Source organism: Scyliorhinus canicula, chromosome 8 (genome assembly GCF_902713615.1).
Source record: "Scyliorhinus canicula chromosome 8, sScyCan1.1, whole genome shotgun sequence".
Taxonomy (NCBI): domain Eukaryota; kingdom Metazoa; phylum Chordata; class Chondrichthyes; order Carcharhiniformes; family Scyliorhinidae; genus Scyliorhinus; species Scyliorhinus canicula.
The window spans coordinates 43,295,888-43,584,245 of record NC_052153.1 but is presented as its reverse complement, the minus strand read 5'-3'; the positions used below and the strand labels follow the sequence as shown (position 1 = coordinate 43,584,245).

General features: G+C 47.6%; 4 protein-coding genes and 1 non-coding gene across 6 annotated transcripts in view; 2 read left to right on the top strand and 3 right to left on the bottom strand.

Moving 5' to 3' along the window:
* The window catches only part of adamts3 (ADAM metallopeptidase with thrombospondin type 1 motif, 3), a 274,671-nt gene extending 257,139 nt beyond the window's left edge, over positions 1 to 17,532 (bottom strand). For both annotated transcript variants that reach the window (XM_038804456.1, XM_038804457.1), the window contains exons 1-3: positions 17,269 to 17,532; positions 13,643 to 13,670; positions 12,739 to 13,121 (exon numbers count right to left, since the gene is read on the bottom strand). In XM_038804456.1, the coding sequence (XP_038660384.1) occupies positions 12,739 to 13,121; positions 13,643 to 13,670; positions 17,269 to 17,334 (477 nt within the window). In that variant the 5' untranslated portion in view covers positions 17,335 to 17,532. The remainder of the gene's footprint in view (positions 1 to 12,738; positions 13,122 to 13,642; positions 13,671 to 17,268) is intronic.
* Positions 17,533 to 61,077: 43,545 nt separating this feature from the next.
* Positions 61,078 to 188,566, bottom strand: LOC119969890 (paladin-like). Its single transcript, XM_038803870.1, has 20 exons — positions 188,400 to 188,566; positions 184,797 to 184,899; positions 179,078 to 179,257; positions 176,276 to 176,440; positions 174,455 to 174,615; positions 170,664 to 170,739; positions 159,501 to 159,649; positions 157,704 to 157,800; positions 146,985 to 147,089; positions 144,770 to 144,865; positions 143,109 to 143,243; positions 139,538 to 139,654; positions 137,698 to 137,877; positions 131,184 to 131,266; positions 126,179 to 126,407; positions 124,563 to 124,703; positions 114,895 to 114,966; positions 111,425 to 111,565; positions 80,600 to 80,755; positions 61,078 to 61,874 (listed from the first exon to the last, which is right to left on the bottom strand). The coding sequence occupies exons 1-20, from the start codon at positions 188,564 to 188,566 to the stop codon at positions 61,722 to 61,724; spliced, it is 2,706 nt and encodes a 901-aa protein (XP_038659798.1). The 3' UTR covers positions 61,078 to 61,721.
* A 13,959-nt stretch (positions 188,567 to 202,525) lies between these two features.
* LOC119970829 lies at positions 202,526 to 202,630 on the top strand. Its single transcript, XR_005461691.1, has one exon. It is a non-coding gene; the product is annotated as a U6 spliceosomal RNA (small nuclear RNA).
* A 34,675-nt stretch (positions 202,631 to 237,305) lies between these two features.
* Positions 237,306 to 268,347, top strand: LOC119970207 (prolow-density lipoprotein receptor-related protein 1-like). The gene is made up of 29 exons (XM_038804454.1): positions 237,306 to 237,449; positions 237,704 to 237,817; positions 240,050 to 240,280; positions 240,905 to 241,024; positions 241,354 to 241,470; positions 243,702 to 243,902; positions 246,507 to 246,675; positions 249,723 to 249,897; positions 250,347 to 250,554; positions 251,496 to 251,615; positions 252,559 to 252,672; positions 253,188 to 253,358; positions 253,574 to 253,789; positions 255,064 to 255,293; positions 255,830 to 255,959; positions 256,044 to 256,225; positions 257,043 to 257,229; positions 258,347 to 258,562; positions 259,785 to 259,968; positions 260,782 to 260,983; positions 261,061 to 261,222; positions 262,098 to 262,298; positions 263,023 to 263,557; positions 263,884 to 264,009; positions 264,132 to 264,236; positions 264,920 to 265,150; positions 266,295 to 266,802; positions 267,274 to 267,358; positions 268,244 to 268,347. Exons 1-29 carry the CDS (start codon positions 237,365 to 237,367, stop codon positions 268,262 to 268,264), a joined length of 5,346 nt encoding a protein of 1,781 aa, XP_038660382.1. The 5' UTR covers positions 237,306 to 237,364; the 3' UTR covers positions 268,265 to 268,347.
* A 15,540-nt stretch (positions 268,348 to 283,887) lies between these two features.
* LOC119970206 (claudin-23-like) lies at positions 283,888 to 284,959 on the bottom strand. The gene has a single exon (XM_038804453.1). It carries the CDS (start codon positions 284,853 to 284,855, stop codon positions 284,142 to 284,144), a length of 714 nt encoding a protein of 237 aa, XP_038660381.1. The 5' UTR covers positions 284,856 to 284,959; the 3' UTR covers positions 283,888 to 284,141.
* Positions 284,960 to 288,358: the final 3,399 nt, after the last annotated feature.

The following is a 288,358-nucleotide window of genomic DNA, read 5'->3' as shown; positions in this document are numbered from 1 at the left end:
TCTGTTGTCGATGTTGCCTTCTCTGGAGTCTACTTGCCTTGGCTGCTACAGGCACAGCAAGGCAGCCTCCGCGGGTCCACACAGGCAAACATTTTTAGCGGGAAGAATTGGAGGCGAGAGACTGACGGTTCGGGTTTCCACCCAGGGACCCTCAAATCCAGCAGGCCCCACCCACTTTATGACTGTCCCGCCTTCCGTGTGTGAAAAAATGAAAATGAATGAAAATCGCTTATTGGCACGAGTAGGCTTCAATGAAGTTACTGTGAAAAGCCCCTAGTCGCCACATTCCGGCGCCTGTTTGGGGAGGCTGTTACGGGAATTGAACCGTGCTGCTGGTCTGCTTTCAAAGCCAGCGATTTAGCCCTGTGCTAAACAGTGTGCCTTCCAACCAGCCAGTTGTGCCGACAATCCTTGCTCTTCACACTCACTCCAGCCAGATTAGGGTGGCTGAGATCAGCTGCCCTCTGCTCATCCACACACTTACCCATTAGCTGCGAGAGGGTTCTCAGTGCTGAAGCCCTGCTCTTTATGGTTTGATTGTTGGCAGCTGCCTCTATGGTGCTGACGTTCCTCGAGTTCAGGCATCAAAGGGTGCTGGACATGCAGTGCACTAATCATCCTCTGAGGCATGGCACTTGTGCCTTCGAGATGGCATTTGTGAGAGCACTTCACGCTCCTGAACTCTCAACTAATAAGGCTAATTCCTCGTTTCAAATAGCCTTCAGCTGTGAAGCTAGAGGCTACTCAGGGTCAAATGGGGTGAAACTGACTTGGGGAGAAGCTTCAGCAGGGCTCTGTCCTGGGAGGTGTTTGGTAGGACAGACAGGCTACAGCTGTGGCTGCCCGTTACGGATCACCACAATATTTCAAGAGAGCTTGAAGACTTACACAGACGCAAAGGCCCTCACCACCCCATCCTGGCCCGGGGCGAGCCCCAACCTGGATCCCTCCAGCCCCCGCACAAAACCAACCCCCCTGAAGGGCCCCCCATCCCCGAGCACTGGGGCAACAGCTCCGGTGCCCTGGAGCTGCACGTCGGTAAATGTAAAGGCTACTCACCGTCCCACTTTTCAGCATCCTATGCGCCAGATTCAAGTTTTGGAAAAAGCGTACCAAACGACACCCTGTGACTTCCCACTGGGGAGTCAGGTAATTCCCAGAGGCCGCGGCACAAATTAATGCAAATTAGAGTTAATGATATTCTTGCCATGTTTGGGTGAAATGTGGAAGTCACCATTGGAAGCTAGTCGGGTGAATCATTAAAATGGTTTGTGCCTGGCGTGAATCTCGATTTTGCCCTTTCTCGCTATTTACCCGATGCGCCCTGTTCTGCGCTGGGCGCAACATGGTCGCTGAATCATGCATCATTTCAGTTTCTCTCAGCTGCTTGGCAGAATCCTACAAAGACCAGCCAGTGTTTTGACTCCCCCAATTAATGAACAGAACAGAACTGATGCAAGGGACGTGATATAACCAAGGCAGTGAAACAGATAGAAATTAAATGGAAAACTACAGGGAAACTGAAATAAATATCACTTCCCAGTAATGAAGTAAGAGTGTTAATATTTGCAAGGAGTCCACAGAACACACTTTGCTTGATTTTTTTACTTAAGACACCCAAGGATTTCCAGAGCCATATTAATTTCTGCTGCACACATGGTGAAAGTATTGGCCAAATTTTAATGTAAATTCACTCCAACTTGAGAAAACAGCCAACATTAAAAACAAGCAGCATCCTTTAAGTAATGTGGCAAGATAAGGCTAACAAGCTGTACTGTGCACCAAGTCAAAGGCCCAAGATTGCACCACAAAGTTTTAGCCTGCAAACATACTTTGGTGCTCACCCATACCAACCTTCACACTATTAAAAAATGTGCACTTAGACAGTCCCTTTCACAACCTCAAGATATCGCAAAGCACTTTACTGCTACAATGTAAAAATATGTTAGTTAATTTACTAAGTGCAAGGTACCAAAAACAGCACTATGCTAATGACCAGATAATCTGTTTATTGGTACTGTTTGAGGTACAAACAATGTGCAGGACATCAGGGAGATGTCTGCTCTTTTGCAAAGTAATTTCATCCAACCTTTTATGCCTATTTGAAGGCGCAGGCAGAGTCTTGGTTGAAAATCTCATCTTAAAGAAAACTCCTCCAACAGTGTTACAAGCACTCTATTATTTGGGAGTGTCAACCTGGAGTTTATGGTCAAGACTCTGGGGTGACGCTAGAACCAACAACTGTCTGACTCAGAGACAAGGATGCTACCACTGAAACACCTCATGCAATCCTGATCATGTTCACCAAAGTTTACAGAGACCAGCACAGCTGTCTACTGCTCTACCACAAAATGGCAGCTAATGGAAGGCGACTGGAGAAAAGCTCATCAATCATAGGCCCTTCATTCCCATGGAAATCCACAGAAACATCCAATAATAATCACAATGAGAAAAAAGTAGGAAGAAAGTGAAAGTGAAAATCGCTTATTGTCACGAGTAGGCTTCAAATGAAGTTACTGTGAAAAGCCCCTAGTCGCCACATTCCGGCGCCTGTCCGGGGAGGCTGTTACGGGATAGGCAAATGAAGGCATAGGGCTCCCAGGTTCAAGCTCTTTTGCTCAATCGCAGGTCTCAATCTGCTTTTACGTCCCTTTTCACACTGCTAAACACACAGTATCTTGCATTGCTAGCTCTCCTTCAACAGTCCACTGAAGCTAGCATTTTACCAACTAATTTTTTTCTTTCGTGACAAACTGGCAACACTTTCAGGGGCCCAGAAAGGGCTGCATCACCCACTGTCCAGCATCATTCCCACAGAGATGTTCACACGCCAGCACAGTGACATCTGTTCCAGGCGAAGAGGGTAATCAGCTGCAACAGATCCCAAAGTCAATCCAAAATTCCAGTCAAAATGAAATGTAATGTAATCAAATAAGAGGATGAGAACCCTGTTGGCCATCAATAGTTATGTTGGTTACATTAGATATCATAGAACCCCTACAATGCAGAAGGAAGCCATTCAACCCATCGAGTCTGCACCAACCCTCTTGAAAGAGCACCTAACCTAGACCCACTCCCCTGCCTTATCTGTGTGACCCCACCTACCCTTCACATCCCTGGACACTAATTTTATCATGGCCAATCCATCTAATCTGCACATCTTTGTGGGAGGAAACTGAAGCACCTGGAGGAAACCCACGGGAGAGTGTACAAACTCCACATAGTCGCCCAAGGCTGGAATTGGACCCGGGCCCCGGCACCGTGAGGCAGTAGTGTTAACCACTGTGCCACTATGCTAGCCTGATGAAGGCCTGATCTCGAGGAACACTGAAAATTTCAACAAACTCATCGGACTTGGGCTGCATTCTGCTGGAGAGGCATAATCCATTTCCATACCATCCATTTCCCATACCAGCCTCCCCGAACAGGCGCCGGAATGTGGCGACTAGGGGGCTTTTCACAGTAACTTCATTTGAAGCCTACTTGTGACAATAAGCGATTTTCATTTCCTTTCATTTCATACCAAACACAAATTCTGCAGATTTCATTAGTACACTGAAAGCAAGAGAATAATGCACACATGCAACCAGATCAATGCAGGAAAGAAATTAGTGGTTATTGTTTAAACCATCACAATGAGGACCTGATATCACTGACCTGTTGTGTACACCAGTATACATTAGACTGGGGTCAGTGAGCTACTGCATGCACCAGTATACTACAGACTGGCTCAATGACCTGTTGTAAACACCAATATATTATAGTTGGGATCAAAAGCCTGCTGAATGTAGGCTACCTACAGCCGGAATTAGTGACCTGCTGCATACAGAAATATACTACAGCCCAGGTTCAGTGATCTTCTGTATGCACAAGTATACAACAGCCGAGGAATGGTGTCTGGCTGTAGATGCTGATATATTACAGCCAGGGATCAGTGCCTGCTGTGCACACCACTGTACTACAGCCCGTGATCAGTGACGGGCTGTATACACCAGTATAGCACCATAATGACCCTCACGAGACCCACGGGGATGATCCAATTGATCTCCCCATGTGGTTCATGGAATATGAACTCTCCCACAGCTGGGGTTCATAGAATCAACCCTTAAAAGCCAGCCCAGATTGAGACCAGCAAGATGGGTAGCCCTGGTTGGCAGCATGCAGAAAAAAATCACCCATATGCTGTATGCTGCGTCCCGGTCTTTTCTTTTGATTGGAAATAAACTTCCATTTGAATCACCTTCGCAGTCACCTGAGTTTGAATAAATACAGCCGGCAATCAGTCACCTGCTGGATACACCAGTATACTACAGACCAGGATGAGGGACCTGCCGCATACACCAGTATACTACAGACCAGGATGAGGGACCTGCTGCATAAACCAGTATACTACAGACCTGGATGAGGGACCTGCCGCATACACCAATATACTACAGACCTGGATGAGGGACCTGCCGCATACACCAGTATACTACAGACCTGGATGAGGGACCTGCTGCATACACCAGTATACTACAGACCTGGATGAGGGACCTGCTGCATAAACCAGTATACTACAGACCTGGATGAAGGACCTGCCGCATACACCAGTATACTACAGACCAGGATGAGGGACCTGCCACATACACCAGTATACTACAGACCTGGATGGGGGACCTGCCGCATACACCAGTATACTACAGACCTGGATGAGGGACCTGCCGCATACACCAGTATACTACAGACCAGGATGAGGGACCTGCCACATACACCAGTATACTACAGACCTGGATGAGGGACCTGCCGCATACACCAGTATACTACAGACCAGGATGAGGGACCTGCCACATACACCAGTATACTACAGACCTGGATGAGGGACCTGCCGCATACACCAGTATACTACAGACCTGGATGAGGGACCTGCCGCATACACCAGTATACTACAGACCTGGATGAGGGACCTGCCACATACACCAGTATACTACAGACCTGGATGAGGGACCTGCCGCATACACCAGTATACTACAGACCTGGATGAGGGACCTGCCGCATACACCAGTATACTACAGACGTGGATGGGGGACCTGCTGCATACATCAGTATACTACAGACCTGGATGAGGGACCTGCCGCATACACCAGTATACTACAGACCTGGATGAGGGACCTGCCACATACACCAGTATACTACAGACCTGGATGAGGGACCTGCCGCATACACCAGTATACTACAGACCTGGATGAGGGACCTGCCGCATACACCAGTATACTACAGATCTGGAGGAGGGACCTGCCGCATACACCCTCACACGAGATAACAGAGGCTGCATGCAGAAAAATATTATCACAACAAATCTTAGGATTTAGAAAGCCCTTTCTGATGTGGTAGTGGAAGCAGAGTCAATTCAAGCTTCCAAAATGTTAATGTAAATAGGAGAAGAAAACAGGAGGAAAGAGCGGGACAGTGGGACTTATCTGTTACTTGGCCTCCTTCTGCGTTGTATTCCATGATTCTGTAAATGGAGTTTAAGTGCAGATCTTCATGATCTAATTGAATGGAGGTGGAGGGCAGATGGGCAGAATGCCCCCCCCCTGTTCCCAGCACTCCTATCGGAGTGTCAGATGTGGGATCAGTGGGTTGCACTCTTGCCCCAGTTACAATTAGCACTCTCTTCCAATGCAGTATAAATTCTTGTTCCCCCTTTACTGATGCTAATTTCTTGAGAGCTGTCCTGATGTGAAGAAGATGAGGAGTGTCGATAGCATGTCTCTCTTTTTCATAGTAAGAAGTCTTACAACACCAGGTTAAAGTCCAACAGGTTTGTTTCAAACACGAGCTTTCGGAGCACGGCTCCTTCTTCAGCATTCACCTGAAGAAGGAGCCGTGCTCCGAAAGCTCGTGTTTGAAACAAACCTGTTGGACTTTAACCTGGTGTTGTAAGACTTCTTACTGTGCTCACCCCAGTCCAACGCCGGCATCTCCACATCATGGCTCTCTTTTTCATAGCAATGATGCAAAACCAATGTACAATCTTTTAACTAAAAACCAAAAGGCTGTTTCGGGGGAGATTGAGATTGATGCTATCGCCATTCACACTACAATAGATTTTATTCAAGTCCCACTCCAGAGCTCTGCACACAAAAACCAAGGCTGGCACTCCAGTGTTAATGCAGGTGCTGTCATGTCGGATAAGACTTTAAACTGTAGCCATTCTTCTGCCAGCTTGGGTAGATGGAAAAGATTCCACGGCTCTATTTCAAAGCTGAGCAGTGGGTTATCATTCCAATTCGCGCAGGTCGGCGCAGGCTTGGAGGGCCGAAGGGCCTGTTCCTGTGCTGTACTTTTCTTTGTTCTCTTTGTTCCTATTCTCTCCCCACACCTAGTGGTACATTAAGGCAAACCTTCGTCTGTTTCCATATCTAGTAATTCCCGGAAAAGGTCGCCAGTCTGCCACAGGCGTAGCCAACAGAAGCAACAACGACAACAACAGTAAGTAACAATGGAACAAACAATAACAGTGAATATACAGTGAGTAACAGTGGAACATGGTTCACCACACAACTCTTACCACCAGCCACTGGCATGTATGGAAGGATTGGTAGATTGACACACTCAGCCTGTTTCGCCACATTATAAATGCAGTTTCCATGTCCTGGGGTGGGACTCAAACCCAGAGCTCAGAGACAAGGACAATACCCACTACGCCACAGGACCTTCTATCGCTGGTGTCTTGATCAATATTAATCAGCCAATCGCCATTTTTTTTTTTACATTGCAACAGTTAACTACCCTTCAGAAGAATTCCACTGACTGTGAAGTGCTTTGAGACATCTGCTGGCCGTGAAAAGCAAAATATTAACACAAGTATTTTCTTATTTTGTCAGGTACTCGGGAGGATTCTCCGTTTGGGAGATTATGTTCTCCGCTGGAACTGAAGGCACTGTTGCTAAGTTTGCAGATGATACAAAGATCTGTAGAGGACCAGGTAGTATTGAGGAAGCACGGGGGGCTGCAGAAGGGTTTGGACAGGCTAGGAGAGTGGGCAAAGTAGCACATGGAATACAATGTGGAAAAGTGTGAAGTTATGCACTTTGGAAGGAGGAATGGAGGCTTAGACGATGAAAGACAAAATGCTGGAAAATCACAGCAAGTCTGGCAGCATCTGTAGGGAGAGAAAAAAAAAAGCTAACATTTCGAGTCCGATGACTCTTTGTCAAAGCTAACAGACAGAGAAAGTGGGAAATATTTATACTGTGGAATGAGAATGAAAGATGAGTCATAGCCACAGAAACGCAGGAAAACCGGGTGCTAATGGCCACAGAAACCAAGGGGAAAGAGTGTTAATGGCAGTCCCCAGAGAGGACAAAAGATGTGAAAGGTCAAACATCAGAGAAACTAACATCAGAGGATGAACTATAAGATGTGGGGGGAGGGGAAGGAGGAAGCAAAGAGGAGAAAGGTGAAGGAGAGGTGGATAAGATTGGGGGGGGGGGGGGGGATTAAATATATATTAAGAAAGAAAGAAATGGTAAAAGACAGTTAAAATGAAATTAAAACAAATGGGTCGAGATGGGGTAGAGCTAATCATCTGAAGTTGTCGAGTTCGATGTTCAGGCCGGAAGGCTGTAGCGTGCCTAACCGGAAGATGAGATGTTGTTCCTCCAGTTTGCGTTGCGCTTCACTAGAACATTGCAACAGGCCAAGAACAGACATGTGGGCATGGGAGCAGGGTCTTTTGTTAAAATGGCAAGCAACAGGAAGGTCAGTGTCCTGAATGCGCACAGACCGAAGATGCTCAGCAAAGCGATCACACAGTCTGCGTTTGGTCTCTTCGATATAGAGGAGGCCACATTGGGAGCAGCGACTTTATGAGGCATAGATTATTTTCTAAATGGGAAAATGCCAGTCAGCAGTTAGGAAGGCAACTGCAATGTTGGCATTCAAGTCCAGAGGGCTAGAATACAAGACCAGGGATGTACTTCTGAGGCTGTATAAGGTTCTCGTCAGACCCCATTTAGAGTATTGTGAACAGTTTTGGGACCCATATCAAAGGAAGGATATGCTGGCCTTGGAAAGGGTCCAGAGGAAGTTCACAAGAATGATCCCTGGAATGAAGAGCTTGTCGTATGAAGAACGGTTGAGGAATCTGGTTGTGTACTTGTTGGAGTTTAGAAGGATGAGGGGGGGGATCTTATTGAAACTCACAGGATACTGCGAGGCCTGGGCAGAGTGGATGTAGAGACAATGTTTCCACTTGAAGGAAAAACTAGAACCAGAGGACACCATCTCAGACTAAAGGAACGATCCTTCAAGACAATGAGGAGGAATTTCTTCAGCCAGAGTGTGGTGAATCTGTGGAACTCTCTGCCGCAGAAGGCTGTGGAGGCCAATTCATTGAGTGTCTTTAAGACAGGGATAGATAGGTTATTGATTAATAAGGGGATCAGAGGTTATGGGGAGACTCGATGGACCAAGTGGCCTAATTCTGCTCCCATGTCTTGTGGTCTTGTAAAGCGGGATGCAATTCGGTTTTCCATGCCATACATTTATGCATGAGAATAGGATCCGATATCTAGCTGCCACCTTGAGCGGGTGGCCCGATAGCGGAGTCCCACGGCCAGGACCACTCCACCCCGCAATGCAGATCGGTCCCGACCCAGCCCCAACACCACAAGTTGGCCCCGACCACCCCCTCCCCACCCCCGGATTGCCTGGGTGTCCCCCTACCCCCAACCTCAAGTACAGGGGTGACTATTGGGGGGGGTGGGGCGAGGTCAATACCCTCAGGGACCCCTGCAAAAGGGAGACCCCCCCCCCCCACAGGGACTCCCTGCCTAAAGGAACCTTTTCCACAGATTCCCCCCCACACAGAACCCCCCCCCCCCACCCCCACAAAGATCCACCTCCCCAGAAAAGAGACTCCTATCTGGAAGCTAGAGAGCAGTCGAGACAGGGCTGTGGGAAGCATGATCTCTATAACACGTGCCTGGCAGCTCCACATGTCCATTCCTCGAAGGAGAGCAGCTGTGCCTGCAACTGCTTCCCACAGATCCACTATCTGCAATCCATTCATGGCTTTAGAGTAGTGGTTTGTGATGAACAGCTTGTAAAAACCATCGCCGCTTTGATCCATTCATATACCTTCACGCTTTAGTGGCGAAATCCAATGTTTGTAAATGATGCCCACATCAAAGAAAGGCAAGTACAATAAAATCATATGCGTGAGTGAGTTTCATCTCTTTGATGTGGGCAATGTTTACAAACAATGTGGTTTCACCATTTTGGCCACTGGAGGGTGAAGGGATATGAATGGATGGGTTTTATGAGCTGTCAATCACAAACCACTACTCGAAAGCCATGAATGGATTGCAGACAGCGAATCTGTGGGAACCAGTTGCAGGCACAGCTCCTCGCTCACCTCCCAGTGATGAACAAGTGGAGCGGCAAGGTAAGTATTACAGCTAGAATGCTTCACACTGCCCATGTCTGAACTGCTCTCTAACTTCCAGACAGGAGCCTCTTTTCTTGGGGGGCGGGGATTGGGAGGGATTCGGTATCAGGGGTTCCTTAAGGAGGGGTCCTGTGGGGGATCCCCCTATTACAGGGGTCCCTGTGGGAGGTCCCCCTATTACCGATCCCGATTTTGCCCCGACGCCTGATTCTCCGTCCCATCAGGAACAAATTCTGGGCATCCTGGGGATGGAGAATCTGCCCATTATTCTTTGCAGTGATTGTGTTGATCTGAAATGTTGCTGAAGGTATTGGTGTCATGCTGCAATAATTCTGTCAACCGCTACAAATCCGGTCACTATCTTCAGCTGCTTCAATGATCTTCGCTTCACCATAAGGTCAGAAGAGGGAAGCTAGTTGATGATTGCACATATTTGAGTACCATTTGCAACTCCTTAGATACTGAAGACCTATACTGTATACAGGAAGACCTGCGCAAGATGTCAGTTGGAGTGGTATAAATATTTGTGCTACGCCCTGACCAGCGCCAAAGAGAGAGAATCTGTCCAGCTCCCCATGACATTAAACAACATGATCATCGCTAAATCCACCATCAACATCCCAGGGTTGTAATTTACCAGAAGCTTAACTGGGCTAGCCACATAAATGCCATGGTTGCAATACCAGATCAAACTGGGAATCCTTTAATAAGTGACTTCTGACTCCTCAAAGCCTGTCCATTATTTACAAGGCACAAGTCAGAAGTCTGATGGAACATTTGCTGTTTGCCTGAATGAGTACAACTCCAACAACAATCAAAAAACTTGATATTATCCAGGACAAAGCAGCCTGCTTGATTGGCACCCTATTCACCATCTTAAACATTCCCTTTAGGGCCTAGGCAACAGAAGGCATGGCCAGCAAAGAGGGGGTGACAGCATCAATGGTTGCACTAGAAACCAGATTTAGAGGAATACAGGGGGTATCAGAGGGAGCTTACAGAAATAGGGAGGGTTCAGGCCATAGGGTGGGGTGATGGGTGAATGGGGCTTGGTGCGATTTACGGTAATAGGGTTTTAAATGAGTTCATATTTATGGGGGAGGGCAGAAGGCAGGAGGCAGGCCAGGAGAGCAATGGAATAATTTAGTCTCCATGTAACAAAACAGTGGAAATGGGTTTCAGCAGCTGTATGTCTGAGGCATCTGCTTTTTACTTTATTCTCCATGTTTCATAGCATCCAGCTCACTGTCTCATGTTAAAATATCCAGAGTGTAATCGCAGAGACGGAACTTCAGATAGATATTATTGTAAATTAAGTACTTCTGCTCTTCCTGAGAAACGTGACAAGTTGGTCTGTGAACACAAGCTCTTCCTCTACTCTGCAGTTATAACTAACAAACAAACGATAAGTAGAGACTGACAACATTTCAAAGGGATTAGAGGTTGTAATTTTCTTAGTCAGGCTACTGCTGGCTGCTTCCACATTTAATTGCAAAGTTGGCAAGTGGGCAAGATCTCCTGCCTCCGTTAGGCAGTCATGAAGGCCAGAAATTGTCCAGATCCGCTGCTGCTGGCATGAGGTTTTATTGGTTGCCAGTGTCAAAAGGCGGGCGGGGGGGGGCACACGCACAGACAGACAGAATTGGAGCCTTGATAATTTGCAGCCCTGTCTCTGATCTGTGCTTGCCATGGCTGTGTTTCTATGCCAGCAGTGAACCCTGGCAGCCTATGTCTCTTTTAAGCTGCTCTGCCGACTGACATTTAGTTGAGCGTTCAGGCAGCGTCTGCAAAACCAAACTGCCAACACGAGATGGGATCAACGTGCACCACACTGCTTTTCCATTCATAAAGTTGCCTCTTGGTTTACAAGCACGGAAATTTGATCTGGAGAATAAAGTCTATTTAAAAATGCAGAACAGCAGTTTATTCATACAGCACTTAACAAAACCAAAGTAACAGCAGACATTGGTGAAATGGAATCATGAGAGACCACACCATTCCAAAAGGAACGCACATGCCTCCAGTATTTTAAAAGCTTTTAGCACAGTTCACTCTGTCACATTTTAAGTGGGCCAGCAAGGAAAATAGTGAAGTTGGAATTAAAATTACAAGTTAGCTTTACACTACAGGCAGAGACTGGAGAACAGTTTGCTGACACGGTGTGAGGCCACCCACTTTCGCAGATGTGGTTTCTACAATTCTAAAACGTCATTCAGTATCACTGGGTCCTCTCATTAATGGCATTTAAACCAAACTCATCATCCCATTACAAAAATGTACTTTCTGCTGGCACAGAAACACAGCCATGGCAAGCACAGATCAGAGACAAGACTGCAAATTATCAAGGCTCCAATTCAGTCTGCAGTGTCAAAGTGGTGTGTGTGTTGGGGGGGGGGGGGGGGGGGGGGGGGGGTGCAGACAGTGGCATATCTATTCATACAATCTTATGAAAATGGCAGATTTAGTAACAGTGGACTGTCAATCCATGGATCAATACACACTGAATTTACATCTGGAAATGTAAAAATCCTGATCCGCTACCAATTGAATTTGACCGGACTGAATGTGCCAGAAGAGTCAGTTGTTACTTTGACTGCAGTTGTTTATTAAAAACTGAATGCCAAATCGGATTTTGTGCTGGGATACTAGCTGTTAACCCATTATGTACAAGCAACAAAATACATTAATATAGTATCCTCAAGTGAACAATCATTATTGAATATATTTGGTAAAACACATCCTGGACCTCCTCCACTCGGTCTTACCTTGACCAGAGCCCTTCTCCCAGGTTGCTTCCAACTGGACCTTTGATTTTGTCTATAGAACCTCAAATTGATCACCACAAACTCAATGTTACGCCACACTGCTTCTCATATATAAATCACAACATGTACATTGATAAGATAAATCTTAGCTAGTTACCCTCAACCTGCATTTCATGTTACTATAACCCCTCTCACCTCCTCCCACCATTAAGCTTTTTCCCCTCGAACCCCAATGATCTCCCACTCAGACCCCAATGTCATCCAGAGACGTCGATACCATTCCCAAGTTTCCCTTCCAAAACTCCAGTGCCACCCCTCAGATCCTGATACCCCTTACACCTCAAGATCTCTTCTCTACTGAAACCACCGAGACTCCTCAGTCTTAATGCTCCTTTCCAGAGAACAATGTTCCCAAAGACTCCAATGTTTCCAAACACTCCACTACTTGTCCACCCCACCCCCCCCCCCCCCCCACCCCACCCCACCCCCCCCCCCCCCCCCACCCCACCCCCAGTGTGAGATGAGCCATTAACTCCTTACCAGTCCATCACAATTGCTGATGGCCACCGTGGCTCCAGGGATGTGGCTGATGCCCCCAGTATAGATGCAGTCCTCACTCAGCGGCTCAGTGTGGCTTTCCCCGTCCTCTTGCCACTCCAGTACGGCTCCAGGAGCCACCAACCGGTGACTGGGCTCCAATCTGAGCTGCCAGCTCTGGCCAAAGACGGTGACATTGTAGAAGAGAGGATGAGACTCGGCCTCCTCTTCCTCCCCGGGGGTGACAGACTCGGGACCACTCTGCCTTTTCCTTCTGACTCCGGAGCCCGACACCAGGTGAGACAGGAAGTGACCCTGGGAGTCTGTCCTGAGTGGAGTGACCAGCCCGAAATCCTGCTCCAGAGCAGCGAAACTCCGCAAAACTGCTGCAAAACGACCAAGTGAAAAAGTTCAGACAGCTCTGCGATCACCAAGTAATTGATTAAACATAGTGATTGTTAATCATTCACTGCTGTCCCATTACTCTCGTCTTCCTGTCCATCAATCACTCCCTCCTGCCCATCAGTCATGCTTGCCCATCAATTAGTCCTTACTGTCAAATCCCCAAATCCATCATCATTCCCTACTGTTAATCATTAACTCTCCTGTTACTTAATCACTCCCTTATTAATGAATCACTCCTGCCCGCAAATCACTTCCTCAGCAACAACATCCTGTCAGTCACTCATTTTTCTCTTGTTAATCAGTCTCTTCTGTCCATCAATCACACTCTCATGTCAATTAAACATTCCTTTCCGTCTCTCATCCTGTCCACCAAATCCTCCCCCATCAATCTTACAAAATTTCCTTGCTGACTTTTCTTTAATTGTGCTGTGAGATGTTCCTCTTTATTGTCTCCTAAATTCCAGAGTAATCCAAAGTGGCAATGAAATGATAACACACCTACCTGCGCTCTCAGTTACTTCAGATCCAGCCTGCAGAAATAAAACAAAACCCCAGAAATAATATCAGACACAAACCAAAGGTCTATGGTGTGAAAAAGTATTCATGAAGATCTTTAGGTACAAACCTGAGGTTTTACCTTGGAAGATCATCTAACATTTGAACAAATATAAAACCTTACTCTAAGAAACTGAATATGCCACAGGGCCCCCTTGAATATCTCAGAACCCAGTAAACAGTTACCCCAACAAACCCAAAGGTTTTAAATCAGAACACGAAGATTGTAACTCTGAATAGCCCAGAACACTGACAGTTACCCTGAATGCCTCAGAGCACCAAGACTGTAACATTGAATAGCCCAGAATACTGTGACAGTTACCCTGAATACCCCAGAGCACCAAGACTGTAACATTGAATAGCCCAGAATACTGTGACAGTTACCCTGAATACCCCAGAGCACCAAGACTGTAACACTGAATAGCCCACAATACTGTGCCTGTTACCCTGAATACCCAGAACATATGATTGTGACACTGACTAGCCCAGAATACTGTGACTGTTACCCTGAATAACCCAGAGCAAAGATTATAACACTGAATATCCCAGAATACTGTGACTGCGTCACTGAATACTCCACCATGGCAGATGGTCAAATTTCAATTCAAGAAAAAGTCTAATGACGACCACGATATGATTGCCATAAAACCCATCTGCTTCAATAGTGTCCTTTAGGCTACATGCGACTCCAGACCCACAGAAATGTGGTGACTCTTAAATGCTCAACCATTACAAAGCCAGTAAAAAGGAATGCAACCAGAAGGTCTGCATTAGGGACTGGAAACAACAATGGCAAATTTAGCCCTGGCACCAGGTCAAATATATTCTTCTCCCCCGGCATCAATACCAAGAGTGACTCAGTAGCACCACTGCAGACCAGCTGGTTCTGCAGCAGCTGGTAAGTGTAAAATATACTCGACATAACCCTCACCAATGTGCCTGGCGCAGATGTATCTGTCTATAACAGTATTGGTTGGAGTGACCACCACACAGTCCTGTCTTCACATTGAGGAAACTCTCCATGTTGTGTGACACCATTGTGGCATCTAACAGCTCAAGACTGGGCATCCTGCAGGTACTTTGCTCTGCAGTCCTGCCACATCCAGTCATGAATGGTGGTGAACAACTATACAACTCAAGGAGGAGAGGCTCCACAAATATATCCATCCTCAACGATGGAGGAGACCAGCACATCAGTGCAAAAGTTAAGGCTGAAGCATTTGCAACAATCTTCAGACAAACGTGCAAAATGGATGTTCCATCTTAGCCTCCTCCAGAGGTCTACAGTATCACAGCCAATTCATTTCAGTAGTGAACATAGAACATACAGTGCAGAAGGAGGCCATTCAGCCCATCGAGTCTGCAGACCCACTTAAGCCCTCACTTTCACCCTATCCCCGTAATCCAATAACCTCTCCTAACCTTTTTGGACACCAAGTGCAATTTAGCATGGCCGATCCACCTAACCTAATCTTTGGACTGTGAGGGGAAACCGGAGCACCCGAGGAAACCCACGCAGACATGGGGAGATTGTGCAGACTCCACAGAGACAGTGACCCAGCGGTGAATCGAACCTGGGACCCTGGCGTCGTGAAGCCACAGTGCTACACTTTTTATTGATATCTAGACTTGTACCCTTAAATCTGTCTGTTCTTTATAGCGTGTAACGTTTCACCATTTAGTAAATACTTGGATCATTCGTTCTTCGGCTCAAAGTGGATGATATTTCACTTCCTTATTTTGAACTTCATCTGCCACAGTTCATCTTACCCCAATGTCCCTTTGCAACATTCTCTCCCCGTTTGCACTATTTACTGTCACCTAACTTTGGTATCATCTGCAAACTTGTATTTGTGCCTCTCTATTCCTCATCTAAGGGGCCTTGCCAAGCAGTCTTTGAGCAAGAAGCTTTGGTTCAAGTCCCACTCCAGTACTTGATGGCCACGGAAGGTGAATTCATAACGCAGTGAAACAGGTCTAGTGTCAAATCTGCAAATCTATCCAAACACACCAATGGCTGGTGGTAAGAGAGGGAGAGACTCCTGATTAGCCATGGTTGACGTAGAGTGGTGTCCCTCAAGCTATACGCCTCTGGTGACCTGTTCTGGGAATTACTAGCTATGGAAACAGACAGACAAAAGTCTGCTTTAGTGCACCACGAGGTGCAGCAAGAGAATTACAATTGGAATTCTGTCATCCAAGTGAAAAGCTGAATCTCTAGTCACATCCATTATCCACCACTTCTGTTTTATCTCTGCATCAAAATATCCCTCCCACTTCAACAGGCTGCCTGCAATGCAATGCATATTCATTTTGTTAACAGTCTCTCAGGTGGAACCATTTTGAATGCCTTCTGGAAGTCCATATAAATTAAATCCACTGGCAATACTTTCTGGCCTAACTAGTGGTGCACAAATCCTTATAATACATTTTTAAAACTCCCTTATTTATCACCTTAAGTTAGTTACTGATAATGATATTTTGAATACCCAAAAGCTTTCAGATGGTTATAAAAACAGAAAATGCTGGAAAGACTCTGCAGATCTGGCTGCATCTGTAGAGGAAGGTTTTAAAGAAAGATCTGGGCCGGAATTCTTCGGCCATTCAGATTTTCTTTTCCCGCTGGCAGCACACGCCTGCCCACAGATTTGCAGGCAGCACGGGGTGACTTCAATGGGGAATCCCAATGGCAAGTGGTGGAAGATAGAATCCCACCACTAGCAAAAGTGCACTGCCGTAAAACACGCGGTTGGGTGGCCGGAGAACCCCGCCACTGAATTCCACAGCTTTTCTTCAGAAGAAGATAGGTAGTCGGTCTGAAGCTTTAGACCGTCTCCACTCTGAAAGCAGAAGACTATCAAGTGAAGCAGCAAGACGACTGGATCAGGAACAGACAGTAGTGTAACAGTAATAAGACTGGGCTAGGAATGCAGAAACCCAGGTTAATTCTCTGGAGACACAGGATCAAATCACACAAGGGCAGTTAATGGAAATTCAATTCAATTAATGGAATTGAAAGCTAGTCCGAGTAATGGTAACCATGGCAACAATGGTTGCAAAGACCCATCTGGTTCACTAAATGTCCTTTAGGGACCTTACCTACAGATGACTCCAGACCACAGTTTAAAAGTTCTGGGATATTAGAGTGACAATTTAACTGTCTATTGACAACAAGGCATTCCTTTCAAAGGTAATCCGGGTTGAGAAAAAAATGCTGGCCTTGTCAGCGATGTCGACATCTAGTGATAATTTTTTTAAAGTTACCCTTTAAACCTGAAATTGGTAGTTACGCTTAATACCCCGAACTTTTTTAATAGTTACCCTGAATACCGGAGAACTTTGACATTGTTACCCTGAATACCCGAGAACTCATTAAAAGTCTCACTAACTATCCCAAAAAGCTGAAAGTTACACTGCACAGACTGCTCAACATTTTCCATTCGGTGTCCAGAACTCTCTGAATAATGCTCCTATTCTCTGCATAATCCGTGAAATGTCCCAGAACTCGGTTAAATTGTCGCTCTCCGAATTACTCGGAACTTTGCAAATCAAAGAAAGATCCGTGCAGCTTACATGTCCCGCTGTAGTCAACCTCACCACCAATATCCCAGCCACGAAGCAGAGTGACAGGAAAACCATCACCGCGTCGATCTGGGAGGTGGGTGGAGGGTGGGGGAGGAAAAGAGGCGACGCTGTGGGGTTGTCCGGTTGTTGTGACAGTGCCGGTGTCCGGGGCTTGGCGGCGTTTGAAGGGAGCCCACACAATTGTTTGAGAGAGTCTCCGGCTCCTGGCGCTTCCCGCCCACACCCTTCCCTCCGTCCCCGGGTAATAAACTCCAAAAGCCCCGGCACAAACTTGACGTCAGCACGATCGAGTGTAACCACATGCTCACAACCAGCTGCCAAAAAGGCAGACTTTATTCAGACTCAAGATGGATAAGGATCGCTTACTCGCCGTTTAGCAACTCCCCCCTCAAATATTAAATTGGAAAAGCGCGCCTAAACCCCTACAGCAGACTGGAATTGCAGAGACAATTAAGACTTGAGAGAGTTAAAAAGAAATAACTTGGATTCACCGAACCTTTTTCAGGACGCCCCCCAAGGCCGCTTTGCAGCCAATGGGGTACTGTCTTGAAGTAAATTTACTGCAGGGAACGCTAGCAGCCCGTCTCCACACAGCAAGGTCCCAGGAATGTGATTAAAGGGCAGCTCGGTGCTGATTAGGACACAGGGAATAGTTTTTTAAGAATAACAATCTTTATTGTCACAGGTAGTTTACATGAACACTGCAATGAAGTTACTGCGAAAAGCCCCTAGTCGCCACATTCCAGCATCTGTTCGGGTACACAGAGGGAGAATTCAGAATGTCCAAATTACCTAATAGCACATCTTTCGGGACTTGTGGGAGGAAACCGGAGCACCCGGAGAAAACACGGGGAGAACGTGCAGACTTCGCACAGTCAGCCAAACCGGGAATTGACCCGGGCATCCTGGCACTGTGAAGCAACAGTGCTAACCACTGTGCTACTGTGCCGCCCCACGGTACACTTCTTGAATGGTGCCATGGGATCTTTTTTCATCCACCTGAGCAGGAGGAATGCGGGGACTTACTTGGTTTAACAGACAGCGCCTCCAGTTGTGCAGCACTCCCTTCACCGCCAGCCAGAGTTTTCTGCTCGTCTCTCTGACGTTGGGACTTGAACTTACGACCTTTTCTGAGGGATGAGAATGCAAAAAATGAAAGAGTGAGGGGGGGGGGGGGGGGTGGGGGTGGCTAACTCAGTCCAAACTTTCATCAGAGCCTTGACTATAGATTCGAAAAGGAAACATTTCTGGGTTGTGGAGAAAGAGAAGGGAGGTGCCGATCTGATTGAGCAAGCTCTTTGAAAGAGCCAGTTCAGGCTCAATGGGCCGAACGGCCTATTTCCATGCCGTGTGCAGCTATGATTCTATGACAAAGAATTATGTGTTTTCACAATATTTATATCACAATATATTCTGCTGATATTACTATTTTTGTTTGGAAAAACAATTAAGAATCTTGTGCTTTACATTTGATTTTGGATCCAGCACAACCAATGTCAATTTTTGTGTGGCAATTATTCACCATTGCCAGTAGAGCACTTTACATTTTCTAATGATTGCAAATATCGAACTTAATAATTAAAGCTCACTTTAGTGAACTTCATTATTTATTGTTAGCTTAGTTGCACTGTCAAGGTAAGTAGGAAATATGTTTCTATTCATTAAAGAGAGTGAATTCATTTCTGAATGTTTTAAAAGAACAAACTGATTTAATATATAAATAGCAGTTTAAAGTTATAGTGACTAAACATAAATTGCTGCTTCATTCATCCACACGTCCCACTGGTTCTGGTTACTAGAATACACTTTAATCGCTTGGTCGTATGGAACAGGAGTATAGCTGAAAAAAGAGACATGCTGTTGAAGCTTTTCATCTTGCATTCATCAGAACAAATTCACCAGGGTACCAAATCTCAAAGGGAACAATGTTTTATACTGCATGAGAAGAGGATGTTTATTGATAGCCATATGAACTCTGATTTGCAGAGGTGTTGCAAGGAAGAATGCTCCAGAGCAGTCATTTTCAAACTCAGGTTTGAGACCTGCAGGTGGGTCACGGGTGGGTGTCGGCGGGGGGGGGGGGGGGGGGGGTCACAGGGCCATGGGCTGTGGCGTTCCAAATCACGGGAAGTAGTGCCCAACGGCCGCAACTGGCTTTCAGAATGCCAGCCATCCCACACTTGTGTGCACCCTCAGAAATGCGCAGGCCTCGGCCCAGCGGGGCAGCCTGTCCTCTCCTGACGCGCTGCTGATCCAGGAGCAGATTTTTAAATTAAATCAGTGGAGTCTCCCAGCCAGAAGCAGCGGCAGAGAGCAGGTCACGCAACCTGTATCCTGACTTCACATACTCTGGGTGCGAGAGAGATTCCTCCATTTGGAGCTGCCAGCAAGCAAGCAACAGGACTGAAGAATTGAAAATGGATTGTTTTATAATAAGGAAGAGAGGGCCAGGGACACAAACATACCAGGAACTCACAACTAAATCTGATGCAAGAGAGCTGCTCAGAAGGGTCCATGGCAGGATAACACCGTGGTGGTGTGAGCTGTTCAGGACAATCCATAGCAGGTCAAAGCAGTGGTGGTGTCAGCTACTCAGGAGAATCCACAGCAGGACAGAGCAGTGCTGTTGTGAGCTCCAGGGCCTCTGGGGAACAACCCATTAAGAAGAAGCTGAAATCAGGAACAAAGCAGTATAAAGATGATTTCTTAAGGTATGGCTTTGTTAGTTGTGCCAATGCGACTCAGGATGCAAAGCCCATGTGTGTTATATGCAGGGAAATACTATCAAATGAAAGTTTAAAACCCTCAAAGCTTCAAAGGCATTTGAAGATTAAGCATGGCAGGTTCGAGGACAAACCTCTGGATTTTATTCAAAGAATGCAGTGAGAACTTAAATCATCAGCTGAAGTCCTTAGCAGAAATATAACATTGAATGACAAAGCAAGTGACAAAGTGAATACCTGTTGCATTAAAGGTAAGCAAAAATGGTGTGTTGTGAAGTTCGGGTGGCGTTATCACGAAGGTAGGTCGATGTGGGTCATCAGGTTAATTCAGGTGGTAAATGTGGGTCCCGGGAGAACGAAGTTTAAAAAACACTGCTCCAGAGAACAGTTAACTGCTAAGGATACACTTTGTTATATTATGTGCCACGGGGAGATATTACTTTTGAACAAATAGTGGGGCTGGTTTAGCTCAGCTGGTTCATGATGCAGGGCGCAGCCAACAGCGTATTTCAATTCCCATACCAGCTGAGGTTATTCATGAAGACCTGCCTTCTCAACCTTGCCCCTTACCTGAGGTGTGGTGATTCTCAGGTTAAATCACACCAGTCAGCCTTCCCCCTCATAGGCGAAAGCAACCTATGATCATCTGGGACTATGACCACTTTACTTTCTTAATCAACAGAAAGTATGTGATATATTTAGGGATTAGATATTCAAGAAATTGCTCAGGAATGTATAATGTTTTTCTATACATATAAACTTTATTGTCTATCCCTCTTTATCTCTTCAATATTTTTATCATCAAACTAATGCTAGACATAGAGTGGCAAGTTAGAGATCTAAGTATTCAACATTCAAACATTTCCCATTTATTGTCATCCATTCACTCAAGTTAACCAATGTCACTAGTTGTGTTGTAAGAAGTCTTCTGCCCAATTAGCCCTTTTGTAACCCATTCTCACATCCTGAGGACAGGGCCATTTAAACATGGGCACCTGCACCAGTGCAACTGCTTGTTCATCCATGGTCCTGGATGGATTTCAGAGTGGCATTGTACCATTTCACTAGGGGCAAAGGAGATCTGCAGATCAATGCGACTGAATATTTAAAGTGCCATTTTTCTTTCAACGCTGCTCAGAAAGCGTTTGAAATGCAAAGAACAACATTTTGCATTTAAATTGTACCTTTCATTCCTTCTGACCATATCAAACCACCCTTATGAAGCAACGTACAGTGAGACAGGCTGCTTCCAGTAATTGCAAGTGTCTAGAAATAGTATGATATCATTAACCCAAAGAGCAGGCGAGACAAAAAGAAATGTAAAACACTGCCGGAATTAGTGATTGAAACAGAGACCATGTTAACATTTAAGAACAGAATGGCTATTCACACTGCTGCCCATGGCGCTGAGGATCTGGGTTTGAATCCCGGCCCTGGGTCACTGTCTGTGTGGAGTTTGTACATTCTCCCCGTGTCTATGTGGGTTTTACCCCCACAACCCAAATATGTGCAGGTTAGGTGGATTGGCCACCCTAAATTGCCCCTTAATTGGAAAAGAATAATTGGGTACTCTAAATTTATGAGAAAAAATTGAATAGCTAGGTCCTTGAGAAAAATGAACAAAGGATTACAGGGACTCTGAAAGTCCTTGTATTTAAGAAACTGTCTATGTAGAGGTTAAGCACCAAAATAGAACAGCCGAGCCAAATTTCTATGTAAATCTATAATAAAAATTAGTGCCTGCTCGGAAAAAAGGAGGGAGGTTCACGTTGGAGCACAGGCTATTATTTGTCCCTCAACCAACAAGTAAAATGGATGGTTGGTCATTTATTTAATTGCTGTTTGTGGGAAAATTGTCTGTTACATTTCCTTACATTACAATAGTGAGTACATTTAATTGGCTGTGAGTTGTGAAGTGCTTTGGGAATGTCTTTCTTTTGTTTTTTTTCTCTCTCTCCGCCCCTCATTTCCTCCCTCCCTCCCTTTAAAGCCTGTTTCTTTCCATCCTTCCTTCTGATGTGTTAGGCGGGTTGGTTTGACGTTGACTGCAACTGGATGCAGGGAAGCTAGAAACAAACGTCTGACACAGGAGATGATCCAACACTGTTTTATTTAACTATGGACAGCTGTACATGTTCAGCTGTGGGTTGACGCTCTACTAATCCTACTGACGACCTCTTACTGGCTCGACCAGACTTACTAGCTACCATATGGCAATAATGTCCACTGACTTGTGCACTCTGACTGTCTCAGTGCCTGGGTCCCAAAAAGAGCGGGAGTCTTAATGCCCTGTCAGCTTTATAGTGGTGGTGTCTTGTCTGGTGATTGGTTGTTCTGTGTTGTGTGTTCATTGGTCATCCTGTGTGTCAATCACTGCCTGTCTGCATCTCATTATATACATGAGTGGATATTATGACACCTTCCTCCTCTCTCCATCCCTCCCCTCCTGCATCCCTTGCTCCCATGCTCCGCCCATTCCTTCTTCCATCCCACCCTTCCTTCCTCCCACCCTCCCTTCTTTCCTGGAATACCAGTAGGTTGAGATTGGCAGGATTCAGCCCGGAGCAGGTAGACTACGATGAGAGGTTGTCTGGATTTACTCGTTACATCCATAGTGCTGTAGTGCCCTCAACCTGAGCCTTGTGCTGCTGGCCTCACTTTAGTTTGGACCTGAGTTTTGCTGACGTGATGCTGAGTGATGGAATGAGTAAATCCAGACAATCTCTCATCGTAGTCTGCCTGCTCCGGGCTGGATCCTGTCAATCTCAACCTACTGGTGTTCCAGGAGTGAAGGGAGGGCGGGAGGAAGAAAGGGTGGGATGGAAAAAGGAATGGAGGGAGCCTGGGAGCAAGGGATGCAGGAGGGGAGGGATAGAGAGTGGAGGAAGGAAGGATGGAAAGAAGGAAGATTGGAAGGAAGGGAGGGAAGAACTGAGGGACAGAGAGAGAGTAAAAAACAAAAGAAAGACATTCCCAAAGCACTTCACAACTAACAGACAATTAAATATACTCACTATTGTAATGTAAGGAAATGTTATAGACAATTTCCCCACAAACAGCAATTAAATAAATGACCAACCATCCATTTACTTGTTGGTTGAGGGACAAATAATAGCCTATGCACCAACGTGAATCTCCCTCCTTTTCTTCGAATAGAACCGAGGAATCTGACAATTAAGCACCTGGAATTTCGATTGGGGTTCTCTGCAAAAAGAGAGTTGAAAGCATGTAGACATTCCCTCTTCAACCAAGACATAAAACAGGAATGAAAGATACAGATATGGGGTAGAGGAGTGGAGGCAGGGCGAGACACAGAGAAGCACCCAGCTCAGTAGCAAGACACCATATTAATAGGAAGCACAAGTATTCTATGATTTTCAGCCATCAATAAGTTATTAAATGTAATTTGCCCACAATAGCAAATATAAAATGAATGCCTTATCCTGGGCCTGTTGCACAAAGGAATTGAATAATGAGCAATAGGGGATAAGGTTTGTCTGAAAGCACCCCAAGGGTGAGAAGGGTCTTTTTGGAGCGGAGTAGGGACAGTGGAGGGCTGGCACTACCCAATCTCTCGGGGTATTACTGGGCGGCAAATGTGTCAATGGTGCGCAAGTGGATGATGGAAGGGGAGGGGGCAGCTTGGAAACGAATGGAGAGGGCGTCCTGTGGCAACACAAGCCTGGGGGCCCTAGTAACGGCACCATGGCCGCTCCCCCCCACGAGGTACACCACGAGCCCGGTAGTGGCGGCCACCCTCAAGATATGGGGGCAGTGGAGGCGACACAGGGGGGAAATGGGAGGTCTGTTGGCGGCGCCAATAAGAGGGAACCATAGATTCATCCTGGGGAACATCGACGGGGGATTTCAGAGCTGGTACAGGGTGGGCATACGGCAGCTGAAGAACCTGTTTATAGAGGGGAGGTTTGCGAGCCTGGGAGGGCTGGAGGAGAAGTTTGAGCTCCCCCCGGGAAACATGTTCAGATATTTACAAGTGAAGGCATTTGCTAGGCGGCAGGTGGAGGGGTTCCCCCTGCTCCCCAGTAAGGGGGCGAGTGATAGGGTGCTCTCGGGGGTCTGGGTCGGAGGGGGGAAGATATCAGACATCTACAAGATAATGCAGGAGGCGGAAGAAGCATCAGGGGAGGAGCTGAAAGCCAAGTGGGAAGGGGAGCTGGGAGAGCAGATAGAAGACGGGACGTGGGCGGATGCACTGGAGAAGGTCAAGTCTTCCTCCTCGTGTGCGAGGCTGAGCCTCATTCAATTTAAGGTGCTGCATAGAGCTCACATGACGGGGACAAGGATGAGCCGGTTCTTTGGGGGTGAGGACAGGTGTGTCAGATGTCTGGGAAGCCCAGCGAACCATGTGCATATGTTCTGGGCATGTCCGGTGCTGGAAGGGTTCTGGAAGGGGGTGGCAAGGACGGTGTCGAAGGTGGTGGGGTCCAGGGTCAAACCAGGATGGGGGCTTGCGATCTTTGGGGTCGGGGTAGAACCGGGGGTACAGGAGGCTAGGGAGGCCGGAATACTGGCCTTTGCGTCCCTAGTGGCTCGACGAAGGATATTAATTCAATGGAAGGACGCGAGGCCTCCAAGCGTTGAAACTTGGATTAACGATATGGCTAGCTATATTCAGCTAGAAAGGATCAAATTTGCCCTGAGAGGGTCGGTACAGGGATTCTCCAGGCGGTGGCAACCTTTCCTTGACTTTTTAGATCAGAGATAGACGTACGGGGTCGTGGCAGCAGCAACCCGGGGGGGGGGGGGGGGGGGGAGGGGGGGGAGGGGAGGGGAAGGGGGGGGGCAGCAATGGTCGTGGGGGGACATGCACGACTGTAACGCGGGCAAGTCTGCTCGCTGCTCATGTCTGAAACTGTAGGCTGCCTTGTTTGTTAAGTTGTTGCTTGGGGGGGGGAGGACTGGTGCGCGCGAGAGGGCGGGCGAGGGAGGGATATTGCCTAGAGGGATTGTGTTGTAAATAATTTAAAAATTAGTAGGGGTAAATGTCTGTATGGAAAAACTCTTTCAATAAAAATTATTTTAAAAAAAAGGTTTGTCTGAAAGTTTTTTGAGTGGGTGAGCAAAATGCAGCTACAAACACTGACAATGAGGAGGGGGAAAAGTGTCTGGCGTGCCAAGGATTTTCAATTAAATAATCACTCGTGTGTCTGGAGTGGAGGAAACATGAGTCTGCTGGGGAACACAGTTTTGTTGCAGAAATCTTTGTTGAAGCTAATAATCAAACTGTATTTAATCCAACTTGGATTAGCTTCCTGATCTTTTGGTCCTGCTGTAAATCAGACTGCAGTAAAGCAGATTGGTGTTTGATTAAATGTTTAAAAAATGGACCTGGACTTCATTAAAATCATGCTAATATTTGTAGCCCATTCTTAATTTTTCAGAATATTTGCAACAATTGTAATGCCTGCATTCAGTATTTTACTCTGAGAATTCATCAACACAAAGAATAAAAAGCCAGAACTCCCAGATAAAATTAGAACATTTTGGAAATATGCAATGGCTCAGCAAGATTCTGAGAGTAAATCCATTAATTTTTGTGAACTGCAGCTCTGTGAGCCCACACCTCCACCATAACAGTGATGGAGCAGGATGTCAGTGCAAAGTGTTTATGTGCTTGACCATGTTGGCTGTTTGAATAAAATGGGTGGGGGGGGGGGGGGGGTTTAAGATTTAATGATTAATTAAATAGCTCCAATTTAGTGGTTTTGGATGGGAGAGAGGATGTGATATCAAGAAACAGCTGATGGCATTGGATACTGCAAAGGCTCTGGGCCCTGACAATGTACCAGCAACAGTATTGAAGACTTGTTTTCCAGAACTTGTCGCACCCCTAACCAATCTGTTCCAGTACAGCTACAACACTGTCATTTACCCGCAATGTGGAAAATTGCTCAGCTGTGTCCTGCACACAAGAAACAGGACAGATCCAACCCAGACAATTACCACTCCGTCAGTCTACTTTCCATCATCAGCAAAACGATGGAAGGGGTCATCCACAGTGCTATCAAGCGGCACTTACTCAGCAATTACCTGCTCATGGACGCTCAGTTTGGGTTCTGCCAGAGCACTCAGCTCCTGACCTCATTACAGCCTTGATTCAAACATGGACAAAAGAGCTGAATGCCAGAGGTGAGGAGAGAGTGCCTTCCCTTGACATCAGGGGTGTGGCATCAAGGAGACCTCGTAAAACTGGAGTCACTGGGAATCAGGGGGGAAACTCTCTGCTGGTTGGAGTCATACCTGGAACAAAGGAAGGTGGTTGTGGTGATTGATGGTCAATCATCTCAGCTCCAGGACATTACAGCAAGAGTTCCTCGGGTAATGTCCGAGGGCCATCGATGTGAGGATGTTTTCAGATGGCTGCACAATGTTCAGCTTCATTCGCGACTCCTCAGATAATGAAGCAGTCCATGTCCAAATGCAGCAAGACCTGGACAATATCCAGGCTTGGGCTGACAAATGGCAAGTTGCATTCGTGCCACACAAGTGACAGGCAATGATATTTCTCCTACAAGGGAGGATCTAACCATCAGCCCTTGACATTCAATGGCATTACCATTGCTGAAACCCCCACAATCAACATCTTGGGAGATACCATTGATCAGAAACTGAACTAGACACATTAATACTGTGGCTGCTTGGGTAGGTCAAAGGCTAAGAATCCATTGGCGAGTAACTTGCGTCCTGACTCCCCGAAGCCTGTCCACCATCTACAAGGCACGAGCCATGAGTGTAATAGAATACTGTCTATTTGGCTGGATGAGTGCAGTTCCAACAACACGCAAGAAGCTTGATACCATCCAGGACAAAGCAGCCCAGTTGATTTCTACCTCCAACACTGACGAACAATGGCAGCCATGTTTACCGTATACAAGATGCACTGCAGTAACTCGCCAAAGTTCCTTTGGCAGCACCTTCCAAACCCATGACGACTACCATCGAGAAGGACAAGAGGAGCAAATACCTGGAAACCCCACCACCTGGAGATTCCTCTCCAAGTCACCCACCACCTCAACTTGGCAATACATCGACATTCCTTCACAATTGCTGGATTAACATCCTGCGACTCTCTCCCGAACAGCACAGTGGGTGTACCTACACCTCAGGGACTACAGCTGTTCAAGAAGGCAGCTCACCGCCACCTTCTGAAGGGCAACTAAGGATGGGCAATAAATGCTGATCTAACCAGCAACGCCCACATCCCATAAATGAATTTTTAAAAAAACATTGGCGTGGAAGTGACAAGTGACAGTGCTGGGACGCTGGTGGGGCCCTGTGCAGGTCTGAGAGGAAAGACAGTAAAACAAATGGTCTACCTTTCTGAGAAAGAAAGAGCATATGTTTACCTGTGCTGCTGGAGATAGTGAAACAGCACTGTACTGCTGGCGGTTGGGAAACAACACAGTACTGCCGCAGGTAGGGAAGCAGCACTGTACTGCTGGGGTTAGGGAAACAGCACTATACTGCTGTAGTTGAATTCACACAACTGTACTTCTAGCATTACGGTGGCATAGATGCTTTGATAGAGATGGTGCAACACAACCGTACTTGCAGACTTGGGTTGACACATCAGTGCTCCAGACGTGCTGTCAAGATACCACTGAGCATGTGAAAGCTCTGACCCAGCCAACTTGTGTTACCTGTAATGCTTGATTTCACATAACAGACAAAATCTCTGTAATGTCTTCCTTCACCTGCTCTTTAGTACTTTTTTATTTCTTCAATTAACTTCAATAAGATTAGAAAAGGTAACCATTTAAAAGGGCCAACAACTTACATTGTGTCATTCAACAGATAAATCCTCAATAAGGAATTAAAAATGACTTTACACAGATGATGGTTAGAAAGTGGAAATTGATTCTACAGACAGTAGTTAAGGGTAGGTGCATTCAGGAGGAAGCTAGAAAAATAAACTTGGGTGAAAAGTAATAGGAGGATACGTTTTTATAGTTAGATGAAGGTGGATAAGAAGAGGCAATTACAATCCCTGACCAGACCCTAACAGTGACGAGGATACTGGACAGAAACCCCTATATCTTGTTCTAATCTTGTAAAACTGTGAGGAAAGAATACCTCACTCCAGGAGTAATTCACTCAAAATAGAGATGTGGTATATTAAAACAAACATTGGGCGCAATTCCCCCCCCCCCCCCCCCCCCCCCCCCCCCCCCACACCTGGTGGGAGAATCGCGGGGTGCCGGGCAAGTCCCGCCACACCGCCCCGGAACCCGCACCCCCCCCCCCCCCCCCCCCCCCCAAACCGGCATGCCAACATTTACGGCGAGCGGCGATTCTCCGGCCCGGATGGGCCAAGCGGCCTGCCCACAACAACATGTTCACGCCTGCGCCAACCACACCTGGTCGCTGCCGGCGTGAACAGCGCGGGAGTGCTGGGGGGGGGACGGCCTGTGGGTGGGGGAGGGGGGATTGAGCACCGGGGGGGGAGGGCGCTCGAAAGGGGTCTTGCCCGTGATCGGTGCCCACTGATCGGCAGGCCGGCCTCTCTGAAAGATTAACTCATTTCCTCCGCCACCCCGCAAGATTACTCCTCCATTTCTGGCGTGGCGCCCACGGGGAGGACGGCAACCGCGCATGCGTGGGTTGGCGCCAGCCAACCTCTGCATGCGCGAGTGACATCATTTACGAGGCGCCAAGGCGTAAATGACGCGGCGCCGCTCCTAGCCCCCCGAGGGTGGGAGAATAGGGGGTGAGGGGCGGCCTCCGACGCCGGAGTGAAACACTCCGGTTTTCACTCCGGCGTCGGCACTTAGTCTCCCTTTGGGAGAATCCCGCCCATTATTACTAATGCAATATGAAAATATCTTTAACATCACACCAGAAAATCACTTATAATTACCCCTTAAATAATGCTAATCAGTACTGTTGACACAATACCCTGGAACTGCTATCTTTATTTCCACTCAAACAACAAACCCATATCAGGTCCCAATCCACTTTTAAATACAGTTAGCACTCAGGGATACTTGCTGCTAAGAGATGTCTTGAATAATTCACTTTGAGAAAGAGGGATCTTTGAGACTGCTTAAAGAAAAAAACCTGATACCCTGTCAGAATAATTCAGAATCTCTGGATGTATTTCTCCAGAAACTTTCTCAGCTCACCTTCTCAACTAACAGGCTGAAAAAAAACGTTAACGCCCGACTGCTTCAGCCCTTGGCTTCTCCCATTAACTACATCATCTTACTAAACTGAACACAATCTCTCTAATTAATGACTCTGCAGGAAACCTTCTTAATATAAATAAACATCCATTACCCCAAACTTTTATGATGCTTTAATTGCACCTCTGGCTCCAAAAAGCCTAGCTGTCTTGTCAACCATGGTTTTAAAAAACACTATTGCAGCAGTCATATGCACACTAACCCAGGCTTTTAACCCTTACTGCACCGCATATATATCATACAAAATATCTGCAATTATTGGATTCATCACAGAGGCTCATATGGAACTTAAACACCCAGACATTTCTGCACAGTACATGCTATATAATTCTATGTGGTATTGTACTCCTCGTGATCTCAAAGCATCCAAAACAATTTGCAAAAAAAAAATAATTTTGAAATGTAGCCACTGTTGTAATGTCAAAGACACAGTAACCAATTTGCACACAGCAAGGATACACAAGCAGCAATGTGGGCAAATGTGACCAGCTCATCTGTTTTATTTATATTGATTGTCGTGTCATTAGTGTAAAATAACTTTTATAAACAGATTTGAATTCCCAGTGAACAATTCAAAGGATCACATAAGATTTCAGATTTTAAGATTTGAACTGAAAAAAACAAGCTAAAATCGACATAAATTAAACATCACTTTAAGGAGCAGGTAATGCATAAAGTACGAAAAGGAATCCCCCTTAACTTCCTACCACAACTGGAAACCCCATGCTGTGTTTATATATTGCAGCGCATTGTCCACAGAGTTGTGCTGCGGGATTCTCCATCGGTGGGATCGTCCGCTTCGCTGGCAGCGCACCCACGTTCGTGGGTTTCCCGACGGCGTGGGGTGGCCACAATGGGAAATCCTGCTGCTGGCGGGGGCACGCTGGATAGTGGGGCTGGTGGGGCGGAGAATTCCGCCCATGATCTTTACAGGAGCCAGTTCCACGTTACTGACAGATTCCAACAGGCTTCCATTTCATTTAGTCACAATGTGCAGTGTCATTCATAAATCATTTTCCTCAGTCCCCTAAGAATCCCAAAGTAAGTTCCAGCTGCAAGGCCGACTCCAGTGATTCCTTCCCCCTGCCACACCGGGGTGACTTCCAGAGTCCTTAAATTTCCACTTGTTCCATCTCCTCAACCAGAGAATATGCTCCCATCCTGGTAGCCAACAGAGAACAGCCCTTTCCTCTGCTGGCCACAACAGCACTTTTTCTCTCTCCAGGACTCACCGTCTTTATCCAGGAACTCTGAGACAGTAATTCCACAAGCAGCAAGAACAATTGCTCTTTCTTTTGTGTTCAAATGCGAAAGTTTCAACGAACTTGAACTGGACCCCCAGTCCCCCATGGTAGGCAAGTCACATTGGCTTATTACCAGGTAGTACGAAGCAGAGGCCCCATGCTCCCTTTTACCTTGAATTAAAAGATACAATTTAAAACATAACCATCTTATAAAACCCCACACTTGCAACAGCTCTCCCATGGTAATAATATTTCTATAACACCATCAATATATAACATTGTAAACACCTTAACAACTAATTTATTATGTCGAGTACAGGTAATATTATCTTCACTGTTATCACATTTTACCATGAAACAGTCTACCTTGGCTTCATTATAAGGTTTAACCTGTCAAACCCAATCTCATGTGACAATTAGGATTTAAAGTTCAGTTTGCTCTTCGAAATCCAACAAAAGTACAAATGAGTATTCACTTTCCTACTCATGGGTACACGTTCCAATAGCTGTGGTGACAAATTTCCCTTCTTATTTTGGAGGCCATTCGGCCCATCGAGTCTGCACCGGCCCTTGGAAAGAGCACCCTACTTAAGCCCACACCTCCACCCTATCCCCATAACCTACCTAAACTTTTTGGACACTAAGGGCAATTTAGCATGGCCTGTCCACCTAACCTGCACATCTTTGGCTTGGTTTGGTTAGCTTTGTCAGAATAACATTGCCAGAGGATGGTTACCTCTTTGCACTGTCTTTGAATCACCCTGTTCCGGTTTTAATTCCTGGTCTACAATCTCTTCCATGTCTGCAGGTACTTTTTTAATGTCCATGTCTATAAAGAAAGTCTGAACAATCCACACAACTGAATTGTCCTCCTGTTTAAATGCAGGATTACGTTTTTCTTTAAGTTTGTTTCCATGATTTACACTTTCAATTGTTCTTTTCCAGCAGCTGCATGGTTAACACTGTCTCCTTCTGTTCACAAATTTCATTCTTTAGCCAAATAAAATCCCCCTTAGTTCCTGTAAAACATTGTAAAGGTTACTTCGATGATTCAACAAAAAATCTTGATTCTCTACTAGTCAGCTCATGAATTTTACTTTGATTTTCATCTACCCAGAGATCACAAGCTATGCTGAATACTTCTTCTTGAAGGAGTGACTTTTATCACATTGAAGTTTTAATTTACATTCAAGAACATGAATCCTTCCTCACAGCTCTGTGGTATCATCATCTGTTATAGCTGAATATTTTCATTTTATAGTTATAAGGAACTTCTTTTAAATCCTTCTCTGATCCCAGTTTCCATTTTAATGCTGGTCCTTCTGGCTGTTTTAAATCTACACAGCGGAATTCTCCGTTCCTGAGACTAAAGTTGATGCCGGGGCAGGATCCGTGGACTTCCACGACTGCAAAACTGGCGCCGCACTTGATCCAATTCAACGAATGTTAAGGGGCTAGCACCGGCGCTACGTGGAACTGATGTACCGTTAATTACCACAAGACGAGAATGGTGAAACAATCGAGGCTTTATTGCACAAGATGTTGAACCTCCTGCAGCTGGAACCAGAATGGGAGCAGCGCAGGAGAGCAGACACTTTTATACGCCACCTGCTGGGAGGAGCCAGCAGGCTGGGATTTACTGTGGTACCTGTAATACAGTGGCAGTACCATAATACATGTAGTGTGTTCCCAGTGGTGTTTGCCGCATTCACCCCCTGTTTAAAAAAGTCCAGCGGGGGTGAAGAACAACATTACAGATTGAGTCTGTCGGGGGCTTTGACCCTTCGCTGTGATCTCCTCAGTCCTGGTGGTCGTGTGGGCGCCGATGTGGTCACCTGCGACTCCGGAGGAGTCTTGTCCTCTCCTCGTCACCCTTAGTGGATCGAGTGAGGGGATAGATACTGCTGGGGCGGGGGCTGCGGTGAGGTTCACTGGTGGGAGGGTGGGTGGCGCAGGGGTGATCGAGACAACCAGTGGGGGGGGGGGGGGAGAGGAGCGGTATCAGGTCGGGGGTTGTGGGTGGTGACCCAGCGGGTGCCAGGTCCCAGAGGGAGACTGTGTCCTGTCGCCCGTCGGGGTGTGACACGTAGGCGTACTGGCGGTTCTCATGGAGGAGGTGGACTTCCTCAACCAAGGGATCCGATTTATGGCTCCGCACATGCTTCCGGAGGAGGACATGTCCAGGAACTGTCAGCCATCTTGGGAGTGAGACCCTGGAGGTGGACTTCCTAGGGAAGGCAAACACACATTCGTGAGGGGTCTCATTAGTAGCGATGCACAGGAGCGACCGGATGGAGTGGAGCGCGTCGGGGAGGACCTTATGCCAGCAGGAGACCAGGAGACTGAAGGGCCAGCAGGACGGCCTTCCACACCGTCCCGTTCTCCCTCTCCACCTGTCCATTCCCCCAGGGGTTGTAGCTGGTCGTCCTGCTCGAGGCGATGCCCTTGCTGAGCAGGAACTGACGCAGCTAATCACTTATTTTTTTATTCTTTTTTATAAATTTAGAGTACCCAATTATTTTTTTCCAATTAAGGGGCAATTTAGCGTGTCCAATCCACTTACCCTTGTTGCTCGTTTTTCTGGAGTGTGATTAACACGCCTCCGTTTAAAGGCCGTGTGCTTAACACTACTATGGCTCTGTGTATGTAATTGTGCTCAGGAGTCGCCAGGTGCCGTATTTAGACACCGTCACAAGTATATCAAGGTCAGGTTCAAAGTAATAAATCTGTACACCGATTAGTAAGTCCAAACGATTGATATTTATTATGACAAATATAATAAATACACATGCATACGCTAAAGAGACTAACTTACTTCTAATACTAAACAACTAAAATACTTATCTAGACAGGAACAGGCAAGGTCAGGGGACAAGGCCTTCGTCCCGTTCTTGGTCTGCAACTCTCAGGTACTTAAAGTTGTCAGGATCTAGCAAGGTCTGGATCACGTAGCGATCGTTGTATTGGCACTTACAGTTCGATGGCTGATGCTCAACGGCCGGTGCTGAAACTGGAGTCAGGATGCGATGTAACAAGTCTGGGCCAGAGTCTGGAAGCAACAGACCGAACCATGTGCGGGGTCTATTCTTATAGGTCCCAGAAGTCCGTGCCCCCTTGGGGCGGTCCTTTTACCTGCCATGTATCGATTGGGCCTTTTCCCAATCGATATCTTCTAAACCCCCCCAATCTGAGGGTCGTTCCTCGATGGGTGGGGCGGTCCCTACGGTTCTTTGTGTTGGTTACTGTGGTGCCATTCTGTCTGGGCGTCTACTCAAAAGTATCCATTGATACTTAAATGTTTCTATTGTGTGGGGTCTGGATCTGGATCACCTCATTACTATGTAGATCTGTTGCCATTTACACCTTTGGCTGAAACTCTGCACCTGGCCAAAAACTGGTTTCTGTGCGTGCAGAATGCTAATTAGTCTTCTGCAAACTGCTTGTCCTTGCTAAGACTGTTTTTCCCTGCAGCCTTAGCAGTTCTCCATTTTGTAGCCCAGTGTCCATCTTAGATGGCTACACCCTGCACACCTTTGGGTTGTGGAGGTAAAACCCACGCAGACGCGTGGAGAACGTGCAAACTCCACACGGACAGTGACCCAGAGCCGGGATCGAACCTGGGACCTCGGCGCCGTGAGGCTGCAGGGGTAACCCACTGCGCCACCGTGCTGCCCCGTCAGCTCATCACTCATGAAGGAGGATCCCCGATCGCTGTGGATGTAGGTGGGGGAAACCAAACAGGGTGAAGATGCTGTGCAGGGCCTTGATGACCGTGGCAGAAGTCATGTCGGGGCATGGGATGGCAAATGGGAAATGGGAGTAATCATCAATTACATTGAGGAAGTACACATTGAGGTCAATGGAGGGAAGGGGCCCTTTGAAGTCCATGCTGAGGCGCTGAAAGCGCCTTTACCAGGTGCGCTGTATCTGGCCGGTAGAAGTGCGGCTGGCACTCCGCGCAGACTTGGCAGCCTTTGGTCATGGTCCTGACCTCCTTGATGGAGTAGGGCACGTTGCGGGCCTTGATAAAATGGAAGAATCGGGTGACCCCCGGGTGGCAGAGGTCATTGTGGAGAGCCCGGTGTCGGTCCACTTGTGCGCGGGATAGGCCATCTGGGAGCTCATTGAGCTTCCCCGGGCGATACAAGATCTCATAGTTATAGGTGGAGAGCGCGATCCTCCACTTCAAGATCTTGTCGCTTTTGATCTTGCCCCGCTGCGTATTGTTAAACATGAAGGCAACCGACCGTTGGTCAGTGAAGAGAGTGAATCTCCTGCCGGCCAGGTAATGCCGCCAATGTCGCACAGCTTCCACAATGGCTTGGGCCTCCTTTTCGACAGAGTAGTGCTGAATTTCGGAGGCATGAAGGGTGCGGCAAAAGAAAGCCACGGGTCTGCCCGCCTGGTTGAGGGTGGTGGCCAGAGCTACGTCCGATGCAGCACTCTCCACCTGGAAGGGGAGGGACTCGTCGACCACGTGCATTGTGGCCTTGGCAATGTTCGCCTTGATGTGGTTGAAGGCCCGGCGGGCCCCAGCTGTCAGGGGAAAAACTATGGACTTGATGAGTTGGCGGGCCTTGTCCGCATAATTAGGGACCCACTGGGCATAATATGAGAAAAACCCCAGGCATCGTTTCAGGGCCTTGGGGCAGTGGGGGAGTGGGAGTTCCCAGAGGGGGTGCATGCGGTCGGGGTCAGGCCCGAGGACTCCATTTTCCACCACGTAGCCAAGGATGGCTAAGCGGTTGGTCTGGAACACACATTTCTCCTTATTGTAGGTGAGGATAAGGAGTTTGGCGGTATGGAGGAATTTTTGGAGGTTTGCGTTGTGGTCCTGCTGATCGTGGCCACAGATGGTGACGTTATCTAGGTACGGGAATGTGGCCCGCAGCCCGTACTGTCAACCATTTCGTCCATCTCTTGCTTGAAAGCTGAGACCCCATTGGTGACGCCAAAGGGAACTCTAAGGAAAGGATAGAGGTGGCCATCTGCTGCGAACGCAGTGTATTGGCGGTCCTCTGGGCGGATGAGGAGCTGGTGGTAGGCAGACTTCAAGTCAACTGTGGAGAAGACACGATACTGCGCAATCTGATTGACCATGTCAGGTATGCGTGGGAGGGTGTACGCGTCGAGCTGCGTGTACCGGTTGATGGTTTGACTGTAGTCAATGACCATCCTGTGCTTCTCCCCAGTCTTCACTACCACCACTTGAGCTCTCCAGGGGCTGTTACTGGCTGTAGTGATCTGTACATCTGTACATACATCTGCACATACACCAGGGACTACAGACAGATGTAACAGCCACAGATTCACTAGAGGGCAGCATCAGAGACGGGTCCAGCCCAAGGGAGGATCCGCCTCTTTCAGAAGCACAGGGTTAGTGAGCAGCAGCAGACCGAGACAGCTCAGCATAGGCAGTTTACCTTAGCTTAACTGGTGATACCTCTTGACTGTATTGTATCTAGTTAAGCTCTGGAAACAGAACAAACCCATTGAATAAAGTATTTGTGTTAACTGGAAGTCTAAAATCTTTATTCCGATTTATAGAATAACATATGATACCAGGAGTGATTTCAGAAAGCTAGCTAGACACCAGCAAGAGAAGACAAACTTAAACCGGATATTCAACTGTGGAAGACTTCGCAGCAAATGGATCCTCGACGACTAACTGATTCGATGGAACTTGTTGGAACTCCATGGCAGCTGGAAACAACCGGTAATTTTAGTCATAACTGGAAAATGTTTGAACCGCTGTTCCAAATATTTATCACAGCTAATGATTTAAGCACTGCCTCCGATGCAACGAAAATAGCCCTACTACTCTCAACAGGAGGCCATGAAGCTAGAGAAATCTATAATTGCTTTAATTACTTAGAAGGTGAGGGCAACACCAAAGTAGACATTATACACAAAAAATTTGCTGACCGCTGTAACAGTCAGTCCGGTGAGATGCTGGAAAGATTTAATTCTTGTCAGAGAAACGGAGGGCCCATCTCTGATTTTATTACAAATCTCAAGTTAATACCACTAGGCTGTGATTATGCTGATTTCAGAGACACTATGATAATGCATTAATTAATTTCTGGACTGTCTGATAAAAATCTGAAGGAAGAACTTTCACAAAATAAGTATCTAACTCTAGAAATCGCTATACAAAAATGCTTTGCTTATGAACAAAAGCAAAATCAGTACTTTGAGTCTCTACAAACACAGAATCATCATTTATAAAACAAAATCGGTAAAAATGGCACAAACACTCACCACGAGGCGGAGGCAGAGTTGAATCGGAGAAAGATGGAGGTTCTCAGCGGCAGCCATCTTGAGAAAGGAGCCGCACATGCACAGTTGTGAAAAGCGTGCACAGTACAGGAAACTCGGAGTGCTCATGGGCAATCGAGTCCTACAGATGATGTCACAAGCGTCATGACGTCAGAGGACCAGGACCACACCCACTTAAAAGGGAAATGCACGAAAATGAACAAAAAGAAATTTAAAGCTGCAAAGCCCAATTTTCTTACTTCAAAAGACAGAACAATGCCCGAACTTACACCAGCAGTTGAAAATAACTTTCACAACACCCTGGAACAAGCAGTTAGCACCACCCTAGAAGATGATATGGTCCTTATAGACTACGACTCAGACGAAGATTTCATCTTGGGAGATGGCTACCCCAGAACTATAACTAGAGGTATTGTACCGTGAAGACCCCGACAATGAGTTCTTCGGATTGGGGAATCTTCAGCCCAGCATATTTGACATCCCGACTCGTGAGTGCAGGATTATGCTGCAGCCTGACGCCAAGAAACAGAGAGTGGTCCATGCACCATGAAGGGTCCCAGCCTCCACACAAGATGATTTGTTCATTGAACATGAAGAGAACGATCACAACTCCGAAACAGAGAGCTATGATTTGTCCAACAAACAATACACACAATACTACTCAGACATGGCTGAATTATTCGGAGATCCTGATCACAGCATCAGCAACACGGTTGAAAAGCTCAATACGACTCGTCTCATGGTAGATGAATCCAATACCATGGTGCCATGGCACATTGTTGGTACATTGGATGACGGCAATACCCAAGAAGAAGACAACGCCACACAGAGAGCACAGAACGACTCGGTTGAGAGAGCACAGATCGACTCTACAGCGAGAACACTGCACGACTCCACAAAGAGAGCGATGAAAGACTCCACAGAGAGAGCGATGACAGACTCCACAGAGAGAGCGACGACAGACTCCACAGAGAGAGCGATGACAGACTCCACGGAGAGAGCAAAGACAGACTCCAAAGAGATAGCGATGACAAACTCCGCAGAGAGAGCGATGAAGGACTCCACAGAGAGAGCGATGAAGGACTCCACAAAAAGAGCGACGCAAGCCTCCGCAAAGAGAGTGACACAAGCCTCCACAGACAGCTCGGTGACAGACTCAAAAATGGAAGCAAGCAAAAACTCCATAGCGAACACCATGCATGTACAAGACCATGAAGATCTATCAAACTTATTTGAGCCACCAGAAGAAGACACTGAATGTCAACCCACTGTATGTGAGACAAGTGATGAAGAAATCACAATTCCCATACAGGATGTGCAGGATCACAGCAAGACTGACATATCTCAGCCCGTCTGCACAGAAGCACTCAATAATCAGAGGATGGCCACCCATGAGTCCAGAGAGACCATGTCAATTGAAATCTTGAAGATTTTGACTCCAGAAGAGGAGCACCAAGAATCCAGAGAGACCACATCAATAGAAATCTTGAAGATTTTGACTCCAGAAGAGGAGCACCAAGAGTCCAGAGAGACCACGTCAATAGAAATTTTGAAGATTTTGACTCCAGAAAAGGAGCACAATGAGATCACAGATGATTCAAATCAACCTGAAATGACTCCAAAAGAGGAGCACCAAGAAATCAATGATAATTCAAGTGAACCTGAAATGACTCCAAAAGAGGAGCACCGACAAATCAATGATGATTCAAGTGAACCAGAAATTACTCTAGAAGAGGAGCACCAAGTAAGCAAAGAAGAGGAATCGAATCCACCACAAATGACTGATGTCACCAACATCAATGCAACATCAGATCATTCTCACAATTCTCCAGAAGATACGCTCAATGTAGCAGATACCACAAAGGACACTGACACCAATAACTGTGACAATGACTCAAATCATCCACATGGCACACTCATTGAGCGCAACAAGAACAACAAAAACCGCAAGAAGCACAGCAGAAACAAGAACAACAACAGCAACAACAAAAACAACATACAGCGCAACAAGAACGACAAAAGCAACAAGAAGCATCCCGGAAACAACACGCATGACAAGAAAACGAACAAGAATAAAAGTGAAAACAACGAAAGCAGAATCAACAAGCGTGACAAAAAGAACAACAAGAACGACAACAACAAGAACGCCAACAAAAACAACCAAGACTGAAACGACAAAAACAACAAAAAGAACGACAACGAAAACAACAAAGACAGAAACGACAGAAACAACAACAATGAAACAACGACCTGTACAACATGGTACAACTTTGCACATGAAGGACAATATCACAGCACACTGCGAAACAATGACAAGACTACAAACAACCATGGCATGATAAAGAATCCCACTAATTCACATCTGCTCCAGAACAAACAAGCAAAACAGCTTTCACGAACAATGACATACAGAATCAATACCATAAACACAGGAAAAAGTCAAGGTCAGACAACGTTGCAACACAGAATCGCTACCCGCAATCAAATGGAACAGGGGGAAAAGGTGTCCACATCATTAAACGGCTCATCAGCAAAGCAGCCGAGTCATGATCCGACATCAACCTAGCTTGGTTATCGTACCGAGCAACCCCATTGAGCTCAGGACTGTCGCCAGCGCAAATGGTCTTTGGCAGAGTCATCTGGACAACCCTACCGGCAAAGCAATTCCGAGACCCCGACAATGCACTGGTTCTCGACAAAATGTGGGCACTCCGCTCCAAACAAAAACAATACTACTACCAACATGCGGTCCCAGTCAAGCCACTGGCAATAGGTGACATCGTCAGAATCAGGGACCCAGAAGGCAGATGGTCTGAGCTAGCCATGGTGATCAGGCAGGAGGCACCGCGGTCCTACATTGTCAAATCATCTGCGGAAGTACTTTTATGCCGTAACCGCCGGGTTCTATTAGAGATTCGACCTACAACGCCTGTGTTTCCCACACTGGACTTGACCGAGTCCATTTGTCCACAGGACGTTCCTCACCACACAGCGCCAGACAGTACTCTTGATGACATCAAACCATTATCCCTACTACCACCGTTAAGACGCTTCAGCAGAAGTTGTAAGGCACCCGACCAGCTAGATTTGTAACGACACTTCAACACACGCACAAGACGAATATGGACATTTCTCACGATGGACTCACAACACAGTTAATTGTTTCTGTTTTACTTTTATCATTTTCACAGTGTGCAGATTTGCATATTCTCACCACTTGTTATGTACAGTTTTCTTGAGGCCAGTCTAGAAAACATGTCCAATAAAAGGGGGGATGTAGTGATCTGTACATCTGTACATACATCTGCACATACACCAGGGACTACAGACAGATGTAACAGCCACAGCATCACTAGAGGGCAGCATCAGAGACGGGTCCAGCCCAAGGGAGGATCCGCCTCTTTCAGAAGCACAGGGCTAGTGAGCAGCAGCAGACAGAGACAGCTCAGCATAGGCAGTTTACCTTAGTTTCACTGGTCATACCTCTTGACTGTATTATATCTAGTTAAGCTCTGGAAACAGAACAAACCCATTGAATAAAGTATTTGTGTTAACTGGAAGTCTACAATCTTTATTTAGACTTAGAGAATAACATATTGGCCTCAGTGATCGCCTCCCGCAGAAGCCGTTGGACCTCCGACTTGATGAAGGTCCTGTCCTGTGCACTGTACTGTCTTCTTCTAGTGGCGACAGGCATACAGTCCGGGGTGAGGTTTGCAAACAGTGAAGGTGGATCGACCTTTAGGGTCGTGAGGCCACAGACGGTGAGGGGGTCAGGAGTCCGCTGAATTTCAGAGTAAGGCTTTGGAAGTGGCATTGAAAATCGAGACCTAGTAACAGGGCAGCACAGAGATTGGGGGAGGACGTAGAGTCTGAAGTTGCTGAACTCTACGCCCTGAACGGTGAGGGTCGCGACGCAGTACCCCCGGATTTGCACGGACTGGGATCCGGAGGCCAGGGAGATTTTCTGGGTGACGGGGAGGACCGGGAGGAAGCAGCGCTTTACCGTAGCAGGGTGGATGAAACTCTCTGTGCTCCCGGAGTCAAAGAGGCAGGTCGTCTCGTGCCCGTTGATCTTTACCGTCGTCGTAGCGGTCGCGAGGTTGCGGGGCCGAGACTGATCCAGGGTGATGGAGGCGAGCTGCGGAAGATGTTGGGAGGTCCCGGGCTGATCAGCGGTGGCGGAGGTATCGGTGGTCCAAGAACGGCCAGGAAAGCAGAGGTCCTGAGGCATGGTCCAAGATGGCGCCGAAGATGGCAGCGCCCACAGGGCGTACATGGCGGACAGCATCAAAGATGGCGGCACCCACGGGCCGCACGTGGCTTGTGGTGGAGAAGATGGTGGCACCCCTGGATCCCTGGGTGCAGCATTGCCGGGCCGGGAAACAGCGGCGACCGACCGGGCCTAGCAAACGAAAACAAAGTGTCCCTTCTTCCCACACCCATTGCAGGTCGCGCTCCACGCTGGGCAGCGCTGCCTGGACTGTTTGCTCTGGCCACAAAAGTAACATTTGGGCCCTCCGGAGTTGGGCGGCTGCTGCATGGCGCAGGCTTGCGGCGTACCCGAGTCGGCCGCTGGTGGGGCCCACGTTGCCCACGAGGGTGCCGCGCGGACAGAGGTATAGTCCTCCAAGTTGCGGGAGGCCACTTCTGGGGAGTTAGCAAGCTGCACAGTTTCTGCAAGGTCGAGCGTACCCCTTCCAATAGCCGCTGGTGAACGTAATTAGACTTAATGCCCGTGACATAAGCGTCTGTGATTAGTAGTTCGGTGTGCTGGACTGACAAAATTGCCTGGCAGTTACAGTTCCTACCGAGTATCCATAGAGCCTGCAAGAAATTGTCCTGAGACTCCCCCGGGAGTTGCCGTCTCGTGGCCAGGAGGTGCCTGGCGTACACTTGATTCACAGACTTGATGTACTGTCCCTTTTGTCGTGCCATCGCTTCTGTGTAGGTGGGCGCATCCCGGATGAGGGAAAAAACTTGAGGGCTCACCCGTGAGTAGAAGACTTGGAGCTCTGTGGGTCTGACACTTCTTCGGTGGCTGCTCTGAGGTATCCTTGGAAGCAGGCTAGCCAGTGCTCGAAGGTGGACGTGGCGCCGGCTGCATGAGGGTTCAGCTCCAGGCGATCAGGCTTGATTAAGATGTTCATCTTTTAAAAATTTTGTGCAATAAATTGATGTACCGTCAATTACCATGAGATGAGAATGGTGAAACAATCGAGGCTTTATTGCACAAGATGTTGAGCCTCCTGCAGCTGGAACCAGAATGGGAGCAGCGCAGGAGAGCATCCACTTTTATACGTCGCCTGCTGGGAGGAGCCAGCAGGCTGGGATTTACTGTGGTGCCTGTAATACAGTGGCAGTACCGTAATACATGTAGTGTGTTACCAGTGGTGTTTACCACGGGAACATAATTGATTCTAATGAGAAACAGTGCGGGATTTGCCGGATTCGTGATCGACACTCAGGAGGCTGACAAGCTGCAGCCGCATATACACATTGCACTCCCCACACACACCATCCCAGCAACATGATGGCAGCAAGGAGAGTGGCCCCACGTGTTACGGACGCTGAGCTCGAGACCCTGCTGGACGCCATGGAGGAGAGGTGGACCACGCTGTACCACGGCCCGGGAAGGAAGTTGCCAGCCGCTGCCAGTTGCCATGCAGAGGCCATCAGCGCCACCAGTAACACCATCTGGACTGGCCTGCAGTGCCGTACAAAACTGCACAATCTCCTCAGGGTGGCCAGGGTGAGTAGGCAGCATGTTGCCCCTGGCATCAACCCCGATCCCACACATCCGTAACCCCACACCCCAGATCTGGAGGGTGGCCGAACCCCCGCCCTGGACCAGATACAGGCTAGCACTCATACCGGCCCCCCGGGTACCCTGGCCACTGAAGCTAACAGTTACACATCCCCTGGCCTACATGCATCGGACTGTCTAACACTGTGCATTTTCTGTTTTCTCCAAAAAAAAAACCCCACCAGGAGAAGGCCGCCCACAACCGCCGGGAGCTGGAGAAGACTGTAGGAGGCCCGCCGGACGTGCGGCCCCTCTCCGCAGCAGAGCAGAGGGCACAGAACGTGGTCGGTGGGCCCGAGGAAAGGGCAGTTGCCGGGATGGAGGTCGGGGGCAAAGAAGTGAGACCCCGCTGGGTTGCAGTTCCCATGAAACATGTGTCACCCCTCCCCCCCAGCACCACCTTCACACCCACCACCACCCCCACAGCACCCTCACACCCACACTACCCTCAAACCCACACACCCACCCTCAATCCCACCCTCACACCCACACCACCCACACCACCCTCACAGCCCTGCTCCACCACCACCACCTCTACTCCATCCTCCCAAAAACATCCCCTTACCCCAAGGCTTCCACCACGGATGTCACCCATGCAGTGTTGGTTTGGGTGGCACGGATGGTTGGCACCACCTTCTGCTGCTATACGCAGTTGGACTCCTCCACCTGTACCTGCAGGTATTGGATGCTTGCCGACAACCCCTCATGTAGTCCCTGGCACTGCGACTGCATCTCCACAATCAATGGCACTATCTGTTCCAGATGCCCAAAACCCTTCTGAATGGGAGCTAGTCCCTGGGGTCGGGCTGGGGCCGCCCTCCGACCATCGCCCCCTTCCCCATAGCTGTTCACACCATCCCTGTCCAACTGCCCTTCACTGCACCTTCTCTGCCCCTCTTCCCTTCATGTCCCTCCTCCCTTCACACCTTCCCACTATCCAGACTCCTCCTCCCCCCCTACCATGGTCCTACTAGCATCACCACAGGGTGTTGGCCCTGGGCAGGCAGTATGAGCGGATCTTGTCCATGGGACGGAGGATGATGTCGACTCGCTGTGAGGTGAGCACTGGTGCTCCTAATAATTTGACAAAGTTTGACTCCTGCCTTCAGGATCACCTTCCACTGTCCACCTGGGTGGTCCTGCATGTATGATGGGCAAAGATATATCCTTTGGTGGGGGTGCGGATGGGAGGTGCGAGGCGCCGTTATGAAGCTGGTGCGTGGTGACCAGTCATCGCTGGGTAAGTTGTTCGAAAGCGTCTTCACACTTCTGGCCCCATTCCCTGCCACCTCTGAGGGTGACCCCAGGCAGAACATTTAGATGTCCTGGGGGCCCTGCCTGTACCACCTTCCAAATTCCCCACCACCACCACCAACCTCCCACAACCCGTCCACCCAGAACACCCTCTACACTTAGCCTAGCCCATCCTCACACCCTTCAGGCAGAGGATTGAGGATAGTTGAAATGTCGGTGGAAAGGTGTTTAGTGGTGACATTGATGTGCCCTGACCCCTGACCCTAACCTTTGTGCTGCATCTGTGCCAACTGAACTGGTGTCTTATTTTAAGTTTCTTATTTTACGTTCTCTAATGCTCCTTCTAGGTGTGACCCCAGTCAGCACATCAGGCGTGGAGGCGGCCTGCTGCATCTCTGACCTGAGATGCCTTTAGCGGCTGTCCTCCGGAGGACCTGGACATGGATGTGCCCGGCCGACCTTCCGGTGTCACAGGTGATCAGGCGGCACCCTGTTCTGCCCGCTACCCATGAGATGCAGCAGTGTCAAGTGAGGGAGGATTCAGAAGCACTGAGGGTCTCCAGCACATTCCTGATGAAGGCATCAGCATGGATCCCTTCACTTCCTCCAGCCCGATGATACCCAGGCTACTCCATGGGATGGAGGTGAGGCTGGAGTGAGATCCGGAGGCTCCACTATCACCTGGCACTTGCCCATCTTGGAGGCCTGTCCTCGTCTGAACCAGGATCTCGATGTCTTCAACCATGGATCACCGAGACTGGGCCATGTCCATCAGTAAGTGGGACATGTCCTTCACTGCCTCAGTCATGTCCCTCTGACATTATGTAACTTCCCTCTGGAACTGTGCCACTTCTCTCTGTGATTGGCCCAGGTCAGTCAGCACCTGGCCAATGCTCTTAACTCCCCAGCCGTGTCCCTTTGCGAATGGGCCAAACTTTGGAGCGCCACAGCCATGTCCATGTGGGCCTGGGATATGTCTGCCTGTGAATGGACACCCCTGGCCTGAGCATGAGCTATTGACCACATTGTGTGCCCCAAGCCTTGGGCAACTTGACCCATGACTATGACTCCAAAGCTTCTACTGCGGATGCCACTCGTTCAATGTTGGCCTGGGTACCATGCCTTGTCAACACGGGCTCTTGGACCTGAAGGCGGTTGGACTCCTCCAACTGCACTTGCAGGTGCTGAGGGGATACATAAAGGACACAGTGAGTCACATGGAGGCGAGTTACACGGAGGGCTGGAGCGCGGCGGAGCTGGTAGCATGTGTGCACAGGTATTGGGGTTGGGTGCAGGGCGGGATGTGAGGGAGATATGGGCAGGTGGGTTCTGATTGGCCTCAATGGGAGTGGGGCTGTGATGTGAGGAGTGAGGGACAGGAGTGTTGCCAGGGGAACAGAAGTGGTGGTTCACCCGAGCTGCCTTAAGGAGGTCGTTCACCTTTCTCCTGCACTGTGTGCCGGTCCGCCTGGTGAGTTTGACAGCACTGCCGGCCAGGTAATGCCTCCAGTGTCGCACAGCTTCCACAATGGCTTGTGCCTCCTTCTCGACGGAGGAGTGTCGAATCTCGGAGGCATGGAGGGCACGGGAAAAAAAGGCAACAGGCCTTCCTGCCTGGTTGAGGGTAGTGGCCAGGGCAAAGTCAGACGCATCGCTCTCCACCTGGAACGGAAGGGATTCAGCCACAGCGTGCATCGTGGCCTTGGTAATGTCGGCTCTGATGCGGTTGAAAGCCAAGCGGGCCTCAGCCGTCAGGAGAAAAATGGTGGACTTAATGAGTGGGTGGGCCTTGTCCGTGTAGTTGGGGACCCACTGGGCATAATACGAGAAAAACCCCAGGCATCGTTTCAGGGCCTTGGGGCAGTGGGGAAGGGGGAGCTGGAGAAGGGGGCACATATGGTCGGGGTCGGGCCCCAGGACGCTGTTTTCCACAACATAGCCGAGGATGGCTGGCCGGGTTGTGAGGAAAACGCATTTCTCCTTATTGTAGGTTAAATTAAGGAGTCGGGCGGTGCGGAGGAATTTGTCTAGGTTCGCGCCATGGTCCTGCTGGTCATGGCTACAGCTGGTGACATTCTCCAAGTACGGAAATGTGGCCCGCAGCCCGTACTGGTCTACCATTCGGTCCATTGTTCGTTGGAAGACTGAAATCTCGTTGGTGACGCCAAAGGGGACCCAGAGGAAATGGAAGAGGCGACCATCTGCCTCGAAGGCAGTGTACTGGCGGTCTTCTGGCCGGATAGGGAGCTGGTGGTACACGGACTTCAAGTCTACCGCAGAGAAGACTCAATGCTGCGCAACCTGATTGACCATGTCAGGTATGCGCGGGAGGGGGTACGCATCGAGCTGCATGTACCGGTTAATCGTCTGACTGTAGTCGACTACCATCTGGTTCTTATCCCCGGTCCTGACGACCACCACTTGCGCTCTCCAGGGGCTGTTATTAACCTCGATGATCCCTTCCTCCAGGAGCCGCTGAACCTCTGACCTGATGAAGGCCCTGTCTTGTTATGCTCTAAGTGTGGCATAAGCGGCTTCCTTGTGGTGCACGTGACAAAGGAAGGTTCAGACGTGGAGATAACTTCAACATGTTTATTAAACTACGGGCACTTCTATTACTCGGGTTCGACACTACTGCTAATCCTACTATAGCTACCCAGACTGACCAACCAGACTGCTACAATCCACGTGGTGGGAGTGATATTGAATCAGCCCTGTGTCTGTACTTACTGACTGTCTCCACTGGAAAGAGGCAGATCATGTGTGTGGTGTCTTTTGTATATGGGTTGGTCTAATGCCCTCCAGTGGTCATGTCACCTCTGTGTGTATCGTGAATGCCCATTGGTCATGTCCTATCTAACTGATCTATTGGTTGAGTGTGTGTGTGTGATGTCTCTGGTGCTCCCTCTAGTGTCTAGCTAGTCTACATGTATTTACATTAACCCCTTGTGTTTTTACAGTGACGCACATCACCACATCCCCTTTTTTATATGTTCCCTATTTTCTGTACACTTTAAGAAAATGGAACACAAAACAGGTAGATAAGTTAAGGTATATACAAGTCATGGGAACAGTGATGAAACAATAAGTCCAAGTCATTCGTGTGAGTCCAAAAACCATCAATCATCATGGTCAAATGTCTCTCTTGGTTATGAACGCCATCAACGTCCCTGTGCCACAGGAACCAAAAAGTGGTCAAATCATTTCGCTGTCTGTTTTGGAGTCCCTTCTTTTTTATATGTTTGTGATGGTGATGTTGGATGGCATCTCGGAGCTGATAAGGTGTTGGCGTTGAAGAGGTACCATCAACAGTATCATTCAATGTCATGTATGTGCCATATGTTGAAGTTGGATAAGACTGTACATACTGGTTCTGGCCACATGCCGTGCAGGAAGGGTGATCCTGATGAGAACCGTTGAAGCTCGTCGAATTAGAAACAGAATCGCTGCTCGCATAAATACCTGGTGATGGCGTGAAACTAGAACCTTGCATCTGATAGGAATATGCCGTTTGGCCAGGCTGCAGCAAATCCTGGGTTGTAACTAAGGCATCCAGTCTGTAGTGCAGACTGCGCTTGCGGTAGTCCTCCTTCGGTCTCGATTCCATTAGTGGGCAATCCGTAGTGTTGGCCTGTTTGAGAAGATGCTGCGTAGACTGCTGGCTGCTCCATTTCTGAATACTGGGTTTGTCCAGCGTAAGCTGTCATTGGCTGCACTGCTGGTGTGGAAAAAATGTGTGGATATAGCTGTGGGGAATATTGGTGTATTCTTCTTGGACTGTAGACACTGCTGGTTATTACTGACCCAGTGTAAGTATTAAGTGATCCATCTCCTGTCGTTGTGGCATCTGCCGTCACCCTGAGCGTGCCGTCACTGAGGTTGCGGCACTCCCTGTCTGGAGTAAAGTCCGGCTTACGTGAATCAGAGTGGGCGTTTGTTTGCTCGCCATCTGGAGTCTGGTCCGTTTTAACTGAGTCAGTTGTGGTTTGTCGATGCTCCCCGTCCGGAGTCTTAGCAGGTTGACTGGAGTCAGCTGAGATTTCTTGAGGCGGCACGTCTGGAGTCGGAACTGCAGGAATGCATTGACTTGTGGAGAGTTTCGAGCGAATGACGTTGGAAGTGACGTGGTGTCACCGGAATCACCAGTGGTCTCACTGTGATCGTCGAGTGCCTCTATACACACTAGCTGAGGTCTGTCACATTGCACATTTGGCATGGGAAGTGGAATGCTGTCATCACCCGTCTCACATACAGTGGGTAGAGCCTCAGTAGCTTCTTGTTGTTCACTTGGGTTTGGTAAATTGTTAGAGTCTTCTCCTTGTGGCTCAAACAATGTGGGTGGACTGTCATTGTCTTGCTGTTGTTCTTCATCTGGGCTTAGACTGTCACCGTCGCTTTGTTCTGCACTGGAGAATGATAGACCGTCATGGTCGTCCTGCTGTGCGCTGGAGCGTGGTGGACTGTCATAGTCTTCTTGCTGTTTGCTTGAGCATGGCAGACTGTCATCGTCTGCTGCTGGTTGCTCAGAGGAGGTTGCTAGACTATCATGGTCTTGTTCCTGCAAGGACTGCGCTTTGGAGTCCTGCGTTTCTTCTATCATGGAGGCTGTCCACAAGCTCGCTGTGGAGGCTTGTGACACTGGAGTCACTTCTTGTTCAGGCAAGGACTGCGGTGTGGAGTCTTGCGTGTCTTCTTTCGTAGAGTCGGGAACCCTTAGCGGTGCGTGGACCACGCTCTGTGTGGCAGCAGGCCACTCTCTGTGGGCTTGTACCGCTGTCTGTCTCTTGGTTTCAGGCCGTGGCATAATCCTGCACTCACGAGTCGGGATGTCGTAGATGCTGGGATGAAGTTGCTCCTGTTTTGCTTTAATTTTTTAAAGATTTCTTCTGCTCTGGCACCGGCGATGGTGAGCAGAAGCTCTGTTTTTTCAGCATCGGCCACATCTTGTAGGTCGGCTGCTACCAGGAAGATTTTAAGCCTTTGCTGAAATGCCCGCCAGTTTTTGCGGAGATCGCCGTGGCACTGGAGCTGCTGCGGAACCGGGATCTCGAACATCTTGCCTGGGTATCGTTGCTGGTTGTCACTGTATGCTGAGGTATGGTTATATGGATTAAAACAGTTCACTCCTGGTATCATGTCTTGTTATGCTCTAAGTGTGGCATAAGCGGCTTCCTTGTGGTGCACTTGACAAAGGAAGGTTCAGACGTGGAGATAACTTCAACACGTTTATTAAACTATATACACTCCTATTACTCAGGTTCTACCTACACTAGTGTATAGCTAGTCTACATGTATTTACATTAACCCCTTGTCTATTTACAATGATGCACATCACCACAGGCCCTGTCCTGAGCACTGTACCATCTGCTGTGGGTGGCAATGGGCTGACAGTCTGGGGTGAGGTTCGCGAAGAGTGAGGGGGGGGGGGGGGGGGGGGGCGACCTTCAGGGTCGCAAGGCTGCAGATCGTGAGAGGGGGCAAGGGTCCCCCGAATTTTAGAGTTAGGCTTCTGAGGTTGCACTGGAAATCTAAACCGAGCAGGAGGGGATCGCAGAGATGAGGAAGGACGTACAGCTTAAAGTTAGTGTACTCCATGCCTTGTATTGACAGGTTTGCGACGCAATACCCCTGGATCTGCACGGAGTGCGAACCAGAGTTGAGGGATATAGTCTGCGAGATGGGGAGGACCCGGAGGGAGCAGCGCCTTACCATATCCGGGTGGACAAAACTATCTGTGCTCCATGAGCCGACGAGACAGGACGCCTCCTGCCCATTGAGTTTGATGGCCATCATAGAATTTCGCAGATGGTAAGGCCGGGACTGGTCGAGCTGGACCAAGCTGAGTAATGTGGAGGACTATCTGTGGCAGCAGCGTGATCACAACATGGCAGTGTCGACGATGTCGGTCAAGGTGGCGGCCCCCACAGTTTGCACGTGGCGGGCCACGTCGGAAGGGGGCGGTCCCGGCAGGCACGGTGCCACGTTGCGAGGTCTGCGAGCCTCAGGCCGGCCCTGACAAGATTTTGATCTTGGGGCTTTAGAGCGGCTCAAACATACCTTCGCAAAATAACCTTTCTTGCCGCACTCATTACACGCAGCGCTGCGTGCTGGGCAACGCTGCCGGGGATGCTGGCCCTGCCCGCAGAAATAACAGCAAGGTCCTCCGGAGCTGGCCGGCAGCCACGTGGCGCAGGAGTGAGGTACGCCTGGATCGGCTGATGGCTTCGCCTTTGACGTCCCCGAGGATGCCGCGTGGCAGGACGGGAAGGCCTCGTGGGAAAGCCACTTCTAATGAGGTAGCCAGCTTCACTGTCGCCTCGAGGTCGAGAACCCCTTTATCGAGAAGGCGCTGCCGGATACAGCTGGACCGGACTCCAGCCACATAAGTGTCCTGAATCATTAGCTCCGAATGCTCCGATGCAGAGACCGCCCGCAGTTGTAACTGCGGGCGAGTAGCCTCAATTCATGAAGATATTCTGCGAGCGACTCACCCTGGCGCTGACGCCGCGTGGTCAGGAGATGTCGAGCGAGGACCTCATTGACCGGCCTAGCAAACTGTCTCATGAGTACGTCTACAGTCTCCGTATACGAGGCCGCGTCCCTGATTAACCGGAAGATCCTGTGGCTCATCCGGGCATTGAGGAGATGCTGTTTGAGTGCCGGGGAAACCACAGCAGTCGAGGAGTCGAGGTAGGCCTCGAAGCAACTGAGCCAATGCTCAAAGATAGGCGACGCTTCAGCGGCCTGCGGGTCCCGTTCGAGATAGGTTTGAGGGCAGTATCCATTATCAAAAACTTTTAGTCTATTAAATTGATGGACATCAATTCAGTCGAGACGCTGGGGCGTAGTGAACCGATGCTTTAATAGACTAAAAGTGTGCCAACCTGTAGCTCCTCCCGCACTGTAAGACTGCCCCAGATCAACAGGCTTTATACCTCCTCAGAGGGGCGGAGCCACAGGCGGAGCCAACAGCAGCACCAATAACAACATTCCAACCAACAACCAATAACAGAACAGCAAAAACAATAAGTATATACAACAGTGGAGATAATGATAGTAATGGTACAATAGAACAATAGTGAACATATATACAACAGCCTTACGTAGCCATACGTGGCTCACCACACTGATGTGGGAGCCCTTGTTGTCGAGATGCTCTCGGGATGAATGTAGAGCCAGGGAAATGGCGTCTGCTGTGGACTAGTTACGGCAGTATGCGAATTGCAGTGGATCAAGGCGTTCTGGGAGTATGGAGGTGATGCGCTTCATGACCAACCTCTCGAAGCACTTCATTATGACTGAAGTCAGGGCCACCAGACGGTAGTCATTGAGGCACGTTGCCTGGTTCTTCTTTGGCACCAGTATGATGGTGGTCTACTTGAAGCAGGTGAGGACCTCGGAGTGGAGTAGAGACAGGTTAAAGATGTCCACGAACACCTCTTCCAGCTGGTCCGCGCAGGCTCTGAGTGCACGACCAGGGATCCCGTCCAGGCCCGTCGCCTTCCAAGGGTTCACTTTCAGGAAGGCCGATCTGACTTTGGAAGCTGTGATGGTGGGCATGGATAAGTTATGGGCTGCTGGGGCACTCGACAGCCGATTGTTGGTTACCTGCTCGAACCAAGCATAGAATGCATTGAGTTCACTGGGGAGGGGTGCGCTGCTGCCGGACATACTGCTCGGCTTTGTTTTGTAGCCCTTTATGTTGTTTAGTCCTTGCCACAACTGCTGAGAGTCTGTCTGTGCCTCTAGCTTGGTTTGATATTCTCTCTTGGCATCTCGGATGGCTTTGCGGAGGTCGTACCTGGGTCTCTTGTATTTAGATTTTTGAGGAGCAGTGGTCAAGAGTGTTGTCGCCCCTGGTGGGACAGGAGATGTGCTGGTGGAATTTTGGCAGTACACTCTTGAGGTTGGCCTTGTTGAAATCTCCGGCGCTCCTGGGGTTGGGTCTTGAAGTAGGCCCGGTCGGCCTCCACGTGAATTTTTCTTTCTTCCATCACCAGGTAGGTCCTGGACATAACTAGACTATTTTATCATTCAATATTGCCAGGTCTCAATCAGACACAACTCATTATTTTCTAATGAATAGGCAATCATTACCACTGATGGTTCTGCTATGTATGTAATAATGCCTTTGTCATGTAGATGCAAGGAATTTCCCGTGTTTTCCTTGCCTGGTTACATTCTCCTTCAGCTTCTCCGCAATATAATTTAACCCAAATATTAAAGCCTCTTACCTCATAATATAAAGGCTCTCATGCTCACAATTCTCATTCTTACCAAGTTCTGCAGGCTCTCTGCCCTAATAAACTGATTTGAAGATCTTTTTGCTTGTCTTTAGGTATTTCCGTGGGCTTACCTTTACCATCTTACCATATTATGTCCCAACCTTTGGCGATATCTCAATATCTTCTCCCTGTTCTATCCCTCCCTGTTTTTAAAATGCATCTAATCATGTGAGAGAACCTTTAAGAACTGGGCGTTTATCAAATAGCTGCGATGATGTCAGAGAGTGGGTGGAGCTGGGCTGACTGTCTGCTTTTACTTTCACTTTGGGTTGTCTGGTACTGGGTGGTGTTTAGTTTTGTTTTGAGAGTTGGGTAGCTGCAGGAAAAGCAAGCAGCTATGTCAGGATCTCTCGGCAATCTAAAGATTGTCTCCAGATCATTTGGATGATTTCAAAGTGATAACTGTTTCTCAGTGGAGAATTTAAACCTAATATCTGTGTTAAAAAGGGTCTTTTGTCTTCTGGATGTTGCAAGGAAAGATTGCCGGTTACTTGTAGAAAATTGTATCTGTGGGGATTTATTAGTGTTGGTAGTTGTTAAGATGTTTACTGTGGGTTTATAAAGTGTTAACTGGTTTCATAAATAAACATTGTTTTAATTTAAAAGTACTTTAACTCTCTGATGCACCACACCTGTAAAGTAGGCCCGTGTGTTCCCCATAACCACAATCCATTAAAAGTTGTGGGTCAGATGAACTCCATGATACACTTTGGGGTTCCAAAAACCGTGACCCATAATAATCTTGAGACACTTTATTTTTGCATTGCACTTTTACCATCCTCATTTCTCTTTCCTATCCCTCTCTCCTTCCTCTTTTAGTTGCCATTCTTGTTTACCATATTGTGAAGCTCTGATATGTCACTCTGTGGTTAAGAAGGCATATGGTATACTTGCCTTTATTAGTCGAGGCATTGAGTTTCAGATCAGGGAGGCTATGCTGAAACAGTATAAAACTTTGGTTAGGCCACAGCTAGAGTATTATGTGCAGTTCTGGAATCCACAATTTAGGAGGGATGTGATAGCACTGTAAAGGGAGCAGAGGAGATTTACCAGGATGTTGCCTGGGCTGGAGAGTTTTAGTTATGAAAAGAGATTAGATAGACTTGGATTGTTTTCCTTGGAGTAGAGGAGACTGAGGGGGGACATGATTGAAATGTATAAAATTATGAAGCGCATAGATAGAGTAGACAGGAAGAAACCATTTTCCCTTGGGGGAGGGATCAATTACCATGGAGCATAGATTTAAGGTAAAGGGCAGGAGGTTTAGAGGGGATGTGAGGAAAAACCCAGAGAGTGGTGGGAGTCTGGAACTCGTTATCCGAAAGTGTGCTGGAGGCAGAGACTCTCATAACATTTAAGAAGTATTTCTATGTGCGCTTGGGATCCCAAGTGCCATCCTATGGGCCAAGTGCTGGAAAATAGAATTAGAATAGTTAGGTGGTTATTTTTAACTGGCGTAACACGAAGGGCCAAGAGGTCTTTTGTGTGCTGTATGACTCTATGACTCTATGACTCTGTGACACTCTGACAATGCAAGTGTATTCTTCCTTAAGTAAGGAGGCCAAAACTGTGGACAAAATTCCAGATGCATTCTCACCAAGGCTGTACACAACTACAGCAAGACCTCCTTATCTCAAATCCTCTTGCAGTAAAGACCAACATACAATTTACCTACCTGATACCTACCTGATCAATTTTTACATGGGCTATTTCATCTAATTTGCTTTGAGTGCTTCGTGAATTCATATATTGCCTTTAATTTTGACTATTTTCTAATTTTCCCTGATGTCACCTTAGTTATTGATGTCCTATTAACTTTGTTACTCTCACTGTCCAATTCTGAGCCACTCTGCTCCGTTTTACCAAAACATTGCTCTAATCTCTTGCTATTACTCTTGCTGCTTTTAAATTTATGCTTTTCTGAAATTCTCCATTTCTCCGTATAATGCCGTGTCTACTGCCTTCCCTATTTGTATCACCCGGCCTCTCACACCAGCTCAGTGGAGTCCATCTTTAGCACCATATCAGCCTCTCGCTAGTACTGGTCCCAGTGGCCTATAAAGCAAAACTCCTGCCTCCTACACCACTCTTTCAGACATGTATTTAACTACTAATCTGTTTATCGCTATGCCACTTGGTGGTGGCACAGGTAACAAGCCAGACAATTATTACTTTTGAGATTTTCTTTTTTAAATTTGGACCATGGGCACAATTCAGCCACCATGTTGTGCCCAATGCAGATCTGGGCACAACAGGTGAATCGCGCGAGAGTCACAAATCAGGCTCCACAAGGCGGATTGCAAGTCACCGCGAGTCGCTCTGCCTGCGTAAGTTGGCTCTCTCCCTCACTGGGCATGATCTAGATCTGTATATTTGAATGAACTATGAGGCTCATTTAAATACGTGGATGCCAAATGACCCCGGCAACCGGGAGTCAACGGCCTCGCCTGCGAGACCTCACCAGGGTGCCGTTTGGCACTGGTTTCCACAAACATGGACCAGGCGTGATGGAACCATGGGGGTAGGGGTGTCTCACAGGCAATTAGAGAACCCCAGGTCGGGGACAAGGCAGAGTGGTACCCTGACACTCCCCCTGGCACTTGACCACCTCTAAACTGCGAGGATGCCAGGGGCACTGCCAGGGTGCCAGACTGGCAATGTCAGGGGTTGAGCCCAAGGAGGGCCTTGCCTATTAGAGAGCAGTGAGGGGGGTTTCCAGGGCCTCAGGAAAGTTGGGGCGGGGGCAGAAATTGTTGGGGGGGGGGGTCCTGAAAGCAGGGATGTGTAGAGATCGAGGCTGCTGTTCAAAATGGTCCCCCTATCTGCAAAATTGACTAAAGTGTGACCTTGGCAGGGAAACACCGAAGGCCCAAAAACACGGCAAAGTGAATAGCGAGGTGAACCTCGGCATTGCAGCTGCCGCGAAACACCACGCCAAACGCGCCCAGATGCGGACTTTAACTTTTGTTCCGCTGAATCGCGCCCCATAACTCCCCAAATCTCTCAGCTGAGCATAATTCCTTTGCGTTTGGCTCTTTCATGGATGGGTGAGGTGGTGGCATAGTGATATTGTCACTGGAGGCCGAACTTCAAATCCCATCATGAAATTTAAATCCATTAACAATCTGGAATTAAAAGTCTAACTATGATCATGAATTGATTGTTGTAAAAAAAAACCCATCTGGTTCACTAATGTCCTTTAGGGGGAGGAACTCTGCTCTCCTTACCTGGGCCTGCAGGTGACTGCAGGTTGGCGGGTTTACTTGCATGCAAAAATGCAGGTGGTGGTGTTCCCATATACCTGCTCCTTGTTCTTCTTGATGGTAGAGTCCTTGGGTTTGTAAGGTACTGTCGAAGGAGTTTGGAGATTGATGCAGTGCACTTTGTAGATGAGGGACAGTGCTGCCACTGCGCACCTGTTCTAGACTGAATGAATGTTGAGGGTGGTGAATGGGGTGCCGATCAAACGCGATGCTACGCCCAGGACCAGGTTGAGCTTCTTGAGTGTTGACGGGGCTGCACGTATCCAGGTAAGTGGACAATATTCTATGACAGTCATGATTTGCTCCTTGTAGATGGTGGACTGATATTGGGGCATTAGGTGGTGAGCTAGTCACTGCAGAATTCCTAGCCCCTGACCTGTTCTTACAGCCACTATTTACATGACTGGTCCAGTTAAATTTCTGGTTAATGATAAGCCCCTGGATATTGATGGTGAGGCATCCAGAGAGCATATACCATGAACATTAAGGAGAGATGGTTAGATGCTAGCTTGTCAGAGATGGTACACAGAAATGATTTCAAGGCCTGCATTTTTTGAGGCTGTTCCTAGTTGGAATAGATACTGGGTCCAGGTTTCTAGGTGAGCACTTTATTAGTTTTTCTGCCTGTGACATAAGAGCCAGCGAGAAATGAACCAGTGTCTTCCGTTGCGACGGGAACAGTTAATTGGAAGAAGAAACGGGCTCGGGGGAGGGTGGTCAGCTTTCAGTCTGTAACCAGAACAAAGTCAAAATGTTTCACTTGTGTTTGGCAGAAAGAGAGCAGAAGCAGGGGGCAGAATTCTCCGTCGGGCGACGCTGGAATTGGTACCGACGCTGGAATTGGTACCGACGCTGGAATTGGTACCGACGCTGGAATTGGTACCGACGCTGGAATTGGTACCGACGCTGGAATTGGTACCGACGCTGGAATTGGTACCGACGCTGGAATTGGTACCGACGCTGGAATTGGTACCGACGCTGGAATTGGTACCGACGCTGGAATTGGTACCGACGCTGGAATTGGTACCGACGCTGGAATTGGTACCGACGCTGGAATTGGTACCGACGCTGGAATTGGTACCGACGCTGGAATTGGTACCGACGCTGGAATTGGTGCCGACGCTGGAATTGGTACCGACGCTGGAATTGGTACCGACGCTGGAATTGGTACCGACGCTGGAATTGGTACCGACGCTGGAATTGGTGCCGACGCTGGAATTGCGGCGGGCACTGCTTTGACACCAAATCGCAATTCTCTGTCGCCTCAACAGCGGCGCCAACATGGTCCAGAATGCATGTACAATAGACACCGTTTGCATATCATTAGCAGGCCTGACCTGGTATTCTCCGGGGACTCCACGATTCTCCGGCTCTAATGGCCCGAGTTCCCGACGGTTCACTTCTGCTTTTAAAAATCGTGAAACTGGCATCGTTGCTGACAAGGAAGAGAGAGGAGGTAGGACACGGAGAGACGCGACTGTGGACTGCCAGACCAGACACTGGTTGGGTTGTTGGGGTGGGGGAGGGGTGTCCCTGCCAGGGATGACCACCACGGGACTGGGGCAGAGTCCAGGCATGGACTGCCATTTCCGCAACCTGCAAGGCAGCCATCTTGCTGCGCACCCATGGTTCTGCAGAGTGACATGGGCCATATGGGTGCTCCCACCCTGCCACCCCCACATCCCACACTCCACCATTCCCCCCCCCCCCCCACCCAGCCACCTCCCGCTTGCAGGGCATCAGCCGGCCCACTCAAGGGCAATGCCCACTGTATCCCTGTAGGGGATCGAGGCGCAGAGCGTAGCGCTGGGAAGGGCAGCGCCAGCTGATGGTATTCCTGCCATCAGGGATGGGCACCAGGGCCAGAGGACCCACTGTGACAGGCACCGACAGGGCCATGGGTGCGGAGATTGGGGAGCATACAGGGGAAGAGCCCACAGTGCCAACCAGAGTCACCGGGGATGTGGGGTGAAAATGTGAAAAAACGTGCACAGATTGTAAAATTGTGAGATAGGACATGGTCCCTGGAGTATTTATGTATTGCAACTGTTTGAATAAGTTTGCAATAAAATACTATTTTAAACAAATGAGAAGTATTGGGAATCTGTGAGGTGGCTGCGTGCGAGATCACCATGGCAGTGTGAAGGGTATGTGAAGGGATGAGGGAGTGTGAAGGGATGCAGCAATTTACAACAGGAGCCTGACTTACCCTGGCTGGGCAAAGAAGGTCATTCATCTTGTGTCCCATCCTCTTATGCAGCGAGCTGCCACTCACTATCGCGGTCACTGCCTCCCAGGCGGGGGTGGTGACTTTGGATGATGAACATGTGCGGGATGCATGTTTGGAGGATGTCACTTTCTGCTCCACACCATCCAGCAGTTTGATAAGGGCACCCTCCGAAAATCATGGTGCTGTCTTCCAGGTAGCTCCCCCCCCCCCCCCCCCCCCCCCGCCTCCCCCCCGACTGGACAAGTGCCGGGAGCTGTTTAAAAAGAGCGCCCCATTGTTTGCAGCCATTAAGCTTTCTTGGGGTGAGAGAGCCAGAAGCAAGTTGGTACAAGCAGGGCGTGAGTTGCATGGGAAAAAATAATTTTGCTAAGAGGTTGAATAGTCGGTGAGTTTTCCCACCCGCGGCGGAATTCTCACCATTTTTCTCACCGGAACTGACACTTTGTAAAAATATGGTAAGATTCCGCCCAATGGGTGAGTTTGATTGGAACACACCGTGAGTTCATGCCAGCATAAATTAAATGCAGGGTTAACTCCATTATTAGAAGCACATCAAATGTTTGCACCATTAGAGAACTCATTGACAAATTTCTCCCAGGTTTCCAGATGCGGCAATTCAGCATGTCCCAGAACTGGAAAGTCCTTGTCCCATTGCAGGGAGGTAAAGGAGGTACCTGCTGTTGCAAGTATAATTTGAAATGCGAATGCAATTGCACCCGTCTACTCCAGAAACATGAGGCCTATACAATGCATGAGGTACAATGCCATAAACCATTTTATTGCACTAGAGAAACAAACGTCCACATGCAAAATACACCCTTCAATTGCATTAAATTACTACACACAATTGGGCAGAGGCTCTCAGAATAATGAAGAACGTTTGTATCATTATACACATGTGAAGATTTTACATCATAAGGCATTGGGATGTCTGGTGAATACAATACAGCCTGACAGTGGTGTGTTCTTAATCTATTTCAACTTTGAGTTAAAGACAATGGAACTTGAAAATATTTAGCACCTCCACAACCTCAGATTGTCCAAAAGAACTTTACAGCTCATGAAGTACTTAAGTGCAGTTGCTATTGTAACAAAGGAGACAATGGTGTAGTGGTATTGTCACTGGACTAGTAATCCAGAGACCCAGGGTAATGCTCCGTGGCACTGGGTTCAAAACCCAGCATGGCAGATGATGGAATTTTGAATTTAGTAATAATTGATTGTTGTAAAAACTCACCTGAATTATAGCATACCTACAACGCAGAAGGAGGCTATTCGGCCCATCACGTCTGCACCAACCCTCCGAAAGGGCACTCCACCCAGGTTCACTCCCCAATCCACTCTGCCCTATCCCTGTAACCTAACTTGCACATCCCCGGACATGATGGGGCAATTTACCATGCCAATTCACCTAACCTGCATATCTTTGATTCACCTGAGGAAAGCTAGTGTTTGAAACAAACCTGTTGGACTTTAACCTGGTGTTGTAAGACTTCTTACTGTGCTCACCCCAGTCCAACGCCGGCATCTCCACATCATGCATATCTTTGGACTGTGGGAGGAAACCGAGGCACCTGGAGAATGTTAAGTAATGGGTTAAGAGACATTGCAATTAGTTGTCTCATTTATGTTAAGTGTTCAATGATTATCTCATTTATGTTAAGTGTTCAATGATTGACACTGATATGTAAAGGGGCTTCAGGTGGACTCTGGAGCTTGTGATGATCTGTAGAGTTCTGTGCAGAGTGAGTTTGAACCATTAAAGGTGTGTTGGTGAAAAAGGAGCTGAACTCTTGCCTCTTCATACCACAGCATCTAGTACATGTTAACAGAGAAAACCCACGCAGACACAGGGAGAATGTGCAGACTCCACACAGTCACCCGAGGCTGGAATTTTATCTGGGTCCCTGGTGTTGTGAGGCAGCAGTGCTAACTACTGTGCCACCAAGGTGGCAGGGAAGAAAACTCTGCCATTCATACCCAGTCTGGCCTATTGTGGCTGAATCTTCAAATGAACTAAGATGCTCAGTTCAAGGGGCAATTAGGGATGGGCATCAAATGTTGGCCTTGTCAGAGATCCCATGGAAGAATAAGAAAATCGGAAAAATTTGGCAACCAATTCACAAACAATATCCCACAGACAGCAAGAGCTTGTTGGAGTGATGTTGCTTGAAGGATAAACATTTTCCAAGACATCAGGAGAATTCTTTCACCTCTTTGAATGGAATATTCTACATCCAGGCACCTGTTCACAGGTATGGGGTGACCTGGAATGCTTCACACTTAGCTTCAGGTAACCATGCCAAGATCCAATGGATAAGGTGAACCTAACTAAAGTAAGAGCAGGCAGCACGTTTCTTGATGCAGTGATACAATTCTGTTGAAAATATTGCATAACACATATTGGGTGACGTTCAGATATCATTTAAAACTAATTTTGATATTTCATATTTTCCACCACTAAACTGCCTGACTGCTAAACACGTTTCAGTTTTTTTCCACAGATTACCTAGATATGCGTTGTGTAATACATTACTAAATTTAAAGTTTTTAGTTCTAGTGCAAAGCATTTTTCTACACTGCAAATTTCAGTGCGTGTTAACCCAGGTCACTGTAAATCGAACAAGCTTACACTCCTCCTAGTGTTGCTCATGAAGTCAATCATCCACATTCTTCAGAGTCAAAAAATGATGTTCACATAATAGTGATTTGCAAAAGGTAAAATGCACCACCGATTAATGTTATTTGATTGAATATACCATTTGTGAACTAATAAATGCATTTTAGGAAAGCAGAAGTGCAATTTCATTCCCACACATCTTGTAATGCTTTGTTATTGTCTTTTTTTAATAGCCTGTGCTTCCTCCTCCACCCACCCACCCACCCATCCATCCATCCATCCCTCTATCTATCTATCTATCTATCTATCTATCTATCTCCCTTCTTCTCTCAGCTTGCACCCTTGCCTCTTCTCTGATTGTCTTGAGTCAGTAGTATAAATGTGCTATGTATCCTTATCTTTGAATAGAAGTCTGAAAATTCTCTTTTAGAATGACTCCACCATTTTAGCAGAGATGCGACTCATTTATTTGAAATGGATGATGCCTTTACTAAAATAGTGAAGTAGTTCCACACATATTGAGCCTACGTGCCACTATCAATCAGTCTCACTTCAGAGCATTTCATCGGATGTGATGGATATAGTTGGCAGAATGTATCCCAAAATATATGATGGTGGATGCAAGGTGGAAGTAAGTTGCAAATTTTGGATAGAATTTAGACACTGTGTTGACCTGAGAAAGTGGTATGGCCGTGGCTATAACCGGAAGCTGGGCCCAAATATGTTCTCAAAGTCATGTTGATTTGCCAGTGTTAGGTTCGGCCAAAGTATCTGCCCAATCTCATTAAAATGTGACTGAATTTTAAATGAACTTAATCAGCATAGACAATTGTGGCCCAACGAGAGTGAATCCATACTATGCATTTCTTCGTGGGAATCTTAAAGTTGAAGTTTCAACTCATTTCAATGCCATTCATTTGCATCGGGCACAGTACGTTTAGTAACCTGCTAATGGGACGCTTTTAGATTTTCAATATGACTTTGTTGATGCATTGAAAGAAATAGAAAATATAGAGCAGGTCTCAGAGAGGGTCAGACGAAGAAAAATTGCACCTCAAGGAGTAGAAAATGTCTTTCTTTCCTGCTATGCCTGAACATCTGTCACATTGTTGAGAAACCTCCACCTGAGGAAGGTCAATTGGAGGATATTTGCATTTAAGAGGCGGGCATGGTCAGTTCTGTAGATAGAGATGAATGGAGAGTTTGATGGGCAGACATTAAAAAATCGAAGATACTTGGATGTGCTGCACATACGTGCATAATTCACTTCCATCCAAATACCTGTGATTTTTTTTAACCTGTGCAACTGATTAGCACCCAGACTATGTGTGCATCTGGGAACATGTACAGGAAAACAATGCTACAACTGTTGAGCTTGCTCACTTAAGTAACCCTGAATTAACAGCCACTCCCACTCTCGCCACACTATTAGAATTTAATTCAACAGTTCCCTATAATGAAAGTGGCAGCTGAAAGATATTAAGATTTGGAAAGACAAAGACAAAAATCGATGGTTACGTTGCTTGGTACCAAATTATTCAATCATATCCCCGAAGGTAGGGACATTGTAGCCTTGCTGCTGTTGCCATCTGTATCGCATCCTGCACATTGGGGTAGATTGGGGATCCTCAAACTCAGAGAATCCCAGCCTGTCCAAGATTTCAAAGACACCTGCTGGAGCCGCCACCTGTAATGAACAAATAAGGAAATTACGAGGGATAAACTTATAAGGCATCTTTTAAGGGACATCTTGACAAATACATGAATAGGATGGAAATAGAGGGATACGGACCCCGGAAGGGAAGTGGGTTTCAGTTCAGACGGGCAGCATGGTCGGTGCAGGCTTGGAGGGCCGAAGGGCCTGTTCCTGTGCCATCATTTTCTTTGTCCTTTGAGTGGCGGAGTCTCCCAGTTAGAATGAGATTCAGGCCTGTGCTATTTTTTCCAGGCCAGCTTTGACCCATCTTCCTGTGCAGGGGCTCTTTAAGTGTGAACTGCAAACCTGTAGCCAGGCTCCATGTTCATCTAGAGGAAGCCCCCCAGTACCAGGCAGAAGAATCCAAGCAGTATGACAGCTTGGCCCTTAAAGGGGACAGCAACACTCCAAAGTTTACAAGAACTGTCCCACAGGGCCTACGCTGTGGGTCTGTGGTCGAATAGAGAGAAAGGAAGCCGCAGACAAGGTCCTCTCCTTTCATGGGAAACCTCCAAGATATTACTACCACTTTCTGGGAAACACCATCAGCTTCCCGATGGATTTTGTGGAATAATTATCAAATTAATATTTTGTCTATTTTCCACATACAATGTAAAGGTTTTTACACCAGATTAATTTGATGACTGAGGTTTCAGCCTCTGGATTACTGGCTTCTCTCCCCTGTGAACGTGCTGTTTTGATGTCGTGCGGGAGCAGTTCACATATCAACGAAGCGCAAAGTAGCAGCAGCTTTTCACAAATTTACACAATACGTTCCCCTTCAAAAAAATAACGAGCTCCAATCTGCGGTGATATTTTCAGAGCGTTCTTCTGCAAACACCTCTGACATTTGGTAAATACCAGCTGACAATCCAGAGACACGCCAAATGGTGGCAGGTTTTCTCAGTCACAGCTAGATGTAAATCTGAAAAGAAAGTCATTGGTAAAAGAGTGGAATTAAATCCATTTCTGCTTGTGCAGCATGGATGCAAATCCTCCATCGGCTATAATGATGTTTCGAGCTGGTCTTCAGAGTTTGCATAATCAGAGATTGATATTTAATACGAAAGAGGCACTGAAAGTGTAAATTGAACTCCCGGTGCTTGGTGTTTCCAAGAGGACTGTTGCTTTGTATATAAGTGTCCTTTGTCACAGATGAAAGTATATACAGTAGTGCAAATAAACTACGACTGAAATGGTTGTCTAAACCCGGGAAAAATTAGACGTCAAAATATGTTTCTTTACTTTAGCAATGAAAACCTTCCCAGCCTCTCCTTCACTGATTGCCAGAGTAAATTTTCCTGAGAGCAGACTGTCTGAAATCAGGCTTGATCATAAATGAGCAGTGTTGAACAAAATTTTTTTTCTGCCAAGAAATTAATCACACCAGATTTCTCAAAGATTCAGAACATCCAGTTTTTGGTAACCACTATAGCGTCTTGATCGTCATGCAATGAGCATCTTCTTCTTCATGTCAGCATTAGTTCAATGCTCCTATGCCTCACTTTCGATCCCCGGGCAGTGGGGGCTTTGGCGGGAGCTGGGGACACTGGTGGGGGTGGTCTGGGAGTGGCGAGTCTGATCATAGGTAGCCAGTATTTGGCAGGCCGGGTCCGTGCGCGGCCGGCTCCATGTTGCACCGCGCGTCCGCTGCAGGCCATCGCCATACGCAAGCGCAACCATGGACCCGACAATTCTCCAGCCATATCCGCAGCTGAAGCCAGGGGCTCTACGCAGCGTGGCTGCTACCCCCCGACCAGACGGAGGATCGGTGCAGCTTTTGCGCTGTTTTTTCGGGCATAAAACGCCACTGTCCCCACGCCGACGTCAGCACATAGTCTTCAAATCGGAGAATCCAGCCCAGAATGTCCAATTCACCTATAAAGCATGTCTTTCGGGACTTGTGGGAAGAAACTGCTGTTGACGTGCTGATTTGCTGATAACCATTCTATCCCCAACACTCCCAGCATCAAAAACAACCATCCATGGACAAAGACATCTGACAACCACTCCATACGTCACACTTGTGCCTCTCGTTGATTTATCTCTTCAGTAATCAGCAAAAGTGCACCACTTTACTCCCATGGATTTGGTTTGCTGCATGTCGATCATCTTACACAGCTAGAAGCATTCCGACAACAAAAAAGATAAATGCAGGAAAACTTGTGTTATCGACCAGAATTCTGATTTGCGAACACCATTCCGCCCCAGACCATTTTCTTGGAGACTGGTGGCCAAAGGCTAACCGTGTGCAAGCAGTGGGTGGACAACCAATGTTCCTTAATGACCTATAAGACCTCTGGTCAGGGCCAACTGGAATCTTCTATTTTACCTACTGACTGAAATAAAATGAAAATCACTTATTGTCACGAGTAGGCGTCAAATGAAGTTACTGTGAAAAGCCCCTAGTCGCCACATTCCGGCGTCTATTTGGGGAGGCTGGTACAGGAAGGAGGATTCAGGAAAGAGGCCACTCGCCTGGAGGAGGCCTCCCAGCTGCGGACTGCGAAGCCAATGCTCCAAGCAATCTTTGAGGCCTTCCCCACCTATTTGGCCTCAGCCAAGGCTGCAGATCACCTCGGGGAGGGGTCCCCGCTCCTCAATGGTGGCCTAGCTGCTAAGTCAATTCTTTTAGTTTTAAAGTTTTAAAATGAGCCACTCTTTCTTCTCTGAACTGCAGGCCTCCTCACCTTCAATCGAGCCTCGTATTGCTCCTCTAACTTTGAAAGCCCACCAACCTTCCTGACTTGGAGGCGAGCTTGCCCTCTGGCCACTAATTGGCCAATTCAGAGAAAATCACCACCCAGTGAAGTTCCCACATGGTGATTCCCATTCGACCCTGTAGTCAGCGACCTGACACAAAAGGCAAAATCCTGCCCCCAAACCAAAAAAAACACTGCTAATACACAAGGTAGAATACCCCAGAACATCCATTCTGAATTCAAACCTCTCCCCCATGACTAATAGTCATGCCCACCTAACTCTTCAGGCCCTAGAACCCCAGCTTCTTTCATGTATTGCAGAATAACACTAAACTTTGAGATTTGTACAGTGAAGGCTGCCGTACTCTTCCAAAATATACTTGTGACATTGAAGGAACTTGGATGTTGAGTTGGAGTTCTTATATTTAGAAAGCATGAACTGGCTTCAACAGAAACACTGCTTTAGAGCACTGAGATTCCCACCACTGAAGGGACTGAATTAGTAAACACAAAGTCTTCAAAGCGACAGAGGCTCCAGCAGAAACCAAAACCACACACATCCTACACAGGGGCTCTCAGTCACTACAAGAAATTCAATCAGAATCGTATTTGAAGTAACATAGGGTGATCGTAATGTGTAGTCTATTGAAAATTCGACATTAGTTCATTCCACATTACCTCCACATCCTATATTTACAGCCAATCTGAACTACTTCTGAAGTGCACTCTCTGTTGTTTGGTACGCAACTGTGGAAATCAATATGTGCACAGCGGGGACACACGGACATCAACGGAAGACAGAAATAAACTTGCAGTTATAATGCATTTTTCGTATCCTCAGGTCAGCCTAAAGAACTTCACCATTGATGAATAGTTCGTGAAGTGTTGTTACCCTTGTTTTGTCAGTAATCAGAGTAGCTGAATTGTGCACAGCAAGCTTTCAGAGACAGTGATTAGCCAATCAAGCATTTGATCTGCTTTGGGGTTGTATGTAGGTTGAAGGATTTATATTGACCAGAACAGCAGGAGAACTCTTCATTTCTTTCTTCAACAGTGCCCTGAAATCTTTTACAAGAACTCGAGATGGCAACCCAAACCTCAGGCTAACATCTCATTAAAAATATAGCACCCCCAGCAATTCAAACCTCCCATGAAAACTGCACTGAAAATATTTTGTGCTCAAGTCCTCAAGTTTATTGAGGGCGGAAGATGGAAGGCTGACCATGGAGCAGTGAAATAGTCATGTATGGAGTTAACAAAGCATAGATGAGCAAAGGAGTCAATGGGGGTCAGAGGCTCAGGTCACAATCCCCGATAAGACCCTATGGGGTTGTGAATGATCTAGCTCAGTTTCAAACAATTGCCAGAGAGGGAGATAGAATCTGTAAGGGAATGGAGTTTATGGCGGTGGCTGAATACAATTGCTTTGAAATTGAGGCTTATTCGGGACTGAATGTAAGACAAGCAGCATGAAAACACAGAAAAGAGTTGACCAAGGTGGCAGTCAGACAAAGTTAGATGTCGTCAGCATCCACGTGGATCCTGATGTTATGTGTCAGATGATGGTGCAGATGTGCAAACACATAGGAAGATAGGAACAAAAGTAGGTCCATGAACTTGTTCTGCCTTCAGCTATGTTATGGCTGAACTGTATCTTAGCTCCATCTACTTGCCTTGGTTCTCTAATAAAAACCTATTTTGAAAATGTCAATTATTTGAGCCTCTCCAGTTATTTAGGGAAAAGGATTTCAAGATTGCCCTACCCCTTGTGTAAAAAAAGTGTTTTATGATATCATCCTTGGACAGCTTAGTTCTAATTTTAAAGTTGTGTCCATTTGTTCTGGAGTTTACCACCTGAGTAAATTGTTTATTTCTCTCGATCCTTTCAAATCAATAAGTTCCTCGGTTTAGATGCAGGGGAGAGTTTCTGGGGCTAGGAATGGGAAGACAAAGCAATGGTGTTGATCAGTGTTCAGCCTCATTCAGCTGGGCAATGGGGGAGAATGATATGGTAAGCCATGTCAAAGGCTTCGAAAGTGCCCGGAAAACTGCGGAAGGAGACTGCATCATAGTTGCAATCATGTTTTAGTTTGATTAGATGCCCACATTTTCGTCCTTGGCCTGTTGCAATGTTCCAGTGAAGCCCAATGCAAGCTGGCGGAACAACACCTCAGCTTCTGATTAGGCATATTACAGCCTTCAATATTGAGTTCGACAACTTCAGGCTGTGAACTTTCTCCTCCATCTTTACCCTATTTTAAATCCCAAAGCAACCCCCACTCCTCCAACTGAGCCATCAGTCACTTGTTCTTTGCTTTCACAGAGTGCTGACCTTTACTCTCCTCGCATTTTGCTATCTTACCTTTATGCCACTATCAGCACCTTCTTTAGGCTTTAACACTGCCATTAACACTTTCTTTCTCTTGTTCCCTAAACATCTTTATGCAATCTCTCTTATCTCCCACCTACCACTGACCTTCTACTCTGCTCCGCCGCCTCTTAAACGGTATAAAATCCATCACATTTCTACCCCTCTTTAACTCCGAAGAGGAGTCAGACAGACTTGAAATGTTAACTTTGTTTCTCTCACCACAGATGTTGCCAGACCTGCTGAGTTGATCCAGAATTTTCTGTTTTTATATTGACTTTGATTAGGGCTGTTTCAGTGCTCTGGCAAGAGTGGAAACCAGATTGCAGAGTTCCAACACATTGAAAGAGGTCATAGTTATCTCAGCGCAGTTTCTGCATCATCATCAAATGTGGGATTATTGTTTACGGTATGGCTTTGATTAGCCTCAAGCCAATAGTCGGGAAGCAGCCTATCTCCTGGCACTGTAACAGTGCTGACTCTTTGCTGGAGTAGCCCAAATCTATTCCCATTCTATTGCCCTCATCAGATATCCAAGTACTTCCTCCTGCTTTAATTATTTATTGGAGGGAGTATGGACACAGCCTGCTTCATGTTATTCACATACACGATTTGGGTTCAATTTAGGGATTAGGACTGGAATTTAGGGTTAGAGGTTAGGGTTTCAACTAGAATGCTAGGGTTAGAATTAGTGGTTAGACTTATGGTTTGTGGTTAGAATTACAGATTAATGTTAAGGATTAAAATTAAATTTAAGGGTTAGAGGCTAGTGGTTTGATTTTGTGTGCTACCTTTGGAGCGGGGGATATTGTGTTCTGGTTAGTGGTTCACTAAAAGCAATGGGAAATCTGAGGGAGAGAGCCCAGAAAGCGACAGGGGCTCAGAGAGCAAGGGAGCCCATAAAACAGCAGGTGTTCAGAAAAACAGAGAGCCAAAAGGGAAAAGGAGTTTGGAGAGAGAGGGTCATTCCTTAAAGCAGTGATAGTTCAGACAGAGAGCCTATAAAGCAGTGGGAGTTTGGGGAGAGCGAGAACCCATAAAATAGTGGGAGCTGGGAGGGAGTATGCCCATAAATCAGCAGGGGTACAGATAGTGAGAGAGAACCCATAAAGCAGCAGGAGTTCAGAGAGCCCTGAAAGTAGTGGGGGTTCAGAGAGAGGGGGTGGGATTCTCTCAGCATTGGGCCGGGCTGGAGAATCCCTGCGACCGGAACACGCTTCCCCGACGCCAGCACGAATCGGCAGCATTGGCACCGGCATGGTTGGCACGGCTCTACGCGGCCGGCCCGCCGATTCTCGGGCCAGGATGGGCCGAGCGGCCGTCGTGGAAACGCTGAGTCCCACTGGCGCCGTTCTAACCTGATCTCAGCCTGCGGGAACTCAGCGTTGAAGGGTCGGGTGGTGGCCTATGAGGGAAGGGGGAGGGCTCTGAACCGGGGGGGGGGGGGGGGGGGGGGGGGCCTCCGATGTGACCTGGCCCGCGATCGGGGCCCACTGATTGGTGGGCCAGCCACTCTGGCTGGATCTTCCTTTCCTATGCGCTGGCCCCTGTAGCCCTGCGCTATGTGGCGTCGGGGCTGGCGCGTTGAAGGAGGCCACTGCGCACACGAGCGTTGGCGCCAGCGCCACTGCGCATGCGCGGAGCCCGCGGCGCCCAGTTCATGCCGGATTGGCAGCTGGAGCGGTGTGAACCGCTCCAGCACAGAGCTGGTCCCCTGTAGGGGCCAGAATTAGTCCTGGGAGCAGCCCGTTCACACCATCGTAAAACACGACGGCATTTACGATGGCGTTGACACTCTACCGCGGGATAAGAGAATCCCGCCCAGGGAGAGAGAGAGACCATAAAGAAGTTGGAGTTGAGAGAGCCCCTAAGCAGAGGGATTTTAAAGAGAGAGAGAGACAGCCTTTAAAGAAACAGGAGTTAGGAGAAAGAACCCTTAAACGAACGTGGGTTCGGAGAGAGAGGGGAAAGGAACCCACAGAGTGTTGGGAGTTCAGAGAGAGAGAGAGCCCTTAAAGCAGCAACATTTCAGAAAGAGAGAGTCTTTTTTTTAAGAATCTTTGTTGTCACAAGCAGGCTTACATTCACACTGCAATGAAGTTACTGTGAAAATCCCCTAGTCATCACATTATGGCGCCTGTTTGGGAACACAGAGGGAGAATTCAGAATGTCCAATTCACCTAACAGCACGTCTTTTGGGACTTGTGGGAGGAAACTGGAGCACCCGGAGGAAACCCATGCAGACACAGGGAGAATGTGCAGGCTCCGTACAGACAATGAACCAAGCCGGGAATTGAATGTATCCGCGATAGTTTCCTAGAACAGTATGCAATGGAACCTACGAGGGAACATGTGGTCCTAGATCTGGTCCTGTGTAATGAGACAGGATTGATTAATGATCTCATAGTTAGGGATCCTCTCGGAAGGAGCGATCATAATATGGTGGAATATAAAATAAAAATGGAGGGTGAGAAGGTAAAATCAAACACTAGTGTTTTGTGCTTAAACAAAGGAGATTACAATGGCATGAGAGAAGAGCTAGCTATGGTAGCCTGGGAACAAAGACTTTATGGTGAAACAGTTGAGGAACAGTGGAAAACCTTCCAAGCGATTTTTCACAGTGCTCATCAAAGGTTTATACCAACAAAAAGGAAGGATGGTAGAAAGAGGGAAAATCGACCATGGATATCTAAGGAAATAAGGGAGAGTATCAAATTGAGGGATAAAGCAAAGATTAGTGGGAGACTAGAGGACTGGGAAATCTTTAGGGGGCAACAGAAAGCTACTAAAAAAAGCTATAAAGAAGAGTAAGATAGATTATGAGAGTAAACTAGCTCAGAATATAAACACAGACAGTAAAAGTTTCTACAAATATATAAAATTTTAAAAAGTGGCTGAGGTAAATATAGGTCCTTTAGAGGATGAGAAGGGAGATTTAATAATGGGAGATGAGGAAATGGCTGAGGAACTGAACAGGTTTTTTGGGTCGGTCTTCACAGTGGAAGACACAAATAACATGCCAGTGACTGATGGAAATGCGTCTATGGTGGGTGAGGACCTTGAGATGATTGTTATGACTAAGGAAGTAGTGATGGGCAAGCTAATGGGGCTAAAGGTAGACAAGTCTCCTGGCCCTGATGGAATACATCCCAGAGTGCTAAAAGAGATGGCTAGGGAAATTGCAAATGCACTAGCAATAATTTACCAAAATTCACTAGACTCTGGGCTGGTCCTGGCGGATTGGAAATTAGCAAATGTGACACCACTGTTTAAAAAAGGAGGTAGGCAGAGAGCGGGTAATTATAGGCCAGTTAGCTTAACTTTGGTAGTAGGGAAGATGCTGGAATCCATCATCAAGGAAGAAATAGCGAGGCATCTGGATGGAAATTGTCCCATTGGGCAGACGCAGCATGGGTTGATATAGGGCAGGTCATGCCTAACTAATTTAGTGGACTTTTTTGAGGGCAGTACCAGTGCGGTAGATAACGGGAAGCCAATGGATGCGGTATATCTGGAGTTCCAGAAACCTTTTGACAAGGTGTCACACAAAAGATTGCTGCATAAGATAATGATGCATGGCATTAAGGGTAAAGTAGTAGCATGGATAGAGGATTGGTTAATTAATAGAAAGCAAAGAGTGGGGATTAATGGGTGTTTCTCTGGTAGGCAATCAGAAGCTAGTGATGTCCATCAGGGTTCAGTGTTGGGCCCACAATTGTTCACAATTTACATACATGATTTGGAGTTGTGGACCAAGGGCAGTGTGTCCAAGTTTGCAGATGACACTAAGATGAGTGGTAAAGCAAAAAGTGCAGAGGATACCGGAGGTCTGCAGAGGGATTTGGATAGGTTAAGTGAAAGGGCTAGGGTCTGGCAGATGGAATACACTGTTGACAAATGTGAGGTTATCCATTTTGGTAGGAATAATACCAAAAGGGATTATTATTTAAATGATAAAATATTAAAACATGCTGCTGTGCAGAGAGACCTGGGTGTGCTAGTGCATGAGTTGCAAAAAGTTGATTTACAGGTGCAGCAGGTGATTAAGAAGGCAAATGGAATTTTGTCCTTCATTGCTAGAGGGATGGAGTTTAAGACTAGGGAGGTTATGCTGCAATTGTATACAGTGTTAGTGAGGCCACACCTGGAGTATTGCGTTCAGTTTTGGTCCCCTTACCTGAGAAAGGATTGACGCTGGAGGGTGTGCAGAGGAGATTCACTGGGTTAGTCCCAGAGCTGAAGGGGTTGGATTACGAGGAGAGGTTGAGTAGACTGGGACTGTACTCGTTGGAATTCAGAAGGATGCGGGGGGGGGGGGGGGGGGGGATCTTATAGAAATGTATAAAATTATGAAGGGAATAGATAGGATAGATGCGGGCAGGTTGTTTCCACTGGCGGGGGAAAGCAGAACTAGGGGGCATAGCCTCAAAATAAGGGGAAGTAGATTTAGGACTGAGCTTGGGAGGAACTTCTTCACCCAAACGGTTGTGAATCTATGGAATTAATTGCCCGGTGAAGCAGTTGAGGCTCCTTCATTAAATGTTTTTAAGATAAAGACAGATAGTTTTTTGAAGAATAAAGGGATTAAGGGTTATGGTGTTCGGGCCAGAAAGTGAGCTGAGTCCACAAAAGATCAGCCATGATCTCATTGAATGACGGAGCAGGCTTGAGGGGGCAGATGGCCTACTCCTGCTCCTAATTCTTATGTTCTAACCCATAAATCAGCAGATGCTCAGAGGGAGAGAATCCATAAAGCAATTGGCGTTCAGAGAGAACCAGCCCATAAAGCAGCAAGAGTTCCGAGAGAGAATCTATAAAGCAGTGGGGGTTCAGAGAGAGGGGGAGAGAGAGGCCTTAAAGCAGTCGGTGTTGTGTTGTTCCTCGTGTCTTAATAAAACTCGTAGTCTCAAAGTTGGAGAAGGTGCTTTATTGTAAATTCGTTCTGTCTTCAGAGCTTAACTTACAGCTACCTCAAATGCTGCCTGCCTGTGTCTGCCAGTCCTGCTGCCAAGTCCCCCTTCTGTGAAGTGTATCCTCACTTCCTGTCCCTGTGTATTTATAGCTCTCCCGTGCTCCCACTAGTGCTTGCTCAGTTGCATTGCATCTACTCAGATCTACAATCACCACATCCCCCTTTTTTCTTTACATATTTTCTGTACATCGTTAAAGAAAATTGTACAAAACAGTTACTTATGATATGTGTATCTAGACAAGTGATGGGGCTATTGCATATTTTACAAAGCCAATTTATATTTATGAGTCCAGTCTTAATAAAAACATTTATGAGTCCAAACATGAAGAATTTGTTCACTGAGTTTTTTCTTTTGTTGTTGTTGACGTGGTGAATGTTGTCGGTGTTCTTGTTATTTTAAGTAACCAATGCGTCATCCCGAGGTGTTTGCATGGTCGAACCACTGATGTTGACTGACATGGACTTTTTTTTGTGCTTGTGGTATCGATTTATTATGTCATCTGCCTTGAAAGCTGGTGTGCTTGCTTGTTCTGGAGCAGACGTGAGTTTGTGCGATTCGTTGTCATCCCATGGTATGTTTGTAGTCTTGTCAGTGTTTTTCAGTGTGCTGTGGCATTGTCCTTCATGTGCAGAGTTGTACCATTTTGTACAAGTCGTTGTTTCATTGCTGTTGTTTCTGTCGTTCCTGTCTTTGTTGTTTTCGTTGCCGTTCTTGTTGCTATTTTTGTCGTTTCTGTCTTTGTTGTTGTCGCTATCTTTGTTATGCTTCTTGTTGGTTTTGTTGTTCTTGTAGTTTTTGTTGGTGCTGTTGTTGTTCTCGTTTCTGCAGTGCTTCTTGCGATTTTTGTTGTTCTTGTCGCGCTTCATGTTGCTTTTGTTCTTGCTGTTGTTGTTCTCGTTTCTGCTGTGCTTCTTTTGGCTTTTGTTTTTTTTGTTATGCTCAATGAGTGTCCTGTGTGGATAATTTGATCATTGTCACAGTTATTGGTGCGAGTGTCCTTTGTGGAATCTGTTGCATTGAACGTTTCGTCTCGAGAATGGTGAGAATGATCTGATGTTGTATTGATGCTGGTGACATCAGTCATTTGTTGTGGATTTGATTCCTCGTCTTTGCTTTCTTGGTGCTCCTCTTCTGGAGTCAAATTCTTCATGATTTCATTTGACGCGCCTCTCTGGACTCTTGGTGCTCCTCTTCTGGAGTCAAAATCTACATGGTTTCTATTGGCGTGGTCTCTCTGGACTCTTGGATGGCCCTACTCTGTGCTTCTGTACAGACAAGCTGAGAACTGTCAGTCTCGCTGTGATCCTGTACCTCCTGTATGTCGAGTGTGATCACCTTGTCACTGTTTTTGCATGCAGTGGGTAGATGTACATTGTCTTCTTCTTGATTATGTGAGCTTGGTAGATTTTCATAGTCTGCTTGCGGTTGCTCAGATACGGCGGGTTGACCTTCATTGTCTTGTTCATGCATGGTGTTCGCCAGGGAGTGTTTGCTTGCTTCCCTTTTGGAGTCTTTCATCACTCTCACTGTGGAGCCTGTCATCGCTCTCTCTGTGGAGTCTTTCTGTGCTCTCTGTGTGGCGTCGTCTTTGTCTTGGGTATTGCCGTCATCCAATGTATCGACGATCTGCCATGGTACCATGGTGTTGGATTCATCTACCACGAGTAGATTTGTGTTGAGCTTTGTGACCGTGTCGCTGATGCTGTGATCAGCCTATCCGAATAACTCAGCCATGTCTGAGTAGTATTCTTCGAAAACCAAATAATCTTTTTTTGCTTCGGATATGGTATCATTGCCTTCATCATTTTTTGCATATCCGAATAACTCAGCCATGGCTGAGTAGTATTGTTCGAAAAACAAATCATCTTTTTTAGTTTCGGATTTTGTTTTGTTCTCTTCACTTTGAGTGGTGCAGACTGCTTTTTTCCGGGTGTTGTGAGAGTTATTTTCAACTGCTGGTTTAAGTTCAAGCGTTTTTCTGTTTTCTGAGGCAAGAAAATTTGGTTTTACACCTTTAAATATCTTGGGTGCGATTCTCCGTAAATGCGGCGAGTCGTAAAGGCTGCCGTGAAACTGGCCGTGTTTCACGGCAGCCTCCGCGCCCCCCTCCCGGGACCCGATTCTCCCCCCCGGGCGGGGCTAGCAGCGGGGCCCCGTGAAGCACGGCATCGGTAAGTCCGTCGGTAAGTCCGCGCGCCAAGCGTCACACCAGCTGACGCGCACGATGATGTCAGCTGCGCATGCGCGGGTTGGACGGCGCCAACCCGCACATGTGCGGATGACGTCATCACGCAGACGCGTCAAACCCGCGCATGCGCGGGCCGTCATGCCCCTCAGCCGCCTCGCGGACTGATCCTGCGGGGCGGCGGAAGAACAAATAGTGCACGGGTATCGGACCCGCTTCCCGCGATCGGTGCCCTCCGATCGCAGGCCCATGCCACCCTTGGCACGGCCATGGTGCGGCCGTGCCAATCGGTGCCATGGTTGTCCGGGATGGGCACTTTGCGGCCGTTTTCACGAACGCTGAAAGCAGGTGTGATCGCAGCCGTGAAAACGGCCGTAAACTCCGCGGTATTCGGCCCAACGGCCTGCAGAGAATCGCTGTTCGCCATAAAAAATGGCGAGCAGCGATTCATGTCGGGGGGCGGCCGGAGGGGGGGAGAATAGCGGGAGACCGTGAAAATTGTCGGGAAGGCCCTCCCTCTATTCTCCGACCCGTCGTGGGCAGCGGAGAGTCGCGCCCCTTGTTTTCAATTTTCGGGCATTTCCCTTTTAAATAGGCGTGGTCCGGATGCTCAGACATCATGACACTCGTGACGTCATGCGTAGGAATCAATTGCGCATGCGCAAATCGGCCTTCCTTTACTGTGCGGTTTTGTGCCCACTGCGCATGCGCGGCTTGCGCATGCGCATAACGATCCGCGTCCAAAACATTTTGAGACTGCACATGTGCGGCTTGCGCATGCGCATAACGACCAGCAACAAGAACTTTTTCAAACTGCGCATGCGCAGCTGGCGCATGCGCAGAACGATAAATGGGTGATTATAACTGCGCATGTGCGGCTTCTGTTTCCTGCGCATGCGCAGACGCAGATTTTAGTTCTTTGTCTGCCAGAGACTGTAAAATGTACTCCAACGCCATTTTATCATGGATTTCAGCGTTTTTTCTTTCTGAAAGTTGTAAGTTACCTTTTCCTTTCGATCTGTACTGGATTTCAGCGTTTTGGCTTTGTGAAAAATTCAAGGTTTTTCTTCTTTTTGATCTGTACTTTTCACTCGCGATTTCTTGTTTTGATAGTGATTGTTTGAGTTTTGCATCAGTCAGTCTCTGTGCAGTTTGGCCTCTGAGCATACCATGCTGTTCAAATTCCATACAGTACTCTTCAAATTTGTTTAGTATTATTTGTAAGTTGTTGCTGTCTTCATCTTTTGAGTATTTAAATCCATTATATACTTTCCTATCTTCATGTCCTGCGATGAGCATTGCTATTTTAATTACGTCTGAGGCTGCTGCTACATCATTAGCTATGATATAAAAATCGAACATTTGTTTAAATATTGTCCAGACATTTCTTACATTGCCGGTCTTGTCCAGCTGAGGTGGAGTTCCAAGCCACATCCTCGAATAAGTGATGTCTTCCCAAGTCGAATGTCCAGTAGGAGTTTTTCTTGCCATTTTGGTCTTTCTGTGCCTGCAGCTGAGTTGTCTTGTAGTAAGCGTCTGAAGCCACTCTGGTACCATGTGTTGTTCCTCGTGTCTTAATAAAGCTCGTAGTCCCAAAGTTGGAGAAGATGCTTTATTGTAAATTTGTTCTGTCTTCAGAGCTTAACTTACAGCTACCTCAAATGCTGCCTGCCTGTGTCTGCCAGTCCTGCTGCCAAGTCCCCCTTCTGTGAAGTGTGTCCTCACTTCCTGTCCCTGTGTATTTATAGCTCTCCCGTGCTCCCTCTAGTGCTTGCTCAGTTGTATTGCATCTACTCAGATCTACAATCACCACAGGTGTCAGGAAAGAGAAAGACCTTAACGTAGCGAGCTTCAGGGCGAGATCATGAAAGGGTTGGAGTTTGGAGAGAGAGCCCAAAAAGCAGAGGGATTTCATAGAGAGAGGGAGAGAGAGAGCTTAAAGTAATGAGAATTTGGAGATACAGCCCTTAAACCAATGGGGATTTAGAGAGAGAGAGCCCATAAAGCAATGCGAGTTTGGAGATAGAGGGAAAGACAGCCCAGAAAACAGTGCGGTTTTGGAGAGAGAGAGCCCGTAAAGCAGTACAAGTTCAGAGAGAGAGAGAGAACTCGTTAAGCAATGAAAGTTTGGAGAGGGAGAACCCTTAAAGCAATGAGAGTTTGGAGCGAGAGCGGAAGAACCTTTAAATCATTGGGAGTTCAGAGAAGCAGCACCCATAAAACAGCAGGAACTCAGAAACAGTGCCCATAAAGCAGCAGGAACTCAGAGACAGTGCCCATAAAGCAGCAGGAACTCAGAGACAGTGCCCATAAAGCAGCAGAAACTCAGAGATAGTGCCCATAAAGCAGCAGGAACTCAGAGACAGTGCCCATAAAGCAGCAGGAACTCAGAGACAGTGCCCATAAAGCAGCAGGAACTCAGAGACAGTGCCCATAAAGCAGCAGGAACTCAGAGACAGTGCCCATAAAGCAGCAGAAACTCAGAGATAGTGCCCATAAAGCAGCAGGAACACAGAGACAGTGCCCATAAAGCAGCAGGAACTCAGAGACAGTGCCCATAAAGCAGCAGGAACTCAGAGACAGTGCCCATAAAGCAGCAGGAACTCAGAGACAGTGCCCATAAAGCAGCAGGAACTCAGAGACAGTGCCCATAAAGCAGCAGGAACTCAGAGACAGTGCCCATAAAGCAGCAGGAACTCAGAGATAGTGCCCATAAAGCAGCAGGAACACAGAGACAGTGCCCATAAAGCAGCAGAAACTCAGAGATAGTGCCCATAAAGCAGTGAGAGTATGGAGAGAGAGCCCAAAAAGCAGTGAGAGTATGGAGAGAGAGAGACCATAAAGCAGTGAGAGTATGGAGAGTTAGAGCCCATAAAGCAGCAGGAACTCAGAGACAGTGCCCATAAAGCAGCAGGAACTCAGACAGTGCCCATAAAGCAGAAGGAACTTAGAGACAGTGCCCATAAAGCAGCAGGAACTCAGAGATAGTGCCCATAAAACAGTGAGAGTATGGAGAGATAGAACCCATAAAGCAGCAGGAACTCAGAGACAGTGCCCATAAAGCAGCAGGAACTCAGAGGCTGTGCCCATAAAGCAGTGAGAGTATGGAGAGAGAGAGCCCATAAAGCAGTGAGAGTATGGAGAGAGAGAGCCCATAAAGCAGTGAGAGTATGGAGAGTAAGAGCCCATAAAGCAGCAGGAACTTAGAGACAGTGCCCATAAAGCAGCAGGAACTCAGAGACAGTGCCCATAAAGCAGCAGGAACTCAGAGACAGTGCCCATAAAGCAGCAGGAACTCAGAGACAGTGCCCATAAAGCAGCAGGAACTCAGAGACAGTGCCCATAAAGCAGCAGGAACTCAGAGACAGTGCCCATAAAGCAGCAGGAACTCAGAGACAGTGCCCATAAAGCAGCAGTTACTCAGAGACAGTGCCCATAAAGCAGCAGGAACTCAGAGACAGTGCCCATAAAGCAGCAGGAACTCAGAGACAGTGCCCATAAAGCAGCAGGAACTCAGAGACAGTGCCCATAAAGCAGCAGGAACTTAGAGACAGTGCCCATAAAGCAGCAGGAACTCAGAGACAGTGCCCATAAAGCAGCAGGAACTCAGAGACAGTGCCCATAAAGCAGCAGGAACTCAGAGACAGTGCCCATAAAGCAGCAGGAACTCAGAGACAGTGCCCATAAAGCAGCAGGAACTCAGAGACAGTGCCCATAAAGCAGCAGGAACTCAGAGACAGTGCCCATAAAGCGGCAGGAACTCAGAGACAGTGCCCATAAAGCAGCAGGAACTCAGAGACAGTGCCCATAAAGCGGCAGGAACTCAGAGACAGTGCCCATAAAGCAGCAGGAACTCAGAGACAGTGCCCATAAAGCAGCAGGAACTCAGAGACAGTGCCCATAAAGCAGCAGGAACTCAGAGACAGTGCCCATAAAGCAGCAGGAACTCAGAGACAGTGCCCATAAAGCAGCAGGAACTCAGAGACAGTGCCCATAAAGCAGCAGGAACTCAGAGACAGTGCCCATAAAGCAGCAGGAACTCAGAGACAGTGCCCATAAAGCAGCAGGAACTCAGAGACAGTGCCCATAAAGCAGCAGGAACTCAGAGACAGTGCCCATAAAGCAGCAGGAACTCAGAGACAGTGCCCATAAAGCAGCAGGAACTCAGAGACAGTGCCCATAAAGCAGCAGGAACTCAGAGACAGTGCCCATAAAGCAGCAGGAACTCAGAGACAGTGCCCATAAAGCAACAGGAACTCAGAGACAGTGCCCATAAAGCAGCAGGAACTCAGAGACAGTGCCCATAAAGCAGCAGGAACTCAGAGACAGTGCCCATAAAGCAGCAGGAACTCAGAGACAGTGCCCATAAAGCAGCAGGAACTCAGAGACAGTGCCCATAAAGCAGCAGGAACTCAGAGACAGTGCCCATAAAGCAGCAGGAACTCAGAGACAGTGCCCATAAAGCAGCAGGAACTCAGAGATAGTACCCATAAAGCAGCAGGAACACAGAGACAGTGCCCATAAAGCAGCAGAAACTCAGAGACAGTGCCCATAAAGCAGCAGGAACTCAGAGACAGTGCCCATAAAGCAGCAGGAACTCAGAGACAGTGCCCATAAAGCAGCAGGAACTCAGAGATAGTACCCATAAAGCAGCAGGAACACAGAGACAGTGCCCATAAAGCAGCAGGAACTCAGAGACAGTGCCCATAAAGCAGCAGGAACTCAGAGACAGTGCCCATAAAGCGGCAGGAACTCAGAGACAGTGCCCATAAAGCAGCAGGAACTCAGAGACAGTGCCCATAAAGCAGCAGGAACTCAGAGACAGTGCCCATAAAGCAGTGAGAGTATGGAGAGAGAGAGCCCATAAAGCAGTGAGAGTATGGAGAGAAAGCCCTTAAAGCAGTGAGAGTATGGAGAGAGAGAGCCCTTAAAGCAGTGAGAGTATGGAGAGAGAGAAAGCCCTTAAAGCAGTGAAAGTTCACAGAGAGAGAGAACCCTTAAAAGAGTGGAAGTTTGGAGTGAGGAAATACTAGAAGATTGGAGAATTGTGAATGTTACATCCCTGTCCAAAAAGGACTGCAAGGATAAAGCCAATGGAAATTGGGCCATAATCAATAGTCACTTAGACAATTGCAGGATAATTAAGGAAAACCAGCATGGATTCATTCATGGACAATCATGTTTAACTAATTTGTTGGAGTTTTTTATGGAGGTAACAGAGAAAGTTGATAAGAGCAACATTGTTGATGAGGTGTACATGGAGTTTCAAAACAGCCATGTGAACAAAGATCTCGCTCACGGGATGAATGGGAAAGTAGGCACTCGGATACGAAATTGACTGAGTGACAACTATAATGTGAATAGTCTTGAACTTCTGAAGGACATAGACATGTTGGCGGATTGGGCAGTGAAGTAGCTGATGAACTTCAATGCAGAGAAGTGTGAGGTGATTCATTTTAGCAGGACAACATGGACAGCGTATAAAATAAAGGGAGAAACTCTAAAGGAGGTTCGGGAACAGAAGAACTCAGTGAACATGTACATAATTCATTAAAGGTGGCAGGGCCAGTTGAGAGAGCAGTTAAAGCACATAGTGCCTTATGTTTTATTAATAGGCATATTGAGTACAAGAGTAAGACGGTCATGTTCAACTAGTATAAGACACTAGTTAGGGGTCATCTGGAGTATTGCGTCCAGTTCTGGGTGCCATACTTAAAGAAGGATATGAAGACATTGGAGAGAGTATCGAGGAGATTCACAGGAATGATTCCAGGGATAAAGAACTGAAGCAATGAGGATAGATTAGAGAGGTTGGGACTGTTCCATGGAGAAAGGAAAGCTGAGAGGAGACTTGATCGGAGCATTCAAGATCCTGAGGTGTATGGCCAGGGTAAATAGTGAGAAACCTTTCCCACTCAAGAGAATATAAAAAACTAAAGGGCACAGATTCAAAATAATTTGGCGAAAGGGGTAAAAGTGATGTGAGGATTTTTTTGTGTCGGGGTCCTATGAGTCCTTATCCTTTATGTCTTTGTCCAGTCTGGCTTTGATGTGACTCCAATTCCATAATAAAGTGGGCAATTAATAACTGTCCGCCGAAGAGGCCGCGGATGCTGCAATGTAGTGGGTCAAGAAGCAACTCCACTACCATCTTCTCAAGGATAATTAGGGATGGCTTTGACAGCAATGCCCATATCCTGAGAATGAATAACAAAAGTTGTTTCAAATTTTCAAACATAAATCGGTTCTATTGATGGCACACACCACGATGCCCACTGTACATTGTACATAATCTTCCTATCCACGCAGATAGAGGTTACTTGGTGGTACAGAACTTGAAAATTGCTGTAAAATGAGACATGTTTCAACTTGCATTCAGGACAACCCCAAGAATGCCAAATTTCAAAGGTTCATGACAATTCATAGTTCAGGAGAAAAGGGGTGCTGATTAAACAGAAAGCAAACAGCACAGTACTTTGACCTCATACCTCAGCCATCCATTCTTTGAAGGATCTTTCCCATTTTCCTGGTTTCTCTAGGTGTAGATAAGTGTCAAAAAGAATAAGGTAAAAATACCTCTCCAAGTACTGCAGGCTACGTAAATGTAAGCTTGCAGCAATGTCTTTATTCTTTGCACCTTTTGACTGAAATGAATGAAACAAATGTTTTAAAAAGTTAGCAATGTTGATTAATACTTGTTGCAGAATCAATATTCAACGTTGTACCATTTGTATTAATGCCAGGACCTCATTTGTGGAGTTGTTCATGTGGAATGTCACAAGAGGGCACTGGGGTATGGGGGAGGGTGCACAATCCACTTAAAGGGCGGAATTGCAAGTGTAGAGGGGGGAGGGGTGGTCATAAAATCGAGTACGATGGTGGGCAACACTATGCTGTATTGGTATTTTACCAGTGTCGGGATGGGTGTCCGGCAGCCCATCTGTCCTTGAACCAATATGGCCCTAAGTGGCTAATGACTGACCACTTAAAGGTGCCCCCCAAATCCTCTGGTCCCCGTTGAGGGGGTGTCCAAACCACATGGCAAGACCACCAGGTAAACCTTGGTATAGCCTGGCTGCAGGTTCATTGAGGTGGGTTTGAGGCCCCTGTTGTTCAGGCAACGTGTGCCCAGCAGAGCACCAACCATGAAAAGGGCTACTTACTCCTGCATGAACAGCTCCTCCAGAGGAGATTGAAATCATCTTTAACAACATCTTCCCAGTGATAAACCCGACCACAGTAATTCGTGGAGATTGATTGCAATGATTAGTCAACAACATCACTAGCATTGCATTGTGTGATTACCAGAATTTTAGAAGGTGAGCAAAGTGAATCTTTATTCCTAGATCCCTAAAAGCAATTCTGTTTCAAAACATCAGCACAAATCAAAGTGGATAATCATGATGGCATGCACTGTGGGATGTCACAGAAGAGACAATAGATGCTCTGAGCGCAATTTTCAATTGGGGCTGTTTAGCACAGGGCTAGCCGGTGTGATCTTGCGCATGCACGGACCAGCCAGTGTGATCTTGCGCATGCACGGACCAGCCAGTGTGATCTTGCGCATGCACGGACCAGCCGGCATATTTCCATGCATTTGCAGACCGGCCGGCGTATTTCCACGAATGCGTGGGGGTACCCTTCTCCACGCCAGCCCCCGTGCAATATGACGGAGCCCTACAGGGGCCCGGCGCAGAGCAATGTAGCCCCCCCCCCCCCATGGAACCAGCCCACCTGCAGCTCGGTAGATCCTGATCGCGGGCCAGGCCACCATGGCCCCCCCCCAGGGTCGGATCCCCCGTGTCCCCCTCAGGACCGGCCCCACACACATAACTGCCTGGTCCCGCCGTGCGTGAGGTGAGTAATTCACGCCGGCGGGACTGGCCAGAACTTTACGGCCACTCGGCCCATCGGGGCCTGGAGAATCGCTGGGGGGGGGGGGGGGGGGGGTGCTGCTGTCAACTGCCCCCGACCGGCATGGCGGGAATCCCGCTGGCCCCCGAAAAACGGCGCCAGAGAATAGGGCAGCCGGCGTCAGGGCAACGGGGGGCAGGATTCACGCTTCCCTCCGGGGATTCTCCAAACCTGCGCAGGGTCGGAGTATCCCGGTCCTTGGGTACATGGAAGAAAAAAGAAAACTCCTTCTATCTCAACCGCCCAAACCTCCAGGGATCCACCCCTCCCATCTGCTCCATAAACCCCTTTAGTTCCTTCGCAGCCGCTGACACCCTCTCTGTCCTTGAACTGGACCGATCCAGCCTCGGATCAATGGCTGTATTAAAGATCCCCCCTCCCACCCCATGGCCAGCCGATGCAAGCCCAGATCTGGAATCTTCCCCAACACCCATCTCATTAACTTCACGTCGTCCAAGTTTGGCGCATAAATGTTCACCAGCGCCACTGGCATCCCCTCCAACTTCCCACTCACCATAACGTATCTGGCCCCAGAATCTGCCACTGTGCTTCCCACTTCAAATGCCACCTGCTTAGTTATCAAAATCGCACCCCCCCTAGTTTTAGAGTCTAGCTCCAAGTGAAATACATGCCCAACCCACCCCTTCCTTAGCCAAGTCTGATCCACCACCCTCAGGTGTGTCTCCTGTATCATTGCCACATCCGCCTTTAAGCTCTTCAGATGTGCCAACACGCGAGCCCTCTTGACTGGCCCATTCACCCCTCTCACATTCTATATGACCAGCCTGGTCGGGGGGCACGCCTCCCTGCCGATCAACCATACCCCTTCTTAGGCCAGCCTCCAGCCCGCGCCTCTTCAGGCTCACCTTGAGGCACCCACCATCATCGACCCCCATCCTGTCAACCTTTGTCAATCCTGCCCGTGTCAGCAGATCTATCCCCCAACCCCATAGCACAATAGCAATCCCAACCCCCATCAACAAATTTATCACCTGCCCCCCCCCCACTGCACTTCCGTGAGCTAGCCCGCCCAGCTAGCCTTGTAGCCCCCGCCTATCACGCCAAGCATCTTGCCCCCACTGAACCCCCCCCGCCCGCTCGACCAATTTACATACATATGCAAACATTACAATCCCCAACAAACACAAAGAAGAAAATGCCACCCACCATCCCCCATTAAGAACAAAGTTAACCTGCAAATAAAACTAAGCAACGCCCAAATTTAGTGCAAAACAATGCATACAAAACCAGAAGAAAATAAGTTTAACAAAAGTTCTAAAATGTAACTACTCGCCCCCAAGTTCAATGTCCTCCATCTCCTGCCAGTCCCTTGTCTCTGATAAAGTTCATCACCTCTTCTGGCGATCTAAAATATTGAGCGCAATTCTCCGCAAATGCGGCGAGTCGTAAAGGCTGCCGTGAAACTGGCCGTGTTTCACGGCAGCCTCCGCACCCGCTCCCGGGACCTGATTCTCCCCCCCGCGCGGGGCTAGCAGCGGGGCCCCGTGAAGCACGGCATCGCGGCCTTAGCGACCGTCGCTAAGTCCGCGCGCCAAGCGTCACGCCGGCTGACGCACGCGATGACGTCAGCCGCGCATGCGCGGGTTGGACGGCTCCAACCTGCGCATGCGCGGGGCCGTCATCACCCTCGGCTGCCCCGCGGACTGATCCTGCGGGGCGGCGGAGGGAGAAAGAGTGCGTCCGTTACGGACGCACTGCCCGCGATCGGTGCCCACCGATCGCGGGCCCATGCCCGCCTTGGCACGACCGTGGTACGGCCGTGCCAATCGGGGCCCTGGATGCCCAGAACGGGCATGTTGCGGCCCTGCCTAAACGGCCGTAAAGGCCTGGGAACTCGGCCCATCGGCCTGGGGAGAATCACTATTCGCCGTAGAAAAAGGGCGAACAGCGATTCGTGTCGTGGGGCGGCCGTGGGGGGAGGGAGGGGGGGTGGGTGGGGGGGGGGGGGAGAATAGCGGGAGGGCGTGAAAAATGTCGGGGACGCCCTCCCGCTATTCTCCGACCCATCGTGGGTAGCGGAGAATCGCGCCCAAAGTTCCTGGCCCTCATATGTTACCCACAAACGCGCTGGATACAACATGCCAAACTTCAGCCCATTCTTAAAAAGGGACGATTTCGCTTTGTTGAAACTTGCCCTTCTTTTGGCCAGCTCCGCACCCAGGTCTTGGTAGACACACAGCTCGCTGCCTTCCCATGAACAGCGCCTCATCTGCCCAGCCCACCTCAAGATCTGTTCCTTGTCTAGGAGCCGGTGCATTTGTTCCAACATCGCCCTCGGCGGCTCGTTCTTCTGCAGCTTCCCCAGGAGGGCCCCATGCGCCCTGTCCACCTCCAAAGACCGAGCTAACACCCCTTCTCCCAACAACTTCTCAAATATATGCGCCACCATATGCACCGGCGTCCGTTCCCTCACTGCCCTCTGGCGGGCTGACAATCCTCAGATTCTGCCCGTGTGGTCTGTTCTCCAGGTCCTCCATCTTGTCCTGCAGCCTCTTCTGATGGTCTTTCATCAGCCCCATCTCCGGCGCCATCGTGGCTAGCTGATCATCGTGTTCAGCCACCGCCTCTTCCAGTTTCTGGATCGCCTGTCCCTGGGCTTCCAATCTCTGCTCCATGCGATCGATCCCCGCCTTTACTAGATCCACCACCTTGGCCAGGTCTTCCAGATATTCCATTCTGTGCTGAGCAAATTTCTCATGGAGAAAGGCCACAAGTTGATCCGTCGGCCACTGAGCCAGCAGTTTTTGGTCCCTGACCCTCCGCCATACTCCTGTGTTACAGGCTCCACTCCTGTCCTCGACCTTCTTTTCAGACCACTTCTGGTCCACGAATCCATACACTGGTGAGGAATCCTCCTCTTCTACTTCCTCAGCACCGTGTTTTATCGATCAGACCAACTGTAAATCGGGGGGGAAAAGATCCAAAAGTCCACCACGAGCGGGAGCCACCAAATGTGCGACCACTCACTCCGTGGTCGCCACCGGAAGTCTGGTGGATGATCAATCTTGGCCTTCTCCAGAGATCTCCAGCATCACTGAGTCAGTCTTCAGCCAATTCAATTTACTCCCGGAAATATCAAGAAACAGCTGAAGGCACTGGATACTGCAAAAGCTATGGGACCTGACAATATTCTGACAATTATACTGAAGTTTAATGCTCCAAAACGTGTTGCTCTCCCAGCAAAGCTACTTGGTAATGGGGAAAATTGCCCAGGTAAGTCCTATACACAAAAAGCAGGAAAAATCTAAACCAGTCAATTATCACTCCATCAATCTACTCTTGATCATCAGATATGAGTTGGAAAATGTCATCAACTGTTCAGTGACACTTGCTTAGCAATAACCTGCTCAATGACACTCAGTTTGGGTTCCACCAGGATCACTCAGCTCCTGACCTCATTACAGCTTTGGTTCAAACACAAACAAAAGAACTGAAATCAAGAGGTGAGGTGAGAGTGACCTCCCTTGAAAAACAAGGCAGCATTTAACTGAGTATGGCATCAAGGAGCCCGAGCAAAACTGGAATTAATGGCAATCTGGGAAAATGCTCCCCTTATTTAAGTCATAGCGAGCACAAAGGACAAAGATTGTGGTTCTGGAGGTCAATCAGCTCAGGAACTGCAGGAGTTCCTCAGGGTAATGTCCTAGGCCCAACCATCTTCAGCTACTTCATCAATGACCTCCCTTCCATCATAAGGTCAGAGTTCCGGATGTTCGCAAGTGACTGCACAGTGTTCAGCATTATTGGTGACTCCTCAGACACTCACGCAGTTCATGTCTAAATGCAGCAAGACCTGGACAATATTCAGGCTTGGAATGACAGTGGCAAATAACATTCACACCACACAAAATAGCAGGCAATAACCATCTCCAAAAAGAGAGGATCTAACCATCGCCCCTTGATGTTTAATGGACAATAACCAGGGGTGGCCTGACAAGTAGCAAGTAACATACGTGCCACACAAGTGTCAGGCAATGGCTATTTCCAACAAGGGAGAATCTAACCATTGTCTGTGTCATTCAATACCATTACCATTGCTGTGTACCACACTATCAACATCCCGGGGATTAGAATTGACCAGACACGAGTAAATATTGTGGCTACAAGAGCAGGTTAGAGGCGAGGAATCCTCAGGCGCGTAACTCATCTCCTGTCTCCCCAAAACCTGTTCACTGTCTACAAGGCCCAAGTCAGGAGTGTGAAAGCATACTCTCCACTTGCCTGGGTGAGTGCACCTCCAACAACACTTGAGAAGCTTGACACCATCCAGGAGAAAGCTTCCCATTTGTTTGGCACTCAATCTACAAGCATTCATTCTCTCCACCACTGATGCACAATAGCAGCAGTGTATACCATCTACAAGACTCACTGCAGGAACTCACCAAGGCTCCTTGGACAGCACCTTTCAAACCCATGACTGCTACCACCTAGAAGGACAAGGACAGCAGATACCTGGGAACACCAAGTTCCTATCCAAGCCACACACCTCCCTGACTTGGAAAGACATCACAGTTCCTGCACTGTCACTGAGTAAAAATCCTGGAATGTCATTCCTAAAAGCACTGTGGGTGTACCTGCACCATATGGGCGGCAGTGGTTCAAGTATGCAGCTCGTCCCACCTTCACAAGGGTAATTAGAGATGGGAAACACGTGATGACCTAGCCAGCAATGCCCACATTCCCTGAGTGGATGAAACAAAAGTGGACACCGTTGAGATGCTGTGGGCCATCAGCAGCAGAATTATATTCAACCACAATCCATAACATCATGGCCCAGCATATTCCCCACACTACCATTATCACCAAGGCAGGTGCTCAACTCTATTTCAATGAGGAGTGTCAGAAAATATGCCAGATGCAGCGCCAGGAATACCTAAAAATGAGGTGACAATCTGGCAAAGCTACAACATAGGACTACAGCAGCAGCAGCAGCTTGCAATAGACAAGTAAGCAATCCCACAACCAATGAATTAGATCATAGTCTGTAGTCTTGTCACATCGAGTCCTGAATGGTGGTGGGCAGTTAGACAACTGGCAGTGAGACAGCTAACTGGAGGTGGAATCTCCACAAACATTCCCAATCATCAATGATGGGGATCATTACCAACGCATCAATACAAAGGCAAGGCTGAAGCATTTGCAACAGGAAGCGCTGAGTGGATGATCCATCTTGGTCTCCTCGTAAGGATCCTAGCAGCACAGATGCCTGTCTTCAGCCAATTTGATTCACTCCATGTGACATCAGCAAACAGCTGAAGACATTGGATAGGGCGAAGACTATGGACTCTGTTGACACTGCGCTTACCTATCAGATTCTAATGGAAAGCTGGTGAGGAAAATAAACAATTTCCCGGCTTACTCACTTTTCCAACTTCTTCCATCGGGCAGGAGATACAGAAGTCTGAGAACACACACGAACAGACTCAAAAACAGCTTCTTCCCCACTGTCACCAGACTCCTAAATGACCCTCTTATGGACTGACCTCATTAACACTACACCCTGCATGCTGCATCCGATGCCAATGCTTATGTAGTTACATTGTATATCTTGTGTTGCCCTATTATGTATTCTCATGTATTTTCTTGTCTTTTCTTGAATTTTGTTTAATTCCCTTTTCTTCCATGTACTGAATGATCTGTTGAGCCGCTTGCAGAAAAATACTTTTCACTGTACCTCGGTACACGTGACAATAAACAAATCCAATCCAATCCAATCCAATTTTATGTGTCAAACCGACATTATTAACATTATCAGGAATGGATAACTTACACTATGGAATAAAACAAATTAACTGTCTCAGTTGAAATCGAATGAAGGAAGTACGGACTGCTTTTCATATTGGATTAATCAAAAGAAAGGTGAACGACTCCTCTGAGCATGCCGACATGAACAATATGCTTACTAGTTGGGTGTGGCATTGGATAATGATTTTGGCTCAAATGGGACTTGTAGGTGTTGGCTGTCGAATGTAAGGGACACCCGTCCCAAATATAACAATATCTCTGGTCCAGGAAGGTACTGGCACGATTTAACAGGTTAAAAACAGAATTCTGTTTTGAGCGTGGCTGGCGGGGTGTTTCTTGCCTCCTGCAACGCCGGGTGCAAGTGGGAGTGCCAGGGTACTACCCTGCCTAGGGCCCGATCACCCAGGTATCTCTAATGGTCTGGGAGACCCTCCCAGGTACTGTTACACCTTGTCTACGTTTGTGGAAAGCAGTGCTAAACGGCACCATGGCAATATCTCCCAGGTGGGACAGTTGGTTCCTGGGCGCCGGGAGAATCCGGCGCAGACATATTTAAATCAGCCTTAAGGCTCACCGAAATATGCTAATCTGGATCTCGCCCAGCGAGAACGAGATCCGGATCGCGACGTCTTGCAAGGTTCTGTTAAATCTCGCAGGACGTTTCCAGCATCGCGAATCCTGCGAGAGGCCTTTCACGAGCTTCAACGGCCTCATCGTGTCACCAGGCCGAAGCTTTTAAATCGTGCCAACCATCTCTCTAATCATAATCTTATTGTCATAAGTAGGCTTACATTAACACTGCAATGAGGTTACTGTGAAAAGCCCCTAGTCGCCATATTCCGGCGCCTGTTCGGGCACAGAGAGAGAGAATTCAGAATGTCCAAATTACCTAACAGAACGTCGAGCCCAGTCTTTGGTGATTGTACTGAGAAGGCTTTGGTTTTTCACACATGTCTCCAGCTACAGCTCTCAGTCTGAGTGGCGGTTAAAATTTTGAGTGGATAAAACTACTCCACAGAGCGCTTTTTAAGTGGTACAGAACTCCTGGCCATAGTGCAGAAGGGCTTCTTTCAGCCTTCGTGCAAACCTGCAGGATCAAAACATGAGGAGCATTTGTGGCAGAAAAGACTTTGTCTCTCTCAGAAGTCAGCTTTGACTTCGAGGAAGCATTCCCACTGCTGAGTCAGAAGGTTGGGAGTTCGCACTTCAGTCTTGTGTACATAACCTCGGATGACATTTCAGCCATGTACTGAGGTTGCGTTCTTTTACATGATACAAGAATAGCCATCTTTTACATGATACATTAGACTGAGTCAGCCCTCTCAGCTCGCCTTAAAAATCCCTGGGCGCTATTCAAAGAAGGACAGAGTGTTCTCCTTGTGTCCGGCCCAACATTTATCTCTCAACCAAAATCACGTTAAGTTATTGTCTCATTGTTGTTTATGGCAGTGTGCTGTGCTTTCTAATTAACAAAAGTAGCTACACTGCAAAATTATCTGAAAAGCATTTGTGGTTGTGAAAGGAGTTAGCAAAATACAAGTTTGTATTAATTTCTTCCTGTCTGTCTTGTAAAAATCCCATGTTGAACAGAAAGAGCACATGTCACAATGCCTCATTTACTGATCGCATGTCCAACTATGAAGAAGGAGGTAGGAGGAGGACAATTTGTGGTGTTGCTCAAAGACCAAGCTATTAATTCAATCTGTGTGATTCATTACCCATATTTAATTTGTTTCTGCAACTGCATGGCATTCAGACATAGCAGAAACAGATGTTCACCCAGAACAGACTGTAAACCAGTAAAAATAACATTTGGTATAAAATACAGCAATTAGACACAGATAGGGCAGCACGGTAGCATGGTGGTTAGCATAAATGCTTCACAGCTCCAGGGTCCCAGGTTCGATTCCCAGCTGGGTCACTGTCTGTGCGGAGTCTGCACGTCCTCCCCGTGTGTGCGTGGGTTTCCTCCGGGTGCTCCGGTTTCCTCCCACAGTCCAAAGATGTGCGGGTTAGGTGGATTGGCCATGCTAAATTGCCCGTAGTGTCCTAAAAAGTAAGGTTAAGGGGGTGGGGGGTTTTGGGTTACGGGTATAGGGTGGATACGTGGGTTTGAGTAGGGTGATCATGGCTCGGCACAACATCGAGGGCCGAAGGGCCTGTTCTGTGCTGTACTGTTCTATAGCTGTTTCAGAAGTCTATGATGAGCACAATTCTCCCAGAAAATGAATACATGCCACTTTGTGCCGATTTAGCGGAATGATTCCCGTTGGGTGTTTGGCGCGACCCAGATCGGTATTCACCCACACTCTGTCATTTGTTTTTACCTTGAGGAGTTTCTCACTGGAAAATCCCACACTTAGGACACGATTCTCAGGCCTCGTTATACTTCCACTCGAGTGAAACGACGCCGGCGAATAACAGGAGAGGCCGAAAACGAGAACCACGCCTGGTGCCAAACAGTTTGCAATGCAACTTGCCCACTCCCGAAGGAGAAATCGGGATCTTAAGCCCTATTTCCATACAATAAACAGGAGCAACCCCTGATCCAACAGCCTCCGTCATTCAGCAGCCTCCCCAGCAGGTAGTCACACTGGCACCGATTGGTACTCCTTTTGAAAAAACGTGAACTAGGCAGAAGTGCTTCTGTGGGGAGCTGAGGAGGTGAGTAGTTATCTTTGCTCACAGGCAAAGAGCCTGAGGACGCTGGGCTTGCTGCCCCAGTGCTTGGCAAGGGTGGGAGATCCTCGGCTGGTTGGGGGGGGGGGGGGTCACACTCTGGAGGGGTGGGCCACCATGGGAAGTGTGATAATCTGCCTGCTTACCATTGGCTGGGGACTAATGACAATCCCACGTCGGAGAAATCATTAGCAGACTCCCTGCATAAATAGAGCTGGCCAGTTTGGAACCAGCAGAGAGAGAGGAGTTAGCTGCAAGGGAAGTTGCTGCTGTTGTATACATATGTTATTGTAAATAAATGTTATTTCTTTGTATCCTGAAGACTCATGCTGGATTCTTCGTGGCCCTCACAAAACTGGCGACAAGGGTTAAAGTGAATAGCTGTCTACACTGCTGAAACCACCTCCCTGGATTTTTGTTGGATATGGGTTGGAAGTTGTTTCCTATTACACCATGCCTCTGTATGGACGTTTGGATGTTTTTGACGCTGCGCTGGAAAGCTGGAACCAGTACGCACAACGGATGCGTTACTATTTCCGGGCAAACAATATCACCGAAAACGAGCGCCAGGTCATCATATTGCTCACCGCCTGTGGCCCGTATACGTTTGGGGTGATTAGGAGCCTTACGTACCCAGCTGCACCGGACACCAAAATGTATGATGAACTTGTGAACTTAGTGGGGCAACATTTTAACCCAACCCCATCCATGATAGTCCAACGTTACCGGTTTAATACCGCTGAGAGGACCCCAGGAGAATCCCTTGCCGACTTTCTATCCAGGCTATGCAGGATTGCGGAGTACTGTGACTATGGTGAGACCCTATCAGAAATGTTATGCGACCGTTTGGTTTGCGGTATTAACAATGCGGCCACCCAGAGAAAGTTGTTAGCCGAGCCAACATTGACTTTTCAACAGGCCATTCAAATAGTATTGTCCCAAGAGAGCGCAGAACGAGGAGTGCAGGAGCTACAGGGAATGGAGGTGCATGTCTTGGGGCGCAACCCCTTCCATCCGAAAGCATCCCCCCGCACCCCTGCGGTACCTTGAGCGAGGCGACGTCCGGATCGACGCCAGTGACCGTCGGACATTCCTCCCCAAAGGGAGCCTTCTCCAAAACCAATGGATGAGGAGCCATGTCCGTGTCAGACTTGTAGGCGCCGGCCCCGTCACGGGCGCAGGTCTTGGGGGCGCCAAAGGCGCTGTCGTTCCAACCGAAACTGGGGCCAGCCCAGGGGCCGTACCTTTCATTTGGATGAACCTGCGGCAACTACTCCCGAGGACGTGGGGCCGGAGGATGACGGCCTGCAGCTGCAGTGTGTGGCAGCTCCCCGTGTGGCCCCCATTAAAGTGACAGTACGGGTCAATTGTCACCCGCTTGAGATGGAGTTGGACACTGGCGCAGCGGTTGCCGTGATCGCCCAGAGGACATTCGACCGCATCAAGCAGGGTATATAGACCCTTACATTAACTGACACACAGGCCAGGTTGGCCACCTATACGGGGGAACCATTGGACATTGCAGGAACTACGATGACCCCTGTTGTTTATGGACGCCAGGAGGGCCGTTTCCCACTTATCGTGGTGCGCGGCCATGGGCCCAGCCTGTTGGGTCGGGACTGGTTGCGCCATTTGCGGCTGCAGTGGCAGCACATCCTCCAAACAGTTTCTGGAGGGTTTACGGAGGTGCTAGGACGATTCCCAGATGTATTCCAGCCCGGTTTGGGGAAAATAAAAGGGGCTGTAGCCCCTATCCAAGTCGAACCAGGAGCCACGCCATGCTATTTCCTGGTGCGTCCGGTGCCTTATGCCTTGCTCGAGAAGGTAGAAAGGGAGCTCACGCATTTGGAGACTTTGGGTATTATCAGGCCCGTCCGTTTCGCTGACTGGGCAGCACCAATTGTACCTGTAATGAAGCCAGATGCCACAGTTCGCTTGTGCGGTGACTATAAACTTACACGGCTTCCCGGCTCAACCGATATCCAATGCCTCACATTGAGGATCTCTATGCGAAGCTTGCAGGCGGACTCTCGTTCACAAAATTAGATATGAGTCACGCCTACCTACAGTTGGAGCTGGACCCTGCCTCCCGGCCATATGTAACGATTAATACACACCGGGGCCTGTATGAATATACACGTTTGCCTTTTGGAGTATCCTCTGCCTGCTCTATTTTTCAACGTGTTATGGAGGGCATTTTGAGAGGTTTACCGTGTGTTGCTGTCTACTTGGATGATGTTTTGATTACAGGGACGTCGGAGCTGGAACATTTGGAAAATTTGGAGGCGGTCCTTCGACGCTTTTCGGAGGCTGGAGTTCGTTTACGTCGCACAAAGTGCGTCTTTCAGGCGAAGGAAGTTGTCTACCTGGGTTATCAGGTGGACCGCGGTGGTTTGCACCCCGTCGCAGAGAAGGTGCGTGCGATTCAACAGGCCCCTGCCCCGACTGACACTTTGCATCTTCGTTTGTTTCTCGGCCTCGTAAACTATTACGGAAAGTTCCTCCCCAATCTGGCAACTACGCTGGCCCCGTTGCACCTTCTGCTGAAGAAGAATCACACCTATGTTTGGGGTCAGCCGCAAGAAACCGCTTTCCGTTGGGTAAAACAACAATTGTCGTCGTCTGGGTTACTAACCCACTATGATCCTGGAAAGCCTTTGCTCGTCACATGTGATCCATCCCCGTATGGTATTGGGGCCGTCCTGTCCCACAATATGGAGAATGGGGCTGAGTGGCCGATAGCTTTCGCCTCCCGCACACTGATCATCAACCTCTCCTGGGACGTTTCAGAGAGGATAAGTCAATACCGCCCATTGCTTCTGCACGGATCCAGCGCTGGGCTTTGTTGCTCGCTGCATACGAGTATTCTCTGAAGCACAAACCAGGAACCCAGATAGGGAATGCCGACGCACTGAGCAGATTACCTTTATCAACCGGCCCCATGTCGACCCCCACGACCGGTGAGGTGGTTGTAACCCTAAATTTTATGGACACCTTGCCTGTCACGGCATCACAGATCCGTGAATGGACCCAGACGGAGCCAGTCCTGTCAAAGGTTCGGCATATAGTCCTGTATGGTGGGCAGCATAGCCAGCTCCCAGGCGAGTTGCGGACATTTTCCTCCCATCTGTCCGAACTCAGCGTGGAAGACGTCATCCAAAATCATAGAATTTACAGTGCAGAAGGAGGCCAATCGGTCCATCGAGTCTGCACCGGCCCTTGGAAAGAGCATCCTACCTAAACCCACACCTCCACCCCATCCCCGTAACCCAGTAACCCCACCCAACCTTTTTGGACACTAAGGTCAATTTATCATGGCTAATCCACCTAACCTGCACATCGTTGGACTGTGGGAGCAAACCGGAGCATCCGGAGGAAATCCATGCAGACACGGAGAGAACGTGCAGACTCCACACAGACAGTGACCCAAGCCGGGAATCGTACCTGGAACCCTGGAGCTGTGAAGCAACTGTGCTAACCAATGTGTTATCATGCCCCTCCCCCCCAGCTCAGTGGCAGGAAACAAAGTGTATGCAATGATGGAACTATATAGTACACAGGTTAGGCTGCAGCTGGATTTTTGTGTAACAGTTCTGGTCACCACATAATATGAAGGATATAATTTCTCTGGAGAGAGGCAGAGGTGATTTACAAGAACGTTGCCAGAGCTTGAAAATTGCAGGTATGAGGAGAGATTGGATAAGCTCCACTTATTTTCCTCAGAACAGAGGAGGCTAAGTGGTGACCTGCTCGAGGTGCACAAGACGACGAGGAACCTAGACAGCGTACACAGGAAAGATTTGTTTCCCTCTAGTTGAAGGGTTAATCTCTAGGGGCATAGATTTAAGGTGATTGGTAGAAGGATTAGAGGGGACATGAGGAAACACTTTTTCATCCAGAGGGTGGTAGGCATCTGGAATTCACTGCCCAAGTTGGTGCTTGAGGCAGACATGCTTAACTCATGTAAAAGGTGCCTGGATCTGCATCTGAAGTGCTAGACACTGCAAGGCTATGGTCCAGTTGCTGGAAAATGGGCATAAAATGGACAGCTAGTTTATTTTTTCTCTTTTCTGGCTGGTGCAGACATGATAAGCTGAATGACATTTTTCTGCACCATACTGTTTCTATGGTAAAATCAGGTGGTGGGTGCCATGCATCGTAACCAGCAGGAGGTTTCCTTGTCTAGGTTTGACCTGATGCCATGAGACTTCATGGGGTTCAGAGTTGTTATTGAGGACTCCCAGGGCAATTACCACTTGACTGTATGTGATTCTGCTGCTACCTCTGCTGGATCTGTATTGCCAATGGGACAGGACAAATCCAGGGGTGGTGATGTGGTGCCTGGGACATTGTCTGTCCGGTATGGTGCTGTGAGTATGACTACATGATGCTGTTTCTTGACTAGCCTGTGAGTCAGCTCTCTCACTTTCAGCACAAGCTCCAGATGGTAATAAGGAGGACTTCGGAGGGTCAATATGACTGAGCGTTCTGCAGTCATTCCAGGTGCCTAGATCGATGCCGGGGTTGTCCGTCCCGTTTGATTCCTTCTCCAATTTTCTGTCGCAGTTTCATACAACTGAATTTCAGAGGGCATTTAAGAGTCAAGGGTTGCTAGATCTGTTCTGTGTCTGTCCCATTCGCGAGTAGTTTGATGGAACTGGGGCCATTTCAGAGAACAGCTAAGATTCAGGCACTCTGCTGTAGGTCTGGAGTCGCATGCGGGCCAGAACTGCATATCTCCTTCCCTGAAGGAAATTAGTGAACCTGATGAGATTTATAACAATTTCTTGGTCATCGTCACTAATGAGTAGCTTTTTATTCCAGATGTGTTCATTAGTTGAATTTAAATTTCCTCCAGCTTTTCTGTGGTGGGATTTGAACTCATGTCCCCTGAGCATTAGCCACAGGCCTCTGGAGCACCAGCCCAGCAACGTTAAAACAACACTACTGTCTCCATTCATGGAGCTGATTCAACTGTAAATGAACTTCAGAGAATTTGCTGACCTCTTCTTAAAAGAAAAATATTTTCTGCTTTTAAATCTCAGATCTTTTAACTGCACCAAAAATACTTTTGATTCCTACATCACAGGGCGTTCTGATCACAACTGAACCATTGACTGTTATCAACATAGTCACCATCTGTTGGATTAATTTCTATGTGTGAAAATATTTGCTGACTTCAGTGAGTGCGGATCCAAAGTAAACCACTGTGCCTCATAAAAAACAACTGAAGTACAGGGCCTCATTCAGGGAAATAGTCTGAGGGTCACTATAAATTATGGAGATGATTCAGAAAATAAAGTACTGTGACACTCAAACATTATCGAGGGTTGATAATACAAGTTACTCTTGTAAACTGAAACAAAATATTTCATTCAGCATTTGGCCCGAAGACCTCTTCTCGATTCAACAGGGTAGTCTTTAAGTAAAAGTGCAAATAAAAAATAAAGGCTGTAATTACTGGAATTTCTGTTCAGAGGAAGGGTTCGCACCCGAAACATCAGAATCTATCTTTTCCCTATATAGATACTAACTGCGTATTTGCAGGCATTTATAAAACCTTTTTGATTAGTTTGGCACTGAGGTTGAATGTCATGTGTGGTAATGTAGCAGACATGTTTTTTTTATAACCTTTATTGTCACAAGTAGGCTTACATTAACACTGCAATAAAGTTATTGCGAAAAGCCCCTAGTTGCCACATTCCGGCGCCTGTTCGGTTACACAGAGGGAGAATTCAGATTGTCCAATTCACCTAATAGCACAACGTTCGGGACTTGTGGGAGGAAACCGGAGCACCCGGATGAAACCCCTGCAGACACAGGGAGGACGTGCAGACTCCGCAAAAGACAGTGACCCAGGCCGGGAATCGAACCTGGCGCTGTGAGGCAACAGTGGTAACCACTGTGCTACCGTGCCGCCCTATACTGAACAAGTAATCCAACGGCCCCCCCAGACAAATAGAAAGAAGGGGCAGGAAAAAAATGTCTTGAATTTATGTACTGCCTCAGGACACCACAAAAGTACTTTACAGCTGATTAAGTATTCTCGAATTGTAGTCACTCTCGTATTGCAGGGGATACAGCAGCCAATTTTGAAACCAATACCCCACGGCAAGGCCCCAGAAACAATGCAATGGTGTCAAGATAATCTATTTCCATTATGTTGATTGAGAGACAAATACTGGTCAGGCCGCCAGGAAGAGCTGTGCCTTAAATAGTACAATATCATCCAGCTGAGAGGATAGACGAGGTCACAGTTTATCATCTCAGCCAACAACACAGCACCTCCAACAGTGCAGCACTCCCTCATATTGCATTCAGGAGCCAGCTTGGATTATGTATAATTAAAGTCTCGGATATAAAGCAACTCTCAGTAATGGTGGCCATGAAACTATCATTGATGATTGTAAAGACCCATCTGGTTCACCAATGTCCTTTCCAGAGTGAAATCCTTACCCAATCTGGCCTACACATGACTCCACAACAATTTGGTTGATTCTTAACAAGGGCAATTAGAGATGGGCAACAAATGATGGATTTGCCAGTGACACCCACATCCCATGGATGAATAAAAGGAAAAAAGATGACCGAGTAGATCAATCCACTATGCGGAAATCCTGCATACGGTTTCAACAAATGAGCTGTCACAGTTCAAGAAGGTTCACCATCACCTTCTCAGGGTAACTAGGAAAGGTATCTCTTTCTAGAGAGTCAGTTAGTTTCACATCAAACCTTGCTTTCAGCTCATGGTTTGACTTCAGGCCTCTGCAGGCTCAAGAGAATGATACCCAGACTTGTGGAAAGAGAGTCAGTCGGCACAATGGCCTTCTGAAGAGGATTAGTTCAATCTTTTTGGAGAGAGTTAGTTTGATCCCTCCATCCAGGCCGTCAGAATCAAAAGTGAAACCAAATTAGAACCTCCTGACTCTGAAAACATTCCAGTGGGATCAGATCCAATCACCACCTGTTACCCGGCCTTACACAGCCTTTTGGGTCAATTCTTTGGCCACCAGCCAAATCAATCAAACCAAGTCATCACCGATATTAGCCAGTCTGCAATCACCAATTTAAATCAGCACAGCCTTCTGGATCCTTCTGTTTAAATTAAAGGTTCAGGCCACTGCATTCTTGAATTAAAGATACAGGCTGTCTTAAAGACACATATCTATAAATGACCATGGATCAAAAATGTAATGGCAAAAATTTTAAAAAGAGAAAATAAGGGAATAAACAGGGAGGACCCTTACAGTGGTCACTGGGAGTCAAATGAATTGATATGAGCTGAATTTTCACAAGTGTTACATAGAAACATATATAGAAAATAGAAGGAGGAGGTCATGCGGCCCTGCAAGCCTGCTCCACCATTCATTATGATCATGGCTGATCAATACCCTGACCCGCCTTCCCCCCAAATCCCTTGATCCCATTAGCCCCAAGAGCTATATCTAATTTCTTCTTGAAATTTCACAATGGTTTTGCCTCACCTACTATTTGTGGTAGTGCATTCCACAGATTCATCCTTTTCTGGGTGAAGAAATTGCTCCTCAGCTCAGTCCTAAAAGGGTCACCCCCTTATCCTCAAACTATGACCCCTAGTTATGGACACCCTACTATCGGGAACATTCAACTGCTCAAAACCTATTACATTTCGAAAATTTTCCAGTTCTTGATGAAGCGTCATTGCCCTGAAGCATTAATTCTGTTTTTCTATCTCCACAGATGCCGCCAGACCAGCAGAGTATTTCCTACATTTCTTGTCTTTATATCTGATTCCCAGCATCTACAGTACTTTGCTTTTCTATTTGTGACATGTTTTTTGTAAGAGTCGCGGCTCACATGGAGCTAAAAGATTTCGGTTTCAATTGTGACTATGCTGATAAGGTGTGATGTTTAGAACTGTGTAACATTATGCTGATCATCTGCATACAAATATCGTGAATCATCTGATGAGGGTGGAGTGTGTGTGAAGCAACATTGCCATCTATTGGTCCAGTAGTATAACACACCTACGGGATGAAATTGGACTTCAGCGATTGGGCAAAATGGCCAATAAGGAATTGATCTCTTGGTCTGGATTTCTTTTCCACTAAAGTTCAATGTACCTCCAAACGTTGCTGCCCATTCTGCACTGCCAGCAAAGATCAATTTAACCCCAAATGAGAAAGCCCCTGAGAACAAGCACAGGGTTTATGATGTCCATTTTAACCCATGTCTCTTAATTGCAATACAGGCGACACACAAACGTCATGTTGCCTGTTCATTTCCAGAGTGTCTTTCTTGGTCCAGTCAGTTCAATTACTTCAATCAGCGGGGTGTGGGGGGGGGGGGGGGGGGGGGGGGGGGGCGCGCAATATTGCAACTGCCTAGCATCAACAAAAGCTAACCTGCACTACTTACAGTTAGCCTGCATCTATTAAAGGGCATCTGCGTTATGGCTAGGCCTGGAACGGTTGCTAAGAGTCATGGTCAAAGAGAATTTGCCATCAGAAAGACTGAGGAATGGCACAACAGGAGAGAGTGAGGGTCTCAATCTGTTTGGAGACTGCACTAGAGGCTTTGGTAGCAGAGTTGAAGAGAAGGAGAGATATTCTGTATTCACAGGAGGGAAGGAAATCCCCGAGGTACACAGTGGAAACAGAGAGCTATGTAGATCAATGCCAGGAGTTAAGCTGCGGCCTAGTTCAGTACACAAGAAGTTCAGCAACCTTGCGCATGTAGTCTAACTCACAGAATACACTTTGAAATGCCATATCCCAACACTGCACCAGTAACCTTACTACCACCCAATTCACCAATCTCCCACCACTGACTTATATCTCTATCAATCAGTACTCAAAGCTAACATTAAGATGCTTCACCTCACCCTTGGACACTTAGCACTGTTGAAAGCCACACACCCACATCTTACATGTTGCACCCACTGGCAGCTCTAACAGGCACTTCATCCAAACTGACTGCACCACATTCACTGACACACTTCCCTCTTTCTTACAGGACATAGTGGTGCCCAATCAAAGGCAGCGGGAGCAACCAGGTCAGGTATGGCTGCACATACTCATCCCCATGGAGGAGAAAGTGCAACCATTATTGGAATGCATTTTGATGAGCCCATGGTTATCAGTGGAGCTGAAACCATTGAAACGGTATCCTGTACTGAATCCATCTCACATTCCCACTTCCTCCTTATCACAGATTCCCTTCTGATTTACAAGCTACATATGGTGTAAGTATGTACCTGTTATGCCCCCCCCCCCCCCCCCCCCCCTTCCCGGCCGCCATCCTCCACACTGCAACCCTACACTTGTGCGTTTTCCCTTCAGACAGCCAAGAAGTGCAACCTGACCAGGCAGTGGAGGAACAACAAGAAGAGTGGCAATGAAGATGACATAGCCTCGGAGCTGAGGGCTGTTGAACAGCTCTACCTATAGAAGGCCCAGCTACATAGTGTCATAGCAGCCTGTGTGACAATCAGACCCCAATCTGACACAAACAAGGGCACTGGTTGACAGTGTAGCACGGGGGTAGAATTGCTCTCAAGCAGAGAGAGCAGAAAAATTGTCCCTCCCATGGAGCCTATGGCACTCTCTTGGGGCTGCACCTCAGCACTGAACCTTTATTTGTCAGCGGCGGCACATTCGGTAGTGCTGTCCCTCTGAGTGAGAGATGTGTGTACAAGTCTGACTCCAGAGATAATCTAGACTGATTTTGCAGTACAGTATTGGGGGAGTGCCACACTGACAGAGGTGTTGCTTTTTACATGAGGCATCAAAAGGTGGCACTGTCTGGCCTCTCAGATGGGCATAAAAGATCCCATGACATCAACTGAAGAAAAACAGGCCAATATTTATCCCTCTCTCCCAACATCACTAAATCAGATAATCTGGCCATTGATACATTGCTATTTATGGAACCTTTATATGTGCAAATTTGCCACCACATATTCTACATTGCAACAGTGACTGCACTTTGACAAGTATTTCCTTGGCTGTAAAGTACTTTAGGATGCCGTGTGGTCACGGACAGCACTGTATAGAATAGTGAAAGGATCACTTTTTATAGATGTGTAATGAAAGTAAATTGAAATTATAGCTAATTTTCTATTTATTGTCAAGGAGATGTTCTCCACTTTATATTGATGCATTTTCTCTAGTTAGAATATGATGAATAGGTCAATTCATAGTCCTCTGGGCTTGGAACCAATCCAGTTTCTGGCTTGTTTAATCAAAGCAGAAATTATAGTAAAATTGCTTTCTCAATTTGGACTAATGGATTCTCAGGTTAAGGGTTAAAGGGTATAGGGTCTTCTAGTTGACAGCTCACTGTAAATATGCCCTCAATATAACCTTATATTGCAATAATAAATCTTTATTAGTGTCACAGGTAGGCTTACATGAACACTGCAATGAAGTCACTGCATTTTTCCTAGCCTAGACAAATGTCTGCAATCCATTAGGCCTTTTGCATTTTTGAATGGACTTCACAGCTATTTATTTACACTTATTATTTGAGAAGATTTGGGCTTCCCTGGCTCAGCCAGCATTTATTGCCCTTCCCTAGGCTCCCTTGAGACGATGGTGCTGCACCATCTTCTTGAACCGCTGTTTCGTAGGTACATCCACAGTGCTGCTAGGAAGGGAGTTCCAGCACGTTGACCCAGTGACAGTGAAGGAATGGCAATATATTTCCAAGTCAGGATGATGTATGGCTTGGATGGGAAATTTCAGGTGGTGGTATTCCTAAGGATGTGTTTCCCTTCTCGGTGATAGAAGTTGCAGATTTGGATAGTTTTGTCAAAGGAGCCTTGGTGAGTTAACGCAGTGCATCTTGAAGATGATACAAACCGTTGCTAATGTGCATCAGTGGCAGAGAAAGTGAATGTTTAACATGGTGGATGGACTGCCAAATCAAGCAGGTCCTGGGTGGTGTTGAGCTTCTTGAGTGTTGTTGGAGCTGTACTCTTCCTGACATGTGGAGAGTGTTCCAGCATGCTCCTGACTTGTGCCTTGTAGATGGTGGACATGTTTTGGGGAGTCAGGAGGTGAGTTACTCAGGATTCCTAGCCTGTGACCTGCACTTGTAGCCACATAATTATATGGCTGAAAATGTTGAATTATAAAATCATTTACCCAACTTGGAGGATTTATTTCACAATGAAGTTGAGGCCGTTTAGATCTATATTAACTAAGGAGAAAGCTTGCAAGCTAAATAGACATTGCACTGTAAACTGGGTGACCACAAAAGCAATGCTGTATTCGTTAGATTCCAATAGATCCTTACAACTCCCAGCATCAGAGAGTGAGAATCATAATTAATTTGCTCAGTCTTCATAAGGTTCTGCAGAAAAAAACTGAACAGATAGAAGTTCAAAGTGAAGAAATAACGCAGATAATCTTGTGTATGGTTAAATAATTGTATGGGCTCTTTATGCAATCAGTACTCTTCACATGTGAAGAAGCTGGATTTCTCTGCCAAAATACAAAAGACAAGAAAGCCCATTCATTCCACCTTAATCTATCTAATGAGAAACACCCCATGCACCCTTTCCCCAGTCCCGCCCTGAACAGCATCAAAATATTTTCACTTCACCAGAGGTCCAATCTATGTGTTGATCGTTCATACTGTGAATAAATTCCCAATGTCAGTCAAAATTTGTCTTTTAGTAGTAGGTCCACCTTTTCTGACTCTCATGATTTAGTTTGAAGTGCTATTCTGGATTTATCATTCAGGCACTGTTGACTATTTATATGCTGCTTCAAGATCACCTGTCAGTCACCTCCTTTCAATTAAGTCTGAAAAGCTCACTTTCTCCAATCTCTTTGATAACAGCATAAGAAAATTGGCAAACAAAATCTCTATTCATTTCTGCTCCCTCCATAATCCATGTGTGATCATTCATTCTGCTGATTGTTGTGACTGCATTTAACATCCATCTCCAATTATTCTATCAATAACTTCCCTCACAGATCCCTAGTTACTTTACTGCTTAATGGAACATAATTGCCTTTCTCAACCTCTCCTGAGAGAAAACACAATCAAGCGGTGCTTTTCAAGAAATGAAGGAGTGAAAAAATTGCATTTATGCAGAGCCACTCATGGGTCTGGATTCTCCGACCCCGCGCCAGGTCGGAGAATCCATGGAGGGAAACGAGAATCGCGCCCCGACACCGGCTTCCCGATTCTCCCCTGCCGATTCTCAGGCGCCCGCGGTGAAAGGAACCCCCGCGCATACGCGGAATCAGGCCAGCCGTTCCACGCATGCGCGGAAATACGTCGGCCGTAGCGCGCATGCGCGAACTCGAGCCAGCCGTTCTGCGCTGGCTGCAGCTGCGGGGACCACTCCGGCGCCAGCCTAGCTGTCTAAGAAGGGGAGCACTCCCCATTATCGGGGACCGTTGATGCCGGAGTGGTTGGTGGCACTTTTCATGCCGGCGTGGCGACATAGCCCCATTATTGGAGAATCCCGCCCTCGATCTCAGAGCATCCCAGCCACAATTTGAAGTGCAGTCGCTGTTGTAAAACACAGTGGGCCATTTGCCCACGTCAAAGTCCCAGAAAGGTGATAATGGAAGATTTTCCTTTCATTGAAGTTGGTTGAAGGATGAAGATCAGCCAGGATAGCAGGGAGGACTTTCCTACTCTTTGGGATAGTTCGCCTGGCAGGGCAGATGGGGCAAAAGTTTGACAGCTAATCTGAAAGACAGCGGGTGATTGATCAGCCCTGTTCGACCCAGGCACAAATCCCACTGGGCCGGTGAATTCGGTGAGAGGCCCAAAACAGGATTTGCGCCGGGCGTAAATGAGATTGCGGATCTCCCGATCCGCTCCAGCTGCCGTGATCAGGACCTTGCCCAGAAAGAGTGATAACCTGCTCAGATCTCATTTGCATTCATTTTAATCTCATGAGTGAGAATAAAGTAGATTGCAGCAGCCTTCGATATGCTCCCACACATCCAGCAGGAAATCACGGGCTCAAATCTCTACTGGTCCCTAAAAGTGGGGACCATGGACTCCAAGAGGGAGCAGGAAGTGAGTACATCTACCTGCAGGGTGACCATGGGCAAGTAGCTGCTGCCAGGGTGCAGAGGGGAGTCCTTCAAGGAAGGTGGGCATGGAGGAGGCTTGGGCAGGGCTGGTGGGGTTTAGGTTAGGGGTTTTCCCCAGGATGGGCCGTGTGGCTAGTCTTCTCTCTGTTGCTTTGAATAGCTTTGAACTCTCTCCCAGCTTGTCACTTTCAAAGAGCTACCAGGTTAAAATTAGAAGTCTTCTGTCTATTGCTTTGAAAAGCTTTGAATTAGTTTGTTCACATTCCATTTCATGCCCCAATACATTTTCCAAGCTTCTTGATTGACAGCTGAAGGCTATATCAAAAGAAGGTTACTTTGTTTTTAAAGTACTTTGCAGTCCAGTAACTATGATGTAAGCAGGTGTCCTGTCTGACTGCATTTTTTTTCACAGAGGTTTATTTTCCTCTCTGAAGTGCTTCCCAGAAAGTGCATGTGTGCAGTCTGAGTGCATTTTTTCATACTGGGTTGGATTAAAGTCTGAAGTGCTTCTGAGAAAGAGCAGGTGCTCTGTCTAGCAGACAATGATTTCACTCTGGATCTTTCTCAATCTCTGATGCCTGAACACCATGCCTCTCCTGGAGGTACTTTGCCACCACAGAAGCAGCTAGCACCACTCAGACATTGGAGTGCAGGGCGACACATGGTGTAGTGGTTAGCACTGGGACTGCAGCGCTGAGGACCCGGGCTCGAATCCCGGCCCTGGGTCACTGTCCGTGTGGAGTTTGTACATTCTCCCCGTAGCTGCATGGGTTTCACCCCCGCAACCCAAAGATGTGCAGGTTAGGTGGATTGGCCACGCTAAATTGTCCCTTAATTGGAAAAAAAAATAATAAAATAATTGGGTACTCTAAATTTATTTTTAAAAAGACATCGAAGTGCAAGGTTTTTCTCAATGAGGAAATCTCTGGATGAGTGCCAGAAAGCTGAGCACAATCTCTCAGATGGCCTGGGGGATTGGGGCTCCTAACTGGGCAGGAGGAAATGTACACGATGAAGGTGGCCAGCCCGAGGCACTGTCTGCATGTCACCCAGATAGAGAAGGTGGGACAGCCAAGTTAATTGCCGAAAACGGGTGCAATCTTGAACTTACCATTTGGCTTAAAGTCATAGGTCCTGCACTGGCTGCCCAGGTGCTTTGAATGTGATGGCATGACAGCAATACAATTACAGGATGGCCAAGTCTGAGCATCCACGGTACATCATTATATCTCTGTCCTTTGCCTCTGACAGTACATGAGCCCTTGCAAATTCCCATGAGGCCTGCTCGTCCAACCGATTGGCAATCATATTGTGCACAGTGGTTAGCACTGTTGCTTCACAGTACCAGGGACCTGGGTTCGATTACCGGCTTTGGCCACTGTCTGTGCGGAGTCTGCACGTTCTACCCTAGTCTGCGTGGGTTTCCTCTGGGTGCTCCGGTTTCCTCCCACATGTCCTGAAAATGTGCTTGTTAAGTAAATTGGACATTCTGAATTCTCCCTCTGTGTACCCGAACAGGCGCCAGAGTGTGGTGACTCGGGGCTTTTCACAGTAACTTAATTGCAATGTTAATGTAAGCCTACTTGTGACACTAATGAAGATTTTTATTGTTATCTCAGCTGCCTCACTCTCTAAATCATGGTCAGGGGAAGAATCCCTCATTGGCAAGGGCTGAGAGCCATGGGCCAGACATCGCGACGAGTAGGCAAGCGCCTTGCAGCACCGACACACAACTGCACTGGTGGATGCAGGAGTCATCAAGTTTCACATGGACGCCATGTTCCACAGCACATGAAGGGTCCCATTGTTGCTGAAGTGAAAGGAGGGAACTGCTGAATGGGTCTATGTTGTGTGTTCTTTACTCAGAAAGTAGTAAGGGCATGGAAAGCGCTGCCTGCAACAGTAGTGGACTCGCCAACACTAAGGGCATTCAAATGGTCATTGGATAGGCATATGGATGATAAGGGAATAGTGTAGATGGGCTTTAGAGTGGTTTCACAGGTCGGTGCAACATCTATGGGTAACTATCAGGGGGAATGGGGCAGTGCCCCTGGCCATCGAGGTGCTGACGTGTCTTGGGCAGCAAATATTCGAGATAGTGCTGGACCCTGGGGACAGTGAAGGGTTGTCAGCCTCTGGGACCATGAGGACAAGTGGTGTTGGGGTGGGGGGGGAGGGGGGTTATGCAGGAGTTGAGGGCCCCTGGATGTATGACCTTACTGGGTGTCTCTCTCTCTCCTTCTCCACTTCATCCCAGATTAAAGAAGAATTTTGGGATTGAGCCTAGAGCTGGCCATTATCCTCGTTACCGCAGTCAAGACAGAGAGATGTCGGTGATTGTGTTAAGGTCAACTCAGGCTGCAGCCTGTACCACAGCAACAAAGGGGCAGCCCCGCAGGCTCAATGCCCGGGTGCCCATCAGGCTGAGGAGGAACCAAAAGAGTACATCAACCTAGGTTGTACAGGCCTCGATAATCCTTCAATGAGCTGTTGGACACCACGTGCTGCAGAAGACTGTGTCTGACCAGGGAGACAGTGCGGCACCTGTGCCATGTCCTCACAGACCTGGTGCCCTGTGCAGGAGGATGACATCCACTTCCAGTGGCAGCAAAGCTTATGGCTGCCCGCAACTTCAACATCACTGGGTTGAAGGCTCGAGCAGAGACCTGTGCAGCATCTCACAATCATTGCCCACAGGTGCACCTGAGAGATAAATGATGCTCTATGTTCCCAGGCAGCGAAGTACAACCACTTTGACCTGGACCAGGCCCATCAAGGTGCTCGGGCTGCAGGATTCTCTGCCGAGGTCTTTGAGGACCAACCCAGGCTGACAGGTTGGCTCATGGGACTCAGGGGATACCCGCTGATGTCACGACAGGTGACGCCAGTTGGAGGCCTGAGACCGAGGCGGAGTCCCGTTACAATGAGCCCCACCCTTCCAGCAGGACTGTCATCAAGGTGCCTTGGGCTGCTGAAGATGCAGTTCCGCTGCCTGGACCATTCTGGCAGTGCTTTTCAGTCCAGCTCCCAGAGGTTCTTTCCCATTGTAATAATCTGCCGTGCCCTCCACAACCTGACCACTCGTTGTGAGGAAAGCAGCCGTGCTCCACAGGTTCTGCTCAAGTCTGACTCTTGTCTTTCTGCTGATAGCACACAGACCCCTGGCTCATGTCTGAGTGTGGGTCGGGGCACATTCTTCTGGCCCAAAGTTATGGAGCTGTGGGGGCAAAGGGCAGGCTTAGTGATGAGGCTGTAATTCCAGGATGCCTATTACTGTGGGTTTCATGGGCTCTCACTTGTGGCATTGCTTGGAGGGCCTGTAGGAGGATCAGAGTCTCAGAGTAGGGACTGGTTTGCACACTGGGCTAAATCGCTTGCTTTGAAAGCAGACCAAGGCAGGCCAGCAGCACGGTTCAATTCCCGTACCAGCCTCCCCGAACAGGCGGCGGAATGTGGCGACGAGGGGCTGTGATGAGGAGTGCTGGGGGCGTTCTGAGGAAGACTGGGAGGTCAGGTGTTGGGAGGGTGCGAGGTGGCTGTGTGTAGATTATGGGTGAGATTCCAGAGGTGGCAGACAGGACTAATGCCAGGAGGATACAGGTGGGTACTCACCCTTGCAGCACATAGGTTATTTATTTTCTTCTGGCATTGGACACGGCCTTTCTGGTTATGCTGCTGATGCTGACGGCATTTGCCACTGCATCCCAGGCAGGATTGTGTACGGTGCTCTCTGACTTCTGGGAGAAAAGAGTGGCCCGCTTCTCCTCCAATGGGTCCAAAGTCTGAGAAGTGTGGAGCATCTCTTCTTGACGCCATCCTCCTGGCTTGACTGTGAATGAATGCTGAGGAACCGTTCAAATGAGCTCCCCCTTGTTAGCAATGAATATCTGAGCCCCCAAGTTGGGTGAGTCAGATGCCTGGAGACACTGGCTCAGCATGATTCATGTGGGGATCATTTATTGCACTAAGTTTGGGTGGATTACGATCTGGATCGCGCTGACTGGCCAGGCAGGAATCGTACCGCATTTCCTGTTGGAGACCGCAATTTCTTGAGAGAGCTGTGCCCAGTGGCAAGGCAGCAAAGTGGTTAGCACTTCTGTCACACAGCTCCAGGAACCACGGTTCGATTCCGGTCTTGGGTGACTGTCTCTGTGGAGTTTGCATGTTTTCCCTGTGTTTGCGTGGGTTTCCTCCAGGTGCTCCAGTTTCCTCTCACAGTCCAAAGATGTGCAGGTTAGGATGATTAGCTACACTAAATTGCCCCTTAGTGTGTCCAAAGTATCTGCAGGATAGGTGGGGTATGGGGAAATGGCAGGGGAGTTGCCTAGGTAGGGTGCTCTTTCAGAGGGTCACTGCAGATTTGATGGATCGAATGGCCTCCTTCTGCACTGTTGGGATTCTATGGATTCTATATCTGAAAGTGCAGCTCCTCTCAGTATCATTCAAGTGTCAGTTTGAATAATGTGCTCAAGTTTCTGAAGTGTGACTCAGATTCTTCTAATTCAGAGTGCTACCATTGAGCTAAGGTTAATATTTTAATACCACACTAACCCTCAGTCATCCTCCTCCTCAAATGATAGATTCAGCTCCTTGTGAAAATGCCAATGGTTAATTTGGAGCAATCATGGTTTTTCTCTGTACTGCTTTCAGGTCTTAAATGTCTCTTTGTGTCTCCATGGCCTGGACTGGATACAGTAGTCAAAGTTTTGTGCAGTTGAACCTTAACTTTCTTGGCTTGCATCCTTATATAGGTAAATACGATATTTGCTTTGTCACTTACTTGACCACAGTGATGGCTAGTTTCATGGTGGGCAGACTTTTCTTATCCGGAGAGTTATGCTCCAAGGCCCTGGCTCGAACACTTCTGTGGGTCTCACCTACACTGGTTGACTGTTCTGAATCAGTATCCAGTACATTCAGGGCGGATGAAGAGGAGGCAACAGGAATTCCAGCAGAAGTTGCTTTTTCTTTACAGAGATAAAATGTGGCCATGAAGGCACAAGGGGACATTCAAAGTCTGAATGCAGTGCAGCGAAAAGCCTTGAAATTACTCCAAACAATACATTGGCATCACCACAGGGAACTGATGACCCCAGTGGAGAGGCCATAAACAGAAAGAACAAAGAACAATACAGCACGGGAACAGGCCCTTCGGTCCTCCAAGCCTGCGCCGACCAAGATACCTGCCTAAACTAAAACCATATGCACTTACAGAGTCCGTACCCTTCCATTCCCACCCTATTCATATATTTGTCTAGATGCCCCTTAAATGCCGCTATCATACCTGCTCCCACCGCCTCCCCAGGCAGCGCGTTCCATATATTTACCACCTTCTGTGTAATAAACTTACCCCGCACATCTATTTTAAACTTTTCCCCACACACTTTAAACCTATGTTCCCTAGTACTTAATTCTCCTACCCTAGGAAAGAGCATCTGACCATCCACTCTATTCATGCTACTCAGAATCTTGTAGACCTCTCACAGGTTGCCTCTCAACCTCCATTGTTGCAGTGAGAACAGACCGAGTTTATCTCACCTCTCATAGCTAATGCCCTCCAGACTGTCATAATATACATCCATGTATATAATGGAGTGCAGACAGGCAGTGATTGACACACAAGATGACCAGTAAGCAGACAGAACAGAGCAGCCAATCACCAGACAGGACACGACCACTATAAAGCCAGAGGGCACTAGGTTTCCCGCTCTCTCTGGACCCAGCCACTGAGACAGTCAGAGTTCATGAGCTAGCCAGTGCAAACACCATGCGGTAGTTAGTAAGTCTGGTCAGGCTAGTACTAGGTCTCCAGTCAAGTCAGTATAGTGTCAACCCACAGTTGAACAGGTATAGTAGTTAAGACGTTAAATAAAATCGTGTTGCACATTATCGAGTGTTGGAGGTCTGTCTCTCGCCACTCTGCATCAAGTGCAGTCCACATCGACCCAGCCTGCCCACACATCACAGACCAGGCAACATCCGTAAACCGCTTCTGTACCCCTTCCAAACCAACCACATCCTTCTGGTGTTCTGGCGACCAGAATTTACACAATATTCCAAATGAGGCCCAACAAAAGTCCTGTACAGCTGCAACATGACTTGCCAATTTTTATATTCAATGCCCCGACCGATGAAGGCCAGCATTCCGTATGCCTTCTTGACCACCTTACCAAATGCATTGCCAATTGCAGTGATTGGTGGACATGCGCGCCCAGATCTCTCTGCCTGTCAATATTCGTAAGAGTTCTACCATTTACTGTGTAATTTCTACATGCATTGGACCTTCCAAAGTGCATTACCTCACACTTGTCTGGATTAAACTCCATCTGCCATTTCTCTCCCAAGACTCCAACCAGTTTATATCCTGCTGTATCCTCTGACAATCCTCTTCACTATCCGCAACTCCACCAATTTTTGTGTCACCTGCGAACTTTCTAATCAGACCAGCTTCATTTTCTTCCAAATCATTTATATACGAACAGCAAAGGTCCCAGAACTGATCCCTGTGGAATGTCACTAGTCACAACCTTCCATTCAGAAAAGCACCCTTCTATTGCTTTTGTGCCCAAGCCAGTTCTGTATCCAACTTGCCTGCTCTCCTCTGATCCCGTGTGACTTCACCTTTTGTACCAGTCTACCATGAGGTACCTTGTCAAAGGCTTTACTGAAGTCCATGTGTACAACATCTACTGCCTTGCCCTCACCTATGTCACTTCCTCAAAAAACTCGATCAAATTAGTGAAGCACCACCTCCCCTTCACAAAACCATGCTGTCCATCACTAATAAGTCCATTTGTTTCCAAATGTGAGTAAATCCTGTCTCTAAGAATCTTTTCCAATAATTTCCCGACCACTGACGTAAGGCTAACCGGCATATAATTTCCTGGATTATCCCTGCTGCCCTTATTAAACAATGGAGCAACATTGGCTACTCTCCAGTCCTCAGGAACTTAACCTGTAGCCAATGAGGATACAAAGATTACTGTCAAGGCCCCAGAAATTTCCTCCTTTGCCTCCCTCAGTATTCTGGATTTTGTGGGGTACCTTATCACGCTTTTTGGAAATCCAAATACATAACAACTATTGGTTCCCCTTCATCAACAGAGGGACCATTTCTGTGGGAAACTCAACGTTTTCTATTAAATAAAGCTTGTGTATGACATGAAGTGTGGGCTGTCACCGGACAGATAATGATCCTTTCTTTGAAGTATTACACAGCAGAGGCCAAGAGACCTCTTTGGATGACCACTCCAAAATATGAGAAATGTCTCATAGTCAGATGGGGCAGAATTCTCCGACCCCCCGGGAGGTCGTTGAATATTTTGGAGTGGTCAGAAATGGTCCCTTTGTTGTGAACAAAACTTTAAAATATCGGGGTAGTTTATTGCGCTAAAAATAAAACAGAAGCTCAGAGTTCTGGAGAATGCATCTTTACTTTGACTGTCTGGTTCAATTTTGTTCTGCGTTTGCATATACCAAATATTATGAACATTAATGTATTTTCTGAGCAAAATCACCAATCATTCTGCTTTCACTTCAGCTATCGATGACCAGAAATGTTGTCACAATATGCCCATTTTGACTTTTGGGTGACAGACTGGGGGAGTGCACTCATCAACAATCCATTTCAGTGGCACAAACTGATTTTGAGGTCCCAATTTCCCTATTAAAGAGGACGGATCACCGGAACAGGCAGGTGCTTTGGGCACCATGAGATGGACCCTTTTCAAAATGGAGTCAGGCACTTCATCAGTGTTAATGTCGGACAAGAATATATGTTTAAAAAATCTGTGCACTGAATAAATTGACAACATAATAGTAAATGAAAAATAAAAATGCAAAATGTATTAATTCTCTGTTGATAGTGACACAGCCCCATTTGGAATATAGAAATGATAGATAAAGTGTTACCTTCTTATAGGTGTTGATGATGAGCTCTCTTAGGTGATGCATCATGGGAGTCATTGAATCGCTTACTGCATCAAGAGCTCTATCCACTTCCTTCTTCATCTCGTCACCATTTGGAAGAAGACGAACCAGATTAAGAATGGCCTGCAGGAAAAATAGATGTAAGGTACAAAAAATGAAGTTTAGTGGTTCATATTCTGACTTTGCACCAATGACGAACTTCGATCACTCGCTATGCAGCCAATCATGGGCAGGCGCTTAGTGATTGTTCGCAATCGTGATTATAGGGACACATTTTCCTTAGGTCTGTACTTGAAATATGATCACTTTGCAGCCTAATATTGACTCAATCATAAAATACTATCTTCCTCATCTTACCCAAAATCCTGTCACAAAGGTAAATGCAATCGAAGGAGGTCTTCCAGCCCATCATTGTTTGTCTTTAAAGCTCATGTGACTCCTCTCCCATATTTTACATTGATATTCAACATTCTAATAGGAGCCAGTGTGTATATTTGTATTATAATGCATCGCTGTTTTTTAGTAATTATGTTGCCAGAAGGTGACACAGGAATGACATTTTATCCAACTTTGAGATTTGCCTTTCATCTGGTTGGCTCCTTGAGATCTGTAGCAATAGTGGGAGAACTAGTTGGGTCTGCCCATCCTCTGATCCAAATATACAGCTACTTCACACTTGCATGCTGCATCTTTCAAAGTGACAGCTCCTGTTACATTTACCTCAGGGACTGTATTTTTTTTTAAAAATCCTTTGCTCTCTGATCAACAGGTTCCTCTATTCATTCCAGTCAATCCCTTATTTTCAAAAGATTGAGGGGTGATTTGATCAAGATGTTGAAAATATTACAAGTGTTCAGCAGGATGAAACCATTTCCTCTTTTGGGGATTCGTTCAAATTTGAGAGGACATAATATTAACCTCAAAGCCAGGATATTAAGATATTCCTTTCCAAAAGTGCTGTTCTGCAAACCCCTCCAAATTTAACACATGCTTGGAGCATAGTGTGGTGTTTAAAGCACTGCCACAGCAGTGGAAGTCACAAGTTACATTTATGTAACTGTAATCACCCCTCTTCATCCCTCTTCAACTGTCTTGCATATGGATGACCATATAGTCCTCCTCCAATGCTGAATGTAATTGTCCCCATCCTGGTTCGATTCTTATTCATTCTTACCTGTAACCATAGCTAAAGAATCTCTTGAAATGGCTTCCTTTCCATTCCTGTGTAGTTAATTCTCAGGTGCCCCATGGATGTATCCCTAGCTTCCTCCTATTTCTCAGTTGCATACTGTCACTCGGTTGCACCGTCCAAAAACATGTCTGATTTCTATAAATTAATGACACCACCATCTCTCAACCTGGCCACTGTTTTGAATTGTCATGCTATTTGCCTGACATCCAGTATTGGATGAGCAGATATTTTCTCCAATTAAATATTGGGAAGGCAACATTTTCAGTGCCCGTTTGACCCGGGTGCAAATCCCATTATGGCCGCTAACACTCCCGAGAAGGCCATAACGCGATTTGTAGCGGCAAGGTCTCACTTTGAGATCTTCCCCACCGGCGACATAATCAGATGCACACCGGCGTGACGTGACGGCAGCGGGAATCACTACGGTTTCCAAAAATGGAACCAGTCATGTTGATGACACCAGGAGCTCGGAATAGCCCCTGGGCGGTAAAGGACGTGGCAGTGCTGGGGGCAGGGGCGGGGCCTCTAAGAAAAACCCCATTGTGGGGGTTGCCATTATGCAGGGAGAGGCAATGGTGGAAGGGGGTTGTGCCTGCATGGCGTGGGGGGGTGGGTGAAGACTTCTGAATGAGGAGGTGCCGCGATGGGAGGGATGTACAGGATCAGGTTACCCTGTTGCCTATGTGGTGTGGGGGGGTGACCCCACCACTGAGTGATGGCCGGGGGGGGGGGGGGGGGGAGGCGTGGGAACGTTGGTCCCTGTGTTGCACGGTTTGGGGTGTCCCTTTGTCTGCCTTTACCTTCACTTTGAGATCAGGGTACCTTTTCAATCTCTGAATCCCAACTTTGCCAGTGAGTTGAGCCCCCCCACCCCCTCAGCTGGCTGTGTAATCCTCATCAGCAGGTTTCAAACTGCACAGAGTGCCATTTACCTGGCTAGAAAAGGCTGTTGTGAAACCAACGTGTTTCACAAAGCTTTTCCCACCTGATCCAGCACTCTGTGCAGATTTTGGAAAATTCCACCCCTTATGTCTTTTCCAACATTATCTGCACCCCTATCTCACCCCTGGTGCTGCTGAAGCCATCATCCATGATTTTCACACTGTCAAACTCAACTCTTGCAATGTTTACCTGGCAAGACTCTGATCCTCCATCTTCCATAGAGTTCAGCTCATCCGTAATTCTGCTGGCTGCTTCTTAACTTGCACCAAATCCCACTCACCAAACGCCTTCCTCTTACTGACCTCAATTTGCTCTGGGCCCAGCAATGCAACAAATTTAAAATTCTCATCCCCGTGTTCAAATCTCTTCACAACCTCATTCCTCTCTATCTGGACAATCTTCTCCAGCCCTACAAAACTCCTAGAGCTCTGCATTTTTACAGTTCTATTCCCTCATGCATCTCTGATTTTCTTACCAACTCTTGACAGTCATACCTTCAGCTGCATGGGTCCAAAGCTCTAGAATTTCCTCCCTGCACACTTGTGCTCCTCTACTTCACACTGCTCCTTGAAGACAGTCCTCGAAACTTAACTTTCTGAGCAGGATTTTGGTTGCTGGTCCTAAGATCTCTGTAAAGTTCCAGGTGAGCGACCACACGGGAAGCCATGATTGTTAGAAAAATGTAATATTTATTTATCTACTAAATTACAACTCCTACTCCCCGAGTGGTCTCCTGCTCAGAGCCCACACTCGAGCCGGGGTAGTTATGTCCCATGGGGTCCTTGGCTTAATGGAGTTGGTCCGTCCCTCATCTGGGGAGATCATATTTTGGTGAGTCCACAGGGACTCTGATATTGCAGGCCCTGTGGCCTCCTGTCAGGTTCTAATAATCTCCTTATGTGGCTGAGTGTAAGATTTTTGCCTGATGATGCTCCCATGAAGTTTCTTGGGTATTTTGGAGTTAATGGTGTTATACAAGTATAAATTCTTCTTCTTGTGTTTCAGCACAGGCATCAAATGGTTTGTGTCTACTTGATTAACACCTCCATTGGAGAAGGGACAGGAATGTTATCGTTATCCATCTTTTAATAGCAGCAGGAATAATTCCTAACCTTAGATGCCTTAATTTAAAATGTTATGGACTAAATCAAGGATTTACCAATGGTAAGTAACTAACAGTGAGCCACACAGATCAAGAAATCACAGCAAAATTCCTTGATATCAGCCTGACCAATGAAAATTGAACCCTAAATCTGTACTTTTGAGAAGGTTGTCAATCTTTTGAACAATCATATTCAGAAATATTGTCGCTTCTTACCTCAAATTCCCCCTTTGTATATTTGGCATCAGGGATGCTAACCATATCCTCCACAAAAGGCTCTGGAAACCCCTATTGAGAGAGGTCATCTAATTTGAAGTCAATCCAGTTTAAAGAAAAATGACAGAATATGAATTACATATTATTTCCAAACACAGCCCGCATTAAAAAAAAAATAATGCTTGAAATAATGAGAATAAATGGAAAGTATGTGGTAAAACGTTATTCCCAAAGGGTTGACAAATCAGGATGACTGTGCTCTCTTGTCACACTGTGAGCATTGTTAGGATCCCGGACAAGAACCCAATTATTTGCAGTTTGTGTTATTTCTTCAACACCCAGGAAACTCTTTGAAAGAACCATTTTATAAGTCATTCCCCATTAAGCCGATAGAGTGATAATACCTGAAAGCAGCACTTGCTGTCTTTAAATTCAATAATCCCAGGCCAAACAAGGAATTACACTTTTTAAAATCCAGGACCAGGCCCCAATTCTTGCTAGGATCCCGGAAGAGAATCCAACTATTTGCAATTTGTAAAATTATGGAAATGTTTTGGCACCACAGGAATGATAACACTGGCCCAGAGGAATCTTTCATGTTGAAACAAACTTTAACTTAAACACAGTATTAACCAGATTAACAACAAAGAAATAGCTTTACAGTTAACAATTACAACAATTCTTAAGAGAAAGTAGAAAAAAACCTTAACTTACTTTCTAAACCTGTAACTAAGGGTGCGATCTTCTGGTCTCGTTAGCTCTCGCTCAAGCGAAACGAGGCCGGTGAATAGCGGGAGAAGCCATAAACAAGATCAGCGCCAGGCGCCAAACAGTTTGTGATGCAACCACCCCGCTCCCATAGGCGAAATAGGGATCTCACCGCAGCGAGACGAGAAACCAATTATCATCGCTCAAGCCCAATTTCCATACAATTTTCTTTTTAAATCATTTAGGGGATGTGGGCATCGCTTGGTAGGCCAACATTCATTGCCCATCCCTAGTTGCCCTTCAGGAAGGTGGTGGTGAATTGCCTTCTTGAACCAATGCAGTCCTTCAGGTGTAGGTACAATCACTGTGCTGTTCCAGGATCTTGACCCAGCAACAGCGAAGGAACGGCGATATATTTCCAAGTCAGGGTGATGAGCCACCCCATATCCAATGGCACCATATCATTCAGCGGCCTCCCCAGCAAGTGGTCACCCTTTCACCGATTAATAGTCCTTTTGAAAAGCATGAACCTGGCGGAAGGACGTCTGTGGGGAGCCGAGGTGAGTAGCCACCTTTGGTCACAGACAAAGAGCCCAGGGGCACTGGGCTTGTCACCCCAGTGCTCAGCAGGGAGTGGGAGCCCCTTGGCTGAGGGGGAGGGGAGGCACTGATGCGGCAATCGAGGGGGGAACGATTGTGGCACCACAATGTCAATCCCTGGCTCGTTTACCAGTTCCGGAGACAACCTTGTCCCTGTCCATCTGCCCCAACGACCACCCATAACCCCCACCGACTGCCAACGCCTCTGGCCTTGTGCTGAAGGCTATTGCTGATAGGGAATTGGCAATCGTAGTTAAGTGAGCACTTCACACATCCCAAATAGATTCTTGTGGGTGGGCGGGCCATGTAGCATGTGGGAGTCATCGCCTAGCATCCCAATCACAGCTTGATGCCTGGACACTGTGTTTGAACACTGCGGGAGGTAACACCACACATGCAGCAGCCAACATCCAAACACCCAGAGGATGGGGCACAGCTCTGGGAACATGTCCACAGTCGGAGGATGGGTGAGTGCCACGGGAAAGGGGAGATGTCTGGAGAGATGAGCAAAGGGATCGGAGGTCAGCTTGCATTGTGGCAAAAAGTTACAGAGACATCATATTGGTTGTGCACGAGGGTGTTTAATGTGTTTTACAATTCCCCACTCTCCCGATGGTGCTGTCCCCCCCCACCTCCCATTCCTACCCCCCCCCCCCCCCCACCCCCAGCCCTCCCCCTGTGCCCTCAGTGGGCCTCAATGTCCTTGGCCCTCCTAGCTCTATGATGACGTCCAGGTGTTTCCCCAGGATGCACATCAGATGTGGAGGCAGCCAGCTGCCTACCTTGTCCCATGGCATTCAATGCCCCTGGTGGGTGACCTCTGGGGTCATCTGGGACGGGTGCGGGTTGGCACTCAGCACCCCCTCCTCCCGCTCGCTGCCCATAGGTTCCTGGGGTTCACCTTGAGATGGAGGGGCAACTTGTTGGAGCCCCGGCTGCCCCTGCATTATTTGGCTATGCCAGCCCTGGCGGTTCCCATGGTCCGCATCATCGTGTTGACGGCCTCAGTGATTTCCTCAGTGACTGGGACATGCTCTGCAGCACCTCAGCAATTCCCACCGGCAACTGGGACTAGCTCCGCAGCGTCTCGGCCTTTGCCATCTGAGAGTTGGACATGACCCGCAGAATCTCATCAAGGACGGCCTGGTACTAGGTGACATTCCGCAGTGAGTCAGACATTCTGCCGAGACCCTCAGCCATGGTCATCACCGACTGCGAAACGCCTTGGACTTCAGTCATGGTGCCGGCGTCATGTACCAGGCTCTCCACTGTGGTTGCCACCCTAGCAGTGTTAGTGATACGCATTGTCGGCAACATCTCCAGCGTCCTTAGCCTCTGGGACTCCTCCAAGCAGCTATGGATCTGGTGGCATCTCCCTCTGAATTTCCCGGCTGCTCCCTATCGTCTCAATCAGCTCTGGGTACATCTGTACCCACCGGCTCAGCATCAGGCTGGGACCCAGTTGGGTCCTGGGATCTAGCAGCTCTCCGAATGTTGTCTTACCTGGGGGTTCCTGCCTCCACCTGATGTGCCTCATCAATGGTGTGGTGCTCATCAGATTGTACCCCAGAAGCCTGACCATTAACATTTCCCACCGAGGTGTGTGTATCTGTAGTGGTGGAGGGTGGGGTTGACATCTGTGCCGCAACTATAATGGTTGCATCCTCGGAGCTCTCCTCCAAGATGGTCTCATGGGAGGCAGGAGAGGAGGAGACAGTACCGCCTGGGATGGGGACCTGTGAGAGAATTGACATGTGGTCAGTGGGAGGGATGGGTCAGTCAGTAAGGTGATAACAACTCATGTTTGACAGGCACCCCAGGTGGAGCCCGGTGATTCCTCACCCCTGCGGCATCCGTCAGCCTCTGCATTGGTGATCGATCTACCCTTGGTTCCCCAGTTACCTCCAGGGCACACTCCTCGAAGGAGGTGAGGATTCATAATTCCAGCAACCCTCAGCCAGTCTGGGCCCTCTCCCGCCAATTATGGGAGAGCTTTTCCTCAGGAGTCACAGAGAGGGCACCGTTAGCCACACGTATGGTTCACCTGGGAGGGGGTGTGTGAAGGGAGGGTTGGGGGGTTAAAGGGGGAGGGGGTGGAGAGAGGGTTGGGGGTCGCATGGGGAGTTGGGGTGTTTATGCTCCCTTGGGGGGGGGGGGGGGGGGAAGCATTGGTGTCTACTTACTCGTACTGCCCGGTGTAGGTCGTTGACCTTCTTCCTGCACTGAAGGCCAGTTCTCCTGGTCACACTCCCCGAGCTCACAGCTGCCACCACCTCATCCCAACCTGCACCGGCTGCCTTGTGGCCAACTCTCCGGGACCCTCAGGAGAACAGTACATCCCTCCAGGCCTCCAGAGCGCCTAGCAACCTCCCCAGATCTACGTCGTCGAATCTTGGGGCTGGTATCCTCAATGCTATTGTTGCCCGTTGGCTGGGGTTGGCTGAGCAAGTGCAGCTAAGTGCTGCTCAACCTTGTTAGCGGGGGCTGGTGAACGCGGTCCCGGCGAATCAGCTGGCGAGCCTTCATTTGCGGTGAGAAGCCCGTGAGACCTCGATAAGTGACCAATTAACGTTGAATTGCATTGCCGGCCTCGCTGGGCTGGGCGGCGGGAAGCTTACGTCAATTCCCGCTCACTACCACACTTAGAAATTTTTCTGGAGAATCGCACCCTTTGTGTCAGTCTTCATGGTGGAAGACACTAATAACATTCCAAAAATAAATAATCAAGGGGCAGAAAATGGGAGGAAATAAATATAATAACAATCACTCGGGAAACTAATGGGGCTAAATGCTGTTTAGTCCCCTGGGCCTGATGGGTTTCATCCCAGGACATTAAATTACTCCTGCCATCGGGCAGGAGATACAGAAGTCTGAAAACACGCATGAACAGATTCAAAAGCAGCTTCTTCCCCGCTGTTACCAGACTCCAAAAAGACCCTCTTATGGACTGACCTCATTAACACTACACCCCTGTATGCTTCACCCGATGCCGGTGTCTATGTATTTACATTGTGTACCTTGTGTTGCCATATTATGTACTTTCTTTTTATATTATTTTCATGTACTAAATGATCTGTTTGAGCTGCTCGCAGAAAAATACTTTTCACTGTACCTCGGTACACATGACAATAAAAAAATCCAATCCAAGGAAGTAGCTACAGAGGTAATGGATGCACTTATTCCAAGTAAGCTTAAATTCCGGAAAAGTCTGAGAGGATTGGGAAACTGCAATGTAATGCATTTATTCAAAAAAGGAGGGCGACAAAAACAAGTAACTATAGACCAGTTAGCTTAACTTCTGTCATTGGGAAAATGTTAGTGTCCATTATAAAGGATGTAATAGCAGAGCATTTAGAAATGCATAATATAATCAAGCAGAGTCAACATGGCTTCATGATGGGAAAATCATGCCTGGCAAAACTATTAGACTTCTTTGAGGTGGTGACAAGCAGGGTTGATGAAGGGGAACCAATAGTTGTTATGTATTTGGATTTCCAAAAAGCGTGATAAGGTACCCCACAAAATCCAGCGAAAAACCCACCGTGTTGGGGATAGTATATTAGCATGGACAAATAACTGAGAGAAGAGAGTTGGAATAAAAGCAACATTTTCAGGATGGCAACATGTAACTAGTGGAGTGCCAGGGGGATCAGTGCTGAGGCCAACTTATTCACAATATATATTAATGACTTGGACGAGGGAAGTGAATGTACTATTGCCAAGTTTGCGGATGACACAAAAATGGGTGGGAAGGCAAATGTTGAGGATAACACAAAGAATCTGCAGAGGGATATAGGCAGGTTCGGTGAGTGAGAAAAAAACTTGGCAAATGAAATAAAATATGCGAAAATGTGGGGCGGGATTCTCCGGCCACGTCCACTCGGCAACCGGAGAATCCCGCCCGAGGTAATGCACTTCTCCATTGTCCGCGACTTACCCCTGGCCTTCTTGCAGTGGGCAGGGCAGAAGAATCCAGCCCGTGAAGTTGTGCACTTTGTATATGAAGAATAAAGGAGTTGAATATTATTTAAATGGAGAAAGACTGCAGAAAGCTGCAGTGCAGAGGGATTTGGAGATCCATGTACATTAATCAAAAACGCTAGCATGCATATTAATAATAATAATAATTGCTGATTGTCACAAGAAGGCTTCAATAAAGTTACTGTGAAAAGCCCCTAGTTGCCACATTCAGCGCCCGTTCGGGGAGGCCGGAACGGGATGTCAGCAGGTAATTGGGAAGGCAAATGGAATGTTGCCCTGTATTTCAATGGGAACGGAATATAAAAGTAGGAATGGAGTATATAAGTAGCAAAGTCTTGCTAAAACTATACAAGGCACATTAGACCACACCTGGTCCCCTTCTCTAAGGAAAGGCTTCTTGGCATTGGAGGAAGTCCGGAGAAGGTTCACTAGATTGATCCCCGGTATGAAGCAATTTTCTCACGAGGAGGGGTTAAGTAGGTTGGGTCTGTGCTCAATGGACTTTAGAAGAATGAGAGGCGACCTTATTGAGACATATCGGATTCTCAGGGGGCTTGACAGGGTAGATGCAGAAAGGATGTTGCATCATGTGGGAGAGTCTAAGACCAGAGGGCATAATCAAAGAGCAAGGGATCACCTATTTAAGGCGGAGATGAGGAGGGATTTCTTCTCTCCGAGCTTAGCGAATCTGTGGAATTCTTTACTGCAGAGAGCTGTAGAGGTTGGTTCATTAAGTATGTTCAAGACTGAAATAGACAGATATTTAATCACTAAGGGAATCAAGGTTTATGGGAATAAGGTGGGAAAATGGAGTTCAGTATTATATCTGATCAGCCATGATCTCATTGAATGGGGGAGCAGACCTGATGGGCCGAGTGGCCTACTTCTGCTCCTTTGTCTAATAATCTAATGCTGGAATTTTGGTGGGGAGGGGGCAAGCTGAGGGTACTGCTGGAAGGAGGGTGCAGTGACTGTGCGGAGGGTAGTGGATGCGGTAGGGTAGGCGAGTGAGGGTCTGGATGCGGTGAGAGTAGTTCTAATCGGGGGGATTCATTTTTGAGATCATAAATTTCACGCAGATTTGGGAAAGGTCATAGTGACCATGGGGACTGTGACTGGTGTGGACTCACCTGGGCAGGGTGGCATTTGAAGGGTGACGGTGATGGGTTTTCAAGCGATGGGGGTTGTTCAAGGGTAACCGATGAGAACGTGAGGGTGGATGGAGGCAGTTATCATCTTAGCAGCACTGGACTCCTTCTGGTCTGCTTAGAATTTGATTCACGGTACATTGGAACAACGCAGGTGTGGATGTGATGCCAATGGAAGTCTTTTATATCTGAACAGCCCTTTATGTGTCTTAATTGTCAAATACTATTGTGAATCTGGATCCACATTTATCTGGAGATAAGATTAACTAAGGTCAACTTCACTGAAATGCTGACATTCGGCCAACCCAGCAAATAGATCATCAATTAAAGGGAGAGGGTACTGCTCTGCATACACAACCAGATTGATAGTGACATTCAAATCGCCACATATGCATACTGAGCCATCTTTCTTCATCATGGATACTATCGCATGGCCCAATCACTTATATTAATGAGCATGAAGAACCCCCCTCCACCCGCCTTGACCACATCTCTAATTCTGCCTCAACCCTAGGCCTGATGGCATATGGCACTGACCTAACCTTCAAGCACATTGCTTGACTTTCGTCTTTAATCTTTAGCTTGACTAAGACCTCCTTCATGCTTCCCAGCTCTCCATTAAAGAAAATGGCACGCTTCTTTAAAATCTTCGGTAAACCTGCTTTGGACTCCGACATGAGTTTCACCTCGGCCCAGTTTAGCTTGATTCTCTCCAGCCAGATTCTCCCATTAGGGCTGGATAGTTAACTTTAGTGGTGTGCAAGGACAAGTGTGCAGTCTGTCCGTTTAGCTGCACATTTATAGCAATATGGCCCCTCAATGGAACTACATCCTCAGTGTAGGATTTTGGTATTATCTTTGATACATCATAGTTTCTCTTGGTAAACTGTTTCTGGTACCAATGAAACTGCTACTCCAGCGTTCACATCCATTTTCACCGGTTGTTCATCAAGTAAAGGAGTGACCCAGTAATGGCTTGTTGCACCCGCAATGGCCAGTTTGTTCAACAATAGTTCCTCATCTGACTGTGAGTCCGTTTCTTTTTTGCACCCTTTTTGTATCATGTGGATCCATGTCCCTCTATTCGGTTTTCCATTTGATATGCTTGGGTTCTTGCTTTATATAGTTCCTGTTTGGAACTTGTTGTTTCAGCACGCACTTTCAATGTCCCCTTTCTTACCACAATTTCTATGTAGCAGTCTGCTGCTTGAGTGCCCAGTGTTTGCACATCAGTGGCAATTTCAAACCTGTGTCTGTGTTCGGGTCTCAGCCAACCTTTTATGGATTCTCGTGTTTGACCTTAATTGTTGGGCTTCCATAGCTGCTAATTTCATAGCAATCGCGATCTCTAAAGATTTCTTTAGGTTTAAGTTGCTTTCTGTTAACAGCCTTTTTTGGAAAGCTTCACGTCTTAACCCACACACTAGCCTGTCTCTAATGGTGTCGTTCAAGACATTTCCAAATTCACCAAATTCAGAGGTTTGTCAGAGGCTGGGAATTCTGTGGCGAGTAACTCATCTCCTGACTCCCCAAAGCCTGTCCACCATTTACAAGGCACAAGTTGGGAATGTGATGAAATACTCTCCACTTGCCTGGACTAGTGCAGCTCCAACAATAGTCAAGGAACTCAACACCATCCAAGACAAAACAGCCTGCTTGATTTACACACTATGTGCTATCTTAAACATCCAGCACCAATGGCACAATAGCAGCAGTGAGTACCATCTACAATATATACTGCAGCAACTCACCAAGGCTCCTTCGACAACACCTTCCAAACTGTAACCTTTACTACCTATAAGGACAAGGGCAGCAGATCCATGGGAACACCATCACCTCATGTTCCCTTCCAAGTCATCCTGACCTGAAAATATATCACTGTTCCTTCACTGGCACAAGGTCAAATCCTGGAACTCCCTTCTGAACAACAGCACACTCCCAGTGCTCCACTAAAGTTTCACCCTGAAACACATGCTCAGATCTCTTGAGTGGGACTTGAGTCAACAGTCTGAGAGACTTGAGTGCTACCACAGAGCCACAGCTGACATGACAAACCACATTTCAAATCCACTGCCCCAAAATATATTTTATTTATTTTAATATTTGCTCACAAATGTGAATAAATATAGGCATAATTTTCTGCTGGTGCATTGTCACAGAAGAACTCAGTTCAATCCAAGCTATCAATGGTGTCAACACAAACTTAGTGACAGCCACACCAAAAGGATAACATGAGTTCTCTGTCAAAAGCCGGTCCAACTCATAGCATTACAATCTTCACCATGTGTAAGGCAAGGAGGCAGGTCCTGTGTCCACCCTGAACAAGGATCAAAGTCTGTGCTGTTGACACCAGTATGATCTACAATAGCTATCCAGTCTCCCAAGGAGTCCAAGTTGCTGTGGCAACGTACATGTTATGCAAGTACGTTGACATCTAGAGCTATGGCTAGCAATGGTAGAGGTTCCGATTTTTTTCCAAAACATTGCTAACCAGGAATCTCCGACTCTCACGATTGGCGCATGTTCGCAGGAATTACAATTTGATACTCAACCTGTTTGGCTAAAATATGAAAGCACTTGAACTCAGAACATCTGGTTCAGAGGCAGCAACACTGCCATTACGCCAGCCATACCAGACCTGTATAGAAAATAAATTGAAAGCAAAATAGTTGATCATGAAAGACTCAATTTTGCAAGACATAGTGCAGTGGTTAGCACTGCTGCCTCACGGCGCCGAGGACCCGGGTTCAATTCTGGCCTTGGGTCACTATCCGTGTGGAGTTTGCACCTTCTCCCCGTGTCTGCGTGGGTCTCACCCCCACAACCCAAAAGGATGTTCAGCCTCGATGAATTGGCCATGCTAAATTGCCCCTTAATTGGAAAAAAAAGAATTGGGTACACTAAAATATTATTGGAAAAAAAAATTTTGCAAGTCAATTTGAACAGCAATTATGTCCCTGATTTCCTGTCCCTCCACAATAGAACAGCTCACAGTAAGTTGCATTGTTTGGTTAGTTTCTGTTTCTTTTGTTTAGATGTACGGCTTTTTGTGAAAATTATAAATAAAAACAGTATTAGCTCAAGTATATTAAATATCCAAGTGACAATGAGATATATAGCTATTGTGTTAAATTGATGGCCCTTTCTTCTTCCAAACAAGAACCTTAAATAAATTATATATATGTTAAACAGACAAAGCTAAAAGTGCACTGTAGAAATGTTAGAACTCACATTAATGTGCCAGGTTAGAAGCAGGCAGATGACCATGCCAACTGTGGTTCTTCCTTTGCCATTGTGACAGTTTAGGACAATGGCTGAGTTTTGATCTATGGTTAAATTTGACCTCACGACCTGAAGGAACGCATCAAAATCCTATACATACAAAAAAAACAAAATTATCAAATTGATAATCTAATAAATTAGATTTTGTCTCATTTCAGGCCTCGTCTGGAATAGACAGCCTGGATTTTAACTCCTAACAGGCTTCATGCAGATTTAAACGCTGAGGCACACATGGAACCCTCCACTGACTGTGAAAGGTGTTACGGTAACTCTGAAGGACACATCTGCTTGGGCCCCAGTCTCATGCCCAAACTCAGTGGGCGCCGTTGGCTGGCCCCTCGACGTGAATGGCACGAGGCTGCCACTGGGGGGCACTTACTCAAGTATGTGAGCAGGACGAACTTGAGACGTTGTGGGGGAGGCCTAAGGTTTCCTTGTGCGGCCCAGAGGAGCACTTCCTCTTTCAAGCCCTGGAATTAAAATGGCCATTGGCTCCAATCTACATTTAGAAAACACGACCCAGCAGCCTTAGGATGAGTTAAATTAGAACCGTGACTAAATAAGAGGGGTAAGTTGTTGCTCATCGGCTGAACTGCCTCCCTGCCCATGCAGTTTCACAGGGTGGACAGGGTTAGAACCAGGCCTTGAATGCCCATAAGCCAGAGGAAAATTGCCTGGGTGGAAACTAATTCTTTCTCACAGCCAACTCTTCTCCTGTTCAAATCTAGTAGCTCGGTCTGAGAGCTCAGTGGCAATTCTTATCTAGTCTCAGCTCAAAGTTGACGAGACCAGAGTACGGCAAGATTTTTGCTTGAATGGCTGATATAGACCTAATTATTTATTCATACTCAACTCCTGGCTTTCATTGGGCCTGTTTCCACTCAATGTTGGGAATATTGTATCCTGCTCAACTGTTTAGAGTGAATGTTTCACCCCATATGGAATTTTTTGCATATCAGTAGGAAGTTTTGCAAAAGAATGGCATAAAGGATCTGAAAAATGACATGATAAAGTTTTCAACCTATTCCTTGAAGAAGTAAGTGAAAATAGGTCAGGAGCTTCCAACCTTTGATCAGTGGTAGTTACATTGCCACTGATTCAGAATGTTGAAGGTTCAAACCTTTCTCCAGAGACTCCAGTGCATAATCTAGGCTACCGCCCTGGTGCAGCATTGCCAAAGATGCCTTTTTTCCAATTAGATGTTAAACCATGGCTCCATCTACCTTCTCAGGTGGATGTGAAAGATCCCATCACATCTTTCAGAGAGTAGGGAGTTCTCCCAAATGTCTTGGCCAGAATGTATCCCGAAACCAACAGCATTAAAATTGTCTGGTGAGTTATCACAGTTTGTGCGATTCTTCTGTGTTCAGATTGGTTGCCATGCTTCCTAATAGAACATTGGGTGCAGTTCATAATATTGAAGTGGTTGTGCAGAGCTTTGAGATGTTGAGGTTGTGAAGCACACTCTATCAAGTCCTCTCTCTTTACCCTGTTTGGGACAACAGAAGTCAACAACTGAAAACAGAATGAAAATCGACAATTATGAATATACAACACAAATGTACCTCTTCTCTAGGAGCTGCACAGTCTGTAATTGGTATACGCTGGTACTGGAGCAGAGGATACCGCATGGCATTCTGTCGATAAACCTCCTGCAGAGTGTTGCAAGAGGTGAACTGCTTCATCTGCTTTGTTTCCTCATACCAGGTCTCTATGGCGTCCTTACAGCTCAACACATCCATTTTGGAAGCATTCTCAACTTCCTGCACCATACAAATGAGAAACCATTTGAACCTGAAGCCTCAACTACTCTGAGACAGAGGACAACTCCTTAGTCGGAGCTCCTTGCAAACGCTACAAGCAACAGATTACCACTTTAATATCCAAGTCATAAAGTAAAGGGATAGATTTTCAGCGTGACACCTGGGCCTCACCTTCATTACGATTCAGTGACCGTTTGGTTTCATGGAAATTAAATTTTAGCAGTTCCTATAATGAATGAAATGAAAATCGCTTATTGTCACGAGTAGGCTTCAATGAAGTTACTGTGAAAAGCCCCTAGTCGCCACATTCCGGCGCCTGTCCGGGGAGGCTGGTACGGGAATCGAACCGTGCTGCTGGCCTGCTTGGTCTGCTTTAAAAGCCAGCGATTTAGCCTTGTGAGCTAAACCATAATAGTCAATCGACTTGCAATGTTGGCTTTGCCCAAACAACAAACTGCAAATCTGAACCTAAAAATAAACATACATGTATCTGCAGTATGAGAAGTTCTGCTTCTGATGCGGGGACCAAATGTAATATTTCCAAGTTCACGAATGATACAAAGCTAGGGCGGGATTCTCCCCTACCCGGCGGGACGGGGGGTCCCGGCGTAGGGGAGTGGCGCCAACCACTCCGGGGTCGGGCCTCCCCAAATGTGCAGAATTCTCCACACCTTTGGGGGCTAGGCCCGCGCCGGAGCTGTTGGCACCATTCCGACTGCCGCAAAAACCGGCACCAGCAGCCTTTCAGGCCCGCCGCCCGGCAGTGGGGCTGGGCAAAAAGGCTTTCGCCAGTTCGCGCATGCGCCGGCGATGACGTCAGCGGCCAGCTGCCGCTGACATCACCACCGGCGCATGCACGCTGTGGGTTTCTTTTCCGCTTCCGCCATGGCGGAGGCCGTGGCGCTGGAGGAGGAGAACGAGTGCCCCCAAGGCACTGGCTCGCCCCGTGATAGGGGGGCCCCGATCGCGGGCCTGGCCACCGTGGGGGCACCCCCCGGGGTCTGATCACCCCGCGCCCACCCCCCAGGACCCCGGGGGCCCGGTCGCGCCGCCGATCCCGCCGCCACCAGAGGTGGTTCAAACCTTGACGGCAGGAGAGGCCTCCCAGCGGCGGGACTTCGGCCCATCGCGGGCCGGAGAATCGCCGCAGGGGCCTCGCCAATCGGAGTGGCGAGATTCCCGCCCCCGCCAATTCCCGGGTGGCGGAGAATCTCTGCCACAGCGGGGGCAGGATTTTCGGCGGCCCCAGGCGATTCTCCGACCCTGCTGGGGGTCGGGGTATTTCGCCCCAGATGTGTGTTGTGAGGGACATGTAAAGCGGCTACAGGAGGATTTGTTCAGCCTGAATGAGTGGGCAAGAACATGGCAAATGGAATGTGGACAAATGTGAGGTAATCCATGTTGGTAGAAGGAACAAAATGCAGAATATTTCCTAAATGTTACGAAATTAGAAAGTGTACAAAGAGACCTGGGTATCCTTGTCCATAAGTCTTAGAATTATAGAATTCATACAGTGCAGAAAGAGGCTATTCAGCCCATCGAGTTTGCACTGACCCTCTAAAAGAGCACCCTAACTAGGCCCATTCCCCGCCCTATCCGCGTAACCCCATAACCCCACCTAACCTGCACATCCTTGTACACTAAAGGGCAATTTAGCATGGCCAATCCACCTAACCTGCACATCTAAATCACTGGCTTTTAAAGCAGACCAAGCAGGCCAGCAGCACGGTTCGATTCCCGTACCAGCCTCCCCGGACAGGCGCCGGAATGTGGCGACTAGGGGCTTTTCACAGTAACTTCATTGAAGCCTACTCGTGACAATAAGCGATTTTCATTTCATTTCATTTCATTTCTTTGCACTGTGGGAGGTAACTGTAGTACCCAGAGGGAACTCATGAGTGGAAAAAGTGTAAACTCCACACAGACAGTCAGTCACCTAAGGATGCAATTCATCCCATGTTCCCAGCACCGTGAGGCAGCAGTACTAACCACTGTGCCACCATGTCGCCCACTGAAGTCACTAAAGGTTAGCATGCAGACGCAGCAAGCTATTAGGAAGGCAAATGGAAGGTTAGCTTTTTTCATAAGAGGATTGGAGTACAGTCGTGCACCCTTGCTTCAATTGTGTCGAAGCTTAGTTAGACCACACCTGGAGTACTGTGTGCAGTTTTGGTCCCTTTACCCGAGAAAGGATAATATTCCCATGGAGGGAATGCAACAAAGGTTCACCAGACTTGTTTGGGAGTTGGCCGGACTTTTCCTATGAAGAGAGATTGGGAAAACTGGGCCTGTATTAGAACATAGAACATAGAACAGTACAGCACAGAACAGGCCCTTCAGCCCTCGATGTTGTGCCGAGCAATGATCACCCTACTCAAACCCACGTATCCACCCTATACCCGTAACCCAACAACCTCCCCTTAACCTTACTTTTTTTTAGGACACTACGGGCAATTTAGCATGGCCAATCCACCTAACCCGCACGTCTTTGGACTGTGGGAGGAAACCGGAGCACCCGGAGGAAACCCACGCACACACGGGGAGGACGTGCAGACTCCGCACAGACAGTGACACGGCTGGGAATCGAACCTGGGACCCTGGAGCTGTGAAGCATTTACGCTAACCACCATGCTACCGTGCTGCCCTAAAGTATTCTCTAGAGCTTGTCAGGATGAGAGGTGATCTCGTTGAAACCTAAACAATACTTAAAGGAATAGACAGGGTAGTTGCAGCTCAGATGTTTCCCTTAGTTGGGAAGTCCAGAAACATAGGGCACAATTTCAACATATCAGAGATGCCACTTAGGACCGAGATGAGGTGAAATCTCAATAAGGAGAAAATTCAATAATGCAAAGGGTTATGGGGATGGAGAGTGTAAAAGGCATTGAAATGTCCAATCAGCCATGATCGTATTCAATGGCGGAACAGGCTTGATGGGCTGAATGGCCTACTCCTGTTCCTATGAAAGAATGTTTGTGGTAATGTAGAAAAGATGAATTTGTTCTCCCCAGCTCAGTGCATTTCAAGCCAATCTGTTTTTTGTCTTACACTTGTAAGTCCATTCAATCGAAGGATCCCCCATTGCAAAAGTTGGTATCGAAACTGCCAGCATGACTGTGTCACAGGAAACAGGAAAAGTTTGTAGTTGGACAGAACTATGGCAGATGAAAATACGCATTTCAGGGAAAAATGTAAGGGGCAGACTGAGTGAACGGTGTTAAAATGTGGGAGAGAATGTGTGGTAATAGGCTGAATGCTCTGTCTAATCTCTGAAAAGAGGCAGTTAAACAGAAAGTGGATGATGAGTCACATTGTCCCATCAGCGGAGGAGAGGTGTAATTTTCTGAAACTTGTGCAGAGAGGTGAAAGAAACTGGGTTTGGTCTACTTAGAGCAAGGAGGGTTAAGCGGAGATTTAGTACAGGCATTCAACTCGCGAGTGAAGAAGTCAAAAACGGTTTCCACTGGCAGGCGGATCAATAACCAGCAGACACAGTTTCAAAACAATATAGAAAAAGAGAATTCATTTTATGTAGTCAGATTCGATGGTCTGGAATGCACTGCCTGTAAGGCTGGTGGAAGCAGATTCAATTGTAACTTCTAAAAGGAGCTTGGGCAGAGACCTGAAAAGGAAAACTTTGAGGACGAAGGAAGACAAAAAGAGGAGAGTGGTTTGAATTGGATCATTCTTGCAAAGATCTGGTGCAGGCATAACTCCTTCAGAGCTCGATTATTCAATGATTCTATGATTGCAAAGCGAATGTGTAGCACTTTTATTCCGAGTGCCAGAGCTGCTATTTTGTCTCGGAATAAAGGGGCAGCGGGTGGGGGGGGGGGGGGAGCGGGTGTGGAGGAGTTTGTTCCATTGAAGTGGGGGAAGAAGGCAGTGGCATAGTGGTATTGTCACCGGTGTAGTAATCCAGACACTCAGATACTACTCATGGGAGGTGGGTTTGATGTTACCATGGCAGATGGTAGAATTTGAATTCAATCAATAAAAATCAGGCATTAAAAAGTTAATGATGACCATGTGATTGCCTTAATATCCCACCTGGTTCACTCATTTTGTTAGGGGAGGAAAGCCGCTGTTCCCTACTTGGTCTGGCTTACATGTGACTCCAAGCCCACAGTCACTCAGTCGTATCAAACCACGAGAAAGTCAAAAAGGAACTCAACCTGACGGACCACCCAGTATCGACCGAGGCACCAGGAACCACGACGGCAAAGCCAGCCCTGTCGACCCTGCAAAGTCCTCCTTGCTAACATCTGCGGACTTTGCCTAAGTTAGGAGAGCTGTCTGACAGATTAGTCAAGCAACAGCCTGACACAGTGGTACTCACAGAATCATACCTTATAGATAATGGCCCAAATACCACCTTAACGATCCTGTCCCACCAGCAAGGCAGACCCAGCAGAGATGGCAGCACAGTGGAAGAACAGTTGGGATGGAGTTGCCATGGGAGTCCTTCATAACGACTCCAGACCCAATGAAGTCCTGTGGCATCAAGTCAAAATTGAGCAAGGAAAGCTCCTGCTGATTACCATGCACCGCGACCCCACCCCACCACGGCACCTCACCTCCCCACTCAGCTGATGAATCAGTACACGGCCTTGTTGAACATCACTTGGAGGAAGCACTGAGGGTGGCAAGGGAGCAGAATGTACACTGGTGGGGGACCTCAATATCCATTACCAAGAGTGGCTCGGTAGTACCACGACAGACCAAACTGGCTGAGTTCTAAAGGATATAGCTGCTAGACTGGGTGTGTGAGAGGTGGTGAGGGAACCAACAATAAGGAAAAACATACTTGGCCTCGTCCTTACCGACCTGCCTGCTGCAGATCCATTTGTCCATGACCGTATCAGTACGAATGACCACTGCACAGTCCTTCTGAAGGGAAAGACCCGTTTTCACATTAAGGACACATCACCGATTTGAAACAGATCAAGCAACTTAAGACTGGGCAACCATGAAGCACTTTGTGTCATCAGCAGCGGAATTGTGCTCAACCACAATCTGTTACCTCATGGTCCGGCATACCCCCCACTCTGCCATTACCATCAATCCAGGGGATCAAAACTGGTTCTATGAAGAGCGAAGGAGGGCATGCCAGGAACAGCATGCCAGCTATACCTACAAATGAGGTGCCAACCTGGTGAACCTACAACACAAGACTCTGCATGTCAAACTGCTTAAGCAGCATCCACCAGGCAGAGCAAGGTGATATGGTGGGACAGATGTAAGCTCTGCAGTCCTACCACATCCATTGTGATTGATGGTAGACAATTAAACAACTCAGTGGAGGAGGATGCTTCACAAATATACCCCACCCCAATGATGGCGAGCTTAGCATTCCACTGCAAAAAAAAGGCTGAAGCATCCACAACAATCTACAGCCAGAAGTGGTGAATATGATGATCCACCTTGGCCTCCTCCGGAAATCCCCAGCATCATAGATGTCAGGCTGGGATGAGGAGGATCTACTTCTCGTAGAGGGTGGTGAATGTGTGGAAATCGCTGTCCCATGGTACAGTGGAGTCCGAATCATTAAATGGTTTCAAGAGGGAGATAGATATATTTCTGATAAAAGACGGGTAAAGGGGATATGGGGAACAGGCAGAGAGATGGCTTTGAGACCAAGAAGAGATCAGCGATAATCTGATTGAATGGCGGAGCAGGCTCGAAGGGCTGAATTGCCTACTTCTGCTCCTAATTCCTCTGTTCCTATGTTCAGCTAATTTGATTCACTCCATCTGATATTGATAAATAGCTGAAGGCACTGGATACTGCAAAGGCTTTGGGCTCTGACATTATTCCAGCAATAGTACTGAAGACTTGTGCTCCACAACTTGCCATAACACTAGCCAAGCTGTTCCAGTGCAGCTACAACACTGGCACCAATGGAGAAAGTTGCTCAACCATAATCTGTATCCACAGTTAGCTGGAAAGCTGATTTGTGATGCAGAGCGTGGGTTCGATTCCCTTATGGGCTGAGGTTATTCATGAAGGTCTGCCTTCTCAACCTTGCCCCTCGCCTGAGCTGTGCTGATCCTCAGATCAATAAGAAGTCTTACAACACCAGGGTTAAAGTCCAACATGTTTGTTTCAAGCACTAGCTTTCGGAGCACTGCTCCTTCCTCAGATGTCAGGATCCTCAGATCAAATCACCACCAGTCAGCTCTCCCCCTCAACGGGGAAAGCAGCCTATGGTCATTGGTGACTTTACTTACTTACTTATGGTTTGACCGAATGTGGCATCAAGGAACCTAATCAAAACTGACCAGTGGGAATCAGGTGGAAAATTCTCTGCTGGTTGGAGTTATACCTAGCACAAAGGAACATGCTTGTGGTTGTTGGATGTTAGTTCCAATACATCACTGCAGGAGTTCCTCAGGGTAGTGTCCCAGGCCCAATCATCTTCAGCTACTTCATCAATGACCTTCCTTCCAACACAAAGTCAGAAGTGGGGATGTTTGCTGCTAATTGCACAATGTTCACTACCATTTGTGACTCATCAGATACTAGAGCAGTCCATGCCCAAATGCAGCAATACCTGAAGGCTTGGGCTGACAAGCCTTCCAACCTCACAAGTACCAGGCAATGACCATCTCCCACTACAGAGAATCTAACCATCTCCCCTTGACATTACCTACTGAGTCTCCCAGTATCAACATCCTGGGGGCAACATTGACCAGAAGCTTAACTGAATTAGCCATTCAAGTACTGTGGCTAGAAGAGTAGGTCAGAGGCTAGGAATCCTGCAGATGGTAAGGGAATATGGGGAACAGGCTCCAAAAGCCTGCCCACCATCTATAAGGCACAGGTCAGGAGTATAATGGAATATTCTTCACTTACCTGGATGAGTGCAGGTCCAACAACACTCAAGAAACTTGGCACCATCCAAGAAGACTTGCTTCCACACAAAAAGTGAGTTCTCAGGTGACAGCCCACTTGGTCAGCGCCCCAACCACAATCATTCACTCCCTCCACTACTGACTCACAGTGGCCGCAGTGTGTATCATTTACAAGGTGCACTGCAGAAACTCAGCAAAGCTCCTTAGACGGCAACTTCCAAAACAACCGTGAAGTTTAAGGGCAGTAGGTGCATGGGAACACCACCACCTGGAAGTGTCCCTCTAAATCACTTACCATCCTGACCTGAAAATATAACCACTTCCTTCATTGTCGCTGGGTCAAAATTCTGGAACACCTACCCTAACAGCACTGCGGGTGTACCTCTGCCACATGGTCTGCAACAGTTTAAGAAGCCAACTCACAGCCATCTTCTCAAGGGCAATTAGGGATGCGGAATAAATGCTGGTCGAGCCACATTCCATGAATGAATTTTTAAAATTCATTGCACTTGCACACATTCCTGATGCTGGTGGCAACGACTAACACTTTTGAAATGGCATTAGCTCGCAAACTGCGAGCGTCCACTCAGACGATTGCAAAGTAGGCAGATCATGATGCTAATGATGTCAGCACTGACACTTTGGATCTCAAAACTCGAGTGAACACTCTCTCTCTCCATACAAAATTGAACATGTGTACAACAGCAGGAAACACCCCTTACTATTTAAAAAGATCATCGACTATCATCATGCTAGTTGCTAATTGATTTCTCCTTGCTCCTGCTGTAACTGTACAAGCATTTGGTAGTTTCCAGGTTATTTAATGTTGGTGAGGTATACAGGGAGTGGTGTGGCACATGTTGAAGATACAGTTGCAGGAATTGCACCTCCCTTGAAGAATGACCAGGAGAGTGAGCGGAGGCAACACAGAACAGGTCAAGCTGCTTGAAGTGTGAGGAGAAGGAAGGGGAGGAAATGTATTCAGCAGGAGTTAATATCTGTCTAGAGTGATCAGGGAGCCATACTCAACCTCCATAAAGAACAGTGCGTCAGATATCTCTGCTTCACCATGAAGGTCCAAACAGAGTAGGGAATGGATAGCACAACCAATGGCAATGAAGATGGTTGTGACAATTAGCTTTTAAGCATCTGTTTCGTTCCAGGCTTGCGCCCGTTATATATGTAACACCTCTCAGGTTACTGTTAATAAGACGGATCACGGATGTTCTGTGTTACAAGAGAGCTCAATAAATTATATTCTAGCTTGCCAGAAAGAAGTGGGCAGAATGAACACACGGCTTTGTGAGGATTGCAAGCTTCCCTATCATGCAGGGTCCAAACCAAATTTATAAAACAAACATCTCCACACTGTTCATTAAAATCAATGAATCACCACTGTGCATCCCATTAGTGCCTGCCTTCCACAGGCCTTTGTCTGTCCTAGTGCCCCAACACAATGCTATTCCAATGGTTGCAGCATGGCTGGTGGAAGGCTGCTGACTATCAATGGCGGAGATTGCAGATGGCCTACAGGATGACCTTAACTAAATGTCAGCCTGGAAGGCCTGGCTTCTCAGCATGGGGCAGCAGCAGTCTAGACTGGCTGGCTAAAGGCAACGGAAAAGGATTGGCAGATATGTGAGGAATGCTGTCATCCTGATGGAGGGCAATGGGTTCATGCTCCATGGAGCTACTGCCATTCTCCAGTGGTAGCACCTCAGCAATCCTAGCAATGTTATGCCGGATGACCTGTGATATCCTGCAAGCCCATTTGAACACTTGAACCCAGACTTATCATGGTACCAGTCACATCATTCAGACATCGGGTGGCTTTTGCTTGTCCCGCAATGGAAGCTGAGGCATCACCTATCAGAGATTGCATCATGGATCAGATTGCAAGTGTTCCCAGAGAGATGTCGGCCACTTCCACTCTGAAAAGGGTAGGCCCCAAGCTCTGTGCAAAACCCTGAGACACGAGAGTGCAGGGCTCCTCCATGCCCATTGACAACACTGAACTACTGAACCCACAGGGAGGCCACCAGACACTGCCTGCCCCGCCACTAATAAATGGCCAGCAGTGATTGGATGAGGCCCTTAAGTGACCATTAATTGGACACACGAGGGCCTCAATTAACTTTGGGGCTGGAAAGCCATCCCTGAGCTTTCCCACTCATAACTGAATCGGGGCATTCAGGAAGGTGATGGCCTTTCCACATGCCTCCCACTAGTTATAGGCCTTGCCTCCACCTCCCTGCCCATCATGTGCGTATCACAGCTCTAAGCTATTCTCAAAAGTCTAAGTGCTGTCAGTGGTTTAACAGGTGTCTGTAAATGTGAGAGCATTAAACGGTGTTTCGACATCTGTTGTACTGCTTTTTCATCTCTTTCCCTTCCACCACTGCCTGGTCAGGTTGCAGTTCTTTAGATTCTATGGAAGAAAGGCACCAGGGTTGTGGTGAAAGGGAGGTGGTGAAGTAAGAGGTACATCTGGAGCTCGTAAACCAGGAAGGATTGTGCGATGACACAGAAATGGTGCCCGAGAAGCAGAATTAGGTACAAGCACACTGTCATCTTCAATGGTTTCAACCCATAGCCTCAGTGACGACCACTCCATTGACCCACTGACTCATCCATGGGGTTTAAAGACATGTCTCCTGCCAGCTAGATGCTGCTACTTCCCCTTATGTGGTGCCATCTCTTCAAAAGAGGGGGATATTATGTCAGAGAGTCTGCTGCAATACTTCTATGGTGTCACTGGAAAGACCAGTATCCATTGTTGCTAGGCCATTTCAGAGGACAGTCATGGGTCACCCAAATTGCTGTGTCCGGAGTGACATTTCGGCCTGACCACATAAATATAGCAGATTTCCTTCCTAAAGGGAATTAGTGAAGCAAATGGGCTTTTACAGCTATCGATGATGGGACCAGATTTTATTAATTTATCAACTGTCATGGTGGGATTTGAACCTGTGTCAGCAGAGCATTTGCCTGGCCTTGTGGGCTACAAATCCAGTGACATTACCATTGCGCTACTGTCTCCCCGATGTGTGATGTGACTGTCATGGTTGAATAACTGCCATCTGTATGTATGAGTGTGAAACTTGCAGCAGTGCTGAATGAGGGTGAATGAAGATATAGTCATGATTGATGGAGACTGTGCATTGATCAGCGATGGAGCTGTGGTGTATTGATCAGTGTGTGACGACTGTGATGCAGTTGGTGGTATTATGGCATTTGAAGGTACATTAACTGACCTTTATCACGTGTGTTATGTCATTGTATTTCTTGTGACACCACGTTCCAGGCTGAATTCCCAGCATTGACCACCTCAGTAACCTGGTCCCATTGCCGGGGATTTGTCTAGATGTCTGCCTATCCCTCTACGGATAGATGATCTTCCGGCTGTTCACGCTGGCAGGATCTTCCAGTCCCATCGTTGGTGCACCTCCGCCGCGAGTTGACAGCGAGGGGATCAGAAGATCCCACCACCCGCCAACAGCGGGCTGTCCCCCATCGCTGAGAAACATGCTGCGGGCAGGCCAGACAAGCTCACCTGATATCTTTGCTCCTCTACACCTCGGAAACCAAGGAAATCTGTGCAACTCAGATGCTCTTGTAGTTTGCTCCCTGCCATGTTCCTCCGTTCCGTGTCTTTCCCAAGTCAAACTCACTGTTAGAATGCCTCCCAACACCTGCTCAAGCCAAAATGTATCTTCCCTTTAAGAGATACAGGTTGGCTTTAAGTAGGCCGGTTGGCCGGAATTCATGTCAGCCTCTCAGGAAAATGTGCAGCCACTCAACAGCACACTTACTATGGGCTGCATGCTGCAATCATTTTGCCAATTGGCGTGGGGGGCACGCTGATTGGTGGGGCGTGATTCCCGCCGATTCCCGGGTGGCGGAGAATTCCGGCCACGGCGGGGGCGGGATTTAGGCCGGCCCCAGGCGATTCCCCGACCCTGCGGGGGGTTGGAGAATTCCGCCCTGGGTGTGAGAGAAGGAGGGGATTGATTCATCACACATTGCGATTCCCCCACCCAATTTCTGGTCTTGTATAAAGTTATTTTATCTTGTGGTCTATGATTCTGCTACCAGCATGGAGCCTCATTAATGGCGAGTGTGAATCATCAAAATCGAGCTTTATTTTCCTTGGCATCATGGAGAGGGTGTGGCATGGGTTCTCATCTGAACATGTAGCTTCTTCCTGGCTGTATTGGGTTTCAGTGACTGAAAAGGTGGAGAATAGAATTACAGGGCGTATCGCTGGTATTCAATGGACTCCGTTTATGGTGAAGGTAACCACTCTTACTAATGAATGCGCGGAACAAAATTAAGAACATTCAACGTAAGCAAATCTATCTGAAAGCAGTTTGTAAGCAGCAGAGTCTCTATATGGCCAGGGTGCTTCTGGAGGTATTTTTATAAAAACAAACATTTACTTAGTAACTAGAAGTAATGGGGACACACCTCCAGTTGCTCTACTGTTGCAGCAGGAATGATGATCTCCTGTTGGAGGTTGTTAACCTTCCTGAGTGAGTAGATTTTGCCATCTCCTTCTAGTACTGCTTCCTCTCGCAGGTTCAAACACAAGACTCTGGTAAACTTCCTGCGATCATCTGTCAGGTAGGACAGGATATGCGCCAATCCCTGCAATCAAAATAAATTTATTTTTAAGCCTCCAGTTACCCTGTTCTCTGGCTTATCCGAGTAGAAGTGCCTCAGTTTTTCCTTGTTATTTTCTGGATCACATTAGACCCTCAATTAAGTTTGTAAGCTCCCATAAACAATTGTCCACCAGTGTACTGAAGATTTGCCAATCAGTTTACAAGGAGTTGCCCATGAGTATATAAAGGGCAAAACTTTCAGGGCCCGTTCACCGTGGGCGCAAATCCCGTTATGATCGCTAACTCTCCTGAGAGGGCTGTAACAACTCAGTGGGCTAGATAGATGGTTTGTGATGCAGAAAAAGGCCAGCAGTGCGGGTTCAATTCCTGTACCAGCTGAGAATTCTGAATTCTCCCTCCGTGTACCCGAGCAGGCACCGGAATATGGCGACTTCATTGCAGTGTTAATGCAAGCCTACTTGTGACAAGATATTTATTTATTTATTTAACAGTATTTTCAGCGGCAAACTCTCACTTTGAGATCTTCCCTGCACGACCCCCCTCGTCCGTCCGTCGACGACATAATCGGGTTCATGCCCAGCGGGTGCGTGAACCTGATCACCTTCGATTTGAATTGATTTAAATATTCAATGATGGCTTAACGCCATTGCGTCCGGGGTCTTCAGAAGCTCCCCCGTCGGTGTGACGTAACGCCGGCGGGTTTTACTACTGGTTTCCAAAATCGGAAACTACTCATGATGACCACGCAGGGGTGAGGAGGTGAGAATAGCCCTCAGGCATGAGTGATATGGCAAGTAGGTGCCATGGCGCAATGCACTGGCACTGCCCCGACGCAGCACAGCCTGGGTGGCACAGGCAGGGTGGCCCTGCTAGGGGGGCAGAGCCTCTAGGACGCGTGGCCTCGAAGGAACCCCATTAGGTGGGGATGGGGGGGTGATAATAGGATGGGGCAATGAGGGTAGATATACACTTAGAATGGAGGGGGTGCCCAATGCCGGTGAGGGGAGAGGGGAGGGGGGGAGGGATGTTGAATAACCCTGATGCCTCTGTGGTGTGTGTGTGTGTGGTGGAGATGGGGGTGGGGAATGGTGACCTGACCATTGACTATTTGGTGGGGGGGGGGCCTATGTGTTGGGTGTTGGAAGGTTGGGATTGTTTTGTTGTCTGCTGGGGGTCCTGATGTCCAGGCGTGGGTGGGGGGAGGGGGGGGGGAGGGTCTTTACCTTCATTTTGAGATTGGGGCCACCTTCAAAATGCAAACTTTGCTGACAGGTTTGCCCCCCCCCCCAATCCCCCCCCCCAATCCCCCCCCCCCCCCAGCAACCAGAGAGTTTCACACTGCTTTTCCCACCTGATCCAGCACTCAGTGTTTGGAACATTTTGCCCAAAATCTCTGCTGGTCAATATTTTGAAGACCTGCCCAATGATCGAGGAGCTGTCCACGAGTACAGTAAGGATATTACCCACTAATGTGTAAATTAACTGTCCTCCAGTATATAGAGGGCAGTGCATATGCATGTCGAGAGCCTGGCTATTGATATACTACTATGCAGTATACAGAAAAAAGAACTACAGACTGGTGTCCATCAATATATCGAGGAGACATACATTTCTATTAGTGTGATTGAGTCTGTTCTACTGAATCTGAATGAGCGCACGGTGAAATGAATGGCTTTGCTGACCTCTGGATTGGGTTGTGCCATTCCGCACACAGGCATTTTGGAAACTTTTCTGTAGTTTGCCACTTTCATCTGTCTCAGACTGCTCATTTCATCGAGGTCCAGAGACTCATCCGCGAGCTGCAGGTCAAAAGCAGAGAGTCAATTTGCTCCTGTAAAGGAGTTCAAATTATACTGAGCTTTTTAATCAGAGGGAAAAAATTTAGTCAGTGTTCATTCGGCACTTATTATTGAGTGCAGTTAAGCATAAAATTGTGTTTACTCCTGTGCAATAAACAGAATCAGTTATAACATAGACTGAAGGGTTGATTGCGTCTATTGATGTGTTTGAATCATTCAGAATGACTAAAGTGCAATTGTTTTTTCAGTTTTGTTTGGGGTTTTATAAGATAGTTATATTTTTGAGTGTTCGGCTTGGGAAATGATGGGCAAGTGTGTGGAAAAATCTACGCTTAGGCATTAGGAGTATGTTTGAAGTGCATCATGCAACACTAGTCCAATTTTTCAGTGTATTGCTAATGGCTTCTGCTATGCTTCTGCATTTCCACTGCAGATATAGTCAAACAACAATAACTAGCATTGATTTAACTCCTTTTCCATAGCAAAATATCCTGAGCACTTTGCAAGAGAACTATCAGGCAGAATTTGGCACCAGCTACGAAAGGAGATAAAGACTGATAAACAAAAGATTGCCATAAAGAGCATCTTAAGAAGAGAGAGATAGAGCTATGTCAAAGTTTAAATAGAGAATGCCAGTGGTTAGAGCACAGACAATTGAAGGCACAGCTGACAATGGAGAGACAAAAGGGAATTGGGATGCACAAAAGACCAGATTTGGAGAAACAAATGAGATCTTAGAACGTTGTAGGAGATGAGCAGAGGTGAGATCATGGAAAGATTGAATATAAGAATGACCATGCTCATCATGGTCCAGTGCAGGTGAGGATGTGTGAATGAGACTTGGTGCAAGTTAAGATACAAGCAAGCAGCAGAGTTTAAATAAATTGAAGTTCATGGACACTGGAAGATGCTGACCGGACCAGTTGAGTATGAAGATAACAACAGCATTATGAGGGATTCAGGAACACAGGAGTTGGCAATGCTTCAGAGTTAACTTGCCAGGCCTTTCCTCCTACAGCATAAATTGCGGTGATTGTTTGAAACTTGACATTCTTGCACTTTTCCTGATGAGTGCAAGATGAAAAACTTTGGCGGCATGTCACTTTCTTCAGCAATATTAGAGCTCTGTGCTGCCAAACAACTCAGAGTTGGAATCAGGAAGTCTTGCTGATAAAGAGGAGGTAGGGTTGGACTTTCGGGTCAAATATAACACAAATACTGTGAACGGTCTCCTAGTTACTGACTGCATCCCTCTCCCTAGCAACAGTCAGAGACTGAGATACAAGGGAGTCAGGGGTTATGGGGGGCAGGCAGGAAGGTGGAGTTAAGGCCACAGTCAGATCAGCCATGATCTTCTTCAATGGCAGAGCAGACTCAAGGGGCCAAATGGTTTATTCAAGTTCCTATTCATTATGTTCTTATGTTGACTGGTGTGTTCACAACCTTGGTGTTCGATTTGATCTGAGGAGAGCTTCCAACTTCTCGTTCATGCCAACACTCCCTCCTGCCACCTGCGTTACACCCTCGACTTTGCCACTGTCTCAGCTTTATCAGCTGCTGAAGCCCTCATTCATGCCTTTGTTGCCTCTATATTTAATTACTCCAACACATTCTTGGTAGCCCTCCCACGTTCAGCTCTCTGTAAACTTGAAGTCATCCAAAACCCATCTGCCCGTGTCTTAACTCGTAGCAAATCCCATTCCCCATCATGTGTTCTCAGTCACTTACATTAGTTTGTGGTCAAGCAGCGTCCTTGTTTTCAGATCTCTGGTGGTGTTTCTCTGTAATCTCCCCCAGCTCTACAACCCTCCGATATATCTGCACTCCTCTAAATCTAGCCTTTGGTGCATTCCCAATTATAATTGCTCCACCCGCCACTGCTGGCCATACCGTCAGTTGCATAGGCCCAAACTCTGGAATTCCCTTGGCTTTCCTCCTTAAAACCAACCCCCATGATCAATCTTTTGGTCATCTACCTAATGTCCCTTTATGTGGCTGGTGTCATATTTGGTTTTGTAATGTTCTTGCGAGTACCTTGGGATGTTTCATTACATTAATGGCCCTTGGCAGGTAGAAGTGAAAGTCCCTGTTGATGGTTCAAACTCAGACGGTGACTTCTGAGCAGTTCAAATTCTTAGCTAAGGAACGGAGATTGTGGCAGGAGAGAAAAATGAATTGTTTTGGTCTTCCCAGTGTTTAAGTGGAGGAAATTTCCAGCTATATTGAATGTCAGACCAGCATTGTGACAAATCAGATGCAATGAAAAGATCGAGAGAGGTGATGGTGAAATAGAGCTGGATGGTCTCAGTATAATTGTGGAACCTGACATATTTTTGGATGATGTTGTGAGGGGTCATTTGTAGATGAGAGCCATCTTCACACAGTATGTACACAGAGCCCATACACAACACATGCAAAAAACACATGCACACGAACAGCATTTACACACAGCACATACATGTAGTACATATGTACAGTGTGCAACCTCAACATATATGTACATACACAAACAGTGTTATGTATCTCCTTAACTCCCCACACTCTCTTCCCGGAGGTGGAAGACAGATGTGAACGGTGCCAAAGAGGCCCGGCCAACCACGCCCACATGTTCTGGTCCTGCCCCAGACTCGTGGAGTACTGGACAGCCTTCTTCGAGGTAATGTCCAAAGTGGTGGGAGTGAGGGTGGAGCCATGCCCGATAGTGGCGGTCTTCGGGGTTTCAGAACAGCCAGATCTATTCCTGGGGAGGAGGGCGGATGCCCTTGCCTTTGCCTCCCTGATCGCCCGCCGTAGAATCCTGTTTGGCTGGCGGTCAGCAGCACCGCCCAGAGCTGCGGACTGGCTGTCCGACCTCTCGGAATCTCTCCAAATGGAGAAAATCAAATTTGCCATCCGAGGGTCGGACGACGGCTTCCACAGAACGTGGGAGCCATTCATGCAACTGTTCCGGGACCTATTTGTGGCCAATGTACAAGAGGAAGAATAGTCGGGGGAAGGTAGCGGGAGGGGGGGGGGGGCTACAGGTTCGTTACGGGGGTTCGATGGCTAGCTAAGGCCCAAAACCAAGCTAAATAAACATGTTGAGGGGGGGGGGGGGGGGGGGGGGGGGCGCAGTTACTACTACGAAGATGCTTACCTGTAAATATGTGTGTTAATTTTTGCGTGTTTGTTTTTGTTTGTTTTTTTTTCTCTCTCCTAACAATTTGTAATTTGTTCAATATAAAATACGAAAACTGAATAAAAACATTTATAAAAAAAAAAAAAAACTCCCCACACTCATATGCAGTATGTACACAACCATAGAGAAAATGCTGGAAAATCTCAGCAGGAAGAGAAAAGAGCAAACGTTTTGAGTCCAGATGACCCTTTGTCAAAGCTCAGATGTGTCCCTGTCACTGAATTGGACTAACTGGAAAACAGCTGTTTGAGTTCTCAATTAATGCGATTGACTTACTAGAACACAAATTCGGCCACTGATGAGGTTAGCAGGTGTCTTCATCTCAAATCTGGACATAGCGCTCAGTAACCTGTTGAAGAAAGGCTTCCTGCGCATCCAAGTACTGAACATGACTGCAAAAGCCAATGGATACTGAGAATAGATAAAAGCAGTTCTCGTAACAATATTTTCACGCAGTAAAGATGTCATAAAATGTTTAATGCCTTTTAAATAGCCCAATAACTTTATGTTCCAAGATGTCAGCCTTGACTTAGTGGTAACACTCTTACCTCCAGGTTAATAAGGGGGTCAGGGGTTATGGGGAGAAGGCAGGAGAATGGGGATGAGAAAAATATCAGCCTTGATTGAATGGGGGAGCAGACTCGATGGGCCAAGTGGCCTAATTCTGCTCCTATACCTTATGGTCTTATGAAGGCCTTCAAGACCATATCCAAATATTTGAGCACAAAATCTAAGTTGATGCTTCAGTCTAGTATTGAATGAGTTTTGAATTGTTGGAGGTGGTGTATTTTAGATGAGAAATTAAACTAAGAGCATGGGCTGAATGTTCCAAATGGATTTCCAATCCTAAACCCAGCATCAGGAACCTAAAAATGGCACTGGCAGGACATGGATCGCAATCTTCCCAGAGGTGACTGATTAAGAAGCCGCCTCCAGGATTCCCATTCAATTAAGGATGGCAGGTAGACCAGGGAAGCAGGGGGATCACCGGCAGCCATGTCTGGCCAACATCGCCACTTTATTGCCTTATCTTTGTTATGTTGGATCTGGCTGCATATTTAAGTTAGCTGCTACTTTTTACAGCAATGGGCACAGTTCAAAAGTACTTAATTCGTTGCAAAATGCTTTGGGACATCCTTGATGCACTATCAGTTACGACGAGACGAGGATAGAATGTAATTGAGGCTTTATTACACAGAGATGTGTGGCCTCCTACTGCAGCTGGCGAAATGGCTGCTGTTCGGAGAGCACACACATTTATACTCCACCTACTGGGCGGAGCCAGCAGGCAGGGATCTACCCCCATACCTGTAGTACAGGGCCTTACCGTAATACCACTATATACAATACAATACAACAGTGATGACTACCACAATCCTGTGGTCAAGACAGATGCGACACAGGTAAGCTCTTTTTTTTCTTGCTCCCAACAGCGAGTCCCATCCGTCAGAAGTTTGGATGAACTGTGTGTTTAATCCATCCTAATCCTATTCCATTTCAGGTAGAATCGCAAGAGGACAATAGCCTCAGAGTCTTTTTGATTGTGAATTAATTTGGGCATTGATGTACTGTCAATTACCACGAGACGAGAATGGCGAAACAATCGAGGCTTTATTGCACAGGATGTTGTGCCTCCTGCAGCTGGAACCAGAATGGGAGCAGCGCAGGAGAGCATCCACTTTTATATGCCACCTGCTGGGAGGAGCCAGCAGGCTGGGATTTACTGTGGTACCTGTAACACATTGCACGTACTACGGTATTGCCACTGATTACAGGTACCACAGTAAATCCCAGCCTGCTGGCTCCTCCCAGCAGGCGGCGTCATGCAATGTGTTACTAGCGGTGTTTACCACAGGCATTCAACTTCCAACCAATATGATCCACACTATAATGTTTTGATCTGTACTGAGATGCACGTATAAAATAACATTTCTGACCTGTTCATGGAGGTAGCTGTTAAAAGCAATAAGGTAAAAATATCTCTGAAAGATCTGGAAGGTTTTGCTGATCAAGTTTTCTCGCGAACTGATTTCCTAAAACAATGCAAGACAAATATTTCCAGAACCTGGGGTTAATTTTGTCAAAATTACACAATATGTTCAAACTGTTCTGAAGAGATGTCACTATTTATTCTTGATTTGCACACAAACTTTTAATATCCATTAGTCCTATCTCCCAGACCCAGTACACAGAAGGCAATTAATATCACAAATAACATGCCAACGTTGCTGAATAAAGAATTTGTGCATACATTTCATTATATAAGTACTAAAAATACAGAACTTGATTGCCATTGAACTTCCAGAGAACTTGCTTCACATCTTAAGAACAGACTAACATTATCTAGAGGTCTGGGTAAGCTCCAAAATAATTCTAAGAGCAGGATCAGCAGGGGAGAAGATAGATATCAATATACTGCAAATGCTGCAAAAGTTAACCCAATGTTCCTCTTTCCACAGTTCTTGCAGGGCTTGCTGAGTGTTTCTAGAATTTTCTGTTCTTCTTTTAGCGGCGGAGGAGTTTAGATCATAATGAAAGATTAGGAACAGAGGATCTGAGTTAGCCAATCAAGTCCTTTGATCTGGTTACTTTACGAGCTCTATTAACTACAGACTGGTCTACCTTTAAACAAAAATAGAAAATACTGGGCAGCACGGTAGCACAGTGGTTAGCACTGTTGCTTCACAGCTCCAGGGTCCCAGGTCCGGATGGGTCAATGTCTGTGCGGAGTCTGCACGTTCTCCCCGTGTCTGCGTGGGTTTCCTCCGAGTGCTCCGGTTTCCTCCCACAGTCCAAAGATGTGCGGGTTAGGTGGATTGGCCATGCTAAATTGCCCTTAGTGTCCAAAAACAAAATGTTAAGTGGGGGTTACTGGGTTACGGGGATAGGATAGATGCGTGGGCTTCAGTAGGGTTCTATTTGTAAGGGTCGGTGAAGACTCGATGGGCCGAATGGCCTCCTTCTGCAGTGTAAATTCTATGATTCTGTGATTCTCAACCTTGCCCTTTGCCCTCGGGTCAATTCACCACCAGTCAGCTCTAGAAGGGGGGAGCAGTGATGACAATAATAATTTTAATACCACATGATAAATATTAATGAGCTCTCTGTTCTTATTCCAGCATCTAATGATGTAGTAGCGAGTCCCTTTAAGGGGCGGTGTTTCGGAGAGTCATGTAACCCACTCAGCCAATCGGGCCGAAGAGCGTGAATCCTGGGGCTGAGCACCGGCTTGCCCTGGCAGTCTAGAAACTAGAGTCGAAGTCAGCGGTAGCATCATTATCATTCTCTGTACGTGGTTATTCTGTCAATAAATAGTTCTACAGTTACTCTGCTTGGTGGTTGCCAATCCTTCCAAGATACTACAAATGACAGAAATAATTCCGGCTCTTTTCCATTATTAGATTAGTTTGTAGCTTTTTATTCAGTGGAAAGAACAACATTCCCATGAATGGCCTGTCATGCCAAGTCTCTTCACAGAGGCATAATCAGATTTTTTTTAATGGACGGCAATAAAGAAGGCAACGTTAGGAGGACTTACCAAAAATCTTGGTAAAAGAGGGATAAAGGCAGAGTTTGAAACATAGAAATTGAAAATAGGGGCAGGGGTTGCCCCTTCGGCCCATTGAGCCTGCTTTCCCATTTACTGCGATCATGGCCAATCCTCTATCTCAACAATCTCTCCCCATACCCCTTGCCACCTTTAATGAACAAAGACAGATAGTGCGAGAAACACGCAGCAGCATCTGTGAACAGTAAAGACAAATTGATTTTTCAGGTATCAATTCCTTGGTGAGAATTGGAACCAAGGAATCTGCCTCCAAATGCATGAACTGGATGGGCACCTCACCCACTTCACTTAAATGAGGCTTGGTTATTGAATCACACCGAGTCGCTCGCAACATCTTGGTCTATTTATTTTGTGCAGTGAGTGAAAATTCTCACCTTTGTATTTACTGAATTGTCCAGTTTACTTCTACCACTCGTTTTACCTGTGAGACTTCTTCAGTTGTCCAATCCTGCAGTACTCTCGAACTATGACCCTCAATACTCACCAAATGACAGAAAACTGGCTTCTAGTCCCATATCCACAAAAAGACAGATTGATTTGTATCAATTTCTATGAGAAAAGTCATTTAAACTGTGGAAAATTACCTGGCTCTGATGTTCCTCTGAGAGATTCTTTACTTTGTCTTTGTACAGGTAGAGGGTTTCCTTCAAGTCATGCATTTCTGAACAAATATCCACAATGCTATCCACCTGAAAATTCACATTTTTAACAGTTATCCAATTATATTTTCAGTAGAGCTTTCATGGGTTGCCATATTGGAGGAGGACCTTTCCCCCTCAGTCCCCGTCTTCATAAATTACATTAATTGGCAGATAATCAAGAGACTGAATCAGATTGGAGGAAGGTTTATTGTGGAGTTCCCCAGGTTCGGCTTTGGGACTCTTGCCCTTCCTGGTATATATTAATGACCAGGGTTTTCCAAACTGGGTTCCGCGGAACTCTGGCGTTCTGCTGGAGGCATCCAGGGATATGTCCAGCCTTTATGAACGTGAAAAAAATCTGTCCTTCCAGTTTGTCCAGTCAGAGGTGGTTTTCACCCTGTGTTGGCTACTGATAGGCGGACTAGTCAGCCTATCAACAGCCAAAGCACTGAGAAGCCACCCTCTGATTGGATGAGCTGGAAATAGCGGCAGAGTGAATATTCAAAGACCCAGGGAAGGGCAAGAGCGATGGGGGGTGAACAACTAGATGAAGCAGAGCAGGCAGTAGAGTGAAGCTGAACAAGTAGCGGATCAAAGGCGATCTAGCAGCAGAGCAAAGGTGAGCGGGCATGGGACAGGTGAGCGGGCAGCGGCACAAGGTTTGCAGCGGCCATGGGGTAGGAGGGAAAGCAGCTATGGAGCCAGGGAAAGAGCAGCCATGGAGCAAAGGAAAGAAGCAAGTGTGTCCGTTTGTGTATGTGAGAGAGAGACTGAGGGAGAATATGTGATTATGCGTGTGTATGTTTGATATGAGAATCCTGCTCTCCAGCAGCGCATCTAATATTAAACAATTTGCAAACAAATGAAGCAGCATCACTACTCCCATCCAAAATGCCAAAAAGGTATTTGTTGAATAAGAGAACTTTGTAATAATGGTAAGTATTCGTAAAAGAAATTTGAAAAACTTGGATAAATTTGTTTCTGTATGTTTGCAACATTGGAAAATCAATCAATTTTTTTTGGTTTAACTTTACAACATAATAAGAATGTTTCTCAGGGGTTCCTTCAATACTTTTGGGACGTCAAAATGGTTCAATGCCTGGAAAAGTTTGGGAAGCCCTGACCTCGACCTTGGTGCACAAGGGGGCACAATTTCAAAATTTGTGGATGAAATAAAACTTCAAAACATTGGGCTGGATTCTCCGTTTGAGAGACTATAGGCAATACTCGGTCGGCCGGCGGCGAAATTGGGAAACACGATTGGGTGGAGAACCTGTTCCAATGCTGAAATCGCGGCGGGCGCCGATTTGATGCCAAATTGCAATTCTCCGTCACCTCGACAGCGACGCGAATGCGTTCCGGAATGCACGCACACTGCCATTAGCGGTCCTGATCCGGTATTCTCTGAGGCCTCCGCAATTCTCCACCTCCAAAGGACTGAGTTCCTGACGGCGCGATTCAATTGTGTTTTTTGAAATTGTGAAACCTCGTTGTGGCTGATGAGGGGGAGAGAGAGGAGGTAGGACACAGAGAGGAATGACTGTCTGCTGCTGGGCCGGATACTGGCTGCTGGGGTTGGAGGTGGGAGAGGTGGTCCTGCCAGGGCCGGAGAGGGTAGAGGAGGGGAACTGTGGAACATGTCGAGTGGTCGGGTTGACACCCCATGGGACTGGGGCGCTGCACAGGCATGGGCTGCTTATTCCGTGGCCTGCAAGGCAGTCAGCTTGCACCTCACTGATCACCCACCTTGACCGCTAGTTCTGCAGTGTGACACCAACTGCACCAATGGGTGCCCCCATCACCACACCCCACCCTCCGCCACACCCCCCACCAGCCAACTGGCTGTCACCTTTTGGTGGGGCATCAGGTGCCCCACCCAGGGAAACGCCCACTGTAGTCCCTACGGGGGGCGGCGGGCGGGGACTGCAGTGCGTACCCAGAAAAGGGCACTGCCAGCCATGGTACCCCTGGCATCAGATGGGCGCTGGGACCAAAGGCCCCTATGGTGTCAGGCATCGATAGGGCCAGGAGTGCGCCAATGGTAGGGGCATGCGGGGGCAGAGTCTGTAGTGCCAACCGGGCCACTATTGGACCTGATTGGGCACGGGGATATGCACCATGCTAACATGTCAGCCTTTCACCCCTGCAGACAGTAGATATTGGAATTCAACCAGCAATGGTGGACTTCCTGCTAGTCGCCGTAGCCTTGGGGGATACCCTGCGGCTGTACAAGCTGGCACTGCTCAAGGAGGAGGAAGCTGCAGCAGCGGAGCGGGCATCAGCAGAGCGGGCATCAGCGGAGCTGGCACCAGAAGAATTTGTGGACTTTCATAACAGCAAAACTGGCTCCGGACCTGGATCGATTCAGCAACTGTGGAGGGGCTAGTACCGGTGCCACATGGAGCACAATCAATTCCAATGAAAAACGGTGCGGGATTTGCCAGGTGCGTGATTAACACTCAGGAGGCTGACAAGCTGCAGCCGCACATGCACATTACAATCCCCACACACACTCATGCCAGCCAATAAGATGGCACTGGTTGTGCCGAAGTGTGCCAGCCATTGAGCTGATGGGTCAGCTGGGTCAGAGGGCTCGTGGGGAGGGTGGCCTGGAGGGTCACCTGTGGCCCTAAGTTCACAGTGGCCAGTCAGCAGCATGAGCAGCTGCATAGTTACCTTTCCGGCTGCGGCAATGGCCTTCTGCGTCCATCCACCCCGACCCCACAGCCCACCTCCTGTCCACCTCCCACTACTCATCCCAGCCCTGGCAGAAGCCCCCCACCCAGTGGCATAACTGTCAACACACTCTGGCGATATTGGACACTTTCCGTCCCCCCTCTCTCTCTCAGCAGCCACGACGCCCGTTTCATGATTTTTAAAAGCACAAGTGAACCGCGTTGTTGTGAACTCGGCCCATCGGAGGCGGAGCATCGCGGAGGCCCCGGAGAATATCAGGCTGGGCCCGCTAATGATATGCAAACTGTGTCTACTGTATGTGCGTTCCGGACTGCATTGGTGCCGTTGTCGAGGTGACGGGTTTTAGCGTCGGAACCCATTCTCCGCCCAATCACGTTTCGCGATTTCAGTGTCAGCCAACCGAGAATCTCGCCCACAATTCTTTAGGTGGTGAAGGAGCAGAGGGACTTGGATGAATATGTGCATAAGGTACTGAAGGTGGCAGGACAGGTGGGGAGCACAATTAACAAAGAATACAATATCCTAAGCTTTGTTGAAAGGGGCATGGAATTTATGTTAAAATTGTATAAAACACTGGTTTGGTCTCAAGTGGAATATTTCACACAGTTCTGGGTCTTTCTGATTTGGAATGGCAGGGCTTGTTTACACTAGAGCTTAGAAGAGAGAAATATATGGAGTGCAATTTAACCGGACAAAAAACAGAGCTCCATTTTGGGCCCGTTTCGTGGGCTGTTTCTCAGCACCTGTAGCGCTGAGAACCGCACCGCTATTTAACGGGACTTTGCCGGGGACTTTGTTTGGCCTCGGCAAGCAACGCGAAATTGAACGGCCTCGTTGCGTCACCAAGTCGGGTGCGCCGTGGCTTAAATCACGCCCATAAAATCCTGAATGGTCTTCATAACGTGGACGTTAGAAGCATATTTGCTCTTGTGGGCAAGTCCAGAACTAGGGGGCACTGTTTTAAAATTAGGGATCACCCTCATAGCACAGAGAAAAGGAGATTTTCTTTTCATTCAGAGCGTTGTGCGATTTTGGAACAAGCGGGGTCACTGAATATTTGTAAGTTAGAGGTGGACAGCTTCTTGTTAGGAAAGGGAATCAAAGGTTACCAGGGGTAGATGGGAATGCGGAACTCAACACAAACACAGCGGCATGGTAGCACAGTGGTTAGCACCGTGGCCTCACAGCTCCAGGGTCCCAGGTTCGATTCCCCGCTGGGTCACTGTCTGTGTGGAGTCTGCACGTTTTCTCCGTGTCTGTGTGGATTTCCTCCGGGTGCTCCGGTTCCCTCCCACAGTCCAAAGACATGCAGGGTAGGTGGATCGGCCATGCTAAATTGCCCTTAGTGTCCAAAAAGGTTAGAAGGGGTTATTGGGTTACGGGGATAGGGTGGAAGTGAGGGCTTAATTGGGCCAGTGCAGACTCGATGGGCCAAATGGCCTCCTTCTGCACTGTGTGTTCTATGTTCAAACAAGTCAGCCATATTCTTATTGAAAATGCGGGGCAGGATCAAGGGACAGAATGGCCTACTTCTGCTCCTATTTTGTCTGTTTGATGTACTTTAGGAAATATATGAAGGCATGAGAGAGATTGCAGAAACGATTCAAGGGAATGGCTCCAGGGATGAGGAACGTTAGTTACATAGATGGATTGGAGAAATTGGGACTGTTTACTTGGAGAAGGGAAAGGGAAAAGGAGATTTGACAGAGAAAAACAGTCCCTATTGGTGGAAGGTTTGAGATCAAGAGAGCACAGGTTTAAGCTAGTTGGCAAGAGAAGCAATGGAGACATGAGGAGAAACTCCGTCACGCAACGAGTGGTTAGAGTTTGGAAAACGCTGCCTCAGAGCATGGCGGGTGTGTTGTGGCTCAATCGAAACATTCAAGAGGGAATTAGATTATTATCTGAAAAGGAAGAATGTGCAAAGTTTTGGGAAATGGCACCCAATGCATTGTTTATTCGGAGAGGCAGTGCAGGGACAACGGACCAAATGACTTCTTTCAGTTCTGTAACAATCTGTGATTCTGTAAAGCCCCAAAGTTCTGCCTCCCCTTTACCCAGATCTGAAGATTTGAAGTGCACTGTGCCTGTCCAAATCTTGAGTGCACAAATTTGATGGATCAGGTCATTTGAATCACCTTGCCACAACAATGCTGTGGCAGGGCCTTGCTCTGGGAAACAGGTATTAGAACATCGTTGGAGCTGTGGATTTAGTTGCCAGCCTGAAGAGTTTTGTTATTTCCAATAGCAGCCATAGATCCTCCAGGATTAAAGAATGATATGGGTGTGGCGGTGGGAGGGGTCCGCGATGCTGGAAGAGAAAGGTAATGTCTACTTTTCCAATCTCTCTGGTGTTGCTGCTTGACTTCCAATCCAACAGAAACCAATGCACAAGCACATGTACAACAGGTACTCTTCCATCATATAGAGAAGAAACTACAGCAGGAAGGCTGGGGAAAAACTCACCCTTAAATCATCTCGCCTCTATGGTTCCCCCTTACCCTACAAATGTTGGAGGCACAGAATTAATCTGCTTCGTTGTGGCCACCTAGTCATCCCAAGGTAATAGAAAAGTGGTAGAGACCTTACGTCTCTCTTACCTTTCTGCACCTCAGCATTTTCTAGACCTATGCAGATTTTGGCGTTAAATGTTTAATACAGGAATATACCAAGTACAACATATGCAGCAGAGGATTCCACATTCTACTAAATCCTACGTAAACAAATTTGTACTAAACCCCCTTTTAAATAAGTTTGCAATTTGCTTTATTTTTCTATCTTGTTACTGTGTTTCTGCAGTTTTAAGTTGGTGGTTAGTCCTTTAAATCCAGTCAAGGTACAAAAACAGTTCAAAAGCCAACTTAGTTCAGATTTGAGTTCCAAGCTTATTTTAGTACTTTGTTCGAAGTTTGACTAGTTGCAAGGTACAGGCAAGTGAGGTGACTGTCAACATTCGCTCAGTGGTAACCCTCTTGCCACCGAATCAGAAGGTTGGGGTTCAAGCCATAGTTTCACCAGGATGTTAACAAATATTGTATGAACAGATATACAGTATTGAAGGATGAATTCAGGATTTCTTTCAGTAGAGGTGAGATGATTAAAAGATGAGCTGACAGTTGGGACACAGCTGAAACAAGCATCAGTAGGTTTAGGAGATGGCAATCAAGACAACACAGACACGGGGTGGGGTGGTGGATACCCCTGGTCCGCGAGCTAGCGGCGGGATTCACAGTGGCACTTTGAATTGGGTGTTGGGCAACGAATGGGTTTCATGCCATTATTATTTCATGCCAGGGATAATTATTTAAATGCTAAAATATTAAAATGTGTCCCTGTGCAGAGGGACCTGGGTGTGCTGGTGCATGAGATGCAAAAAGTTAGTTTACAGGTGCAACAGGTGATTAAAAAGGCAAATGGAGTTTTGTCCTTCATTGCTAAAGGGATGGAGTTTAAGACTATGGAGGTTATGCTGCAATTGAAATGAAAATCGCTTTATTGTCACGAGTAGGCTTCAATGAAGTTACTGTGAAAAGCCCCTAGTCACCACATTCCGGCGCCTGTCCGGGGAGGCTGGTACGGGAATCGAACCGTGCTGCTGGCCTGCCTGGTCTGCTTTAAAAGCCAGCGATTTAGCCTAGTGAGCTAAACCAACCCCTTGTATAAGGTGTTAGTGAGGCCACACCTTGGGGGGGGGGGGGGGGGGGGAGCAGAGGAGATTCACTAGATTAATCCCAGAGTTGAGGGGTTGGATTATGAGGAGAGGTTGAGTAGGCTGGGACTGTACTCGTTGGAATTTAGAAGGATGCGAGGGGATTTTATAGAAACATATAAAATTATGAAGGGAATAGATAGGATAGATGTGGGTAGGTTGTTTCCACTGGCATGTGAAGGCAGAACTAGCCTCAAAATAAGGAGAAGTAGTTTTAGGACTGCGTTTAGGAGGAACTTCTTCACCCAAAGGATCGTGAATCTATGGAATTCCTTGCCCAGTGAAGCAGTTGAGACTGCTTCATGAAATGTTTTCAAGATAAAGATAGATCGTTTTTTGAAGAATAAAGGATTATGGTGTTCGGGTGGGAAAGTGGAGCTGAGTCACAAAAGATCAGCCATAGAACATAGAACATAGAACGATACAGCGCAGTACAGGCCCTTCGGCCCACGATGTTGCACCGACATGGGAAGTCAAAAACTAAAGGCCATCTAACCTACACTATGCCATTATCATCCATATGCTTATCCAATAAACTTTTAAATGCCCTCAATGTTGGCGAGTTCACTACTGTTGCAGGTAGGGCATTCCACGGCCTCACCATTCTTTGCGTAAAAAACCTACCTCTGACGTCTGTCCTATATCTATTACCCCTCAATTTAAGGCTATGTCCCCTCGTGCTAGCCCCCTCATCCGCGGGAGAATGCTCTCACTGTCCACCCTATCTAACCCTCTGATCATTTTGTATGCCTCTATTAAGTCACCTCTTAACCTTCTTCTCTCTAACGAGAACAACCTCAAGTCCATCAGCCTTTCCTCATAAGATTTTCCCTCCATACCAGGCAACATCCTGGTAAATCTCCTCTGCACCCGTTCCAAAGCTTCCACGTCCTTCCTATAATGAGGCAACCAGAACTGTACGCAATACTCCAAATGCGGCCGTACCAGAGTTTTGTACAGCTGCAACATGACCTCATGGCTCCGGAACTCAATCCCTCGACCAATAAAGGCCAACACACCATAGGCCTTCTTCACAACCCTATCAACCTGGGTGGCAACTTTCAGGGATCTATGTACATGGACACCGAGATCCCTCTGCTCATCCACACTGCCAAGAATTTTACCATTAGCCAAATATTCCGCATTCCTGTTTTTCTTTCCAAAGTGAATCACCTCACACTTCTCTACATTAAACTCCATTTGCCACCTCTCAGCCCAGCTCTGCAGCTTATCTATGTCCCTCTGCAACCTGCAACATCCTTCCACACTGTCTACAACTCCACCGACTTTAGTGTCGTCTGCAAATTTACTCACCCAATCTTCTGTGCCCTCCTCTAGGTCATTTATAAAAATGACAAACAGCAACGGCCCCAGAACAGATCCTTGTGGTACGCCACTCGTAACTGAACTCCATTCTGAACATTTGCCAACAACCACCACCCTCTGTCTTCTTTCAACTAGCCAATTTCTGATCCACATCTCTAAATTACCCTCAATCCCCAGCCTCCGTATTTTCTGCAATAGCCGACCGTGAGGAACCTTATCAAATGCTTTACTGAAATCCATATACACCACATCAACCGCTCTACCCTCATCTACCTGTTCAGTCACCTTCTCAAAGAACTCGATAAGGTTTGTGAGGCATGATCTACCCTTCACAAAACCATGCTGACTATCCCTAATCATATTATTCCTATCTAGATGATTATAAATCGTATCTCTTATAATCCTCTCCAAGACTTTACCCACAACAGACGTGAGGCTCACCAGCCTATAGTTACCGGGGTTATCTCTACTCCCCTTTTTGAACAAAGGGACAACATTTGCTAGCCATGATCTCATTGAATGGTGGAGCAGGCTCAAAGGGCCAGATGGCGTACTCCTGCTCCTAGTTCTTATGTTCTTATACCAGGAGTCAAACCAGTTGTGAGTCTCCCCCACCGGACCCAACAGATTTCCCATCCAGACCTGGGGGAAAATGCAAAGTCCAAATCTGCATTCTTTTGAATGCAATTATCGGATTGGAAGCCTAATTCAACGGCCTCTTGTTGGGGGTCCCGCTGAGAAATGGGGACCTGGCAGTTAGCACTCCAAGAAGGGTAGCTAAGGGGTAAGTACCCTCCCTGTACTTGCCTCCAGGGTGCTGAGGGTTTCCTTCATGGGCGGAGAGGGTCATTGGGGGGAGGGGGCATGGGCTGGGCTGGAGGAACTCAGGTCTGCTGCCCTTCCCATCTGCAGCCTTCAAACCCTTTACACTGTTTGTCAGCATTGCGAGATGAAGGATCTCTGAGAAGAGAGCAAAAGTCTTCCCATCTGTAGCCTTTAAACTGTCTGCATGATAAAATGAAAGATCTGTGAAGTGAAGTTAAGTGGTGGAAACCTTTGAACTTTTTTTTTTCACAGTCAATGTCATTGCCCTTTATCTTTTTCAAGTCTGTGTGCATGCCGAGAAGTCTAAAAGCTTTGAATTGCATTGTTAACATTCAATTTCAAGGACCATTGCCTTTTAAAAGCCTTTTCGCTGACAGGTAGGTACAGGCTGTTTCCAAGGAAGGGGCACAGTGGTTATCACTGCTGACTCATAGCACCAGGGACCCAGGTTCGATTCCGACTTTGGATGACTGTGTGGAGATTGTACATTCTTCCTGCGCCTGCGTGGGTTTCTTCCAGGAGCTCTGGTTTCCTATCACAGCCCAAAGATGTGCAGGTTAGTTGGATTAGCTAAGCTAAATTGCCCCTTGATGGGTTTATGGGGATAGGGTGGGGGATTGGTCCTCTAGGTAGGGTGCTCTTTAGTCTAGTCGGTGCATTTGTGATGGGCCAAATGGTCAGCTTCTGTACTGTAGTAATTCTATGAAGGATTACCATTGTTCATTTATATAGAAACATAGAAGACAGGAGCAAGAGGAGGCCATTCGGCTCTTCGAGCCTGCTCCGCTATTCATCACGATCATTGCTGGTCATCCAACTCAGTAGCCTATTCCTGCTTTCTCCTCATAACACCTGATATAGCTCTACAAGGGTCCATTAAGTCTAAAGCGTTTCCTCTTTTGAGCAGATGTTCTTTCCAACCACTGTTTCTTTAAAGAGGTTGTCAGTTACAAGGGGTCACGATTTCAAGGCGAGAGGGGAAAGTTTAAGGGAGATGTGCGTGGAAAGTTTTTTACGCAGAGGGTGGTGGGTGCCTGGAACGCTTTGCCAGTGGAGATGGTAGAGGCGGGCACGATAGCATCATTTAAGAAGCATCTAGACAGGTATATGAATGGGCGGGAACAGAGGGAAGTAGACCTTGGAAAATAGGAGACAGGTTTAGATAAAGGATCTGGATCGGCGCAGGTTGGGAGGGCCGAAGGGCCTGTTCCTGTGCTGTAATTTTCTTTGTTCTTTGTTCTTTGTCTCGTATTCTGAAGAGCTTCCTAGAAAGACCAGGTGCTCTGTGCCCCATACCTGCCCTTTCTCAGAAGCTCCTCATTTTAAGAGGCTGACAGACTGTTTTAAGTCTTAAGGCAGCAGATAGGAAGACCCTCTTGTCCCAGATCTTTCATCTTGATATGTTGACGGGCAGTTTACAGGATTTAAAGACCAGCTAAATGACCCCCACCTCAGCAAAGAACCCCTCCTGAACCCTTCCAGCCCACCTCAAGCATACCCAAACCCCACCTCCCATGAAGGACCCCCTCATCACCCTGGAGACAAGTGTAGGGAGGGTACTCACTCCCTTGCCCAGCCTCGGAATGAAAGGTGCCAGGTTGGCACTGCCAAGGGGGCAAGGCCTGATGGAGTGACTGAAGGGGGGAACTGAGAGGAAGAAACCAAGGAGGGGGTGGGGGGGGGGGGGGCTGAGGGGAGGCTAGTAAGGGACTGAGGGAGGCTGAAGGGGAGGATTGAGTGGGGTGCTTGTGGGGAGGGAGGTTTACCAGCTATTCGGGAGGGGGGGGGGGCTTGACAGTGATTCTGGGAAGCCTTGCTAGCGATTCGGTGGAGGGGGGGAGGCTGCTTGCCGGCGATTCCAGGGTAAGGCCTTGCCAGCGATTCAGGATTCGGGGGAGGGGGCAGCAACAGTATTCTGAGATCAGGGCGCTCTTTAAAAAGGGCACCCCGATCTCTGAGGAGCAAGACCTCAATGCCAGGACCTCTTCATTACCAACATAAAGCCCGATCCCACTGGCAGGAGCACTAAATCTGCAAACGGGAGAATTGCGCCCAAGATTACCTCACAGAAAATAATATAAATACAGGGAATAAAGTGAACTCACTTCTTCAACAATTCTCCTGCCATTTGGGAATGAAGTTCTGTAGCTTTCAATGATCTGCAAGTGACTTTCCTGACCAGAAACTCTTCTCTTTTCATATCTACATTTATAACAATGTGATTATCAAACATTCATTAACATTTAACCATATGTTTACAGAGATGGCTCATTGAAAAGGTTTATTGACACACATTATTAATTATTAATAATAGAATTATCTTACTGTACATTTTCCCCCAAGCAGTTTCCCCTTCAATAGAACTAAAAGCTGTCCCATTTAAATCAAAGATGTACGAAACCCAATGGTATCAGGACATAATTCATGCATATTTTTATAAAAGTAGAACATGCTCATTTTTAGGAACATTAAAAGGCCCATCGGCAAAACAAACCTCTTTATTTTTCCGATACCTTCCCTCCCTACTCACATTCCCCATCAATCCTCAACCTCAGCTCAGGCCTGAGCGGAGAAAATGCTATGGTTTCCGTGAGGCTTATGTGAGTTGCAGCTTGTTGTTAAGGTGAAGGCCAAACAGGGAGGGTTGTTTGCTTTTGTGCTCCTCCATGCTCGACGAGGAAAGATTAAAATCTCCCTTCATGAGACTTCCCTCTATCCCACCACCACTTCCCTCCAACTGAGACCTTCGATGGGCCTCCTGGTATCCCGATGCGGGCAACGACTTTCCATTCATGGAATAGCAATAGGATATTGAAGGCCAGAAGTTAAAATAACTGATACAGCAGAGTTTCTACTGTGTCCACAGAGGTGTCCGCGCAAAAGGCTAAAAGAAACTGTTTTTGTACAAGGAACTGTTTACACGCAGTACACAGGTCCCAGTTGGGATTTCCCTGTTCGGCTCCCATTCGGTGCTAGCTTTTATATATAGTGTCCATGGCCACTGATAGGGCCGCCACCCCTCCATGGGGGAGCTCGTGCTCAACGAGACTCATGGGGAGCCTGATTGGTCCAACGACATACATCTCGTGCAGGTTATGACAGTTCCCAAATCACCTCACCAACCACCCGCCCAGAGTTAAAATCAATCCGGCATTCCATTTTCCAGCCCATCCGTGGGGTGATCTGCTCCAGGTTAACCAGGGACATCCATCAGAATTTCAGCCTCGATATCGCCACCTGGCTGTGGCACTGAAGGAATGCTGCAAATGGCAAGTAACTGGCCAGTTTAACCAACCCTGGAGCAGGTGAGCAAGCTAAAGTGAGAAGGGGTGAGAGTTGCGGGGTGGGGGGTGGGGGGGGGGGGGGGGGGGCAGGGCGGGGGGGACAGAAAGGCACAGTAGAGTGGGGGAATGTACGCTGAGGTAGGACAGAAATTTGTGACAGGTAAAAAAAACACACAGATTCTTACCTTCCCGCCAGTTTAGCAGAATTATTGGATTTCAGCAAAAGAGATGAATGATAAACAGTACACAACAGGTTACTTAGTAAAACATCCAAATTGCACTGTGCTTCGGAACGATTGTATGAAAACTGCCAAAAAGAGTGTTGCAATTGGGTTTTTAGGATCATTGCTGCAAATTCAAGGGACATTCAAATTCTTTCAAAGATTTAGTAACTGTGGAATATATCTGTGCTGTACTTGCAAGTGCCATTTTTGAAGATATTCTCTAGTAATTCAAAGAATGGGATCAAATCTCGGCATTTATTCCCATTTTATTTACTCGTGTTACTAAGTTCTAAAACATGAATGAAATTGTGTACTCTTTGATTCAAGAACATGTATCACAATACGTGTTTCGATCACTATTTTATACAATGTCAGCCCTTCTCAAATGCCTTACCTTTCTATCTGAGGAAATTCTGTTCTGTGAGCTATCATCAGCACACCAATTATCATTCCGAGATTGGCACGTCCCACTCCTGTTTGACAGTGAAAGAGTAGGGCAGGAGGTGCTTTGCAACTGTCCTTGAAGGTGATGCTTGGGCATTCCTGGAAAATCAGAACATCAAATAATTCTGAAAAGGCAGACACCAGAATTATCAAAATGATGAATCCATTGAAACTCTAATGAGAAATAATGGACTGAATGTTACCAGTCCGCTGGGGATGGCCTGGAAGGCGAGAGACTTCACAAAATGGTGGTGGAAGGCAGTGGGAGTTGAACTGGACGCCATGGTGGGTGGTCAATTAAACCAATTAATTGGCCACTTCGCACTCTAATGGCATTTTACCAACATCAGGCCAGTCCCTCACCACGTGGGGAGACTGCCTGGTAAACCCTGGCAGCCTCCCAGTGGGTTCCCAGGTGAGTGGCCTTCCTTTATGGCTCTGTGATAGCCTGCAGAGGGGCCCCCAGCAACAATGATTGTCCCGTGGCCTTGACCCTGCCACTGGAAGGTTTCCCCATCTGATTGCTGGCTTCTGTCATTCTGATCTCAGCACGTTAATTGAGTAACAAGGTGTCGAGATCAGGATCCCGCCCATAATGGGTGTGACCAAGCCGCGCTCACTGAAATAAATTTTAAACCCACTTCAGCGAGCTCACCCAGGATCTACCGGCCTCCCCAGGGAGGCCCCAGCCGGATGTCGTTCAGTACTGGTCCACACAAGTGTGTGGCCAGGTGGAATGGCAGCCGGGGGACTCTGAGGCCACTAGACGCCCCGGGTCATCAGGCATAGGGCAACGTGGCTCCCTTGCCCTCCCTCTGGAACATGGGCATCTTGGCACTGCCATTCTGGTACTGCTAAGGTTGCCGGTTGGCACTGCAAAGCTGGCAGGAGCACTGGGCCTGGATGGCACTGCCAAGGGTCATGGCCTTAGCGGGGTGGAGGGGTATGAAAGGTGAGTGGTGCAGGACAGGTACGAAGGGGTCTCTGGTGGGTCAGGGTTGAAGGAGGGGCCTGTCACGGGGTATGATGAGGGACCCCATGATGGGTAGCCTCACTTGAGGGCTATGGAGTAATGCCTATGTGTGGTGGGGGTGTAACAATGCCTATGGTGGGGGTTGTGGGTGACCTTCAAGCTCAAAATGGCACCCCACCTCTGAGGAGCAGGCCTGGCCAGTGAGTGCAGCTCCTCAGTGAAGAAAATAATTCTCAGAGCAGGATTTAATGTCTGTGTCGGGCTTAAGCGATATCACAACAAGGCCGTTAGGTCGCGGGAGAGGCCAAAAACAACAATCCCGCCGGGCGCCGACTGGTTTGCGAACTAACCAGCCCGTTCCCGTTGGTAAAATCAGGAACTCGCCGTAGCATGGTGAGAAACAATAATCATCACTTCAGGCCAATTTCCATACAATTAAGGGAAGTGAACTCCTATCGAAAGGCCTCCCGTGATCTAACCGCAAGTGGTCACGTGGGCACCGATTAGTACAGCATTTTAATAACGTGAAGCTGGTGGAAGGGCTGCTTTGGTGATTGGAGGAGGTGAGTAGCCATCTTCGTTCCCTGGCAATGAGCCCGGAGGCAGTGGGGTTGCTGCCCGGTGCTCAAAGGGGGGGATGGGGGAGTCCCTGGGGGGTAGTCTCGGTCGGGGTTGCCCACATCGATGGTGGGGACAGGCAGAACTGGGGGGGGGGGGGGCATGCGCGTCTCAGCACCCGCGGGTCTGCCATGCCACCCGTCAGGTCGTGCGTTCCCATTCCGGAGTCTACCCCAGTCACCGCCTGTCTGTCCCACCGACCACCCATTACTCCCACTGACTGCAGAGGCCTATGGCCATGCTGCTGAAGGCTATTGTTAATTGGGAACTGGCAATCGTTGTTAAGTGAGCATTTCACAGGGTGGCGCAGTGGTTAGCACCGCTGCCCCAAGATAGCGAGGACCCGGGTTCGATCCCGGCCCCGAGTCACAGTCCATGTAGAATTTACGCATTCCTCCCGTGTCTGGGTTAGTCTCACCCCCACAACCCAAGGCAGCCATGCAGCTGCGCACGCCGCTGACAGCCCGCTGTGAACCTAGGCCCACGGGTCCTATAGACATCCCTCCAGATCACTCCCCTAGGTGCCCTTGGCTCCAGCTGACCCATCAGCGGGATTGGTGAGCTTCAGCGGAACCAGTGCCAACTTGTTGGCTGGGATGGCGTGTGTGGGGAGTGAAGTGCAGCTGCAGCTTGTCAGTCTCCCGAATGTCAATCGTGTACCTGGCGAATTCCGCACTGGTTTTCATTGGAATAGATTGTGTTCCACTTTTCTGCCCATTTGACCATCCTGTCTCTATCTGCCTGCAACCCAAGACGCTCAACCTCTCTGTTAACCACCCGGCCTATCTTTTTGTCATCCGCAAACTTACTGATCCTATCCCCCACATAGTTTTTTTTTTAAATAATTTTTATTGAAAGAATTTTTTACATGAAGATATTTACCCCAACTAACTATAAAATATTACAAAATATTCCCTCTTAACAAATATCCCCCCCCGCCCGAACTCGCGCGCGTTGTCCCTCCCCCCCTCCCCCCTCCCCCAAAAACAAACAAAGCAACAATCAACATCAGACATGAACTGCGAGCAGATTTGCCCGCGTTTCAGCCGTAAATAACCCACCACAACCGTTGTTGCCACCCCCCCTCCCCCCCCCCCCTCCCTCCCCCCCGGGTTGCTGCTGCTACGACCTCTGTACCCTATCTCTGAGCCAGAAAGTCGAGGAAAGGCTGCCACCGCCTGAAGAACCCTTGTACCGACCCTCTCAGGGCGAATTTGACCCTTTCCAACTGGATAAAGCTTGCCATGTCATTAATCCAAGTTTCCACGCTTGGCGGCCCCGCGTCCTTCCACTGTATTAGTATCCTTCTTCGAGCAACTAGGGACGCAAAGGCCAGTACTCCGGCCTCTCTCGCCTCCTGTACCCCCGGCTCCACCCCAACCCCAAAGATCGCAAGCCCCCATCCTGGTTTGACCCTGGATCCCACCACCCTCGACACCGTCCTTGCCACCCCCTTCCAGAACTCCTCCAGTGCCGGACATGCCCAAAACATATGGACATGGTTCGCTGGACTTCCCGAACACCTGACACATCTGTCCTCACCCCCAAAGAACCGACTCATCCTTGTCCCCGTCATATGGGCTCTATGTAGCACCTTAAATTGAATGAGGCTAAGCCTCGCACACGAGGAGGAAGAATTAACCCTCTCCAGGGCATCAGCCCATGTCCCATCCTCTATCTGTTCTCCCAGCTCCCCCTCCCACTTGGCTTTCAGCTCCCCTACTGATGCCTCCTCCGCCTCCTGCATTACTTTGTAGATGTCCGATATCCTCCCCCCTCCGACGCAGACCCCCGAGAGCACCCTATCACTCGCCCCCCTACTGGGGAGCAAGGGAAACCCTTCCACCTGGCGTCTAGCAAATGTCTTCACCTGCAAATGTCGAAACATGTTTCCCGGGGGGAGCCCGAATTTCTCCTCCAGCTCTCTCAGGCTCGCAAACCTCCCATCTACAAACAGATCCTTCAGCTGCCTGATGCCCACCCTGTGCCAGCTCTGAAATCCCCCGTCCATGTTCCCCGGGATGAATCTATGGTTCCCTCTTAACGGTGCCTCCATCAGACCTCCCACTTCCCCCCTGTGTCGCCTCCACTGCCCCCAGATCTTGAGGGTGGCCGCCACCACCGGGCTCGTGGTGTACCTCGTGGGAGGGAACGGCCATGGCGCCGTTACTAGGGCCCCCAGGCTTATGTTGCCACAGGACGCCCTCTCCATTCATTTCCAAGCTGCCCCCCTCCCCTTCCATCATCCACTTGCGCACCATCGATACATTTGCCGCCCAGTAATACCCCGAAAGATTGGGTAATGCCAGCCCTCCACTATCCCTACTCCGCTCCAAGAAGACCCTCCTCACCCTTGGGGTGCCGTGCGTCCACACGTAGCTCATGATGCTACTCGTCACCTTTTGAAGAAGGCCCTAGGGAGGAAGATGGGCAAGCACTGAAATAAAAACAAAAACCTCGGGAGGACCGTCATTTTAACGGACTGCACTCTGCCCGCCAGCGACAGCGGCACCATGTCCCACCTTTTAAATTCCTCCTCCATCTGTTCCACCAGCCTGGAGAAGTTCAGCTTGTGGAGAGTCCCCCAGTTCCTTGCCACCTGCACCCCTAAATATCTAAAACTCTTTCCTGCTCTCTTAAACGGGAGTCTCCCGATTCCCTCTTCCTGGTCCCCTGGATGTATCACAAATACCTCACTCTTGCCCAAGTTTAGCTTGTACCCCGAAAAGTCCCCAAATTCTGCTAGCAGTTCCATCACCTCCGGCATTCCCCCTTCTGGGTCTGCCACGTATAGCAGCAGGTCGTCCGCGTATAGCGATACCCGGTGCTCCTCCCCGCCCCTTGTCAGCCCTCTCCACCCCCCTGAGCCCCTCAGTGCCATCGCCAACGGTTCAATTGCCAGTGCGAAGAGCAGGGGGGACAAGGGGCACCCCTGTCTGGTCCCCCGGTGGAGCCCAAAATACTCCGATCTCCTACCATTCGTCACTACACTTGCCGTCTGGGCCGAATAGAGCAGCTTCACCCATTTAATAAATCCCTCCCCAAATCCAAACCGTTCCAGCGTCTCCCACAGGTACTTCCACTCCACCCTATCAAATGCTTTCTCCGCGTCCAATGCCACCACTATCTCCGCCTCACCCTCCACTGCCGGCATCATGATGACGTTTAGCAGTCTCCGCACGTTCGTATTAAGCTGCCGCCCTTTCACAAAACCCGTCTGGTCCTCGTGTATCACCCCTGGCACACAATCCTCTATCCTGGTAGCCAGGATCTTTGCCAGCAACTTGGCGTCCACATTCAGGAGCGAGATAGGCCTATATGACCCACACTGCACGGGGTCCTTGTCCCGCTTCAAGATCAGAGAGATCAGTGCCTGCGACATTGTCGGGGGCAGAGCCCCCCCCCCCCCCCCCCCCCCCCCCCCCATGCCTCGTTGAAGGCTCGTACCAGCACAGGGCCCACCAAATCCGCATATTTTTTGTAAAATTCCACCGGGAACCCGCCTGGCCCCGGCGCCTTCCCCGTCTGCATATGCCCAATCCCCTTGACTAGCTCCTCTAACCCTATCGGCGCCCCCAGCCCCTCTACCAGCTCCTCTTGGACCTTGGGGAACCTCAATTTGTTCAAGAAGCCCTCCATCCCCCCTCCCCTCATCGGCGGCTCTGACCGATACAGCTCCTTATAGAAGTCTCTGAAGACCCCATTTACTTCTGGCCCCTTCTGCACTACGTTCCCACCCCTCTCCCTCACTCCCCCAATTTCTCTAGCCGCATCCCGCTTGCGGAGCTGATGCGCCAACATCCTACTCGCCTTCTCCCCATATTCATAAATCGCGCCCTGCGCCCTTCTCCACTGTGTCTCTGCCTTTCTGGTGGTCAACAGGTCGAACTTAGCCTGCAAACTGCGCCGTTCCCCCAACAGCCCCTCCTCTGGTGCCTCCGCATATCTCCTATCCACGTCCAAAAGCTCCCCCACCAGCCTCTCCCTCTCCTGTCTCTCCCTCCTTTCCCTATGTGCCCGTATGGAGATCAGCTCCCCCCGGATCACCGCCTTCAGGGCCTCCCAGACCATCCCCACCTGCACCTCCCCCGTGTCATTAGTGGCCAGATATCTTTCAATGCTCTTCCGGACCCTCTTACACACCTCCTCATCCGCCAGCAACCCCACATCCAGGCGCCACAGCGGACGTTGGTCCCGCGCCTCCCCCATTTCCAAATCTACCCAGTGTGGCGCATGGTCTGAAACCGCTATGGCCGAGTACTCCACTTCCCGTACTTTCGGGATCAGTCCCCTGCTCAATACAAAAAAGTCAATTCTAGAATAGACTCTGTGGACATGGGAGAAAAAGGAATACTCCCTCGCCCTCGGCCTCCCAAACCTCCAGGGATCTACCCATCTGCTCCACAAACCCCTTTAACACTTCTGCCGCTGCCGGCCTCCTACTCGTCCTTGAACTCGATCTGTCCAGCACGGGGTCCAGCACTGTGTTGAAGTCCCCCCCCATGATCAGGCCCCCTGCCTCCAGGTCCGGAATGAGGCCCAGTAGGCGCCTCATGAAGCCAGCGTCGTCCCAATTCGGGGCATACACATTAACCATCACCACTTTCTCCCCCTGTAGCCTACCCTTCACCATGACATATCTACCCTCTTTATCCGCCACCACCTCCGCCGCCACGAACGACACCCTCTTCCCTACCAGGATCGCCACCCCCCCGGTTCTTTGCGTCCAGTCCTGAGTGGAACACCTGTCCCACCCACCCCCTTCTCAGGCGGACCTGGTCCGCCACCTTCAAATGGGTCTCTTGTAGCATTGCTACATCCGCCTTCAGTCCCTTCAAATGCGAGATTACTCTCGTTCTCTTGACCGGCCCATTCAGCCCCCTCACATTCCAAGTGATCAGCCGGGTCGAAGGGCAGCCCGCCCCTCTCCCCTGCCGACTAGCCATATCCTGTCACCTGCTCGCCCCGAGTCAGCCCTCCCCTTCTGACCCGCTCCCCATGGCGATGGCGCCCCCCCCCCCACCCCTCCGGTCCTCAACTTCTCCTCCCTGGCCTTTTCAGCAGCAACCCGGTAGCCCCCCCCTTCCCCCCTCCCCCTCCCTCCCCCCCCCACCCCCCCTCCCCCCCCCCAGGCTAGGACCCTTCCTAGCCGCGATGCACCCTCCATAGTACTTCCGTAAGTCAGCTGGTTTACGCTGACCCGGCTGCCCCTGCCACAATCCGACTCCTCCCGGCATGGGGGACATCCCCCCCCTTACCACCCCTCCTTGACCCCGCTCCAGCGCGGGAAAGGGAGCGAGCCATTGCTGACCACGCCCCTTCCTCCCACCCTCCTCCCTCCTCTGCCCCGCGCGCGGGAAACCAGAGGAAAGCCCGCGCTTTCGCCCTGCCACTCCCCACCCCTCCATCTTCAGTTCCACCCCCGTCCCCGATCCCACACCGATAAAAAAAAACCCCACAAGAAACACATACCCCCGGCACTCCCCCCCCCCCCCCCCCCCCCCCCCCCCCACCCCGCCCCCCCAACATAACATTATAAATAACAGAAAAAAGAAAAAAAAAACTGGTAGAGAGAAAAAAAGGGTCCAAAAATACAGCCAAGTGAAAATCCAACCAAAAGAAAGCCACGTGTCCAGCTTAAAGTACCAGAGCGGCAACGACCGCCAAGTATCCCCTGGTTCTAGTTCGAGTCCAGCTTTTCTTCCTGGACAAAGGCCCACGCCTCCTCCGGGGACTCGAAATAGTGGTGCTGGTCCTTATAGGTCACCCACAAGCGCGCTGGCTGCAGCATCCCGAATCTGATTCTCTTGGCATGCAGCACCGCCTTCGTCCGGTTGAACCGGGCCCGCCGCTTTGCCACCTCCGCACTCCAGTCCTGGTAGATCCTCACCGTCGAGTTCTCCCATTTGCTGCTCCTCTCTCTCTTGGCCCACCTCAGCACCCTCTCCCGGTCACTGAATCGCTGGAACCGAACTAGCACCGCCCTCGGGGGTTCGTTTGCTCTTGGCTTCCTGGCCATTACTCTGTAGGCCTCCTCCAGTTCCAGGGGCAAAGGGATGGCCCCTGCCCCCATCAGTGAGCCCAGCATTTCTGCCACATACCTCGGGAGGTCCGACCCCTCCAGCCCTTCTGCCAGGCCCAGGATCCTCAGGTTTTTCCGCCTCATGCGGGTATCCATCTCCTCCAGTCGGTTTTGCCATTTCAGGTGGAGTGCCTCGTGCACCTCCACCTTTCCCACGAGGACCGTGGCCTCCTCCTCCCTCACAGCCATCTCCTGCTGCAGCTCCCGAATTGACGCCTCTTGGGTCGCCTGGGCTCCCATCAGCCTGGTGGTCGTCGCGTTCATCGACTCCAGCAGCTCCACTTTCAGCTCCGTGAAGAAGCGCAGGAGAACGGCCTGCTGCTCCTCCGCCCATTTCCTCCAGTCCTCGGGTGCGCCGCCGGCCGCCATTTTGGGTTTCTTCCCCCGCTTTTTTCGGGGAGCTGCTGCCGCTTTTTTTTCTGCCCCACTTCGGGTGACGACCGTAAATTTCGCAGGGTTCTCCTCTGGGGACCTTCCCCCACCGGGAATCGTCGTTCCAGCGCCGTTAGGGGCCCTCCAATCGGCCCAAAAACACCTTCCTCGCAGGAGCAGCCAAACGTGCTACTTAGCTGGTCATAGCCGCAACCGGAAGTCATCCCCCACATAGTTATCTATGTCATTTATATAAATGACAAACAAAAGGGGACCCAGCACAGATCCCCATGGTACACCACTGGGCATTGGCTTCCAGGCACTCAAGCAGGCATCTATCATTACCCTCTGTCTCCTACAGCTAAGCCAATTTTCAATCCACCATATCAAGTTACCCTGTATCCCATGTGCGTTTGCCGTCTTTATTTATTTATTTACATCCCCCGCTGGCGCTGGACTTCATTCACCCGCCAGCGGGGAGTCGGAATGGGCATCGACCCGATTTTCCCCTGATGCCGGATTCTCAGTCCTATTTGGAACGCGAATCCTGCCCTATGTTCTCCCACCAGAGGAGAATTGCACCTGCTTTATGATCCCCTGGGAGCGCAAAGCAGTATGCAATTCTGTATCGCTTGCCCTACAAATTTATGTATGGCGAGGAATATGAGGGATTCCGGAGGGAATCCTGCTATCAATCACTTTGAGCAGACGGCCTGATAGTGAAAACCCGCGACTGGCCAACACACCCCCCCCCCCCCCCCACCCCCCCCCCCCCCCCCCCCCCCCCCCCCACTGCACCGCAAAGCAGCCCTCCTCCTGCACCACAAAGCTGCCTCCCGAGCACCTGATTGTCTGCATGCCCCTCTCCCCCAAGTACAGGAGGGGTGACCTGACCCACCCCCTCCCCCGACCAGGGACTTGCTAGTGAGGGAGAACCCCCCCCCTACCATGGACCCCTGTGTAATGGTATGTATAATGTAGGGAGTGCAAAGAGTTAACAAGATGATGTTCATGTATCTCAACACTAGATGGCACCACAGAGTAGTCATATAAACATATAAATAGAGTGTGCCACCTAGACTTCTGGGAGAAGGTTGGCAGAAGGTGTTAGAGTGGTTCGGAGAAAGGTTGAGGTAGGGTGTTAGTTGTATTACAGAGATATTATAGATTTTTGTGGCATAGATTTAATACTGTTTTTTTCTTAGCTGTTACTTTGTAAGGTATGTGAATCATTTAAAGTAGTGTAAATAAACCAGCTTTGTTTCAAATACATAGCTTGATGTTCATTGTCAACACTACAATTTTAAGCCATCTTGAAGGACTTCACATCACACCCTGTAATAGGGAGACCTCCCCCAGGGACCCTGTAATAGGGAGAACCCCCCCCCCCCAGTGACCCCTGTATTGGGAGACTCCCCCAGGGACCCCTGTAATAGGGAGACATCGAATGCACACTTCCCAAGGATACCCAGGGACACATGCCTGGAAGAGGGACAGGCAGTCGGGCTGAATGATCCCTTCAACTACCCACTATCTGGATCTGGGTTATGACCACCTTGGCCAGGCCTAGAAGGATTAACAAATGGATCACCCACCGTGACCACTCTGCACTGGATAGCCAAGGATCGGGAGCATCGGGCTGAAGTTTAGCCAAAACCTGAGGAGCGGTCTCCTCAAATAGAGGAATAGGGGTTACAACCTCGGACAACCTATATAAACATGGAACACAGACTCCACAGAAATTGCAGGTGGCCTGAGAGTCTGTGTACTGACTAAATCTCCAACTGCATGTGAATGCTTTGTGTAACTCCCTCAATGCCAAAGCCCTAAAGAGCAGTGTCCCTTTATACACTTTTGAATATACCAATAAAACAAATTAACTCATTAACAAATTGGCAGCCTCTTAAAGGGTCACCATAACTAAAAGCAAGAATTACAACCAAAACTTAAAATTAAATTAAAGTAATAATTTGGGGTCTGATGGTGCACTGCAGACCCATGCAGAGTGTTTTTTTTATATTACTTTGAGTAAGTTAAATCCAATGATTGCCTGGAGCAGCAGACACTTTAACCCATAGGGCACAGGTTTGGTGTAATGTGACTCTGTTTTTGATAAGCAGGTGAGATGCACTCCTCAGACACCATACTGTAGTGCGAAATTAAAATGATGACCATTGAGTTTATATTGAAAATGGGATGGTAAGTCACAATGCACAAGACCAGCCGTGTAAGGCACACCCCATAGCTCTTCCACATCTCCAGCATTTGCCGAGAATAAAATCATTTTTTTTCCTAGTGTACAAATTCAGTTAAATTCTGTTAAGATTAAGAGGCGACCTTATTGAGGTATTCAAAATTATGAACAATTTTGTCAGGGTAAAGAAGGATATTCTGTCTCCACTAGTTGGTAAGTCAGTGACTAGGAGTCACAATGTCAAGATGGTCAGCAAGGGAGCTAGGAGAGAGATAAGGAGAAACTTCTTTAATCAGAGAGTTGTTGGGGTTTGGAATGCGCTGCCTGGGAGAGTGGATTCCATGGGAGATTTCAAAACAATTAGGTATATATTTGAAAGTGATGAATTTAGAGGGCGACAGGGATAGGGCTGGGGAATGGGACTGGCTGGGTTGCTCTTTTGGGATCCAGTGCAAACACGATGTGCCGAATGACCTCGTTCTGTGCTGTAAATAAAAACAGCAAACACAACAAATTGCTTAGATTGCAACAGCCTATTTGGTTGACGGTTTTAGCACCTCTCCTGCCTGGATTTTATTTTGGCTAACAGAGTGCGGATCTGTGGCAGATGCTCATTTCAAAGTGCCTGACCATCTGGCAGGGTTCACCCTCTTTCAGCCTGGAACATCTGGCAAGATTGTAATCTGTGAGCCTGGAACATCTGGTGAGGTTTAATGTTCAGCCTGCAACATCTGGCGGGGTTGTATTTTCTTTGTGCCCGAGACATCTGGAGATCTTTAATCTCTTCATGCCTGGCATCCGTCCTAGCGAAAGTTAATGAAACCATAATTTATTTGTTCACATTTCTCATTATCCGCATTAAATGCTGACTTACCCTGATTACACTCACAAAGGCATCAAAGTCTGCTTCTTCCAGTGCAGCATCAACAGGCAAAGGTAACCGATTATATCTGAGAAACAAAATGCAGAACAGGTTATTAATCTAGTTAGCTACACTTTGGCTGATGATGTGTTTTATTTATGTGCCTGAATAAAGCTGCATTTAATCATGTTTAAAACATTTAACATTGCATTACTCTGACCTTTATGTCAGAAAAATGGCTGTCATTGTATACAGCAACGTCCCCAATACAGCAAGGATCAATCAGTCTGTTTTTAATGATGCTAGTTAAAGGAAGGATGTAGATTGGGCTATCAAGAGAACACCTTTCTGTACTTCCAAGTGCTCTGGGATTTCTGCTGTTAACCTGAACCACCAGACCAGGTAAGGCCTTGGTTGAACACCTCATTCACCTTACTCAATACAAAACTTCCTGACAGGGGTTCGTCAGCCTGCATTAAAATGGTCAAGTCTTGGAGTGGAGTTTGAGCCCAATATTTTGTGACTTGGAGACGAGCATACTGTCAATTGAACCATTTATCAAGGAACATTTAAAAAAATAGTAAAACATTCTCCATAGCGTAAACAAAAAGAAAGTCAGGATGGGAATATAGCCATGAAGGGACATGATAAAATCACATGCAGCGATTGTGAAAGGGCAAAAATCTTAAATAATCACTTTGCTTCAATATTTAGCAGAGAGACAGGTCAGATGAAAGTAACATTGGGAGAGCAGAAATGACAGAAGCATATTCAAACTACGGTGAAGAGGAATAGCAAATGAACTAGCCAAACTGGAAGGTAAACCCCCAGGCCATATGGGTCACATCCGCACATTTTAAAAGAATTTACAGAAGACATAATAGAAGCGCCTTTACACATATTGAATAATTCATTGGAAGAAGGTGCAGTGGCAACCGTATTTAAAAGAGCTAACCAGAGAATTAAAATCAGTCAGTTTAACAAAGTGGATGGAAGGTGTAAAATAGGTTCCCATAAGGGTCAGTGCTTGTTATTGACCCTTCAACTAAGGTGAGCAGCTGCTTCCTATCCATCCTGTCCATGCGGCTCATAATCTTACACATGATTCCCCATGAACTTCACGGCAAACTGGCTGTTCCGCCAGCTAAATCGGCGGAACTACACCAGCTCCCTGTTAACAAGGGGGAGCTGCTCATAAACACTCCCTCTGACCTAACTCCCAGCAGCACACAACCATGGCACCACGTAGACCTGCTGCACATAGTTAAAGTGAACTTCAGCATATAACCACGAACAGGGCTCTGTCCTGGAAGTAAATGAAAAATGAAATGAAAATCGCTTATTGCCACGAATAGGCTTCAAATGAAGTTACTGTGAAAAGCCCCTAGTCGCCACATTCCGGTGCCTGTCCGGGGAGGCTGATACAGGAATCGAACCGTGCTGCTGGCCTGTCTTGGTCTGCTTTAAAAGCCAGCGATTTAGCCCAGTGAGCTAAACCAGCCAGGACAGACAGGCAGCAGCTGTGGTTGTCCCAGGTATGGGTGTGCACAATACTGAAAGACGGCCTATAGGTGCCACAGACATTGAGCCCATCAACAACCGCCCTCCCCCCTGCCATCCCTGGCCCAGGGGGTGACCCCGACCCATGGCACCCAGCCCAACCGCCCGACCATGCCCACCCCCTCTGGGGAGTCCCACAGCTCAATAATCCCATATTTAATACAACGACACAAGCACACAAGAATTGGAAAGTAGATAATTATACCAATGCTGCATCAAAATGTGGTTAGATTACAGTTGGAGTGCTGTGTAGAGTTCTGGTCACTATATTGTAGGAAGCACTGGAAATGGTGGAAAATACTAGGAGGAGATTCCACTTTTTGGAAAAAGATTTACAGGCCAGGTATCTTTTCTCTAGAAAGGAGATTGTTAAGGAGTGAACTAATAGACAGCACGAAAATTAGGAAAGATATTTTTAATAACGCAGAGGATGCTGGTGGCAAATAAAAATGGATTCAGTGACAGTATTTGCAGACGTCTGCATAACACAGCATATCGCTCCCAGTACAATCCTTGCTGGGAGGACTAACAACACCAGGCCCTGCTTTTGGCCTGCATTCATGTCAGCTCATAATGAGCCCCAGGTAATTGGCCTCCACCCATTACCTGGGAAGCTCGTACCGTACTCCACAAGTCCCATGGGGCCATCAATGGTGAATTCCCCGTGATCGAGAGGAAAGACTAACGAACAGTATGCCTCCAAGGAATACACAGCTGAGGGACGGGAGAATCCCACCCAGAGTGTTTTTACAAGTGAGGAAGAGCAAAACTGGTGGCCATAAATGTTTGATCGTGACAAAAATAGAAACAGGAAATTCAGAAGAAATATCTTTACCCAGAGAAGATGAGAGGCCGAGGGCGGGATTCTCCATTCTCAAGATGCCCAGAATGCATTCCACAATGAGATGAAGAACTGGGCATCGGAGCAAAATCAACTGCATGCACTGACCCCTCGCTGGGGGCGTGAACGAATTCCACGCCACACACCAGCAGTAGCATGGAAATTAATGCAAATTGGTTCTAATGAGCCTGGGAGGGGAGGGGGGTTTGCACCCAGGCAATCCAGGGGTGGGAGTCTGCCATCTAGTTGGGGGAGGAGGGGGTGTTCGGGGCCGATTTGCAGTGTGTGTGTGTGTGTGTGTGTGTGTGTGTGTGTGTGGGGAGGGGGAGGTTGCCAGCCACTGGATCTCACTATTCGGCTGCCCGCTCCAATATGTACCAGGTTGGGCCAAATGATCTGTCTCTAAACTGTATATTTTATGTAATTCTATGAAATTTTTCTTCATTCAGGACTGGACATCAAACAAGCGGCATGACAAATCAGAGACCATGGAAAATTGAACTAGGTGGTAGTGTGGTAAAGAGGGATGTCATATTCATGGCACCCAATATTGTGTTTACAGATGATGTTAGAGAGGCAGCATGAAGGAGAGGCCCTGGATTGAATCTTGGGGGACTGTAGACTAAGGGTGCGGGAGCAGGAAGAGCACACTGCTTCTCTGGTCATGATTGGGCAGATAGAAATGAAACCAACAGAGGGCAGCACTACCGAACTGTATGACATATTAGAATCATTGGAGAAGCATGGGGCGGGATTACTGATCCTGAGGCTAAGTGTTGACGCCGTTGTAAATGCCGTTGCATTTTACGACATCCTCAACAGGCCTCCGGGATTAGTGATCGTGCACCCTACTGGGGGCCAGCAAGGCACTGGAGCAACTCACACAGCTCCAGCTGCCGATACCGGCGTCAAACGGTCTGCACATGCGCGCTGCAGCCGGCGCGAATTCGCACATGCGTGCTCGAATCCTTCTCACGAGGGCCCCGACGCAACATGGCGTAGAGCTACAGGGGCCCAGCGTGGAGTAAAAGAGGCCCCCACCAGGTAGGCCCCGATCGCGGGCCAGGCCACGGTGGAGGCCCCCCCCCCGGGGTCGGACCCCCCTCCCCCCCCAACCAGGCTGCCCCCCCCCCCCCCGCAGAGGACGCTGAGGTCCCGCTGGGTAGGACCACATGTGAACGGCGCTGGCGGGATTCGGCCTATCTCTGCGTCGGGGGTGGCATCACGTGAATCACGCCCCCCCCCCCCCCCCCCCGGCGATTCTCCGACCTGGCCCATGGTCAGAGAATCACGCCCTCAGTGTGGTTGAAGACTGCACATTGTGAAGAACCATTAACAGTATCAGCTGAAGTTGGAGGTAAATCTCAACCACTGTATCCAAAATACAAACTAATAAAACCACCTGAAGGAAGGCATCAGAAAGGTGTGGCCTCTATAGATCTCTTCTGAGACACAAACATCATCTTCATTCTCAATTGTCCTTGGGAAAGCCTCTGCGACAAATTGCTCAGTACCATCGTATACAAAGTAGGTTTTGTTGCTCAATGCTGCAAAATCCATCAGCTAAAATATCAGAAAAGGAAGGATTACTTTGCCATGTATGGATTTTCTCTGGATTTAGACCAAAGTTTTCTCTGCAAGATCGAGAATTATAATATATTTCCTTCATGGCATCATCAAATCTACCTGTGACTGGCTCCTCCTCCGTCCAAAACCTGGCCCCTGCCTCGAGTGCTGTGTTGTAAACTCAGCACTTTGGCTGGGGGGAACCACTACTTTTAACTCCCTCAGCTTCTCTGCGTTTGCCTGGCTCTGGATCATCGCCCAAATGGGCAGCACATTAGCACAGTGGTTAGCACTGTTGCTTTTACAGCACCAGGGTCCGAGGTTCGATTCCCGGCTTGGGTCACTACCTGTGCGGAGTCTGCAACGTTCTCCCTGTGTCCGTGTGGGTTTCCTCTGGATGCTCCGGTTTCCTCTCACAAATCCCGAAAGACGTGCTGTTAGGTAATTTGAACATTCTGAATTCTCCCTTTGTGTACCCGAACAGGCGCCGGAATGTGACGACTTGGGACTTTTCACAGTAGCTTCATTGCTACTTGTGTATTCTCAAATTTATTGTAAGCTAAATGGAAGTAGCTTCATGTAAGCTACTTGTGACAATAAAGATTATTATTAAATTTTCTCCTCATCAACAATAATAGTCATAAGGTTCCCATCTTTTGTCTGAGGCAGCAGATGTTAGGGATGGGTAAGTGAAAATTGAATTATTTTTCACTCTACTGCCTGGACTGCTCTTCAGCTGTCAGGCAGGAGTGACTGGTGAGGGTCTCTGATGAGGGGCGGAGGCGGGGGGTGGTAAATCGGGTTCCTAGCTCATTAATAAATTGAAATGGGTGCAAAGTCCACCGGCGCGAAGCGGGTAGCAGGGGGATCAGAACATTGGGGCCAACCCATTTTTCGGGGGACACTCCATATTCCACCTATCAGGATTCCCGATTGCAGCAGCAGAGGAATGGAGAACCCCAACCATAATGCAAAAATTAGAGCCATGCTTTTCAGGACTGGAATTCGGACTCAGTTCTTCACACCAAAATTGGTGAAAATTTGGGGAATCGAACAAACCGCAATTGAAATTAAATCAAGTTTTAAATCAGAGGAGTTAGATTTTTGCTAACCAAAGTGATTAAGAGCTATGGGGCAAAGGCCCATAGAGTTGGATGACAGGTCAGCGGGAAAGGCTCAAGGGGCTGAATGGCTCACTCCTGTTCCTACCAATGTCCACCAGGGAAGGAAGCATGCTCACCTTACCAGGTCTGGCCTATATATGACTGCAGTTGATTGGGTTGGCTCTTAATTGTCCTCTGAAGTGGCCTTAAAGTTGCTTTAAACTGCGACAAAAAATGGCTGTGGTGATTCAAGGAGGTGGTTCAATACCACCTTCTCAAAGCAACTAAGGATGAATAATAAATGTCAATCTTGCCAGCAGTAGCCACAGACCACAAGTTAACACCAAATAAGCTTTCAGATTTCAAAAGTGGTGCAGTGACTATCACAATGTGGACCAAATCCACAGTTAGAGATCGTGTCCCATTAGATCATCAAAATGCAAATGACAGCAAATGCTTCACTTGACAAATGGTAATGCAATTAAATAATTGAACTAATCAACATAACAAACAGATATCAAGTGCCACTTAGAAAATTTCAGAAAATCTCCGACCTCTTTTTTAATGATTAATTCCAGTTTTTCCACCTGACCTCTTGGAGTCAGGCTGTAGAGATTGTCCTGCAGGTCACTGTGATGACGTGGGGTGTAAGGAATAAAATCATCATCTTGGTGAAACAAAATGACAGGCTCCTCTCGAACATTGAAGCAAATGATTTCCTGCAGTTTGAAGGTTTGGGGAAAGGTATTTTAGATGAATGTGAAGGTTTCAAACAAAGCAATAATCCTTTTTCTGAATATATATTCAAGTAGTAAAAGAGTTTTCTTTCAAAAATATCACCTGTAAAGAACCTTCAGTATAGAATCCGGAGCCTTTGGAAAAATAATTTTACATTTTAATTTTACAAAAATTTAATTTCCATTTTATCCAGTGGGTCGGGCATAAACTATCACTTGTCCATAAAAACATAGAGAGCAGGAGGAAACCATTTGGTCGATCATGCTTATGCCAGCTCTTCGGAAAAAAATGATCTAATTAGTTCCTCGCTGCTGCTCTGTCTTAATTGCTCTGCAATGTTTTTCCTTTTCAGTATATGTGACCAGTTTTATTGAAAATGCTTTCACCACCCTTTCACAGTGCATTCCAGATCAGAGTAACTAATTTCATTTTTAAAATGTTCTTCATCTCTCCACCCCTCATGCCCCAATCGCGCCTCACATGCTCCTTTGCCAATTACCTCAAGTATGTATCCTAGAATATGTATACTAGAGTTACCAAGCCTCCTAAAAGTGGGTTTTGTGTCGTACACAGTAAAAGTACCCAATGATCTACATGACGGTCCTTGACTAATACTGAATGTAATTTCTCAATATTACTGATTTGTAGTGTAGAAAAGGAACATTCAGATATGCCTTTTTTCTCTGAAATGTGTCTGTTATCCCAAGCTTGAATGTCAGCGAGGCTCAATTGATAGCACGTTAGCCTCTGGATCAGTAGGATGTGAGTTCAAGTCCCACTCCAGGGTGTTTAAGCACAGTAATCTAGGCGGGTACTCCAGTGATGAAATGAGGGAGTGCTACACTGCCAGAAATGCTGACTGTAATCATGTGCCCTCCCCTGTGGTGAGTTTAATGGGCGGAGGCCATTTAATCATGTGGGAGCATAGGGGAGGGCTGCCATCGTCCCAAGTAAGTCCGTGATGTGGAAGCTTATGGAAGGCATTCTCATCCCACTCAGCTGACCCATTATTAACCCAATGGCAGGGGACTTAGCTGCAGGGAGCCCGACAAGCAAACACCCGCGAGTTTGTTTGCAGAGTTTCCTCTCCACTGGGAATCATTCCCTGCCTTGCTGCCGATCTCTTCCAACACCTTCTCTCACCATCTCTGGCCTGGACCCACCCTTGATCCCAGTGCTCAAGTGGGTGTCATATTTGCAGCAGCCACCACCATTCCAGTGGCGCTGCCGCTCAATCGAACTGCCAGCCTGGGATTGGCCTTCCATTCCCCAGGGTCCCTTATCATAGGGAAAGGCCTGTCAATTGCATGATAGGCAAAGGATGCAGTTGGCCTTCCCAAAAAGAGGTGGCACATGGGTCCCGCTGGATCTCCAGCCGATGGATAAGATCCTTGTCGCCATACAAGATTTCACCCTCTGTCTTTCTGAAGAGGTGTTAAACCAATGCCCTTGTCTCCTCTCTGAGGTAGGTGGAAAATAACTCATGGCACTATTTGGAAGAAAAACAGAGGGGTTATTCCCGGTGCCCTGGCCAATATTTATCTCCCAATCAAATTCACAAAAAGGATAATATCTGATCATTAGCGCCAGGATGACCACTGCTGCGGAGGCTGATGAATGATGGGAGACCGTTGGATACGGGATGGCTTTTGTTAATTGTATGGAAATAGGGCTTAAGTAGTGATAATTGGTTTCTCGCCACGTTACCGTGAGATCCCGATTTCGCCTACAGGAGCGGGCCGGTTGCATCGTAAACTGTTTGCCGCCTGGCGCGGTTCTCAATTTCAGCCTCTCCCGCTATTCACCGGCCTCCTTTCGCTTGAGCGAGTACCCTCAGTGATCCTCAATATGCTTAACCTTCCCAGCTATATCGCTATGACTAGGTGTGTCCGCAGGATGGACATCAGAGGTGGAGGCAGCCTTGGCCTACCACGTCCCTTGGACTTCGATGCCCCTGGCGGACGTCCTCTGGGGGCTCGCTGCACTTTCCAATGGCACGTGCACAGCCCTGTCGCCCTGTCCCGTGCACTGACCTCGATTATCCAGTGCACTGACCCCATCAGGGAGATGGAACTCGGGGGAGCTGATGGCCACCGTCACCACTCCATGGGACATGTCCGGTTTGGCACTCAGTGCCCCCTCCACCCACTCGGTGGGATTCACCTTGGGATGGGTGGGCACCTGGTTCGAACCCCCGTTGCCCCTACGTCATCTGGCTCTGCCAGCCCTGGCGGCTCCCCGATGTCTGCACCAAGGTGCCCCTCCCAACCAAGTAGAATTTTTAAATGTTCCTTTTTAAATACTTACAGCCATTGCCAAGGCTTGTTTCAAAGGAAGGGAAAAGCACTAGGCAAAAGGAAAATAAAAGGACAGCAGATAATGGAATCTGTGAGCACAGAACTGAGAAACAGCACCCAGCCTGGACAAGAGAGATGTGACGAGGAGAGTTTTTCCACAGCCAAACCATAACATAACCATAGCGCTGTCAAAAGCTGCCAATATTCCACTGTCCTCAGCATTTATGATTCTGCTCATTTCAGTCTGGCACTGTTTTGCCCGCTAGTATGCTAGTCACACAAGAGAGAGGAGCACTGGTCAACACTGAACACATTTCTCACCTGATGTCCTTGCTCCTTCAGCCTTTGCAGTACTTTGCAGAAGCCTTTCATTGTTGGCTGTCCCATTCCAAACACTGGATAATCAAGGTGAATCTGGCGGAAGTTTGGAGCCCCATAATTACTCATGGTAAGAAGGACATCAACTTTCTTGTTGAGATCTTTGACCATGAAATATTTCCCCTGTAAGCACACACAGCACAATATTGTATCACCCAACACACACCAATTATTGGAGAGTTTTGCAAATAGTTCACTAATAAATTGATGCACAAAAGTATTTTTTGCCTTCTTTATAACTATCGGACAATCAAGCGTGGGGTCCAGCTTCTGAATTTCCTACTCCGTATTCAGTTGGAGTATTAATAAACTCAATGGGGAATTACTGGGTGGAAATTATTGAAGGCACCTTTGCAAGTGGCTGAGTACCAATTGTGACTCTCCTCACCACAAATCCTACACTTTAACTCCTCCAGCTGGGAATTTCACCTTGTGGAAAACCTGTTCTAGGATTCTGCCATGAGTTCTGTTGGATGTAATTGGGTAAACACAAGGGCCTGCTGATAAGTGGCTCTCTCTCAGAATCCAAAGTATGCAAGCACTTGTCTCAGAGCCTGATTCCCGAGCTGCATTGTTTTTTAAAAAATAAATTTAGTGTCCCCAATTCTTTTATTTCCAATCAAGGGGCAATTTAGCGGGTCCAATCCACCTACCCTGCACGTCTTTTTGAGTTGTGGGGGCGAGACCCACGCAGACACGGAGAGAATGTGCAAACTCCACACGGACAGTGACCCGGGGCTGGGATCGAACCTGGGACCTCGGTGCCGTGAGGCAGCAGTGCTAACCACTGCGCCACCATACCACCCTCCGAGCTGCATTGTTGTAGATGGAGTGGATAGGAGTTAGGCACAAAGCTACTCTTGATAGATAAAGAGTTCAAAAATGCAGATGGTTGGAAATCCAAGATAAGAGCAAAAAATGAAGCAGAAGGGCAGGTTAACATTTCAGGTTCAAGCCTTCAGTAGAATTGGCAGGGGGAGAAATGAACCATTGTAAGGTAGACATTGTGGGATTTGGTGGAGGAAACAATGGAGGAGAAAACAACAGCAGGTAGAGAAGGAAGAAGGGAGAAGATGACGTGGACCAATTGTAACTGGGCGGAGCAAGAAGGACTGTGTGGTGAAGCTTCACTTCAGCTGCAATGAACTCTCCCACCCCTAACATGGGCCCACCATCCCCTTACAAAACATTTAGGCACAAAGCTACTCTCCATGACAACGGTTCACTTGGTTTATATTACTTAATAAAAGCCAACAGAATAACCTTCACTCAACAACCGTATCCAGGAATACATCAATAATACAAAATAAAATTGTCTAAGGTGTTAGTGACGCCACACCTGGAGTATTGTGTTCAGTTTTGGTCTCCTTACCTGAGAAAGGACGTACTGGCACTAGAGGGTGTGCAGAAGAGATTCACTAGGTTAATCCCAGAGCTGAAGGGGTTGGATTCCTAGGAAAGGTTGAGTAGGCTGGGACTGTACTCGTTGGAATTTAGAAGGATGAGGGGGGATCTTATAGAAACATATAAAATTATGAAGGGAATAGATAGGATAGATGCAGGCAGGTTATTACTTCTTCACCCAAAGGGTTGTGAATCTATGGAATTCCTTGCCCACTGAAGCAGTTGAGGCTCCTTCATTAAATGTTTTTAAGATAAAGATAGATAGTTTTTTGAAGAATAAAGGGATTAAGGGTTATGGTGTTCAGACCGGAAAGTGGAGCTGAGTTCACAAAAGATCAGCCATGATCTCATTGAATGGCGGAGCAGGCTCGAGGGGCCAGATGGCCTACTCCTGCTCCTAGTTCTTATGTTCTTAAAAGAACTAGATTCCCTTAGTGTCTGTCCTGTGGGTGCCCTTGCCTGGTCTAGAGCTCCTACATAGTCTATCGCAGTGGCTGCAGCATGGGTTGGTAGCGGGCTGCAGACCGTGTACAGAGCCCAGCTTCAGATTGCATCAATTTGGCATGACCGGGAGCAGCCAGAGCTCTCTGGCTGGCTGAGAGCCATCTGCAAGAGCACTGATAGAGTGGCAATGGTGGAAGGGTGAATGCTGTCACCCTGAGAGAGGACAGGGTGCTGTACCAACCAACTACTACTCTCTCAAAACAGTACCTCAGTAGTTCTCAATCTGTGCAGCAATGATTGCTGGACTGCTGTGAGATTGGCATCCACAATGGTAGCAGACTGGAAGCTAGCGGCCTGAGCCTGCCTGACGACAGCCAGGGATTTCATGGTCTCTGTCTGAGCTTCCACGGTTACACAGAAACATTGGGGTGGGGTGGGGGGGCCTCCACCTGCAATGCATTGGAAACAAAGACAGCAGCCAGAAGAGACTTCATCCTGGGACAGCCAGGCAGTGGTGCCTTGGAGGTGCCTATCATTTCCAAACTCTGTGCCAAACTCCTCCATGGCACCAGCTAGTGACTATTTCTATCTGGCAGGTAGCCAATGCATAAAGCATGGTCACTAGAGTTCTCCTACAATCTGACCCAACAACGTCCTCATATTATTGCCTTGCAGCCGAACTTGCCTCCGACCTCACCCTCTGGGAAGTTTACGCACCTGTCACCCTGTCCAAGCTGCAGCCCACTCATGCCCAGTGATTCACCATGTGCAGATCCTGACTCTACACTCGCCTCCAAACTGTGCTCAGTGCCAATGTCTGAGCTGATGACTGCGAGTGTTAGGTCGAATGACGATACTTCTTCCTCAAAGCTATCTCCCTGTTCTCACCCATCCCCATGTTTCCACTAGGACTGAGTTGCCAGCATTTCTTGACTATTTCAAAGTACAAAAGCATAGGGGAAAGTGCAGGTTATGTAAGGGGGTGTGGAGAGGAAATCAGGAGGCCCAAGGTCACTATCAGAAGTTTCTATTCCATGGCGCTTTTCAGAATGAGGGTCAGGGGTGAGGGCAGAAGGTGCAATTTATTGCCATCCAGGATGGCTTCCACTACACTGGTTACTACAGTACTGACTCTATAGAATTGCTGCCCATGATCCACTGAACCATCTCCTCCAGGGAGCTGAGGGGATGCATTCATGTTAATCCTCCTCCGGTACCCTGGCTTTTGTGGACAACCTTCTCCTACAAGATTGATGCTTGCCATAGCTGAATAGCTTGTGATATGTGGAAGCAATGGAAGAGGCAGCTGGTATGATTCAAACGTGTGTGTAGGTAAGATATCGTGTGAGGATGTTATGGATTTGAGTGTCAGGATGTGGTGCTGGGTGGGTAATGTGGGTATGTTGCATTGTGTACCAGTCTGGCTGGTGCTGTAAAATACAAGAGGTGGTGTGCTGGTTCATTCACCCACCTTGATCCTCGAAGTGAAGTTATTAAACTTTTTCAGCCCTGCTGCTGGGTCCGTGGTGCTACACTCTGAGCATTCTCTGCCTTTGCCATATTCCTTCAATCCTTCAGTGTTCCTGAGAGGATTCTTGATCCCGACCTCAACACAAACATGCTGATCATCCTGGTTTCCAACTCTCGCCGCCCAGGGCGATGTCAGTGAACCCACGAGAGCTCTTCTTCCCCTCTTGTTACATGGCAATTCTGTCTGTGGCCAAAGCCACAAACATCCAGCAGCCTGCAGTGCACTGCTGCCATCTCCCTTTTTATTCAGCACCGTGCTTCTAATTTGGGGAGCTTATCTGGATCGCATGCTTTCTTCAGACCAGTGCTCAGCCTCTTGGGGGGGGGGGGGGCTGCACAAGGATAAGAACTGGGGCTGGGAATGAAGTGGGTGAAACAATTTTCTCTCTTACCATATCCCATTTGCAATGGCCATGGGTAAGTTGCAAAACATGCCTTGAGTTGCTTGAATTTCATATTCAGAGTATTTTTCATCACTTATTTGAAATACTTTGCAATCTGACTGAGGAAAACGTCGCCCAGGTCCTCTGAATTTCCCGTACACTGGGCAACTTTTACAATATTAGCTTTTTTAATCCCAGTGTGTTTGATATTATATGAAAATAATTTCCCCCGAATGGTAAGCACTACACTGTACATGAATCAATTTGTTCATGAGAAAAATGGAAGAAATCAATATTAGATGACGAAGGATACATTGGCAGCTTACTAATGGTACTGATGGAGATGATTTGTTTATCCACCAAACACCCGAGGGTTTTCTTTCCCAGTATGACTGTTATAAATATATGATCTAGATCAGGGGTGTCAAACTCAAATACACCGTGGCCCAAAATTTAAAAATCGGGACAAGTCGAGGGCCGGACTGGTTCAATGTTTTTTTGCAAAACTTATTGAAATGAAATTATTGAACCTGGAACTAATAAAGCTTAGGTTATTGCCTATAAAAACAACATTAAATATTAAATAAATAAAAAAATTAGTTGCATTTATTTCTTATTGCTTTATCTGGAGCTTTTCCAGAGTAATTTCTAATGAAAACATTTTTCCACAGGCCAACACTTTGTGATTCACACTATACCTGAATAAACTCGGCATCAGCCATATCATACGCCATAGGCGCTTCAATTGCTGGGGCCAGCTTTAATAGTAATTAGATATTATTAGGGCAGCACGGTGGCCTAGTGGTTAGCACAACCGCCTCACGGCGCTGAGGTCCCAGGTTCGATCCCGGCTCTGGGTCACTGTCCGTGTGGAGTTTGCACGTTCTCCCCGTGTCTGCGTGGGTTTCGCCCCCCACAACCCAAAAATGTGCAGAGTAGGTGGATTGGCCACGCTAAATTGCCCCTTAATTGGAAAAAATAATTGGCTAATCTAAATTTTTTTTTAAAAGTAATTAGATATTATCTCGCGGGCCAAAGATAATTCCACCGCGGGCCGGATTTGGCCCGCGGGCCTTGAGTTTGACATATATGATCTAGATGAACTCAGCGAGTTCACTAATGACTGGAGAGTTTGGATTTTGCTGTTGGTGCTGCTATTAGTTGCTATTAATCACATCCAGGATTGATATTCTGACAATATTTTAATAACACCTTTAACTAGCTGGAATTTAATATTCAGCAGATGTTGTAAAGGAATAAGGGATTTATTATATGAGATCGATACAATAAATTCATTGAACAATCCCGGCCATGGTTGATTGAATTTTCTAAGTGCAAAGTTGACCAAACAAATGATCAGCCATGGTCACAATGAATGGCAGAGCAGGCTCAAAGGGCCGAATGGCCCCCTCCAGCTTCTATTTTCTATGTAGAACATACAGTGCAGAAGGAGGCCATTTGGCCTATCGAGTCTGCACCGACCCACTTAAGCCGTCGCTTCCACCCTATCCCCATAACCCCTCCTAACCTTTTTGGTCACTAAGGGCAATTTATCATGGCCAATCCACCTAACCTGCACATCTTTGGACTATGGGAGGAAACCGGAGTACCCGGAGTAAACCCACGCAGACACGGGGAGAACGTGCAGACTCCGCACAGACAGTGACCCATCGGGGAATCGAATCTGGGACCCTGGCGCTGTGAAGCCACAGTGCTATCCACTTGTGCTACCGTGCTGCCCTGTGGATGATGCCCAATTTTTGACATATCTCAGATTGATACATTTGCAGGCTGCTTGCAGGATAACACACCAATACTTACTAATGTAGCCTTGCCCTTGGGGCAAGTGATAGATGCTCAAACTATACCGCACATGCAGAGGAGAAGGCCCAAAGGCTTACCTGCACAAGGTAGTGCTCAGGTAAACTGTCGTTCATACGGCCAATGACATAATGGGCCTTATGAAAGTCATCATGAACTTGAAATTCTTCCTTCAAATTGTACCTTGGGAACAAGCAGAAGATATGAGAACTCAGCAGCAGCAAATCAGATGCTTGGGGAGGAAAATATTTGTACAAGGCCTGTGACTGAGGGAAAGAAACTGATCCTTACGGGTAGGAAAACAGCGGAAAGACCTTTTGAAGTATAATTACTGCTGTAATGTAGAAAACATTAAAATCAATTTGTACATAGAAGGATCCCACAACAGCAATGTGATAATGTCCAGATTATCTGCAATTTGGCGCTATTGTTTGGACAGTATCAATATTAGATAAATTAACACACAGTAAGGCTAGAAATAATGGTGTAAGTTAATATAATTTTGGTTACCAGGACTCCAGGGGGATTCCCCCCACACTGCCCATCTTCAAAACAGTGCCATAGAATATTTTATGTTCACCTGAGATGACAGACAGGGCCTCAGTTTAACATCCCATCTGGAAAATGGCACACCTGACAGTGCAACAGACCTTTACTACTGTACTGGAGCTATATTCTTGTGCTCAAATCTGTGGACTTAAGCTCACAACCTTCTGGCTCAGAGGTCAGTCAATACTACTGAGAGTCACAATGACGTCAAGAGTAGGGTGTTGGCGAGGGAAGAGGCCTCATCACATTTTTCTACGCAGGTCCATCAGCAGGATTTGGGCAGACCTCCCACACAGGCCATGATTGTGTCCTGGCAGAGGCTGCTCCTGCGCCTGTAGCACCGAGAGTCTTTCCATTTTCAGACTGAATATATTCATCAACTGAGCATCTATAGACCAGGTGTTCCCAGCCTTCTGAGGGAAAATATTCCTCACGCTGGTCCTGAGACAAACCCTTTATGAACATCTGAATTAGGAGCAGAAGCAGGCCATTCGGCCTCTCGGGCCTGCCTCACCATTCAATAAGAACGTGGTTGATTTGTTTGTTTTTTGAGCTCCACATTCCCATCGACCCCCGATAACAATTCCCTTGCCTAAAAAGAGTCGATCTACCTCTGCCTTGAGGGAGAACTCGTACAGGAAATGAAGGTAAATGCAGACTCAGCAGAGCATTCCTCGCCGAGACCAAAAACCGAGTCTCCCGTTTGATAGCGGGTTATTCTCGGCGTTACAGGCACTGAGAAACCCTTCCACAATGGGACCTTTTTTTCCATTAAATCGTGCTCATTAACTACCTATTTAGGTATTCGTGGCCCCTCTCTGAGACATTAAAATCTTACACATTTCCAGTCGTGACCTTTTATTAAAACGGGAAAAAGTTAGTAATGTAACAGTTTATAAGTAGACCAATGGGGGTAGGGGAGTAGTGGGAGAAAAAGACAAAAGGAAGAACAAAGAACAAAGAAAATTACAACACAGGAACAGGCCCTTCGGCCCTCCCAGCCTGCACCGATCCAGGTCCTTTATCTAAACCTGTCTCCTATTTTCCAAGGTCTACTTCCCTCTGTTCCCCGCCCGTTCATATATCTGTCTAGATGCATTTTAAATGATGCTATCGTGCCCGCCTCTACCACCTCCGCTGGCAAAGCGTTCCAGGCACCCACCACCCTCTGCGTAAAAAACTTTCCACGCACATCTCCCTTAAACTTTCCCCCTCTCACCTTGAAATTATGACCCCTTGTAATTGACACCCCCAATCTTGGAAAAAGCTTGTTCCTATGGAAGGGTCTGTGACAGGGCAGAAGACAGGAGACATTACCCTAAATTACCTGGGGCCGCGCAAGTGGCTAGCACTGTGGCTTCACAGAGCCAGGGTCTCAGATTCGATTCCCCGCTGGGACACTGTCCGTGTGGAGTCTGCACGTTCTCCCCATGTCTGCGTGGGTTTCCTCCGGATGCTCCGGTTTCCTCCCACTGTCCAAAGACGTGCGGGTTAGGTGGATTGGCCATGATAAATTGCCCTTAGTGTCCAAAAAGGTTAGGAGGGGTTATTGGGTTACGGGGATAGGGTGGAAGTGAGGGCATAAGTGGGTCGGTGCAGACTCGATGGGCCGAATAGCCTCCTTCTGCACTGTATGATCTATGTTCTAAATTTTCCAGTTCTACCCACCCACCTAAATGACAAAAGTATTGCTTGGAATCGCCAAAGGAGTTAGTAATGGGACAAGTAACGAAACAAAAGAAGATGTAAATGGCAGAATTGTGAGCAGCATGCCATCAGAAAGCAAAAGGAGAAAGTCATGGTTAAGAGCGAAACCTGCAAAGAGAATGAGACAAATCGAAGTGATTAGGTCTGATATTGTTGAAATCACTATTAAATCCAGAAAGCTGTTAAACGCCGAATCAAAAGATGAAATGCTGTTCGTCGAGCTTGTGTTGACCCTCACTGGAACACTGTAGCAGGTCAAGGACAGAGATGTCAAGGAGCATAGTGAAGAATTAAAATGACAAGTCACCAGAAGCTTATGGTCATGCTCGCAGACTGAATGACTGCGCACTGCTAAATAGTCTTTCAATCTGTGTTTGGTCTCTGCAACGTAGAGGTGACTACATTGTGCACAGCAAATACAGTATACTAAAGTGAAAGAGGTACATGTAAATCACTGCTTCACCTGGAAAGAATTTTGTTTAATAAATGTTTTTATTGAATTTTACATGTGTACATTATACAGGAGATGATTGAAACAGTTATTATTTATAATTTACATGGTTTTCCTTTTTTCTGGCACTCCCCCCCCCCCCCCCCCCCCCCCCCCCCCCCGTTGCCCCCCTCCCCTTATCTTCTATTCGGGCAGTGTCTTAGGCCCTTTCCTCCACCGTAGGTGTTATTATCTATCGTTCATCTTGTTTTTGTTCTTATGGTTTTGTAGGGGGTGGGGGGAACTCTCTGGCCCCCTCTTTGGTATCTCCCTGGGTACCCTTCTGGTGTTTTCTTGAGTGCCGCTCTCACTGCGCCCCCCCCCCCCCCCCTTGTTCCTGCCGATGGGTCAGCTTTGTGTGACCCTGGTTGTTCCTATTGGTCCCTCCGGCCCCCTCCCTTCCTATCTGTTATTGGCTTCAAACAGGTCTTGGAACAGGCTGATGAACAGCCCCCAAGCTTTGTGGAAGCTTTTCTCCGACCCTCGGATGGTGTACTTGACCTTCTCCTTCTGGAGAAATTCCGACAGGTCTGCCAGCCAGTCTGCAGCTGTGGGCGGTGCTGCTGATCGCCAGCCGAGCAGGATTCTCCGGCGGGCGATTAGGGAAGCAAAAGCTAGGGCATCGGCCCCCTTTTCCCCGTATGAAGTTCTGGCTGGTCCGATACACCGAAGACTTCCACTTTCGGGCACGGCTCCACCCTCACCCCCACATCCTTGGCCTCGGAGAAAGCTGTCCAGAACCCGACATGCCTGGCAGGAATGTTCAGGGTGGTGAGAAGAGAGGAGGTATAAGATCAGGTGTTATATCTCCTGTACTTACATGGAAAGGGGTCAGGAATGTCGGGGGTGATAGACAATTGGACCAAGGGATAAAATATTATTTTGGTCATTAAGCCTTCGCCTCAGCAGTATCCTATCCTTGACTGCTGTTACTTACGTAATTACAACGGGTGCCACTTTATTGGTGATGATGGACTTTGCCAAGCCGGCAGCTGTGTTGATATCTTCAGTGTGACTGTCAACTCCAGATGGTTTGGCATCCCTGTCACATTGCCCTTGGGCTGCTGGTGCAACTTGCTTGTTGGCACTGGCAGTGGTGCCCATGGTCAATTAGCAGCTGAACAAAACAAATTTAAAAATGATCATTTTCAATCCTGAAATTAACATTCAGCTTCTCTACTGCATAAGTAGTTAACATCTTCAGGTTCATTACAAAGCATTAAAGCAAACAAACAGAAAATATTTTAGGGTTGGGTGCCCGGTACAGAATTTGTCACACAATAAGGAAAGAATAAATCTGAGTGAGACAATAGCAAGTTCTTAGGTTCCATCTCACAGCAAACAAATTCAATACTCAAACCTATGAATAAATAGTTTGTTTTACTACAAATGTTTTATATCTATACATATAGATATATAGATGTTCCCTTCTAGGACAGTTGAAGAATAAATGAAGGGGTGGGATTAGAACCTGTGACCACTTCATCATCACCTCTTATCATTTTCTTACCACCTTTGTTGCCCAAACATGGACCAAACGTTGAGCTGACGGTATCCGTTTGACATGGACTAGTGGCCCATGCCTGAACTGTTAATTTGCTGAAAAACTGGCTTTTGAATTTATTTCCCTGGGCCCTAGAACTTGATGATCAGCCATGATCATAATGAGTGGCGAAGCAGACTCGAAGGGCCGAATAGCCTCCTCCGGCTTCTATTTTCTACGTATATTTCTCTGTATCTTTCTGGCTATAAGACCTAGCCCCTACTTGCTGCTGACAAAATAGTTTCATTTTAGTGAACTCAGAACTTCCAGTTGCTTCATTCATTTCGCTCGTTCCACTTCTCCCCTCAGCATCACGTCAGAATTGCGCCCCAAGTAAAGCAGCAAATAACCCCTCTGATATACCATCAATTCACAGCGAGACAATATGAGCAAGTGAACGAAGGCTTTATTACACAAAGAACTAGCCTGCCAGTGACTTCTGTACAAAATGAGCGCCACCCACTGGGCGCAGGACTATATACCGTCTCCGGGGGGGGGGCAGAGCCAGAGGAGGAGCCCACCGGGGTTAAAGGTTAAAGATTACACAGGCACCACTTCTCCTGGTGAATGCATTCACCACGTTCACCCCCTGTTTAAAAAAAATACGCAGTCTGGGGGGGTGACGTGGGTCAAATGTCCAGTCTAACTGGAGGCCGGATCGTCCTTTTAGACCTCCTCAGCTCTGGCGGTGTGGCGGGCACGGACGTCGTAGATGATGGTGACTCCGAGAGCGTGTTGTTCGGAGACGGTTGCAGGATGGTGGTCGGCAAGTGGCGGATGGCGGCAGTGAAGGCGTGGGGTGCGGCGTAGGCGCGGGAGGACACAGGAGCCCCAGGGGGCGAAAGAGATGGTTGGTGTTGGTAGGCTATGCTGGGATGCGAGGGAGGGGGGCGTGTTGGCAGCGGAGCCAGGGGGCACCAGGTCCCGTAGGGAGACTGTATCTTGCCATCTGTCTGGGTGCACGACGTAGGCATAATGGCGGTTTGCGTGCAGCAGCTGGACCATCTCAACTAGGGGGTCGGTCTTATGGCTCCTCACATGCCTCCGGAGAAGGACAGGCCCCGGAGTTGTCAGCCAGGATGGAAGTGAGACCCCGGAGATGGACTTCCTGGGGAAGACAAACAAGCGGTTGTGAGGGGTCTCATTCGTGCCTGTGCAGAGGAGCGACCTAATGGAATAGAGCACGTTGGGGAGGACCTCCTGCCAGCGGGGAACCGGGAGACTTCTAGACCGAAGGGCAAAAAGGACGGCCTTCCATACCGTCGCGTTCCCCCTCTCCATCTGCCCGTTGCCCTGCAGGTTGTAGTGGTAGTCCTGCTCGAGGCGATGCCCTTACCAAGCAGGTACTGACGCAGCTCATCGCTCATAAACAATGTACCCCGGTCACTGTGGATGTATGCAGGGAAACCGAACAGTGTGAAGATGCTGTGCAGGGCCTTCATTTCTGTGGCCGAGGTCAGGTCGGGGCAAGGGACAGCGAAAGGGCAGTGGGAGTATTCGTCAATGACAGTCAGGAAGTACAGATTGTGGTTGGTGGACAGGAGTGGCCTCTTGAAGTCGATACTGAGGCGCTCAAAGGACCGGGAGGCCTTTACTAGATGGGCCTTGTCTGGCCGATAGAAGTGCAGTTTGCACTCCGCGCAGACTTGGCAATCCCTGGTCATGGCTCTGACCTCCTCGGTGGAGTAGGGCAGGTTGCGAGACTTAATAAAATGGATAAGCTGGGTGACCCCTGGGTGGCAGAGGTCGTTGTGGAGAGTCCGCAGTCGGTCCTCCTGCGCGCTGGCGCAAGTACCGTGGGACAGGGCATCTGAGGGCTCGTTGAGTTCCCCAGGACGATACTTAATATCGTAAGTGTAGGTGGAGAGTTTGATCCTCCACCTCAAGATCTTATCATTTTTAATCTTGCCCTGCTGTGCATTGTCAAACATAAAGGCTACCGACCATTGGTCGGTGACGAAGGTGAACCTCCTACCAGCTAGGTAGTGGCTCCGATGCCACACAGCTGCCACAATGGCTTGCGCCTCCTTCTCGACAGAGGAGTGTTGAATCTCGGAAGCATTGAGGGTTCTAGAGAAGAAGGCTACGGGCCTGCCCACCTGGTTGACGTCTGACGCATCGCTCTCTACCTGAAAAGGGATGGACTCGTCCACCGCGTGCATGGCAGCCTTGGTGATATTGGCCTTGATGTAGCTGAAGGCCGAGTAGCCTCAGCCGTCAGGGGAAATGTAGTGGTCTTAATAAGTGGGCGGGCTTTATCCGCGTAGTTGTGGACCCAGTTGTGGGCGTAGTATGAGAAAAGCCCCAGTCACCCTTTGAGGGCCATGAGGCTGTGGGGAAGGGGAAGTTCCGTGAGGGGGCGCATGCGGTCGGGGTCGGGCCCCAGCGCTGTATGGAGTGGACCAGGAGTGGGGCGGTCAAAAAAGCGGCTTTGGAGAAGAGAGGAGAACGGTTAGCACTGCTGCCTCACTGTGCCAAGGTCCCAGGTTCGATCACGGCTTTGGGTCACTGTCTGTGTGGAGTTTGCACATTCTCCCAGTGTCTGTGTGGATCTCACCCCCACAACCCAAAGATGTGCAGGGTAGGTAGATTGCTCATGCTAAATTGCTTCTTAATTGGAAAAAAATAATTGGGTACTCTAAACTTTAAAAAAAAATTTAAATAAAAAATTAACAAGAAGAAAATATTTATTAAACATGAAGAGTTGGATATTATACAATACTCCTTTACTTCCCCCTTAGTTTAACAAATACACAGATTTAAAGATTAACATGGATCACAAAGTACATCTTTTCTTGTTTGAAAATATTTTTATTGGCTTTTCTCATATTTATAGAGAGGTGTGTATTGTGGTAGTATGATTAGAGGTATTACGGTACCTAGCAATGTCGAGACACCATTGGAGAAGGCTCGCTGCTCATTGGCCCGATGGTATGTAACACTAGTCATCCATTGGTTAGAGTTGTAAGGTAGCTCCGCCCAGTAAGGCAGGCTATCAGAGCCCGTATGTTCCCCACAGCTTCCTTTCTGTACCTGAGCTGCTGGGGAAACATAGTGGGCGCGATTCTCCGCAACGCGGAGAATCGGGAAGTCTGCCGTGAAAGAGGCCGTCACCCACGGCAGCCTCCACACCCCCTCCCGAGACCCGATTCTCCCCCCTGCCAAGAATGACGCGCGGCTGGCGCCTGTATGACGTCAGCCACGCATGCGCAGGTTGGAAAGCTCCAACCCGCGCATGCGTGGATGATGTCATCATGCAGGCGGCTCCGACCCGCGCAAGCGCAGAGCCGTCTTTTCCCTCAGCCGCCCCGCAAGACGTGGCGGCTTGATCTTGCGGGGCGGTGGAGGGAAAATATTGCGTCTGGTGGGCACCGATCGCGGGCCTGTCCCCTCGGGAGCACGGCCGTGGTACTGCCGTGCCAATCGGGCGCCTAGGAGCCCCAAACGGGCTTCTGCTGCCATTTTCACGACGGTGGCGACCAGGTGTGGTTGCCGCTGTCGCGAAAAGGTCGTAAACGGCCGGCCACTCGGCCCATCGGCCTCGGAGAATCCCCGTTCGCATTGAAAAATAGCGACCGGCGATTCGAGGAGCGGGGCAAGCGTGGGGGGGGGGGGAGAATAGCGGGGGGTCGTAAAAAATGTCGGGAGGCCCTCGCGCTATTCTCCCAGGCATCGCGGGGAGTGGAGAATTCCGCCCCGTGTCTATTAAAGCCTTCAGTTCGGACTACAACATCGCTTCTGTGGTCAATCGATAGTGCATCATATATACATTGCATTTTCCTTGCCCACGCAAAATAATTTACTTTATTTTACAGAGAGGTTTGTTCTGTCCTTCATTTAACCAACTCTATGTACATTTTGTTGCCCTCCGAATCGGTCTATGATACCCCCCCTTCCTCACACCCAACCCCCCCCCCCCCCCCACACCCCATTGGCTTCAGCACCCTTCCTCTCCTGTTGTGGTCCCCCCCCCCCCCCCCCCACCCCCCACCCCGGGTTGCGCAGTCCTTTGGTTCCTCATCTTTTTTATCCTACCCTATTCCTCATTGCTGGCCTCAAACAGGTTTTGGAACAGGCCGATGAATTGCCCCCAAGTACCCAGCAAGCCTTCCTCTGACCCTCGGATGGCGTTAAATAGTCTTGTCCAGGTGGAGAAATTCCGAGAGGTCAGCGAGCCAGTCTGCAGCTTTGGGAAGAACCTGCTCATTCGGGTTCTGGTCAGGTGCGCTCTGTGCACCACTTTGAGCTGCATTAGGCTTAGCCTCGCGCAGGAGGAGGTGGAGTTAGCCCTGCTCAGTGCTTTGCTCCAGAGTCCCCATCCTACCTCTGTCCCCAGTTCATCCTTTCATTTTTGTCCGGTCTCGTCCAGTGGCGTCCGGGCTCTGTCCAGTAGCCGTCCGTATATTTTCCCACATAGCACCTCCCCCCACTTCTCGCTGCTTGTGCCTATCAGATTCTCTAGTAGTGTGGCTTTCTGGGGCCTCGGAGTACCCTATTGTCTCTTTGCGGAGGAAGTGCTTTATTTGGAGGTGTCTCAATTCCTGTCCTTTTGCTAGTTTCCACTTCCTCTTCAGTTCATCCAGTGTCGCCAGTCTGCACCCTATGTAGAAGTCCCCGACCGTCAGTGTGCCCCTGTCCCGCCTCCATCTTTTGAAGGTGGTATCCAGCTTGGCTAGAGGGAATCTGTGATTGCTGCAGATGGGAGCCATGGGGGACATTTTGGTTATCCCGAAGTGTTGTCTCAACTGGGTCCACATTCTCAGTGTGGCCGCTACCATTGGGCTCGTTGTGTATCTTGTTGAGGAGAATGGGATTGCTGCTGTGGCCAGGGCCCGGAGAGTTGTTCCTTTGCAGGATGCCTCCTCCATTTGTACTCAATCTGTGTCGGGTTCTTGTACCCATCCCCTCACTTTTTCAGCCCTTGCTGCCCAGTGGTAGTATTGTAGGTTCGGTAGAGCCAGGCCCCCTCTGACTTCTCCTCTTTGCAGTGTCTGTTTGGGAATTCTCGGGTTCTTGCCCCCCCCCCCCCCCCCCCCCCCCCCCCCCCAAACACAAACGGCATGATTAGACTGTCTACGTTTTGGAAAAAGGCCTTGGGGGTGAAGATTGGAATGGATCTAAACCGGAAGAGGAACCTTGGCAGTACGTTCATCTTGATCGTCTGCACTCTCCCCGCCAGAGAGAGTGGGGGTGAGCCCCACCTTTGAAGGTCTCTTCTTACTTCCTCCGCCAGGCTGGTCAGGTTCCACTTGTGGATCTGTGTCCAGTCTCTGGCTATCTGAATCCCCAGGTAGCAGAATCTGTTCTGGGCTGTTTTGAACAGGAGCCCCGCCAGCTCTCGCCCTCCCCCTTTTCGGTTCACTGGGACTGCCTTGCTTTTGCCCAGGTTAGGTTTGTAGCCTGAGAAGGTTCCAAACTCTTTCAGTATTTGCAGTATTGCCTTCAGTCCCTCCTGTGGCTTCGAGACATAGAGGAGCAGGTCATCTGCATAGAGTGAGACTCTGTGCTCCCTGACTCCTCTCTGGATTCCATTCCAGCTTTTCGCGTCCCGCAGGGCTAACGCCAAGGGTTCGATCGCTAGCGAGAACAAGAGTGGGGACAGGGGCAGCCCTGTCTTGTTCCTCTCTGTAGCTGGAAGTATTCAGAGCTGGTGGTGTTAGTTCGGACGCTCGCTTTAGGATCGTTGTACAGGAGCCTCACCCAGGCGGTGAATCCCACTCCTAGCCCAAACCGTTCCAGTAATTTCAGGAGGTAGTTCCATTCGACTCATTCGAGACGATCACCTCTGGTGTTCTCTCCCCGGGGGATCACTATCACATTCAGCAGCCGCCTGATGTTAGCTGTGAGCTGCCTATACTTGACAAAGCCCGTTTGATCCGCTGCGACCACCTCTGGTACGCAGCCCTCCAGACTTTTGGCCAGGACCTTTGTGAGTATTTTCGCATCCACGTTCAGCAGTGAAATGGGTCTGTATGATCCACATTCCGTCAGGTCTTTATCTATTTTAGGTATCAGTGAGATTGTGGCCTGTACTAGCGTGGGGGGTAGGGTTCCCCCTGCCAGTGAATTTGTGACAATGTCCCTTAGGTGTGGGGCCAGGACTGGTGCACATTTTTTGTAGAAGTCCGCCGTGAACCCGTCGGGTCCCGGTGCCTTCCCCGCCTGCATGGAGCTGATGCTCTCCATGATTTCTTCCAGGTCTATTGGTGCTTCCAGCTTCTAAGGGTGGCGAAGACTCTGGATCTTTTCACTGGGCTGTTGAATCCCCTTATGTTCCAGGTAACAATCCTGGTGGGGGGTTTCTGACCCCCCAGTCCTGCGGGATCACCCATACTTACCTGGTGGACATGCCCCTGCACTCCGAGGTTTCCCTTAGCTCGGGGACCATCCAAATGGCCAGGGTCGCCATTCTCACCATGGGGTCGGGCCCCAGGGCTCCGGCGTTTCCCTTTGTCCCTTTGTCCAGGGGGCACCCAATGTGGCCCCCAGCTATGTGTACGCCATGTGGCTGCGCCCCTGCCCCTGCACTCCAGGGTCTCCCTCCGCCCTGATGCCCTCCCGAGTGGCTATTTGCGGCGCCCTCTTGGTTCCTCGCCCTGCTCCATGCCCGCGAGGCCTATGTCTGTACTGTTTCACTATCTCACCCTTCTCTTTGCTTCTCTTTTTTTCTGCACTCTCCCCCAGACTCCTCTCCACCCCCTCCCCCCAGCCCCTGTCCCTCTGTCTCATCCCCTCCCTCAGACTCCTCTCCACCCCCCCCCCAGCCTCTGTCCCTCCTCCCCCCCCCCCCCCCCCCCATGTTCTCCCCCTCCTTCTGCACAGACTAACGAGACTGGAACTAAAGGCGCACAAGACTAGCGCTGTAGACACATGAGACTGAAACTAACAGTGCACAGGACTAGTGATATAGACACACGAGACTGGAACTAAAGGCGCACAGGGTCAGGGCTGTAGACACATGGGAACAAAGCAAAAACACATGGAACTAGAGATAGACTTAGAGGCACAAGGGAATGAGCAAGTAGCACTTGGAGTAGAAAATGAGACACAGAGGCTAAAGCTGATAGCAAACGAGCAGAGATGAAGGTAGCCAACATATGTGAGACAAATACATATTCATCTATATAATTTTTATCCCATTCTTAAAGTTACAAAGCCAATGAGCAGAGCGGATCAGGCAAGCTTTTAATCCATCTCATTGCTGGCCCCGAAAAAACAATTCAAATTGAATCCAATTCATGATCTCCACAAGTAGGACATACAAGACAAACACTGCTGGGGTGGAGACCTGCTGCACCACGTTGGCACTTTATTTCTTTTTATTTAAAAGAAAGAGAGAGGGGCAGCACAGTGGCACAGTGGTTAGCATTGCTGCCTACGGCGCTGAGGACCTGGGTTCGAATCCCGGCCCTGGGTCACTGTCCGTGTGGAGTTTGCACGTTCTCCCCGTGTCTGCGTGGGTTTCACCCCCACAACCCAAAGATGTGTAGGGTAGGTGGATTGGCCACGCTAAATTTCCCCCCTAATTGGAAAAATAATTGGGTACTCTAAATTTGAAAAAAAATAAATAAATAAAAATAAAAAGAAGAAAGACATACAAGATGCAGGCTGACAAGAAAAGGCATTGCACCTCATCTTGGGCTTGATCTGACCATTTGTATAATTTGTCAGTACAGCGTGTACTTTTGTCAACCAATATAATCTATCCAAATCTTTGGCCATCTGAATACCATTAAAAACATTTGTCTCATGTGTGGCTAATTGTTCACCTTTTTAAGCCAGACGGAAGAGTTATGCACACATACTTACTGATTACAATACTTAAGGTCCTGACAAGACACAGCTGCATTATTTGTTAAGAAAGTTGCTGATGGTCTCTTGTTGTTATAACACGCAGATAAATGGAAAATACCAAACAGAGGTGTTAATTTATAAGACCAATTATTACCATACTATAAACACCCAGGGCATGACAAGTCCTTTTTGCTGATCATAGCACCCAAAGGGTTAAGATCATTAAAATCTGCAAGTTGTCAAACATTACACATTATAGTCTGGTTTTCAGTGCACATCTGTCGTTCACTCTTGTTGAGAAATGAGCTGATTAATTGATGTGAAACTGTTCTGTAGTATCCTGCCAGCGATTTCTAACAATGTCACATCATTGACAGTTACTGCAACATACAATCTATGCAACTTCTTTTTTATATGTTTGACTTGTGGATCAGTGAATCATATAAGCATCATCATTAGACGAAACAAAATGCCCCCTTAAAGGGGCACAATCGATAAACAGTGATTTTTTTCAAATTAATGGAACTTATCAATTAGAGTGAACATTGGTCTCAGGGTTGATGCTGTACTCGGGCCACTCCTGTACCCACCAGTTACAGAAGGTGGAATCTACACTCATGCCAGGGGCCATGATTTGCTCCTCCTCCTGGCACATCAAACATTCTCTGCCATTGACAATGAATGACTGATCAGCTGGTACAATTCTGGCAAAGATAAGTCCAAAATTCCTTCTTGCCCTATTCTGGCACGGTGAAAGGTATGAGTTCTGACCAATGCTATGTGAGGTCTGGATACACTGCTGAACCTGATCACATCATAATTGGTAAGATCTATGGGCACGATTCAGCAGGAAAAAAGAGTCCTCTTTTGGGCATGTTTAGCAGGATGTTTATTGGCAGCTGCAGCACCAAGAAACACCCCGCTATACGACGGCAATTTGCCATTTTCCTTGGCCTCGGTGAGGAACGCCCTGTTGAAGGCCGCATCTTCATTTCCGACACTATCAAGCTCAGCTCGCCAGTGTAAGAAGACTACTCCCTGTCTGCATCAATGGGGCTGAGGTGGAGATGGTTAGCAGCTTCAAATTCCTAAGGGTGCATATCACCAACAATCTGTCCTGGTCCACCTACATCGGCGCTACCACCAAGAAAACACAACAGCACCTATACTTCCTCAGGAAACTAAGGAAATTTGGCATGTCCACATTGACTTTCACCAGATGCCACCATAGAAAGCATCCTATCTGGCTGCATCACAGCCTGGTTTGGCAACTGCTCGGCCCAAGACCATAAGAAACTACGGAGAGTTGTGAACACAGCCCAGTCCATCACACAAACCCGTCATCCATCCATTGACTCTGTCTACACCTCCCGCTGCCTTGGGAAAGCGGGCAGCATAATCAAAGATCCCTCCCATCTGGGCTATTCTCTCTTCCAACCTCTTATATCGGGCAGAAGATACAAAAGTCTGAGAACACACATTAACAGGTTCAAAAACAGCTTCTTCCCCGTTGTTACCAAACTCCTGAATGACCCTCTTAGGGACTGAACTGATCTTCCCACGCAACTTCTCTACTGTGTAGCACTACACTCTGTATGCGTCACCCGATGTCTATGTGTATATATTTACATTGTGTATTTATCATATGTCCTACGTTTTTCATGTGTGGAATGATCTAACTGGACTGTATCCAGAACAATTCTTTTCACTGTACCTCGGTGACAACAAATCTAAATCAAATCAATTAATCATTTTTAAAGGCAGCCCTGATCTTTCTTGACCCCCACAGTGACCCATCACGGCCTCTGGACCCCCCCACTTCACCCAACATACCTCTTCCGGGGTCCGCGAGTCCCCCTCCTCACCCCACCTCTTAAGGGCAAGGCGCCCCAGGCCTGACCCCTGACACAGGCAACCTGGCACCCAGGCACCTTGGCACTGCCAGGGTAAAATGGTGACTGTGCCAAGGTGCCAGGCTGTCAGTGCCAGGGTGCCCAGGTGCCATCGGGAGTGCCAGGCTACCACCCAGCCCAGAGTCCAACCACCTAGAGATCTCCAATGGCCTGGGAGACCCCCCAGTGCCATTACAACCTGTCCATGTTTGTGTGGACCAGTAATAAACAGCACCTCGTCGAGGCCTCACAGGGGAGGCCTGTGATTATGTCCCCTAATCCTAGATTCCCCAACCAGGGGAATGTTATTTCTTTTTATCTACCTTATCTCTCAGCTAAACATACTAAAGTTTTCAATCAGATCACCCCTTAATCTTCTAAATTCTAGAGAATACAACGGCATGTTGTGTATCCTTCCCCAGTGAGTTAATCCTTGGAATCCAGTTATCTCTTCTGGTAAACCTACATTGCACTCCCTCCATGATCAATATATTCTTCCCAGGCACAGGGCCCAGAACTCCTCAGAATACTCCAAATATGGTCTAAATAGGCCTTTGTGGGGTGGCACAGTGGTGCAGTGGTTAGCACTGCTGCCTCATGGTGCTGAGGACCCGGGTTCGATGCTGGCCCCGGGTCTCTGTCCATGTGAAGTTTGCACATCTCCCGTGCCTGTGTGGGACTCACCTCACAACCCAAAGGGTAGGTGGATTGGCCATGCTAAATTGCCCCCTACTTGGGAAAAATAAAAACATATTTAAAAGGTATTCACTCTTTTAGTGGCCACAGAGGAGTCCAAAATGAAAGGTGTAAAGAAACTTATTTTATTACATAGTTAACTATATACACAGTATACTTCAATTCCCAGCCAGAACTACTCATTCTTGACTCTCATCTGAGCCGGCTTTTATGCACAAGTCCATTTACTCCACTAATGGGGTCCTGCCCAGGGAGGCTTATATTCTACAAGGCTCACTGGGAGGCTAATTGGTCCATTCCCACAGGTCTTGTGTGGGTTAGAACAACTATGAGGAACATATCAGCCATGATATAATGGCGAAGCAAATTTGATGGGCCAAATGGCCTAATTCTGCTCCTAAATCTTATGAATCTATGTAGAAAGTATCCTGATCTATACTTCTTTGATCCAAAGTGCATGATCTCAATTTGCTAACATTAAATTCCATTTACCACAATTTACCTATTTACTTAATCTATCAATCGATCTTTTTGGCGTTTAGCTTCCACTTACACTGCTTACAATGCCACCAATATTATTTTCCTCGTCAGCACATTTGTGGATGTAACTTTCTATACAATTTTCTAAATCATTGATAGATATGATAATCTACTCCTCCAACCACTCTACTCCCCTAACCTGTCTCTGACCTCCTGCAATTATTTGCCTTTTTGATGCCCACAGAGTAGCCTGGAAAATGGCCCAATCCTGTTTCAGGTTGAATGCCTTTCAGCTGTCACTGGGCACAGCAGACTTGTCTGCAATACTGATCTCATTGCTCCCGCTTTATGTCCATAAAATGAACACAACAATGTCCAATTTCTACCCTATTAACCTAAACTCACTGCTTCTTTCAGAACAGTCGCCCTTTATTGATAACATCTTTCTAGAGCCAGTTCACATGAAAACAATCACCACCCTTATTCTGAGACAACTTTTCACCTTTGAAGTTGCTCGCCCTGAAAATCTCACCTTTGTCAGCTTTCCAAAATCGATATCTCTGAATTGCAAATGTGAACTAGTTCTCAAGGCAATTGGCCTGCAGTACAATGAAGAAGATTGAACTTCAATTCACCTAAAGTTAGCTGTCTACTAAAGTAAATTTACACACAGAATTTAAAGAACCTTCAAGCACACGCAGAAACATTCAAGAATCAGATGAACTTAAATATAAAATAATTTAAAACATTTTTAAAACCTTTAACAAAATAACTGCAGTTATATTTGCATTTGGGTGTGGAGCCATACTGTACTTCCAATGAAAAACAAGAGGAGGAGTCTTGTATTGATTTGGTGTTTTTCAGAACCTCAATATGTGCCAAAATGATACAGCCAATGAGGTATTTCTATAAAGTGTAGTCGTTGCTGAGATCACAGCAAGGTCTCATAAACATCCTGTGATAATGGGTTGATTTAGTGATTAAGTGATGAGGTGAGAGATATATATTAGTCAGGAGAATAGAGAGAACTCCACTGATTTTCTTTGTGAATGTGTCCTGGGACGCATTGCATCTACCTAGAGAAACGATGGGGAAGCTCAGTTTAACCTTTCATCCCAAAGATGGCACCAACACAGTGCAGCACTGCCTCAGCAGAACACTATTCTCATAAGCATTTTGTTTTAATTTCTCAATTGCATGTCAAGTCAATTTTTTGTTCTGATCGAATTTACCTCTATGGTACAGTTTGTGTGGATTTTATGATGTGGAGATGCCGGCGTTGGACTGGGGTGAGCACAGTAAGAAGTCTTACAACACCAGGTTAAAGTCCAACAGGTTTGTTTCAAACACGAGCTTTCGGAGCACGGCTCCTTCTTCAGGTGAATGGAAAGGCTTGTTCCAGAAATGTTTATATAGACACAGTCAGAGATGCCCCGGAATGCGAGCACCTGCAGGCAATCAAATCATCAAAGATGCAGAGAGAGAGGTAACTCCAGGTTAAAGAGGTGTGAATTGTCCCAAGCCAGTTCAGTCGGTAGGCCTCTGCAAGTCCAGGCTTGTTGGTGGGGGCCGAATGTAATGCGACATGAATCCCAGATCCCGGTTGAGTCCGCATTCATGCGTGCGGAACTTAGCTATAGGTTTTTGCTCAGCAATTTTGCGTTGTCGCGTCTCCTGAAGGCCTCCTTGTAGAATGCTGACCCGGAGATCAGAGGCTGAATGTCCTTGACTGCTGAAGTGTTCCCCAACTGGAAGGGAACAGTCCTGCCTGTTGATAGTCGCACGATGCCCGTTTATTCGTTGTCGCAGTGTCTGCATGGTCTCGCCAATTACACCATTACCACCATTACACGTGGAAACACCACCCACCAGGTACGCGGCGCATACTCGTGCGACTCGACCAATGTAGTCTACCTCATACGCTGCAGGAAAGGATGTCCCGAAGCGTGGTACATTGGCGAGACCATGCAGACACTGCGACAACGAATAAACGGGCATCGTGCGACTATCAACAGGCAGGACTGTTCCCTTCCAGTTGGGGAACACTTCAGCAGTCAAGGACATTCAGCCTCTGATCTCCGGGTCAGCATTCTACAAGGAGGCCTTCAGGAGACGCGACAACGCAAAATTGCTGAGCAAAAACTTATAGCTAAGTTCCGCACGCATGAATGCGGACTCAACCGGGATCTGGGATTCATGTCGCATTACATTCGGCCCCCACCAACAAGCCTGGACTTGCAGAGGCCTACCGACTGAACTGGCTTGGGACAATTCACACCTCTTTAACCTGGAGTTACCTCTCTCTCTGCATCTTTGATGATTTGATTGCCTGCAGGTGCTCGCATTCCGGGGCATCTCTGACTGTGTCTATATAAACATTTCTGGAACAAGCCTTTCCATTCACCTGAAGAAGGAGCCGTGCTCCGAAAGCTCGTGTTTGAAACAAACCTGTTGGACTTTAACCTGGTGTTGTAAGACTTCTTACTGTGTGGATTTTGTAATCGAACAATATTGTAGGAGAACAACAAACATTGTTTTTTGCTGCGAGTGCATTATACACGACACAAAGCTGTCTATACTTTCCAAATTTCTCAGAGAATCGGAAAGGTGACATGAGTCAGCAATTTAGCAGGTTTCAAATCTGTTAAAGAAACCTGCGTGCTCTTCAGCAGCACGTACACTAAAATTGGAACAATACAGAGAAGGTTGGCATGGCCCCTACGCAAGGATGACACGCAAGTTCGTGAAGCGTTCCAATTTTTGTTCGGCAGCACGGTGGCGCAGCACTGCTCCCTCAAGGCGCCGAGGTCCCAGGTTCGATGCCGGCTCTGGGCCACTGTCCATGTGGAGTTTGCACATTCTCCCCGTGTTTGTGTGGGTTTCACCCCCACAACCCAGAGATGTGTAGGGTAGGTGGATTGGCCACGCTAAATTGTCCTTAATTGGAAAAAATGAATTTTAAAAATAAAAAAAACGAAACCTGCAATGCACAGATTATAATTTTTTATTGGTCTGGCACACGTGGAAATCTATTACTATAGTTGAGAGTCACTCGATTAACCGACTGATTCATCTATACCACGTGGAGGTACTCTGTTTCCTTAGGGGCACACCCCTCATGCCCACGATCACACAGCATAGACATAATTTGGCAGTTATCAGAGGGTTCACTTTGCCCTAAACCCCATTTCCAAACTTGTCATCTTGAAGCCACTTTTTGTAGACCACAAGCGAGTCCGAACCGGGTTAGTAAAAAGAAAACTTGGTGTATTGCATAGCAATTATATTTAAAATATACATCATAAGTGGGATTCTCCGACCCTCCATCGGGTCGGAGAATCCCCGTGGGCAGCGCAAATCCTGCTCCGCTGCCCCGACGCCGGCTGCTGTATTCTATGGCGCCGGTTTTCAGCAGGGGGCGGGGTTCATGTCACGGTCGTTGGCAGCGCCCCCCCGGCAATTCTCCGCGCCCTGATGGGCCAAACACCATCTGTTTCTGGCCAGTCCCACCGACATGGATTAGACGTGGTCCCACATGGCGGGGCCCACCGATCTGAGGGTGGCCTGTGCCGTGGGGGCACTTCTTCCTTCCGCGCCGGCACCTGTAGGGCTCTGCCATGGCCCTTCGGCGCCGGCTAGCGCAGCGCCAACTCCTCCGGCGTCCACCTAGCGTCTGGAAGTGCGGAGGCTGTTGACGCCGGAGTGGTTCTCGCCGGTTTTCCCGCCAGCATGGGGACTTAGTCCTGCAAACGGAGACTCCCGCCCCATATCTCAGCCAGGTTTGCTTTGTCAGCTCCAAATCTGACCAACTTCATACAGATCTTAATCACGCATGATCCAGGCCTCCCCAACACCCTTAGCAGGGGGAGCTCGTATTACGACGAGACTCATGGGGAGACTGAGAGCTCCAACCCAGTATATAAAACCACCTTGAACTGTAATATGCATCACTAGCCAGTTTTCTTTTCCTACATGCCAAGTATACAACTTACCCTGTTTACAGCGGACTAATCCACACTGAGACGTGCACACACCCATACGTCAGATGTGAATGGATCGTTAACGTTCATCCATTGTACATTCTTGGCTTTCACTCCACTCCACCAATTTATAAGATGTACTATCTCATCAATAAAAGACCAATCCTATCCCTTCAACTAGCTGCGGGTACAAGAGGTGTGTACTCTAGCAAATGAACAAATAAACTTAATTGGTTTGTTCCTTCATTAAAAAATACATCACTCGGTTACCCAATTAGAGAAATAATTTGCAGCAAAGCCTCAGCGACACAGTTCAACAACTCAATCATCTGAAAAAGAAAAAGGAAAAACAAACAAACAAGTCTCTACTTGCTTCCGCAGGTCAGCATTTTTCTTCAGAGTGTCAGTCATAAATTGCATCTTAGCAACAGTGCTTCGAGTGAAAGATTTTTGCTGCACTCACAAAATAGCTGATCAAGAGGCAAAACCCTTTGAGAGTTACTTTTAGTGTTTCAGCTGGAAAGACAAGTGTTTCATGTGAAACAAGGAAAACTGTACAGTGTTTTGGCTGAATCATACAATGCTGGCTCTACTTCTTTTCTCTATTTTATTTAGATTCTAAAATATATGGAATTGCAGAATACGTTTATGTGAAATGTGTGTTTGGCATTTTTATTATAAATGTTTTTTTATTGAGTTTTCATATTTTATATATATGACAAATTACAAGTTATTAGAGAGAGAGAAAAAAAAAGGAAAAAAAGGAAAACACAAAAATTTAACATGAATATTTACAGGTAAGCATCTTCATAACAATAATTGTGGCCGCCCCCTTTAGCCAGCATACATATTTTACATTCCCCAATATGGCCGAGGCACATGTTTATAGGCATTTATTTATAGTTTGGTTTTGGGCCTTGGCTTGCCATCAAACCCCCATACCGAGCCCGTATCCCCCCCCCCCCCCCCCTCCCCCCGGCTACCTTCCCCCGATTCCCGTCCATTTTCCCCTGGTTCTTGGCCACCCGACTATTCTTCCTCATGTACGTTGGCCACAAACAGGTCCCGGAACAGTTGCATGAATGGCTCCCACGTTCTGTGGAAGCCGTCGTCCGACCCTCGGATGGCGAATTTGATTTTCTCCATTTGGAGAGATTCCGAGAGGTCGGACAGCCAGTCTGCAGCTCTGGGTGGTGCTGCTGACTGCCAGCCAAACAGGATTCTACGGCGGGCAATCAGGGAGGCAAAGGCAAGGGCGTCCGCCCTCCTCCCCAGGAATAGATCTGGCTGGTCTGAAACCCCGAAGACCGCCACTATCGGGCATGGCTCCACCCTCACCACCACCACTTTGGACATAGCCTCGAAGAAGGCTGTCCAGTACTCCACAAGTCTGGGGCAAGACCAGAACATGTGGGCGTGGTTGGCCGGGCCTCTCTGGCACCGCTCACATTTGTCCTCCACCTCCGGGAAGAACCTACTCATACGGTTTCTCGTTAAGTGGGCTCTATGTACCACTTTTAGTTGCATCAGGCTGAGCCTTGCGCACGTGGAGGTGGAGTTGACCCTATGCAGTGCTTCGCTCCAGAGTCCCCACCCTATCTCCATCCCCAGGTCGTCCTCCCATTTCCTTCTTGTTGCGTCCAGTACGGTGTCGTCCCTATCTACCAGTCGGTCATACATGTCACTACAGTTCCCTTTCTCTAGGATACTTGCGTCCAGTAGGTCTGTGTTTGGCATTTTTAACCAGAATCACCAATACATCAAACATGATGATAGAAAGTGATTATGTGTCATTGGATTGCACCATGCAGCGAAGGATATATGTTCACTACTCCACCAAATAAATACATTATGTGATAGACCATGCAATGGAGGATAAGAGTTCATTGGCTTGAATATTAACACAGGTCAGCTAGCCAACAGCGTGGATTCAATTCCTGGACCAGCTGAGGTTATTCATGAAGGCCCTGTATTCTCAGCCTTGCCCATCGCCTGAGCTGTGGTGACCATAGCTACTTTCATCTCTCATGGTTTGATAAAGTGTTGTAAATGTTACAGGAAGCAAATATATATCAGTGGATAATTTAGGAAGCTGAACGTAGATCAATGACTCAGGTGGTGATGCCACAAACTGAAAACCAAAGTCCAAGCAGTGAATCTCTGCAAAGTCTTAAAGATGAGGGTCTGTCCCCTTGAGTGGGCAGTTGTGCATATCCAGCAGTCTCTGATTTACATTCTTCTCCATCTACAGAGCTCTCTGCATTGTCTCCAGACCATTTGGTTCAACAATTGAGTCACAAGTTTTAATGTAATCATATTTTATTTTCAAGAAGATAATCTAGATTCCTTGCCTAGCCAATGGATCACTGTACCTGTCAATGGTTTAATTTAATGTACGCATTAATAAATAAATCTGCATGAACAACACCCCCAACCCCCCCCACCCCATCCACCCTCCCATCCACCCCCCACCCCCCCCAACCCCCCATCCCTCCATCCACCCCTCCATCCCCCCCATCCACCCCTCCATCCACCCCCCATCCACCCCTCCATCGCATGACAGCACGACTGGCTGACGATTTAATTTTGCAGGGGTAAACGGTGATGGCGTGACCCGGGGTCACGCTATTGGGACTTCGGCCCATCCGGGCCGGAGAATAGCGGGAGCCTGTGTGAAGCGCCTCGATTGCCCTCTCGGCGGATTCTCCGACGTGCGCGTTGCAGATCCCGATGGAGCCGTTCCCGCTGGTCGGGAGAATGGTGGGACTGCGTCGGACCGGCGTCGTGCGGGAAAATGGCGTAAACATTGATTCTCCAGTACGGCGCGGCATGGGAGAATCGCGCCCTATATACTGAGTATATAGTGGCAACCATGGGGCGGGATTCTCCGACCCCACGCAGGGTCGGAGAATCGGCCGGCAGCGGCGTTATTCCCGCTCCCGCAGGGTTTTTAAATCTCTGACTGGCCAAAAACCGGCGCTGAACAAATCCTGCCGGCAGCCTCTGAAAACAGCTGGCGCCGGCGGGATTTCATTTTTTTTTTAGATTCCACAAATCTCCGGCCCGGATGGGCCGAAGTCCCGCCGACGTGGCCACGGGTCACGTCGGCGAAAATCACAGTTGCTTTAAAACGGCGTCAACCATTGATGATGGTTGACGCCGTTCAGTTTCGGGGGGGGGGGGTGGGGATGCGGCATCGGGGGGGGGTGGGTTGCGGTATCGGGGGGGTTGCGGCATCGGGGGGGGCATCGGGGGGGGTTGTGACATCGGGGGGGGCATCGGGGGAGGTTGCGGCATCGGGGGGGGCATCGGGGGGGGTTGCGGCATCGGGGGGTGGGCATCGGGGGGGCTGCGGCATCGGGGGGGTGGGTTGCGGCATCGGGGGGGTGGGTTGCGGCATCGGGGGGGTGGGTTGCGGCATCGGGGGGGGCATCGGGGGGGTTACGGCATCGGGGGGCATCGGGGGAGGTTGCGGCATCGGGGGGGCATCGGGGGGGGTTGCGGCATCGGGGGGTGGGCATCGGGGGGCGGTTGCGGCATCGGGGGGGTGGGTTGCGGCATCGGGGGTGGGTTGCGGCATCGGGGGGGGCATCGGGGGGGTTGCGGCATCGGGACGGTTGCGGCATCGGGGGGGGGCATCGGGGGGGGTTGCGGCATCGGGGGGGGTTTGGGGGCAGCGGCGTGCAGAGAGGGGGGGCTACGGATGCCCTGGGCCAACGCACCGTCGCCCCCCCCCTCTGTACGCCGCTGCCCCCTACCCCAACCACCCCCCCCCTCATCACCCCTACCTCCCTCCAACGCCCCTACCCCCCTCCCCACCACCCCTACCCCCCTCCCCACCACCCCTACCCCCCTCCAACGCAGCCCCCATCTCTCGCAACGCCACAACCCCCCACCCTCAATGCCGCAACCCCCCACCCTCAACGCCGCAACCCCCCCTCATCGCCGCAACCCCCCCTCTCAACGCCGGGTCCCCCCCTTCAGAGGGCGGGCGACGGTGCGTTGGCCCCGGGCATCCGTCGCCCCCCTCCTCTGCACGCCGCTGCCCCTACCCCAACCCCCCCCTCACCACCCCTACCCCCTTCACCACCCCTACCCCCCTCCAACGCCGCAACCCCCCACCCCCCCACCCCCCACTAACGCCGCACCCCCCCCCCACTAACGGAGGAAGGAAGGGGGGAGGAAGGAAGGAAGGGGGGGAGGAGGAAGGAAGGGGGGGAGGAGGAGAGGGGGGGGTGTGGGTACCGGCCTTCAGAGGGAGGGGGACGGGGTGTGGGTACCGGCGTTGAGGGGGGGACCCGGCGTTGAGAGGGGGGGTTGCGGCGATGAGGGGGGGTTGCGGCGTTGAGGGTGGGGGGTTGCGGCATTGAGGGTGGGGGGTTGTGGCGTTGCGAGAGATGGGGGCTGCGTTGGAGGGGGGTAGGGGTGGTGGGGAGGGGGGTAGGGGTGGTGGGGAGGGGGGTAGGGGCGTTGGAGGGAGGTAGGGGGGGAGGGAGGAAGAAGGGGGGACGGAGGAAGGAAGGGGGGACGGAGGAAGGAAGGGGGGAGGAGGAAGGAAGGGGGGGAGGAGGAGAGGGGGGGTGTGGGTACCGGCCTTCAGAGGGAGGGGGACGGGGTGTGGGTACCGGCGTTGAGGGGGGGGGACCCGGCGTTGAGGGGGGGGACCCGGCATTGAGGGGGGGGGACCCGGCGTTGAGGGGGGGGGGACCCGGCGTTGAGGGGGGGGGTTGCGGCGTTGCGAGAGATGGGGGGGCGGCGTTGGAGGGGGGTAGGGGTGGTTGGGAGGGGATAGGGGTGGTGGGGAGGGAGGTAGGGGTGGTGGGGAGGGGGGTAGGGGTGGTGGGGAGGGAGGTAGGGGTGGTGAGGGGGGGTGGTTGGGGTAGGGGGCAGCGGCGTACAGAGGGGGGGGGGCGACGGTGCATTGGCTCCGGGCATCCGTCGCCCCCCCTCTCTGCACGCCGCTGCCCCCAAACCCCCCCCCGATGCCGCTGCCCCCAAACCCCCCCCCGATGCCGCAACCCCCCCCGATGCCGCAACCCCCCCCCGATGCCGCAACCCCCCCCCGATGCCGCAACCCCCCCCCCGATGCCACGGGGGGGGCATCGGGGGGGGGTTGCGGCATCGGGGGGGGGTTTGGGGGCAGCGGCGTGCAGAGAGGGGGGGCTACGGATGCCCTGGGCCAACGCACCGTCGCCCCCCCCCCTCTGTACGCCGCTGCCCCCTACCCCAACCACCCCCCCCTCACCACCCCTACCTCCCTCCAACGCCCCTACCCCCCTCCCCACCACCCCTACCCCCCTCCCCACCACCCCTACCCCCCTCCAACGCAGCCCCCATCTCTCGCAACGCCACAACCCCCCACCCTCAATGCCGCATCCCCCCACCCTCAACGCCGCAACCCCCCCTCATCGCCGCAACCCCCCCCTCTCAACGCCGGGTCCCCCCCTCAACGCCGGTACCCACACCCCGTCCCCCTCCCTCTGAAGGCCGGTACCCACACACCCCCCCCCTCTCTCTCCTCCTCCCCCCCTTCCTTCCTCCTCCCCCCTCCTTCCTCCTCCCCCCCTCCTTCCTCCGTCCCCCCTCCTTCCTCCTCCCCCCCTTCCTTCCTCCTTTAGTGGGGGGGGGGGGGTGCGGCGTTAGTGGGGGGTGGGGGGTGGGGGATGCAGCGTTGGAGGGGGGTAGGGGTGGTGAAGGGGGTAGGGGTGGTGAGGGGAGGGGGTTGGGGTAGGGGCAGCTGCGTTCAGAGGGCGGGCGACGGTGCGTTGGCCCCGGGCATCCGTCGCCCCCCTCCTCTGCACGCCGCTGCCCCTACCCCAACCCCCCCTCACCACCCCTACCCCCTTCACCACCCCTACCCCCCTCCAACGCCGCATCCCCCACCCCCCACCCCCCACTAACGCCGCACCCCCCCCCCCACTAACGGAGGAAGGAAGGGGTTAGGAAGGAAGGGGGGGGGACGGAGGAAGGAAGGGGGGGAGGGAGGAAGAAGGGGGGACGGAGGAAGGAAGGGGGGACGGAGGAAGGAAGGGGGGGAGGAGGAAGGAAGGGGGGGAGGAGGAGAGGGGGGGGTGTGGGTACCGGCCTTCAGAGGGAGGGGGACGGGGTGTGGGTACCGGCGTTGAGGGGGGGGGGACCCGGCGTTGAGGGGGGGGACCCGGCATTGAGGGGCGGGGACCCGGCGTTGAGGGGGGGGGGACCCGGCGTTGAGGGGGGGGGACCCGGCGTTGAGGGGGGGGGGGGTTGCGGCGTTGCGAGAGATGGGGGGGCGGCGTTGGAGGGGGGTAGGGGTGGTTGGGAGGGGATAGGGGTGGTGGGGAGGGAGGTAGGGGTGGTGGGGAGGGGGTAGGGGTGGTGGGGAGGGAGGTAGGGGTGGTGAGGGGGGTGGTTGGGGTAGGGGGCAGCGGCGTACAGAGGGGGGGGCGACGGTGCATTGGCCCAGGGCATCCGTCGCCCCCCCTCTCTGCACGCCGCTGCCCCCAAACCCCCCCCCCCCGATGCCGCTGCCCCCAAACCCCCCCCCCCGATGCCGGGTCTGTCTCTCTCCTCCTCCTCCTCCAAAAAACGCCGGGTCTCACCACTTCCGCAGCTGGTGAAACTGACGCGTATCCCGTCAGTCAGCTGCTGGCCCCTCCGGGAACGGAGAATAGCGGCCTTAAAGAAGGCACCGACGCCGGAGTCATGTACACCGATTTTCCTCGCCGGAAATCGGCGTTACGACGGTCTGCAGAGAATTTTGCCCATGGAGTGAGTGGTCGTACATTTGATGGCTCCCACTTGTGACACTTTTTTCGGACCTTTTCCCCGGTTAACAGGTGGATGTGAGGCGGAATAAAGGTGCAGGAGAGTGAGGGGAAGAGATTGACCCTCTGGTGTATGGAAGGGATGGGGAGTTGGTCTCTTTGTTTGGCTTGGGGAGGGGTTGTTTTTTTGTTTGTTTGCACTAATGTCCGAGCGGGGGAAGGGGTATCAGCTTGGCATGAGTAGGATGCTAGGCACCATGACCGGAGGCTGCCAGGCTAGTTGGGTGGGCTGGTTCACGGAAGCGCGTAAACCACTGTTACACCTGTATTAGGTGATGTAAGGTAGGCCTGTACTACAAGTTCGCTGGTAGCCCCTGCCTGCTGGCTCCGCCCAGTAGGAGGAGCGTGTCCTCTATTCAGCAGCCATTACGCCAGCTGCTGTGGGAGGCCACACATCTTGCTGCAATAAAGCCACAGTTGTATCCAACATTAGTCTTTGTACAATTGATCGTGCATCAATTTATTGCAGTAAGATTTTCTAAAAGATGGACCTCCAAATCAAAACAGATCGCCTGCAGCTGGATCCGCAATCAAGCGACGCCAAAAAGGACTTTAATCACTGGCTAACTTGCTCCGAGGCCTATATCAACTCAGCGACCACCCCTCCGACGGGGGCTCAGAAGATACAGATCCTGTACTCAAGGTTGAGCTCCAGCGTGTTTCTGCTGATCCAGGACGCCCCGAATTACGCAAATACCATAGCGCTCCTCAAAGAAAACTACGCACAGAAAACGAACACATTCTTCACCAGGCACGTACTCGCCACTCGCTCTCAACTCCCTGGTGAGTCCATAGAAGACTTCTGGTGGGCCCTAATCCCACTCGTCCAGGACTGTGACTGTCAGGCCGTTACGGCCACCGAACATTCCAACCTTCTTATGCGCGATGCGTTTGTAACGGGGATTGGGTCGGACCTCATACACCAAAGACTGTTAGAAGGGGCCACGCTCGACCCAGCTGAGACTAAAAAGCTAGCACTCTCCATGACGGTTGCCTCACGTAATGCTCAGGCCTACCCCTCCGGCCGCGCATACCCACCCTGCCATACCCACGTGGACCCCACAGACATCCGCCCCAGCCGGGGCTTCACCCAGCCAGTACGCCTGCGCCACATGCCAAGCCGCGCACCCCAGGGGTCCCCGATGTTATTTCTGCAGCCAGCAGAAGCATCCCCATCGCTGCTATCACCCCCTCCCCCCCTGACCTACACACAATGGGTGCCGCCATCTTCGTCCCGGACCACGCGTGGCCAGTGGGCGCCGCCATCTTCACCTCCCCGGACCACGCGCAGCCAGTGGGCGCCGCCATCTTCACCTCCCCGGACCACGCGCAGCCAGTTGGCGCCGCCATCTTTCCCCCCTCAGTCCACGTGTGGCCCATGGGCGCCACCATCTTGTCCAGCTCCTGCAACGTGCGGCCCATGGGTGCCGCCACCTTGTCCAGCTCCTGCAACGTGCGGCTCATGGGTGCCGCCATTTTGTCCCCCCACAGGATCTTCCGGCGCCGCCATCCTGTCTTTCCCATGGGGCATGGACGCCGACAGCATTCCATGACCTGGGCCCCCCACGCTCTCCATCTTCTGATGCCAGCGACGACTGACCGCAGCTCACCTCAGTGACGATCGACCAGTCCCGTCCGCACTGTAAATTCTATGATAATTGATCAAGGACTGCTACCCTCTGGCACTGGCACAACCTGGCCACCGCTTCGACTAGTGTGAGAATCAACGGTCACGTGACCTCTTGCCTGCTGGACTCCAGGAGCACCAAAAGCTTCATCCACCCAGATATGGTAAGGCGCTGCTCCCTCGCGGTCCACCCCGCCAATCAAAGAATCTCCCTGGCCTCCGGTACCCATTCCGTCATGATGCGGGAGTTCTGCACGGTCACTCTCACGGTCCAGGGCGTAGAATTCAACGGCTTCCGCCTCTACATCCTTCCTAATCTCTGCGCTGCACTACTACTAGTCCTGGACTTCCAGTGCAATCTCCAGAGCCTTATCCTCAAATTCGGCGGGCCCCTACCACCCCTCACTGTGTGCAGCCTAACGACCCCAAAGGTCGTCCCACCCTCCCTCTTTGCCAATCTAACTCCAGATTGCAAACCCGTTGCCACCAGGAGCAGACGGTACACCCAGGTCAAGACTTTCATCAGGTCCGAGGGGATCCTCATTCATGAGTGAGGAGCTGCGTCAGTTCCTGCTCAGCAGGGATATCGCCTCCAGCAGGCCGACTAGCTATAATCCCCGGGGAAATGGGCAGGAAGAGAGGGAGAACAGGACGGTATGGAGGGTCGTCCAACTGGCCCTACGGTCCAGGAACCTCCCAGCCTCTCGCTGGCAGGAGGTCCTCCCGGATGGACTACACTCCATCCGGTCACTACTGTGCACTGCTACGAATAACACATCCCATGAACGTCTTTTTGCCTTCCCCAGGAAGTCCACATCCAAGATGTCACTCCCCACTTGGCTCGCAGCGCCAGGGCCGGTCCTGCTCCGTAGGCACGTCCGACTCCACAAGGCAGACCCCTTGGCGGACAGGGTACACTTGCTTCATGCCAACCCCCAGGAAGCCTATGTGGCGTACCCCGACGGCCGCCAAGATGCTGTCTCCCTCAGGGACCTGGCACCAGCAGGTTCCACCCATACACACTTCTCCGGCCCGGCACCACCCTCCTCTCCCAACAGTAACCCCACCAGGACCAACCCTCCTTCCCATTGCCCACGCCAGAGGGTGAAGAGGATTTTGACACACTCCTGGAGTCATCCAACATCAGGCCAGCATCGACATTGCCAGCATCGACATCGCCGCCACCGCTACGTCGCTCCCAGCGGAACATCAAGGCACCAGACCGATTGAATCTCTAACTGGCACCGGACTTTCAAAGGACATTTTTTTTATCTTTTCATTGATAAAACACTGTACATAAATTCACTACTGTATATAGTTCTCCACCACCCCCGCCTGACTCATGTTTAACAGGGGGTGAATGTGGTAAACCACTGTTACACCTGTAAGGTAGGCCCTGTACTACAGGTTCGCCGGTCGCCCCTGCCTGCTGGCTCCGCCCAGTAAGAAGAGCATGTCCGCTATTCAGAAGCCATTTCACCAGTTGCTGTGGGAGGCCACACATCTTACTGCAATAAAGCCACAGTTGTTTCCAACCTTAGTCTTTGTACAATTGATCGTGCATCACATGAGTAGAATGCTAGGCACCATGACCGGAGGCTGCCAGGTTAGTTGGGCGGGCTGGTTCACGGAAGCGCAATGGGGCACCTGGGAAGGTGCAGGACACGGGCTGGAGGCTGGCCCAAGAGGAACTATGGTTGATCGGCAGGGGGTGGGGGGTGCCGGGGGATAAGAGAGCCCCCGGACCAAGCTGGTCAACAGGGCCCGTGTGTTTGCACACTTAAAGCAATTGAAGGCGGATGTGGCCATGCTACAGAAGGCGCACCTGAAGGTGGGGGATAAGATTAGGCTGAAGATTAGGATGCGTTGGGTACGTATTTCATTCGGGGTTCAATTTTTTAATGATTGGGGTGGCAATTTTGGTTAATAAGCAGGTGGCGTTCCAGGTGGGAAATACAGTGGCAGACTCTGGGGGAAGGTACGTTATGGTAAGCGGGAAATTGGAGGGGATGCTGGTGGTGTTTGTAAACATCTATGCCCCAAGCTGGGACAATGTGGAATTTATGAGGCGGGTGCTGGGGAACATTCCAGACCTGGATCCTCACCGGCTGATTATGGGGGTGGGGGGTGGGGGGGGAGTTTAAGACGGTCCTGGATCCGAGACTGAACCGGTCGAGCTCGAGGTCTGGGAGGGTGTTAGCTACAGCTAAGGAGCTTCGGGGGCTCATGGAGCACATGGGGGGGGGGGGGGGGGGGGGGGGGTAGATCCATGGAGATTTGGGAGCTCGAGGGTGAAAGAACTTTCAATTTACTCCCATGTCCCGAATTGATCGGATAAGATGTTCTTGGCAGCAGGGGTGGTAGATGTCGAGTATTCGGCAATAGTGGTGTCGGATCACGTCCCGCACTGAGTGGATTTATGAGTGAGCAAGAGGGGGCCCCAGTGCCCGCAATGAAGGCTGGATGAGGGACTGTTAGCGGAGGAAGAGGTGTGTGAGCGGGTGAGGACGGCCATCCGGGACGAAAGAGAAAATGCTGGAAAATCTCAGCAAGTCTGGCAGCACCTGTATGGAGAGAAAAGACCTAACATTTCAAGTCTGATGACTCTGTGAAAGCGGCCTTCCGGGGGTATGTTGAGATTAATGACACAGTTTGGGCAGCAGGGTAGCATGGTGGTTAGCATAAATGCTTCACAGCTCCAGGGTCCCAGGTTCGATTCCCGGCTGGGTCACTGTCTGTGTGGAGTCTGCACGTCCTCCCCCTGTGTGCGTGGGTTTCCTCCGGGTGCTCCGGTTTCCTCCCACAGTCCAAAGATGTGCGGGTTAGGTGGATTGGCCATGCTAAATTGCCCGTAGTGTCCTAATAAAAGTAAGGTTAAGAGGGGGTTGTTGGGTTACGGGTATAGGGTGGATACGTGGGTTTGAGTAGGGTGATCATTGTTCGGCACAACATTGAGGGCCGAAGGGCCTGTTCTGTGCTGTACTGTTCTATGTATGGCTTGGGAGGCACTGAAAGCAGTTGTCGGGGGGAGTTTATTTTGATTCGGGCACACAGGGAGAAGGCGGAGCGGGTGGAGATAGAAAGGCTAACGGAGGAAATCCTGCAAGTGGACAGGAGATATGCAGAGGCCCCGGAGGAAGGGCTGTTAAAGGACGCCAAAGGCTGAAAATGGAATTTGGGCTGTTATCCACGGGTAAGGCAGTAGGACAGGTGCGAAGGGTGAGGGGGGCGGTATATGAGGATGGGGAGAAAGCGAGCTGGATGTTAGCGCACCAGTTGAGGAAGCAGGAGGAGGCAAGAGTGATTGGGAAAGTGAAGGACACTGGGGGGAATACAGTCTTGGAGCCGGTGGGGGTGAATGAGGTGTTTAGGGACTTCTATAGTAAATTGAACAAGTCGGAACCCCAGCCGGGGAAGAGGGGATGAGGCGGTTTCTGGGTGGGTTGGAGTTCCCAAAGTTGAAGAGGAGATGGTGGAGGGCCTGAGGGCCCATTTGGGCTTGTAGAAGTAATTGAGAGGCTGGAGGCGATGCAATCGGGCAAGGCCCCGGGGCTGGACGGGTACCCGGTGGAATTTCATGAGACGTTTTCAGGGGTTTTGGGACCTTAGTTGGTAAGGGCCTTCAATGAAGCAAGGAGTGCTCCCCCCCGACATTGTCACAGGCGTCAATCTCCCGCATTTTAAAATGAGATAAGGACCCGGAAAACTGTGGGTCGTACAGGCCGATCTGCCTGTTAAATGTGGATGCCAAACTATTAGCAAAGATCCTAACCACAAGCCCCAGGGGTAATCAGGGAGGACCAAACGGGATTCGTTAAGGGGTGGCACTTGGCGACCAACATTAGAAGGTTGCTTAATGTAATTATGATGCCTCCAGAGGGGCACGAGGTTGAGGTGGTGGTGGCTATGGACGCAGAGAAGGCCTTTGATCAGGTGGAGTCGGAATACTTATGGGAGGTTCTGGGGTGGGTTGGGTTTGGGCACGGCTTTGTGGATTAGGTCCAGTTGCTATCCCAGGCACCTGAGTGTGAGTGTGCGGACGAATCGGGTGAGATCAGATTATTTCAGGTTGCACCGGGGGACGAGGCAGGGATGTCCACTTTCCCTACTGTGGTTTGCCTTGGCTATAAAGCCGTTGGTACTGGCACTGAGAGCATTGAGGGTCCGGCAGCGGATAGTACGGGGTGGTGGAGCACAGGGTCTCCCTCTACACGGACAATCTGCTTCTGTACATTTCGGACCCGCTGGGGGGAATTGGAGGGATTATGGGGATATTAGAGGAATTCAGCCGGTTTTCGGGATACAAATTGAATATGTGTAAGAGTGAGGTATTTGTGATCCAGACCAGGGGGCAGAAGAGATTTGGTGAGATGCTGTTCAAGGTGGTAGGAGGGAGCTTTCGATACTTGGGTATCCAGGTGGCCCGGGAGTGGGAGCAGCTGCATAAACTGAATTTGGGTGGCTGGTAGAGCTGATGAGGGGGGGCTTCCGGCGCTGGGACGCGCTCCAGTTGTCACAGCAGGGTGGGTATAGACAGTTACAATGACGGTCCTCCCAAGGTTTTTGTTTGTTTTCAAGAGCCTCCCAATTTTCATCCCCAAGGTGTTCTTCAAAAAGGTGAATGCAGAGATTGCATTGGGCGGGTGGGCGGGAAGGGGGGTGGGGCTGGCCCTCCCGAATTTTATTAACTACTACTGGGTCGCGAATATTGCGATAGTCAGGAAATGGGTAGTGGGGGAGGGGTCGATATGGGAGGGGGTGGAGGCGGCATCTTGTAAGGACAGGAGTTTGGGGGCACTGTTAATGGCACCTCTGCCTTTCCGGCCGGCTCGGTACTCCCAAAGCCCGATAGTAGTGGCAGCCCTGAGGGTGTGGGGACAGTGGAGGCAGCACATGGGATTAGAGGGGGGGGGGGTCAGTGTGAGCACCAATATGTGATAACCACCGGTTCTCTCCGGGGGGCTGGACGGGGGCGGTTTTAGGGGTGGCAGCGGGCAGAGATCGAGAGATTTGGGGATCTCTTTATTGATGATGGTTTCCCAAACTTGGATGAGCTGGAGGAGGAGTCTGAGTTGCCAGGTGGGATGGGTCCCGGTAGCTACAGGTGATGGATTTTGTACGGAGGCAGGTTCGACCATCCTGCACCTGCCGCACCAGGGGCTACAGGGTAGGTTGGTGTCAACAACAGGAGTAGGAGAGGGGAAGGTCTCAGAGATCTATAAGGAGTGGGAGAGAGCCCCGATAGGAGAGGTGAAGAGAAAGTGGGAAGAAGACTGGGTGGGGAGTTGGAGGCCGGGTTATGGGAGGGGGCCCTCAGGAGAGTTCATGCATCCTCGCCGTGCACCAGGCTCAGCCTGATACAGTTTAAGGTGGTCTACAGGGCACACATGGCTGTGGCCTGGATGAGTAGGTTCTTTGAGGAGGTAGAGGATAGGTCTGGGCGCTGTGCGGGGGGGGTCCTGCGAACCATGTCCATATATTTTGGGCATGTCCGAGGCTGGGGTTTTCTAGCAGGGGTTTTCTGACATCATGTCAGAGGTTCTAAAAGTGTGGTTGGTTCCGAATCCAGAGGTGGCGATTTTCAGTGTGTCAGAAGACCCGGAAGCCTAGGGGGTGAGAGAGGCCGCGTCCTGGCCTTTGCCTCCCTGGTGGCCCGGAGATGGATCTTACTAGGGTGGAGGGACCCGGAACCCCCGAAGTCGGGGGTGTGGGTTAGCGACATGGCGGGGTTTTTCAAACTCGAAAAAATTAAATTTGCCTTGAGGGGTTGGTTGCAGGGGTTTGCTCGGAGGTGGCAGCCATTCATCGACTTCTTCGAGAAAAATTAAGCTGTCAGCTGGGGGTGGGGGGGGGGTTGGTTGGAGAAGGTTGTGTAAGCCATGTTGGCTGGGGTCTGTGCCCGGGGGGGGGGGGGGGGGGGGGGGGGGGGGTTTGTTGGTTACATGGTTATGTTTTTGTTTTTGTTGAAATTTGCTACTGTCGAATGACTTAGCAGTCCACACTATTGCAGGCATAAGCTAATAATTAAACATAATAAAATAAAGAGATTAAATGAATAACCTCTAATGCAAATTTCCCTTAACACCCAACAGCACGTCGTTTGGGACTTGAGGGAGGAAACCTAGCACCCGGAGGAAACCCACACACACACGGGGAGGACGTGCAGACTCCACACAGACAGTGACCCAAACCGGGAATCAAACCTGGGACCCTGGCGATGTGAAGCCACAGCTAACCACTCTGCTATCGTAATTAGCCAAGCTGCTTCACCAGAACGCAATCAGGCAAAAATTAACTTTGCTCCAAATGACTAGGTAACTAAAAGCTTTTTCAAAAAGGTAGATTTTAAGGATCATTTCAAAGAAGAGAGAAATGGAGAAGCAGAGAGGTTTTGGGAGGGAATTCGACAACTTAGGGTCCAGGTAACTACTAATGGTAGCAGGAGACCAGAATAGGAAGAATGCATACGGACTGGAGGGCTGCAGGAAGTTACAGGGATAGAGGGAAGAACAAGGCCATGGATGGTTTAGAATGGGACTGTGCCAATATTTAAGGCACTGCTGTACTGGGAACCAATGTAGGTCAGCACTCTTGGGTTTAGCTTAGTCCAATAGCACAAGCAGGAGTTTCCAGGCAAGCTGATGCCAGTTGAACAACACAAACTACTAGTTGCCAAGCCAGTATCCTGAGGCGACTAACAAAGCTCAGCATTTACAGCATTTATAATGAGCCCAGAAAGAACCGAAAGTTGATTCTGATCCAGCTACAAAACCAACATTACCTTCTTACCTCGGCAAAGCATTCAGGTTATTCTAGAACAATTTGCAATGTCATCTGACTGCCTCCAGGCCAACAACGGCAGTTTGATGATGCTAGCTGAATAATATCAGCAAAAGATTGTTGTTGAAGATTCCCTGGATCCTTCTTCAGCTTCAGTCTGGCTTAATAGACCCAATGGCCTGGGCAGAAATTTAGCATCAGCAACAATTTTTGAATCTTTTTGGTTTGTTACCTATTGGCTTTGGAAGAGTAAATTCCCTGGTTGAGTTGGTGCCTGCTGAATTTATTTCCTTATTCAGTTCTTTTTGAAAGTTACTATTGAAGTGCTTTCACCACCCATTCCAGGAGTGCATTCTGTTGTGTTCAGTGTTCGTTGTCTGGCAAGGAATCTACCAAACTACTTGTGACTTGTCCAAACCAGGATCTTTATTAAATCACACGTAGTAAGATAATGATTTGTTTCAGAGCAAGTTATCATAGGGTTTCTTTGCACTCCCTGGAACTACTTTTATGCACAACTGCCCTCATGTCTTATAACCATCTGCCGATCACCGGATGTGCCCGCACTTATATCTGAGTGCCTTGTTACATGACCAGTGGCTTGAGACCGCATGGTGGATCTGTACCACCACCTGCTGGTTGGAGGTTGGACCATCAGCCAGTACAATATTGCTTACAGGCGTATCACCACACACTCCAGATCGTAAAGGGTTCAAAGTTTGTGAGGCACCTTTCATCTTGTTTAGCGGATGGGCCCAAGCTAATGCCTCATCAGTGAAAAGGCGGATGATTGGAAATACTTTCCGGAGCTAAAGCCTCTCACTTCAAGTGCATTCACCCTTTCTCATGGTGAACCTGTTCACCACTACCCCACATTGGAGGGGCCGATGTTGGAAGGGTAAAACAAAGTACATTGTGACATGAAGGCGCTGCCTACAACTAATTGCTACTTTCCTCAGATGTGGCTCAATGGCAACCAATGTGGACTGTGGCAGAGGGTAAATTCAGAGAAACACCCTGTACCGACAATCCGTTGATGGTACCAAGCTACCTGGATGTCTTGGAAATTCTCTTGACCTCTGGGATCATGAAAAAGCAACTGAGGGAGTGGGGGCAGCTGCATGCACACTTCTTTCACTATAATTAAATTCCTTAGCGTAGGTTTAGCTGTAAAGTGTGAATTACAGATATACAATCAAATCCTACAGCAATGGGAAGGGAGACAAGTGAAGGTGGTGCAGTTGCAGTGAGAGTTAGAATCCTCATGTAGGGGGTCCTTAGCTGATAGTTAGTTGCTAGATGAACCTGGAAGCAGCATCAGCATCAGGCAGCATTATATGAAGACCTAACTACCCTGTTTAGCAATGTACAGCAGGACGGTTTACATCGGAAGCACTGATAAAAAGAGGCCTAACAAAGCCTACCTCTGATGTTACTTCACGGTATAATGTAGCTCGGAGAAACTCACTCCAGCTGCAAGAGAGAATAAAGTTTGACAGTGGTAAACTTGTCGAACCAGCAGTAGTATACAGGGAACTTAGCCTGTACGGTGTGAACACAGCTGCCCTGTGTTTCATTGCCTGTAAGGCAATGCTAACAAGAGAAGGCTAGCTTGAAGAAATAGGAGAAGGACACACTTTCTTTTGGAGTGGTCTAGCTCCTAGAGGAACAGGGATTGTTTTTCCATCAGGATAAAGATAACACAGGACCTAGCACTGTGGCTTCACAGCTCCAGGGTCCAAGGTTCAATTCCCGGCTTGGGTCACCATCTGTGTGAAGTCTGCCGTTCTCCCCGTGTTTGTGTGGGTTTCCTCCAGGTGCTCCGCATTCTTCCAACAAGTCCCGAAAGACGTGTTGTTAGGTGAGTTGGACATTCTTAATTCACCCTCCATGTACCTGAACAGGCGCCGGAGTGTGGCGACTAGGGGCTTTTCACAATAACTTCATTGCTGTGTTAATGTAAGCCTACTTGTGACACTAATAAAGAGTTTTTATTAAAAACCTTCCCAAAAGCATGAATGAATGATCTGATGAGTTTACACCATTGCCTGCAACAACATGGGAGACACGCAACACTCATAAGTGCAATTGCCCCCACAATGACGATGTAAAGGAAAGGTTCAACCATCACCTACAATCAATCCCTAAAGATGACAATATTATCCTGATGGGTAATTTCAATGTCAAAATTGGTCATGTCCACACCATGTGTGCAGACATCCTCAGTCAACATAAAGTTGGAAAGAAAAACTCAAACAGAACTGTTCGTCCTTTGTCACGTGACAAGCATGACTTTGCCACAGCCAATACCATGTTCTGCCTGAAAGAAAAATAAAGGACAACCAGGCAACACTCACAATCTAACCACTGATATCTCTTTGTCTGTATGTTTGTCAAACAACAGGAAAAAGCTAACTGCGGAATAGACAACTGTCTAATCCATACGAAGCTGAGTTTAAAGATCGAGACAAAAACATCATAGATCAACTTGCCAGGTATATCACATCCGGTGGCACATTAGGTGGCTCCTGCTAGAGTCTCTGGTTTTATGCCCGGTTTCCGGGGTAGTTTGTGGATGAGTTGTTGTGGGAAGTCACAAGAAAGACGAGAAATGTCGAAGACCCAGAAGAAGGGTGCTGAAAGGGGGTGAGTGAAAGTCTGCCGGTGAGTGAGGCTGTGAGTCCTGTAGGAGGAAAGATTTAGATTTAGATGTAGGTGAGCACTTTGGTGATAGTGATCACAATTCAGCTATGTTTACTTTAGCGATGGGCAGGGATAGGTATATACCGCAAGGCAAGAATTATAGCTGGGGGAAAGGCAATTATGATGCTATTCGGCAAAATTTAGGATGTATAGGATGGGGGAAGGAAACTGCAAGGGATGGGTACAATCGAAATGTGGAGCTTTTTCAAGGAACAGCTACTGCGTGTCCTTGATAAGTACTGTATGTACCTGTCAGGCAGGGAGGAAGTTGTCGAGCAAGGGAACCGTGGTTTACTAAGGAAGTTGAAGCACTTGTCAAGAGAAAGAAGAAGGCTTATGTTTGGAAAGTGTAAAAATAGATAAGTCCCCTAGGCCAGATGGGATTTATCCTAGGATTCTCTGGGAAGCCAGGGAGGAGATTGCAGAGCCTTTGTCCTTGATCTTTATGTCGGCTTTGTCGACAGGAATAGTGCTGGAAGACTGGAGGATAGCAAATGTTGTCCCCTTGTTCAAGAAGGGGAGTAGAGACAACCCTGGTAATTATAGACCTGTGAGCCTTACTTCGGTCGTGGGTAAAATTTTGGAAAAGGTTATAAGATATAGGGTTTATAATCATCTTGAAAAGAACAAGTTGATTAGCGATACTCAATACGGTTTTGTGAAGGGTAGGTCATGCCTCACAAACCTTATTAAGTTTTTTGAGAAGGTGACCAAACAGGTGGATGAGGGTAAAGCGGTTGATGTGGTGTATATGGATTTCAGTAAGGCATTTGATAAGGTTCCCCACGGTAGGCTATTGCAGAAAATACGCAAGTATGGGATTGAAGGTGATTTAGCGGTTTGGATCAGTAATTGGCTAGCTGAAAGAAGACAGAGGGTGGTGGTTGATGGCAAATGTTCATCCTGGAGTTCAGTTACCAGTGGTGTACTGCAAGGATCTGTTTTGGGGCCACTGCTGTTTGTCATTTTTATAAATGACCTGGAAGAGGGTGTAGAAGGATGGGTTAGTAAATTTGCAGATGACACAAAGGTCGGTGGAGTTGTGGATAGTGCTGAAGGATGTTATAGGATACAGAGGGACATTGATAAGCTGCAGAGCTGGGCTGAGAGGTGGCAAATGGAGTTTAATGCGGAAAAATGTGAGGTGGTTCACTTTGGAAGGAGTAACAGGAATGCAGAATACTGGGCTAATGGCAAGATTCTTGGTAGTGTAGATGAACAGAGAGATCTCGGCATCCAGGTACATAAATCCCTGAAAGTTGCCACCCAGGTTAATAGGGCTGTTAAGAAGGCATATGGTGTGCTAGCCTTTATCAGTAGGGGGATTGGGTTTCGGAGCCACAAGGTCATGCTGCAGCTGTACAAAACTCTGGTGCGGCCGCACCTGGAGTACTGCGGCAGTTCTGGTCACCACATTATAGGAAGGATGTGGAAGCTTTGCAAAGGGTTCAGAGGAGATTTACTAGGATGTTGCCTGGTATGGAGGGAAGGTCTTACGAGGAAAGGCTCAGGGACTTGAGGTTGTTTTCGTTAGAGAGGAGAAGGCTGAGAGGTAACTTAATGGAGACATATAAGATAGTCAGAGGGTTAGATAGGGTGGACAGTGAGAGTCTTTTTCCTCGGATGGTGATGACCAACACGAGGGGACATAGCTTTAAATTGAGGGGTGGTAGATATAGGACAGATGTCAGAGGCAGTTTCTTTACTCAGAGAGTAGTAGGGGTGTAGAACGCCCTGCCTGCAACAGTAGTAGACTCGCCAAATTTAAGGGTATTTAAGTGGTCACTGGATAGACATATGGATGAAAATGGAATAGTGTAGGTCAGATAGGCTTCAGATGGTTTCACGGGTCGGCGCAACATCGAGGGCCGAAGGGCCCGTACTGCACTGTAATGTTCTATATTCTATGACTCTTTGTCAAAGCTAGCAGACAGAGAAAGTGGGAAATATTTATACTGTGGAGAGAGAACGAAAGATGAGTCATAGCCACAGAAACCCAGGGAAACCGGATGCGAATGGCCACAGAAACCAAGGGGAAAGAGTGTTAATGGCATTCCCCAGAGAGGACAAAAGATGTGAACGGTCAAACAGCAGAGTAACTAACGTCAGAGGATGAACTGTAGGTGCGGAGGGAGGGGAAGGGGGCAGCAAAGAGGAGAAAGGTGCAGGAAAGGTGGATAAGATTGGGGGGGGGGGGGGGGGAGAAATTAAATGTATATTAAGAAAGAAAGAAATGGTAAAAGACAGTTAAAATGAAATAAAAACAAATGGGTGGAGGTGGAGCTGATCATCTGAAGTTGTTGAATTCGATGTTCAGGCTGGAAGGCTGTAGCGTGCCTAACCGGAAGATGAGATGTTGTTCCTCCAGTTTGCGTTGCGCTTCACTGGAACATTGCAGCAGGCCAAGAACAGACATGTGGGCAAGGGAACAGGGTCTTTTGTTAAAATGGCAAGCAACAGGAAGGTCAGGGTCCTGAATGCGCACAGACCGAAGATGCTCAGCAAAGCGATCACCCAGTCTGTGTTTGGTCTCTCCGATATAGAGGAGACCACATTGGGAGTAGCGAATGCAGTAGACCAAATTGGAAGATATACAAGTGAAACGCTGCTTAACCTGGAATGAGTGTTTTGGGCCTGGGATGTTAAGCATGGCAGAGGTAAAGGGGCAAGTGTTACACCTTCTGCGATTGGATGGGAAGGTGCCACAGGGATGGGAGAGGTACTGGATATGGTGGAAGAGTGGATTAGATTGTCTCGGAGGGAATGGTCTCTGCGGAATGCTGACAGAGGTAGTGAAGGGAAGATGTGTTTGGTGGTGGCATCACGCTGGAGTTGGCGAAAATGGCGGAGGATTATGTTTTGCATACGGAGGCTGGTAGGATTAAATGTGAGAACGAGGGGGACTCCATCCTTGCTCTGGGAGGGAGTGGAGGGGGCGAGGGTAGTGGCGCGGGAGATGGATCGCACACTGTTGAGGGCCCTGTCCACAACTGTAGGTGGGAAATCACGGTCGAGAAAGAAGGAACACATTTTTGAAAGTAGCATCGTCGGAACAAATGCGACGGAGGAGAAGGAGTTGAGGGAAAGGGATGGAGTCCTTACAGGGTGTAGGGTGCGAAGAGCTGTAGTCCAGATAGCTGTGGGAGTCACTGGGCTTGGAGTGGATATTAGTGGATAGTCTATTGCCCGAAATGGAGACAGAAAAATAAAGGAAGGGAAGGGACGTGTCTGAGATTGTCCAGGTGAAAGTGATGGAGGGGTGAAAACTGGAAACGAAGTTGATGAATTTTTCCAGGTCCGGGCGAGAGCATGACGCGGCACCAAAATAGTCATCAGTGTGTCGGTAAAGGAGTTGTGGCAGGGGACCCGGATAGGCCTGGAACAAGGAATGTTCCACATACCCCATAAAAAGACAAGCGTAGCTAGGACCCATGCGGGTACCCATAGCTACACCTTTGATTTGGAGAAAGTGAGATGAGTTAAAGGAGAAGTTGTTGAGAGATAGAAAGAGCTCAGCCAGGCGGAGGAGAGTGGTGGTGGATGGGAATTGTCCGGGTCTCTTTTTGAGAAAGAAGCGAAGAGCTCTCAGGCCATCCTGGTGTGGGATGGAGGTGCAGAGAGATTGTGCATCCATGGTGAATAGAATGCGGTTCGGGCCCGTGAACTGGAAGCTGTCAATATGACGCAGGGCATCAGAGGAATCCCGGATGTAGGTGGGGAGGGAATGGACCAGAGGAGTGAGGATGGAGCCCGTTTTTACCTACTTCCCAAAATCCACAAAAAGGACTGTCCCGGCAGGCCCATTGTGTCAGCATGCTCCTGCCCCACCGAACTTATTTCCTCTTATAAACTGAAGAAGTGCAGAATAACATGATGGAAGCTTCACATGTCTCAGGTGTAACATGTTGTTAATGTTGTACAATCGAGACCCCAACTGTCCCTAGCTACCAATGGTGCCGGCACCCTCCCCCCCCTGTTTCCTCACAGTAGACCTCCGTGCTCTGCCACTACCACAGCGACGGGCACATGCTCTGTAGTGCCTCGGAAAGCTCCACTTTCATAGGGACATGTCGCCCAGCGACTAGGACAGGCTGTCGAGGCGCTCAGCCATGACCATCATTAACTGGGCAACGCCTTGGACACCACCACTCACAATGCTGACATTATGCTCCAGGCTCTACACTAGGGTTGCCACCCTAGCAGTGTTGGCCTCGGTGCCACTCATTTCCGCCGCAATCTCCTGTGCCCATCGCCTTTGGGACTCCTCCAATCGGAGTCACTAGAGTTTCGCTGACATCCCCTTCTGAATCTCACGGCTGCTCCCCATCAACCGCATCAGCTCCAGGATAGCCTGGTCCAGAGGCTCGGTTTCTGACTGGTACTCAGCTGGGTTCTGGGATCCAACAGACCTCCGACTGCTGCCTCCCCTGGATGTTCCTGGCTCCACCTGATGTACATCTGCAACATTGTGGTGCTCACCGAGGTGTGTGTCTCTGCGTTGGTGGAGGGTGGGGATGACAGCCGGGATGCATCAATGGTGGCATCCTCGGAGCTCTCCTCTGAGGTGTTCTCTTATGGAGCCGGCATCGCGGATGGAGATCCTGCAGGAGAATGACATGTGGTCAGTGGGAGGGAAGGATAATCATCCTGGCACGAACAACGCACGTGTAAGAGATCGTTTGGTTGGGGGGGGGGGGGGGGCAGTGGATACTCACCTCTGCAACGGTGGCCAATGTCCACGTTGGTGACCGATCTGCCCTTGGTCACCCCCGCGGCCTCCAGGGTCCGTACCTCATAGCGGGTGAGGGCCCTGAGTTCCGCCACTCTGCCGCCCGTCTGGGCCCTTTCCCGTCTGATGTGGGCCAACCTTTCCTCAGTGAACACAGAGGGAGCATTGTGAGCCGTACGCGTCATGCATTGCAGGAGTTGTGGGTGGAGCATGGTGAGGGACAGGCGGGTACATCACTGCTGGGCATGGGTGGGGTGTGCTGGTGGATGCCAAGGTGCTGGGGCATGTTGCGGTGTTATGCAGGAGGGCCGATGCCAGACATCGGGGGCCCTCTGGCAGTGGCAGGAGGGACTGGTGCCAAACTGTGCGGCTCAATGGAGGGCATTGTGCTTCCTGCGGCACTGGGTGACGGTCCTCCTTGTCACATTCCCATCGCTGATGGCTGCTGCCACTGCCTCCCAGGTGGCACTGACTGCTCTGCGGCCGATTCTCTGAGCCTCTCAGGGGAACAGTGTATCCCATTCGGACTCGATCGCGCACTCAGTCTGGCCAGGTCAGCTTCCCCACATCACAAAGCTGGTCTGCGCAGTGGCATGGCTGCGTGCTGTCTGGGGTTTGCTCTGTGGAACCGGTTTAAGAGCTGGTCCCCCTCATTAACAGGGAGCTGCCAGGTGCTGTCCCGTTGAATCATCTGGCAGGACAGTCATTTGCAGCGTAAACCCCGTGGGCGACCATTAAGTACCGTAATTAATGTTAGATACCCGCTTGTTGCCACACTTAGCCACCTTTCCGTTAGATCACACCCATCATCTTAAGTATTAAATTCTTTTTCACCCCGCAGCCTAAACTTTTCTTTAGCCAGTTCATGCTGTCTGGTTTCTCTCTTTGAAACTCTCTTTCCTCTCTTGCTAATGTCTGTCTCCGGAGTTCAAGTTAAAGTTTTTGCATTTCTCTTTCTTTTTCTGTTTCAAGTTACTTCAATTATTTTTCTTTTTCTATTGCAAGTGGTTTCCCCTGTACTGAATTCTACCTCAAGTTAACTGGATGTGTCAGGCTTTTCATCTGATCCTAGAACTTGTGGTATTCCCTTAGCTATGTCTGCGATCTTAGCCCCTGCTTTGAACTCGAACTTGAACTCTTCTGCTAATGCGATTAACCTAATGTGAGGGAATAATAATAGTAGTCTAATGTAATAATCTTTATTAGTGTCACAAGTAGGCTTACATTAACACGGCAATAAAGTTACTGTGAAAAGCCCCCAGTCGCCACACTCCGGCGCCTTTTCGGATAGACAAGGAGAATTCAGAATGTCCAATTCACCTAACAGGCACGTCTTTCCTCCAGAGCACCCGGAGGAAACCCATGCAGACAATGGGAAAACTTGCAGACTCCACACAGCTAGTGACACAGGCTGGGAATCGAACCTGGGTTCGTGGCGCTGTGAAGCAACAGTGCTAGCCGCTGTGCTACCGTGCAGCCTCACACTGTATATTTTTATAAAATATATACACATGTCCTCAAGGCTAGTTCTAATTTTTTTTTAAACTGAACAAAGATCTTTAAAATGGCTGTAGCTGTGTCTGTTGTTCCGGTACAAAGGTTGATTTAAGGGATTTATATTTGTATTAGTAAATATTAGAAATAAGGTATAGTTTTAAGTTGATTTAATTTAATGTTTCTGTGTAAAGCAGGATCAATCCATAGTTAGATTCATGCTGGATAATGATGTTTGTTGTGTGGGGGTTGACTCGTTTGCAACTGTGCTTCTATTGTGCTTAGAGTGAGTGGCGGTATGAAGAATAAATAAAAGTGGTATTTGCTTAGCAACTGGGGGCTCTTTCCAGGTAGAAAGGCTTTTGAGTTTAGTTTTAGCTGAATTTGTTTTTTGGTTGATTTAGAAAGCTGGAGGAGGAACACCTCTCTCAGCATTGCTAGAAGAAAACCATACCATGAAGTAATGGTTAAGAAAGCAAGTGGTGAGAGCTAAAGTTCAACTAGTTAAGGAAACTAAAGAAATGAAGAGAAGTTTCCAAGATGCCTGAGGTTAAAGGTACTAGAAAAGAGAACTGTTCAGTAAAGACAGGCAGAGCTGAGAAGAAGACTGAGATGCCAGGAAGCGTATTCCAGACTTGGGAGATTGTATTACTGTTTGGGAGACATCACTTGAAATAATCATGAAAATTGGTGGCTAGATCTTGGGAGAGTGTGTAACAAACTTTGAGACAAAATTAATTCTGAAGTGGAAGGTATCAAACCGTTCATGTTTAAGAATTTTTTTGTTGCTAAAAATTAATTAGTGGTCGTTTGACTCTGTTTTTCTTTAAAAAAAAGTCAAGGTTATGGCCAGGACTCTTGGATTCTTGGATCTGCCTGTCCAGTCATAACATCAACTGCGATCGTAACATTATGAGTCCAGAACAAAAAATTCCGCTTCTCGATTCAGGAATCTCACATCCCATCATCTCTGAGGAGCTGCTAAAATGCACCTGGAAACAGCACAGCACAGCTTCAAAGAGAGTTACATAAATGTCATTCGAACTGAGGACATGGGTTCAATCCCAGCCCCGGGTCATTGTCTATGTGGAGTTTGCACATTCTCCCCATGTCTACTTGAGTTTAACTCCCTACAACACAAAAATGTGCAGGGTAAGTGGATTGGCCATGCTAAATTGCCCCTTAATTGGAAAAACAAAATTGGATACTATAAATTTATTTCTTTTTTTAACTTTTTTTAAAAAGAAAAAAAAAATGTCATTTGTATTTGATAACCCAGCTGGTCAGCAGAGGCAGAACTTCTCCTGAGTCAATGGGCTCTCAAACATTCTATTTCACCTGTTAATGAAAAAGATGGTAACAGCCTGGAACGCCAAGCCAGTTTTCAGACATTGGATAAACATCCTTTGTTGAAAATATAGTAGAGGGAAAGTCATGTGACATGGGCCTCTGGCCCGTGGAACAATAATATTGCCTTGCGGAATTAACCTCAGATTACTGCTTACCATCTGACTGGCAGCCTCGCAGAAAATGGAGCTGTGCCCAGGTTGAACATCTGGCCCGATCTACACTGCCTTTGCTGGAACTTCTGCACCATCACCGACAAGACCAATTCATCTCTGAATGCCTATCTCAGTATGTGAAGTCCAGATTTCAGCCCATTGACCTCTGTAAAATAATGCCTTACTGGGCTCTGATTCTGGACTCTGAAACCCATATGAACCAATTTTGATTTTCTCTGGAGTCTTTTTACTGTAAATCTCTCTTCTCTCTAGCCTTCGCTTTACTGTCTGATAGTGGAGGCAACATTGCAACCCTCCCCCTGTGTTTTGAATGTGTTAAAATAAACTAACCCTTTGAGTTCATCCTATCTTGAGTTTGTTGTGGGCTTATTATAGACAATTGAATCACACAAAAATTGAGGTGTTGGAAATGTACTGCCGCTTATAAAGAGGGAAACAAATTCAAACACCTTTCTGTTTACAGGCAGATAATGAGAGCAGAAATTAATGCTACTTAAATGAATCCCCTTCTATCTGTAACACTAACCTTGCCTAATTGTTGCAAATCACTCAGGGATAAATCTTCCCTGTCCACAAAAATCATAGCAACTGACAAGGCCATTCTGCTTTACAGTTAGTGTGCTCAAATTCATCTGGAATATCTTATCCGCCTTAATCAATGCAAGTCCAGTCCTTGGGCGGAATTCTCCGCAAGGCCCGATGCCGTCGTGAAACCCGGAGAGGTTCACGACGGCATCGGAGGCCGCTCCTTGCCCCCTATTCTCCCCCCTGGGGGGCTAGGAGGGCAGTACCGTAAATCTCGGCCGCGGGGCCTTGTCGCTGGCGTCAAGGCCCGGCGTGCCGAGAATGACGCAGCCAGCGCGCCTAATGACGTCAGCCGCGCATGCGCAGGATGGCCGGCTCCAACCCGCGAATGCGCTGCTGATGTCACGACGGCTGACGGCTCAAACCCGCGCATGCGTGGCTACCGTCTTCCCCTCCGCTGCGCCGCAAGACGTGGCGGCTTGATCTTGCAGGGCGGAGGAGGGGAAAGAGTGCGTCCCTTTGAAACGCCGACCCGACGATTGGTGGGCACCGATCGCGGGTCAGTCCCCTCCCGAGCACGGTCGTGGTGCTCACTCCCCTCTCCGCCCCCCACAAGCCCCATACTCACCTTTGGCGCGCTGTTCACGCCGGCAGCGACCAGGTGTGGTTGCCGCCGGCGTGAACCGGTCGGGAACGGCAGGCCGCTTGGCCCATCCAGGTCGGAGAATCGCGGGTCGCCGTGGGGGGTGGGAAAATCGCGGGGGGGTGCCAGAGCGGCCCTCCCGCGATTCTCCCACCCGGCATGGGAGCAGAGAATCGCGCCCCTTGTGTGTGGAATTGAAATTCCAGACAAGCTTCCAATTCATGTTTCAATCCAGTTAGGGACCAGTAACTTTATTTGTTTAAAGTAGACAGGTTGAAATCCCAGTTAGCCACCAGGAGAATAAAGTCATGAAGACAATTTTAAATAAACTTTACTCTACGTAGTCAGAAAAGTAAAACAATTACAATATCTAATTTATACTCCAACATTCAGAACTAATATGAGTTAAATATGAATTAATAGGCTACCTGTAACCAAACACAGCAGACTGCACATTAAATGGCAGATGTGACTAACACAAATCCCACAGATTTGTCAGCAAACCACCCAGATGCAGTAGCAGACTTACACTTTGTGGGACCCCTCACTCCCCTTCATTACTGGGCCTCCCCCTCACTGATGACATGCTCCACCCTCAATAGCATCATGCCCCTCCCAATCCCGCCCACCCTCGCCCCACAGAAACAAAGGCACAAACCACAAAATTACGTAAATTGATCACTGCTTAACTGCTTTAATGCTTCTTAGCTTATAAAGAACACGCTTTCCAGTGTAGCCTCCTTCCGGTGTTACCCCCTTCTCGAGCTTTGATCCCTCAGCAGCTCTGCCCCTCCCAATTTTGTTCCATCTCTCCCGATTTTATCCCCCTCCCAACATAGCCCTCTCACTCCCAGTATTAGCCTCCTTCCAAATGTTAACCACATCACAGGTTTTCCCGTCTCAGTTTTGTCCCTTCTCCCAGATTTGATATTACAGTTTAGCCCCCTTTCCAGTTTCGCCTCGCCTCGCGCCTTACCTCACCAACCACGCCTCGCTGTTGGCTGCCTGGCTATGGCTTGCCCAGCCGTCCTCAGCTCTGGCTTGGGTATTGTGACCCCCTCACCTCACTGCTAGCTCACGCTGCCTGGCTATGGTCCCACATGTCCAGCACTCCTCAGCTCTGGCCTGGGGGCTGAGTTGCACCACTATTCTGCTTGACAATTGGCACCTCGCACCTCACCTCACTCAACAACCTAGCCTTGCTGTTGGCTGCTTTGCTGTAGAGTTGCCTCCTCAGCACTGATTGAGATCGAGGCACCTGTTTTTTTCATAAAAACACAAGGGACCTGCACCTTGACTGCTGCCTCTTTCCCTTCTAGTCATAGAACATAGAACATAGAACACTACAGCGCAGTCCGGGCCATTCAGCCCTCGATGTTGCGCCGACCTGTGAAACCATCTGAAGCCTATCTGACCTACACTATTCCATTTTCATCCATATGTCTATCCAGTGACCACTTAAATGCTCTTAAAGTTGGCGAGTCTACTACTGTTGCAGGCAGGGCGTTCCACACCCCTACTACTCTCTGAGTAAAGAAACTGCCTCTGATATCTGTCCTATATCTATCACCCCTCAATTTAAAGCTATGTCCCCTCGTGTTGGTCATCACCATCCGAGGAAAAAGACTCTCACTGTCCACCCTATCTAACCCTCTGACTATCTTATATGTCTCTATTAAGTCACCTCTCAGCCTTCTCCTCTCTAACGAAAACAACCTCAATTCCCTGAGCCTTTCCTCGTAAGACCTTCCCTCCATACCAGGCAACATCCTAGTAAATCTCCTCTGAACCCTTTCCAACGCTTCCATATCCTTCCTATAATGTGGTGACCAGAACTGCATGCAGTACTCCAGGTGCGGCCGCACCAGAGTTATGTACAGCTGCAGCATGACCTTGTGGTTCCGAAACTCAATCCCCCTGCTTATAAAGGCTAGCACACCATATGCCTTCTTAACAGCCCTATTAACCTGGGTGGCAACTTTCAGGGATTTATGTACCTGGATGCCGAGGTCTCTCTGTTCATCTACACTACCAAGAATCTTGCCATTAGCCCAGTACTCTGCATTCCTGTTACTCCTTCCAAAGTGAACCACCTCACACTTTTCCGCATTAAACTCCATCTGCCACCTCTCAGCCCAGCTCTGCAGCTTATCTATGTCCCTCTGTATCCTATAACATCCTTCAGCACTATCCACAACTCCACCGACCTTCGTGTCATCTTCAAATTTAATAACCCATCCTTCTACACCCTCTTCCAGGTCATTTATAAAAATGACAAACAGCAGTGGCCCCAAAACAGATCCTTGCGGTACACCACTAGTAACTGAACTCCAGGATGAACATTTGCCATCAACCACCACCCTCTGTCTTCTTTCAGCTAGCCAATTACTGATCCAAACCGCTAAATCACCTTCAATTCCATACTTCCTTATTTTCTGCAATAGCCTACCGTGGGGAACCTTATCATCTCAATGACTTCAGATCAGTGCTTTCCCTGTTGTGTATCTGGGCTTATTTGTTGAGCCCATTATCAGATCAGGACCCTGTGCCTAAGCACAGTGTGTTCCATTGTAAACCTGCCTTGACCCAGATTTCAGTGACCCCTATGAGTCACAAAATCTCACTAAAACTCTGTTTCCCTCACAATTGATTTCAACATTTCACTTTCGAAGACCCAGCTTTCCAACACGCTCAACACTTGTTCTGACTCAGACTGCCTCAATGACTACTCACCTCCCGATAGTTTAATCTCCTTTCCTAAGACTACACCCATCGGATTCACAAAGCTATAGTCCTGGCTCCAATTACGAGAGCACTTCCAAAGTTTTGCAGACCAGTAGCTTCATTGAGCTGACACTGGCTCTGGGTTTCTCCAGATTCCAGTCTTCTGAATGCACAGCACTTCCCATGGCTGCCATGGCTTTTCTGAGTGCTAACTGTCTCCAGTACAGAACCAAAAATCTTCCACCACCTTCTCAGCTCCCCAGTACTTCCCCTGAGCCTTAACTGAACTGAACAGCTTCCAGGGCTTCTCCATGAGCTACAAATCACACAATATCCAAATTGCAACCATAGCTGCAGTGACTGGCTCTCAGGGCTTTTCTGTGTCCTAACTGCCTAGAGTCTTCTAACAACAGCATCCTTTCTGTATAGCCTCTTCCCCCACTGCAGTTTCTGACCCAGCGTCAGGGAAGGAGCAGCGATATAGTTCCAAGCCAGGACGAAGATGTGGCTTGGAGGGGAACTTGCAAGTGGCAGTGTTCACATGCACCTGTTACCCTAGTTATTTGTGGTGGAAGAGGTTGTGTGTTTGGAAGGTGCTGTTATAGAGTCATAGATGTTAACAGCATGAAAACAGGCCCTTTGGCCCAACTTGTCCATGCCACCCAGTTTTTTCCACTAAGCTAGTCCCAATTGCCCGCATTTGACCCATATCCCTCTATACACAGTTTTCCCATATAACTATCTAAACGCTTTTGAAAAGACAAAATTGTATCCACCTCAGTTACTTATTCCAGACACTCACCACCTTCTGTGTGATAGAATTGCCCCTCTGGATCCTTTTGTACCTCTCCCCTCTCGCCTTAAACCTCCCCTCTCACCTTCAACCTCTGCCCTCTAGTTTTAAACTCTACCTTTGGGGAAAGATGTTGACTATCTACATTATCTATGCCCCTCATTATTTCATAAACCTCTATAAGATCACCCCCAAGCCTCCTACTGTCCAGGGAAAAAAGTCCCAGTCTATCCAGCCTCTACTTATTTTTTAAAATAAATTTGGAGAACCCAATTAATTTTTCCCAATTAAGAGGCAATTTAGCGTGGCCAATCCACCTACCCTGCACATATTTGGATTGTGGGGGCGAAACCCATGCAAATACAGGGAGAATGTGCAAACTCCACACGGACCGTGACCCAGAGCCGGGATCGAACCTAGGACCTCAGCGCCGTGAGGCTGCAGTGCTAACCACTGCGCCACCCTAGCCTCTACTTCTAACTCAAACCATCAAGTCCAGGTGGCATCCGAGTAAATCTTTTCTGCACTCTTTCTAGTTTAATAATCCTCCTCTCCTCAACACCCTACCATTAACTGAGTAGGTTCTGCCCCAATTCGATCTACCAAAATGCACCACCTCACATTTATCTAAATTAAACTGTTGAAGGAGCCTTGGTGAGATGCTGCAGCGTACCTTGCAGATGGTACATACTGCTGCCAATGTGTGTTGACGGCAAATTATGTGAATGTTCAAGGTGGTGCATAGGGTGCAAATCAAGCAAATAAATTGGAGCCTCTACCGTCTCTATGGATAGTTCAGGTGACAACACGCATGCTAAAATCTACTCTTGGGTGGGCCTGTCTCCTTGCCCTATCTGTGATGGGGGTTGTGGTGTTGTGGGTCGGACCTGCTTTTGGGCAGAGAGCTGAAGAAGAAGTGAGACTACTGTAAGTTATTGCAACTCATCAGCTGAACGAAACTGAACAAAACTGGGCAAGAATTGAAAAGGATATAGTCCATTTTAAAAGGACAAATGCTGTACAGAAAGCAGCCCAAACCAAATGTCTGCCAGAAGGCAGACAGCAGAATATAGCCCCCCGCTTCCCCCGATCCATCTCGGATAGGAACAAAAGAGGCCATGAGTCATGGCAGGGCCAACTGGATAATTATGGAGAAGGGTCTGGATGGCCAGAATCAACTTCGGGAGAGACAATGGTATGGAGATGAGTTTTGAAGTAGCCAGACAAAACTGCACTCTACTAGTGAGAAAACCATTAAAGTTGTCCCCAACGCCAACTTTGAGCCACTTGCAAGAGATCAGCGGTCTCCGGAGACATTACTGAACCTTTGTGGAGAAACTGATCAAATCAGTTTCATCCTGCCAGCAATTAGCAGGCCTTTGTCCTGGAACTCACGTGTGGGAGGGGCCAGTCAGCTCCATTCGGGTTTTTGCCCTGAGGAATACGGGACTCCGGGCAGAGTAGAGACTACTACTGTGCTTCTACCAGACTACAGAGACCATGAAAGATTCCTGCGGAGGAGCCATACCAGCAGGATCAAGGCCCAGGAGCCAAATGGACCAGTCAATTTTGAGAAAGAGCCAAAGAAATACTCGTGCCTGTTTTAACTATTTTCCTGGGAATTGTGAGTATATTCCCTTAGACCACAGAAACTCCCAATTAGGCGAGATTGTTGCAGGTTTGGTGGTGAGTGGATATGTATGATGAGACCATCAATTCACGCGACACGTGGTTAGAAGTGAACAGTGGTTTTAATCGTCTTACAACAGAGCCTGCCTGTGACAAGATGAACTCGAGATGAACTGGCAGCAGGCTCACAGCACTGATCTTTATACTTCCGGTTGGGGGAGGAGCCATGGGCGGAGCCATGGGCTGAGTAAAGGGTGGAGCCCAGTACAAACTCCTCATCTCCCCCTATGGGCAGGGCCGCGCGATTACACACAATCCGGTACAGTGTGAATTACTGAGGTTTATTATTCACCACAATGTATATATATTCGTGTGTGCTTAAGTAAACTTGTGTAAAAGTAAGAATTTTTGATTTGCCGTTTAGTTTCTTGCTTCCCATAGTATTTTATAACCGGTGTTTGTGTGTTATAGTCTGAGTTGTGGAGGGCCTCATTTTCTTGAATAAATTATTTATTTGTAAATTTAACATTGTTGCAGTTTCTCCTTTCTTTCACTGTCCGCTCTGGTTGAGTCACAATAATTGCCAGAACATAATTCCGAAGGTGAGGACCCAAAAGGAATCCGAAGACTTTCAACACGCTCACTCAAGAGAGGCTACTGGTTAGAGATAAACAGTGGTGCCTCTTTCTCTCTCTCTTGTGGAGTTGCACTGTTGGGGCACTTCCGGCTGACATTTCACCATCAATAGGCGGGAGACTCACACAGGCGTAGGTGGCAGTCAAGCTAACTGGCGTAGCATAAGGACAAACCCACTTCATTTGAAGCCTACTTGTGACAATAAGCGATTTTCATTTTCATTTCATTTTACACTAGGGGAGACTCTCAGAGGCCAAGGCAGTTGCACTGCACCCGGTGAGAGTGACCTAAGACATAAATGGAAAATATACCATAAAGGAAAATTAAAAAGATCCAAATAATATAATGGTAAATAAACATAGTTGTGATGCAATTATCCATAACTCTGATGGCATTGACAAGCAATTTCACATACGTTGTATTTATATGTGGCATGGTTAACTATACAAAGCATAAATCGAAATTAAATAGGGTGTAATTATATATGGTTGCCATATGCTCATAGGTTTAAGTGAATGGTATTCAGTTGATAATATATGGCATTATTCAGTTCTGCATCTTGTGACGAATTCTTGTGACGTAGCTACCCTGCCACATGATCGTGACATCAATTGACGATGTATTCCCATTTAACTAATTAGAAATCGCCCCCGAACTAGTTAAACTTTAAGTGGAAGAGCAATATTTTTAGTGGAAAGACCAGTGAAATCAACTGGTCGCCAATCCACAAAGACTAAAATTAACGGATGAATAACTAAATGGAGTTAATAGATTTCCACTTTGCCCATGTGACGAATAGTGGGGGTTTGGGTCTAATGAGTGAGCCTTTATGAAGGGTGTTTCGAGGCAAACTTTTATAACTTTCTTTCAATACATTCAGTGCTGGCTTGGGTCAGCTAAACAAAAAAATGGACTGGCTCATTTTAAAGTGGCTGTTCCTGGGGATATTTACAAACTCGTTAATTCTTTCTGAAGCGAATATTAATATCGAGGGTAAGTAAGATTATTGACCAAAATACAGATGAATCTAAACGGCCTCAGTTCTCGGGTATTCCGGCTAGGTGACGCTGGGATAGGGTAATAGTATAACTTGCACTTTCTGGCCGGGTTTTATTGTTTCTCTTTCGTGGTCAAAGTGAGACATCTGTTAGTCGAGATATTGAGTAGTGTTTTGCCAGATGCGTGCACGTTTCTAGCTTGTGACTGTTGTACCTCTTCACTGAATCTTCCACCTCTCCTCCTGGTAGGTGTGGACAAATGTGGATTATTTCACCAGGCCTCCTGTGGAGATAGCTGTGCCCCACTTTCTTGGCTCTGTGACGGAGATGAAGATTGCCCTGGTGGTGTTGATGAACGATGTGGTAAGTTGAATTTGAAACTTTGACATCACCACCTCACTGCACCTTGTAAGAGAATCGTTCATAAGAGGTCAGAGGGAACCCCCTACAAACATTCCCTGTCTAATTCTGTTAAAATTTTGACTGTTCCTGGTGGTGGGGAGTCCCGAACTAGGTAGTTTGAGGATAACCTTCTAGGACTGAGGTGGGAGATTTCTTCACCCAGAGAGTGGTTGAATCTGTAAAATGCACTACCACCAGAAAGTAGCTAAAGGACTATTTGGAGGGGGTGGGTAGGATCAGGGTATTGAACTTGATCAGCCATAGCGATGAATAGTGGAGCAAGCTTAAAAGGCCTGAATGGCCTCCTGCTTATTTTCTAAGTATCTGATGGGGATGAAACTGATCATTTGAAATCATTGCTGTTTAAATGTGAAACCATGTGGAGTAATTGGTTGTCAGTAGGATCAGGGGATGTATGCTGTGGTGGCCTAATGGTGATGAGGTGTGACTAAGAGCACTTTTCTTTAAATGAAGTCTAGAGACTTCTGAAACAAATAAAAATGCAGCCAGAGTAAGTGCAATAGAGGGAGTAGAATTCTGGGAGGAATAGTAATCCTGCTAAGACCTGTGTCCCTGATGGAGCCGGTTGTTTTTATTCCTTCAACAAATACTGGCCAGGCCAGTATTTGTTGTCAAGCAGGTGATGGAGAGCTGATGTAGATACGTCCATAGTACAGTTGGGGAGTTGCAGGATGTTTACCCAGTAATAAGAAAAGGGATGATCTGGTTCCACATCAGGATGATGGTGGTTTGCAAAGGAATTTGCAGTTTGTTCCCCATGTGTTGCCTGCCCTCTTCTGGATGAGGGGAGGTTGTGGAATTGGAAGGAGCTGTAGCTGTGATGAATTGCTATCATGCATCTTGTGTTGTACACTGTCCTTGTGGTGGTTGGGGGGGGGGGGAGGGGAAGAGAGAAAAAGTGTGTTGTGCTAGAAATTCTCAACTTTGCAGAGAACACTAGTGTACAAAGACTGGAGGATTCAATTGGATTCTCAGGAGGCTATGGGCTAATTGTGTACTAAATGGTATTGTGTGCAGGGTGGTTAGAGCTTCCACTTGAGCCTTTATTAATGTTCAGGTCAAGTTAAGACTTGCTGGAGGCCAACTTGCATAATTATATTTGATATTCATGAATCTGAAATATTCATCGGGGAATTTGGTCCAGAAGAAAAGTCGGTATCAAAAGTGACTTTGTGCCAGTACTTCAGATCTAACTTTAAAAATGGCAATTTTTGCAGAAAAATATACTGAACAACTAATTAACATTTGCTGGTCTATTAACTTTGTGCTACTGAAAGAGCCTTCATTAATATTGCAATTGCTGGAAGCTTGTTTCAGCTTCCTGATTACCTGAGATTGAAATCCAGCTATTTAGTCAATTGATTGCATATTTTATCAGCTTCCTTTAACTATCACAAATAGATGGGGCTCCATTAAGGATGCAAAGTTTTATTGACTATTAAACTTGACTCCGCAATTTCTCAGGGAATGGACTAAAGACTCAAAATGATAGAAGTTAAATTAATTATTGCAAAGTATTCTAAAAGTGAGTGCTTCTACCATCCTGAGCAACCATATTACTGAATGAGCTTTTGCAGTTAATAGTCTTGGCATATTTTTTAAATGATTTGATTCATTCATCATTTCCCATTGTAGTAAAAATGGGAGGTGTAGTGTACTCTCCCAAATTTGGGTCTGACAACTACAGTGGTGATTGTACAAGAATCAGACTTTCTCTACAATGCAGAATGAGGCCAATTGGCCCATAAAGTCTGACCCTCTGAAAGAATGCTCAATCCCTGTGACCCCCACATAGCTGTTTGGACACTAGTGGGTGATTTAGCATGGTCAATCCACCTAAGCTGCACTGTTGGGCTGTGGGAGGAAATTTGGGCCGGGGGGGGGGGGGGGGGGGGGGGGGGGGGAGAGGGAGAGAAAGAGGAGAGAAGGAGAAATGGATAAGCTCCACACTGTCTCCCTGAAGTTGGATTTGAACCCAGGTCCCTGGTGCTGAGGCAGCACTGCCATCATGATGCCCAGCCATTTGCAACCAAGCTTGCACTGTGGTAAATTCATCAAACTAGGATAAGCTTGGCTTTGAGTTGTACAAAGTAACAAATGGAGATGCTATCAAACTTTCCTCTTCTGATGTGTGGTTTTGAAGATTATTAACTTTTGAAACCTGTATCCTAGACTACTCCAAATGTGGTGAAGGCAAAATCCAGTGTTCTGATGGCACGTACTGCATTGATGAATGGAATTTGTGTGATGGCAAGGTGGACTGCAGTGATGGTTCAGATGAAGTCAACTGCTTAAACAAGACCTGTCTTGGAATGCAATGCAGGAACCAAAGATGTATCTTGAAAACTGCAAAGTGCAATGGTGTTGATGAATGTGGTGACAACTCGGATGAGGAATTGTGTGGTGAGCTCTGTGCTGGAATTAAGTATCATGGGTCTAAATGAAGCTGGGCCAGGTTGCTCTTGTTTCTATTCCATTGGAGATTACATTAAAATATAGTCCTAGGAAACCTGATTAAATTGACATTGTTGTAAAATGCAGTCAGATCTTTCCATCCAGATCATGAATCATTCATGTGATAGGCCAGGATTTAATGCCCATCTCCAATTGTCAAGGAAGGTAGCAGGTTCAGAAGGCTTTATTGGCTTCTAGGATCCCTGAACTGGAGTAGACGGTGCTGTTTGTCCACGCTAAAAACTGTCTCCATGCTTCAGCCTGCACACAGCTCTGTGTAACCGACTTAGTGCAGGTCATGGATAGTACTATACTGAAAAGTCCCCATCGACTACTGAATAATAGCAAAGCAATTCAGTCTCCTACGGCCAGGGGTCATCTACAACAGCTCGAACGAGTGTTTTTAAAGTCTGTTTCCATTTTAAACCTTTGGTTTTCTATAGTATTTAAATGTTCTGCACTCATTGGAGACGTAGTCCTGTACACTTAGATTTGGAAATTAAAATGCATAATTTTGCCAATAAAACCCACATTTTAATATTGGACTAAGTTGTAATCTATTCTTGGCTGCAGAAGCTGAGCATGAAGGAACATGTGCAGAATATCGATGCAGCAACAAATGCCTATCTGAGCATGAAATATGTGATGAGATACAAGATTGCATTGATGGGACTGATGAACCTGAATCATGTGGTAAACATTGGACTTTTTTTTTTCCTGCCAACTATCTTAATGCTGAATTTTTCAAGCCTCTTGTTCAATTAATGTAATTTGTGCCTTCTCCACAATGAATTGTGGCCATCTCCTGATGGCCTTTGTATCTCTAGCTTTGTTTGTGGAGTTGCATCCATCTCCCTTCTGGCTTTCAGTGGAAAGGGAATTGTGTATGGGACTGTTCCCCATTTTCAATGTTGACATTTTACCTGCTATGTGCAGATCAACTGGTTAACCACCCAATGGTGGTTTTGCAAGGAGATGTCTAAATTCATAGTTGTGCAAAAATGTCTTGTCCTGTTTTTTAGGTAAGTGTTGGGACAATAATGGAGGCTGCAGCATCTTGTGCAAAGAAACTATTTGGGGTGCACATTGTGCTTGCCCAGCTGGCATGGTTTTACAACCTGATGGCAAACACTGTTTTGGTAAGTAATCAGCAGTTTGAGGTTTAAAATTACGGCTCTATACAAAAGTGTTGATTAAGATTAATGGATATACTAGGAATGCGATTCTCTGGCTGTGTTGCAAAGCTTCCTGTGGCCTTTTCTGGCGGCCTGCATCTCGTAGGATACAAGCAAGTTCTGAGGTGTCAGAATTGGCACTCTGCCCAAAAGGAATGGGACCAGATGGTGCTCGCTAAAGTAGGTTGTAAACATAGTTCAGGCCTCCCTTGATACCAGGGGCACCTATCAATGTTTGTCCACAAGAGTGTGACACTGTTGAGGGGGCCATGCCTGTTGAGGAGGGGGGGGGGTGAAGGATGGGGGGTGGCTGAAGAGGGAGGGACTCCATATTGCAGTGTTCTCACTCGGGGTTATGGGATAGTTACCATGTGTGGTGGGGGACCACGCTCACGTTGGGGCACCATTTCAAAATGGCAGCCTGATCTGAGTTCAGCTCCCTAGTGCTGAAATATGTGCTAAACCAGTGAACTGCCCCCCCCCCCCCCCCCCCCAGGGTCAAAAGTGTCATTAGATGGATGTGGGGAACTCTGAGAAACCTGCCTGCTCCAGGTTTGTGCTTTGTTGGCCCCATCTTTTCAGTCTAGTATTGTGGCCCACACTAATTGGATTTTGGCATCTACACGTCATATGGACAGTCTTATTGGCTGCATAAAGATGGACACTTTTCATAGTTCCTACATCTCACCTGTTTGTAAAGCCTAATGTACACTAACCTCGTGGCAGATTTACATTCTGCTTTTAGTCCCATTCTAATATAGTGACTTATTGTTTCCAGATGGTATTCATGGGGCTAGCTTTTTGTATACAGACACCTACTGAAGGCTACATTTACTAAGCACCATGGGGATACTGTATTCCTTTCCCTTCCTTGCCACCTGCCAACCAAGAGTGATGCATGTTGGTGATGAATGGCATAGGCAAGGTACCCTTCATGAATACAGTGTCACTCGATCATAACTGGGCATTCAGTTGTGCCTCTTGATATTTGAGAATATGATTTGGAGATGCCAATGTTGGACTGGGGTGAGCACAGTATTTCTCCTTCCTTGGGCGAGGAAGGAGCAGTGCTCAAAGCTAGTGTTGGAAACAAACCTGTTGGACTTTAAACCTGGTGTTATAAGACTTCTTACTTTGTGAATATGGTTCAGGTTTTAAATCTCACAGCAGTGGGTGTCGCTGCAAGGTGAACATTTATTGTTTCTCCCTTTAATGAAGAATTAAACAATGGGCCTTGATTGGATCAGTGTAGGATTTGGACTGCAGTTTGCTTCATGTCCAAGAGTTACTTATTGCGTTGCTGTGATTGTCAATGGTTTCAGTCTCTGTGGTACAGTGGACCTGGAGTGTAGCTCACTCCTGGACCTTTGAACATTCATCTCAATCTGATTTTTATATTTTCATGGAGTAATAGTGCAAAAAAATTAATACAAATAATGCTCCTGGCTATTTAGTGGAATTTCCTGGGGAGCACCACTTAAGAATGGAAATGAAGGAAGCTGAGTGTTTTGGCCTCATCGTGCATTTAAAACTGTCCAAGGCAAGATCTTTATCCAGGCATGCTGAACCATTGTCAGTCTGACCTTGTCTAACGTGACCACACTTTCAACAAGGCCCCATGTTCCCTTTTTGCACAGCCTGCATTCCCCACCCACTCCCTCTTCTGCCCACTGTGCTACAATTCCTTCCTCCCTCCCTCATTGAACTTTTAAACACTGACGAGCTAGATTTAATTTGAAGCCTAAAGTATCTCTTCCCATGATACTGACATAAAAAGCCTGCCCCTCACCTGCTTAATCTGCAGTATTTGTACTTCCATAATTGTTAATTCTCAACTGTCATTCTAATAGCAAATGTGAGCTTGTAATCATTCTCAAGTTTCCAAAAATTGTTAATTCTAATGGTCCCCCAGGCTTTTTCAGTATAGACCACTTTTCTTCCCTGGGAATTTTAAGAGGTTTTGTGTAACTCTAGGTGTTGGGCAGAATTAACTACATTGAATCTGTCATTTCCTAAAATGTCTAGGATTAACGATCATTCCTTTTGCAGTGTGCATGTTTGAAGATGAATATTCCTAATGCTTCATGCACCTGCACCCCACCTCCATATATAAATGGGTAGAAAGAACTAATAGTAACAGACATGACTTGGACTCGTGTGATATTGGCACCCACAACAATGTTTTTATTTTGCAGAAGGCACCACTTTAATGTTGATGGCAGGATCTCAAAGCCTAGGAGTACTGGATTTGAACAGCAGGAGCCATCTGTCAATTGGAGTTGCTGAAGATGTTGTGGCTATTGCATATGACCAGGCAAAGTCCATATTTTACTGGGTGAATGTGAAAGGGACTATATTTTCATTAGCTGAGAATTCCAGCTCCCCAATTTACACAGGTATTATTTTTTTCACTTCAATATATTGCAAGAATGAGTGCATCCTATGCAATGTACATTTTTTATTGCTCACTCGTAGGACTTTGTCTCCATCCTGTGGAATCATTGCACAAGTTTTAATTGGCTTATTAGGCTTGTAGCTTGTATCACAAGCCTCATACAAATTTCAATTAAACCTTAAAATAGGTTATGAATATTTGGTATATCTACTGAATTAAGCAATGATTAGCTGTTACTTCATTTAGTTTTCGTTGTTGTAGTGGGGAGGCTTTTCAAAAACTTGACAGACGGCAACCTTTTCCAGTAATCCTTGAAGATGGTAAAAGAGGCAGAAATAGACATTGGACCACTGGAAAATGTGGCTGGAAAGTAATAATAGGAAACAAAGAAATGGCAGACAAACTGAATAGTAACTTTGCATCAGTCTTCACAGTGGAAGACACCAGTAGGATGCCAGAGCTCCAGGAGAACCAGGGGGCAGAGGTGAGTGCAGTGACCATTGCTGAGGAGAAGGTTCTGGGGGAAAGGTCTGAAGGTGGATAAATCACCTGGATGGACTACACCCCAGGGTTCTAAAAGAGATGGCTCAGGAGATTGTAGAGGCATTGGTGGCATCTTTCAAGAATCACTGGAGGCAGGAAGGGGACCCAGAGGACTGGAAAGTGGCTAATGTACCCGAAAGGGAGGCAGAAGGTGGGGAAATTATAGGCTGGTTAGCCTGGCTTTGGTCATTGGTAAGATTTTACAGTCCATTATTGAAGACTAGATTGTGGAGTGCTTGGAAGTGCATGCTAAATTTTGACAGTCGGCAACTTTGTCAAGGGGTGGTAATGTCTGATAAATCTGTTAGTTCTTTGAGGAAGTAGCAAGGAATTTAGACAAAAGGAGAACCAGTGGATGTGATTTTATTTTGATTTCCAGAAGGCCTTTGACAAGGTGCCACACATGAGACTAAGAGCCCATGGTGTTACGGGTAAGATCCTGAACAAGTAGGCCCTTTGGCTCAATACAATCATGGTGGATCCTCCATTTCAATGCCATGTTCCTGCTTTCTTCCCCATACCTTGATGCTGTCTGTATCCTGAGAATGTTCCCTGGTTCTAGACTTCCTCTAGATTTCCCAACCAGAGAAACATCTGTTAGAATTAATGTTTCAATCAGCTCTCCTCTCCTAAATTCCAGTGAATATGGGCCCAGTTGAACCATCTTCCAGGATAGCCCAGTGAACCTGCATGTCAAGTCTGTCCAATAGTTTGACCAAACCTGCATACAATACTTCTAGTGTGGTTTAGCAAGGCCCTGTAGCTGCAGTGAGACATCCCTACTTCTGAACTCCAATCCTTCTTGCAATGAGCACCAACATGCTATTTACTTTCCTAATGCTTGCTTCACCCTTTCCACTGACTGGTGTGTACCAGGACACACCGATCCCATGCACCTAATATCACTGTTCTGTTTCTAAATGTATAATTTCACATTTGGCCACACTGTACTGCATCTGCCATGTTTTCCCACTCGCTAAAATCATTGAAGCCTCTTTGCATCCTCTAATTCCACCCTGAAACTTGGAATTGTAATTTAGTTCCATCATCCAGGTAATTTATATAATGTGGAGCTCCACTGATCCCTGTAGTACCCCACAACCATCACTGCCTGCTGCTCAGTGGGAATAAATGGGCCTTTTTTTGTTTCTTGTCTGTCAACCAATTCTGGGGTTTGCATGGTGTGGTCCTTAGAGGTCCACATCTTCCCTCGTAATTTGGATTTGGGACCCTCTTGTTCTCTCCAAGGGATCCTGCACCAGATTGCTAATTAATCCTTTCTCTCTGCACAGTACCCATCTAGAATGGCTTGTTCTAAGTCGCCCTGTTGCACCCTTACTGAATGCATCTGATTTCTAACTTCTCTGGATCTCCACTACTGGTTTAGGGGGTGTATAAGACAACATCCCGCCCGCCCCCCCCCCCCCCCCGTGTTTTCTACCCCATGGGGCATTTCACACCTCCCCATATCCTTCCTTGCAATGCATTTATTTCCTTCTTTACTAACAGTACTACCTCATTCCTTCCCTTTTGCCATCCTTTAATGCCCTGAATGTTCAGTTCCCATTATAGCCCATCCTAATTGCCTTCCAGAGATGTTGATCCCCTGTAAGGGCTGAGATCTGAGGAGACCCATCAACAGCTATCAATTTTGAGGGGAATGTTTTAACCAGTGTTCTGGAGTTGCTGCAATGTATTTTGGTGCAGGAGGGAAACATGATGGATGAGATGCAAATCAAACGGGTTGAATGATCAATGTTCTTGAATTTCCTACACCGTGTCTTGGGGTCATTGCATCTGGAGATGGTTGGGCCCAAGTAGTAAATTTCTCACTTGCAGCTAATGGTATTGGTGCTATCAAAATTGCACTTGGGGAGGGAGGGGACAGAAGGCAGAAGAAAAAGTGTGGAGGAACCATTCCCCTCATTTGGGTGTCTTCATTGATCTTGATCTCCCTTCCATGCTTGCTGTCTGCTGCCACTTTGGTCTGTTTACACAATATTACACAATAAACCTAATAATGATGACTTTACAATTGACTACATTTTGATCCTTTATCAAGATGCCAAAGGAGTGACTAGTATAGCTGTTGACTGGTTCACTGGGCTAATTTTCTGGACCAACCACCTTGAGGAGAAAATTTGTGCTGGCATGACGAACGGCAATGGTTTTGTGACTATTCTGGAGAAGAATACAAGGCCAGAGCAATTGGTGCTCTTTCCAAGAAAAAGGTAGGAAAATCTGCCATAGAATCGGGTTCCAAACACTCTTCCATTTGTTGGCTGAAGAAGGTGCTCAGCAGATACCGATTACTTCTATGTAACAGCATATTGCTGATATAACATTGTGGATGCAATTCTCAAAGACTTGTGTGTTGCTGCCCAGGGAGGCCAGGAACAGTATACAACTAATTAGTCCACTTAACAAGGCCTCGTAGCAAAGGCTCACCAGTTGATTCGCTGGGACCATACAGCCCACCCGCCCCTAACCAGGTCGAGCAATATTTTTGCACAGCCAACCCCCACTCAGCTTGCAGCCATGGCACTGAAGACTCACCGAAGACTGCTGCACCCAATGTGTGGCACCAAGGCCAACAATGCTAGGTTGGTGACTGCAGTGCCGGCTCTGTTGCATGACATCAGCAGCACGAGTGAAGGTGTTGTGCAGCCATGGCTAAGGGCATTGGCAGAATGTCCAACTCACCTAGGATGTGACCCAGTAGCAGGCTGATCTTCAGCACATGTTCCACTCTGAGATGGGAGTGGGCCAAGGTGTTGCAAAGCTTGTCCCAGTCAAGGGTGGGCATTGCGGAAGCACTGCAGTGGATGGCTGTGCTCCAATCTCAGGAGCATTGCCGAAGGTGTTGACAGTGGTGCAGACATCGGGGCTGGCAGAGCCTGGTGATGGAGGCAGCTGAGACTCTAACCAGCTGCCCCTCTGTCCCAAGGTGAACCCAGGGCCCTATGGGCACAGGGGAATGGGTGCCAAACCAGACCCTTCGCATGGAATGGGGATTGTGGCCATCAGCTCCCCTGAGTTGCACTCTGGCTACATCTTGCAGTTGGCACACAGGGAAGGGTGGCATGGCTGTGCATATTCCAGGGCTCTGTCCTCTAAGAACACCTGCCAGGGGCTTCAAAGGCCACAGGATGTGGTACACAGCTGGATGCTTCCACTTCAATATGCATCCTGGGGATATGACACATGGGCACCAGACATAGCAGTAGAGCAAGGAAAGCGAAGCATGTTGAGGATCCCAGAGGGCACCTTATCCACTATGAAGGCTGACCTCTGAACCTTGGCCCATCTCCTCTTATTTCTTCTTTCTCTCTCTTCTCCCTTCCCCCCCCCCCCCCCCCCCCCCCCTTCCATGTCAAAGTTTGTATAGTTTTCCACCTGGGCAAACAGGGCATCTGTGACAGATGTCAGATGCACCTGTTGTGGCCTGCACAATGCCACTGGTCCCTGATCAAACCCTGGAATGATTCCAAGGCATAAAGGGCTGTGATGGCCACAGGTGTGTTGTACTTCCTCTGGTGCCATGTCTGAGCACATGGTGCAGGTGTCGCACCAGAGCCTCGTGCAGCAAGGGCCAGTGATGCCTGTGCCCCCTGGGGCATTGCAGGCCTCCCCCTCTGGGTTCCTCCCTGATCTGGCAGCCTGGCCTTTGCACCACCCGGGTGTGTTCTGTGGCATCCAAAATACTGCCACTGCATTCAATATCTAAGGAATTGGGTGTTATACTGATAGTGGTGGATCCCACACTTGGAACGCCCTAGCCATGCACTCCTGCCACAACAGACCCACACAACTTCACATGGACCAGGTATTGGTCCCATCCCCTGGGTGTTTAGATGTTGGCTGCTACATCTGTGGTCTTGTCTGGCAGTGCCCAGGCATTGCAGTCTGATTGGGATGCTAGGCAATGAAGTGCTCTACGATTGGCAATTCCTTATCAGCAATAGCCTTCAGCTGCATGGCAAGAGGCCTCTGCAGTTGGCTTATGGGTGTTTGGTGGGGCAGATGGGCAGGGACAAGGGTTGGCCCTGGAACAGGTATACAGGATCCAGGGGTTAATGAGGTGGAGCAGCTTCCCAGAGGAGGGTGCCCCACACTGACCAAGCAAGAGTAGAAAGCCCAGTGCCCCTGGGTTCTGCCTGTAAGTAAAGATGGCTGCTCACCACCTCTGCTCTCGGCAGAAGCCCATCTGCCAGGTTTGTAAAGGAGTACTAATTGACGCCAGCATGACAACTTGCTGGGGAATCTGCTGAATCACAAAGTATTGAATACGAAATGGGGCTTAAAAGTGGTGATAATTGGCTTCTTGTCGTGCTACAGTAGGATCCCAATTTCACCTGCAGGAATAGGTTGCATCACAAATCGATCTGGTTCTTGTTTTGGCTGCTAGCCTTCAGTTTCCTCAAGCAAGAGCACAATGTGGCCAGAGAATCTTGCACTATATATCAAATTGTGCATTCGCTCAAGCAATTGCAGCGAGGCCAGAGAATCTTGCCGTATCCAATTGCGTATTCTAAAAATGTAATTGATGGAAAAATCAGTCGGGTATGCAAATATCCTGATTTGACCAGGGTAACAACTTTGCAGTTAATGCTGTTCACATTTCAAGTGTTTCTACACTTCCATTTGTCAATTTGGATATTAAATGTTAATTTAATGAAGTGTGGTGGGATGAGTAGCTGAGTGGTCAATTACTTTCTCTGGAGGGGAGGGAAGCTTGTTGGAACAAGCAACACTTTGCTGCGGATAATTGAGGTTGTTAACAATTACAGGATTTGGAGAGTGAAGCAGACTGGCCAGTGGCTCTGGGGAAAATGAAATGCTGGAAATACTTACTGGCAGCAACTAGTTGCCTCCTGTTGGATAAACTGGTCAGCCTCCTATGATTGCATGCTCATTTAATTTGTACCTTAGTGTTTGCCTAAAATGAGACCTTTTTCCTTTCTCTGAAAGAGCGAGCCTTCTATTGAAATGGTTGAGGTGCTTTGTAGCAAAAGATTTTTTGAAGAGTGCCACCCACATTTTTAAACCAACAATTTGAATGTAACCATTTTTATTCAAAAGAAATGGAGGGCAATGTAATTATGGTGCAACTTTGACTAATTCTATAAGCCTTATTTGAAATGGTATATTGGATTGTTAAAAGCATTTGAATGATTTTCAATAGAATTGAACAAGTAATTTTTGCGATTTGGTGGGAGGAAAGTAGGAGAATCTTGCAGCAAAAGCCCAGGAGTAAATGTGTGCTGTTTTGTTTCAGTCGCATGTTCTGGGTAAACCAGAGAGACAATATGTACTCCAAGGTGCACATTGAGACAGCTGGAATGGATGGCTCGGGAAGAGAAATAGCTGTGGTTTTTGATTCGGTGAAACCAATTGGACTGACTCTTGACTACCCAGTGGAGAGACTTTACTGGTTCAATAAAGACCATGAAGTAAGTACACTCCTGCATCATTGGGGCACTCAGTAGGCAGATGTGATGGAGATTTTGGGGATACAACTTTCCAGCTAGGTAGTTCAAAACCTAGCTTCGTGGACAGTAATTGTAGTCCACAAATGCTCTCTTGCAGTTAAATAAATCTTTACTAGACAATCTTGTTTGTGTGCTTGAGGAACTGACCAAGAATGCATTGTTGAGCATTCCCCTTCACATTGTAGCTACAGGCTGGCCATCTTCTGATAGGTGATACTCATGAGAATTGAAGGTATTAGTCCAGTGTCTTTGAGAATTTGATCATGTGGTGATTTTCCAGGTAGATCTTGAGGAGTGGAGGGAGGAGAGAAATAGTAGTAATTATCTCCTGTGCAGCCTCTACAAGCAACATCCTAGCTGTGCATGTCTAGAAGCTGGTGAATTAACACTTTGTTTTGTACATTTTAAAGTCTGTTGAAACGGCCAAGATAGATGGCAGTGAGAGATTCTCATTATTTGGCTTGGACATTAAACAACCTCGAGGATTTTCAACATTTGAAGGCTGGTTCTATTGGTCGGAACCAGATAGAGTGCTACGCACGTCCTACAAAAGACAGAAGGAGGTTTTGCTAGAACCTGCACTAGTATCCATACTGGCTATAACACATCAACATCAAGGTAAGTATGGTGTTCATTTTTCCATGCATAGCTGTAATCTGAAAATGTATATTTCAGGCAGAAACTTCAAACAATATCTCTTTTTTTTTTACCAACCATATCTCTACAAATGTTTTCCTCCGTCAAAACCATGACTTGCCTCCTGTTATTATTTTTGTTCATGTTGCCCATGGGCATTGACCCCACTTTGAACTTTGGTGTCTCTGGCTCGCCATAAACCAATATTGTGTTGCTGCATGGTCAGCTGCTCTGGGAATGAGCAAACACTACCTAATTTTCAAGCAGCTATCTCTTAAAGCTAGGAATGAAGTAACGAGATCAGAATTTACTTTTATTAAAGGATAGGTACTTCGGCCTGAGGCGTGCACACAACTAGATTTGAAGTGAAGGTGTTCCTATGTTCTGAACTGGAATCACTTGCAACTTCTATACTAATGTGCACACTTCACTCCAACCAAAAAAATGTTCTGTCCTGTTGACGTTGTGCTGAATTTTAACCTTGGGTTCCAGTGAGTAGTTGAAGGGTCATCTAAGATGGAGCTTCACACAACATACAGAAGCCCATTTTAACGTATTTGCCAGCTATTAAGTAGGCACAATGGTCTGCAGCTCCAGCTATGCCATTGACTTTCAATGCTGCCTCCTGGAGATCCTCCCTCCGGCTTCAAGCTTTTTTAAGCCCTCATGAACTTGTGCACTCCACCATTGTGAACTCTGACCCTGTCAGGTTAGGAAAACTGGGCTGATCTATGGACTGTAAGTCCATCTAAATGGGAATGTAAATCCATGTTGGCCTTGCATTGAGGTAGAGATGCCCCACTAACAACAGCTTGGAACATCTCATTTTTCTTTTGTACTTTCATTTGAAGCAAGTTCATTTGAAGCAAGTTAAGAGACCATTTCTCCTGTCACTAAATAAATTATTCTTTTTGGAATTGTAGATACTCATCAGTGTCAAAACGCAGAATGCAGCCATATATGCTTGCTCTCTCCAGTGAACATTAAAGGCTACAAGTGTGCTTGTCCTCGAGGAACATTTCTAGTATCGGGAAGATGTGACGGTAAATTCATACCATATTGAGTAATGTTTGTTGAAACTATAAAATGGGTTGCCTGAATTTGACATGCAATAAGTTGTGCATGTTTAAGGATTACTGGAAATGCCAGTGTATTTCTTTAATAACTAATATAGTTAGTACTTTATAGTACCAATCTCTTTTGGATAAAAAAATTAGGTTGCCAGAAAGACCCCAGCTCAAGCTGGTCCTATAAATGTGGCAATTTGTGCACTTAATCCTATTCTAAATCTAGCCTTTTTTTTAATGAGACATACCAGCCAGCTTTCCAACACAATCCTAAACCAATTCCCTCTGAACCATGAAATATATTCTAATGTTTTTGTAATGCCAATCTGTACTTCAATCCCATTCCTAGCATTTCTGCCTTAGGTTATTAGCAGTATGGCAGCTGTCACAGGATCACTTTGGCACAGGCTTGCATATTGACTGTAATAAGTAGGTTATTCGTAGAGGTTTGGTCCAAGCACTGAACCCTGCAGAGTACAAATTTCCTCTTCCTACCTCTGTACCCTTTTTATGATTGCTGTCCTTTTTAAAAGATGGCTTTCCATTTGTTTCAGATATCTGAAAGACTTGAGCATCCATTTTTCTCATCAGAAAGCAAAAAATGGTCTCTAATTCAATTGATCAACTTTACCTCTTGTGCATCAAATGAGCTTAAAATTATCTCCTGGCATTTCCATTCCTTTTTTTTTGCATCAGTCTCTCTAATATCAGCTGTTGGATAGGAATTTCATTCTAAATTGTTCCTGTATTTGTAGCAGTGCTGTTTCTTTCTACAGCATAATTCACTTGCATTTGAAGCATAGTTTCTCCTATTCAACTGAAAGCAAAATGATCAACCTTCCATGCTCCAGTTCATACTTTTCAAGTCTCTAATTCCTGCACCTTGAGTAATAATAGATGTAACTCTTCAAACTTGCAGGAAACCGTTCTATGTGCACAATTAACAATGGAGGCTGTTCAAAATATGACATCTGTGTGCAACACACTAATGGGGTTTACTGCATTTGTCCAGCAGATGAGGACTGTTCTCCAGGTAGGTAAACTCTTAATCTAATTTTTCTGGTGCTGGACACTGGCTTGTCAACTATAAAGACGTGTGCTGGACATCTCCATTGTTGTAGCAGCCATGTTCTGAAATTGGGACGGTGTGATGCATTAGTAGGTTCAATTCCTGTACTGGCTGAGGTTATTTGTGTGTTGCCCCTTTCGAGGTGTTGTGACCCTCTGGTTAAATCGCCACTAGTCCACTCGAAAGGGGAGAGCTGCCAATGGTCCACTGGATCATCTAAATGGTTGAGTCAAAGACTTGCAGATGACTCTGACCTACACATGTTCTACAACTGATTTTTATACCATCTGAACTACCTTTCTCGAGTCTTTAAAGCAGAACCGTTATGCCAACTGTTTCTCTGAAAGCCAACTTGGTCAGCCATACGAATTGTGCTGTTTGTATTATAACTGTCGGATTAGCTTTTCTTTAAAATACAGTAGCCCTGGGTGCAGTTGCTTCCAGGGTGCAGATTGACTTTGATTTTGTTTGTTCTCTAGATACTTGGGAAGTTCAGCAGGACCCGAGTTCAACATTGCAGTGTGACCGTACCTTCTTTCTTTGTGACGATGGAACCGAATGTGTCAGCCTCGAATACAAATGTGATGGTGACCAAGACTGTCCTGATGGGTCTGATGAGACGGGGTGTTCAGATGTATGTGATGAACCAGGTAACTAGCCACTGTTCTGAGACTGTCCAATCACTGCTTCCTAAAATGAGAAGCCACAAAACTGAACCTCGCCACCTTTTGGATACAATGCAATTTTTTCTCTAAAATGCAGGACAATTGGCATCTCTGGCAAAAAGGATTATGCCAATAATTGGCATCTCATTCACTTTTTCAAGGGCTTCATTTTTTTCATAGGCTGTTTCATTTTCCTTCAGATTCATTTCGGTGTTTAATTGGGACAAGCTGTGTTCAGGGGGAACTACGCTGTGATGGAATTGAGCACTGTCCAGATGGATCTGATGAAATTAACTGCATGGAAGTGACAGACACTTGTGGTTTCTGGTGTGATGATCACCAGAGATGTATTCCTTTGGACTGGATATGTGATGGCAGTCATGACTGTAGTGATGAAACTGATGAATTTGGATGTGGTAAGTTGAACCAGTTCTACTTCTCCCTGCACCTGCAGACTTTGGCACTTCTCCAATTGGCTGTGCATGTGCTTGAATGTTGCTGACATCCCCTCCTGTATCCTATCATCCGCATCAGCTCTACCTTGTCCAACGCTCTACATCTGACAGGGATCCAGCAAACCTCTGACCCCCCCCCCCCCCCGATCATCCTGCCTCCAACTGATGAGCATCAACAACTATGGAGCTCACTAGATTGTGCCTCAAAAGCCCCTCCACTAATGTTGCCCTCCAGAGGTGTCTATGCACTGGTGGAAGATATGACAACTGTGACACCTCAATGGTGCTCTCCTTGTGGTGGTCTCTGGGGGGGGGGGAAGTGAAAGGGAGAACTATTCTGGGTGGAAGATGGACACCTGTCGGTGCAGGAAGAATCATTTTCTGACATGCACAACTCTCTTTTGAGACATGTCGTTGTATGAAGGGGCAGTGGATACTCAAACTGTGCAGGCCAAACCCAGTGACAGCTCCCCTCAGACAAGCCCATTATTTCCAGGGCCTGCTCTTCATAGGTGGTGAGGACTCTGACCTCTGGGCTCTGCCCCCATCTTGGCCCATTATAAGCAGCAAAGGGCCATCCACTCCTGCAGGAGGGCATTGTGCGAACTGCACACTTCTCCTTGGGGAGTCCATAGCAGGTGGTTGTGTGGGTACTGTACATGAAGGGGCTGTGCCTGTGTTCTGATGATGAGCACTAATCAGATGGGAGGGGGGGTGGGGCAGATTTGCTGGGTGGAACTGATGCCAGGAGAGGGATGGGAACTGCAGCTTGAGAGGTTGGTCTTCTGACATTGGGCAATGGTCCTTCTAGTCATGCTGCCCATACTGACTGCAGCCTTGCTGGCCCTGCTGCTGGTCTTCTAACCCCCTCACTAACAGGATGCCATTGTATATCTTATCAATGGCATCAAAGAAGCCTGACCAGGTCTGTGTTCTGCCATGCTTGTATTGATGGGGGCTTGCTCTTGTTCACAACAAGAGACTAATGGAAAGAAGTGAGTAGGGGTTCATTTTCAGCATGGAGTGCTGTACAAGCTGTGAGCGCATAGCTGTCCTCCAGACACCCAAGATGACACTTGGTTCCAGCGATTGGGTCCAAATAACCTATTGTACAATAAAACATTTTGAAAATGCTAACCTTCTCTGTTGGTGTTCAGTAAATCTCTGGTGTTTATTTGCTGCTATCCTGTGGGGAAATTATTCATGTTTTAAAAAGTTTTTCTGTTTGTATCTAGGATGTGGCAGTGATGACTTCAGCTGTGGTGATGGCCAATGTGTCTCTTTAGCTTTCCGCTGTGATTTGAAATATGACTGCAGGGATCACTCTGATGAGCACAACTGTCCAAAACCAAAGAAAGTTCCTTGCAAGCCTGATGAGGTGATGTGCCCTGTCAGTAAGGAGTGCATAATAAAGGAGTGGTGGTGTGATGACTATACTGACTGTGAAGATGGGCTGGATGAACAGGTAAACAAATGCCTTGCATCAGCCTCTTGCTTTTCAGGCAAAATAAATGGGAGCTAATGATATTTGCCTTGTTTAGCCACATGAGTCTAACTAGTGCAGATAAGCAAACTGAATCACCTCATGCTGAGCTGGCCCACTCCTGGGTTGTCTCAGCAGCACACTCCTGGCAGTATAATTCTCTACTCTGGTTACTTGTCAATGGGATTTCCCATTGAAGCCACCAGGAAACCCAAGGGAGGTGGTCACTGCTGAAGGAAGAGACTCTCAATGGCCAGAGAATTCAGGGCAACAGCAATAATGACAGATCTCTGGGGGTGCCAAGGAATGACTCTGAAGCTGTCCAGGAAGATTTTTAATTGGTGTTCCCAAACCATTAAGAAACAGCGGAGCAAGAATACCTTAAATTTTAGATTTTCGTGTTAATCTAGGTCAGTTAAATGGCACCAGGTCAATCTTGCTTATTCCACAAATGAGCAATTCATGGGTTTGCATTGTCCTCCAATATTTTGGGTTCACTTTTTTTTTCCTCTTCTCAGAACTGCAAACTTTCAGAAGTCAAATGCAGAGAATTTCAGTGGCTGTGTGGAGACCACACTCAATGCATTCCAGATTTCTGGCATTGTGATGGACAAAAAGACTGTAAAGATGGCAGTGATGAGATTAATTGTGAGTATCAAGATCTTGTCTTGTCTCACTTTGGCCTTGTTTAGTGTGTGTAGGCATCCGTTTATTAACTTCTGCCCTTAACAGGCCAGCCAAGACCATGCAGGAGCTCTGAATTCCAATTCCAATGTACTATGTCAGAATGCATCAACATGAGTTTGGTCTGTAATGAGAAGAATGACTGTGCAGATGGTTCAGATGAGGGTGGAAGCTGTAATCAGAACTGCAAAAACTGTACGCACATGTGTTACAAGACACCACGTGGACCTGTAAGTATTTTGTGAAGGGAGGCAAAATCCCAGTAGAATGACCTGAATTTTAATCATGGAGTTCTACCTAGACTAATACAAAACCACACCTGGATATTTGTGTCCTTCATGACAAATATGTTCATTTAGGGCATTTGATAGGGTGCTGGTGGGTGTGTAGGTGACTTCTGAATCTTCTGTCCAGATTTCTCCTGCAAATGAGACTGGATACACACTTTATTTTGGACAATTGGGATTTTCCTCCTCATTGTATTTTTTCATCCTCTGCTTACTTGCTAAGGAGACTGCACCATTTGTCTGGTGCAAAAGATCTTGGGAAAGCTTCTCTCCAGAGATTGTAGTGCTACTTTGTCCACACTTTTAAGCTTTCCATAGGTTTGATTTGGTGAATGAACATCAAGCATTCTGGTTGCATGACGAGCCCAACCTGAATATTTTTGCAATGCTAACGACTGGTCATCTTTCTTTTTCTCTATTCAGAAAATCAGAACCATTAAAGCTCATGCGTTCTGTTATCTGATTGACGAGACAGCTGGTACTGCTGTGGAGTCACAATAAGATGTATCTCACTTGCCAATCCAACAGTCATTTTGTGTTGTCCCTGCCTCCATTTGGGAGATGTTTTAGTTTAGGCCCTCCTTCCTGTAAGAAATGCCTGCTGGAGATGGGAATACATCTCTCGGATGTGCACACTGGCAAATCTGTCTAACTCTGCCCCCAGGCCTAAAGCTGAATATTGTAATGTGAGGCAGTCACATTTTTCATGGAAACTTGAATTGGGGGAAACTTGCTGATCTATAACTTTTTTTTGTTGCAGAAATGTGGCTGTGAGAGTGGGTTTAAACTTATCACTGACTTGTCAATGTGTGTTGATGTTGATGAATGTAAAGAATTACCAACCAGACCATGCAGCCAAATATGTCTTAATATGAATGGAACATACCACTGCAATTGTCACACTGGTTTTCTGCTTCACAATGATGGACACAGCTGTAAAGTAACAGGTAGGAACAGTCTAGACTCTCCTTGCCAGAAGTACTCTTAGACCCCAAGACTCCACTAAATTCTGGTTCCGGTTCAATGTCCCTGGAAGTATAACTGCCTTGGTAACAGGAACCTCTCCGATACTGCTAAGCCATGTTCCTTTTGTGGGGCTCAAAAGGAACAGATTTTGCATGTCCCAGCTAAAAATGTAACATGGGATGATGAAGCAAAAAAACCTGAGGGTTGGGGTGGATTGCACCAGGACTAATCTCAACTGAGCTACTAGAAATTGAGTTTTTAAAAAAAAAAAAGAAATTGAGGCTAATGCCAGAAATACCTTGTTAGAATGACTAAGCCAAACCTCATGTGGAGGTCTTTTTGTTTGATCAGATGCAAGATTTGCATTAGTTTATTTCACTTGAGGTTTTCACTCAAGAAGCTGAACACCTTGCAGATTGCACCATTTAATGGCCAATCATATCAGTTTGACCAGGAAAGCAGGCAAGGCCGGATGTTAAATTTCACTTGTGCCAAGTTTTCAATGAGGTTGTCATAAGTGCCCAATCCCTTTGCAGGTGAAAAAAACAAAGTCATCTGCTATATGAAACTGCACTTCCATTTATTCTAAACTTCAACAGTCTTTGTTTAGCCCAGTATCCACAATTTGCCTATGTATCCAATCATATGTTATTGCTTTTCCCACTTGCAATTCAACAGTTGGCCTTCATACCATTTGCAGAAATGTCCCCAGACCAGCTATCTAACATTTTGCCACATTGGCGAGAATCAATTGTGGTCTGATTCTAATTTTGGTATTACTGCAAATGCCCTGCCCTTTTTCAATGAATTGACTGCTACGTCCAGTATCTTGGTCATTAGTTAATTGGCAGGTCGAGCAAGGAAACTGCTAATACTCCACTTGATCTCATTGGTTTTTCTCCTCTGAATGAAGTTTGGATTCCAATATCCCTGCCAGTCAGACTGATCACCTTGCTACTGTTCTAATGCAAGGCAACACACAACCCACACATTGATTATGGCCAATCCACCTAGCCTGCATATCTCTGGACTTGTACAAATGGGGCTTGGGTTTTTACAGAAATGCTTCATAATTTTGCCTTTCTATTCTAAATGTAGGTGCTGAGCCAGTTCTTCTTGTATCCATTCACCATGATATTGTGTTGTATGGATTGCACAGTGCTAAAAAGGAGATTCTTCCTGCTATTGCAAAAAATGCTATCCTCTCCATGGACTATGACCAGAAGGAGAAAGTAGTTTTTTGGGTTGACACCTATTCTGAAAGTATAAAGTGGATGAAGCTAAATCAACAAGACAAGGGAACACTCATCAAAGGTCAGTTTTTAAAATTGAGCTGGCTTTACTCTAGTCAATCAAATTAGACCAAAAGCAGAATACTAAATCTAGAAATGCATCATCCAGTGTTTGTGTAGGTGGGTTACAATTTTACCAGAGCCTCAAATGTAATTAATACTTGGTCTGCATGATTCCACTATCCTACAAAGGTTTATTTCCTAGTAAAACAAATGCTGGAAACAAGGTTAGCTCTGGAGAATGAATGGCTGGATGTTTACAGTAAAATCTCTCCTGGTAACTTTACAGTATCTGAAATCGGGTTACATTGGGAAGCCTCCTTGCAGTAAGCTCAGCCCTGGAAAATAAGATTTGTAAATTTTATTCCTGGCTTGCTGATTTAAATGCTTCAATATTGGCTACTTGCCCTGTTTGATGTCACTCTGCATTTAGTCATGTTCTTAACTTTATTTGGTTCAAACAAATATGCACTTGAAGCTCCAGAATGATGACCTGGTTACCAAAAGATATCCTGTAAAATTGAGGCAAATGTTCAGTGGTGGATTTGGAAAATTATTTTAAACAAAACTGATTTATTTAATGGGATTGCAGATGCATTCTCAGTTTTGTATTCCAGGAGGTGACTTGCTTCCCAATTGATGAGGCTAGAACCACCTGGATGGAGAGACTTTGGGCATTTAAATTTTCAGACTTGTGGAGTGTGATTTAATGGAAATGACGACTATTAAAGATGACTCCGCTAAATTTCTAGGCATGGTGCCAGGGGCCCCTGATCTCTGGGCAACCCAGTGCCAATATGCCTGCCCATGTTTGCAGAAACCAGCACCTGCTCGTGGCACTGGATGGAGTAAACATATTCCATGTTGACTGCCCACCTGATTATGCAAATGTGGTTCCTGACCTCATTGGACAGGATCTAGATCTGAGAGACTAGGCTGGTAAATCTCTCATCCTGAATCAGGTAAGTGAGGCTGATAGATCAAGCCCATGATGTGTAGGAAAGCTACTTAAAAGGGTATTCATCAATTGTCAACTGTTGCCTGGAACAGCATAAGGTACAGGTTTGTTCAGGTATTGACACTGCTGAATGGCTGTTCTGATTTATATTTTGTTTAACTGATTACTTGAAGCTTTTTGGTAGTAAAACCTGAAGATCACCCAAATGGTCCTTCTGGGAACAATAATACCCAAGCAGAGTGAAGAACATTCTACGTGTTTCTAAATTCATTTCTATGCCCTGCAGGAATCCAGTCTGACTGTATAGCTGTGGACTGGGTAGGCCGACACCTTTATTGGACTGATGGAGTTGCTGGTTGTATTCTGGCAGCCAATTTGGACCTTGCATGGAATGGACCTCGGGATATTACTATTGTAGTTGACACTGCTATAGGCCAACCTCACTCTTTGGTTCTGCAGCCACTTAATGGGTGAGACTTTAATTAAATTTGAAGTTGGAGAAGCAAATTCATGCCTGCATATTGTTTAATCTTGGAGCTGGTGATGCAAGACAATTTTTTACTCCACACTGCTGATGCTAGGCTAGTATATAAATTTTACGCAACACTGTTCCATTTTAATGGTGTGGTGAATGTTTCTGATGTAATTGGTGCAGTATGCATGGGTTAGTATGTGATTACTGCAGTAATGTTTTTGCAAGTCTTGGTTTGAAGGGCAGCTGGACTTTATGGAGAAATGCAATGTATTGTGAAACTAAGATCTCACATTCCAGCCATGAATATTTGCTGTGAAGTTGGGCTAATGGTCAATCAGTTTGATCTATCTGTGAACAGACCAGCAGCTGCACATTTTGTGCCTCAGTTAAAATGATTTTTGCATGTGAAAAATCTTCCTGAAAAGCTGGCACATTGACACAGGCAACAATCTGCCAGCTATGGTTTATCCAAGATGCCTTTTTTGAAACCACAACAGCAAGTACTCTAGCCTAAAAGTGGATTGACTAGAGATGGCTGTTTGAGTGGGAGATAAACATCAGCTGGGATTGTTTCATAGCCTATTGTAAGTTAATAATGTAGCATATCCCTATCTGTAAAATAGTGTTTTCTGTCTGGCATCCCAACAGCTGTCCATCTGGGATCATGGACAGTTAATCATTATGGAGAGGAAGGTCTAACTTTTAATAAATCTAGAGTAGCAGTGTTGAAAGTTGCTTGCCTAAGACTGAAATTGAGGAATCCTAGCATGTGTATATAAGTCAATCTTTGTGTTCTTCTACAATGTAGACTAATGTACTGGGCTGAGATTGGAAGTGAGCCACACATTGAGAGAGCAGGCATGGATGGAACAAACAGGAAACTCCTTGTTAAAAGTGGGCTTGGTTGGCCAACTAGCTTGACTCTTGACCTGATTGGCAGGAAATTACTGTGGGCTGATGGCAAGTTACATTGTATTGGTGTGGCTAATTTGGATGGCACAGATATAAAGGTATGGAATTTAAATTTTAAATTGCTAATTGTCACTCAACCATGAAATGAAATTGAATTAACATTGTTTTCTAACAGCTGTTCCAGCTTGTGCATACTCGCAGACCATTTGCTGTAGCTGTGTTTGAGGATGAAATCTACTGGTCTGATGTGGAATTGAGGACTGTTCAAAAAACTGACAGATGGGGAAAGAACAGGACTGTCCTCTTGAAACGTGATGTTCAACCATATGGATTAAAGGTAGTGTTTTCATTTAATTATATGGGGGAGGATAGCCAGAGGTTTAATGGGTAACAAATCTCTATATGCCAAAACTGCCAACTTCAGAAATCTCTGCAGTGCAGAAGAGTCCATTTGGCCTAGCACTAACTCCAAGGTCCAGTGTCCCCACATCCCTGTCATACCACCTACCTTTTTAGACACCAGGGAAAATTTCACACTCCGTCCACTTAACCTGCACATCTTTGGGCTGTGGAGCACTTGGAAGAAGCCCATACAAGGTCTGAATGGAACAGAGGTCCCTAATGCTGAGGAAGCAGTGCTGACCACTGCCACTATACCCAGTTGACCAGTATGTGGCTAACCTTCATCCCAGTCCACTGGTTCCAAGTACTATCCATTGTTAAGTACTGTTCAAGGCATGAGTACCAAATTGCTTGTTTCTCTTTGCCAAATTCCAATGGAATGGAATGTCACAGCACCCCCCCCCCCCCCCCCCCCCCCCCCAGTGCATGAGGAGTTATTGGGCTGATTAGGTTGATTTATTAGCTTTTCTGTGGCTACGTGGGGCTAGATAAAATAATTGACTGTTTATGCATTGCTCCAGAGGTCACTTCACCTTGGACCAAAACCTGCTATCCTGTGTCCCCTTGACCAATCCCAGATTCCCAAGTCTTTCCATGGTTTTTCTCCAACTTTGAGGGAATTTTTAATTTTTCAAAAGCTAATTTTACAATTGGACTGCATTTCAAGCTTCAAAGTAGCAATTGCTGAGCTTGGGTGTATTTGTTTGTAATCCTGATATGAACGAAGTAATGCTAAAGATAACATTTTGAATAAAAGCAAACTGTATTCTCTCTCCCTCTCTCTCCATATTCTATTTCTACTATCTACAGGTGATGCATGAGGTTCTACAGCCACAGGCATTGAGTCAATGTGACAAAATGGGATGTAAGCATTTCTGTTTGTTAGGCCCTGGATTGAAGGGGAGCTGCCGATGTGGGCAGGGCATGTTGCTCGCGGACGATGGTGTGACCTGCATGAAATCAACTGATGAGCCTTTTCTCCTTGTGATCTCTCCCACTGTTCTTACTCTGGTAAGAACTGAGGATATTAAAAACCTATAGCATCTATCTTGACCACATGATGACCTGAATAGCTGTAGTCACATCTGCAATTGTAGGAAATAGTCCATCTGAACTGCAATATAATAACTATTAGTCCAGACTTGCCTAGTTTTATTTCCCCCTACAATTACTCTAATATCAGTGAAGGCTGGATGTGCGGGTGAAACCCATGCATACATGATAGAATGTGCAAACTCCACACTTTGACCTGGGTCCTCAAGGATAGGCTGCACAAATCCGAGAATAACATTTTTAAATCTAAATTTGGAGTACCCAATACACTTTTTTTCCAATTGGGGACAATTAAATGTGGTCAATCCACCTAGCCTGCACATTTTGGATTATGGGGCAAAACCCATACAAAAACCAGGGAGAATGTGCAAACTCCACACAATGAGCCAGGATCAAACCTGGGACCTTGACGCTGTGAGGCAGCAGGGATAAGCCACTGCCACCATCCTAGAATAAACTTGGCTCTCGCTCTTGCACCCCCCCCCCCCCCCCCCCAGCTCAAGTCCAACACCTAACAGTTTATGTACTTGTTAGTTCAGATCTTCACTACTGCATTTCTCATGACTTTGGCCTCATTTACTTCATGCAATTTTAGGCATTCCATTCTTTATTACAGTGCTTAAAAGTTGAGTTTGTTGCATATCCTCAATTTGTTGTAATTCAATTTTTTTCTTCCTCCCAGGTATACCTGAAGCACCTACAGCCAGATACTGGATTGAAGGCTTTACCAGAACACTATGTTCACCAACTGATAAACAACCAAGTGTCTTCAGCAGATTTCATCTGGAAAGACAAGCTAGTTTACTTTGCAGATTCAGAGGAAGGCCTCATTGGAAAATTTATACTGGGGTCCAATGTATCCTCTGATCAAGTGATTTTCCAGGTTAATGACATTATATCTCTAAGTGTAGACTGGCTGAGTGGTAATCTCTACTGGATCACCAGCTTCCCTGGTGTAATTGAAGTGGCATCTGCAAATGGCTCTTACAGACTTGTACTGATAGAGAATCTCTACCGTCCAACTTCCCTTGCATTACATCCACCTACTGGTATCATGTGCTTCGCTGACTGGGGATCAGAAGACCAGAGAAATGGTCCAAGGATTGAATGTTCAAATATGGATGGGCAGAAGCGAAAAGTACTGTGGAAAAAATGTCACCTCCCTACAGGGCTATTCCTTGCAGATTCTGGTACTAGGCTTTATTGGATTGACTTGGGTAAGTGTTGATGCTGGAACAATTTTGAATCCAACAGTTTGCTGTGTTTTATTATTTAAAAGCCAGTACTCAATTTGCAACGGCATTAAAGCTTATTGAGCAAATAACCGCTTATTGTGGTAAATATGTTGCAATGCTAACCTTTCCCTAGTTGGGCGTCTTGGCCAAGCATCAATGGATGGGTGGGGGTTATTGTTTAGACTATTGGGTTAATGTTTTTTTTTGCAGTGGTGTTGGCACCACCAGATATATTTTTCATGTTTAAAATCTCCTTTTTAATCACTTCCAAATGAAGTAACCAACTTTCTCCCCTTTTTTTTCAATAGATCACAATGTCATTGACAGTGTCCTTGTGGATGGCTCAGAATTCCAAGAAGTTCAAGCAGGTCTCCAGGCTCAGTCTGTGTTTGCATATGGGGAGAACATCCTGTTCTGGACAACTGTACACAATGGTAAATAACCCCAGTTCCATTAGTTTCTTTAATGACCTTCTGCACTAGGGATTCTCTGATAAATACTTCAAATGCATAATTTGCATTGTGGCTTGAAACCTAACTCTGAACTGTTTTGACAGGTTACACAAGGCTGTGGTACAGTATAATGGGGCAGAAGCAACAGTGGTTCGAAGTTGAGCAGAACATTGTGGGCCTGAATGTATACAGTGGGCAGCAGCAACAAGGTTGGTTCACATTTGTATCAGAATTAGCCAAATCCTTGCTGAAGTTTGCGTGTTTGGGCTTTTCTGCACCCACAGTTCAAACCTTTTTACCAATATTTGATTAATTGAGAATTGAAATAAGGAAATCACTTGAACATTTTTTTGCCAGCCATTTACTACTGTGAAATTCCCCAAACTGTTAATAGGCAGCCAAGTATGTGTAAGTTCTTTTTAGCTAAAGTTATAAACTATTTGACTTGTTAACAATTTGTTAACAGTTTAGGGACAACCGATAAAACATAAAATAATGCAAAGTAACCCTTCCAATTTCCTCCAGCCAGTCTGAGGGGTCAGCTGACTAGCATTCACCCATATACTAGTGAGACTCCTAGTGGTCTGTTGATTGATTACAACATAACCATATCAGTATATACTTGGATGCTGAGGGAGAAGTGTGACTAGCAAGTGCTAGTTTGCCATTTCGCCTTTAACACTGGCCAGTTTGCACATAATGACAGTAACACATGCAGTTAATGAAACACACTTGATCTTGTAGCCAGCTGGTAGAACCTCCCTTTTTATGGTTTTAAATTAGAATTCTACTCTGAAAGCAACAATCATGCCATTTCCATGTGCTGGAAATAGATTTCACATAAGCCCCCTTATAATGACATGATAAACATTGCTCATCCTTAAATTTGCAGGGTACAATTTCTGTTCTGAGAAGAATGGTGGCTGCAATCACTTGTGTCTAGCATACCCAGGAGGAAGAACATGTAGATGTTCCACAGGATATCAGCTCAATGGCAGCCATTGTGAAGTCATGCAGTGCCTCCCTGAGGCTTGGCAGTGCCAAGATGGACTGAGCTGTATCTTGAATGAGTATGTGTGTGATGGTGAAAAACATTGCGCTGATGGATCAGATGAAAATGAATGTAAGTCTGAGCTTGTAGCAATTTGGGTAGCCTTGTCCAAAGCTAGGAATCTAAATTTTTGCCTCCTTTTCACATATGGCATCTCAAATGGCACAAGGAGGTAATTGAACACTGTTTCTCCTTCAAAAGAGTCATGCAACTGATCATTTTCTACTTGTATAGCTCTATATCCAATTGCTTTTTTGGGTTGAAAACTTGCTATGAATCTCCTTCCACTGATTCATGCTAAATATATCTCCACCCTCTATAAAAGCAAATTACTGCGGATGCTGGAACCTTGACAAAGTCATCGGACTTGAAACGTTAGCTCTTTTCTCCCTACAGATGCTGCCAGACCTGAGATTTTCCAGCATTTTCTCCTCTTCATCTCCTCCCTCTGATTTTATTTTGCCAATTATCTTGAATGTGACATTTCTTCTCCTGGTGGAAACTTGTCTGACACTTCTTTTTTTTGCCCCTGAATGAATTTCACAAAGTCCATTAACTGTTGCATAGATGGCTTTGACCAATCTGTCGTGTGCCTACATCCATGGGAATGGATATGGGGGCAAGTGGGGTTCTGGATGGATTATAGGATTCATGGAATCCAAAGCATTGGAATGGTGTAGTTGAGTACATTTGTTCTTTGGCCATAAGTGCCCATGCTCTAGCGAGCAGCCTTGAACAGCAGCTGTCTGTAATGACATTTTTGGCAACTACATGCAGGAGAAAACAGTTGGTCACGGCACTTTGTCTTTCTCTCTCTTCCCCCCCCCCCCCATTGGCCATATACTGTTTGCATTGGTGCCAGGTAAATTTAGGAGTATCTTCCGTGGCTGTTGCCTTGAGCTGCACTACCCAAAGTGGTTTTGACATTAAGTTGGTGGAAGCTTATCTGTTTTTTTTGTTTGTGCTATGCCTGAATTGCCCGTAGCCAGATGTTTTTGTGCTGCTTCAAAATGTGCTTTTGAACTTCAAACTGCACCTGTTCTGAACTGCAAGTGTACATTGTTCTGGGCACTTAACCATTTGAAGTAGAAAATATGAAACTGCCTTAAGCTAGTGAGGTCCAGAGGATGTTGCAATATTATATCATGAGTGACATTTCTTTCTAGATCTGTGCATTATTTTCATTTCTATCCTAATTCAGTAATTATTTTTGCAGGTTATGGAACACCAATGCAATCATCTGATTTGACAACACATGTACTTCCTAGTCTTTCAGCTTCCAAAGTCTCCCCCTCCACTCAAGAACACTTGACTACTTCAGAATGGTTTCCAAGCACGGCTACATCCTATACAGAAAGTCAGTACTCCTCCCCTCACAGTAACATCGATACTGTCTCAACTACAGCCAGTTATGGAGTGTCCCTGCAGTATGCTAACTTTTCTGCTGCAACAGAAAATGTCTCCACCGATCAAATGGGTGATTTCCGAGTAACTAAAGGTGCAGGTCGATCAAACTCCTGTACAGCTGAGATGTGCAATATGCGTGGAAGGTGCTATATTGTCAATGACGTGGTAATGTGTAAATGCCAGGAGGGCTACACTGGAAAATTCTGTGAAGACCAAGCAATGCCAGGATTGAGCGTTCTCCTCATTTTGGGAATACTTATTTTAGTGCTGCTTGTTGGTATTGGAACAATAATCTATAAAAAGAGGATGACAAAAAGGTTTGTGCTACATCAATAACAATTGTGTATTGTTACACCTAGTAAGCAATGGAAAGGCTGCACATTATGTATAGCAAACTAGACTGTTAATTTCTAAATTCTCTAATCAATGGAGCAATGAATTGGGCAGGATAAATGGACATTTGGCATGTGGATTGAATACTGTAGCTCCTAATTTAACGATTGGGCCTTTGAGAGCAATACTGCTTCCCCACATTTTAAACACTAATCATTTCAACTTTGAGAAAGGCACTTTGCTTCCAACCAGTGCAGCATGGTAGCCAGGGTAGAAAACCAATAATTGCAATGTTCCCTTTTCCTTCTACTAACTGTCCAAAGTATTTATTTACAAACTACTTTTCTATTCCCACCCTTAACTGATCTGTTATCTGCAAGAGGGAACAGAAGTTCCATTCATTGCCATAATAGCACTAACGTCAAAATGCAAATTCTCTGCTTTTTCTGATGTAGGAGAGCCAGAGCCAACTTGCAACTGACTGCAGCAGGACAAGGGGGCCAGACCTTTAGGAATGAGGCTTTTGTAGAAGTACCAGAGGTAAAGTAAAAATTGAACCACTTGGCAAGACTTGTAGCATTCTATTAGAATGAATTTGGTTCTAATGGTTTTTTTTGCAGGATTTTCCTTGCAGGTTTCTAAATCCAAATGGCCCATGACTGAATCAGTCACGTGGCTTTTCCTGACAGACCAGTTAACGGTCAAAGGTTCATCTGCTTTGGGCAGGTCTACTGGATTGCTGCTCAAAGCAGTATGCATGCAATGTAAGATGTGAAGGCTGGCATTTCAAAATGGAAGCACCTGCTGCTTTGACAGCTGGTGGGGGGGGGGGGGGGGTGTTTGTGTGAGGGGTGAGAAGGGATATAGACATTGAGTGCCACCTCCACGGGTGATCTGTAGTGGTGCATACTGCAAGTCTGCCTGGCACACTCCATTCACTGGCGAGGGGGAGGCACCTCTGTGGCTAAACTGGTTTCCACTAACTTGGCTGACTGGAAAATCTTTAATTTGCTTCTGTTAACATGCTTGCAAGCAAACAGAAACTGGGAACGTTTTTCCTTCAGGATGTGGACCTTTCATTGGTTTGATCAGTCCTGCTGCCACCACCTGTCTGGAGGGAGAGCAAATAGCCTGGAGTATGCAATGAGGCAGAAACCACAACACTGGCTGGTCATGTTCTCTGTGCTCCCAGCTCCCATCCTGGTGATGGCTCCAGTACTGTCTGATTGACCTGCTTTCCTGTTGAGGACATGTTTGGATCTTTTACCTCCAATGGTAGGATTGAGCTGGGCCTCTAGATAATGAATCCAAACTACCATGAGCTGGCGCATCTTGTGGATTTTGATGCAAAGGGTTTCTCTTGTACATTTGAACTGAGTTTGGTTGGATTTCAGATCCCTTCTAATTCTTGCTATCTTTCTGCAGGAACCTCGGACATCCAGCTGAAGCATACGGAACCTTTTATCTAATCTTTTTTTCAATGCAGTTTCCGGAAAGTTTTATTTGGTTGAATAAACTGCTGCAACATATCCATTTTGGTCTGTTTCTCTTCTGTCAAATTGCACCTTGGGTTAATCCACCAGCATCATAGACATAGACATAGACATATAGAACAGTACAGCACAGAACAGGCCCTTCGGCCCTCAATGTTGTGCCGTGCCATGATCACCCTACTCAAACCCACGTATCCACCCTATACCCGTAACCGAACAACCCCCCCCTTAACCTTACTTTTTATTAGTACACTACGGGCAATTTAGCATGGCCAATCCACCTAACCCGCACATCTTTGGACTGTGGGAGGAAACCGGAGCACCCGGAGGAAACCCACGCACACAGGGGGAGGACGTGCAGACTCCACACAGACAGTGACCCAGCCGGGAATCGAACCTGGGACCCTGGAGCTGTGAAGCATTTATGCTAACCACCATGCTACCCTGCTGCCCCCAACTTAAGACCAGGGTCTGCATTCTATTGGTATACTCGAGGTGCTTAATATTTTACATTAATGATCTTGGTTTGTGCCAGTTATTCAAGTTGAGCAATATGCACCTTGCAAATTTTGGGGAGACATGCAAACAGCATGGTGGCTGACCACCCTTGGATGACTATTGGTGGGATAGGCAATAAATGCCAGCCTGGCTGCATTGCCACTGAAAGAACAAGAGGGAGATCAGTCAATGAAATGAGGGCTTCAGTGGCAGAAGGACTGAGGTAAGGGCAAAAGTTGTAGTAATGGGTGGTTTTAACGGTAGATTTCTGCATACTTAGCACTCCAGAGTACTGAGTGCAAGAGTGGTGGTCATTGCTAAGCCAAAATCCAGCTTAGTGTTGAGGTGGAATGTCTGTACAACTGGAAACAACTGTTTCCAGCAGTATGTGGACTATAAATATCAATGTAGATTATAAATATAAAACCTTGTACAAAATCAATGCAAAAAAAAGTTTAATTAACAACTCTTACAATGGGTGTGTTGAGCATACCTGAATTTAATTAGCTCTACTGTTGGTGGGGCTATGCAATCAAGGTTTTTCTCCACTTCTCTTGACACTCCACTGCCTCTAACTAGGATGGTCAAAGAATTTACTGTTTTTATGTTCCTTTATTTGGGATATTTGGTGCCATACAATTTCCTCCAACCCCTGGTCTCTAGCCAGAAATTGCTCTCCCCTTTGCCAGCACACACTGGATTTCTGGTTCTTGGAACATGTCAATGGATGAAATGTTCTACACTCCCCTTGATGTGTGGGTGGCAGGGGGAGCATGACATCAGAGGGTGGTGGTATCTTCCAGCAATTGGAAAGGTCTAGACTGATTTTTAATTATATTGATGGACTGACATACTATGGCTGAACTGTTTACTGCATCTCCCTGCCTTGATTCTTAAACTCTTAATCCCCTTGTACAATCCATTTTCTCTTTACCTAACCAATTCTTTTAGGCACGAGTTTTCAATTTCTATACACTTCCACAACACCAATGCTGATATTTTCCCACTGATCCAGGTGTCCCAGGAAAGATTTATGCAAGCTTTTTTAAAAAGGCATTTTTATTAAGGCATTTGTAATTTTTTTAACAATTCAAGAGAAAACACAAAGTAAATGACACACCCCCTCAAAACCAACAACCACACCCAGCCAACATGACTTCTATACAATTCCCCAGTCCCCCTCTACACACCCAATCCCACCTCTACCATTTTCCCCTCCCTGTATCTGCTGATAGCTTAATTTTTCCCAAAGAAGTCAATAAACAGCTGCCACCTGACAAACCCTAATGTCAATCCTTGCTAGCTTGATCTTCTCAAGCCTAGGAAACCCAGCCATGTCACTAACCCATACCCCTGATTTTGGGAGCTCCTGAGTCCCTCTACCCCAATAAGACCCATCTCCAGGCTACCAGGGAGGCCAAGGCCAAAACTTTTCTAATCCATGGTCTCAACTGCAAGCAGATACATAGAAAAACCATTGCCTAAAAGTTCCCTTCCACATCAAACAACATCCTGCCATGGTCTGACATTGCTATGCCTTCATCATTATTGCTGGATTAAAATTCTGCAACACCTTTCCTATCACGCTCGGCCACAAGCATTTCAACAACTTACAAGGCAGCTAAATATCACCTTCTCCAGGGCAATAAATGTCTGCTATGCACATGTCTTGTGAACAAACATGGACAGAGGGTGGGATTTCTCAGCCACGCCCACCCAGTGACTGGAAATTCTCGCCCAAGGTCAATGGACATTTACTTGGTCCCAGTCCTAACCGTGACGATCTTGTAGTGGATACACAAAAAATCCAAATCTAAGTTGTTCAAACAGTGTAGGATTGAGATTAATTACTAGTTTTTTTCATTCATGTGATGTGGGTATTGCTGGTGAGGGCTGTGTTTATTAATAATCCCTAATTGCCCTTGGGAAGTTGCATCTTGAAATGTTGCAGTCTGTAGTGTAGGTACACAGTGCTGTTAGCGTTCCAGAATTTTGACCCAATGACAGTGAAGTTCCACTGTTAAGAATCAAGGGATGCAAAAGGTTACACCGAGAGAATCCACAACGTGCGTTCCATTCGTCTGGCTTGTTTGAATAAGAATGTTTATTGTCACAAGTAGGCTTACATTAACACTAATGAAGTTAATGTGAAAAGCCCCACATTCCGGCACCTGTTCGGAATTCTCTGCTGGAACGGGAATTCAACCCGTGCTGCTGGCCTTGCTCTGCATCACACCAGCTCCAGCTGCTGGGGGACAGAAGCCCCAAAATCATGGGGTTGGATCAAATCTTACCCAGGTAAGGGCAGTGGGAGATTGAAACAAAAAGACTTGACATTCTACAAATGTACAGCACGTAAAGAGTTTGTTAAGCCTAGCCACTAGAGGGAGCTAAGGGACAGTGCTATATATTGCACAGGCTCTTGGATTTCTGATAAGATCAGGTTGGAGCTCTAGGACAGTGTTCTTCAAAGTTGGGGGTGCGACCTTGTGGGTGGGTGTCGGGAGGGTCGCGGAGCCATTGTCCGCAGTGCTCCTGAACGTGCAAATCCCTGCGCAGCAGCCGGCTTTTCACAACACCGGCTGCAAGCGGCCGCGAACATGTTAAAAATTTGGCCCCATTGCGCATGTAATCAGGCACGCATGCACAGTGCGGCCGCTATTTTTATTCATTTTTTTCACTTATTTTATTCATTTTTATTTTACAAGTTCGGGGGGTTTTATTCATTTGTTTCATTTACTCATTTTATTTATATTTTTTACAAGTTCGGGGGGGGGTTGGGGGGGTTATTTGATAAACTTTTACAGGAAAAAATTCAGAACTTTGGACAGATGGAGCCACCATACTTTCCGACATCGGAAGGCTTCACCTTCATCCAACAGGTTGCTTTGGAGGAGAGGGTACGAGGGCCAAAGGGACCCAAAACCATTTTCTCTATTTTTGTCAGCAGCAAACCAGGTAAGAGAAAATGGTCTGCTGGAGTGGGTCGCAAAGGTCGGCCAGGTTGGGTCCCGACGGTTGGCCAGTTGGTAAAAATTTGTCCCCGGAAAAAAAGTTTGAAGGACACTGCTCTCAGAGATTAGATCCATGGTGTATCGCAGAGTTATTTAAAATACAATTGTTGTAGCTAATAGATGTAGATAGTGTTAGTGAGTGTAGTTTAATTCTTGTATGTATATTTGCTATTTGGAATAAGTGTCAAACTCAGATTTAAAATAAAATTAATGTAGTTCTTTAAAAAGAGCTTTGTGATCACTATGTCTACCATCCTGGAAACCCCTCCCAAAGATCACCACAGGACTCACCAGCTGATTTAAAGCTGGTCACACCATCGTCACCAAGCAATATGTTTAATGCACATTGGAAAATCCCCTTCAATCCCGGAGCTAAGAGGCAGAAATGCTAACAGCTCATTTTCTCAAGAATTCAACGTTTTGTGTTGCAGGACCTCATGCACCACCTGTAGCTAGAAATTGAATTGGTTCTCTTGCTTGTTCTAGATGGGAACTATCTTCAGGTTTGAGGTGATATGTATGATTGCAAACAAGTTGCTAGGGCCTCCAGGAACATTTATTCATGCAACTAATTGTTTTGAACTAGACTTTGAAATGGTTCAGTCCAGCCATGGGGAAGAAAATCACTTTATTAACTTTGTGACAATTAAATGCTGAACACCTAAAAGTTTCTCTCTAAGTCACATACCACCCTGACTTGGAAATATATTATTCTTCTTTAGACATCGCTGGAGCAAAATATTGCAATTTCCAACCTAAACAGCATTGTGAATGTACCCACACTACAAAGTCCTGGTCAAGGATCTGTTTTGCCACCATCTTCTCAAGGGCAGTTAGGGATGGTGAATAAATGTTGCTGTTTTATCTGAACTACAAGACGCGTGCACGTTCCTAGTATTGGACAAATGACCACACAACCAGTATATTAGTTCAATTACAGTTTATTATTGAAAAAATGAAAATTGCTTATTGTCACGAGTAGGCTTCAATGAAGTTATTGTGAAAAGCCCCTAGTTGCCACATTCCGGCACCTGTCCGGGGATCGAACCGTGCTGCTGGTCTGCTTTAAAAGCCAGCGATTTAGCCCAGTGAGCTAAATCAGCCCTTATTAAACACAGGCTTGGTTCTATGTGTAATAATCTACACGCGGCTACTTATTAAACTACACCCAATAACTGAAATGACCTTTACTCAACTTCTAAGTGACTGGCTCTGTGCAGGTTAGATAAGGCCTTATCTGGATCCTCACTTGTGGCGGCTGAGGGTCGTCAGGTTTGTCTCGGCTGTGGCTCGTCCTTCAGGTAGCGATCACGGGCACTTGAACTTGGCTGATCGATATGCTGCGATTGGTGAGGCAGAGGCCGGTCCCAAAAGAGGCCGAATATTGGTTCCGCAGTTCTTCTTATCCCCCGGTCTTTCGGGCAGTTCCAACTCGTGATCCAATGGATCAATAGGGTTTCAATCACCCTAATCAATCTGGCCAATTAGGGAAGGTTACCTCGATGGCTGGGTGGGTCCTAGCTGCTATTGTCCAAGATAAATAGGCGCCCCCGTGTCTGCTATTGCTGCTATGTTTCGATCTGTGTCCCATTGTCCTGGGGAAATCGGTGATTGACCTTTAGCAGATGTGAGCTTCAGTTAGGTCTGGTTTCCCTCTGCCCAATACACAGGGGCTGTGTACCATCTGTGTCCCAACCTGACCACAATTCCCATTATCCTTTGCGGGTGGCCACACACCCATTATAAATGATTTGATAAAAATAGTTTTAAGCATAATATTTGTCCCAGAATCTAAACCAGACAACTCCTATCTTGGTCTGTTTGTGTATTGCTGAACTCAATGTCTGGCCTGAGAAGGACCAACTATTTAGAGATTGAATAAAAGCAAAATACTTTGGACGCTGGAAGTCTGAAATAAAAACAAAGTGCTGGAAAACCTCAGCAGGTCTGGCAGCATCGACGGAGAGAGAAACAGAGCTAATGCTTCAAGTCTGTATGACTTCTTCAGTGGCCCATTCTGGATTCAGCTTTGCCAGAACATACGGATGTCTTTTGACATAAGGAATGCTAGGGGCTTGGATGAAGGAATCACAAGACAACAGGTCCATGAGCAAAGAAAATAGCTCCACTAAAAACAAAGGTAGACTAATAAACAGTTGGAGAGATGGGTGGAACATTACCCTGCGGAGAACCTGGTCACCAAGGAAGCAGAGAGAGCCTGCCTCTCATGGCAGAGCTGGATATTGAGTCCACAGTGGAGGAGTTTCACAAAGTTATTGACTTGCTTGGACTGGGTGAACTCTGGGTGCTGATGCTATACCATCTGAACTCATCAAGTGCAGAAAAACGGCTCTCCTGCAGCATCTCTGTCTCTGCTGGAGGGAAGGACAGTGTCTTCAGGATATGTGTGATGCAAATATTGTGATCCTTTACAAGAACAAGTGATTGGAGCAACTATCGAGGCATCGTTCGGCTCAGCATCAAGGGAAGAGTATTTACCCGCATTGTCCTTGTCAGACTACAGACCATGGCTGAATGCCAATGTGGTTTCAGAACTGGAAGATCTGCAATGGATATGATCTCCTCAGTCTGGCAGCTGCAAGAGAAACGTCTTGAACAAGTCTATAAAAGTCTACAAAATTATGAGGGGCGTGGACAAAGTGAATGGTCAGAAGATTTTTCCCAGAAGAGTCAATTATTAGGGCACGTTGTTTTAAGGTGCGGGGGGCAAAGTTCAGGGGAGATGTGCGAGGGAGGTTTTTTTCCACAAAGAATAGTGGGTGTCTGGAACTTACTGCCAGAGGAGATGGTGGAAGCAGGTACAGTAGTGACGTTTAAGGGGTGTCTTGACAAATATATGAATAGAATGGGAACAGAGGGATATGGACCCTGGAAGTGTAGAAGATTTTAGGTTAGATGGGCAGCATGGTCGGCACAGGCCTGGAGGGCCTGTTCCTGTGCTGTATTTTTCTTTGTTCTTTGTTCAATGGAGACTTCTATAAATATATATTACCTTTGGCGATCTCAAAAGGACATTCAACCATGTGAATAGTGGCGGTCCATTTAAGCTGCTGGAGAAAATTAGCTGCCTGATGAAGCTGCTCTTCCATGACAACATAATGGGTAAGGTCAGCAACATTGGGACCCTCAAGATCTGGAGTCAGATCAAACAGCGTTGTGTTCTGGCACCTTTTGGTATGGTTTTCTATTTGCTAGTGTCATATGTCTTCAAGTCATCTACAAAGCTTTCTTATAAACCGAAACTGACAGTGCCCATCTGAGATCCAAAATAAAGGTGGGCCTAGTCCTCATCAGAGAGTCGCTCTACATTGGCAATGCCACACTAACATTTCATTCCAAGAAACAACTTCAGCAGCAAATGAACAGGCTCTCTCACACTTGTAATTTGATTTGACCAATGATAAATATCACGGTCCATCTATCAGCAGTGACAATGTAATGCAGGAGGTTGTTGATAGCTTCACACATCTATGCTCCACAATCACCATCAATCTGTCACTTGATGATGAAATCAATGTGCTCATCACAAAACTTGCAGCTGTTACCTCCGAGCTGGATAAGAGAGTGTTGGGGCAACAGCAACTTGACTGAGACCACCAAACAGTGAACCTACCAAGCCTTCATTCTTAGCGCATTCCTCTACAATACTGAGACGTGGACAACCTGGATAGGTTGTCCTGGATAGGCAGGAGAAAAGGCTGAACAGTTTCCATCTTTGCTGTGTCAGACCTGTCACATGCAGCTCTTGGCAGGACAAGGCCACCAACTCTGAGGTGCTGGGTGTATAATTCCATTAACATACACATCTTAAGCCATCAATGGCTGCACTAGCTCATTCACGTTAATCAGATGGATGATGCGTGTATATCCAAAGACCTTCCGTATGGTGGACTGCCCACTGAGCCACAACCTCATGGGTGCTCATATATCTGCTGCAAAGATACCTGCAAATGAGATATGAAGTTGACAGACATTGACGCTGACAACTGGGAGACAGCCACTGATGGTCGTGACCTCTGGAGGTTGACTATTTGGAAGGGCATTAGAAGAGGTGATGCAAAACAGAAAACGTAGCTGGCCGTTAGAGAGACCAGAGGGAAAAAAGAGGCCAGAAAATTGCCCACTGCATTCTTCTGCTCTACTGAGCTCGCTGGATGATGCATAACACAGAACTGCGCAAACCATCACCTTACAAGATGGAAGGATGCCACCAATCGCCAAAAACAAGATAGGGATATAGTGAGGTGTAGGTAAGGAATTGCAGAAAATAGATCCGAGGCAACTAAAGGCTAATGGTGGGGCAATTATAACTAGGAAGTTAGGAGATATCTTGCAGCCTGTGGGGATGAAGGAGGTTACAAATGAAAAGGGAAAGGCCATGGAAGGATTTGTGGGTGGCACGGTAGCAGAGTGCTTAGCAATGTTGCTTCACAATTCCAGGGTCCCAGGTTCGATTCCTGGCTTGGGTTACTGTCTGTGCAGAGTCTGCAAGTTCTCCCTCTGCGTGGGTTTCCCCTAGGTGTTCCGGTTTCCTCCCAGAAGTCCCGAAAGACATGCTGTTAGGTGAATTGAATATTCTGAATTCTCTCTGTGTGTACCCAAACAGGCACCAGAATGTTGCGACTAGGGGCTTTTCACAGTGTAAATGTAAGCCTACTTGTGACAATAAAGATTATTATCATTAAAACAAGAATGAAATTTTAAAGACTTCACTTGACTGGGAGCCAATATGTGTCAGCAAGCACAAGGGTGATAGGGGATTGGGACTTAAAAAACACATGGGCAGCAGAGTTTTGGATTATCTCAAGTTTATGAAGGACAAAATGCAAGAGATCAGCAAGGAGTGCATTGGAATAGTTGTGGCTAGAGGTAACAAAGGCATGAATGAGAGTTTCAGTAGCAGGTGAGTTGAGACAGGGCAAATATCGGGTGATGTTACAAGAGGGGGAAATAGGTGGCGTTAGTGATGGCATGAATATGAGGCCTGAAGATCACCTAGGGATCCAATGTAACACCAAGGTTACAAACAGACTTGTTTAATCCCAGCCTGTTTCCTGGGAGAGGGATGGAGCCAGTAACACGAGAACAGAGATTTGGAGCAGGTTCCAAAAACAACAGCTTTGGTTCTCCCAATATTTAATTGAAGGAAATTTATCTTCGTCCAGTACTGGATGTTGGATAAGCAGTCTGATAATTCAGCAACGGTGAAGGAAGCAAGAGAGGTAGCGGTGAGGTGGAGCTGGGTGTCCACAGCACGCATGTGAAAACCAATGCTGTGCTCCGAGGGATGGCAGGTAGAGAAGAAATAGGAGAGGGCCAAGAGTAGATCTTTGCTCGATGAAGGAAGAGAAGTAATTCAAAGTGATTCTATGGCTATGATTATATAGACAAGAATGAAACCGCCTAAGAACAACCCAGCTAGATGCCGGTGGAGGGGGATTAGAGAAAGACGGTGTAGTCAATCATACCAACGGCAGGATGAGGACAAGGAGGGAAAGCTTACTTTTGGCACAGTCACATAGGATGCCATTTGTGATTTTGATACGAGACCCAGTGGGTAGGTATGCATTGGTGATTGAGAGGTCAGAGGCTCAAGGGAATTAATTCCCCCCCCCCCCCCCCCCCCCCATGTTCTGAAAGGCAAGGTGTGAAGCAAAGCAAAAGGTTGGAGTTTTATGACGAGAAAATCAATACTCACAGCCCACCTGCTAGAGGTAAAAGAACAATTAGAACAAAGAAAAGTACAGCACTATAACAGGCCCTTCGGCCCTCCAAGCCTGTGCCGATCATGATGCCCTAACTTTAAAAAAAACTTCTGCTCTTACTCGTTCCGTATCCCTCTATTTCCTCCCAATTCATGAAAGAACAATGAAAACAAAATTTAATGGTGGTTTTAATTTCCCCCATCCTTCCACGTTTCCTGTAGGTTTGAACATTTGCCGATTATTTCCACACAGCAGAGTTTTCGAAGACGGGAGCCGGTCTTGCCATTTTGCTCTCTGTTATTTTAAAACCAGTGCCACAACAAGAAACATCCATGTGCTGGCTGCTGGGAAATGCAGAGCACCTGACCAAAACTATCTTCAGATTTGGAACTTCTCTTCTTAAGATCACAGAAGACAGATGATTGACTTTGGTAAAAGTCATAAATTATTCTTGCCAGATTGTCACCTATAACCAGTTACAAAAGTGACAGTTAATTGTAAAGGGAAGGGAAGGGGAATGGTTTAGGGGTGCAAAGTTAATGCTGCACTCACTGGTCTCATAGTCTAGATTAGCAGGGAGAATGGAGAAGTGGATGAATGAGTGAAGGAGTTGGTTATGTAGGTCGGTGAGTTAAGTGGGTAGGAAGGCAGTCAGGTAGGCTGGTAGGTGAGTAGGATGGTAGGTGAGTTGGGTGGCAGGTGGGTCAGGAGATGGTCCAGTGGGGATGGGTAATCAGACTCGGTGCTGGTCAGGTCAGGTAGGGGAGGGGGCATGGGTAGCCAGATGGTGCAGGTGTGCAAGGAGAGCGCAGGGCTAGTCATGTGGTTAGTGGAGTGGTCAGATAAACCAACAAGGACTCCTACATCAGACTCCTATTCATTGACTACAGCTCCGCCTTCAACACCATAATCCAAGCCAAGACCATATTAAAACTCCAAGACCTAGGACTTGGCTCCATCTCAGCAACTGGATCCTCGACTTCGTGACCCATAGACCACAATCAATAAGGATAAATGACACCAGCTCGGCCATCATAGTCCTCAATACTGGGTCCCCACAAGGCTGTGTAGTTATCCCCCTACTATACTCCCTATACACACAGACTGTGTGGCAAAATATGTCTCCAACTTCATCAACAAGTTTGCTGATGGGTTGGATCTCGAACAATGATCTAAGTACAGGAGGGAGATAGAGAACCTAGTGGAATGGTCTAACAACAACAATCTCTCCCTCAATGTCAGCAAAACTAAGGAGCTGGTCATTGACCTCAGGAATTGAATTATTGTGCACACCTTGTCTGCATCAATGGTGGAGATCGTTGAAAGCTTCAAATTCCTCGATGTGCACATCACCAACAATCGGTCCTCTTCCACCCATGTCGATGCTATGACCAAGAAAGCACAACAGCACCTATACGTGCTTAGGAAATGAAGGAAATTCGGCATGGCCACATTGACACCAATTTTTACAGATGCACCATAGAAAGCATCCTATCTGACTGCCTGGTATGGCAACTGCTCAGCCCAAGACTATAAGAAACTTCAGAGAGTCATGAACACAGCCCAGTCCATCACGTAAACCCACCTCCCACCCATTGCTCTGTCTTCATCTCCTGCTGCCTTGGGAAAATGGACAGCATCATTGAAGACCTCTCCCACCCGGGCTATTCACTCTTCCAATTTCTTCCATCGTGCAGGAGATACAGAAGTCTGAGAATGTGCACTAGCAGGTTCAAAAACAGCTTCTTCCCACTGTTGGCAGCACGGTAGCATGGTGGTTAGCATAAATGCTTCACAGCTCCAGGGTCCCAGATTCAGTTCCCGGCTGGGTCACTGTCTGTGCGGAGTCTGCACGTCCTCTCCGTATGTGCGTGGGTTTCCTCCGGGTGCTCTGGTTTCCTCCCACAGTCCAAAGATGTGCGGGTTAGGTGGATTGGCCATGCTAAATTGCCCGTAGTGTCCTAAAAGTAAGGTTATTGGGGGGGGGGGGGGGGGGGTTGCTGGGTTACGGGTATAGGGTGGATACGTGGGTTTGAGTAGGGTGATCATTGCTCGGCACAACATTGAGGGCCGAAGGGTCTGTTCTGTGCTGTACTGTTCTATGTTCTATGTTACCAGACTCCTGAATGACCCTATTATGGACTGAACTAATCTCGTCACACATATTCTCTACTGAGTAGTACTCCACTCTGTATGTTTCACCCGATGCCTGTGTCTATGTATTTACATTGTGCATTTATTTTATGTTTTTTCATGTATGGAATGACCTGTCTGGACTGTATGTAGAATAATATTTTTCACTGTATCTCAGAACACGTGACAAACGATCAAATCAAATAAATAAAGCTGATAATTGTCCTACTGCTGCTGACAGTTGTGCATAGTTCTCACCAGAATTCACCTGATGACTTTGTTGAGCTGTACCTGATTGTACACTTACATTTGAGTGATTCCAGCAAAAAAGACAAAGGAAAAGTTACCTTCTCCAAATAGGATTACTGGTTCTACACAATGCTGAGGTTGTATTGTTAACCTTACCCATGTTATCAGCTTCCTTATGTGAGCAACACCAACCATTTTGCCTTTTACCCTGTTTTTCCTGTTCTATTACAGTAGCATTGTCGCTTCACAGCGCCAAGGTCCCAGGTTCAATGGGTCACCGTCTGTCTGGAGTCTGCACGTTCTCCCCGTATCTGTGTGGGTTTCCTCCCACAAGTCCCGAAATATGTACTTGTTAGGTCAGGGGTGGGCAAACTATGGCCCGCGGGCCAAGGTCTTCATGCGGCCCACCAAGATCAAGTCATTAAAAAAATTTTTTTTTTTTAATTTTAAGGTTATTGGGGGGGGGGGGGGGGTTACTGGTATAGGGTGGATACGTTGACTTGAGTAGGGTGATCATTGCTCGGCACAACATGTGTTTCATGTGAAGTTTCTACTTTAAAATATTAATTAATAAAAATTAATTGCTTTTTTTTCTTTAAAAACCTTTATTTTGGCTATTTTAAATATTAATTATTTTACTTAATATACTATGCGGCCCTTTAAAATTGTGAATTTCTAAATGTGGCCCTTGCACGGAAAAGTTTGCCCACCCCTGTGTTAGGTGAATTGGACATTCTGAATTCTTCCTCTGTGTACCCGAACAGGCGCCAGAATGTGGCGACTGGGGGCTTTCACTGTAACTTCATTGGAGTGTTAATGTAAGTCTACTTGTGACAATAATTAAGATTATTATTAAGTATCTGAGGTCAAGCTGGCAATACCCTATTGCCGCCTTCAGCTCACATTTAGGAAAATTGGGAAACCATCCTATCCAGCTCACATTACAAACTTTGTACCTTATTGTAGTATTAATTTGGCTTCTGTTGCTTCCTATGAAACACTCTAATTGAATAAGATGGTGCACTACTTTTGATTTTCTTAGCTGAGTATTAACAATGACAGGCTTCTTTTCTTATCACTCTTGGCTTCGGCTCATCTCAAAAAGACATTTTCAGGAGCAGACCGTATTTCCCTTGAACTGAAAGTTGTACAGTATGTGGTTCAAATGGGATGAGGTGTCACAGGCCTTAAAATTACCCTTTTATCATCCATTCAATACATTGCACATCATTTTAAAATGAATAAAATTTATTTAAGATCATTATACAGACACAATATACCACGACATAAGGCTGATGGTATGATTTTTTTTTTCTAAAATAATAGATTCTATATTTCATTATATGATTGATTAACATTCATTGCAACCGTGGAACTGTTATTGTCTGTATCTGTCTGTACACTTAGCTATTTCTTGGTGCTGGCAAGATGCTGGCGGTAGAACTCATTATTCCTTAATGTCACTCTAATAGAAATATACAATAGACAAGCAGAAAAATGTACAACATGAAAAAGCATTGAATCCATCACACTCACAATACAATTGAAAGGCATTGCCTTTCTTAATATCTCTCCATCCCTGAAATTTACTCCTTTCCCCCTTTCACTTTGATGACACTCTCTATTTTCGGTCTGTTTGATAAAGCAGTTATGTGTAAACTGTCTGCTTGCCTTCACACTCCAGAATTTAAGTTGCTTCTTCTTATTGTAACACCACTTGTAATTCACTTGGAGCCTCTGTTTTCAACCGCCGTTGATGGCACAGTGAGGATATTGCCTTGAAACCTGCCTACCATTTTGTAAAGCCACTGATATAAAAAGTATATTAATGGGCTGAATCTGTGCTCTCAACGCATCTCTGTGATTGAGGGGAGTGTGATTCAAGAGTCTCCAATTCCATGATCTCCAAACCCCTGCAGGGAGCACAAGGGTGCTAACTATTACAGATATACACATTCCTTCAGTAAACTGTGCACTCCAGAGATTAAAGTGCATGTTGTGCACTGGAAATAGTATTTAACTTTATGAACTTTCTTTGTCAACTTTTAGTTTATTATTTAATAATTGTGCTCCTTAACAGAGTTGTTTGATGTTCACATAACCCTAATTAGATGTTTTATTTAGAAAGGCCATGTGCACCTATCTTGTTCGTCTGAACAACAGGAGATGGTGACAACAGCATTTCGACATGGATTCACTTACCAAACATATCTTAAATTCCATTGCTTCTACTTGCACAACAGGTTGAATGATTACTGGCAACAGAGGCAATTTTACTATTACACAAGATGACTTCTTAATTTTGATCTTGTAAGCATCAGATTTCAACAAATATTTTTTATCATTCATACTAGTTTTTAATGCAAACTTCCGGCGTGTGTTCATCAAAGATGATTACTGTCAGTCACCATTTGTCAGTACTTGTCCCTTATCAAACCCTTTCCAGCTTCCTAAATTTGATTGCTCGTTAATTTGTGGATGTTGGTGGAATTGGCAAAATTTACTTTAAACTGCTGGCTTATTATGATTGCTTCCTCCTTGAATTTACTGAAGAAATATATCCCATTAATACTTCCATTGAGTTCTTCAGCAATGAATGGAAAGTTCTTTAAAATAAATTTTCATTTGTGGGCATCACTAACAAGGTATTAGCCATTCCTTGTGAAAGTCATGATTAATGGCATTTAACCTTGTCGTGGAGGGTACTGTTAGATAGCGTATTCCAGGATTTTGGCCCAGCAACGATGAAGAAAGGGTGCTATCTGCCCGAAGTGAGATGTTGTGTAACTTGGAGGGGAACTTGGAATTGATGGTGTTCCCATGAAACTGCGGCCCTTATTCTTCTGCGTGGTGGAGGTACTACGTTAGGTAGGTATTGCTGGCGAAACATGGTCTGAAAACAGACTCACAATTATTTTCCAGTGCTGAGTCACAGGAACAAACGCTAATGATAATCGCTGTAATAGGGGCAGCATGGCGGTGCAGTGGTTAGCACTGCTGCCTCACGGTGCCGCGGTCCCAGGTTCAATCCAGGCCCTTGGTTACTGAATGTGTGAGGTTTGCAAATTCTCCCCCTGTCTGCGTGGGTTTCGCCCCCACAACCCAAAGGTGTGCAGGGTAGGTAGATTGACAACGCTAAATTGCCCCTTAATTGGAAAAATGAATTTAGATTTTTTTAAAAAGATAATCAGAACTGAATCATGTCAAGTTATGTTGTTGAAAAAAACTCAAAACATCTGAAAATGGTAACAAATAGTCAACATGGATTGAGTATTTGGCCAATCGTACTGAATCTTTTGAAGAAGTAGCAGATCGGGTAGGCGAAGGCAATGCAGGTGTAATTTATTTGGCTTTTTATAGAAAGGATATGCACTGGAGAAGGCACAAAGAAGATTTATAAAGAGGATACCAGTACTCATACCAATAACTTCTACCTATCAGTAAAGACTAAACAGGCTGGGTTTCATTTCTGGAGGATGAGAAGGCAGAAAGGTAACCTTTAAGAGAGCAGCAGAGATGTTTGTGGTTGATTCCAAAAACAGAGAGGCTTTAAATAAATATTGGGTAGTCACTAATGCAGCAAATCTAGTAAGGCACTCAGGAAGAACTTTTTTTAACCAAGAGAGTGGTTAGAATGTGAAACTTTCTTCCACATGAGAATTTGTATCAATGTCTTTAAGGCAGAACCAGGCAAATGCCATGAACAAATAAACAGAAGGACTGGATGAGGAAGTTATTCTATGGAGGGTGGACCAGTCATCATAGAATCCCTACAGTGCAGAAGAACAACATTCGGCCCATTGAGTATACACCGACCCTCTGAAAGAGTATTCTACCTAGGCCCACTTGTCTGCCCGATAACCTGTGGACACTAAGGGGCAATTTAGCATGGCCAATCCACCTAACCTGTACATCTTTGGACTGTGGGTGGAAACCGGAGCACCCGGAGGAAAGCAGACAGGAGGAGAAGGTGCAAACACCACATTCACCCAAGGCTGGAATTGGAATCGAACTAGGGTCCTTGGCGCTGTGAGGCAGCAGTGCTAACCACTGTGCCACCCTTGGTCCGAAATGCCTGTTTGAGGAGAATGGAATCCATAGTCTGGACGGTGCGGAAGGGGGCCATTCGGCCCGTCGAGAGTTCCTGTGTTGTACACCTTGATAAATTGTCAAATCCACACCGATAACCATGGTCAACCACCAAATCTGTCTACAAGTCAGCGTCCCAGGGGGCTGGGGTTCGGGGGCTGCGCTGCGGGACGTCGATAACGGCGACGGGGTTGGAAATCCCAGCGGGATATCTGTCGGCGGGATATCTGCCGGCGGGATAGGCGGAGCTTTTCGGGTAATATTTCTTCTCGGCGGGAGTCTTGGTCGGACACGACTTGCCGAAGCTGAACAGCAGGTGGATGCCGGCGATGACGATCAGGCAGCCGCCCACGAAGCCGAGGACGGCGGCGTAGCCCACGGTGAGGCGGGTGCCGGCCACGCTGTTGGGGATCTGCTGGAGCCGGTCGGTGTACCAGGAGACGGCGATCAGGGTGAGGACCCCGCCGGCCACCAGGATGACCCCTCCCACCCCCGACAGCGGGTAGCTGGGCTCGTCCGTCCAGCAGCGCACGCCCAGCGTGGTGACCAGGATGCCGGCCGCCGACACCACCATGGAGGCGATCATCAGGCCGCGGGCGATGGCAATCACTTGGTCGTTGAAGTAGGCGTCGTCGCTCAGGTTGCAGCTCAGCTCCCGCACCGACTGCTCGTCCCTGCAGATCTCCCACAGCCCCTGGTGGTGGATCTCATCCAGAGACGCGGTGGGAATGCCGGCCACGTCTCTCCAGGCAGGAGCCACGATGCAGGTCAGGATCAGCACGTAGCCCGAGGGCGCCAGGACCAGCCCCAGGATCATCACCACCGGGGTCCGCATGTTGACAGCTGTCTTCCGCCCCAGAAACCGTGGACAACCGAGTGCTTCAGTCCGCCGGCCAGGATGTGGATTCAACTGTGTAAAGTTCCCAAATAGTAAGGCAGGGCGAGCCCAACTCCTCAGATTACACAAAAACCTGAAAAACAGGTTTAACCCACTCAAACACAATGGTGAGCTGAGTCTGCCCTTTGCAATCAATCCAAAGAATGCAGAAGGAGGACATTCGGCCCATCGAGTCCACCCTGACCCTCTGAAAGAGCACATTACCTAGTCCCACTCCCCTTGTCCTTATCCCTGTCACCCCAGCTAACCTGCAGGTCTTTGGACACTAAGGGCAACTCGCACATAATCAATTCACCTAACTGCCACATCTTTGTGGGAGGAAACCAGAGCACCTGGAGGAAATCCACGCAGACACGGAGAGAACGTGCAGACTCCGCGCACACAAACCCAAAGCCAGAATTGACCGCAGGACCCTAGCTCTGTGAGGCAGCAGTGCAAACCACTGGCCACCGTGCTGCCCCACGCTGAGATATAGCCCCAACACTCAGGTGGATTGCAATGGCACCGTCCCAATTCAAATTTTAAAAATGGGTTTTGTTAAAAAGTGGAAGTAAATTAAGGCAAACTTATTTGGTGGCAAATGCCATGTTTATTGTTTGGGGGGGGGGGGGGGGGGGGGGGGGGGGAGACCTAATCAAAGTGTGCAGCCATTATAGAGGAATGTACATCTCAGCTTCCCCACAAGGTAAGTTTCTGTTTGGGTTTCAATAGATACTGGCTTGCATTCCACCACGCATTTCACATTGCGCTGGTATGCTCCGGGGAATGCGAAATGCAGCAACCGGTTTGCCACATATTTCACAGAACCCACAATAACCTTGCCTCTGTAAACTTAAAAACAAATCAGTCAATTAGGATTTGAAAACAGAAAATGATGGAAATAATCAGCAGATCAGGAAGCACCTGCTGAGTAAGTGAGAGAGGTACAGGATTAACCTTTCCGGTTGAATATCTTTGTCAGAACTGGAAGTGGTTAGAGATGTAACTGTCTTTAATAGGAGCAGGGAAGGAGAGAAAGGAAAGGTTGTAATGAGCTGGAATGTCTCTGCTTCTGTTATTGCTTGAAACGTTACACCTCTAACTCATTAATAGGTAATTCATCTGAAAAGTTAGCTTCCTGACCTGCTGAGTATTTCCAACGTTTTCTAGTTTTAATCCTAAATTGCTCCTGAAATGCATAATATGAGCTAAATGGCTAAAGAGTTGCACAAGTCAAAATATGTGGTATGGGGGGGAAGGGGAATGGGGGGCAAGTGACTAAGGAACAGTGCAGGCTATTGAACCTCACGAGCCTGTTCATTCATTCGATTGGACATAGTTGATCTGTGTCTCAAGTCCACTTGGTTCCCTATGTGGTGATTGTCACTCTAAGACCAACCTTAAGGGTCATGTGGTCTGAACAAACAATCAATACCTAGCATGGGTAGTGTAAGAAAGAATGTACTATGGACTAGCTGGAAACATACAGCTAGACAGAGATAAACATAGAAAGCATCCTATCGGGCTGCATCACAGCCTGGTATGGCAACTGCTCGGCCCTGGACCGCAAGAAACTTCAGAGAGTCATGAATGCCGCCCAGTCCATCACACAAACCTGCCTCCCATCCATTGACTCCATCTACACCTCCCGCTGCCTGGGGAAAGCAGGCAACATAATCAAAGATCCCTCCCACCCGGCTTACTCACTCTTCCAACTTCTTCCATCGGGCAGGAGATACAGAAGTCTGAGAACATGCACGAACAGACTCAAAAACAGCTTCTTCCCCACTGTCACCAGACTCCTAAATGACCCTCTTATGGACTGACCTCATTAACACTACACTACACCCTGTATGCTTCATCCAATGCCGGTGCTTATGTAGCTATACATTGTATAGCTTGTGTTGCCCTATTATGTATTTTCTTTTATTCCCTTTTCTTCCCATGTACTTAATGATCTGTTGAGCTGCTCGCAGAAAAATACTTTTCACTGTACCTCGGTACACGTGACAATAAACAAACCTAATCCAATCCAATAATGAAGCAAGCTTGTAAATAAATTTCATGTGTTCACTTAGGAAGCCTCCGGGAGTATATCGTCACACCTTACCTTGTACAAATCTAACAATTTCAGTTTTGAGATTTTCAAATGGCTTTGCTTCAACATCTTTTTGAAGTTCAATATTTTCACTATCCTTGTAAGGGCTAGAAGGCTAGGAACAGATGAAGCCCATGAGGAATATAAGAAAAGTAGGAAGGAACTTAAGCAAGGAGTCAGGAGGGTTAAAAGGGCTCACGAAGTCATTGGCAAATAGGATTAAGGAAAATCCCAACGTTTTTTTACATATACTTAAGGAACAAGAAGGTAGCCAGGGAAAGGGTTGGCCTGCTCAAGGACAGGGGAGGGAATCTATGCGTGGAAACAGAGGAAATGGGCTAGGTACTGAATGAGTGCTTTGCATCAGTGTTCACCAAAGAGAAGGTCTTGGTGGATGATGAGTGTGGGGAAGGATGTGTAGATAGGCTGAGTCACATTGAGGTCAAAAAGGAGAAGGTGTTGGGCATCTTGAAAAACATTAAGCTCACTCCCACTCTCCATGGCGGGAAGAGTGCAGACGATCAAGATGAACGTACTGCCAAGGTTCCTCTTCCTGTTTAGATTCATCCCAATCTTCATCCCCAAGGCCTTCTTCCAAAACATAGACAGGCTAATCATGGCGTTTGTGTGGGGGGGGGGGGGGGGGCAAGAACCCAAGAATTCCCAAACAGACACTGCAAAGAGGAAAAGTCAGAAGGCCTGGCTCTACCGAATCTACAATACTACCACTGGGCAGCAAGGGCAGAAAAAGTGAGGGGATGGGTACAAGAACCTGACACAGATTGGGTACAAATGGATGAGGCATCCAGTAAAGGAACAACCCTCCGGACCCTGGCCCTGCAGCACTCCCATCCTCCTCAACAAGGTACACAACGAGCCCAGTGGTAGCGGCCACGCTGAGAATGTGGACCCAGTTCAGACAGCACTTCGGGATAACCATAATGTCCCTTATGGCCCCCATCTGCAGCAATCACAGATTCCCCCCAGCCATGCTAGATACCACCTTCAAAAGGTGGAGGCGGGATGGGGGCACACTGATGGTCGGGGACTTCTACATAGGGTGCAGACTGGCGACACTGGACAAACTGATGAGGAAGTGGAAACTAGCAAGAGGACAGGAATTGCGACACCTTCAAAGAGAGCACTTCCTCCACAAAGAGGCAGTAGGGTACCCCGGGGCCCCAAAAACCACACTACTAGAGGACATGAGAGGCACAAGCAGTGAGAAGGAGGGGCTATGTGGGAAAATATACGGACAGCTACTGGACAGAGCCCGAACACCACTGGATGGGACCAGACAAAAATGGGAGGGCGAACTGGGGACAGAGGTATGATGGGAAATCTGGAGCGAAGTACTGAGCAA

Coding starts and splice junctions, on each gene's coding strand:
- LOC119969890 (XM_038803870.1), bottom strand. CDS start 188,566: ATGGGCACCACTGCCAGTGCCAACAAGCAAGTTGCACCAGCAGCCCAA. Junction 159,650..170,663: donor CCTTTGTGAGTGTAATCAGG/GTAAGTCAGCAT, acceptor CTGATTTTCCAG/GAATGCCCAAGCATCACCTT. Junction 157,801..159,500: donor GAATTTCCTCAGATAGAAAG/GTAAGGCATTTG, acceptor TTATAAATGTAG/ATATGAAAAGAGAAGAGTTT.
- LOC119970207 (XM_038804454.1), top strand. CDS start 237,365: ATGGACTGGCTCATTTTAAAGTGGCTGTTCCTGGGGATATTTACAAAC. Junction 260,984..261,060: donor TGGATGGCACAGATATAAAG/GTATGGAATTTA, acceptor GTTTTCTAACAG/CTGTTCCAGCTTGTGCATAC. Junction 264,010..264,131: donor CTGGACAACTGTACACAATG/GTAAATAACCCC, acceptor CTGTTTTGACAG/GTTACACAAGGCTGTGGTAC.
- LOC119970206 (XM_038804453.1), bottom strand. CDS start 284,855: ATGCGGACCCCGGTGGTGATGATCCTGGGGCTGGTCCTGGCGCCCTCG.